The sequence below is a fragment of the Nipponia nippon genome, unplaced genomic scaffold (assembly GCF_047370975.1).
Source record: "Nipponia nippon isolate SJK-2023a ecotype South Korea unplaced genomic scaffold, ASM4737097v1 scaffold_3, whole genome shotgun sequence".
Lineage (NCBI taxonomy): Eukaryota > Metazoa > Chordata > Aves > Pelecaniformes > Threskiornithidae > Nipponia > Nipponia nippon.
In genome coordinates, this window is record NW_028262347.1 from 110,523,212 (window position 1) to 110,751,531 (window position 228,320).

A 228,320-nucleotide genomic window follows, 5' to 3' on the forward strand; every position below is an offset into this window, starting at 1 on the left:
GAGGAGCGAGCAGCCGGGCTGGATCTGTGCAAGGTGGTGACACATGTCTCGTCTTAGAAACAGAGCTGATAAGTTCCTCTTGTTTAGGGCATCTGCCCGGCAGCCAGTCCCCACTTCTCTCCCTGCTTAATCAAGATTCCTCTGGCCGCAAGCAGGGCTTGTTCCCATGCGGATGAGGCCATCCTGGGCATGGCTGCCCCCGCAGCTGGCAAATCTGTGCCAAAAAGGGCACACAGCTGCGGGGTAATTGGACTGAGAAAGGATGCAGAAACCAGCTTTTGGTAGAAACGGTGCTGCAGCCTTGGCTGAGCACACACACGGGGCGGTGCACGGGCAGTCGCCTCTCTGTGGTGGCACTCGCTCGGCTCTGCTGGCATTCATCTATAGGGGCTGCCACGGGCACCTGCAGCCAGGGGCTGGTGCACGGCTACATTTTCTCAGCTGTAACTCGCCACTGGCCAGCTCAGCAGGGTTGTGCAGAAATATCCCCTTGCCTTGCAACAACCTGCAGCTGGGGGCGAGGGAGGAAGACAGGGGCTGGGGAACCTCATCCGTTCTGTCTCCGCTGGGTAAATACGGGACAACAGCCTGGCAGGCTCAGCCGAAAGGCATTTTGCACACTGCTTCCAGAGGCCGCTGCGGGCCAGCTTCCGACGCTGCGCCGGGTTTTTCTCTGGAAGCAGAGCGGTTGCTGTGGGTGGGGACTGTAGCATGTTCAGGGGCAGCGAGGGCAAACGGCTCCCTGGCTGGCTACCGCGCCTGGAGAGGCTAATGGTGGAGCGTGCGCTTGGTCTGCGTGCTTCTAATAAACACCCAGTCTTTCGTTTTCCTTTAAAATACTTTTCATATTTTGCCATGGCTGCTTGTGTTGCTCCCTCCTGCGACAGCTCCTCACCGATGGCTGCTGTATAAATAGAGCAGCCCCTGTGTCCTGCACGCAGGCAGGCAGGTGGGAGATTTGAAAGCTTGTGTTAATAGTTTATCTCTGAGTCCGCCTAATGAATTCTCCTTGTAATTACTGCACCGAAATTGTTAGTGTATCCTGATGATTCAGAACTTTCTAACAACAACTCTGGACCAAATTATAAACTGTTTTTCTATCTTGGAGTGGAGGCTTGAGAGAGAATTCCTAATTGTTCTCATCCCCTCAGGGGCCAGAGCTGGATTATCCCACACAGGCTTCTCTGCAGACTTGTTTTTAGTCTATCGGTGGGCTCTCTGCCAGACCAAAAGGATGGGGAATTCAGTTTTCCAGATTTACACCCCCCCTGCCTCCACCCTTCCACTCCACTTACACCTCTAAGGAAGAGCATGGATTAGAAAGGATTTGCCCTCATGGGGCTTTGGTTTGGGTTTGTGAAGATCTGTCCTTAAAAGCTTTGCCTTGTTTTTTTTTTTATCCCCATGTAAACCTGACTCCCAGCTTTACACCAGGAATGGGCAGAAGTGAGGCGCTGTGTTTTTCGGAGAGCAGAGATCTCCCATTTCTTTTTAAACACCTGCCTTTAAATGGCATTTCCTCTTGGAGACAATGGCTTAACATGAAGGACAAGCAGGTGGGGATGGGCCAGGGCGGTGTTTCGGGAGCAGGGCACGGCTGGACCACTCCTGGACAGCTGGACCCCACTGTGCTTTGGCCACACATACAAAAGGCTGGATGGGCCCAAGGGTCATCCAAAATAAGTCCCTTTGCCAGTAGCGACAGGGCAGCCTGGGTCTCTTGATGTGGCTCCTGGCTTGTCCCTGCACCTCTGAGGTCCCACCACACTGGAGGCCATGGGCAGCCGTGCTGGGTCACCGTCACCAAGGAGAGCTGGGATGGTCTCCCCAGGACCCATCCTGGTGCTCTCCCCCAGGACCCATCTTCCACTGGGAATGACCTGTGCAGCGATGCCATGTCAGGCCAACAGTCCCAGGGCGCTGGGGCCATGGTGAAGGCGGCCAGGAGTTAGCACGAGGCTAAGGCAGCTCTTCCCTTTCTCGTCCCCCCCTTTGCCGGGGAGGCAAGAGGCCACGCTGCCGGCCGTGCCCCATCCCGCTGGAAGCGCTGACGCCTGTCTGGCTGCCGGGACACCCCGCCAGCCCCGTCCTAGGCACGTCCCCAGCACCCGGCAGCGGCGAGCGGGCACCGTGCCGCGTCACGGGGCCGCCCGGGCCCAGGCGCCCTTCTCCAAACATCCCTCCCGCTGCGCGCCCGCGGTACCCCGCGGCTCGCCCACGTCCGCCCCGCGCTCCCGCCCTTGCTGACGGCGGGGAAAGTAGGAGCCATGTCCTTGTGCTGACCTTCGCCTGACCTTCCAGTAACGCTCAAGAAACCCTCGGAAAGGCTCTCTCATTGTGCAGCCCCAGGGTTTCCAGGGAATTAGTCAGCAGGCTGGAATTGTGCTCTGTGTATGTGACCCCCCGCTCCCCCTCCCGCTCCTGCCTCTCCCATCTCTGGAGCCGGACCGGTCCAAGAGATATGTTGCCAGGGTGACAGCGAGGTGTGATGGATGGACAGAGAGTGGCTGTGGAGTGGCAGGGCCACTGGTCAGTAACCCAGGGCTGTGTTTATAAGAAGGAAGAGGCTGTTTCCTGGAGCTAACATAATGCAGCTCTAAAAAAGGCAGGGGAAATACATCATGCGAGGAGAGCGCAGCCCTGGGAGGGGAGGGCCGCTGGGGAGCCCAGCACCAAAACGAGCCTCCAGGTCAAGGTGCCTTTGACAGGGGCCTTTTTTATAGGCCATTTGCGTGAGAGTTCGCTGCTGTTTCTCTGCAGCCCTGACAGCGGCTCAAGGGCCAGCCGGGGTTTGGGGAGGGTCTAATCTAAACTCGCCGCTTTCCAGCCCTTTGCTGCAGGACCCGCTGATTTATTTGGAAAATAAATAATCATCGCTGACTATTGTTCTGTTGCTGCAGAGTGACAGTCCTCTGCCTCGGCGTGGGTCTGTGCCCTGTCCCACGGTGGACACTCGGAGGTGTGGGGAGCCGGGGAAGGACCCCGGTGCGGAGGGAATGAGGGGCTGAGTCGGCAGCCTCCAGCGGCCCCAGGAAGCCGCAATGCTCGTAGCCACGGTCCCTGCATGGGCTGGAGACCCGGGGCATCACTCATGGCACTCGCGGTGCCTGGGCTCGGAGCTGGGACAGAAGCAATCAGCTGGAAAGACGAGGGCACATCCCACCCTCCTTCCCGAATGCCAGCCGCGGGGTGGTTTTCCTCCCTTTAGCCGCACTGCAGGTGTTCAAGGTCCTCATGCCCGGTGCCGGCATCTCTCCCCCTGCGGGGCCGGGGGCTCTGCAGCCCCGCACGCCCGCTGCAGGGTCATCCCCACGCCTCGTGTCACCTCCGAGCCCTGCGGCTGCGCTCCCCCGAACGCCGGAGGGTCTGGCCGCAGGAGAAGCGGCAGCTCCCGGTGCTGCAGATGAAGTTTTCCGCTCCCCAGCCGGCAGCGCGGGAGCTGAGCCCCCCAGGTGGGCTGGGGCACCACCGCTCCCTCGCCCCTGCTGCTGCTCCCGCTGCTCTGCCCTGCCCTCCTCTCCTCCGGGCCTTAATCATCCCGGCTAACCGGAGAGCAGTGCCCCAGAAAATAGCCCCCGATTTTTCCCTCCCAAAAAAAAGTTCTAATTAAAGCATTTCAGAAAAGAACTTCACAAAAAAAGATGGGTTTTTTGGCTGTAAGTCCCACCATTTTCTATGTAGGCACAAATTGCTTCTATTACAGCTGAAAACTTACTGAAATTTTGAAAATCTTTTCTTCTTTCTTCTCCTATTCCTTTTATTCTTACAGTCCTTCGATAGCTGAGCAAGTGATATTGCATTTAAGGTTTTTTTGTTTTTTCTTTTACAAGAATGCCAAAGCTTTGAAAAGTGTCAGCGTAGGGAAGAAAAAATGAGAAAAGAGAGGAGAGAGGAAATCTAGCGTAAATGTCAGGCGTTCTTCACGCAGCTTCGGGGCAGGGGAGAAAAAGAAGACAAGGAAAACATGGTGCTTCCAAATTTCAAACAGCTTTCTGGTTTAGGAAACTGAAATTAAAAAATTGTTTCAAAATATCCCATTGAAAAGTTAAATGAAAATTGTTTCCATAGAATAGTTTTCAAGCTAATTAATCTGGGGTAAGAAAATTTTCAATAATTTTTATACTGAATAAGTTTTATAATTTATTTTTCACATTGTTAATAATAATAATTCTACCTCGATATAATAATAAAAATCCCCAATTTCCACCTTTCCAGCAAATATCTGGGTTCAGTCCTGTCCTCACTGGTGCAGGAGTAATTTTCTTCTTTCAAGTGGAGGCTCATTTTTGGCTTAGGTTTTTGCTTTTCCCTTTTTTCTTCAGAGGAGTGTTCTGTCTTCAGCGTTGTTCATACTTCCCCTGCTCTAATTCATGCAAATACTGCCACATGCACAAATTCCTCAATGAGTTCAATATTAATCAGCAAATAATTTTTTTTTTTTTTTGCAGCCCGGCCTGATTGCTGTCTAAAAGCCACTTTCTAAATAAGTATTTGATGCGTATTTGTATATTTAATGTTTGCATTGTTCTAAGTGACTTTTAACATTAGGTTCTTTCATCCGCTTTCGGTTCAAATTAGCACGTTCACACGCACTTACATTTGAATTTGCGTTCGGCTTGGATTTTATACAGCTGTATTGAATGACTTTAAAAAAAAAACCCAGTCCATATTTTGGAGTTATTTGGTTTTGTCTGACATATCCGTCACAGCTGCCGGTACAGGGGAAGGCGATCTGTACTTCTGGAAGCCCCTGTGGCAGCAGCCCCGGGCAGCGCTGCCTGGCCGGGGGAGCTGGACCACGCTGGTCCCCGAGCAGCCCCAGCCCCAGCCCCGCTGCACGGGCGTCGTGGGGCTGCTGAGCTGCAGCCCTCTGAGATCAGCCGTCAGCGTGGGCTGGTGTTTTTTTCAAAACACTGTTTATTACCGTTTCCATGACCAGTTCTCGTTAGATTTGCGTCAGCCCCCCATGGCACCCCTGGACATGCGCTGGCTGGGGGCAAAGCGGGGCTGGTCCCGGGGGACGGGGGGGCTCATCTTTCCAGCTCTGCAGATTAGGGCCTCCTGGCTCCTCTACGAGCCTCCCCAGGTGGCCATGATATTTCTAAAGGACTTGTCCATGTGCCGCAGTAAGCTCATTAGCTAATTCCCTTATTACACAGCATCAACTGAAGCATGTGTGTTTGGGCTTCCAGGCAGCCCCCTCTCGCCTTTCTCCCCAGCTCTCTTCGCCTCCTCATTACTCCCTTCTCTTTGTTTTAGCTAAGAAGGCGGGTTTTTAAAAGTACCCTTGGCCCAGCCATTTTGAGTGCACGCTCATCCCTCCCTCACCAGTCCCAGTCCTGGGGTACCCGCAGCGAAGAGGGTCTGCTGCGGGCTGGGGCTGCAGTGGGCAGGACCCTACTTGCCTGGCGGTGCAGCACGGCACTTTCACCTCTGCCAAAGTGGCTTTTCGGGCCCGTTCACATTTCCATGTCAATCTCGGAGCCCAGACGGGCAAACGCACTGAGGGCTTGATTCAGACAGAGCGAAGCGCGGGGAGATTCCTAGGAAGGAGGCTGCGACGTGAAGTCATGCGGTGGGATGCTGTTCTTTGCAGGGTCACCCCGGGTTTTGAGAGGGTCGATGGGCTCTTGCATCTTGTTTGGAGAGAGATGCCGAGCCCCTTGCCCCCAGCCCCAAACCCAGCGGACGCTAAGTCAGAGCCCGTGGGGCCAAGCCTTTCCCCCCCAAACATGGGGAGGCTTGGAGCCCTCTTCCCTCACCACCTGCCCCGGGAGAAGCCCGGTCACAACCCCTGCCCGGGGAAGAGGGATGGAGCCGGCATCCCACCCTCTTCCTTCTGGGGGGCCGCATGCCGAAAAATCCACCTCGCGCCGGCGCTTTCCGGCCCTCTGTGAGAATGTACAGTTTGTGGCTCCTTCATTGACTTTGAAGAATGTCCCTTTATTCACAGTGTTATTTCCTTTAATCACTGTGAGGTTGCAGGAAATCTTCTTGGAAAATTGTTTCAGATTGGCTGGAATCACCGTACTGTCACAGGGATGGAAAACTCACTTGAACTTGTTTTTATTTTACCCTAAAAAGCCACTGTCCCCAGAAGGTTCAGATGAATTTGGATAAACATATGAGTTCCGAGGATTTAGTTGTTGTTGAGCAGTTTCCCCCCCCCCCTTTTTTTTTTCCCAAATGAACCTCTCTGTCTTTCCAAGTTCCCGAGCTTTACTCAAGACCAGGGGTGCAGAACTGAAGGAAAAATGGGACATTGGCATAAACAGATTGAAGACAGGCAAATACATCATTAAGGGACACAACACGCAAGTAGAGATAACAAAGCGGTAAGTGACATCTTTGGCCATCAGCTACGAGCCAAACCAACTAAATTTTCTTCTACTTGAGCATATCTATGCTGGCCGACACAGGAAAAACAAGATGTGCTGAATTTTGACTTTCACTGGAGTTTAGTCCCATTTCCACATGAAATTCTCATGAGCAATAGAGAGAAACATGGTCTAGGTGAATGTGTGGCTGGCTATGTAAGGGCACAGCTGGCTGGAAAACTGTATTGAAAGGGCAGTGACCAGTGCTGAACCCTCAGGCAGGGTCTAGTCTGGGTCTAGGGCTAGTCAGTGCTTTCATCAGTGATTTTTACCTGCAGCACCAGGCTGGTAGGGCCTGCAAGAGTGCTTTTCTTGAGAAATTGGAGAAATCTGAAATAAACCTGTCAATAAGAACAAATATAAGGCTTTTCTAGGAGTTGGGAAAAGTCAACATCGCCAGCACAAGCTGGGGAATGAGCAAGGTTGCTCTGTGGGAAAGTAGCCGGAGGTGACAGTGAGTCCCGCAGGGAGCGCGAGCCAGCAGCAGCCTGAGTGAGAAGAGCAAAATTAGACCAGGACGTATAAACAAGGTGTTTGTAAGACACCTGATGTGATCCTGCTGCACTTAGAAAGTGTTAGCCTGAGCACTGAATGCTATTTGGGGCTCAGCGTTTCAAGTTGCGGTTCTTGGAGAAAGCCCAGGGAAGAACGAGAACGAGATCAGAAATTCAGAAAACATGACATACTGGAGAAGGCTGAAGGACCAGGATAGCTTAGTATCAAGACGAAAAGACTGCAGGGAAATAAGATAAAAGTCTTTAAATGCATAAAGCCCTGCTACAAAGCACGAGATAATGGGCTATTCCTTGTTTTCAGGGTGGGTAGAAGAAGAAGCCATAGGCTCACCCTGCAATGACTGCGTTAAAGGAGATTAAAACTCGTTTTTCTTGGGAGCCGTCTTCACCACTAGAGGCTTATTTTAGGAAGAGTTTAGACAAAAGCTCCACCAGGAAGGGTTTGCCTCATTTGAGGGCAGGCAGACAGGATAGGTGACCTTTCAAGGGCCTTCCAGGCTTATTTTTTATAATTTTGTGAATATGGATACTAAAAAAAGAGAAGATCATTTTGCCTCTAGCCAGTCTATTTGGGACTGGTCCTTGCCAGGTGTGTTTTGCTTCAGCTGTGAATGTTGTCCAGGTTTCCATTATCTCCATCAGCTTTTTTTGTTATTCACACCTAAGCATTTTTTTTCCATCCAATTTTTTGCCCATTTCTGTACATCCCTGTGGTCCTTCTTTTCCTGGAATAGTCATACGCCTTGTGTGGTCCCCCCCAAGCCGTGCACAGAGAGACCTTCTCTTCCCCCCGCAATGGACTGTATGCCTATACTTGGGATCCAAGAGCATCCTAGGGCAGACCCCATCTCGCTCATGAATTTGCCTGGTGACAGACTCCTGGTGTTGCAAGCTCATGTCTCACTCGTGGTTTCACTCCCATCACAAGGCCCCTGTGGGTCGTCCGTGGGCTGGGTGTTTTTCTAAAACAGGACTAGCGACTGCCGTCCTCCTCCATCTCTGGGTTTGCAGATGTCGACTATTCAGTGTTTACACTGAGGTCATGTGATGGGAATTTTTCTATGTGTATTAGTAACACGATGTATTTTTACTCACAATGTTTAAGATCGGAGTTAGGGATTAGATCACCTATGCTGATCTCCCCGACTGCCTTGTCTTGTTACTCTTTCTAGATCCAAATAACTTGGGGTTTCGCTAATGCACAAAAGCATCTGGTCTGGAGGAACGAGGGAGTTCATGGTTTGGTCTTACTTAATCAGTGATGGTTAATCCGGCGGCTAATCAGCATTGCTCAGAAAATATATGTTATATTTCTTATGCAGGTTTGTCTGGCTTTTAATTTCCAGCCATTGATTCTTGCTCTGCCTTTTTTGGCTGGAATAAAAACACTTTAGCACACGGTATTTTCTTACTATGAGAGTACTTGTGCATAGCAGTCAAATTTCTTAAGCTTTTTTAAGAAGAAAACAGGTTGAGCTTGATTTTGTCACTGTGGGGTGCGTTCTCCTGCCCTTCTGTCTTTTCTATGGCTGTTTTCTGCACCCTCTCTCATTTCACAGAATAATTTTGGCCTCAGGAGCTCTGGCAGTACAGCCCGCTTGTCGGGCTTCAATCCATCGAATTTTGGAAATGTCTGAAGATGCAAATCCCACCACTTTGCTGGGTCCCTGTGCCAGCGCTCAGTTTTTAACCCACCTTGTGTCCCCCTGCTTCCAGCCCACACCTCCCCAGTCTGGCTGCAAGGATGCTATGGGAGACAGTGAAAACGGGGAGATGGGGGGAATCATATCTGCATCTTTTTAAAATGAAGCACCAGGCTAGTCACAGTATCTCAGGCCTTGCTACCCATCCCCTACTGCATAAGACACTGCCTCATAACTGCTGTTCGCTGTCCTCCCTGCTCTGATGCCCAGGACTGCATTTGCCATGTGGTCCTAGCAGCGAGCTCACACCCAGCTGCTCACCCCCAGGACCCCAAACCAATGCCGCTCAGTGCCAGAGCCGTGCCTTAGCCCCTACTACCAAGAGGGACAGCCCACTTTCTTTGCCAACACATCCAGCTTGGCATTCAGCTCAGTCAAAACCCACGACCAGGTGACTCCATCCCCTCTATCACACGCCAGACTGCAGCCGAGGCTGGCAGCAGGGAGTTGGTGCTGACTCTCGGCTCGCCTGTGCCCGTGCTGGGTACCTGGCGTCCAGTGCCAACCTTTTTTGACACCATTTCAGCAACATCTACCTGTTGAGAATGACTTCTGGAGACCGGGTAGGGATGTAGGTAATGGGTGGGCAATCAGCATTAATTAGGGCAAATAATTAACTGGAATGTTGTTAAGCACCTTGCAGATACCCAGGGGTCTGACACCCACAGCCTCACTGCTCCCTGTTTCTCTGAAGCCATTGCTTTTGGTCCTTCAGGCAGTTTGAGTCCCTGCTTGAGTCTCACAGACAGACCTCTTTGTTTCCCATTTTCAAGCAAGATTTCCTCGGAAGATCCTATGAAGACAGCTATGGACTAATAATATCTTCACCATATATGGTGCATTTCATCCTCGGTTTGTGTGCGGCTGTGAGTGTGCGTTGCCATGCATGCTGCATGCAGCCAGCTGCTCGCCAGCGAGCGCGTTATCCAGCCCAGCACGGCTGCACGCTGCGGAGACCCAAGGCTCAGGTACAAAACCAGGTACATTTTGGCCAGGCCCCTGCTTTTCCTTCCACACAACGTCAACGCTGGACGGGTTTGGCCTGTGCAGTGCAGATGACTGCTAACGCTTACGTGTGCTTTTATAGTGTAGCATTTCAAAGGGCTGGTTGCAAGGAGGTGCATGCACATTTCCTGTACGTCTGGCCAAAAATCCGATACTTGAGAGCGCTGGGGAACCCTACAGTTTTGCAGAACATGCCATTTTGATGTTCACAAAAGACAAAGCGTTGCCAAAACCTGGGGAACAGTGTGGAAGGTGCCAGCATTATTTTCCTGCTCCTGGCTTTCCTCAGTTTTATTTCTCACTCTGCCCTTCCGTGACCGTCCAGCCGGCTTGTTCCTGCACTGTGCAGGTCCCAGCCCTGTAGGGACAGTGGTGGGATGTGCCCCAGCTGGGACGGGGGCTCAGGTTTAGCCTTGCTCTCCGCCGGCCACTTGGATGTGGCCAAGGCGTGAGTGACTGCACCGGTGGCAGTGTAATACGTGCCAGGCTGGGGGAGTGCAGGTGTCTACCTCCGGAGGGCACGGACGTCCCCAGGTGCCAGCCATGCCATCAGGGGCACCTTTTTGTGCCGGTCAGCCCGCTCAAACCTGCCCAAACGTGCTGGGGGCTTTCTAATGGCCAGGCAGGAGGACAGGCTCGGTGCTTCCAGGTCTCCTCTCATGACATCCGCCGAGTCCCCTTCCCGCACTAATCTTGTCCTTCTATCCAAAACAATTATGGAGGGCTTGTTGTTTTTGGCACAGTCCTTTATTTACAAATCCCATCCTGCTTATAGCTCATGGTTTCATTATCCTCTAGATGTTTACAGAGCTCCTTTTCTTAATATTTGTGCCATTATTTTACTAGGGACCCGGGTGAGACTTTGCAGACAGTAATTGTCTGGCTCATCCTCTCCCCCACCAGCTCTTTCTGCAGAAGTGCACATCTCCCTGCTGTCCCTGCCTGCCCAGGGCGCCTGGTGGGCAAGGGACGGGCAGGACTGTGGGCAGTAGCAGAGGGGTGTCCTGCTCAGAGGACGCAGGGAGGGATGTGCAGAGGGGGCAGCTGCCCAGCTGTGCCCCGCTGCCCACACCGCACAGCCCCTTGTTGCTCCACCTGGGTCCCTGATGTCCTCCCGTGGCCTTGAGCTCCTGATGGACATCTCCCGTCCCCTCTTCTCCCCATGCCCCTGTGCTCCCTGCTCCCAGGCTCAGGGCACGGGTGCACATCCCTGGCTGGGGGAGTAGCCCTTCGTCAGGCTTTCGGCTGGCTGGGGACCTCGTCCTGGGAAGGCAGACGGTGGCAAACCCAGCACTGGGATTTTGGGGTCATTAGCATGGTGCAGACGTGGGTCGGCGGCTTAGGCTGTGCACGGCTCTGATGCTGGTCCCTGCCCCTGGGCCGTCTGTCACAGGGGCTTGTTTAACCTTCTTTGCCACAATATCTCGCAGTCTTTAATCTGTTTATCCTCGTAACCTTGCTATGAGGTGAAGGGTAGTTATCCTCATTTCAGAGGTAGGGAACCGAAGTGATTCTTTTCAAATGTAGATCAGTGTTTAATGATGCAGAGATAAAGATTTTAAAAACATGCCTGAGACAACAGGCGTACCGGGGCTGTAACTGAGCTGGGTGTTTCTGCAAATCCCATTAAACGCCTCTGCCTTTTTCAGCTGGTGCTGTTTTGGGGCAGACCTGGTGCAGGGACCCACGGAGGTGCCAGGTGGGCTCCAGCATTGTGGCCCATGAGCTGGACACAGGCCGGGCATGGGGAGACAGAGCTGACCCCGCGCCTGCCGTTCAGTTTCCCTGGGTGCACTGGGGGTGTGCAGTGCCACAGCAGCCTCTGCTCAAAGCAGACACTGAAACCTGAATTGCACAAGTGCAAAAGATCCTCGGCTGCATTTAGGGATGAAACCTAGAGTCTGTTTGTGCTGCAAGTGTGTGTGTAGAAGTGCAATGTAGGGAGTACAAGGGGGTACTTGTGCAGCATCCCTCTGGCCGTGCAACGCAGGCAGCGCCAAGCACGCCACACTGCTAAATGAAGAGGGAGCAATAACAGCAGGCTGTCTTTGCTCTCACTGCCTGAGCAATTGATATGTACAGTAGATCTGGTTAAAAACCCTGAGCTGTGGTTTCTCCGCAGTGATCCCGGCAGAGGTGTCACCGGCTGCTGCGCAGGCCCTTCCCGGCGGCTGGCCAGCGGGGTTTGGTGCAGGTCTCCCTGCTGCTCCTGGGCAATTGTTGCTGTGCTTGTGGGAATGCAGCGGCTCGGGCTGCGTGGAGGTCAGTGCTTTTGTCTTGCTGTGGGGAGTTTATCTCTGCGGATCTTGCCTGCTTTCCTGGGTCAGGCTTCACCTCCGCTGTTATCAGCAAACACAGGAACAGCCCGGTCCAGAGCCAGGCTGCGTAGAAACCTCTCGACCCCCTTGCAGGGGGAGGCAGCACTCTCATATCCCTCCCACGCTAATGGGCACCTGCCAGGCCCGAGCCCGAGGGCCAGGGATGGGACGTGCATGGCCCTGTGGTCACCGTTCCCATGCACCCCGGTGGTGCTGGCTGCAGACAGCGAGCACGATGGTGTGCCAGGAGCTGCTCCACGCTTGCAGCATGGCCGTGCGTTTTGCAGCGGCGGCTGCAGGCAGTGGTGAAGGAGGAGGCAGTGGAGCTGGCGGGGCCCTCCCTGGTCTCACCTCCTGTTGGGTCCTCCATCCCAAACACAGAGGGGACAGATCGCCAGAGGCAGCACCGGCAGCACGAACTCCCCCTTCCCCGCCAGGCTGCCCCGTCCCAGCGCACCCTCCCCTTCCCAGCAGCTCCGGCCGGACCCCTCCAGCTGTCTCCACAAACCCAAACCATTAGCATTTCCTGCTCAAACATTTCCAATAAATAAATGGAGACATCATGCCACAAGCCCGCAAGTGACCCAGAGGCGGGTCCGAGGCCGGGATGGACACGACCACCCAGCGCCCGACCCCCTGGCTGGGCGCCAGCCCTGCCTTTGTTTGAATTCCCGGGTGAGTAAGCGCTCGGCTGACGCCAGCCAAAACGCCGTAAGAAATTATTTTTTATAATAAATAAATTGTTTTCAGTAAATCTGCTCCTACACCAAGGTCCAGAAGCTACCCACGGCACCAGGCTCCCTGCAAGGGAGCTGGAGTCCTCTTTCCTGGCCTCATCCCGGCCATGCTGGGGCACATGCCCTGCCCAAAGAGGTCCAGCTGGGACCGGCTGTGCTGCAGATGCCTCCATCCTGCCGGCCCCATGAGTGCAGCTGGGCTTCTGCAGCTGCCCGGCAGCCTGGGCACGCCATGGTGGAGCAGCTCCCTGCAACACATCAGGTGCCTGCATCCTGAGGCATGAGCCAGGCTTGCCAGTGAGGGGGCAGAGCTTGGGCAAGGGGTTCGCTGCCTCTGGGGCACCCCAGACCCTGGGGGTGGCAGCTATCGGACCGCCCAAAACCAGCTTCCTTGGCTGTGCAAAAGTCCATGCCTTGACATAGCAGTGCCTGTCCTGCTCCAGGGCTGGGGATGCTCAGGGAACGACAGTCCAGTCTTTTCTCTGTTGGTCCTCTGCACCCTTGGGAAACCATCTTTAATGCACCAGGGTACCGGGTGTCAGTGCCTGGGCAGGTCATGGTCCATGGGCTGGTCTCCTGACATCTGCCAATGGGTGCTGATGCAAAAGGAAAAATTAGGGGAAAACAGATCTCTGAAACAGGCTTTCCCAGGCCCAGTGGCTCGTCCCGTGGTGAGCACCACGACCAGCCCATCTCTTGCCTCTTTCAGTGCCAGCGCTCCGCCGGGGTGCCTGTGCTCCTCCTGGGTGCCTGGGGGATGAGCGGATGCAGAGGAAGTGAGCATGGCCATGGAGCAGGTCCTGAGTGGTCCGTGAGCTGGACTGTGACTCCAGAGACACCAGGACTAATGTGCAAAATGGGTTTAGAGAAATGGTGAACCTCTGGCTGTGCCCAGGCAGCAGTGACGGCAGGAGAGGTTTAATCCCGATTGGGTTGGTGGATACGCTCCTTCTCAGGGGTGCACAGGCTTTGTCCTTGCTGCTCTGGGTTGCTCTCTGGCTTTCAGCTGGAAGCGAAGAAGATGGATTTGGAGCTAACCAAGCTCTGTCACGGTGGCAATTAGGAAAAATACCAGAAATATAGTTTCCACTAATGTTTAATTTTTTTTTTTTAATTATGTTTTGGTGAAGCCAAAAATTCCTGTAGGAACATCATGTTTAAAGGCAAAATTTTGCTGTTGAAATTTTCTGAAGCATTTAAAGAGGTTGAAATGTTCTTTGAAAGAGAAGATGTAGATATTCTTCTCCAGAAGTCTTCATTCAGTGGGGTGTTATGCTCTGACATTATAAGACTTCAGAAACCGAAATACACGTTTTAAATAATTTGTTTTATGGAGAAACGATGAAGCCTTTTCTGATTTGAAATTATGTCATTTCTTTAGAGCTTCTGCCTTGCTCAAGGGAAATTCCTGTTGCTCCCACCTACAGCAGGTGGGAGATGAGGTGGGACGATGTGTCAGGGGACAGGCAGCCGCCGCGGGCACAGTGCTCATGTGAGCGGCTCCCGAGCACCCGCGTGTTCACCTGCAGCTCAGCAGAGCAGGAACTGGGTTTTTTTGGTGCCAGTGGATGAAGTCCCTGGCACTCCCTATCTGTGTGTGCGGCGTGGCTGGAGGGGCAGGAGGGCACGAGGTGGGAGCTGCAGGGCAGCGTGGCCGGGGGCTCAGCACAGGAGCACCGGTGGGGCTGTGCGTGAGCACTGCCCATCGCCGGCCACGCTGGCATCCGAGCCGCTGCCGGTGCCCCGCTGCAGGAAGGCAGCGGCGGGGGCCCCTTCCCAGCCCCTGACGGTGCCCCTCGGCAGGACCTGCAGCCCCGGCTGCTACCAGGGCTCGGTGCCATCAGCACTTCCAGGCGCTGACAGATGGACCCGGCGAGGGGCTGGCGGGGGCCGGAAACTCCTGATCCCTCTTTATCTGCCCCTCGCCCTGCTCTCTCATCTCCCCGTCACGCTCTCTGTCTCGCCTGGTATCTCACGCTCCTATTCCCGCGCCTCCCCAGTTGGTGGGGGGCTGCCCACCCTTCGCAGCACCCTGTGGCCAGATACTGGCCCTGGGGCACCCCATCCCAGCCACAGTGCAGGGTCCCAGAGCCCCCCATGACCTTTTGGGCTCGCTGCCTGCAGGGAGCACCAGCCCTGAGCAGGGGGAGCCACCTCATGTGCCCCTGTCCTGGGTCTGCACGCTGAGCATCAGCCGCAGCAGCAGGCAGGTGCCTGGGATGGGGCTCTGCAGCTGCGGTGCATTGCAGGTTGGGGTGGGAGGAAAGGATCAGGCCCAGCTCAGCAACATTATGTGCACCAAGGAGGTCAAGGAGGCTCGCTGCTCTCTTCCCCAAAAGTGCCGGCTGCTCATGGGCCAGGTTCCAGCTGGGTACCAATTCAAAAACCATCACAAGCTTTTCACTTGACTCTCCTGGCATTCCTGATCCCCATCACGCCATTGCAAACCCACTACCCCAGCTGGGCAGGGTGGCAGCAGGGGGGGTCAGGATCCGCAGTTAATGTAGCTGCCCCTAAACACACTGCCAGAGATCAGCTAATCTGATAATTACAGCAACAAAAGCCATTTAGACAAACCATGACCTGACCCCCAGAGCTTGGAATGAAAACATTTTACCCTCCTCTGTCTGGATCCTGCACTGAGAAAACATCTGTATTCGGAGGATGGCTGGGAAAACAGCACCCGTTGGGAGCAGGCACAGCTTTGCTCCCTGCCCGCATGCTGCCTGTGCCCAGCCTCAGCCCGAGATGGGCAGTGCCTCAGGGCAGGGCAGCCTAAACCCTTGCTGTGATGCTGGGATCGAGGGCACCCTGGCGCTGGGCAGGGCTCTTTGGTGAGGAAGAGGATGGGGCAGAGACCGGAGGGTGCAAGGATGGACCTTGCGAGGGGGACAAGGTGAGCAGAGGTAATCTGTTCCCTCCCAGAAAGGGTTTTTGCCAGGCCCACGCAGGGCTCGACGGCACAGGGAGGGCAGCACCCGGTCCCCAGTGGTTCCCGCATCCCTGCAGCAGCCTGAGCTCTGTGGGAGCCAGGCTGGCCACCGAGCCCCTCTGCCTCTGGCTCCCTGGAGGGGCTGAGCACGGGGGGCCGTGCCTGCACGCAGTGTGGCGGTGCACGCCCGGGGGGCTCCTTTGCTCCGGGTAAGGTGTGCGAGCCTTCCCGTTGAGTGGCAGGCCATTGCTGGCTGTCAGTTGGAGGCAGGAGATGAAGGGAAGGATGCCTCAGGGCTGGCTCCCATGTTTCTTCTGCTTTTACATACATTTTGGTGGCACCCTTTGTGTAGGCTGGGGAGATGAAAGCTCAGGGCCAGAGGGATCTTGCTAACGCACAGCCACCCGGCTCGGGGGCCCGGCAGCCTGCTGCTTCGTGCCTGTCTGTCTCGTTCCTGCATCTGTTCCCAGCAGAGCCCTGCTCTGCACTGCCAAGGGCATGGGACACCGGCCGGGCTGGGGGCAGCCAGGCACACAGGCAGGTAACTCCTGCTGTGGCAGTGACCCCGGCTTCACAGGCAAGGGCACTGGCACAGATGGTCTCCACTGGACCGGCACCACTGAGCTCACGCTGCCCAGGAGCCCCTGAGGAAGGAGAGCAAGACAGTGCTGATTTGGGGAAACTGCATTTTTTCTTGCAACTGGCACTGCTCAGCCTGCTCCGGCGGTCCCAAGCAGCGTCTTGGTGCAGCCAGCTTGGCAGGCAGTGCCCCTGTGCCTTCATGACTTCCCTGCTCTGCACTGGGAAAGGGCTTGGCTATGTCCCCAAATATCCCAGTGCTCTTTGGAGAGCAGTAGGATTAGAAATCAGTAAGTGCAGCGAGAGCCTGACAGTCTGGGGACTCCCCAGCACTTACTTCTGTCTGCTCCAGAAATAGGATGCTGTAAGCAGCCTTGGTCGGCTTTTCCCATGGCAGCATCCCACTCGTGCAGTGCTTTACTCCTTGTGAGCAGAAAACATGACTCACCCTGCGGTGGGCTACTCCATTTACTTCTGATGCCCTTGTTCTCATCAGCTGCTTCCCTGCTCAGCACTGCAGTGTTTCTCATTTAGCAGCATCCACAGACCTCAAGAAACCCAAGTGTTCTTCCTCTAGTTGAGGCTAGAGTTAAGCTTAGGGTTAGAGTTAACAGTAGGGTTAGATTTAAGGTTAGGGTTAGATTTAAGGTTAGGGTTCAGAGATGCCCTCGCAGCACCTTGACAAGGTCAGGCATTTGCAGGGGTTTCACAGCTATTGCAGAGAGCAGCCCTGAAGCTCTTTTCTGGGTTTCCATGCAGCCTTTTCTGAAGGTCCGACAGAAGTTTTGTCTGAGTTCAGCTAAAAACCCCACCAGGGCCAAGGCTTTGGTCTAGCACTACTGTCTTGCTCCTCTGCCTTTCCCATTACCCTGTTTTCTCCAAAGGCAGAAGCGTTGGCACGCTGCTGTGCCGCCGGGCAGCTCAGCTCTGCCTCTTCCCTGCTCTCATGCTAAGCAGAAAGTGCACTGGGCAGTTCTTCCAGGTGCTGCCCGGAGCTGGGGGAGGCGAGGGCTGTGCCCCTGGGCTCCCTCCCAGGCAGCCGGGCTGCGGAGCCACCTTCGGCATGGGAGGGGGGCGAGGTGCCAAACTGGTTTTCAGAGGGATCTTGGCTGGGACACAAAGGGAGTGTATGACACGGGTTGTCTGCAAAAGCGTTTGGGGACAGCAGGGCCTGTCCCGTCCCGTATCACCGTGTTTTATGTCACGAGGGGCGGGGGGGGTCGCGCTGCCGGGGCTGTTGTTCCCAACGTCCTTCCCGTTTCCCTCGAAGCCTTTCCCAGATGCTGCAGGATCGCGGGCGGATTCCCACAAACTTCAAAAGCCACTTGTAGACGGGCGGCGGGTTCCTAACGGAGCCGGCCAGGCACCGGGCGGCAGCGAGCCCCCTCCCCGAGGATGCGCGGCGGGGATACTCGGGCAGCCCGGGGCCGCCTCCCGCCTGTCCCGCCGGGCCGGGCCGGAGCCGCTCCCGCCTTGCGGTGCCGCTCCCCGCGGGGGCTGCGGGACAAGCGGCGGGGCCGCACCGGGCGGCCCTGGCGGCGGCGGCGGCGGCGGCGCGATGCGCGGGCCGGCTCTGCCCTCTGCCGACACCCCCCTGCACAGCCGCCGCTCCGCCACGGCAGCCGCCCCAACGCCCGGGGTCTCCGGCGGTTCCGCGCAGGGCTGGAGGGGCAGCGTGGGAAGCGCTGTGCCTGCGGGAAGGGCGCGGAGTGCGGCAGCAAGGCGCCCCGAGGAATTCCCTGCGGATAAGCGCAATGCCGTGCGCCCGGGGAGAAGGGTCCCGGGCTCACCAGTGAGCCAAACGCTCCCCGAGGGCCAGAGCAGGGCTCGCCTCGGCGGTGGTCGCCACCGGCCAGAGGCTCTTGCTGGGAGGGGAGACACCCCCAGGTGACCCCGGGGCTTCCCCGGTGGTCTCAGGGGGCCGCCCTGATCTGCAGGCGGCTGGGAATCGGGGAAGTGCCGTAAAAACCGCGGGGCAGATGCACTGGGGGATCCCCGCGACCCGCCCTGGGGTAGAAACACCCGCCGTCCTCGTCCCGCACCCGGGTCACTGCACCCCCGGGAGCGCCCTGTACCTTCCTGCACCCCCCAAGCCTTGCGCCCCGGCACCATCCTGCACCCCCGGGACCACCCTGCACCGGGGCACGGCCCTCCGGCACCTTCCTGCACCCCCCAAGCCTTGCACCCCGGCACCATCCTGCACCCCCGGGCACGGCCCTCCCGTGCACCCCAGCTTTGCACTCCAGGGCTGATCCGCACCCACACATACGCCGCACCCCCGGGGCCCCTGTGGGGACCGCGCCAGGCCCCCCGGGCACTGCACCCCCGAGCGCTGCCGCAGAACAACGCTGCCTCGGGCACGGCATCCCCAGCAGCACCCCGTACCGCGGGCACTGCGCCCCGGGACCATCCCGCACCCCCATCGCTGCAGCTCCGGGACACCCCCCCCCGCACCGGAGGCTGCACCCCCGCAGCCCCGCGCCCCTGTGAGGGCTCTGCACCCCTGCGCCGCGGCCCCGGGCCTGCCGGCACCCCCGGGCCTGCCGGCACCCCCGGGCCTGCCGGCACCCCCGGGCCTGCCGGCACCCCCGGGCCAGACGCCCGGCCCCCGGCCGCTGCACCCTGGGACGGCCCCGCCGCGCGCCGCCCGCCCAACCCGCGCGCGCAAACGGAGGGGGTGGGACCGAGGGGCCGGCGGCCGCCAATGGGCAGCGCCTGCGTCTCCGCGCCGCTCGCGTCGCCGGGCGCGGCCACCGCCCCTCCGGCCGGCCCCACCGCCGCGATTGGCTGCCCGCGCTCCGCCCGAGGGGCTGCGGGGCCGCCGCTGGTTGGCGGCGGGGGCGGGGCCGCCGGCTGCCCGCTGATTGGCGGCGGCGTGCGGCGGCCCCGCCCCGCCGGTGAAGGTGAGCGTCTCCTCCAGGCGCCGCGCGCCGCCCGTAACGGAGCGGAGCGGAGCGGAGGGGGCCGCGCCGCCATGGCCGCCTCCATCTTCACCGCCGTTCCCCGCGCCCCGCCTGTCGCCGTCTTCAAGCTCACGGCGGACTTCCGGGAGGACGGGGACGCGCGGAAGGTCAACCTGGGCGTGGGCGGTGAGTCCGCGGCCTCCCCCGGCCCGGCGGGGTCCCTCCCCGCGGGCTAGGCCGGCCGGCGCCCTTGCGGATGCCTCGGTACCTGCCGGAGCGGCTGGGCGGCAGCAGCGGGACCCGGGCTCGAAAGGTCACCGGGCCGCGGCGAGGCGGGGCGGGGCGGGGGGGGAGCAGGCAGGAGCAAGCAGGCAGCGGGTCACCGGCGAGCGTCAAGGTCGCGGGGGCGGCCCCGTGCTGGCCTGCCCGCCGTCCGCGGGTGCCGGTGCCCCGGGCAGGCCCCTCCGGCGGCCGGGAGGCCCAGCGTCCGTCCCCCCCCGCGTGTGGAAAGGACAGCTGTCCCTCTCCTCGCAGCCTACCGCACGGACGAGGGGCAGCCATGGGTCCTGCCGGTGGTGAAGAAGGTGGAGCAGATGATCGCCAACGACCACAGCCTGAACCACGAGTACCTGCCCATCCTGGGCCTGCCCGAGTTCCGGGCCAACGCCTCCCGCATCGCCCTGGGTGACGACAGCCCCGCCATCAAGGAGAACCGGGTAGGTGGTGGACAGGGAGCCAGACCGCTCCTTGCTGGGACAGCCGCTGGGATCCCCAGAGTGCCTCTAGCAGACCGAGCAGAAGAGCGCAAGTGTGCGGAGTAACAGCATTTTGGCAGGATTTGGGGATTTTTTTTTCTGACGTGGTCTTTGCTGGTTGTAGGTTACTTGATGAACCTGTGTATGCAAAGCTGTTTGTGCAAGTAGTCGTAGTTTTTGGGAAAGACCGAACATGGGTTGTGGTTGGAATTTGTTTTTTCCTTCGCCTTCTAACGGTTGCCCCATGGGAAACTGAAGTCAGATAATAGACCACCTTTCCTGAAATAAGCTACTGTCTGGGAATCTGCTCTGTGCCAAAAAGTAACAGGAATAACTGGAGCCTATTTATAACTGTAGAAGGCATCAGGGTGGGCCTGAGCACCGAAGGAGGTTGAAGACCACTGGAAGGGGATGGTGCCCTGGCTGGGGTGATCTCAGGGAGCATGTCTGGGATCCTGCCTCACTCTTGCAAGCACCTCTGTTCTCAATAGCGAGGTTGACCTGGGTGGACTCTGCTGGCAACTCTCTCTGTTGCAGATCGGAAGCGTTCAGTCCTTGGGTGGGACAGGCGCTCTGCGTATTGGTGCGGAGTTTCTGAGGCGGTGGTACAATGGAAACAACAACACGGCGACCCCGGTCTACATCTCCGCTCCCTCCTGGGGTGAGTGCTGTCGCCAGTGCTGCTGCCTCCTTGCAGGGAGCCCTGTGGGTCAGCAGGCGAGGGAGGCACGGCTGAGTGCCTTGCAGTGCAGGGGCCTGGGTGGCGAGAGAGGGACCTTCCCCTTGTGGGTAAAGGGAGTATAAGTGTCTCCATCGTGTATTTTGGTGGCGTTTAGGGACACACTGGGACTGGAGAAGGTGGCTTGATGGAGGTGGGGCCTGCTTTTCTGAAAAGCAATTTCTTTCCTCAGAGAACCACAACTCTGTGTTTGTGGATGCTGGCTTTAAAGACATTAGAACTTACCATTACTGGGATGCTGCCAAGAGGGGTCTGGATCTCCAGGGGCTGCTGGATGACATGGAGGTGAGTAAAACTGGCATGGGACGGGCTGAGCTTGGTGCTGTCCTGTCAGCAGCTGGCTGGGCTCTTGCATGCTATGCCTGGAAGTGGATCTCTGTGACAGAGACTCACAGTGCCCAGAGCAGCTCAGGGCCTCTCCCTCTGCTGGGAGTGCCCAGTTTCATCCATGTGTGTGACCAAGACCTGCTCTCTCCTCAGAAAGCCCCGGAGTTCTCCATTTTCATCCTCCATGCCTGTGCACACAACCCAACGGGCACAGACCCTACTCCCGACCAGTGGAAGCAGATTGCTGCTGTTATGAAGGTATGGGCTGCTGCTGGGGCTAAAGCAGCGCTGAGGGGACGGATAGCGCTTGAGCCAGCTGGAGATGGGCTGTAGGGAATGGCATGAGATGTGGCAGGAGCTGGAAGAGTCCCGCAGGGCAGGTGTTGAAGGGACAGGCTGATGGGATGCTGGTTGTCTGTGCTCAGAGGATAGAAGCATCCCAGTTCTGCTCATACCTCCAAGTTCTTGCTTTCAAACTCTGTGGCATGGGCTGCAGTGAGGTTTCTCATGCTGGAAAGATTCTCCATGGGCACCTGCTTTTCACTGGATAATAGGATATAAGGTAGTGCATCTCTTGTGTCTGTGTCCTCAAATGCAGTTTTCTCCTGCATTTGACTTTCTCTTGACTACTTTAGTCTTCCTTTACCCCAGTAGAAAGAAAATATCCCAGTCTGGTGTTGCTGGACCATGTTTCCTTTGTATTCAGCCAGAAGCTCAATGGTCATTTTTCCCTCCTACGGGGACAGCGGGGGGTAAAGTGAAGGTTGTGGGGAAGGGGTTTCCCTCTAACACTGTTCCTCCTTGCAGCGCCGGTTCCTGTTTCCGTTCTTCGACTCGGCGTACCAAGGTTTTGCTTCTGGCAGCCTGGACAAGGATGCCTGGGCTGTGCGATACTTTGTCTCCGAGGGCTTTGAGCTCTTCTGTGCACAGTCGTTTTCCAAGAACTTTGGGCTCTACAGTGAGTGTCTGGCAGTAAGCTGGCCCAGTAGCATCATACCCAGACAGATGGGGCTGGCATGCTGGGGGGTGGGGAAAGCTCTGCTTTGCTGTGATGTGCGGGACCAGTGGCTCACATCTCTTGGCTTGTCCACAGATGAACGTGTGGGGAACCTGACTGTGGTGGGGAAGGACACAGACAACGTGCAGCGTGTGCTTTCCCAGATGGAGAAGATCGTGCGCACCACTTGGTCCAACCCTCCGTCCCAGGGAGCACGCATTGTGGCAACTACGCTTTCTTCCCCACAGCTCTTTGCTGAGTGGTACGTGTCGCTAGGGCCAGTGGGAGAGGGAAGGGGGGGAAGCTGTCTCCCTGAGCGCCAGGCTTGGCCAGATGGCTCCAAACAAGACAGGTGCCTGTCCTCATGCTCTGTTTCCTGCCTGCTGCAGGAAGGACAATGTGAAGACGATGGCAGATCGAGTCTTGCTCATGCGGTCAGAGCTCCGGTCTCGCCTGGAGTCCCTTGGGACCCCGGGCACCTGGAACCACATCACAGAGCAGATCGGCATGTTTAGCTTCACAGGGTTGAACCGTAAGTACCAAGTGGCCTGGTGAAGGGAGGATTGGGTGAGGACAGTTTTGCTGGGGGTGAACTGGACTGAAGCAGTCCAGGCAGGAATCTCTCAGGGACCTCACTGGAGTCCTGGTATCAACTGCCTCTGTGGCTAGGCACGGATGAAGTATCAGGCAGCATTTTAGTGGCCAGTGCTGGAAGTTTTCTGCTTGTTGTGAAAGATTCAAGCAGCCCTGACTGGTTCTTTGGGCTTTTCTGAGCTGTGGGGTCACTGCTCTGACCTGATGTCCAATTGTTTCCCCAGCTAAGCAGGTGGAGTACATGATCAAGGAAAAACACATCTACCTGATGGCTAGCGGGCGTATCAACATGTGTGGCCTGACTACCAAGAACCTGGACTATGTGGCCAAGTCCATCCATGAAGCCGTCACAAAAATCCAGTGAAGCACATGAACAACCAAACTTACATGAAGTCACCAAAGCTGTAGTGTGTAGTCCGTGTCTTTCCCTGCTCATGGCTTGCCTTGTCCCACACCTCTTGGGGTTTAATAAAGACGGGAGCAGTAGCTCAATCAGGGATAATCATCTTTTGACCTTTTTGAAATACCCCTTGCAATATGGTAAGCCAGTGCCCCCAAGAGGGTGGGGGCAGCATGAGCTGCTTTGGCTCTTGTTTGACTGCCAGCAGCCTGGTCTTCAGGCACTTAGAGCTGCATCTTTAGCACATCCAAATCAACTCCATGTAACTGATCAGCTTGATCTAGGTGAAGTCTGGTGCCAGTGCAATGCGCTGTGGGATAATAGCCCAATCAGTCAGGATCTCATACGGCTTGTAAATGTCACTCGGTCGTATTTTGGGGAGGGGCAAAGCTGTTGCTGGCTTTCCCCCACGCGGTTCTGAGCCTTATGCGAGCAAACATTCGTAATTGTGATAATTGCTTCTTTGTGTTGCTGATGGAAAATTAAACCTCCATCTCTGAACACTACCCCTGCCTTATGTGATGTTGTGCCTTCAGGCTGTGCTAGCCTCTTTCCAGGCTGAGGTTAAAGCCTTAGCATTGTGGTTTGTCCACTGGGTCTTAGTTTGTTTCAAGGCGTTCCCTTTCTTCTTTGTGGTATGTTGCATCTCTGATGATCACGGTTGCTACTAATGGGGCACAGTCCTATTGGGAGAGCGTAATTGAGAGCTCCCTGTGACTCTGCATAAAGCTGACTGGTTCCTCCCATGTCCATCTTGTGTTTCTGTGCCCCTGTCCTGCGCTGTCCAGCCCATCCTGTCCATCTGTATGTGCTTGCTTTCTGGATGGTTGTGTGTTACCCATCCATCTGGCCATCCCTCCCTGGCCCAGAGCTCCTGGCCTGCTGCTAATGTGTCGAAAAGCGTGTCTTTCCTGTTCCTCCTTCTCAGCAGGCCCCTGGTGAACCACCACCTACTCCCCCGGCTTCAGCAGGGCCTGCCAGCAACAGCCTTTCTTTCTGGCACTGAAAAAAAGCTAGGACCATCTGTTTCTGTGCTGCAGCCACTGTTTGCACATCTATTTGTGAGCTGGTATTGCCACCTTGATAGAGCAGCCTCCTGCCAAGATCTTGGTGAAGAAGGCGAACAGCCCCTTTCCTTGGGTCAGTGATACTCACTGCTGCCCTGATGGATTTTGCTTGTGCTGCAGCCTAATGAAGGCGAAAATGGTGCCTTGTTCCCTTGCTGTGTTTGCAGAGAGACAGTGCATGGGATCTCTTGTTTGTCCTTTTCAGATAAGTGTTTGTGTCACATAAGAGAGTGAGACAGAGGCAGCCTTTTTTCTGTGCAGGCGGGGAGCTTTTTTTCCTCTTGGTGTCCATCCACAGCTGGGATGATGGGGTAGTGGTTAAAGCATGACTTCTAGGGGTGATCTCGGGAGAAGCCTTACCAGCCTTGTTTTTCCTAATGAGTGACCTAAATTTCTCCTTTTCTGTAGTGTAAGCTCATTACCCATTATCCCATTTACCATGGCAACAGAGAACAGATTATTCCTTTCCTCTTTGGAACAGCTTTTTATGTATCTGAAAACTTCCTCTCTCCCCTTCACATCCTTCACCAGTTAAGATTAAGCAACTCTGTTTCCTTCAGCCTTTGGGGCAGGTTGTTTTCCAGCCCTTGCTTTCCTCTGGCCTCCTTTCAATTGCTGCGTGTTTCCTTAGAAGGCCAGTGCCCCGACAGGGATGCAGTTATTCCAGCTGAACTTTTATCAGCATTGGGGGACTGTGAGATTTCTGTTGTTATCTGTCAGGCTGTATTCCAGCATGCATATCCCACTATTGTGTTTGCAATGGCATGATATTAACTCCTGTTCTTCTCCAGTCCTTGTCTCCGCTGCTATGGTGTAACTCGTGGCACTGCTGAGTGTTTTCCTGGCAGCAAGAGTGACAGAGAGCCCAGGTTCACAGGGAGAAATTGGGGAGCACTTGCTGACCTGGTCCTCTGCCTGCTCCCATCAGTGATGCTGAGTCCTGCTACTCCAGCCACCTCTGGCCATGGGTACGAGGGCAGCCTAGCATGGTAGGAGAAGTTAGCACGTCTTTCCCTACACCCATTGACACAGACAGGGCATCGCTCAGGGAGAAATCACTTTTAATGTTAATATCCCCGTTGCATTCAGCCTCTACAAAAACTACTGACTGGTCTGTACCAACCCGAAGGCTCGGCGCAAGCCTCCCTCGCACAGGCAGCTGTGCATGGAGAGGAGGATGGTTCAATGCAGCGTGGAGCGGCCCTCCCCAGGGAGGGGGTCTGCGCTCGGCGGTGAGCTGGGCTCCCTGCCCTGTGCCTAGCAGGGCTTTGGGAGTGCCGGGCTGTGTCGATGGTCAGCGTGCGCAAGGTGCTGCGAGTGTGCATGGCACTAGGCACGGCACAAACGTGTGCTGGGGCCCTGAGCTGTGTGTGGCACCCCCCGAATAGCATGTTCTCCTTATGGCAGAGACCACGTCTGTGCAGCACCCAGCACCGAGGGGCTCCGGGCCTCGCTGGGATGGGGATGGTAAATGATGCTAAGGGCAGTTCTGGGTTGGGCCGCCCCTCCCTGCTCTGCCTGCAGGGATGCCATGCCAGACACTTCTCCACCTTTCTGTTTTCCACCTCTTCCTTGGGACCAGATGCTACCAGGGAGCAGCTGGGCAAGGGCCCTCAGACTCCAGTTAGCTGGTCCAGGCCGCCTGGGTAGTTCAGCCCCATCGGGGGCACATCCTTTCTCGCCTGGGGATGGGGCTCTGCACAAGTCCTGCAGGGAGGGGCGGCACGAGCGGGCAGGCGGGTGGGCAGGCAGCGAGCGAGTGCAGACCTGCTGCTGTTGAACATGAGCCTCGCGGCAGGAGACCCCCATGCTGCAGACCTGGAAGACACAAGCGCGGTCTGCTGCGGGTGGCCAGCACTTGCCCTCCCTGACCTGCTGCTGCTCAAACCTGCAGCACCTTTCCTAGGCAGGCTCGGGGATATTGGTGCAGACATACATTTCTAGCTGTGAAAACACAAGTCAGGGGCTCACTCTGTCTCCGACATCCATTCCTGCCCCAAGGATGGCTGGAGTCTGCTGCTGCATCCCTTGACCCTGCTCCAGCCCCCAGTGACATGTGTGCCTGCATAGGCTCCAAACCACATCAGTTGGCTTTGCTGCTTGAAACTTGATTTTATGCTACTGAAATTGAGCACACTGAGAGACAGGTTCCTACCTCCAGTCTGCGTGGGCCTCCAGCACTGTGCTCCAGCCACGCTGCTGCTCAGGTGATTAACGGGGCAAGATTGGAGCTCTCCTCTGGTGTCTTCTCACCCTCCGGCGACGGCCGCTGCTTGCGCCCACCTGCAGCAGCAAGGGTGCCTAGGGCTGGGTGCTGGGGGCCAAGGGTGCTCAGGGCAGGGGGCGTGTGGGGTCAGGCCAGGACCAGGCAGCTGGCTCTGCCCGAGCTAGCCCCAGGTACAGTTTTCCCTGCTGCTGGAAACTGGGCTGCCCGCCTGCTCCATGCTGGCCCCATGCAGGGTGTCCCCAGGACGGGGCTGGGGAGCAGCTGATCCAGGCAGCAAGGGTGCCAGGGCAGAGCTCTCCCCTGGGTGCTCCCTCCCCGGGTCAGTCACTCACTGAGGGATCTCAGCAGCCTCCTGCCCAGCGTCTCCTCGGAGCTGCTTGGCGATGAGCTGGCCCCGGCCTCTCTACCCGGGGACTCTGCCTCCAGGACGGTGCTGCAGCACTCACTGTCTGCAAAAGTCCAGCCTGGCTGCAGTGCCCGGGAGCACCGCAGCCCTTGCTGCCCCCAGGGTCACGTGCGTCCCCCCGGCCAGACTCACTCTGCCGCTTGCTGTTCTCCTCGTTGTCAGCCAGCTCCTCCTGGATGAAGGGGATGCTCTCCATGCGCAGGAACACCGACTCGCTGGGACTGCGCAGCCCCTCGGAGCGACTGCCTGTGGGGACACAGGACAGGCATGGTGGCAGGGCGGGTGGGCGCCATGCCCTGGGGCAGGACACGGGGACGCCTGCCACAGCAGCAGGTCCCAGCGCCAGGGACCCCTGGGGGGCATGAGCACGTGGGGAACAGGGATTTACGTGCCTGCACACTTGTACCGGTGTGCATGTGCAGGCGCAGAACAGCATCCGCGGGTATGTGCATGCAAATGCCCATGTGCCCCGGGCCATGTGCAGCTGCATCTGAGCCGTGGCGTGCCCATTGTGCCAGCACAGCCCCCCAAGGGACAGGCAGCATTGGCCCGTGGCAGGGAAGGGGTGCTGCTGGGTGACTCACACATGACGCTGTTCCTCTCATTCAGGAGGGTGGTAGCATCTTCCTTGGGTGTCTGGGGGGTTCCCCGCGTGGTCGAGGCCTTGGTTGAATCCCTGTCGAAGGCCTCCATGTCGGGGGACTGGGGTGAGCTGTCCATGCGGCTGGCCACCAGCGCGTTGTGGTACTGCTGCCGGGTGACCTGGGCACACAGACACACGCACCCAGCTCAGTGGGCACTGAGCCCCACCAGCACCTCCTGGGGACTTGGTGGCACCAAACCCCCGGGCAGCAGGAACGCAAGACCCCCTCTGTGCCCACTGGGCACCCACCAGGCTCAAGAGGGTGCCTGGGCAGGGGTGGCTGGGGTGGGACAGTCCCTGCCAGCCCAGCCGGTACCTTGACAAACTGCACATCGCAGAGGATGTGTACGGAGTAGTCGGGTGTGTAGATGTTGTTGCTGCTGCTGTGGAGCTGCGTGGTGCTGCCCCCGTAGTCGTTGTGCTCCCGGTTGGGGGACTCGGAGCGGTTGAGCCCGCTGCACCGCGATGGTGACCTGTTCACTGCAGGAGGGGATGGCAGAGAGGCAAACACTCACTCGCACTCGTGGTGCTGCTTGTGTGGGTGGACCCGTCGCCTCCAGCGGCTGTGCCCCCCACACACGCCCCAGGGCTGGCAGGGGCCCTACGGGGACCTGTGACGGGGTCCTCCTTGGTGCACGCCGGCGGCGGAGGCTCTGCGCCATGCCAGCCCTGCGCAAACCAAAGGGACTGGGCACGCAGGCATCCGACCCATCCGACCTGGCGCCGGCAGCAGAGGTTAGGGCTGCTGCCTGCCACACCGACTGACTGACAGCTCTCCTGCTAACGCAGGTCTCCTGCACAGCATTTGGCACAAATTCTGCTGGTTGCAGCTGGCAGCCCATGGGGGTTTACTTAACCTGCCTCAAGGGCAGGCTCCTGTCCACCCCGACTCTGACAGAACAGGAGCAGAAGGCTGCCACGGCAGGCTGGCCCGTCACTCACGTTGACTGACGGCCTCTGACATGTGGCGTGATGGATTTTGCCTGGTCAGTGATTTATTAGGGAACAAAGGTGGTTTGTTCCTTGCCCGGGTGACATCAACATCTTGCTGACTTTGCTCTGCTGCTAAAAAGCCCTTCTATTACCTGGATTGCCAGTAAGCAAGGCAAGCAGGGCAGTGTGCATGCAGGGCTGCGGGCAACTGTTGTCAGAAGCAGCAAGCAGCAAGAAAACCCAAGCACTGAGTGCAGAAAATTACAGAAACTGCACACCAAAGAAAGCCCAAGCCCTTGCCCCATCCCATTCTTCCTGGGATTTTTATCTTACTGGGGAGGCTGCGGCAGAGACAGGGCTGCTGTCCCCCATGTGCCACCCATGCTCCAGCCGGTGAGGGGCTGCCCGGCATGGGGTGCTGTGGGTGCTTGTCTCCCGGCACTGCCCAGCATGCAGGGTGGAGGGGGCTTGGTGCACTGTGCACAGGGAGCTGGAAAGAGCCTGACATGTGTGGAGGTCCCTGCCCAAAGCCATGCCCCGTTACCTGGAGAGCCAGCCAGGGAGTCCCCTCTGCTGAAGGCAAAGGTACGGGACACTGAGACGGGCACTGCAGAGAGAAGGAGGGGGAAGGAAGGAGGGGACGGGGGAAGACGAGGGACAAAGGTGAGGGTGGGGGACAGACCAAGAGGAAGAATGACAAAAAGAATCATGTGCCAGCAGCCCTGGGCTGGGCTCCCACCACTGCCTCCAGCATCCCTTCCCACTCCTCTTACACCCTCCTGCTTCTGCTCCGGGGAGGCACTTGCCAGCCCCAGGGACAGGGACACTGGCAGGGACACAGACCTGAATGCTGTAAATCAACAGGCTGCTCTGTGACGAGGTAAGAGGAGGGTGAGGCTGGGGGGGAACAGCTCCTGCTAGGCCTGTCTGCACAGCCACACATCTCCCCAGAGCCACGGTGTGGGCAGAAAGCATCCTCCTCCCACCAGCTGAGTGTTGGCACCCTGCTCCAGCCCTTCGCCAGCCACTGCCAGGAGAGGGGACTTTGTGGTCAGCTTGTGCCACCTGGGAGATGGGCTGAAGCTAAACCAAGTCACTGTACTTAGCATGTGGGATGCTTCTGTGTGTGCAGGCAGGTGGCAGAGAGGGAATGTGCTCTGCAACAGCCCCTGCCTCCACACAGCCCCACAGCTGCAGGCAGGGGCTGGCAGGAGCCCCTCAGCATGATGCAAAGCAAAGGCATTCGTGATGGGCTGCCTGCAGCTCTCTGCAAGGCCCTGGGTCTCAACAGACTTGGGCAATGCCAAGAAGAGCCATCCACCGGGAGCTGCTTCGTGTGGGAACCGCAATAAGCCAGCACCCCGTGTCCGGGGCTGCCTGACCCAATGCCACAGAGAGGGCAAATCACAGCCATTCACTTCCCATGTTCTATGGCCATGGGTGACAGCAGCAGTGACAATTTCAAGGGCAGCAGTTTCCCCTCTCTGTGACTCGCTGCCTGCGGGGAGCTGCCCTGCGGCGCACCATGGCATCATCTCTGGGCCATGCCACAGGGGCGCAGGGTTCCGTGGGGGAGCACAGAGAGACCAACACGCAGCATGAGCAATGCACTTGTTAACACCTCCCGATGCCTCATCTTTGCTCTCACTGCTGGCAGCGCCCACCTCAAAAGCAGCGGCAGACGCAAGCCCACTGGCTGCCAGCCCTCTCCTCCAGCCACAGCCACGCTTCCCCAGCTGCCAGCGCTCCTGCCCAGGGCGTGCTGCCCTCCCTGCAGCCACTGTGCCCGCAGCATGGCTGCAACACTCTAGGAACTGTCCGCTGCCTACGTGATTAATGTTTTTAAATTGCTTCAAAGGTAAAACGCCCAGGAAATTTGCTCTGCAGCCCCCTCCTTCCAATGTCCCTGCTCCTCCCCCAGTAACCCCTGTTCCTCATCCTCCCCTAGATCGAAACCTGCTGCAAATAAGTCCAAGCAAAGGCACCAGCATGAAGTGCTGCCCAGAACAACCTCGTCCAGCCAGGAGCAAAGGACAGGTTGATAACCACTAGCACTCGCTCCCTGCTCTCACTGCTGACCCTCCTGCAGTAGGCTTGGCTGTGCTGGGTCTCTGCCGCCACACCCCTGTCCCGGCCACCAATGCCAAAGATTGCCTGGCAATAAAAAAGTTGCATAACAACGGTTAATTAATAACAAATTGTTAAATGCCTAAGGGTTAGCATCTGAATTCCCCACCGTGACATGCTACTCACATTCCTTTCTGCTGGGCTTTGCTTCAAGGAGGAAGGAGGACACCAGCCCGATAAGGGGAATACCCTGCGACCTCTGCCTCCCACCCTGCCTCCTTGCTGGCCAGGGCTGCGACACCGCACACGTCCCACGGCAGGCAGGGGTGGCTGGATGGCAGAAAACATCTCGTGACACAGCGTCACGTGCGAGCATGGGGAGCAAAGGAGCCCTGAGTGGGCACCTGCCACGGCCTGCGCCCTGCTGGCCCCATTGGCCGTGGGCAGCTGTCACTGCCTGAGCCCCAGTGGGGTCCTGGGGACGGGGGCATTGGGCCATGCAGCAACATCCCAGGGGAAATCGGCTGCTTCATTGATTTCCTCTGTCCAAATCGAGTGTGTTGTGGATGCACAGGGGAGCAGGAATGCACACTGAGGGGTTAATCCAGCAGGCCACGAGCCAGCCTTTCAAATAGAAGCAAAGATCCATCAAGAAATAGGTGAACCCTAAAGCTGCATGCAGACTGGGACCCACGGGAGTGCCAGTCACCTGTCCCAAGGGACTCCCCCTGTTTTCTCAATGACATCCCTCCCTACGCCTCCCTAAAGGTTGAACTTGCTGGGTTCTTGTTTTGATTAGGCACCCAGAGCATCCTCGGCTTACCATCAGCACTGCAGATCCAACTGCAGCATCTGCGTTTGGGACGAGGGATGTGCTGGACTGGGGGTGGGCAGCACCTCCACCAGCTCCCAAGCCACCAGGGACTAAACATTTGCATGGGTGGTCAGCAAAGAAGGGAGAGGCTCACAGCCTCCTCTAATCAGAGCTTGCTCTTAACTCCTGCAAGCAGGGGATCTCTCGTTAACCCATCAGCTCTGCAGGCAGGGAATTTACCAGGGCTGGGACATCTACTTTTAACTCAGCTCATTTCTCCCCCCACCACGTGCGAACGGCTCACAGGTAAATTGACCCATCTCCACAATTCCCAAGCAGTCCCCGTTCCCTGTGCTTGAGACCCATGTTCAGCTTGTGCTCCGAGCCTCAGGAATGCAAACAGGTCCACAGATGTTACGCTGAGACCTAGATGCACCGTGCAGGGTTTACTGCTCCCATCCGTGTGGGCACACTGCCACCCGTGGGTAGTGCCCCTTGCAGCACCAGCCGTGCTGGGATCCACCCACAGGGATCCAGTGCACGGCTGAAACCTCAAAGGGACCTCAAAGGGACCGCAAAGTCCGTCGGCAGGGACTTTGCTGCATCAGCCCCTCAGTACGTTGTTTCTCCACAGAGCTTTTTGAAAGGGGGTGACCTCGGCGCAAAACCCGAGCTGCTCTTTGTGGGGTGCAAACCCACCCCTCCTCCAGCTGGCCGGTACCGTGGAGGAGAGGTTTTAGAGCCCCAGCCTGTCCCAAAATACTTACGCAGGAAGGAGGATCCAGCCAGGCTGCCCACTTTCCGCACGTCGTTATCTGAAATGACAGTTGGAGGTGTATGAATCGCAGAGGAAGGGCTCCCACCTGCCCCACGCCCTGCAGCGGGGCCACCCCACACCACAGCCAGCCCATTCTCCTGGCCACCAGCTGGCTTAGCCCTCAGGGAGGCTGCCGAAGTGAAGGCAGGGCCAGAGGGAGCCCACAGAGCCCTTACCCGAGGAGACGACAGCCATGATGGCAGGGACGCCATAGTAGGTGAATGCCCCATTCTCAAACCGCAGTCCTTCCTTGCCAACCTCCACCTCCACTTTCCCCTGGAAGAAGGAAAACCTGCTCAGACAGGCACCCTGTGCTCCTGGCCACCAACCCACCCAGGGCTGCAGGGACCCCTGCCACCCTGTATGAGAAGACAGGCATCTCTGCTGGCAGAAGCAGCCCAGAGCAAGGCGGCGAGGAGAGACAGGCCGCCCCAGGCCACCTCCTGCCACCCTCTGCTCGCCTCTGCCCCTGGCACCTGCAGGATGAGGATGAAGTAGTCAACGGGGCGGTTCCGCTGGTAGAGGTAATGCTCTGCTGCCTTCTTGTTCTTGCGGTCGTACTTGAGCTCCTGGATGACGTTGGGGTGCTTCAGGAGCCGCAGCAGGATCTTCTCGGAGAGGTAGGGGGACTTGAAAGGCTCCACTTCTAGATGGGAGGCAACACACGCTCGCTCAGTGGGGCCAGGGCTGCCAGGATCCCCTCATCCTCTGAGCTGCACAGCCTCAGCCTCAGCACCCTGCTGCAGAGAGGGGAGCCAAACGCAGACCCATGATGGTGGAGCAGCAGCATGCCCAGGGTGGGGGTCCAGGCAGGTGGAAACTGCTCGCTGCGGGGGGAGCCTGACCCAGGAACAGCTCAGGGAAGCCCTGTAGGGCTGGTGCTGCTGCAGGGAGATGCAGGGCTTGCACAAGGGCAAGGGTACCTGTTGCCATGAACCGATGCGTAGCCAGGAGGAGCTGCGGGGAGATCTTCACCTTCATCTCGCTGTCTGAGAGCCTGAAGATGGAGAAGTCCTGGGGCTTGCGTCCCCGGTGGGGCACCCGCTCCTTCTTCCGATTGTCCGCTGCAGGGCAGAGAGCAGAGCAGTTGCCCTCCTGCAGCAGCCACAAAGCCACTGCAGCGGCAGGGCCCCATACCATATGCACACATATGGAGAGAGGCACGTCTTGCTGCACCCTGTGGCAGGGCTGCTGTGGAGCAGCAGCTGGAGCAGCGGGGCGCGCAAAACGCGCCATGCACGACAGCCTTGGGAGCAGCTCCTGAGGGAGGGAGCAGCGTGGTGAAACATGCTTCTTTCTCAGGAACAAGTCCTGGGTTGCCCTGGCTGGATGCATCACCCAGAGTTGGAAAGGAGCTTGGGAACCACCCATGGGCACTTCATGCCCAGTACACGTGTCCCTGGGTCAGGCCCTGCCCAGCCACTGGCTGCCGATGCTGGTGCTTCTCTATCTTGAGCATTCAAGACTCCCTGACACCTGACCAGCATCCCTCCATCATTCTTGTCTTTCCCACCATGATTGTGAATTGCTCTGGGGAAGGACCATGATTTCCTCTGGCCTGTTTCCTACCCACATGTCTGTCTGTCTGTGCGGGCTCCCACCCTGGGTCCTGCAACCGCAGTAGCTGCTCTGGGACACTAACTGTACAGATCCGTCTCATCCAGGATCTCGGACTTGATGATCTCCTCAATGACATCCTCCAGGGTGACAATGCCCATCACCTCGTAGAACGGGTCTCCTTCCCCTTCATTGTTCACCCGCTGCACGATGGCCAGGTGGGACTTTCCTGCGGAGGGAGAGCAGAGTGATAGTGAGACCCCCACCCCTGGAGAGAGGGGTCCCCAGCACGGCGGGCTGGGAGGTGGACAGGGCTCGGTAGGAGGCACAGATCACAGCCAAACCTCAGAAGCAGCCACTATCACCCAAACCCACCCCAGCCACGCTAACTGAAGGAGAAGAGCTGGACACACAGCCCAGCCTAACAGGACTGCTACTCTCCAGGCTGATTTCTAGGTGTCACAGGACTCTGCCTGGCTTTTTTGGGGCCACTTGCTTTCTTCACCCAGGCAATCTGCTGTGAGTCACCCCGTTTAGCTCTTTGACAGCCTCCTGTGCAGGACTGAAGTATGCATTATACCAGCTGCTTCTTGCTTACCCTCGGCTTCATTGGCACGAGACAACTCTAACAGAGCAATGAGACAGCGTCCTCCAACACAGAAATGTGAGTATGTCCTTGGGCTCTACTGGTTTCCTTCATCCTCCTGGTGTTTTCTCATTCTGTTGTTAATTATCTTTCCTATCAAATTGCCAGGAACAGCTCCCCCACATCTTTCTATCCATCACTGTCTGGACTGATCCTAAAGCTTTTCTTAAAATACAGGCAAAGCCTCCAGCTCCTTGGAACAGCAGCTGGTTTTAATGCAGAAACACGTATGTTTGTTTGCAGCTTTCAGCCCAGCTCCTGCAGAACTCTTGGGTGAACCATCTGGACGCAGAGGCTAAACATTTTTCAAGCCATCAGTTTGCACCTGAATGTCTTCTCCAAACCCTGCCCCTGACAGCACCTCCTCTCTGTTACCTTAAACAAGCAGACTGGGACCAGAACCTTCTTTCAGCTGCAACGTGGTGACTCCTGCTCAGAAGTCGCAGTGTTTCTCAATTACAATCTCAGCTCCCTCACTTGCCCCAGGAAGCTGGCAGCTCTGCTGACACATTCTCAGGCTTCTTGCTTTTGGCATACTTGAAACATTGCTATTTGCTTTCGCATGTCCAGCTCTCTGTAAGCTGTTTTGACTTGTTCAACTTCTCCCTTCCTTTATTGTCTGCTCTGATTTATGCTCCTGCTCAGCAGCTTGACCAGAACCCAACTTCCAAGCCACAAGCAATTTCTGAGTTTCTAGCTCAATTGTATTCTTGGACCTGCCAATGAACAGCATTGGTTTTCTTACTGGCCCTGTGGCTCCTACGCTGCTCAGCAGCACACACAGGTTCTGAACCTCTAGTTTTGCTTAAAACGTTAAAAATGTCCTTCATCAGCACCACAGCGAACAACTTTCCCTCCCTCTGTTTGCTCTGTTTCCCTGGTCTCCCTTTGCAATGCCTGCACAAACCCAAGGTGTAGTGTCAGGACTGCAGGGACCTCCGGAAAGCTGCAAACACCTTATTTTTCCCACAGGCTCAGAGCTGAGGTTCTTGAACAGCAATGGTCACCCAAAAGGGGGGCAGGTCCCTTCTGCTATGCAGTTGCCTCTGCATCTGCTCCTCCTGTAAAGCCTTCCCACCAAACTTGCCTTCTGCTCTGGGCAAGGGGATGTGAAGAGTATTTATGCATAAAGATGCAATACGGGTGGGCTCCTGCCTGCTGCACAGCTCCCTCCTCGCCCGCTGGTGCCTTCTGGCTCATCACAGAGGGACAGGGACAAGGACATCCAAGGCAGCCTGGCAGTCCCACCAAACACATCTTGCTGGGGACCATGCAACCTTCAAATAACCCTGCCCTGGATCTGAGACGAGCAAATTATATTTCTCAGCTGAAGATCAGCGCTATACATTTCTCACAGCAAAGCTTGGGCATTTTCCACAGTATAAATTCCCTCCTCCTCATACCAAGCTTTTATTGCAAGATTTCAGAGAGCTGCCTCCCACGCCTACAGAATTAGAAACAAGAACATAACATCACAGCAAGTAGCACTGAGATGTACTTTAAAAAAACAAATCAATAGCCTCGGGGCATTGAAAATTCAGCATGTTCTCTGGACTGGGCTATTTCACTCCTTTCATACACAGGTTTGTGCATCCTGTCTGTTCAGTGGGTAATAAAGCAACACGACTCAAGACTTAAAAAGAAAAAAGCAGTGGAGTTGGCCACAAGACAGCAGCAACAGCTACGTTTCATCTTAGCAAAGTCCAACTTTCGAAAATGTCTCCTTTGCCAAACCTCGCTCCCAAACATTGGGGCCATCTGGTCTCCTACAAGTCCTCGAGTGAGCGAGGAGAGGGGAGAAGTTATTTCTTTTGGCCGAAACCTTGTTGTTAATGGCATTTACATGCAACCCAAAACCACTGAGCCCTTACAAAAAGCTTAGGTGCTACTTAAAGGCAGTCAGAGAGTAATGAAGACAATTCTTTTTTTGGCCAAACACCTACATCGACGCTGTAATTTACTCTAGAGCTGCCTCAGAGAAATGTGATTCCAGCTCCATGTTCACGTAGCGGCAAATGAGATTATTTAGAAATAACCCAGCACTGTTAGCCTGGGAGGAGACCCACGTCTTCACTGTGCTGGGGGCAGAGCCAGGAGGGCTGTTAGAGTGCTCAAGAGTTCTTTATTTTCACAGAAAATAAACACTTGTAGCCATGCTATAAACCCCCAGCTTCAGGTTTCCAGGCTAACACCCACATTAGAGATGGAGCAGGTACCCAGCGATGGAAAACTGTTGCAATTCATGCAGTTGCTCCTGGCCCACGCTGAGCCAGCCGATCCTAGCCCCTGCCCGGCCAGCTGGTACCCATATCACAAAAACACCCCCAAACCTACTCCCACCCCTCGCAGAGCTCATGCAAATGACTGCTGCTCCCAGCTGGCCCCCACTGGGAAAGATCTGACTTGCCCTGATCTCCCACCTGAGGGACATGAGATCGTTTACAAAGTCCTGCCCCTCAGCCCGGCTGGGTCCTGCATCTCCTCCCATCACTTTCTTAACAGACCATATAAATTTGGCAGCAGGGGTGGTGGGGGCTTGCAGGTGCCCTGGCTGTAGTTTGCTCCTTTGTGGGCTGGGGCTGCTGCCAAGCTCAGCTGTATCCCCCGCCTGTCCCTGGGAGCTGCTACACTTGCAGAGGAAAAGCAGTGGCTTTTGGAGCAGGTATGAGGGCAGAAATTGGGCAATTTTATGAGGTGGAAGCAATGCCCAAGGGAGGGTGGCACAGGGACAGACCTGGGGATGCCAGAGCAGTTGCATTCTTGTCTGCAGCCATTACCCTACACGGCTGCCTCAGTGGGAGTATAATCGAGGGAGATAAGTCATCTAAACAAAACCCCCAACTTGATCTAAACCAGCTTGAAGATCTGTAAAACTGATTCCAAAAACCATGCTATTGTAACCATTGCTTGATAGCTCAAATGAAATGAATTATAAGGGTGAGCTGCTTCCCCACTAGCAAGCTGTCACATGTGAATTTTACAGGACTATCACTGATGCAGGAAAGCACAGCGAAACACTTGAGAATCAAAGCCTTGGTTTGGCAAATGCTAAAACAAATGGGCAATTAACTTTACTTGTGTGAATAGCTTCACTGGCCTCCACAGGACTGCTCTTGCACAGGAAGTCTATAGGTGATTAAGTGTCTGCTCAGCATGGGATACAACTGTACTAAATTCTTTATGAGCTACATGAAATCTGTTCTTTTCAAGCAACAGCTTCAGTGGAAAGTTAATGCCTGAAAATGCTAAATTACAGAGCTAATATAAACAGCTGAAAGCTTCCGGATGGAGCAAGCATCTGAACAGATACCTAAAGCTTTTATGCCCATTTTTAGGAGCCTTGTTTTTCATAGGTACCTAAACGACCTTGGGCTCATAGATCCACCTCGAAGCGTCCTCCCCAATGGGAGAACAGGGTCTGAACACATGGAAATGCCTTTACTTGTGGGAAAGAAAGTGCTGTTGGCTGCAAAAATAGCCCAGACTACTTCCTTATCATTTTTTATGTAGGTGCTCTGCCAGAGGAATGTTAAAGATGCTTTAGCCTTGTCTCTTGTTCCACAGTATGAGCATTCTGAGCATGAAATTTGTTTTCATGAATTTTATGCTAAGATCTAAAGCTGTTACTAGGAGATCAAAGGTACAGGCACAAGCCATGAACCATTTACAGCTACAAAATGGAAGGCAAAAAAAAAAAGTAATTGGTAAATAAGGTTGATTTGTGAAACAGCCATGATGTAACTGAAATCTGTTTTCTGTGTGCTTTTCATCAGAGCTCTTCTCTGGGCCAGGGGCTGCCAGCATCTCCGTGCCCCCTCATAGACCTGTATCTGAAGTAAGCAGGGACCCTGATTTGAGCTTCTTGAACTGGAAACATGTGTGAGCGTGCTCTTGTGTTACCATGACTCTGCACTGAGGGTGAAACCACACACCTGAGGAGCTGCACCTAGAGGCAATGCACATCTACACCTAAACAGGGGAGAAATAACCAGGAGGGCTGCAGAGCCATCCAGCTCTATGGGGAATCAAAGCTACACAAAAGGAAAACTAAATCCTAATCTAATCCAGACCTTCCTCAGGGATGAGAACTTCATCTGCTTACATCTGTCTCTAGCAGAATACAAAAGCCTTTCTCATGCTCTGCTTTGATGCTTTTTCTCATCCTAAGGGAAACTGGGGAAAAGATGGAATATTTGGAATTGCTGCTGTATTACCATTGACAAAACAGATCAGGAGGGTAAGGGGGAGATTAGAGGGGACACGGAGTCTCATCTTCCATCTGCTGTACAACAGGGTTCTGACCTCCTGGGTACGACCCCGCCTGTCCACAAATGGTGGGTCCCCTTGCATGTTACTTGGAGCCTAAGGAAGCCTACAAGGATGCTGAGGCTTTCTGAAGCTAAAAAACTTCCAAAGAACCAATGCAAAAATGTTTTCATTGGTGTCTGTAGCATAGGTCACTTTATTCTTTCCCACAGCTCAGTCTGAAGGTGCCTTTGACAGTGCCCAAGAGGGAGATGGCCAGCTGGGTGCCCTCTCCCCCAAGGACATAGCTCCCCTCTTGCTTTGCTGAACACCTCCCTGGAGCAGGGCTGCTCCTGGGCTTGCTGGGGCGGGGTGAAGCAGCCCAGCATTCACACAGTAAGATTTAGCACAGTTTTGGGGGGAAAGCAAAGTAATGTGTCAGGCAGAGTTGCAGCATGAGTCACTGAAACCATCCTTTGTGTATCAGCACCTCACCCACTCTCAGCCTGGCAATCGCCCTTCGAGGTGCATGTATGGATATGTATGTTCCTGGGTAACAACCGGCTCCTTAACCCATGCAACTGGCTAGGGAGGTCATTGCTTCAACTCATCAAGGTGCCCAAGAGAGAGGCTAATACACTTGCAGAAATCTCTTGAAGGCTTATTTAAATTTCAAGCCGTGCTTTGTGCTTGCAATGACTGCAGGCTCAGAAGAAGGCCAATAAGGAATGCAGCTGATATGGTACTGATCCCAGTTCCTGGCAAGTGTAAGCACCTTCACCAGCTACATTCAATTTGTAGAAGTCTAATAGAGGCTGTGGAGTATTTTGAAAAGCAAAGACGGAGCCTAGGGCAGAGCTGTCCTCCGCAGGACAGGCTGTTTTCCCTGCTAAGCCAGGAAGTTTGTTTTCAGAGAATTTACTTTTAGTAACTCTTAAAAGATGCCAAACCACAGAAGGCTAATTTGAGTTGCGCCTCTGCCTTGCTGAAGGAAAATGAACATAAGAGCAAATTTCTACTGTTCCTTTGATTGAGGAAAATTACTTGCTGAAAGATGCCACTGCTGTATATAGACTCCCCCAGGAAATTGGTCAACAAAATCCATAAATGACTTGAGGAATGGGACAGGACTATGACTTCCCAAAGGCACTACAGAACAAGGAGATGGACCTCACAGAAAGGCTCCCCGTGAGGAGTTATATCACAGGACTGAAGCTGTGACATGCATTGCTTTGGTTATCTTCTAGGGATGGAGGAGAAACAGACTGCATCACCCATAGCATTTCACACTGAATGAATGTATAAACCTTTCCTCCTATCTCCATATTCCCAAGGTGAAGTTTATCCTACTGGGTCCTCATCTGCCCCTCTGTGTTGCTTTAGCTAGCTAAATATGGTGCAGTTATTTCTCTGGTGTATTAGGTATTTCTTCCTGGGAGCCTAGAATAAAGCCAGGTACTCTGAGATGTACCAATACAAATTGCCAAGAAATTGTCTCCAAATTTTTTCACTCCTTCAGTAGTTTCAGCTTCTTTTAGGCTGCAGGTGGCAAAGTTACTGGACCAGTATGTATTTTCTTATTTCTAGAGAAGAGGGGACACATTTTGTGTAGTGTCCTCCACTTAGCACTTCTATGTAAATGCTGCACAACTATGCATGCCTTCTATAATGACCCTGTCTAGCTTGCTTGACAAGATGGCAAACTAGGTGTCCAGGCCTCATTATTTCTGAGTTTGTTCCACTGACTTTTGATGAGAAGATAAAATCAAAAGCATCTTCCAGAACAACTGTTTCCTTCCTTCAGCTGGACCTGTCTCACACTGTTGTAACGCTGTTTTTCAATGCAGTTTTAGCAGCCCCCCTCCTCTTTCAGGCTGTGGGTTGAAGTCCAAGCAATCTTCTTGCAGGCCAGCCCCCACCCCCCTCCCCGTCTGCAGCCTTCTCTGGGTTTTTCCCAGTTCCCATTAGTGTCGCCAGTGTAACCACCGTTCTCCAGGAATTAGTGCCAAAAGAGACATTGACCGATGCCAGCAGCAGCAGGCTTGTGAAGAGCAGATGTGATGGGTTCAACCAGGTCTGCCATGATGGGGCAGGGGCCAGGTTTTGTCAACCAGGAATCACAGCTGCTCCTGGGCCCTGTAACCACTCCGGGCCATTAGCTCCATAGGTGCTACTGAAGTGTATGCTACTATTTTCATACAGTTTAAATGGTTTGGCAAGCTGATGCTACAGAAATGCCCTTCCCCAGGTCCACAGAAGGGTAATCCCATCTACACAGGGTCCTGTGGGAGAAGAGGGGATTCGTGACTCGTGTCTGGATTAAATTTGAGGCAAAGATCAATGTGTCTTAATGGAACTGAGCTCAAACGAGGTTAGGTGTGAGCATACCTAGAAACCAATAAAGGAAAATTTCCCTTCAAACCCTGCTATAGAAGACCAGAGAGGAAAAAAGCTGATAATCTTCATAGCTAGGATAGCAGAAGGAGAGAAAAGAAATGCATCAGGTAAACAAGGGTAATACAGTGCGATATCAGTGAGTAGGAGGAGCGATGAAAAAGGGAAAGCGCTGCCGGAGGTGTGAGCAAGAGTCCCGAAATGCTGTATTTAATCATCCTCTGACATTTTCAGTAAGAAAGAACAAATGTTTGTGTACTATGGCAAGGAGCTCTGGCAGTGAAATTGTGTTATTATACACTATGCAGAAAAATGACATTATAGATGTGGCAGAACATTAATCATTAGTGAAACAGATCAGAACTGTACATTGCTATCCAGGAAAGAAAGCTATAAAATGTGATGAGTATTTTGTATAAACACTGTAATAAGCAAAAGAAATAAAGGATAAAAAAACCTGGTTGAATTAATCATGGGAGAAAGAAAAGAAAGCTAGCAAGGTCACTCTAGAGGTTTGTCAGGGACCTAAGGACCTGGAGGTGGTTATCAATGCCCATCCTTACTGGAGACTTGAATTTCCTAGAAAGAGCCTGGGCCTTATCAGTGGGAGCATTTGCTGTCCTGCTGGCACCTTGGATGTGTGAAGTGATGAATGCCTTCATTAAGCACTTACTGAACCAACAAGCAATCTGCCTACTCTCTAATTAGCGGAGGTGTCACAGAAGACCCAGCTATGGAAAGCAACCTTGATTGGATCAAACAAGATACTTCACCATAATTCAAATGGACACAGAAAAGGAGACAGTGATGAAGATTCTTCATTACAAATGGGAAATCTTTATTTTAGAAATTAAATAGAAGGCAGCTGGGAGCGAACGTCTGTCACAGTGTGGGAGCCGGCATAGGAACCTGTATTTGGAACTGGGAAAAGAGTTTAGGAGGGGTTCAGGGCTGGGCTGGGGGGTGGCTATCTACAAACACAGGGTGCTGGGGGTGACCAAATGCCTATAAATAGGGGAAAGATGAATCAGAAGAGAACAGCAACACCTGGGGAGAAGAACATTTGGGGAAGAGCTAGAATTGCTAAACACCATGCTGAGTTAGATACTAAGACCAAAAGCAAGGCTTTTCAGCCATGTAATTTAGAAATCACAAGGAGAAATGAGGTGGGAACAGAAGTAAGTTTTAGTGAGAGCTCTTATGTAGGGGCCATAGCAAAACGCCCCAAAAGGCCACGATGGCAAACAGATGTAAGGGAGGAAGAGCCTGAAGCGAAATGCCAAGAGTTTAATGGAGCAAAGCTGAAGAAGGATGGATAATCTTCATCCCAGGTGAGGGCTAGCATGTGAAAGATCAGGGCAGGTAGCGAGGCTTGTTAACGCACCTGTCAGCTCAGGGAGCGACACACACAAAGCATCTCTGTTTAAGCAGGGCAGAGAGGACAGCAAACTAAGGGCAGTCAGCTAAGCAACCACAAGTCCATTTCTATAGGTCTGCTGATCCATAGGGTACCAGGCTGTAGAATAAATTTGGAAGGGGAAGTAGTTGACTACACCAAAGTAAATCAGATAAAGTGCAGGGGAGGCTGACCAAGGGGGACTGTGCCAAAGTCATCTGACATCTTTGGTAACACCGAACTCTCTAGACAAGGGAGAGGTAGCAGAGACCTCAGGTAACTTTAGTAGTGTTGTAGTATCATGCGGGAAGCCACGGTTAAGAAGGAACTGCGAAGCACATAAGGAATTAGGAAGAGGAGAGACAACCGGTTATGTTAGAAGAGGGATGGGGGGCAGGGAACTACTGCAGTTCACCAAGGTTGAACCCAGAGAGCAATCTTAATGCTTTTGCTAACAGTCTCGGTATAAAACTCAGGAATTTGCCGATTTGCACCGTTGGGAGTCTCCAGTCGTGCTGAGGGGCAGAGAGGGTAGGTGTTGTGCACCACACAGAACTCCCCTCCCTGTGATCCCGGGAGGTGGCGGGGACACAGTTGTGCATCTCCGGAGAGGATGCTGACCCGCGTATATCTGATGATTGCTTTCCTGGTGCACAAGAAAAGTCCTATCCTCCCCTTCTGCCAGCTCTAAAAACGAGCACCGAGATGACTCACAGAGAGGCTTTCTCTGTATCTGGGATGGACCAGGTTGGCCTTTCTCACATGATCAGCTCTGCTTGCGGCAGAGCGGCCCCAGGCAGCCCGGGAGCCGAGCGCTGTCCTCCCGCATTACGTAATGCAGGATGTCACCGCTGCAGCCATTTCTTAAAGACTCACTCTCCACGGTATGACGTACCGAGTAACACGCAGCAAAACACAGTTCCCGGTGGGGGGAAAAAAACACATGCTGTGTGTATTCTCAAAGTATGGTTAATGAAATACAGCTCTCAGCATCTCTGGGGCTGCTGGCAGCTGCTGCATCATGAATACTGTCACAGCTGCAAAAAAAGTAGTGCTCTTTCTAAGTGTTTAGGCTTTTCTTCTTCCTTTAAATCACTTGCACAGAAATACTTCCTAGACCTGCTTCTCACTGCTAAGCTGAAAACGCGAGAGCTAAGTAACAAGATGCGATCTCCTGCCATAAACTCCTCTGTGCAGAACAGAGCTGTGAACGCTGCCTTGCTGGGCAGGTGTGCGAGGCGGGCACCGTGCCCGCGCTGCCAGGCCTCCGCAGAGACATCAGCCCTGCGGGACAGGCTCACCTGCTGAGCCAGCAACCTCTGTGGCCGAAGGCTCTTACAGTCTCCGTAACATCACAGGCACGACCACAGGCCCTCGATCCACCCGGGGGCTGTTCCACCAGGTGACACCAGGGTCACCGCCACACCAGCGCATGCAGGGCCCAACTCCCCCCAGCATCCCCGGTACCTGCCGGGTCCTGCCAGGAGGCCATGCAGGGGGGGCCGTAGGGGCTGCTGACCTGGGAATCATTGGGGGTGCGGAGGGGTGCAGGGGGAGCCCGGGGGGTGGCGGCCCGGCGGCCTCACCCTTCTTGAACTCTTCAAGCAGCGTGTCGAGGCGCGTGTCGTTGAAGACGCAGTGGAGCGGACGGCGGTAGAAGCGGGTGACAGTCTGCAGGGGGGTGCAGTCATCGGGGTCGACGAAGGCCAGATCCTTGACGAAGAGCAAGTCGACAATGTTGTCACGCCGGTCGCCCTCGTAGACAGGGATGCGGGTGTAGCCGGAGCGGAGGATCTCAGAGACGGTGGCAAAGTCCAGCACGGCATCGGCACGAAGCATGAAGCAGTCGGCCAGCGGCGTCAGCACGTCCTCCACCACCTTGGTGCGCAGCTCCAGCGCGCCCTGCACCATGGCCAACTCCTCCCGCACCAGGTCGCCGTGGGGGCCGGCGGCACGCAGCGTCTCCAGCAGCCGCTCCCTCGTGGAGAAGACGCTGAGCTCCTGCCGCAGTGCCCAGTCCAGCAGCCGGCTGAGCGGGTAGCAGAGCGGGAAGGCGGCCAGCATCAGCAGCCGGGTGAGGCACAGCGTGCGGGAGGCGATGGCCAGCCCGTGCCGCGAGCAGACGGAGTAGGGCAGCACCTCGCCGCCCAGGAACACGGCGGCGGCACAGAGCAGCACCGGCAGCCAGGGCGCTCCCCGCGGCCCGCCGGCCACCGGCCCGCCGGCCGCCGCCCCGCCGCCGGGCAGCGAGGCGCAGAGCCAGCCGGCCAGCGCGGCGTTGGCCCCCGCCTGCCCCAGCAGCAGCGTGCACAGCAGGTAGGTGCCGCCGCCGCCGCGCACCGCCTGCACCCGCCGCGCCTGCTCCCGCTCGGCGGCCGAGCCGCTGTTGCGCAGGACGCGGAGCTCCAGCGGGTCCAGCGAGAGCAGGGAGAGGCGCAGCCCGCTGAAGAGCGCCGACAGCCCCAGCAGCAGCAGGGCGCCCAGCGCCCGCAGCCAGCCCGCCTCGGGCAGCGGCAGCAGCCAGGCGCCCAGCGCCGGGGCGGCCGGCCGGACCCGCAGCAGGAAGCCGCCCGCCGCCCCGTGGTGCGCCCAGGCCCGCCCGTCCCAGGCGCAGAGGGAGAAGAGCCGCCCGCCCGGCGCCGCCGCCGCCTCGCCCTTCCGCGGCTCCCGCACCCGCACCTCGGCCAGCGCCGAGCCCGCCGCGCCGCCCGAGCGCAGCGGCCCCACCACCTCCACGTCCGAGGCCCAGGCGCTGCGCTCCCGGCACCGCTCCGCCGGGCCCCGCGCCGCCTTGCCCCCCGCCGCCGCCGCCTCCTCGATGAAGACCAGCCGCGGCTCCCGCTCCCCCGCCGGCCCGCGGCTCCCGTTGCCCTCGGGCGGCGGCTGGAAGTAGAGGCGCAGGAGGAAGCGGCTCCCCTCCGCCGCCTGCACCGCGCCGCCCTCCAGGGAGACCCGGCCCGGCGCCGTGTCCTCGGGCCGCAGCCCCAGCAGCCAGGCGGCCCCGGCCGGCGGCCGCGGCGACAGCGAGAAGAAGAGCAGCAGCACGGCCCCGCGGCTCCGGCCCCAGCCGCCGCCGCCGCCGCGCCCCGGGCCCGCCGCCGCCATGCCGCTGCGCCGGCACCGCAGCGCCCGCCCGCCCGCCGCACCGGGACTGCAGCGGGGAGCCGGCACGGCGCGGCGCGGCGCGGCGGCACACGTGGGTCGGGGGGCGGGCAGCCGCCGCCCCACGTGCGACCGGGAGCCGGCCCGCGGCGGCCCGGCGGGAGGGGCCGGCGGAGCGGGGCTGCCGGGGCGGGGGAAGGGGGACGGGTTCGCCTTCCACCCCCGCAGGGCCCAGGCGGGAGCACCCCCGGGGCAGCGGCACCGCACGCCGGGTGCCACGCTGGCGGGGCTGCGCGGGAGCGCGCCCCCGGGGTACGGGGCCGCCCCAGAGAGGGCTGCGGGCCCCGAGCGGCGAGCCCGGGTTTGCAGTCACCCTGTTATCTGCCGAGGCCCAGCTCTTCAGCTTTTCAGTTCAAATTTGTCTCCTTTCTTCCCGTGGGAGTGATTTTTTTTTTTTTCCTTAATGGGGGGCGGACAGTCGTTAGTTTGCAGTCTTGCAAGGAAACAAATGTACCACGCTGTAACTAACATTTATTCTTGTGTCTAGACCCGATGGAAAATGTGATACGCAAACGGGGTTTATCAGCTTCAGAAGTATGTGCTGAAGAAGGCACCTAGGGACTGTTGAAACTTTTGGGTTTTCCCTGGACCAGCATCTGGGACAGCCTTGAAACAGAGGCTGAGGAAGTCGGTTGCTTACAATTGTAACAGGCTCGCTAATGGCAAAGCAGGAGGCTAGTCAGAAAATGTCATGGAGGAAAAGGAAGTGCTCCAAAAATTCTGATTATTCACTCATCATTGCACCCATGAAAATGGGCCACTTTCTGTGTCAGTATGTCGGTGAGCAGATAGGCGTGGAAGGCTGCCAGGGAGACCCATGCTCCTTGCTATGTTAGGAGAGACTCTTCCCCCCTCTCTGGGAGAGGAAGCTAAATTTTTTCCAAATTTGATTAATTCCCTGAGATTTCACATGGGCCATGTGCTCCTTCACAAGCTCTCGCTGATTTTCCCCTTCTAACTCCCCTTAGCTCCAGTGGGGAAATACTGTCTGGTGCTCTACCTGATTTACGGAGGAGCCAGCTGGTAACCTCCTTTTCCAGACCTTACCCCAACTTGTACCACCCGAGGAGCAGATCTCACAAACTGTCCTAAACATTACCTGGAGTGACTCCGGACAAGCCCCGTCTGCTCCTGCCTTTCTGTCTGCAGGTGGTGGGGACAAGCACGTGGATGATGCTTCTTTATTAGGACCCCGTGGGAACTACTGCCTGAGATCATCCCAAATTTTTGAAACAGCAGGCTGTCATCAGCCCTGAATATCTCACAGATATCTTGATGCTGAGAATATTGTAAAGATGATCTGGTTTTGTGCATCCCTGCCGTAGCATTTTGGATCACTCTTTGGAGGCTAGCTACCTGTGGCAGTAGTTATCTTTATTAACTTGCAGGTGAGATTCCTGAAAGATTTTCTAGTGATGAGTTTCTCAGCATAGGAACTGAAGGCTGTGAATTACAGGCTTGCTTTTTTAGTTAAGAAAGTACTTGGAAAGTATTCTTGTCCATAGTACACTTGTCACCAGAAATCCTTGGACAGCAGTTTGGAAACCCCTGGTCTAGTACAATTAAAAAAACCCATGACACTGCAGGAGGAGGAACCACAAGGTGGCAATCTCTCTCCGCACTTCTACTGCCAAAATAAACCTCTGGCAAAAAAAATCCCGGACAGTAACTGTGTTAAGCTGCAGAGACGGTTGGTCGTGTCTTGTATCTTCCAGAGTCGTGGCAACATTTGTTTCAATGCTGGGTTTTCCCTTCTGAACGTTTTTCCCTTTAGGATGAAACTCTCTGGTTTGACGTGGTGGCACTGGAGGCTGCTCTTTGCTGGCTTTTCCATCCTTTGCCCCAAAATGGGCACCAGATGTTGCTTGTTAGATTGCTAACTACCAGTGCTGCTTGCGTGCGTGCTGGCAGAGCTACTGTGCGCTTGGAGAGAAAGTTTCCTCCTTCACTGGAGGCCCTATCTGGTTCAGAGTATTGGTAGCCTCACGTTATATTAATGTACAATATATGTCAGGATCCTGCTTCATCTGCTGAGATGCCTCAATGGGAGTAAAATAACCTGGATGTCAGGACTAGGCAGTGACTTGTAGATTGAGTGTGGCATATGGTCTCGAGGGGACTGCAAAGCCTTAGCGACAACAGTTTCACTCCCAAAAAGATGTGGCCAGAGGATGTCAAGACGCAGAAGAGAAATAATGCTCAGTTTGGGGTGGAGCTGCCCTGGTCCTGCAGTATCAAACACCATCTGTTGCGGTGAGCTCCATCTCGATCAGGACATAGTTGTCTTCTTGCCAGATGTTAGCTTACATGTGCTACACGTAAAAGTAAACTGGTGCGAAAGCTGTGGTCTGATGTGCTTTCAGTAGGATTTGCCCTGCCTAAGTGACGACGTGCTAGCCAGCCTCTGGCTGAGAGGATGCACTCCAGAAGTTGCAGGTGTGTGGCTGGAGCCTGTTCAATGAGTCAAGATAGGAAATATCTTCCAAAGCTCCAAATAAGACAAAACAAACTGAGCTTTAGCACATGCTCAACTGATTGAATCTTTGGCAAAGTATGACGTGAATTTGCAAGGCTCTCACTGAGGCCTGTCCTGGCTGTATCCTGCCTGGTGAGTCCTTCAGCAAGCACGGCACGGCTGTCCTCATTTTCTTCTTACACCTTATACCTTGTCTCCTTCTTTTACCTGTTCTCCCCTTACGACATTGCTCTCCAGTTCGGAATAATAACCTGCTTCCCACTCACCAGGACTGCTCAGGTTCTGCTTTACACTTTGTCTGCCACGCCTGAGCTCCCTCTTCGGCTTCTGCGTCACAGCCTGCAACATCCACGTCCCCTGCCAGTGGTGACATCTCTGATTGCAGCTGTCCTCTTCCAGCTCTGACTGTGCAGGTCCAGGCAGGACCCGGAAGAGGCAGAAAGCATGGACATGGGGAGTTTTGTACGGTCCCTTCACATCACCTTGACTTTAAGGTCTGAAGCCAGATTCCCAGAGGCTGCAGGTTGCAATTTGCTTCCTTCCTGGTTGGTGGGAGCCCAGGGGTTCTGCTGTCTGCTGGTCCTCTAGAAAAGGGCCAGGAGCCGCTGGGGACAGCTAGCAGGGATAGAAATGTTAGCAGTCCAAATCGTGATGGGAAACAGAAGGAGTAAAGAAAATCTGGAAATTTTTTTTTCCCCCCAGAAAGCGGGAAGAAATCTAGCAAGCACGAGGCTGGCTTCTCCTGGAACATGTGTGCAACGTGACTGTCACTAATGCTCTGTAGCCAGCTGAGAGAAGATACTTTCCCCAAGTAAGTGAAATAAGCACCGAGATGTGGGATATATGATAACTTCTCAGGCAGAAGGAATAAGACCCCAGGCAAGGGAGCTCCAAACAGTGCACTGTGTCTTTTTTTTTTTTCCATCTCTGAGTCTGTGGTGTTCAATTAACCCCTTTTCTCTCTCCTGGCCGTGGTTGCTGCAGGTTTGCAAAGCTTTACCCAGCCTTCTGGATGATGACGTGTTAAGCGCTCGGTTTGTGATAACCAATTTTCTCCTGAAATGATACCAAAAGTCTGCTGTTTTGATTTAAACTGTTTTCCAAGCATTTTGGTTAATAACAAAAGAGAGTCCAAGAGAATCTAACTTGAGGAAGCCATGAAATTTAATTCATTTCGGCAACTTAAATATATAATCAGTGACATATGGTAATACTAAATACAGGGGAAAGTGTCATCGTTTAAGTCAAATTTCTGCATTCAGTCAAAACCCAATAGTTGTAACATCAAACTGTAGTTTCCATTGTACAGGAAATAAAGCATCATTTTTTCAAAGAAAATAGACATGCAATTGCATGCCTATTACATTGCTTATATAGCTTTATTTTTAGCTTTCTCCATGTTGCTGTTACTAAAGGGCTAACAGAAGGGAAACTGTAGAGGGAGAAGAAACAAGGCAACACCCAGATAGTGGCAGAAAGGACAAAGGAGATGTCTGCGCTATGAATATATGCCCTTTCCCTGCAGTCGTTTCTGGGCAATAAGCTACTGTGCCTGAGCTAGGGACCCTGCGCCTTCCCCCTCCCTTCTGCAGCCCTGCCAGTGCTGAAGCAGTGCTGAGGTGAGGCTGTATTGCTGTAAGGGCCGTGCTTCTCTCATAGCTCTTTGTCATCATGCAACGCTTTTCTCCTGCCCCCTTGCTCCTAAAGACAGGGGAAGGAACTATTTGCTTGTTCATTGTCAGTAGGAGGAATGGGCTTTATATCAGATTTGTGTAAAGCTGCAGGCAGACCATGTCTTTGCATGGTTAGAGAATCCCAAAGAGATTCTTCAGATTCTGTACTTTCAACCTCACAAGCAATGCATACAGACCTTTGTTGCTCCACCACAGCCTTAAAGAGGAGCAGCTCAGGAACTTAACTGTTGTTATTAGAATTTATGCAGAAAGAGGATTGCTTTTTCTGGATTTATCTGAGAGCTTTCACTGGACAGTGGAAGCAGAATATTGTTTTAAGGTCTATCCAGCATCAGCCCGTCTCCTCCTCCCTCCATTAGTACAGCTCAGTGGTGTCCTGCTGGCCTTTCCCCCTCATTCTGTGGTGCTCACTTCTGATCCTCCTCATCTCCTGGGCTCATCCTGGGCATCCACTGCTTCTACATCGCTGGCATTTCACTTTGTTTCTCCTTCATCTACTTGCCTGGTTCTCAGGCACGACCCATAGTTCTCAGTGGTTCCTCCTCTTGCTCTCTAGCCATGAGTTTCATAGTTTGCTTCTGATTTCTCTATGCAAACCAACAGTTTCCAGCTTTGACACAGCTGATTTCTCCTGTCTCTGTCTATAGCAGGGCTGTGCTCAGTTGTTCTGATAGAGCTGGTGACAGAAGTGCCATAATCAAATAAATACAGAGGACAGAGGTTCACAATTTTACCATTACCTGAAAGATTCTGATTTTTTTCTGCCTCCCTCACCCTGGCAGCGTCTCTGACTTGAGAGCATTTTGGCTGCTGTTTCTTCCCCTGAGCTCCATCTCCTCGTTGGTCTCTGTGCACAGCCCCTTCCTCTTTTCATAATTGACTCGTTTGCTCCTCCAGCCTTGCACTTCATCCATCTTCCTATTTCCCCTCTCTGATCTACTCCTCACACCCGCTTCCTTCATTTTTCCTGCTGGAATGTGAAGCATCTCTCCAGAAAAATAGAAGGTCTCTGTGAACTTTTACCATCCCCCCCTGTATTCCCTCTTCCTTCACCTCTATCATCTCCTCCCAGATGGCGGGACAAATACTTGCTCATGTTCATTCTCAGGCTTGTAAAATTGGGGTATTCACTTCTCTTTCTTTTTCACATGATGATGCGAAACGAGGATAATTCTACACATTTCTCTGCTCCTCAGGGCTGGGCTCAGTTTGAGGAAGACGTTCCTGAGGCTGTTGCGGTCTTTGGAGTGCTGCAGAGCTCCGGGTCTCCTTGTTGCGTTTGTGCTCTGTATCTCTTTGACTATGACTAATTGCTGCCACGTTTGCTTCTACTCAAGATACAAAAGACAAAAGCTAAATCAGACCCAGCCATTGATGAGTACAGGGAAGTTCATGGATCTAAAGAGCGTTCTCTGTCAAAGGGCATTTTTGTACACAGAGGTATTCTCAGTCATTATGTGGGGTTTTTTCTGCTTGCTGAAGAGGCACTAGGCAAAGGGGATTTCTATCTGCTGGGACAGCATCCGGTTTGACCGGCCTCCAGAGCTGTTCTCACAGCTTTATGGAAATCGTGAATCTCAGTTTTTCAAGAACCAAAAAACACCTGTTGGGAGATGGACACTTTGGGAGCTCACTAGTTCTCCCCATAGACAAATCTGCAGGACTAGGGTACCCAGGTTTGTCAGAGTATTTTTGAGACCAGGCATCAAATTAGACAGATTAAGGAAAATAATAAATGCAGTTTATTCTAGCAGAGTACCTGGTACCTAAGTGCTCACAGAACTGGGAATTAAGTTACAAAAAGAAAAAAAGAAAAAATAAAAGATCGTGGATGAGCAGCTGCCTGAAACTCAACTTCATCCCCGCTGTTTCTCACATGTCTTCCCGTGGTTGCCAGCTAGGGAGAGCCCACACTCGCAGCCTTTATGGGACTAGTGCCTTCGTTTTGTCCCTGTCCCTTATTTTTATAGGTTTCTTAATTAGGCAGCTAGTGAGTACAGATTGTCTCCCAAAGGAAAGCCTGGCACCACTGTGCTCTATTTTCCTATTGCTAGATTTGGAGATACCAGTTTGTTTTCCTCTCATGCTGGCAAAAAATGCAAAGGCAGCATTGCCAACTGTGCTTTTCCTGAGCAGGCAGTTGGTTTTGATCGATGCCTTGCTTTTTGCATGTATGGAGGGAGGAAGCTCTCTCAGTAGGCTTGCTTTCCTCCCGCTGTCGCTGAGCTCCCTAGCCAGCCAGTCCTCCTAGCCCAGACAGATGTATTTCCTTGTTACAGAACTTCCCAGGTCACCTACATTAAAGAGCAATGCACGGATACTGTATTAAATCAAGCGGTTGTCGTCTGCCTGCTTGTTCAGGTTAGACGTGATAGATAAACGTGCTAGAAAATGGTTTCAGCAGCGGAGTTCAGGCTGTGTGACACCCACCTTGAGGCACTGGCGGTTTTAGGAGGTTGCATTCCAGACATTAAGGCTCTTGTGGTGAAAATGATGGACGCTGCAGTGCAGAAAGAGCAAAAACCTCAATAAAAAGAATCCGCCATGCAATTGTGTGCTCTGATGACCACAGCTTTACCACATTCAATGGTCTTGCTCTTCTTCTCAGAAATTGTCATGCCATGGGACAGGGCAGGAACTGAAGAGTCTGAAAAGAAAGTATATTTTGGTAAAGTATCTATGAATCGTGCTCTTGATTTTCATTTGCTGAATTTTTTCCTTGCTGGCTTCTTTTAGAGTATCCATAACTCAGGTTTACTTGACAGCACTATAGAAACAGACATGGTTGATATCTTGGGAATCAAAGACATGATGATTTTTTTAAAAAAAAAAGGCTGTCTAGCCTGTTTTATCCTTCCCAGCCTAATGGAGGTTTGTTTGGTAGAGCACATCCTCTGATGATAATAACTTTCATCGTTTATGAGCAGAAGTTTATTTTCTAGCGAACTAAAAATGTTCTTCCTAAAGAGGTTTTACCCATTTTCTTCTGGGCCGATTTATACAGCCTGAGATCTCAGATTAAATTTCTCTTGTGCTTTTTCTTCTCCTTTTTTCCTTTTTTTTTTTTTTTTTTTTTTTTTTGTATCAGCCCTGCTATCCAAAGAGGTTTCCTCTGCTGAAACCCTTCAATGACTGCTCAGACCATTTACAACAAGCGCTTTCACAGACTACTGCTCTACAAAAGCGAGGAAAAATCGAAGTAACTACTTATAATAACGAAGTTAAATGCAGGTTTAAGTGTTTGTGAACTGCGACTGACTGAAAGGGTGCCAGACATTTTGCAAATATACACAAAAAGACAGGCCCCTGCTCTAATCGGCTTATAAATTAAAAGGAAAGTACATTGGCAAGAGCAGAAGAGATGATATGACATGCTTTAAATAGTTTATAGGGAGCTGGAGGATTGTTGTTTATTTGGTGATGTTGGGAAAATATTTAATGTGCTTTGGTTAAACTCTTCAGAGAAATGCTTCTCCTCCCCCAGTTTTCTTTCCCAATGACTGTTTTGGAGATCAAACCCAGCCAGTTTAGGGTAGATGGAAAACGGAGAAACGTATTTCCAAATCGACAAAACCGCGAGTAAATCTTTATAGATACTTTTTATGTGAGTCAGGCTTTCCGAAGTCATTATCGTCGTGTAAGAAAGGACCAGCGCTTCACGGGCCCTGCGGACGGCGAGGCAGGGTAGCAGCTGCTGTGAACGGGGTCCCTCCTCGCTGGTGTGCGTTGCTGTCCAGGGGGTGCCCCCCGCCCCCCTTGCCCCTTCCCGGGCCGCCCCCGAGCTGCGCCCGGCGGCAGCGGCAGCTCCCGGGGCCCGGCGCTCTCCGCCCCGCCGCTGCTGCCCCGCCGCTCCCAGACAACCGAGGCTTTTGAGCGTTTAACGGGCTTCCAGAGCAAACCTACAACTCATTAAAAAAGAAAAACAAAACAAAACAAAAAAAACCAAACCTTTTTTTTTTTTTTTTTTAGATTCGACTTGCCATTCCTGCAGCCAGATGCAAACTGGGGTGCAATTGCTTTTCCGAGGCCACCGGCTTGGGGCAGGCTCCAGGTGTCGGTCTGGAAAGCTGAGACAGGTAAGCAAATATTTCCTTTAGCGCCGTCTTTCCCAGAATCTGGAAGCTGACCCTGGCAGCTGGGAGACTTTTTGCTCCTTTCCCTGCTGTTTTATGTTGTTGGTGATATCTCTGCAGATAAGTGACTTTGCTGCGTCCGGAGTTTGCAGTCAAAGCAGAGACTAATTGTGAAGAATGTTTCAGAATAAAGACATTTCTCCTCCAAAGTCGTTTGTTTGTAAGGAAAAAAATATATAAAGGAGGTTAAACGGGATAATTTGTTTTCTTTCTTGTCTTTTACTACATAACGCACTAGAGTTCCTTTTTAAAATAGAGCCATGCTTGGCAGGAGGCGTGATGCAAAATTTCGGCCTGCAACCACAACACTGATTTGAGTAGCAAATGCCCCTGAAGCCTTGCTGACATCTCCTGATAATTCAGAAAAAAAAAGAATTATAAAATAACGAGATGATTCAGAAACTCGCATCCCTCTTACCGGAGGTGATCCAAAATCTGAGCAGCTTCTGAAGCGGAGGCTTCAGGTCCCTGGGTCAGTTTTAAGCGCTATTGCAAGCTGTGGCTGAAGTGTTTGCAGCCGAACACAAATTTCCAGGCTTAAATTGCCTTCTTCCTGTCCCGGGATGCCAGGGCTTTGCACAGCTGAAATTGCACAGTCCTTTCCCCCGGATCCTCTTACTTCTTCTAGCGCTCAAAGCCCCGCCGCTCCGGGCACCCCTTTGCTGCTTTTTGTCAGCCTGTGCTGCTCTCGGCAGCCTCTCCCGGGGCGCGTTTTGAGCCCCGCTGCCCTCTCCGCCTTAGCGGGATGATTTCACGACAAATCCTGCTTTGTGCATTCCCTGCTCACCCCTAGCAGAGCCAGAGGTATGTTTCATCCTTCCCCGCCCCCGGTACTGTTCATTGCACCGTGAATCGGTGCCCCCGCAACCCCTGCCTGGGTACCCTGGGGCTAGCAGCGGGGCAGGGCTGGTTGTCCCCCGGGGCGATGGGCTCGAAGCGTTTCGTGGGGCAGAGAGACGCGGGGAGGGGAGATTTCCACAGGAGACGGCGCTGCCCGCGGGCTTCCCCAGGCCCGAGTGCCTCCGCTGAGCGCCGGGCTCCGCCGAGCGCACCGAGCTCCGGGACTTGCCGTCGTGGGAGACACCGGCTCCGCTCCCTCCGCCTCCCGGGCCCGGGCTGGGGCGGACGAGGAGCGCAGGTGGCTCCGCACCGGCACCGGGAGGAGCGGGAAGGAGGTTCCCGGCCGCGGGGAGCCCTGCCGGGGCAGCGGGCCGCCCGTGCGCTGGAAGCGACCCTGGCCCGGGCTGCCCGGGGCGGCCGCCGTGCAGCGATCGCCGCTCCGGCCGGGCTCCCCGAGGGCGGCGGGCGGGTCCCCGCCGGCCGGCCGGCTCTGCCGGTTTGTGCCGCTATCCCGGAGCCCCGCGGCTCCCCGCAGCCCCGGCACCTCCCGACCCCGGTGCGGGGGGTCTCCGCAGGTGGGTGCCGGCTCCCCCGCCGCGCCGGGCCCCTCACCAGCAGATGGTGCTGCGGGCGCCCCGTCCCCGGGGCTGCCGGGCCCCCGACGGACCGCACCGGGCCCGGCTCAGCCCGGCCGCTCTCAGCCCTGCGTCGTCGGGCCGGGCAGCGGCACCGGGGCCCTGCCCGCCGCCTGGCCTGGGCGAAGAGGGAACCGGGTCGGGCCACGGCGGCGGCGGAGGGCCCAGGTAGGGCGCGTTACGTGTCCCGGAGCCCGCCGGTTGCTGGTGTGCGGGAGCCCGGGGCTTGCCCGGGAACCGGCTGCTGGCGGGAGAGGATGCCCGGTTCGGATGGGCGCTCCCTGAGGCGGGCCATCGCTCCCGGGATGCTCGGCAGCCCCCACCGATCCCGGGCCGGGTGCCACAAGCCTGCGCCCAGCGCGGAGAACCGCGGCCGCTCGCACCCCTGCAGCGCGCCCAGCCCGGGCCGTCCCGTCCCGCCCCGCCGGCGGAGCGGGCAGGGGCCGCGGGCTGGCCCCGGCGCGGGGGACGTGGTCGGTCCCATCGAACCGCGCTGTCCTGTGCGGGCCTTTCCGCCTCGGGCGCTTCTGCCGCCGCCCCGCCGCGGGTCGGACACTGCTGGGCCCCGAGGCCGGCGGGAGAGGGCGGCCGGCGGCGCGGTTCCCCGTGCCCCGGTTCCCCCCGGTGCCCGGGTGGCCTTCGTGCGCCAGCCGGGCCCAGCCGATGGCTCCGGGCGAACCGAGCGTGCCGTGCCGGGGCTCCGGGCTGCCGGCGGCCCCCAGCCCCGCAGTGCCCGTCGGGTGCCGCGGAGCCATCAGCGCTCAGCCCCGGGGGCCTCGCCCCAGCACCGGCACGGCTCTCCCCGCGGGTAGGGCTTTTTTTGGGGGTGATTAACCCCCCTGTTCCCCCAGCCCGGGCTGCCCCCGCTGCCTTACCGCCTCAGCCGTCCCCGCAGCCGGCGACAAGCTCGGGCCGTGCCGGGCGGCCGCCGGTCTCCGGTCCTGAGCTCCCCGGTGTCTCGGTGTCCCGGCTCCGGCCCGGTTTTGCGGGGTGCGGGAGCTCCCGCGGCGGAGCCGGCGCAAAGCGAAAGCTCGGTGCTGGCGGGGCTGCGGCGGGCCGGCGGGCCCCGAGCCGAGGGGGTTAAACCAGGAGCCTCCCCTTACCTTCAAAAAGTTAAAAATGTCTGGAGCCTGCATCTCTTAAAGGGGCGGTGCTGGCTGCAAGGAGTCTTGGCACCGGCTGCGAGAAAGGCTGGTCAGGGGCGTGAGTTCCCCTCCACCAGCACCAAAACATTGCAAAAAAAGGCAGAGCGCCCCACACTTTAGATAAGGACAATTAGCCACCAGCGAGCCCCTGCAGACAGCGAGTTAATTAGGGGTTTCCTGCTCTCCGGCATGCCCTGTCCCAGCTCCTGCCCCCCCGGGCTCTTAGCCCTGATGGCACCTGGGCTGGCTCTCATGGCCACCTTCTCGCTGCCCTCCCAGGCCGGGGACAGGAGAGCGCTGCCGGTGGAGAAAGCTCCAGGTGTGAAGGGAAGAACTCTCATTCTCCTTGATGTCAACACCAAGAGCCCTGTCAGGATAATCAGTGAGAATTTCCTCTCCCTGCAGCTGGACCCCTCCATCATTCATGATGGCTGGCTCGATTTCTTAAGGTAAGGCAGGAGCCCCCCGGCGCCCTCCCCACGCCGCCCGCGGGGCGCCCCGGCGGCCCCGCCGCCCAGCCCCGCCGGGCTCCGCGCTGCTGGCGGCGCTTGTTGTGGCGGAGGGAGCGAGGCCATGGTTTCCATTAAGATGCACATGTTTGCAATGGAGAAACCATTTCGGAGACTTATCAGTTATGACTGCAAAAATGTCGTGCTCCTCTCGCTCCAACAACCGCTCCTCTGCAAAAAGCACAACACGGGGCCGAGGCAGCACAGGGAAAAAAAAAAAAAAACAAAAAAACAACAAACCAACAAAAACCCAGCAGCAGGAACGGGGCCGCCTGCCGAGCCGAGCCGAGCCTTCCCCAGGTCCCGACGGGCGGAGAGCGGGGTGTCGGCCAGGTCTTCAGAGCCCTCCGCTCCCCGGACTTCCAGCCCTGCGCGGGGGGCAGAGCCGGGCTGCAGCTGCGCTGGGCTCCACCGGCGGTGCGGAGCGGCCGCGGCCTGGAGGCGCTGGGACGGCCAGAAAGCCCTCTCCCTGCTGGGTAAGTCGGGGAGGGAGAGCGGGTCTCCGCCGCACGCCCGCTCCGAGGGTCCCCGCGGCTGCCGCCTCCGGGGAAGGAGCGGGGCGAGGAGGCGGGAAGGCGCGGGCGAAGCGGAGCGGGGCCGGCTCCCGCTTTCCTCCCCTCCCCGCTCCGCTCCGCTCCCCGCCCGGCGGCTCGGCCCGCGGCACGGTCCCGCACGGCGCGGCCGGGCTGCGCGGGGCGCTGAGCGCCTCTGCCTCCGCTGCACTTGTCCGGGGGGCGCCGGGGGCGGGTGGCGGGAGAGCCGGGTCCCGCCGGTCTCCGGGCCACCACCGGCGGGCGGGGCGGAGACCCGCTCCCGGGCCGCGGCCGTTCGGCCGCCGCCAAGCCCCGCAGCCGGGCGCCGCTGCGGTGGTACCCGCGCCGGCGGGGCAGCAGGGCCGGGGAGGGCAGCGGCCGGTCCCGGAGCCCCGCGGCGGCCGGTCCGTGCCGGTACCGGGGCAGGGAGGGCCCGGCCCGGCCCGCGGCGCCCTCAGCCCGCTCTCCTCTCCCCAGCTCCCGGCGGCTGGTGACCCTGGCGCGGGGCCTGGCCCCCGCCTTCCTGCGCTTCGCGGGCAAGAGGACGGACTTTCTGCAGTTCCACAACGTGAAGAACCCGGCCAAGAGCCGCGGCGGGCCCGGCCCCGACTACTACCTCAAGAACTACGAGGACGGTGAGCTCCGGGACCGGGGCGGGGAGCGGGCGCGGCAGCGGGGGGCTGCGGGCACCGGGCGGTTCCGCTCCGCCTGCCCCGCGCTCCCTGCGCCCAGGCGGGGCCGCGCCGCACCCGGGCGGTGCTGCCGCCGGGCACCGGGCAGGGGAGCCTCCCCCGCACCCCTTCCTTCCCGAGCGGGGGGAGCCGGGGAGCTCGGCGGAGCCCGCCCGCCCGTTGCCGGCGGATCCGGCGGATGCCGGCCCCGGGGAACAAAAGGCCGGCATCGGGGAGCGGGGCTTTTCGCGTCCCCCCGCCGCTCCGCCGCGACCTCCGGCTCCCTTCGCTCCCGACCGGGCAGCGCCGGCCGTGGAGGGGTCTTTGCCCCGGCCGCTGGCAGGGAGCGGGCACCGCAGCCCGGGGATGCCTCTGCAGGCAGCGCCCCGCGGCTCCCGGGGAGCCCAGCTTTTCCCCGAGGACCCCGGCGTCGTTCCGCGTTTCTCCGCCCGCCGCAGCCCCGGGGCTCCCCGCCGGGCTCGGTCGCCGCCTGCCGCCCCGCCGCCGCTCTGCTTGTCGGTGCCTGGCGGGGCTGCTCCCCCTCCGGGCCGCTCTGCCATCCCGGGGCTTTCCAAAAATCACCGCCTGGCCCACGGCTTTCCGCGGCTCTGCCCTCCTCCCCAGCCGTCCGCAGCTACACAAAAGGCTTCACCTTTTGCGGCCTTTAATTCACACAAAGAAGCTCCGTAGAAAAGTCAAGGCCAAGTCTCTGTCCTAAGGCATTTATTTTAAGAAGCGGAATACCATGTCCACATGCAAGAATTTATTGATTTTTCTCTCTTGCTTGTTTTTTTTTTTTTTTAAATTTTTCCCCTTATTCAGTGACTTACAAAAATTAGCTAAAGATATTTCCATGAGTAATTTTGAAGGCCAATTAATGCCAGACAGATCCCAGTGGGCAGGTCTGTGCAACAGAGGAAGTTTTGCAGAGATCTAGTCAGCAGCACAGTGCTGAATGGAAAAAGCAGATGCATTTGCCAGTTTTCTGATGGTTCTCACTCCCGCTGTTCCCCCATGTAACATCTGATCTCACCGAGATGAATGTCCCTCTATTCCCATGCGCAGGCAGGTGGGTAAGTTTGCGTGCTCCATCTTTTGCTTGGTCTCCCAGCCAGAGCAATCCTGATGTTATTCCTTGTTTTTCTTCTCCTCGTAACAAATCTCAGGTGAAGGGTTTGTTGTACACTCTGCCTACTGAGATGCACTTCAGGAGAAAATGCTGACCAAACCTGCCGCAGCCACCTTGAACAGAAGGAATTAAGTGTAGTGCATAAAATTGTAGATGAGACTCATACAAAACATTTGTAGGAATAAGTTTTCCTGCTTTCAATATTTCAACAACTTACAGGAGAGAACTCACACTTATTAAATGTCTTCACAACAGCTTTCATGTTAGAGAAGGACTGAAAGCTTTTGTTTTCTTCAGTTTTCCTCATGGCAATAAAGTTGAAATGTAGCAGCCCTTGAAAATGAAGCTTCTCATAGAAGTTGTAACCACAGGTCTTAACTTTTCATCACTTAAATATGGAACAGAACCATTGCGAAAATGGGTGAGGGAAGGAGGGGACACATGTGGTGCGTATCAGGCATCGGTGTAAATCAGAAAGGTGTGGTAAAAGGGATTTCCTGCCTGGAAGCAAAGCTTTTGTGTTTGTTCTTAAGATCTGTGTGCAAACTCCAGGGCTATAGAATTGCTAGTAGCTCGCATCTTTTTGTGCTGAGGCTGCACCGGGCGCTTCACTAGAGGGATCCAGTTCTCCAAAATGAAATCCTGATGCCACTGCAATTCTCTGCCCCACTGTACGGGATCCGAGCAGCCATCTTCTTCTTTCGGAGCACTGGTCTGGTTTTCGTTCCCTCATCTGTAGCTCGCCTGGGACCTGCTTGGGATCAGGGCATGCACAAATGTGCAAGTAGATGCCCTCTCTGCATAAACCTTACAGCCTGAACAGACAGCACAGAAAAAAGATGGCAATCAGCACCTGAGCATGAGGGAAGCCAGCGAGCGTCCCACCAGGTACCCTTCCCCATCCCCAAGTTATATGGGGTGGTTTGGGTTGTTTTCCATGTCTGTGGGCTTTTGTATGGCCGGCATCTATTTTCTGAAATTTCTTGTCTAAGCTTTAGTGGCATGGGAGAGGGGAAGAAGCTGGGGGGCTCAATTAGTTAAAAAAGTGGGAAAATTATTAAAAGGGAAATCTGAATTTCTAAGCCTTGCATATCACCTTAGTGATTTTTAGTGACATGACAAGCGATAGCTCGGTTGTTTTCTGCTTCGAGTGGCTGTCTTTTCACCCATTCACCCTGTGGGTGCACGCAGACTCCAGGCCTGTGACCCCAGTGCCTGGGCTGGCTCTGCAGTCCCTGCAGGTGTTCCCGTGCCTCATGCTCCCCTGTGGCCTGCGCAGGGACGGGGAGGGAAGGGCACGTCCTATGTTCCTCTCAGCCGCAGCAACTCAGCAGGGTGCAGGACTGAGAGGTGAAGGGCACATGTACAAGACTGCTCCGAGAACCGCAGTTACCAGCGAGTGACTCTGCGAGTGGTGTTCGTACCACAGGCAGCCGCACTCCTCTGCGTGCTCACAGGCCACCCCAGCATGGCCACGTGAGGCATTCAGACGGGCAGCAGCAGCAACAAGACTGCTTTGCAGCATCCTTCATGGATACTTTGCGCTGTGGCCATGCTTGCTGGAGTTGTAATGAATCTCTGTGCAGGGATCGTAGTGCTGTAAATTCCCCTCTGGTACCCTGTTGCCCTCCAAACCAGGCACTCCTCACTGCTGCCTTTGATGGTCTTTTGTATCTCTGTAGTGTTTCATGTTCCTGATGATCCGACCTCCTCAGAGATTCGTCCTACTCCTTCCTCTCTGTTTAAAATTACATTTATTTCCCTTTCAAACCGTTACAGCCATGCATACCTCCTCCTTCTGAAAATTGCCTTCACCTAGATCTGTTTTTGGGTTCACCAGCCCATCTTTTTCCTCTCCTTTCCTCCACGGAGAGCGTGGGTGCTCTCTAAGGGTCATAGTAGTTGCTTTTGACTTGTGTCTAAAATGTACTTCATTTTCCTGAAATAAGGTGTTTCCTTTAGGCTTCAGGGTCATTCTTTTCATGTACAAGTTCTTCCTGGAAGCACAGACCTGGAAGTATTGTGTAATACCAGGTGTGTACAGCGTCTTTTCTTTGTAACTCTGAATGGCCTCACCCCAGTCCAGACCAGTCATGTTTGGGCAGTAAAGGTAACAAAGTGGTGAGCGATCTGTGGTGGTAGCCTGTGATGGCCACGAAGAGAGCGCATGTGGCAACTTGTTTCAGCATTGCATATAAAGCTGGCCTGGAAATTTCATCACCTGGTGGCAGATTTGTCCGTACCTGACAGAGCAACTTGTAAAAGTGGTTGCCTATGATGAATGGTTTGGGTGAGCCGTAGGGCATGCAGTCCCTGTTGATGGCAGCGTATATGTACCCCCTGAACTTTTAGAAGGTCACCTAACTAATCTGTTATATTAACCCCCCATGTATAATGCACACCAGGTGACTGCCGTTCTGTGCAGCCCACGCTTTGCCTGATCAGTCCTGGAGTCCACCCTGTTTGGATATGGCATTGGCCAGCCTGAGGTGTGTTAGAAACAGAAAACCAGTTTAATGGATGTCAAGCTCTGTGGTGCCAGGAGGTGGGGCTGTGCCAGAGACTTTTTGACATTTGATGATCAAGAGGTGTAACATTTTTAGCCTGAGAGACTTTTCTCTCCCTTAAATGGTGTTTATCTGCATGCCCTGCTGAGTTCGTTTTTCTTCACCAGCTGCGCTGAGAGTTGTTCTTTGTTATCTGGAGATGTGTTTATCTCCTGCTGTAGGCACAGATCTGATCCCTGGGCAGGTACCGAGATGTAAGATCTCATGCTCAGTCTACATAGTAGACCTGCTTCTCCTTTTGCTATTGAATTGTCTACCAAGCAATCCGTTTGGACTGTCCTTTCAACTGCCTCACATGTTGCCAAGGACCAGCTGGCTCTGAGGAATGAGACAACAAGAAACATTGGTCTCCAGGAAAACAGGCTGGAGTCACTCCCTTTTGGAGTAAACGCGCAGGGCTACCTGTTTGCTCAGGCTATAGTTGCTGGTACAAAACCTCTTCTGAAGTTGGGCTTGCTAAAGCCTGACTCGCGTGCTGCCCTGAAGCTTGGTGTTGGAGTGTTAGGTGTGGCATGGAGACCTGGGGTCTTTTCTTTTGGTTTAGCAAGGAGTGCTGTGGGTGCCATCTCAGTGCCTGAACCTGGAGCCCATTTTGGAAGCTCCCTGCTGGTGCTACAGCATGAGTTTGGTGGGCTAACATGGAACCTCCTTGACTACCTCCCACCTTGAAGGCACACAGAGCTTTGGACAACCTGTGGTGGCATAAACATTGCTTAGAGTTTCCCCCTGTGCAGATATGCTGAAAGGAAAACTCAAGGGAAAAAGAGGTTACTCATAGCTGGAGTTCTTCAAGATGCGTCGGCCCAAGCGCACGGCCTCTCCGTCCTGTCCCTCAGGCTTTCTGTAGCCTGTTGGGATTGTGTGGCTGAGAAGAGACCAAAGGACGTTTACCACGCATAGCCAGCATGGCCCCATGTGGGCCACGGGAGGGAGAGGGGAAGGGGAGCGCATGTGCATGCTGTAGGTAGTGCGTCAGAAAAGTTTCTGAGCTGAAGTGCATATGGACAACACATTTCAAAAATACTCTGTTAATAGCTGGTAAGTGACTTCCTTCTATTTTATCTCCTTTTTTGGAGAGGATACTGGGCATCTGGAAAAATGGCCAATTACCACAAAAAACTGGAAATAGACATGGTTCTTATGCCTTCCATCCTAGTCAGGAGATTTTGCTGTATAGTCTGGGAAACTTCACACTATGCTGTGTAATCCTGGCATAGGTTTTCTGGGCATCCTTTCAGTTTGGGATCCATTCCTTCAGACACCTTCAGGTACCTGGCACTGTGTCTGAACCTTGAGATTTGTGCAGCAGTGGGAACATCATTTCACCCTTGCTCAGTCTGTATTGCACAGGCGGCTTCTAGGATGCTCTGCTTTTAGAGTGCATGCGAGGGTCTTGGGTATCGAGTGGAAAGGAAAATAATAAATGCTAAATGACCTGAGGATTCCTTTATATGCGTGTGTGGTTGCACAGGGGCTGGAGCTGACTTCAGCCGGGGCTGCTGCTCCCACTCTTTGGTCCCTTCTGGCATGTGCCGGCCCTCTCCTACACCTGGAGCCTGAGTTTACATAGTGAGTCAATTCAGGGAACTCAGCTGGCCAAAACCTGATGGTGGAGAGGTGATTGCACTTCAGCTCGTTCAGCCGTCTGAACCGATTAATGGCGTGTGACCACGGAGGCGTAGAGGACAGTACTGGGAAAGGAAAGCATGTAGTGAAAGGTGGGACCGCAGCAGGCACAGCTTTGGTCAGATTAAATCCTACAAAACTGTGTCCTGAAGGTGGTGAAGCTCATCGCTCGGTTCTCTGCCACCAAAAGGGTTGGTCCCCATACCTTCTTTTTGTTCTGCGCTATGTCTTTCTGCTGCTTCCCTTGTGTTGGCTCTGGCATGTTTCTGATCCTCTGCTAAGCCAGCAGAAAACTAATTCAGGGGAAAAAAAAAAAAAAAAAAAGAGGCAACTGTTTTTCTGTGAATTTAGTGAGCAGGATCATGAGGGTCATCATGGGGTATGAGGATACTGGAGCCAGAGCAAGGGAGGGTTATTGCCATGTGGCTGGGACTGCCCCTTTGGCTGTGCCAGCTTATAAAACTTTGCAGCAGGTGTTTCTGAATGAAGAACCATCCTGTTGTCCCAGTAAAAATGAAGAAACAACTTTTCCTTTATTCAAGGAATCACCTTCTGTTTCTGGTCACCCAGAGTCTCTTTTTGTCTGCCTAAGCGTCCCTCGACAGTTTAGGCACCTGTCCTTTCAGAGCCTGCAGAGGAAACATTTGTTTTTTCACCCTCCGAGTGTTTAAAACACAGGTCCTTTGGGAGGGCTGCGGCATTTCAGACGTTGCAGGCACTCAGTCCCAAAGACGGGTAGATCCTCTGGTGTCCTTCGGTCTTCTGGGATTTGCCAGACCTTGGGCTGCTCTGCGCCTTGGCGTCAATGCTGAGGCAGCCTCCTGCTCTCCCTGTGGCCGTGGTCCCTGGGAACTAGAAAGAGCTGCAGCCTGCTCTGCCTGGCAGGGATTTCTGTGTAAGGAGCTCCAGTGCTTAGTTGTTTCCTCAGAAATTAAAAAAACAGACTGTAGAAATCACCTTACACAAGGTGAGGGAGATACTGCCTATGCAGGAGATACTTCCAAAGATTGCCTGTTTATCTCCATTTTTTCTTTTTAAATTTCTAACTAACTGTTTAGCTAGAATCATGCATAAACATTTCTTTAATAACTGCAGGAAACAGCGCAATCAAACAATTAGATCCTGATTTGTTAGCTATTTGCTGGTATATGGGTGAGATGAAAGATTTCTATGGTTATATGTTTGATTGTTTATAATAAGCATCCTCAATTCTCTGAAAAACATTACATATTTTTGCTAGTTCCACTCTTCTGTCTGTGCTATATCTTCTTCTTATGAATTAAAGGTGATTCATGCAAAGTTACGTGCATGGGAGAAATGCGTGTGACTTTTCATATTCAACTATGGGTTTTAAATTAGCAGTTACCATTCAGGGAAAATGTTTTGAATTTGGATTATGGATTGGTCTCTGAATATGTTTAGGGAAGTAAAAAGTGAATCCAATGTTAGGAAATATTAAACAAGAATTGGAGAAACCCAGTGAGAGCATTCTTATGCTATCAGCAAACTAGGTGACGACAGTGTAAAGAATATATATGTGAGGAATAGAGTGACAGAAGTGATCAAAGTCAGAGCTCTCAGTCATAGAAATCAGTTTTTTTTCAGCTTGAAAAAAATGACTGAGCATATGATAAATGCTGTGAACTCAGTGGCATGCAGAGAAGACAATTTGGGAATGATTATTTCTTTGTTTTCATGACACAAGAAATAGGGAGCATCCAGCAGAACTATTACATATAAACCAATTTACATATATAGTGGGAAATAGCTTGTGGAACTCATTGTCAGGGAATTTTTCCCAGCTAGAAGAAAAGAATGATACTAATGTGTCAGAAATTTGCCTATTGAAGACAGACATGATGAGGATGCAGTTTCTGACTTCAGAAATCTTCGGGCTTTCTAAATAGAAGTTGTGTTCCCAATTTCACAGTCATTGGGCATTTTATAATAATTTCAGTAGATAAATCTGGTTTTTAAAGCATTTTAAAATGTGTTGATTTAAAAAGTAGGTATTTTACAAGTTTGGCAACCTGCAATTCATAAGTTTTTCCTGGTGACTCATTAAACATCCCTTTTAACTTCTGCACTAACACCATTTTCTAATATTCCAGTTTTTTAGTAAGAATATTCAGTTTTTGTTAACACAAAATAGTTTGTTTTTTTCCTTTTAAATTCACTTTCTAAGAAGTGAAGCAAACAGTCCCATCAGGAGGATGGGCAAACTCAGCTTGTTCTGCTGCCGCGGCAGTGGTGGCTATGGCTTTTGCTGGAGTGGCGATGGCTGTGGGCAGTGCTTGCTCTCAGGCAGACACAGAAAGATGAGTTACTTCTCCTCTGCACCCTTCCGTCACACATCCCTTTGACCATAACCATATCCCTCTGCCCTGTCCACATAAACCCGGGTCTGTGCCCTCCTCCTCCCATCTTCCAGCTGATCAGCCACGATAGCCCGTGCCTGCTCCCTCACTCCGGTGGCTCCTGGAAGGGAGCTGCCTATGTGTGGACGGTGGTGGGAGCTGTGAGACGGGCGCTTGCACATGGGCCACGCTGATGCCGGGTAAATTCCCATGTGCAGAAGCTCGCTCTGTGGGTGAGGGGAACCCTCCCCTGCAGGCAGCTGGGAGCTGTCTCTCTGTGCTGTGTGCCATCCCGGAGGTTTCACAGCGTGGGAGCTCTCTGGCCTGGTACTGGTATGGTGGGAAAGGGTTAGTGCAACCCCTTGGTGCAGGCGGCTCCCAGAAAGGGACTGCTAGAGCTCAGCCAGCCCTGGGATGGGCATCTTGCCCTGGGATGGGCATCTTGCCCTGGGATGGGAGTGCGGTGCTCGTGTCGCTCCTGAGGGGTGTTTCCTAACTAGCTTTCCAAAATTTCCGTTGTGTAAGCTCTGGAGATGTGCAAATCCCAAGGCGGGACAGAGAAACGTGCACGCACTCGGAAACACCACAGGGCCTTCGCAAAGCAGCATCCTCCATCCAGGGTTCGCGGCCTGGCGAGGGCAGAGCTCCGGCGGGAGCCCGACGTCCCAGCCGCCCCCGGCGGGCAGGAGGCAGCCGGGGGCGGGGGCCGAGGCTGGTGTCCCCCCCCCCCCCACCGCCGCCGGGCCTTCCCCTCGGCGCGGCGGTGCCTCCCGCCAGCCGCAGCTCACCTGACCGCCACACGGGTGTGCTCCCGCCATACCGCACGGCGGCTGCCGCCCCCGGCACCGCGGCTGCCGGCGCCGCGGGACCCGCTCCGCAGCCGGGGCGCCCCGCAGCGCCGCGCCGCCGGGGGTCCGCCGGGCCCCGCCGCCGCCGCGGGAGGCTGAGCTGGCCAGGGTACTGACCCGGCCCGCCCCGGCCCCGGCCCCGGCCCCTCTCGGGGCAGAGCTCGTCGTCTGCCGGCTTTGGAAACCATTTGGCGTCCTCTGGGGCTCCCACATCTGGAGTTCTTCTTTCGCACTTCTGGCAAGAGCTGCTTGGTTTCGTGTTTTGCCGGGTAGTTTGTTTCTATTTTTTTTTATTTTTTAATCGACGTGTCCTTCTCCTGGAGCTCCCGCTCGGGGGCTGCCAGTGCCCAGCACCTCCTGGGGTGCCCTCCTCCTTGTGCTCCTCACGTCTTTCCCTTTTCTGTCTCTTCCTTTAAGATTTTAGGGCTGTGGGCTCCTTGCTGGCTGTTTCCCCTGGATTGCTCTTGCTGAGATTTCCCCCGAGCCTCCAGCAGCTGTGGCCTGCCACCCTGTTTCCCTCGGTGCTGCTGGTTCAGAAAAGTGGTGTGGAGGTGCCCTTGCCTCCCCCCCCTGCACCGAGTACAGCCTGGTGGGGTGTGGACGACCAGGCACTGAGTTCTTTGGGGAGCTCCATATCCCAGATGTCTGCCCACTGTTTAAGCTGGAGCTATAGTGAATGTGGGGGCCACCTCCATTTTTAGGTCTTGGACAAGTTTCTTGGGTCCTTCATCAATCTGAGAAGCCAGGACCTTGCATGCCTTGCCTCTGCCTCCTGAATGACTGCAGTGGCAGCTCTCTGAGAACCCCATGAAGATGACTGCCAGAGAGTGCCCCTACTTTCTGTGCCCTGCACGCCTTCTCCCAGACCTCAACATCTAAGGAAACACCAGGGATTTGTCTGAATGTGACTTGACTTCCTTGTGCTAATCCCTGTCACAGCAGCTCATCGCCTAAGGACAGGACTACAAACACTGCTCCTGGCCCTTGTTCCTGGGTCTGGTCCCCTGGGCCTGCCCTTTGTCCCCAGACCCTTCTGACAGTGCACACAGGGCCATCTCTTGCCCAGCCGTGCGTTTGCTGTGACCTGTGGTCCCCAAAGATGGAGGTAGGGGTGTCGCACCGACCCGCTGCCACGTCCCCTTGCACTCTCCAAGGTGCTGTCCTGGCCCCTGACTGGGAGGGCAGGGACCCTGGTCACAGGCCAACGGTTCCTCCACATGGGCCCTGATTTGGGTTTTAGGAGCCCTCCATCTCTTTTAGGAAACAAACTTGTTTTGACCCAGCCTGGACTGTCTTATAGCAGTTTGAAGAGAATAGGAGACGGTTTATTGACCATCTAGTTTCAAACCTCTCTGTCTCTCAGTCTTCTCCTCCTTCAGGGCCTCCTCAATGTGTTTTACTCCATTTTGCCTTGGGGGTGGGGGGTGTACAACTGTTGCATTCAGTTCTGTACAAAGGGAAATCCATCACCCAGGAAGGTGAATGACAATTCATGAGCTCCAGGTGACACCAGTAGCTGTAGTAATAGCCTTTCTGGTGTGGGAGAGTGATAAGGTTGTGTTTCTCAGTCTTCAGTTCTCCAAATACCTGCAATAGGGGTTCAGGATTGTATCATTCATTATTTGGGCAGAGTTTGGGTAGGCCCAAATCTTACTCAGTGTCAGCCTAAGAGGTTGTGCACCAAAAGCACGTGGTTGGGGTGTGTGTGCTCATTATCTGCAGGGGAACATTGTTTCATCTCATCTCTCTGCCAAAGCCTCTGTGCTGGATGTGGAAATACTGACCCATATTTTCATGCTAGCTGGGTGCTGCCCTGTCTCCACTCCTGAGCATGCTAGCTGCAGGTGGCGGAGAGAACTCGCGTCCCTAACTACAGAACACAGGTGCTTTTATGACATTACTGTTCTGAGCAGTCTTTTTTAGGCAGGCTTTAGAGAAGCTGCATCAATCCCAAACTATGCAGTAAAGAGACAGACAGGGCACAGCCTGGGCAAGACAAATGTAGTGACTCTAGGATGAGGCTCAGAGACAGGAAGATAATGTGGCTTCCAGTCCTCTACCCCACCTTTGGAGGGGGCTCTCTGCCAGCCCAAGAGATAGCAGAGCTTTGAACCTAGGTTTGCTGAACCTGAGATTTGACACCTTGAAAGACAGAAGCATGAATACTGGAAACAACTTTGGTGTTCCTTGATGTGCATAACAAGAACGGAGCTGGAGAGTACATGTGGAGCAAGACGTCACTCACTTCTGACAACAAGCTCCTTCAGAAACTCCTAGCTAGATGGGAATTAAACCAAGCAAAGCCTACCTCGTGGTGCAGAGGGTGGCCTCATGCAATGTGGGGGAAGAACTCCAACTTCCATCCTTCCTTATCCATGCTGGCTGCCTAAGGCTTTGTAAGAATTAGGCACAGCATAGGGTGTCTGTGGATCTGAGCATGTTACAGCGTTTATTAAACTCAGAAAGGGACCTTGCAAGGACTAGTTTGCACTATTCCCCTCCCGTTTAGAGACTGGACACATCTTACTTGATTCTTATTCTGCCCTGCTACCCCCATCTTTGCATTTCCCCAGCAGGTGAGTAGTTTTAGGGGAGGGAATATCTTATTCTTATTCCACAATACGACTTATAAAATGCTCATGTGAAGAGAAAAGGATTGTTAAATGAGCTTCCCGCCTCCTGAATTGAATGTCAGGAGTTACAAGTGTACAGAGACCCGTCATAAGCCATGCTGACCTAACTCTAGCTGTGATAGCTGCAGTGAGGATAAACAAGGTGAGAACAAGACTCTTTGACAGGCAAGGGTAAATGGAAGCCAGGGGTCACCAGAATGGAGTTTAGTCTTTTCCCATTATTTAGTGTCAAACACACCAGTAACAGGGTCATATTATAAATGTTGGGAGACTTTTGCGCTTTCCTGCAAGGGAGGGGTCATCATTGTGAGAGATCAGCTGCTAGGCAGGTGAAGGATGGAAGGGGCGGTAGGTTGTGTTAGCATATTAAAGTCAATGACTTGAGCTTTCTGTGGGAGAAAAGGAGACTTGTGCAGAGGAGCTTCATCGGATAGGTGGATCCCAGGGGTTTGGACCCTTTTCTGGGTTGCTCGTGCTGAGTGATGGTTGTGTGGCTGTCGTGTTGGCTGGTTCTGATCGAAGCGTCTGGTGAAAATGAAAGCTGAGGTTTGGCCATCTCCCTTTTTTCTTTCCCTTTTGCTGTAGACATTGTTCGCAGCGACATTGCCCTGGATAAGCAGAAAGGCTGTAAGATCGCCCAGCATCCTGACATAATGTTGGAGCTACAGAGGGAAAAGGCAGCTCAGATGCACTTGGTTTTGTTAAAGGAGCAGTTTTCAAACACATACAGCAACCTCACATTAACAGGTAAGGCTGCAAGACCAGCTCTGGAGCCAGGAGCTGGGGCTAGTTCTTGCTAACTCACAGGTGTGTTAAAACCCTCGGGTGCTTCACCTCTGTATGAATCAGCATCTCTCTGGCTGCCTCTGTTTCCTACCAAGATTACGGGGTGCTGGGAGGGAAAGGACCTGCAAGAACTCATGGTGGACTCATAAGGCCTCTGCGGCTGGCACCTACGCAGACACTCCAGATTTGGTGCCCCTGGACAGAATGTTTTCTGCAGTCTGACCTAAGCAGAATACCACGGCACGTGAAGTGCTGGAGAAATCTCCCTGCTAACTGTTCACGTCGATGGGGCTGCAGCAATTACTAAATTTGGAGTCCTTTAAGCTGCAGCTGATTTTTTTTTCTTTCCAGAGCATGCACTTTGTGTGAACCCAGTAAATATTAAAGAGCAAATATAAAGGGATAATGGCCCAGACAGAGATGAGAGGATACTCTTTTTCTGGCAACTGTTTGTATTATCCAGGGAACAGAATCTCAAAGGATGGAGGAGACTGCCACATTTTGGATACACATTTAATGGTGCTTGTAAAGGACTGATGTCTTCAGGCAGTGAGCGGGCAGAAGGATGGGATCCCAGCAGCCAGCAGTGTCCTTTCATAGCTGTTCTCCTTATCGCTACAGCTGGATGAGCCACAGATGATGGGAAGGAGGAAGAGACTAATAAATCAAACAAGATCCCCTTCTCCTCTTGCCGGGTCCCTTTCCTGTGAAAGGCAGGGAGGCATCTGATTTTTATGGGAGGGAGGGCCCTGTGCTCTGGCTGGGGAGGAGATGGCAAGCCCTGTGGTGGCCCTCCGCTGCTGCTGGGCTGGGAGAGGCAAGCGGGTCCTGCGCAACCTCCCCCCCTCTGCTGCCGTTCCTAATTCAATGTCCAGCCCCTGCCTTTAAGCCAGCACAGATCTGAGTCCTCGCAGCAGCAGCAGTGAGCTCTGACTCTCCTGGGGACATCGGCTGTGCTGGACCTTTTGGGGATCCCACAGAGGTGGAATGGCGATACCAGGGCTGGCAGAGGGCTCAGCCCCGGGGGGCTGTGGGCATCGGGGCCATGAGCATGGCTGAATCGCATCATTCCTGAAAGCCCAGCATTTAAATGGGATCCTCAGAGCCGTTTCTCATTCTCTGTAACGTAATCCACTTGGCTGTTTATTCCCAGTACAACTGCTGGAATCAACATTGTCAGCTTTTCCCCTGACAACTTGCTTACTTTCCACTAAACAAACTTCCCTCGAGAAGAGAAGCTGCTCTCCCCTATCCTCCTTCCCTCGCTGCTTCAAAAGCTCTCCAGCATTGCTCACATTTTTTACAGAACCTGCAGAGCAGAGGTGCTACCTGGTTATCAGCTCAGCTCTTAGCCTTTCCAAGTGTGTTTACAGGATAGTTCAGAAGGTTTTAGCTCTAACTCTCCAGGGGGGAGAGAGCAATTTCACTGGAATATTACCTAAAGAACTATTTTAATGTCCTTTAACTCCCTTTGAATGTGAGCAGAGCAACTTCATAATTGTTATGAAGTTTAATCTTTTATTTCATAGGCATAGTCTGAGAACATGGACTCTAGACAGCTAAGCATAATATTTAACTGGAACTCTACTAACTTGTGTAAATATTTCCCTTCTCCGTGATGGATCTGGTGTTTGGGGTGGGCAGAGGGGGTTGTACATCTGTTGCAGAAGGGCATTCCTTACCTTCAAAATTCAATCAGCCAGAGTTTGCTTGAGGACTTCTTTTTGTTCCCTGCACAGTGGTTTTGTACAGTGCTGTAGGGAGTCCCCAGATCAGCAGCAAGGTATGTGGGGCGAGGTTGAGGAGCAAGGATCCAGACCTGGTTTGGGGAGAGATAGTGAAGGACTGAGTTTGCAGGGATGGAGTATCCAGGGGATCCCTGAGAACAGGGTTTCCTTCCTGGATGTCTGTATCCAGGAGTCACTTGGCCTCGTGCATTGCATGTGCTGTGGATGACCCTCAGTACTCAGTGTCCAACGTAGACTGTAGGAATATTCAACCCCACGCCTCTGAGAGGGGCTCCTACTACTGCTAGTTCCTGCAGCATTTCAATTATACCAAATAAATGTAAATGGAGTATCTTGCCCAAAGTCATGTGAGAATAAAGCTGCTTTACGATGGGATAGCTACTCTAGGAGAGTTTGGGAATAGGAATACCACCATGAGGCATCTTTATTCCCGTGCTACTACTGCTACCACTGTAGTGATTTCGATAAAAAGTCCCTTTCTCTTCCTCCTCTTCCCAGATGACATAGTTATATGAGCAACTTAAAAGACTATAGATCAGGCCTCCCACGCTGTCTGCAAGTGTGGGCAAGTGATATTGCCATCAAACTTCCATGCAGTATCCTCATGGCTTTAAGAATGAAAGCTCTTAGAGTGCAGCGAGTGTGATTCTGCAGTCCCTGTGGCATCAATGTAAATCAGGAGCTTTTTCAAATCTATTCACCAGTTGCACATGGTTCCCAGTGGGCTCCTTATCTCAGCAATCTGGCAGGGTTGTGGTTTTGCACTGGGATTTAAGCTGCTCCCAGCAGCAGGTACCTCCAAGGTAAGAGGGTGTCTTAAAATGAAATGTGTTTTTTTGTGCTAAGACACAACTGAGACTGAGTGAAACCAGGCAGTCTTTCTGGCTCTCGTTCCTCCAGGAACACATGTTAGACTCTGGCTTAGGCCACTTCGGTTTCTCTAGACAAGTATGAGCTTTCCTCAGCTCCTGTCTGCAGGCTTTCTCTTGCATCTTGCAGTTGCTTTCTGTACGTGATCTTTCTAGGCTTACTGAGCCTGCCTCTCTGAGATGAGTGATAGTCTTTGATCTGTGACAGTACTACTTAAATTCTGTATAACATTTTGAGGCTTATTAATCTTTGCTGCTTCCCCCTTGGTGCTCAGTGATAGGTATCTCGTTTCACAGATCAGCATCTCTGATGCTCTTGGGTGAACCCGTGGTAGAGCAGAGGGAGAGTGCACAGCATTGCATGCTCTCCTCTAGGAACTGGCTCTCAGCTCAGCTCAGCCTGCAGTGGGATAGGGGAGGAGGAGGAATCTTTCACTAGAAACACTTCTCTGCTCCTTCCCAGTCGAGTTTGGTGGAGCAAGTGGCGATTCTTTTATGGCTTGTATCAGCAGGAGTGGAAGTTGCAATCGTCACAGCAGGCTCACCTCCTTTGCAGCCCTCAGGAGAAATGCCCAGGTGACAGTAAGGTGATTTTGGAGCCCTGGAGCTGAGGGGTGAATGCACAACATTGGGCTGGCAGCAGATGGGGTGTGAGGAACTGCCCGGGGCAGTGGAGACAGGACATGTATGCAGGTTTTAGGGAGTGAGATTGTCAGAGTGGGGCAGCAGCAGGCAGAGCTTTGATAGATTAAGTCTGAAACCCTCCATCTGTGGTGCCAGTTTGGGCTGGGTTCATGTACTGCATTTCTACTTTAACAGACTGGATATCCACAGATTTCTGCACTGTTGTTAAGTAAAGCCCATTAAGCCTAATAGAAGAGAGAATTGCTCAGGTCAGTAGACATATGTGAAAAACTGTCCGCTCCTGTATTAACGTGAAGTGTTAAGTGTAACTGAGCTCTCCAAGATACAAGGACGAACTGGAAATTTGCTTTCAAGAGTTCCCATCCTGAGGAAACAAAATAGTGCCCTGCTGCTCATTCTGAAGAGTGGAAAAATGTCTCTTCTTTCTGCTCTACCTGCTGCTTGAAGCCACGATGCAGATTACTTTGCTGTGTCAAGAGACTGGTGTTGACAGCTCCCCAGCCTGTTCTACCACAGCACATCTGCACTGAAAAGCCAGTGAGGAAACTGCAGGGTGTGCGGTGGGAACCCCTCACCCCGTCACATCACGTCACATCATGCAACACAGCCTCTAAAAGCAGTGGCTAAGGAAGGAGACTCTCCCCACAGGGTACATAATGCTCCCAGTTGCTCCTCTGTGGTCCCACCCCACTGAAGGTATTAGCAGAGAGTCTCTTACAGCTGCACTTAGAGAGACCTGAGGGATTAAAATCAGGTGGGAGCTCCTAGGAACAGAGTTGAGAGCTGCCGAAGAGTGCATTTCACTGTCTGTGTCCAACATTGCAATCAGGTGTTTTACATTGGCATCCCATTACCCCTGTTAAGGTCATTAGATAACTTAAACTCTGCCATAACAGCAGTTGTGAGCTCTTTGTGAGGTTTTCCTTGCGGAAAGCCTCTTCTGGAGATGTTAGCAACCAGGCAGAGACCCTCTTCATTCAGGGTAAGTGGTATGGGTGTGTGAGGTGGTGGTGATGATGATGATGGTGGCGGAGGGCACACGCCAGCTTTTCCAAAGTAGGAGTGCACAATGGTGGCATGAGTGGGAGCAAAACAGATCATGCAGGAGCAGAAGTGTGCGTGTGGCTACTGCAGAGCAATCATGCATGGGGTGGCATGGAGCAAGGGTAAGGGCAGTGTGTCTGTGTGAAGAGCTTGCAAGAGAGAAGCTGCCCCCCAGAAATATGTCTTTCTCCTCTCCCCTGAAGACAGTGAGAGCCGCAGTTGTGCTTGTTCCTTGGCAGGGAATCACACGGCTCAGGTCAAGCACCTGTGATATTTGTGTTTCCTGCACTTGTGAACCTCCCTTGGTGGTTTTGTGATTCCTGCCGAATGGTGTGGGGTTTGTGAGATGGTGGTCCTGGAGCAGGACATATCTGCAGGGCCTGGGACCTGTCCTGTGGGGTGCTGGGTCTGGAGGGGGCTGTGGCTCAGAGGCTGCCTTTGTGAGGGGGTCTGTGCAGAGAGCAGGGCACGGGGCTGGCTGTGCTTTTGGTGCCTGTGCTGCTGTGCAGAAAGGCTGCTCTGCTTGTTTTTGCTGGAATTTTCCCCAGATATATGGTTTTATCTCCACTTATAGCTCTGTGGGGTTGGAGGGAGGGCCACTTTGTGAGATGGGACCTGGGAGGGTTGTTGCAGAGGTAAATGCAGCTTCCTTGCCTTTTTGGCACTGTGTTTGGGATCAGCAGCCTAAATGTCCTGTGGTCTGCACAGCAGCGATATGTGTCATAGCTGTTTTACTGGGTGCCACATCGGGGTGGTCTGCACTGTGCTTGCTCTCCAGCTTTCCTTCAAGGAGAGTGCTCTCTGGGGCCTTGCAACAGGCCTGTCAGTGGCTTTCAGATCAGGCTGTCTGCCCTTCTGTCCATCCCAGCCCATTACGCGTTATACATGTTATCCACAGCGTTGTACAAAATAGATCTGAAAAGGACCTCAAGAGGGCATCTTCTAGCCTTTTCCGTGACAAATCAGCTGTACCTGGACTCTGCTTGGGGAAAGGTGCATAAGGAGAGGCAATATCTTCTGTGTGACCAGCTGATACCGTTGGAAAAACAGACTGACTTTGGGGGGCTTGAACCCTTTGTTAGGGCTGAAGAAGAAAAAACAGCATTCAAAGCTAAATACACAGTGAAAATAATTTCCCTGAGTTTGTCTCCTTGATTAGCACAACTGGGGTACTGGTGGAGAAGTCATGTCAGCAAGGGGAAGACAATAATGTCATCAGCTCCTATGGGAAATAGACAGGGAGAGAGGATTGCTGTGAAACACTGGGGGATTTCCTGGGAGGAAGGGACCAGAAAAATTGTAATATGTCGTTAAAACAATATCTGTACCAAGCCCATAGCTGATGACCAGCAGAGTTGCCAAGTCCATTTTAAGGATGGTTTGCAGGTGTCTTCTGAGACCTCAGGACCAGAACTGAGGGGACGGTGCTGGGAAAAATAAACGTTGAAAATCAATCTCTTGTAACTGAGTATTTTTGTGCCATTATCAGTTGTTTATATGAGCTCATTCTGAAGCAAAGTGGCTGTCTTTTTTCACTATGCAGCTTTCTGAGGGCATTTGGTGCGTAGCTGAAATATCTCGTTCCTGGGCACGTCTGTGTAAAGCCAGCAGGTTGTTGGGGCTCAGCGGCTGGGCGCTGGTGTTGCCCAAGTTGTGGGGACATCACTGTTGACTGATTCAAATGATGTGGCTTTTTCCTTTTTCTTAAACCTCCTGTGATGGGAGAGATGTACCCTTCCTCAGCAATTGGCTCTAAGGCATAGTTATCTATATCATTGAGTTGGTGTCTTTAAAATCTCTTGCTTCGATTTAAGTCCGTTATAGCATGTCTCTCCCCCCATGGACATGGAGAGCAGCCTACAGCACTCCTTTCCTCTTTGCAGAAATCTTTTACATATTTGAGGCTTGTTATCATGTTTCCCCAAAGACTTTTGTTCTCTGTGCTGAACAACTGCCTTTCTTTTGCTCTTTCCTCATGGCCATGTTATTTTCAAGTTGAATGACACATGCGTGGTTGATTCTGCCTCTTGAGGTCCCTTTCAGCACTCTCTAAAATTTTTTGTGGTTCTGTGTTTCGTTGGGGTCCCTTGGGCTCTCTCCGCTTGGTCTGGGCTGTTTTTGAAGTGCGTTGTCTTGAAGTGAGCCCACTATTGTAGCCGAGGCTTTTCTTGACTAAGAAGAGCAGCAGGGTTATTTCATGTATCTCACGCGTGACGCTCCTGTCTGTATATCCCTGCAAAAATCATGGATGTTTTTGGTACAGTATTGCTTGTTCATGCCTGCACTTTTGTGTACCATTTCCCAACCAGCTGTGCATTCCCCCTATGGAATTTCATCTAGACTCTATTTTCCTAATTTGCTAATTAAAATGTTATACAAAACTGGAGGTAAAGCCTTGCGAAAGTAAAGGTATATAACATCTGTTGCCTCTATCTCACATATGAGACCCTTTTGCTCTGTCAAAGAGAAGGCAGGCTGGCTTCATGTGGCAAGGCTATTGCTTCCAGCCCTTCCTTGCAGATGGGTTGTTTGATTTTTTTCAAAATTTTTCCAGCAATTGAAGTTATGTTGACTGGTCTGCAATTTCCTTGAGTTTTCAACCTGTTGAATATATCCACTATATTTGCCCTTTTCTAGCCTTTTGAAACCTCATTTGTCTTCCAGAAATTCCCAGAAATAGTTGCTGATGGACCTCAGCCTATTTGACAACATCAAACTTCAGTAATCTTCATTCTGCTCATGCACTACTATGCCTTACGCTTCTACTCTGCTGCTTTTAATTGCATTAACTTTGTGGTCTTAGTAATCCTTTTTCATGAAGTCTGACCCAACAAAAGCATTAAATGTTTCAGCTTTGTCTCTGCAAGTCTGAGAGCTGTTGGCTGTTGTGAAATTGTGTCCCAATTTATACCTCTTTGCTTCCTGAGACAGCTGCGAACCAAACCCCTGGGATCCCCTGCCTCCTCTTACCCTAATTAGTAGTTTTACAACTCGTTGTGCACTGATGGTGTGCGTGTGTGTGTGTGTGAGAGGTCATGAAGGTGAATCTCTTTTTCAGGTGACACTCTCTAGTCTGTTAAGCAACACTTTGGCTTTCTCATTATCTGATTTGGTTATTGCTTTTGTCACTGTGGGGAACATGGCTTCCTATGACGTGTTCAGTATTTATTAAATTCAATTTATTGTCCAATTTAACTAGCCTCACAAGAGAAGATATTTTATAAATTGTGTATCTTAAAATTAGCAATAATATGTACATTATAATATGTAATGTCATTACCAGAACCAGCCAGTTCTGGGTGCTGTGTAGAGAATAAAGAAAACACATAAACCTAACAGAAAACAGATTTCGGCGTGAGGGGGGAGGGCTGACACGCACTAACAGCTTTGGAAGGGCTTGGGGCGTGTTCAGTGGCATAGACCAATCTATTAACCTTTTCTCCCTGCTCAGGAGGTGATGAACTCTTTGGTCTGTCTCTCCCCACCGATGTAGTTATCAAATGTCTCCTCGTTACCGCTGGCGATCCCTGCTGCGAGTGGTTTCTGTTGAACACTTGGCTCTTTTGCTCTGTCTCTCTCTCCTGGTGCTGTTGCTTTGTGCTCATCCACATCAGCCTGATGGAGTTTCCATTTCTCCTCTGTGTGCTGCAAGCCATGGAGGAGTCTGATTTACCCTTATTGTACCCCCACACTAAGATAATCTGCATTTGTTCCCTTATCTTGCTGCGTGTTTACAAAACACGATCTTTCCTGAACTCCCTTTTCATTCTGCATGAAACCTCACTTGCCAACCCTCTGAGTTTACTAAAGCCTCTGTCCTTACACTGCACTGCTTTTACCCTGCTGCTGTTTTCCCTTCTATTCCTAATGAGCACGAACACTCATTTCTGGCTCCCTCACCCATGGTGCTTTCCACCTTCGTGTTTTTTTTCCCAGTTTTTCTCTGCTGATGGGAATCAAACCTCAAGGAGCCTCCTTCCTAGTTTTGTTCCTGTTTCTTCTTTCACGATTTTTTTTTTCTCAGCGCATTCCAGGAACTTGATGCAAGGCTGTGTCTGATGTCTTCCTTTCCCAGCAAATGTGTGGGCAGTTAAGGTCCGTAATTACTAGTGGGTTCTGTGTTTCAGATGCTCCCAATAAGCCTGTGCTTCTGATCTCTCTGATTTTGTAGCCTAAAGCAGACCCCCAGTGTGCCAATGTCTGGGCTCCTTCCACTCTTACATTACACAGAGGTTTTTATACCTGTCCTTTGTACTACTGAATTTTACCCGCTGCTTTTATGCTAGGCCCCGGGATCATCCAGACCTTCTCGTGTGATGTTTCTCATCCTCTGCCACTGATAATTTTCCTCTTTGTCAGCATCATGCTTAACTTTGACTTTCAACCCCTGGAGCTTACTTTGCCTCTCACGATCAGGCTAAAACCCCCTCTCCCCCATGCTAATGTAACACCTATGAGCAGCAGTTGAATTTTGTGGATTTTCCTCTTTCATAAGCTGAATAGATTTGGCTCCTTAAGCTTCACTTCACCAAAGTCCCTTTGTAGCTCCTCCTTTGTCCTGTGGCCATGCAGGACAGACTTTTCCATCCTGGAGATATGAGCTCTGTATTGTTTTCCCTTATGTGTATTATCTTGCGCTTGGCTGAATTAAAGCACGCTTGGCTGGATGGTGGCCATTTAGCCATACAAATTGGATTGCAGGGTAAACAGGGGCTGTTTTGTTCGTTATTTACTAACCTACGTTTGTGCTATCTGCAGGCTGCCTCTAAGGATCTTATATTTATCTTTATCTAAATGATTGGTAAAAACACTGCATCCTGTGGGATGGGAAGCAGGCGATGGATATGTTTTTGTCTTATCAGCCTCTTCTATCCATTGAGTTACGCCAAATTATTTCTATTAATGCAAGTTCTTAAATCAAGCTGTAACATCAGTTAGGACTTGATTCTGTACAACATATGTTCGCTGGTAATTAGTTGAGACATGAATATAATGAATTATCGGTTGATTCCCATATTGGCTTTTAATTACTTTGTCTAGGTCTGCTGTCAGACTGACTGGCTGTTGTTCCCTAGGTCAGCTAGTCCTGCCTAACCACCGGCACGGGGTTAGGGCTCTTCTACCCTTCTAGAATTACTTGGCATTCCAAGATTTATTAAAAATTAGCATCAGCAGGTCAGAGATCTCCTTAGCGCACTTGGAGGTGCAAATTATCCAGGGTGGGTGATTTAACAGTGTTTATCTAAAGCAGATGTTATCTAATACATCTCTTGGTCATTAGTGAACTGTGAAGTACATCATTGTCTTATGATGAGCTCATCATCATATCTTTTTCCCGAATACAGAACACATATATTTATATTTTTGTAATTACATTGGTAATTTTACCGTGTGCACAAAATAATGGATCTATGTTCACATTTCCTTCTTTCCTCTATATTTAAATTCTCACTATTAACTTGGCAAGGCATGAATTTTTCCATTGTGTTTTTAAAGTACTTTATTAATTTTCTACACTTTGTAATTTGCAGTTGATTGCTATTTCTTTAGCTTTACAATAATGGCTTATATTGTGTTCTGTTATTGGTGTCCATACCACTGCATAAGGATGGGTTTCCAACCAAAATCCCCTTCCATCATGGTGGTGGAATATGCTGATTTTGGCCATCTAAACCACCTAAAAACAAACTAAAAAAAACCCTTTAAATATTCTTTTGTATTCTTTTAGTCCGTTATTTTCTTCCCAATAATTTAATTAGATAATTTTTCTCAGCCTGGAGAAGTTGAAGCACCTTGTGTATGTATTTCTGGCTGGGATTACAGTCCCACTAGCTTTTCTCAAACGCAGGCTTTGAGAAGGTGGCTGCCAACGCAGACAGAGCAGGGAACTCTGTGTCTAGTGAGTTCTCTGGGTTTTTAAAAAACTTCCGAACAAATTGTGACATAGCAACAAATTTTGCTGCAGTCGGAGGAGCATCACCAGCTTCAGTGCTCCAGCCACCATTCCTATGTATTTGCTCCCTGTGGAAAAATAACAGGAATTTTATTTACGTGCTGCTGGGAAGCTTGTAGCCGGGAATTGGTGATGTGTGTTTGTGGCACGCAGGATACATCTCTGACAGACCTGTGCTTTGTGGCTGGGCTAACTCATGGAGAAAACAGAGGAGAGGGGAGAGGCGCAGTTGGTAAGCCTGGCTTGGCGGGGAGTGACAGGGATAATCTCTGCGGCCGGAGCCTGGCTCCTGCCTGCACCGCGCTGCTCGGTGGGGGCACTGCCTGCTGGTGGGAACGCAGTTGGGTCCCAAGGCTTGTTCTCCGGTTGCTCGCTCTAACCCCTTTTCCATCTGTCCGTTCATTTATTATTTACCGCTTTCTCTTGCTCTTTTCTTCGTTAGCTGGTTCCTGATGCTCCTGGGTCAGGAAGGGGCTGTCTTATGGGGAACATGAGGGCAGCAGCAAACACCGCTATACTGGTGCTCTGCCAGCCCTCCCTGTTGTGGGACGGGAGCGTGTGGCACACACAGTTAATTAAATTCTTTAACATTTTTCCAAGTTGGGAAGAGGGTCAAAATCCTGGAAATAAGAGGTTCACAGTCCCACACGCAGTCTACGCTCTGCTTTTTCAGAGGCTTGTACTGGGGATGGATATGCTGGGGTGGGAAAGTAATGTGAGAGCCTGTGGAAATGCATGCTTTGTGTAGCTAGAAGTGGTGTGGGGAAGAGCGAGGTTACAAGGTGTTCAAAAGAAATTTTGGATCTCTTTTTACTTCATTAAGTTTTATATTGGGTTGCTGTGCCAAGAGACACAATCATTTACTTTCTTAAAGAAATTAAAAACTCCATGCATTTAAATACTTTTTTTTTCTTTCCCCTGTTGAAAAGGTGGTAAAAGCAAAGGTTTTGTAGGAGAAAATGAAACTGGTTCAAATATAATTCTATTAACTAATTAGGGGAACCCTGGAAATGGGGCTGAGACTTGCAAGCCTTTTTTCTTTTTTGCTGGGGCACTCCAAGAATCGGATCACCTGGGGAAAGCATGTTTAAGAAATACCAGATGGTCTCTGCGATGCTCCAGCTGTGGACAATCACTCCCAGCCAGGCAATCTGCCTTGCTGTCGAAGCCCTCTAAAACTGTGCTGCCCATTTGTCATGCTTCTCCAATTGCAGCGCTCTGGATAGCTTCTTTTTTCCTTGTCTGGCTCTTCCTTTCCAGTTTTTATCACCCACCCCCTCCATGAGCTAATGTAGTAACATCCCTTCATTGGCTATAAATCCATTGAAGAGCCATATATAAAATATTACTTTGTTAGGGAAGATTGGGAAACATCTGTTTTTTACCCATAAGAGTCAGTCTCTACTTGTCTCGTATGACGATGTGACTATTTATATATTTGTAAAGTAAAAAGAAGGAGAGAAAGATAGGAATCCTAGAAACAATTTGAGTGGAGCCTCTAAATGGAGGAAACTGATTCAGCTCTGGGATTTGTTTGGAGGCTAATGCTTGGGGAAGGGGGGAGGCACAGGCCAAGAAATTGCTTAGATATCTGACAAAGTAACAGTTGTACCAACTGCAGAAGGTCCTTCTGGAAACATTTTGATCTTGTATAACTGTTCCTGGGTGCTCCCTGGCACATACTCACCTGGGAAAGCTGTGGCTCTAAACCATTATGTATTATCTACTACATAGAACAGGAACCTGGGAACAGTGACAGTGCTTAGATCAGTAGGAGACTATAATCATAGGGGTGTACATGCATAGCAGCAAAAGTATGTACCTATGGAGGCTTTGCACTTAGGTGGGTATGCCAGGGCATGTTGTCTGAGCCTGCTGTCATGAGCGGCCTCTCGCCCAACCTGCTTGGCACTAGTGCCTTGCAGAGCTGCCTGCTTTTGCTCGCACATATGGCACTTAACCTATGTCTCCATCCCCTTGCGGGACAAAGGTGCTGGTTTCTGAGCATGTGCGTGGGGAGGGCTGGCTCTGGGTACCCCAAGGTAGCGATGGTGCGAGGGCAGGATGCTGGGGGTGTATTGTGCCTGCCATGGAATGTGATGTGAGAGCTTGGGGGGATATGGTGTGGGAAGGCTGTCCTAAAGAGCCAGCCAGGTTGGGGTGCTTTGTTCATGCTGCAGGCATGAGCCACAGAGTGAGGCGCTCTGTCAGCCATGCTGAGGTTGCAAGGAAAAGGCTGCGCAAGGAGGGTGCTTGGGGTGAGCTGGGCGGGCAGGGAGGATGTGCCTCCAGAAGGCTGCCTGTGGTGCTGGGTACCTCACCTGCGAGGCAGCTGCTTTGCTAGTCTCTGGGCCCCTCAGCAGGTGAATGTGGAAGAATGAAAAGGAGATTTCAGTGCTTGCATGCAGGTGGTGGCAGGGTTTGCCGGGTGACGCATGCCACAGCTGTTCTCTGTGCCCTGTGAGGCTGGTGCATAGGAAGAAAGTGCCAGAGCTGCTACTAATGGATGCCATTCCACGCAGCTGTCCTCCTTTCCTGGTCAGGTTCAGTGCCCTCAGCCTGCCCTGTTGCTGCACAAACATGAGGTCCTGCTTTCAGTTCTCCTCTCCTTAGGGTTATGGGTTGCTGTGTTGGTTTGGATCCAGCTCACCCATCTGAGGTGGGGAATGCCCCAGAGGGGACCTCTTCCCTCCCTCTGCCAGCCAGCCTTGCACATCCCATGTAGTGTCTGTGATGGATGGCTGCCTGCTCTTCTCAGCCTGACCAAAACCAAACTCCGTGTGCGTCTCCCCTGCTGAGCCCACTCAAGCCTTTCTGCAGGGCTGTGGTTGACAGCTGCGTCTTCCCCGTGGCCTCGTAATGTGCTCGCACTTCTCCCTCTCCCCTTCTCCCGCACACTAGCTGCTGTGCTGCCGTCCCCTCCTGCCACGCAGCAGCTCAGCCTGTTCTGATGGTTGTTTGCCCTCACTATAGCCTCGTGACCCTTCTGCTTAGCTTTTGCAGCCTTTCCTTTTTCCAAGCTCCCTCATATTCTCCCTCCTGTGGTCCTATGGCAGCCCCTCTTGCTAATCACACCTTGAGCCCTGTTTTCCTCCCTCTGCCTGGTCCGCTGCTTGGTCAGTGTCAAGCTATGCTCCAGCCCCCCCCCGGGCACCAGTAAAAGCTCCCAAAGCCCCACACAACACCAGCCTCCACCTGGTGCAGCTCCCCTGAATGCTAGTGACAAGTAAAAGGTTATTTTAAAATGGTATGATATTAAATAGACATTGCTGCTCTAACACCTGCTGTATCTTTGTCCTCTCTGTGCCAAAGCCTTCAGCTATCTCGCATGGCGTGTCAGGGGACTGGTGTAAAATCTGCTACTTGGCTTTGGCAAGGTCTTGTGGCAGTGAGCCCTGTGCAGCTCTGAGCTTGGAAGTGGTGTCTGATAGTTTCACAGGTGAACACACGTTGCTGAATGTAAATTTGGACTTAACAGGATTGAGGAGTATAGGCTAAATTTGTGAGGTGGAAGCAGATCATGAAAAAGGAGTTGGAGATGTTGCAAATAGCTGGGTGGGCATGAGCCACAGGAGCAGAGCAGCAGCTGGGAGGACAGGCACAACCAGAGCCCTTTAAGGGTCGATGGGAAGCTCTGATGTTGGAAATGGTATTGGTGAGGAAGTGCTGGGCACCATGTCCAGTTCTCTTGTCCATTTTAACAGAAAAAAGGTGCTGTATAGCTGAAAAAAATTCAGAAAAGAACAATAAATGTGACCAAATCCTGGAAATACGGAGCTATAGACAAGGTTTTAGTAAGATTCATCTACTTAGGGAAAATTAAAAAATAACTTGATCATAATGCACAAGTACAAGATTCATCTACTTAGGGAAAATTAAAAAAATAACTTGATTATAATGCACAAGTACCAACAAGGGGAAGAAAAAAGTTCAGAGCAAATAGCTCAAAACGTTAGCCAAGAAAGGCACAAAGAGAACCTATGATTTAAAGCCCAACGCAGGACAACCTTGGGCTAATAATGTGCAGATTTATAATGCTGAGAATAAATGTTGGGATGTTTCTACCTAAGGATGAGGTGGATTAACAGCCACTGTCAGCCTGAAAGCCAGACTGCTGCTGAAACTGTTTCAGACAGAAGTTACGGATTTTGTGTAGTGATTATTAGGTTACATCCTCTAACCCCTATCAAGCAGGAAGCAAAACTACGTTATATTAATGGTCCTTTCCATCCTTATAATCTGAATAAATGTGTAACGTGAACGTTGTGCCTCCTAGGGAAGAGGTGATCACAGCAATTAATTGCTCCCTGAAACCAAACTGGATTAGTTAGCCTTTGCTAGTAACTTGGCCAAATGGACCTTTCACTCTGCTAGGAGCAAAGCTGAGCTCAGACTACAGGCTCTGGTTCTGTCCTGGTTAAGAGAGGAGTTGAACTTAGCCCCTGTCTAGGCCAGAACTTGCCTGGCCTTGGTGTGATGTGTGTTGGTACTAGAAGAAAGATCAAGTTTAGGTCAGGGTTTTTTTGGCCAGAGGTGGCTGAATTTAGGCAAGCTTAGCTGCTTCTCCTTGCCATAACCACCCCCAGGGAGGAGCTGATGTGCTGACCAGGACAGCAGGGCAGTCTTCACCCCCTGCCATCAAATCCTTCCCTGAAATGAGATCCAGAGATCAACCAGCTGAAATGCAAGAGCTTCCCCAGGAGGGACCTATGTTTGATACAGTAGTCTTTATTTTCCTGCTTTATTTTAAAGCTTGTTCATTCTCCAGAAAAAAGATTTAGCAGACATTTCATTGAATAAATGTTGCAGAGCTACTTCTGAACTTTGGTGTCCAAAAGTTCATTTATGATCTTGCTGTATATAAATTCCCAGATCTAGGATTTTGACACAGAAATAGTCTTCATTTGATAGAATGTTACAAATTCAAGTTTCAGAAATTATCCTCTTGAGCCATCTCTGTGGTGTTTGGCACCATGACAAGTCATTAGTCAATCCTGAAATAGTCATCAAGCAGAGAAACAGCTTATTTTATGTACTGTTTCTTAGAGAGTTAAATATTTCCACATATTCAGGCTCTGATTGGAGTCCTGGATCCTTTCCAAATGTTCAACCTGTAAAGATATTTGAGAACCCCAGGACTTAGGCTCTTTCCAAAAAATGATAGATTTCAGTTGAATTTTCACAAATGGAAAACCACAACTCCCCATAGCTGCAAAGAAGCAGCTGTCATACCAGGTACGGAGTATGAGAAAACACTTTCTAAAAGCTTCGGGGACTTCCCATTATCTGGAAGTTTTTAGCGCTCTTAAAATTTGCGAAGAAAACAGCAGGTTTTTTTTCCGGCACAGCGTTGCCTCAGATAATCGGCTGCACCTGTTTGGAAGCAGTGCTTCACGTTGTTCCCTTGTACAGACCCTTGCATGTGTTTCTGTTAATTTTTCCTAGAAACCCAAGTGTCAACAAATCGGAGCCCCTGCATTGCAACTCTGTGCAAAATCCTAAATTAGTGTGTTTCTGAGCACTTTGTCATGGAAAGTCTGGGGTCTTGAGTGACTCAATTGACTTTGGAGTTTCAAAGCTGAAATCCTGGGATGCAGGGATACAGGCAAAAAGCTATTGAAGAAAGCAATAGCTCCAAATTAACAGCTCCAAATCCAAAGTTCTGCTTTTTGTTGTTATTGCTGCTGCTCTTTTTAAAAAAAAAAAAGAGGCGGTTTTCCAATTCAGAAATTGGGGTGGATTTTGGTAATGGGCTCCTTTCAGGAAGGGTTAATTTTTGGTGAAATTCAGTGCAGACATGCATGATGAGAATTTGGGAAATGAGGAGTTAAGTCATGATGATGTAAATCATTGTTCCGCATTTAAAATAATGGCGCTCGGATAATTCTGATGTTGGGGCTTCTGCTTTTATTGGCTGAGAGGTTGCCAAAACATGTGTGTGTTGTTCTGAATTGGTAAATGATTCCTATTTATAGGACAGGTGTCTTCTGATGTCCCGAGTTCAGTCTGTTCTGTAATCCCAGATCCTGTTTCTGATCTACATTTAATAATGTGTGACAGAAGAAGATAGGAACCTTGCAGACCAAATCAGGGTAGGAATGTTTTGAATTTAGCTCTGCCAGCTCTGTCTGCTTGTTATGCAGGGTAGCTTTTCATAAGGGACTCACCCTTCTAAAATTCATTTTTGGACTTATCTTTTCTTTCTGAAACATATTGTCTTTTGGCTCGTTTATGTGCAGCCCGAAGGCTGCTGAGTGTGCCAGCCTCCTTCCTTTGCACTGACTCGAGGAAAAATGCTTTCTTACATATATTCATTTTTACGCAGCTTTTCTAATGCAGGAGCTGCAGTGAGGCAGGGCTACGGGGAGGGATGTGGTGGCAGGAGCAGAGTCGAGGTGTACGTGATGGCAGCTGTGCAAATAAACCCTTGCGTTTCCACCAACATCTAAATTAAACCGTGCTTTACAGTTATTGGGCTGCGCAGTACCATCGAACAAAGGGTTGGATTAGTTGCAATTAGTTATGCGACTGTCAAATGACTCTCTACTGTTATCTTGCAAGCTGGTGGTGGAAATGAAGACAGACCCAGTTATCATGATGCTGATGCTTCTGCTCTGGTCATTATACTGCATTTTGAAAATAATTATTAAAAAAAAAAAAAAGCCCCCTCAAAGCTTGAAATGAATGTGGAGCCAGTGGAGGTGTTTGGTAAGGGGGAAGCAAAAATATGACCAAGCTCCTCTTCTAGAGAGGAGTGCAGGCTTTGGAGCTGGGGGTTCAAAAAAGGCACAGGCTGTTGGGAGGAGGGAGAGAAATGCAGGTTCACAGGCAGGAGAAGCTCTTGAGATGCCTAATTCAAGGGAAGAGGTGCAGCTGCAATGCCAGGAACCGGGGCGGAGGGAGGAAGGAGTGGAGCTCCCTGCTGTGTCTGCTGTCCCAGCACCCTCTGGGCTGGCCACCGCAGAGCCAGGCCCTGTCGTGGCGTGTCTGGCCGTGGCGTGGGATGGCAGAAGCACTGAGGAGTCCCAGGCAAGCACGCTGCCGTAGGGTGGGTCTGCACAGCGGTTTGCAAGGAGCAGCTTGCCGTCAGCCAAGCGCTGAGGATACCATCGTGCCAGAAAAGGAACTGGGTCTGGGGGGAGGTGGAGGGGGCCATGAGAACTGGATGGGAGGTTTGGCTCTCTTTCAAGCAGTTTCTGAAGCCGGATTAGTCCTCTTCGCCAGCTGGTGTGAGATGTTAGGTTTGTGTTATTTCTGGCAGCCCCACGGGGACTGGGAGTAACTCCATGCCTCTTGTTTCTCTTTGTGAGGACAGGATAGTCCAGAAGCAGTGCAAGCTTTGTATTCCTATCCCCAAGTGATGCAAGTGCTGGTTTGCCCTCAGGTAGAAGGTGTGAGGAGAAGGACCCAGGCTGCCATGCCTGTCTTTTGCCTCTGATGCCACCAGCTTCCTCCGCTGGCTGCATCTCTTGGGCTAGTCTGCTCCTTACGTGACCATCTGTCCAGGCTTCCTCAGACATGTCCTCTTGTCTGTCACTGTCCAGCCAGATTTGGGGGATTCAAGTGTCTACTGGCCTTGCATGCTGCTGTGCGTGCAGAGACTGACTGGACTGCCCTGTGTCTGGGAAGCCCAGATGTGTCCACAGATGCAGGAATCCTGATGGGCTGCCAAACGTCTGGAAATGTAGGATATGCCCACATGCATAGGAGCCTTGAGCTGCTGCTTGTCTGGAAATCGCTGATATTTTATGTGCAAGAGATTGGACACTGTTGAGGAGTTTTGGAGGCGCCAACTGTACATGTGTTATACAATTGTTTTTAGTGCACTTGAAGGAAGCACACGATCTCAAAGAGGAGTTGGTCTGTGTGTGTCCGAGCCTAGTACGTCTCTAAAGGTTTAGTATTAAGTTTGTTGCACATGCACAGACTGCTCCATACAAGCATGCATACTTTGGAAATCCCTGCCAGACTGTCCTAGTCCTTTACATCCCTTTCCTAGATGGGCGTATTTTCCATCTGGATCAGTAGGAAGGCCCTCTGTGTTGTGGTCTTGCTTTGAGGCAAGACCCTGTATTTGTCCTGTGCCTTTTTCTGCCTTAGCTTCACGCTTCCTTGCTGGGCTCCTCCATCCCCTTTCTGCACAAGTCCCTGCAGGGATCTGTACCTTCCCATTCCTCTTTGCAGCAGAAAAGAGCAGAGGATGTGGGATATGGCAACTCTAACATATGTCTGACATGCTGCTTGCTTGCATTTGGGACATGGAAGGACTAAACTCAAGGGTAAGCTGCTGTGTTTGCATGGTGACTTGTCCAGACCACGATCCCAGACTTTTGTGACAGGCTGGAGAAGGAAGGGAAGGAAGGATTAATAGCTTTCTCTCCTAGATCCAAGCAAAATGCAAGCAAATTCACCAGACTTTCTCTGTGGCACTTCTTCACTTCCCACTTACAGGGCCGTGATATTTGGTCCTTCCTCTAGAAGCAAGCGAACCTGCTTTCCTGTAGCTGCTGTCGCTGCATGCGATGGGTGGTGGATGCCTCCCGCCTTCCCGAGACCTGGCGGATGACGTGCCCCGAGCGTAGCCAGTGAAGAAGCCACCTTGTTCCCTGAGCCCCAGTTCTGGGGTGACCAAACTCCTGGGATATTCCCTTTTTCTTCTGGAAAACAGATTTGTTTTGGCATTCACCCATGTCCGCATGCTCCCCCTAGTGAATTCCAGGGTTAAAAAAAAATCATGTAGGCTTTCCAGAAGAGCTGCCTCGCTTGTCGTTTAATGATTCCACCTCCGAACTGGGACCCTGCTGCTTCACTGGCTGCCTTGACAATATCTCATTTGTCTTTTCTTCTATTATTTAGCTTTTCCTACATTTTTTGCACATTCTGTAGATTCTCCTGAATTCCAAGTGTCTTATATTTTCATGCCTCCTTTTATCTCTCTATTCATCTATCCCAGTATAGACAACAGAAATGCTAAGTCCACATAATCTGTAGAAAGCATGAACTGGGTTGTTAGACATTTTCCAAACATTACACTTCATGGAAATATTTTCCTGTAAGATGTAGAAACGAAACAGCTGTCTCCCGCTCTCTCCTGGGCTGTTCCTGTGCAGACTCTCCTGCTCTCTGAATTTACAGCACCATCCCTTGGGCAAGTGACCAATGGCCAGCTTCAAGCAGTTGTATTTATGATGTGCCAAGCAGTGGTGAAGACGATGGTGTTTATATGCTAGTCAGATCTATATGGTGGGATTAACATACTGCAAGAGACCTGGTGCTGATGTTTCCAGCATTGGGAACGTTTCACTGGCAGAATTGTCACTGGGAAACTTGGTGCAAGTCATGGCTGATGGCTCACCACAGACTGCTCGCTTTGTATGAACTTTTGGCAGACAGGCAGGGATGCTCCTCACTTGTGTCCTTCCTCCTGCTCACCCCTGTCCTGGCTTTGTGCTTGGCCAAATGATGAAAACTTTCCAGCTCCTGTCAGGAGCTGAGTACTGGGGTAAGGAATGAAATGACCATGTAACCCAACTCGCTGGAAGACAGTAGGCATCTGGCTTTCATCCTTCTCTCCCTGCCTTGTTGGGTGGCATCATCACTCAGCTGGCCTGCCGTGGCTGGCCCAGGCATGGGATAGCAGCCCGACACCCTGCTGGGGTACCTGCTGATGTGGGCATGCTTCAGACACCCCTTCCTAATGTAATTGCTTATTCTGCCTGTATGTCTATAACTTTAGCACATGGCTGAAGATGTATTGATTGCCGGAGGGTAATTATTTCTGGGTTCTCCTGAGAATTTATGGGAAGCTTAATGCATCAGTTGAGTTGTCTGAACTGGAAAGGTAAATCAGGAAACAAAACAAAATAAAAAAACCCACACAGTAAAAAAGTTTGGGCTGAAGCAAGAAATCCTTCCCCTTTCACATGGAGAAGTGAACACTAGGCTTTTTGGACAGAAGTGTGAACATCAGTGTTGGTGTGAGCTAGCAGAGAGCAGGCTCCTGAGCAGATGATTGAAAAGAAGAGAAATAGTGAAATTTGTATGTTACCATCTGCAAACTGAGAACTGGAAAAAGAGCAGGAGCGACCAGAAATTATTTGAAGATTCACTTGCCTTCAGTGTTTTACTGGAACTGAGTGAGCAGATATTTGCAGGCTGTGTTCCAAGCTGAGGTTATTTCTTCAGAGCATGTTCTGGCAAAGGATTTTTGGCTACGGCGTATCCTCAACCTGAATGACTGGGTGATACCATGGGGAAGAAATCAGCTAACAGCAAATCATAGATCTAAATTTCAGGCAGTTGTTGACTGTGCCTCCATTATGCTACCTTTTTATAACTCTCCATATTGTAATTGAGTGCTTTTGGCTTTGACCTTGATAGGATAAAGCAGAACTACTCTTACCCTTCAGTGCTGCCCCATGAGAAGTGTGGTGCCTATGTGCACTGGCAGGAAGGGTGCTCTGCTCCGTGGGAGGATTGAATCACTGCAGAGGTGCCTGGGCAGTCTCTCAGCATGTGCCACCCAAGTGCACCGTGGGGATCTCACAGTTTGGGAGCTACTCTGGCATGTGGGCTGATGAGTCACATATGCAACTGGGGATACCAGAGACTTCAAGTGGGAGCACATCTGGATACACACAGAGCACATCTGGAGTGTCAGAGTTGCTGTGTGTTTGCAGCGTCCTTGTATTGTGTGTGCCATCAACTGCTTTCTACCCTTTCTGTACTCTCTGGGGGAACCTTTATCATATTTACACAAAATAACATTTGGGAAACACCTTCCCTTCTTTGCTTCCATGGTGAGGCTTCAAATGTCCATCAACATGAGCAGCTGCGTTGTTGCACTGTAGGAAGAGCTGTGTCAGCACTTGGTGCGAGTGCTTCAGGGCTGAATAACTGGTGGTGTTGCCCGTGTGTTGTCCAATGCTCGGGTATCCAGTGGTGTCTCCGAGAAATGTTTGTCAGTGTGTTTTGCTGGGTAGCCTGGAGGGCGTTTTGTATCTTTGCCAAGTGCTGGTCCATTGTATCATTTTTCTAGGCATGATTCAGCACTTGGCACAGCAGCGCTTCAGGCTTTGCTCTTGTAAAGACTCCAGAGTTATTCCCTGGGATGTGACTGTACCCTGGAAGGGGATTTGAGAATTGCCCACTTTATCAATGTGCACGTGGACAATGTAAGGGAAAAAACCAGGTTGCGTACCAGCATGAAATACTCCAAAATGTGCTATGCATATACACTTTGAGCACTTTCCATCCCTCTTCTCTGCTTTGGAGTCTCTTGACTTCTCAGGGTGGGAAGAAATGAGGGATGCGGGATACTCCCTTTTCAACTATGCCTGGCTATAGAGGATGATGACTATGGCTTCTTGGACACCTGGTCACCTATCTGGAGCAATTTTGGGGATTTATGCCATCCTGTGTGCACAGATAGACAGTACTTCTTGAAGTGCGCTGGGTACATTAACATCCCTAGCCTGGGTGAGAGGGCAACTCTTGATCTTTCAGCACTTGCCGCTGGCAGTTGTGTTGTTGCCAAGGCCATGCTGCCCTGGTGGGGCGCTCTTCCAAGGCCACAGTGGGCAGAAGCAGGAGGAGGCTTGGCTGGGCACCTCGTGGTGTCTGGGGATGGGCAGCAGGCATCTGGCTAAGCCAGTCCTTAAGTCCTAGGTGCCTGTTACAGAAACAAGGTGGGTAGCGCTTTCATTTGCACGTTGTTCGATGCAAAGTGATCATGTCTGTAAACCAGCACAGTTCAATTTTGAGTAAGTAGAGGAATTGAAAATAACTCTCTAAGCTTACAAGTAGAGATAGGAAAACGAAGAAGAGGCAGCAGAGCTCTGGAAAGCCTCTGGAAGCAAATGTCCTACACATTCAGCACAGCTTGGATGCATGAGTACCAGGGCTGGTTTAATCAGCAGTCCTGGCTAGTAATATCTCCTTGCAGGGAAGTGACACGAGGTAAAGACAGATTTTTATATTGGGATGGGATGTGGGTCATAGATTTGACGCTTCTTGTGTTTCTTGCATTTGAAGAATATATTGCTGAATTTGAACAAAACCACTGTCAACTGCTATTTTAAAAGACTTTCAGAACTTCCCTGGTCTTACACTAACTTTGTAAATGAGGAGAAGAAAACTGAAGGAAAATTGCCCAAGTACATTACTAATTTAAAACAAATATTTTTGCAATTAATGTTTCAGAGCATTTAGGAATAATACTTTCAGTTGTTTGCTTCCTGTGTAACAAATGTCCTTCCTTCTGTATCTGTTTCATGATGGGAAAGCTTTTAAGTCACCTTATCTCTGATATCACAAGTATCACACGTGGCACTGCCTTAATGTCTTTTTTTTTTTCAATTTCCTGGATTGCCTGCAATGTCTCTGAAGCAAAGCGTATTCAACCACTGAAGAGCCTTATAAGAGAGCTAAATTAACCTTTTCTCCTAAGCTTTGCAAAACAGGTTAAACCAACACACAGTACTCATGGATGTTATAAGCTCAGACATGCACATAAAATGTGAAGCTACTGAATTAAGAAATAACTGCTGTTCACTCTTTCAGCAGCTTATTGTAATTATCTCTTTATTTTCTCTGTGACTTTTGCCAGGCAGAGATTATCAGATAATTAAAAATGAGTTTAATATTGAAATATCTGCATTACTATTTGTGCAAAGCCCAGAGTTTCAACAGCCAAATAATGTGAAGGGAGAGCTGAACTTGAGCATACATAACACCAAGCACATTAACTTGTTGGAAACGGACACAAGAGTTGTTCTTCAATACACACAGCCAGCCCCTGTTTCCACTGCTCTCGGTGAACATTTCCTTGTTCCCAAATGCTGTGTCTGGTATGACTAATGAATTTAAAGTCTTCTGAAAATGCTGGCTTCACCAGACGCTTCAATACATGAAAACACTTGTGTGTTAAATCTTGCTACTAATACTTTACCTCAGATTTTTCAAGTCCTGTGCTATGCTCGTTTAGGGACTGTCACAAATTAATCCTGCGCCACTGTCACGCTTTGCCCATGGCTGAGGTACTACCCTGTGTGACTCGGTGCTGCAGCTGCAATGCATCAAAGGAGTGTTGAGCAAAACATTCAAGGAGATATATATAAAAAAATATATAATTAAAATTTTAACAAAATAAAATCTAATATAATAAAAATGCATGCATTTTGCAGTAGGAGTGTATAGCCAATTTCTTAAAATCAAGTGTTAGTGCTGAGCAGATCAAGACCCCAGTCCAGGGTGAGGGTTGTGCAGTACAAAAGGAGGAGAAATAATTTGGAGAACGAAGGGACTTGTGTTAAACAACTCTGGCAGCCCTTTCATTTTCTAACACAGTGACTGTCTTCTGCTTCCACGTCCTGCAACTTATGGTGAGAGCTGCTGCTAAATTGGTGGGTGAAGAGCCTGAAATCAAGTTACAAGTGCATCTTACAATGCTGCGGTTAGTGGATAGAGTGACTGTCCTCTGAGGGAATAAGGGCCATCTCTCTCCAGGAGCAGAGATCTTGATGAGCGCTCTTGTCTGCTACTGTGCTGAGTCCAGTTCAGGGTATCTTTAGCAGACTTTGGCAAATCCTCTTTCTGTTAAAGATGAACACATGGGAAACGAACTGGGTGTTCTGGGCACTCATCATAACTGGAGTATTACTGACAAGGGATGGAGACCTGTGGCTCTGCCACCAAACGTGGTGACCTGCACTGGGAGTGGGCCAAGGGTAGGTGCAGTAAGACACCCTCCTCTTCCTCTTGTGCCTTCCACGGCTCCTTGGCATGTCTGAGGCTGTTTGGAGCTCAAGAGAGTTTAGATACTTTTCGCCTGTTTGGTCCTGTGTGGCTTTTCTCCTGCATTTCAGAAGAAAGTTGCAAAAGAGAGTGAGGAAGTCCATCTGCTCAGTGCCTCTAGCCCAAGCATGGTTGGGGAACTAGAATTGCTGCAGAAGTGACTTTACATGTTGTGATAATCAGCCCATGTATGTAGTCTTTAGGGGCCTTGTGTCCTGTGAAGAGTGAACTAGACCTCTCTGATTCTCCAGGTCAAACCCCCAACTCTCTGAATCTCAGCACCGTGGTCTGGAGCTGCAGATCTGCCCTCAGAAGTGGCCTGTGATGTACAGTATGATGAGAGGCAAAAGCTGCTTCCCATAAGTGGGGGATCGGAGAAAGGTGCTCTGTTTTGGCTGCAGCTCTCCCACTGCAGAAGAGTGGTGTTAGTTGGTCATGAGGCCAAAAACTGTCCTGGAGGATCCCAGGAGCCGATATCTGCACAGCTGTGCCAGGGTCTGCTTCATAGCTAGCTCCCTGGCCTTGGCCAAACCAGGCAGTGCATTGTCAGTACCTCTGGCTGAGCTGCCCTGGTCTTGGGAAGGGGCCTCCAGGGCTGGTGCAAGACAAATGAGTCCCTCCTTTTCCTCCTCTCTCCCCAGAACCGCATGTATCCATGTGATTTATGTGACTCTGGATTTTAGCTTGTGTTTACTCTGCAGAGAGCCTGATGGCTTCTCTGTTTGCCTTGGTGCTTGCCTTAGCACATTGTTCTTGCTGCTGACAGTTGTGCTGGCGGTGGTTTTATTTGGAGAGTAGCAGGGGGAGGGGGTGGGGGTGGTGAAGAAGACAGTGATGAGGAAGAGGTGTCATGCTGCGCAGAGCTGATGCTGCCGGCCAGGCTTCCTGACCCTGGGCAGGCAATTCCCACCTGCCCTGCTCAATGGGAAGCACAGAGACAGGGAAGTGTGTTAATGGGTCAGGAATCAAACAGGTTGGAGATGCTTAGAGCATTTCTGCAGGGGCTGGAGACCCTGACTTTAACCACCTACTGATGGGTAAAAATCTGCCTCGCCATCCCCAGGAGGCATCAGGCTGCTACCACCTGTGAGAAGAAACTGATAACTCAAGTTGAAGCAAAGCGAAAGCTGAGGGAGGTGAAAACAGCTCTTTGGATGATGTGGGATACAGTCACTGCTCTGCAAAAGCTTAATTGCCTGTAGGTAATGTGCATGATTCTGCAAATGGGAAAGAAGCACAGGGGTTTGTCAGAGGCTCGTCCCCATCAGTTTGGTTTTACTTTGTGGCTCTTTAAGGGAGGACAGAGCATGAAAAGGAGACAGATCTTACACAAGCCTGTGCAGCACCGAAGCTGGGAGGAATTCTCCAATTCCCAGTGGGTGGAAGGGATTTCTGCACGAAAGAGGGGCTCACATGGGCTCTGCTGCCGAAGACACATCTTGAAGTAATATGCGGCTTTTGATGACACCTCCTCAACACTTAGTAAATTTGACCTCTTCTTTCATGTGCCATTATACTGCTTCACATGGCTGCACAGGCAGCTAGCACACTGAATCCGAATTTTACATTTTCAGGCAAGGAACATGTGCTTTTTCAAATTGAATGGTGATGCTACCAATGGCTGGCTCTACTTCCCATCGCCTGGGAGGTGGGAGGTCAGTTGACAGGAAATCTCATTCCCTGTCATCCAGGAGAATTGCCATCCTTCACACAAAGGCAGGTTTGGTTTGGTTTAAAGCCTTTGTGCATGCTGAGCCGCGCAGGTGCTCAGCCCCTCCTAGAAGCACTTAGCCTTAAGTACTGCATACTCATTTTGGGTGTTATTAAATAGCTTTTATAAACACTGTCTGAATGTGCTCTGATTATACATGACCTTCCCCCTCTGCTTAGTGTTATCTCATTAATCTATCTATTAGGTGAATAATTCTATTTTGGGAAAAGAGCAAATATAGAAATTGCACAATGAAACACATTTAATATATTCAAACAACTTTTTCTTGATATAAAAATAATTTGCCATTCATTTTTCATGTAGTGTTCAGTTTTTGCAGGCCAACATTGGAAACAGGCTGGTAATTTGGTCCTCCTTAATTTTGGCACCTGTAGCTATTTTAGAACTACAGGCTGTTTTCTGTGGCTTTACTGCTCTGTAATTCAATACCCTTTTAGGACCTTAATGCTGCCATTAGTAGCAAATTGGCCTCTATTCTGAATAAAACTCTTTATTACATTTGTTTGTTTAATTTTTATTAGGGAAGGGTTGCCCAACAAGCACAGGGGAATGAATTTTCTAGGAGGTACAGGGGCAGTGCCTGAAATCCCTTTCCCGTAATTGCTGGTGTGAGCAGGAAAGCCCAAGTTACTGTAGGGATCTGCAGGGCGCAGATGGTTAGCTCTGCGCTTTAGGTAGCCAGGCTCGTGGTGGTGGTAGCATCTTCTCATGAGCCCCTCTCCACATCTCTGAGTAATGACCTTTGTTACCTCATCTGTGCGCAACTAAGGGCTCAAAGTCCTGTACATACTTTTCTCTGCTGACGTGTTTTTTCATTTTTCCTTTGCAAGTTTTTTTTTCCCTGAAAAGATAGTTATTGAAATTTGAATTCCTCTTTTTTTTTTTTGACCCTTTTCTTCGCTAGGTTAGCTTGTCTGGCTTTGCCTTTCTCTGCTTGTGTTCACGTTAGCAGGGGGAAGATCAGGGCTGTGAAGGGCAGTGGGGATCCTGTGTCTGTGCCTGTGCCCTTTCCTTGGTCTCAGTGACTCTCATACTCACCAGAGTGGCAGTTTGCCCCCAGGACTCTGTTTTTGTGGATAAGAGGAGAGGGATCCCTTTAAGCAACAGCCACCCCAGCTCCTCTGTTGCTGGGGAAGAAGACTGATGCAGCTGGGGTTGAGGGGGTGCTGGAGGAGGGAGCTTGCTGTGTTTTGGAAGAAGCTGCCTGGTCCTCCTTCATCCTTCTTTGTCTGGTGTTGGCCCCTCATCTCCTGGGCCAGCTCTACACTAGAGCCAGGAGAAGATGCTCAGACATTTAGTCTCCATCTCATGGAAAGGCATTAGCGCGGGAGGTCGGTAGGAACGGCTCACAACACCAATGCCCAAGGGTGCCGGCCAACATGGCTGTGTCCTGCTGCTGTAGGCCAGCAGAATTGTGGCAGCGGTCACCCTAAGCCCCTCTGCCTAGGGACAACGGGATGAGCTGGGAGCAAGCAAATCCAGGGAATTTTTCTTCCCTCTCTGTGCACCTTTTGCTCATAGTTTTACAGGTCCCTAACACACACAAAATTCAAGTCTTGTTCAAGCAGACATCTGACTACGAGAATGAGCATGCAACGCCCGCCCATGCCAGAGTGCTGCCGAGTGCCTCTAGCACAGCAAAGAGCTCAACTTGCTAATTTCCAGCATCCCTGGCTGCTTAGAGGGGAGGAAAAAAAAAAAGACCTAAACCCTGTGTGCAGTGAAATGCCTGTTATGTAATTACTGCTCCAGCCTTCTGCTCCCAGCAGTTGCTCTCTTTGCTGAAGAGACCGAGGTCTCCGTTGCTCCTTTAAGGTCCTGAGTTAAGGTTCTGCTGCAGACGTTTGCAAGTAGTCCTGTACATTTGCGTAATTTCATTTCTGTTTCCCTAATGAAGGGTAATCCTAGACAACGTATCCAAAACCTTCTCTGTAAAGCTGCAGAGATCAGTCATACAAAAGTCAGAAAATACCCAGGCCCATGCGACCTTAATTCAGTTCCCTTGCATATATGCATTACAAGAGTATGCGATCATGTAATTAAAAACTATTGGCTTGGCAGGACCTTGGCGTACTCCTTGCACAGAATAAGATAGAGGACTGCAAGAAGAGAGAGAATGTTTACTTGCAGTTAAGGCACTGGTGAGGGATGTGGGAGAACTGGATCCTAACCCTGGCGCTGTCACAGGATTTCTGTGTGATGCTGGGCAGAGCCGGTCCCCCTGCAGCCACAGAGGGTGTTGAACTCTATTATCAGCAGCTTGCTTACTCTAGCTTTTTGAATATTTAACTTTCCAGCCCCCCCAAAAAAAAAACTGTTAGCACTGGTTATTTGTATAAGATATGAATCTGAATCAACATATGCACAGACAATTGTAGGGAAAGGATGACAACCTCTTATCGGAGGCTTTATCCCAGATTATTTCCTTCTGTAGCCACTTTAGAGCCCATGAATGAGGCTGGCTGTTTTCATGTTAGAGCTCTCAAGCTTTAAGGGCTCTCTGTGTCCAATTAAACAGTAGCATATCTCTTGAATATTAACACATTAAAAGCAATATACTTCCAGCAAAGAAATCTGATCCTAATTGGCCCTGGAATATTTTATTTTCCAAACTGAGCTGTGAGCCGTTAAGCTTCCTTTTTTAGGACTAAGCAAACATTACATTCTTAGGGGAAAGTCAGCCCAAGGAATGGGGAAAAATAGACTCTTAGACCGTACCTGTCAATCTCCCATTTTCCAGTGTTTTGCCCAGAAACAAGCACAGGAACTAATTGACTTCTATCCCCTTCTGTCTTTTTTTTTTTCCCCTTAACATAGTGACTCAAATTAAAACAAAGATAAAATTCCAGGGGAAGCTGGCATTAATCAGGGTTTGGATTAAATTAAATTAAGTGCTTTTTATTGAACTCAGCAGTATTAGTTATTAAAACCAGAAGGCCTTTCTCAACTAGTGTAAAAAAGCAAACAATGACTCATACTGTGGCATAGATTTTATTGGGAAATTAAAATGCTCATTTTCTCTTATTCTTTCCTTTTTTCTTTTTCCTTTTCCCCCCCCCCCCCTAACTGCAGACAAACACTTGTAAACAACCGCTGGTGAGCCTGTGTTCGCAGACCCCTTAGCCTGCTGTTGTTGCTGGCACTGGGGCTGGCTCTGCCTGTGGTGGTACCCGATGGTGGCAGAGTGAAATTGCTTATGCAGAAATGGTGCTTCCACAGGTCTCCTGTGCCCTTGATATCAAAGTGTGACTCGTAATTGATATAAGGACCAGTCCTGAATGGTGCTGAGCTGGCACTGGGTAGAGCTCAAGACTCTGGGCATCATTTAATGGCAAGCAAGACTTAACGAGGGGTTTTCAAAGGCAGAACAGGGATGCCTGTCCTAGCTTTCCAGCATCTTCCTCATCCACAATCAGCCATGCTCTCACCCTCTTTTCTTGCATGAGGCTTATTCTCCTGGAGCCTGTCTAGTTCATCCCTGCTGGGCCCACGATCAGAGATATGAATACTCTGTGTATGCCATGCAATGCCAAGTCCTGTTATTAACCTTTGAGAGAGGGATGAATCTCAGCTTTCCACATCCATGGCATGGTGATTTCCCTGGGACCACCTGCCCTGCTCCCAGGAAGGACAGAGGTGTGGCTGAGCTGATGCTGTGGCACAGCAGTGGACCAGGCGAAGCTGTGCTGGTGTGTGGTTCTGGGGAATGGGGACTATTCTGGAGCCTGGCTGGCCCTGCCAAGGATGCAGAACACGAACATCTGTGAATGTGGGGCTTGTGTGTAGGAAAATGGCTTAGGAAAAGATTTTTAGAGAGCATGTAGATAATCCAGTCCCTGCACCAAAACAGCCATCTTCAACAGCCCATAGAGGATGGGTTGTGTCCTGGCAGAAGGGAGTACAAGCAGCATAATCCTTCTCCTCTAAGACAGGAGACCTGGGTAATTATAAACTGGACCTTTTGACTTTGATAACGAGGAAGATACTAGAGCAAATTATGAACCAATTTAAAAACTCTTCTAGGATAATAAGATGACAGGAAACGTTGGTCTAACCTAGACCAGTCAAGAACAAATTTGTTTTCTTTTTTGACATGCATTGATCTGGGAAGGTAATAGTAGCTGTGATATATTTTGACTGTGAGGTAGTATTTGTCTCAAAAGCAAACCAAGGATGCTTGGTTTGGATGAAATCATTACAAAATAGGTGAAAAAAATATATTCAAAGAACAACTACAGCTAGTTCTCTGTCAAACTGGGAAGAGAAATCACGTGGGAAGCCTTAAGGGACAAGTCCGGTATTATTCAATAGTTTCATTAACTTGTTTCATTCCTTCTGTTCAGATTCAATTTAGAGGGGTTTTGAACAAGCACATTTCTGTTGTTGATTCCCCACGGTATGTAAGTGTTTGTTAATGAAGACAGCTGAGAAGGGAGATCAGTGGGTGAGGGCGTGCAGCCCTCCCCACCATCAGGGAGAGGACAATGTGAGATGCTGCAGGTACTGACCTGGACCAGTCTGGGTTTAACCCCTCCTTCCTCCACCAGCACAGGTATAACCTATGGAAAGGGCTTGGAGGTGAAGAAAATAGCGTAAACCGAGAGCTCTTGACCAGTCAGCTCAAATTGCTTTACAGATAGTATAAAAGCTTTGAATTCAAGGCAGCTGGACTGAAGCACTGGAAAATCTGGCTGTAGCTTGGTTGAAAAAAAGATATCTTTCCCTTAGGTGTTGGGCAGGTTTACATTACCAACGCAGTGGTACGATGTAAGATGTTACGACATGGCTGGTGCAGAAGCACGCCGGGGAGAGCAGGGGGCAGCTAGGGCTTTTGTGGGCAATGCCTGATTTTTCGTTGTCATTTTGGGCTATTCATGGCCAGTTCAAATAGGAATTGCTTTTAGCTAAGCAAGGACTAGACAGAGGAGGCTTGCTATGTCTTGCTGTAGAGGAGCACGCCTGGCAAAAAGCCATCTTTGTGTATCTGCCTGCTCCGAGGTGGTGCATACTTGTGTGTCCCAAACATGTACATGAAGGAGGAAAATGTTTAAGAATCCGCATAGTGTAGGAACGTGGGGCACCTTGCGTCTGGATTTCGTTTGAGGGAATTAAGAGCTGATCCTTAGCTGGAATATGAATCAGATCTGATTGTGTCTGTGTTGACTAAAAGAGGTTGTGTGGTGTGCATGAGCCGGAGCTCAATCTAATGTGGAAAAGTTTGATCCAGAGCTCTGGTTAATTTAATACTTGACTATTCTACCTATTTTAGTTCTGACTCAAAGTTCAGCGTTCTTTCTCATCAGCGGTTGTTTGTATTAGCAAAGGACATGTGTGCAACCAGAGGAGAAGGACCTTCATGCATTCAAACTTCTGCGAGTCCAGCAGAAACTCATTACTGGGCTCTAATATTTTGTCTCCGTTGCTAGAGGGACTGGAGGAGCTTTCCCTTCACCCTGCTACTACGATGGGGGGGGAATTAATATCCTGCGACATCCCATCAAATCCCCAAATGCATTCATAGCACTGGGTTAGTAATCCATAGTTTTACAAGGTTTTAAACTCCTAATATACTTCAGATATTTGACGTGCTTCAGTAAGTCTATTGTGCTATATTAAATATATGTTAAGGAAAACTGCCATGATTAGTTTTAGTACCTTTTGATATCTAAATAAACACTGACTGAATAAGAATATCTATATCAAAGCAAAAATTTTCAGCATAGTTCAAAGAAATACAATTTAACTCCCTTAATATCATCTCCTTTAATGGGAAACCTCTCTCATTACAATCATTCTTGGCTTTTAGGTCAGTAGGCACTAATATAAAAATCTTGTCTGTCTTGCATAGTAACATTGAACAAAAATTCTTATTCAGAAATTCCTACTTAAAACTTGCAACTTCTGGTTGAACCAGAACAGATTTTAATAAAATTTTCTATTCTTGCCTTAAAAAAGATAACTCGTGATGGAGAATCCTGCACAATGTAGATAAATTGTTCCAATGATTAACTGCCTTCACTGTATGTACGTATAAAAAGGAGTCTTATTTCTAGTACATACATTTGTCTTGCTTCATTCTGTCTCTAAAAATTGCTCTGGCTTTGATAAATTAAAGTGTAACTTATAATTAAAAAAAAAAAATCTTTTTAACATATTCTGGTGCTCAAGAGGTGATTGACACGCTATCCGTCACTAAAATAAACTGAATAGCTTGAAGTTCTTTGCTATCTTGCTGTGGAGTCATTATGCCAGCATTTCTAGGAGCAAAGCCATCTTCCATTCATCTGCAAATTTCCCCTTGTTATAGCCAAATTGAAAGCCCTCATTTCCTGCCCCAAGGAGGTCTAAGTGAATAACACAAAGTGAGACTTAATTTTTTTTTTAAACTAAATATATGAATATATAATCTGTAGGCTATTTTTTTTGGTGGAACCATGAAATTTTCTAGGAGGTGGGAATTAGGCTCATGAGTAGAAAACTTCGATCTCCAGGTGTTGGGCTTCCACAGAGCCCACAGAGGTGCTGCATTCCTACGGGCATTGGGGGCCCACGGTGGCTGTGCACGAGGCTCCATGTGCCCTGGGAGGCTGCGTTCATTTTTGTAAGTTTAAGAAATGGATTGGGGCTTGCCTCTGATTAGCAGCCTGATCCCTCGGGAAGGTTCAGTGGGGAAAACCTGAGGCTGGAAAATGCGCAGGGTCAAGCAGGTAGTGAGAGGAAGGGGCTTGTGCAGTGCTCAGAGCAGTCTAGATTTAAAAAGAAATATGTCCAGTTATAAAATTACACCTTTCCATAGCCTTACACATATTTCCACCTCCACCCCCACATTTTCCACCACTTCCATGTTTGTGATTTTTTTTCCCATAAAAATAATATTAACCTCAATAATACAGCCCTGTTACACACAGCGTTGCAGCAGGCTCTCCTGGGAGGCGCCCTGTGAAGCCAAGGAAGTGTTGCTTAGGATAAGTACCCTAGTCCTAATTTCATCATCCGTGATACTGTGACTAGTCTTCATAGCCATATGAAGGGTGATGACAGAATATGCTTGGTACCAAATCACACTGATTTATGCTGGAAGCAGCCAGGAACTTGAACCAATACATTTCCCAGTTACTGGTGGTTCACCTTTTATGATGACCGAGTATTTCCAGTACGGTTGTAGGCACAGTCCTCGACCGCTCTAGCACGCACAGCAGAATTATTCTGAACCCCCAAAAGACTGGCCTGGTTCACAGTACCGTCCTCCTCCTCTCTGCTGTCATCCTTTAACTATAACTCCTTATTAATGGAACCTTTTCCCAAAGAACAGTCTTAAAGTGATAATCAGGGTGATGGCAAGTTTCATTTGGGTGTTCACCTTCAGCCTTCCCTCCTTCTGGGGACTGCTCCTCCCTTCCTTGGAAGGATCTCCTGTGTGTCTCGCCTTTAATGGAGAGCCTGGAGGGGAATGTTGTGGAATTGCCAGTGCATCGCCTACAGCTCGGTGCTCGGTGCGGATTTCTTCCTGCTTATTCACCTCAGAGCCCAGGGAATCCATCCAGCCTTGTGGCATCCACAGTGCCCTTCTGGTAACAAGCTCCTCTGCTTAATTACATAGGATGGGGGAGAAGCTGGCACTGGCTGTGTGAGTTATTTCTGCCGTGTGATTTCCTGGCACTGGTGTTCCCTTGGTGGTCAGGAGCAGTGACCAAAGCTCCCCTGTCCTGCCCGGCTCCACAGGCCCCTGTCGTTGCACCTCTGCTGCTGGTGCTGTGGCTGGAGACATTCCTCTGGCTCGTCCCGCGTAGAGCAAGGCTCTGCTGTGGGAACCTTCTTAAGCTCCTTCGTACACATGCCAAGAATTAATTTAGCTTTTCTGCTGTAGCCTTATCTTTTTGCCTCAGCCATCTACTGGCTATACAAACTCGCTGGCAGGCTTCTTCCTTTTGATGTGTTTGAAAAAAGCTTTTATTAGTTTTTAAGGTTTTAGTAAGTTGTTTCTTAAAATCTTTTTGACTTGCTTTAATATGCTCTTACATTTAATTTGCCAGAGTTTGTTTTTTCTGTGGGATTTTTTTTTTTAGACAGTCTGCGTGGAGCATTGCTCAGAGAACAGGCTGCTCCTTACCCTGCAAGGTGGTTCTTGGGGGTTTGTTTTCCACACAAACATCCCAACCTGCCCTTCCTTCCCTGTGATCAGGGGGCTGGTGCTATAAAAAAAACCCAAACAAACAAACAAAAAAACTAAACAAAAACACCCCAACAAAAACCAAAAACAAAAAACCCCACAACCAGAAAAAAAACCAACAAAACATCATCACCGCCACTGGGTGCAGCAATGCATCCTGACTGTAGTAACGTACCCTGCCACAGCCTTAGCCTGCTTTCTCCATGCTGAACGCCAACCAGGAGGGTGATTTAATGTGGCACCAGGATGCGGAGGTCACTCCACAAACCAACCCTCAGTCATTATTTCTGTTGAGCTGGATAGATCAGCTGTGGGTTCCTCTGATGCTGTCAGAAGCACATTAACCTTCTGGGAAACTCTTCAGAAAAAAACCATGCAATGGGCAGCAGTTACACTGATACCTGCAAACAGAAGGTGCTTGGCTGCTGCAGATATGTTACCCCGCAGCGTCCCGCTGACCCCCATTGTAGCGCAGGAGCAGACGGGCTCCTGGCTGAGAGCCAGCGGTGCTGCCGTCACCACCCGTATCCATCACCATCACGGGGCAGCAGCTTCCTGGGGCGAAGTGGCAGAAGATCAGTGGGATCTCTTGCTTGAAAGCATGGTGCAGCCAGCCTTCAGCAGGATCTTTCCTGCTCCTGGCATCTGATCTCCTCCTTGTGCTGATTTATCTCTTCTCAGCCCAGGACTGTCTATCTGCAGAGTTTAATCCACTGCTATATCAGCTTAGGGAAGCCCCCATCGCCAGAGTGGTGATGCCTAATTTAGTTCATATCCATCCCCTCCTGTGTTCCCAGCTGTAATCTCAGCATCTGAGTATCCTGTCCCCAACAGAAGCCCACCTCTGAGCTAGCTGTGCCCATGTACCCATCGCTCCAAGCACCAGCCCTTGTTTAATTTACTGGTGTGTAGTTACTAATATGTAAGTATGTATTGCTAATTGCTAATATATAAGTACATCTCCTTTTTCCTTTCAAAGATAATTATTTTGCCATTTCCTCAGCCCTCTCTGAATGAACCACTGCTGGTTTCTGGATTCAAGCATGACATTTGATTACCTTTTCATAGGCGTACCTTACTTAACTGTAAGTGTTATTAATGGCCATAAAATTACCCAGCCCTGAAACAAAGTAAAAATGCAATAAAAGCCTTAGCTTCAGTGAACTCCCGAGAGTGCAAATCCCAGAGAGGGGCTGTGTATCACATAGCAATATGTTCCCTTGGGGCAATCATGTCGCAAACCCCAGAACTGGTTACAGCCATTGCTTTAAAAAGCTCATGTGTGGAGTTACCTCATGCATTTGGGCTGTTTGCATTGCTTTTGTAACAGGAAAGTACATGTGCTTTTCTCCTTGTTGGATTTGCTAGTACCCTGAGCAGTAAATAGAAACAACCTGGTAGTTCTTCCAGATAGATTTTGCTGTTAGCGATGCTCCTGTAGTCCCTCTGTCCTTGTTCAAGAGCACTGCAAGGCTGAGCTCCTGCTAAGTGAATTATCCAACTTCAAAGCCAGCTGCTCTGCAGCAGCAGAGCTGGTGGATGGTGTTTTTATTAGTGTTCGCATCACATTTAAGCTGCTTTAAAATGGTAGATTTAAGTTCCAGAAACATGAGGTTTAAGGGGTTTATGCTTTGCAGAAACAGCGACTGGGACCTTGTGGGGCAGATCCATGCTGGTGGCTTTCTTTAGGCTCAGAGCAGCACCATCTGCTTTGGCGCACCACAGCATCAATGCTGCCTCCTGCCCAGCTGTGAGGCTTGGGGGGTGCCTGGGGATGAGGACCCCTCCATGGCACACGTTCCTCAAAGTGGCTTCCTGAGGGAAGAGTGCCTCCAACACTACAATTCAGTGCCAGCAGCGTCAGTGCTGATGGCTGTGTGCTGATCCGATTGCCAGCTCTTGACACAGGAACACAGTTCTCTGGTAGCCCCCTCCTCGGGCACTGAAAGAGCCTGATTCCCACTGATGGGGTCTATGAACAGAGAGTTAAATACAGCCCATGTTAAGGCTGGGACTTGAGTTCCCATGGGTTTCTGTCCTTGGGAGGGATTTATCTCACTGGATGAACAGGGTGATAGAAGAGATGATGAGGAGAGTGATACTAGGTGTTAAGGTGTGTCCTCATTTTGGCCTGTTGTAAGTAAAGACAAATGGTCTGCGTGCACCCTGGGGATTTGGCTGCCACAGTGCATCTCTCATCACAGCAGATGTGCAGGCTTTGGCTTGCTCAGGATTTGAGTGCCTCGGTGTGAAACTAGCTAGAGATGGACAGGAAATTTTATATGCTCAGAGAGAAGCTGGGCATCATATGCAAAGGAGCATTCCTGCCAGTGGCAATTTAGGTGTGACGGTATTGGGGATAATAAAGATTGGAAGAGGAGACTTGGGGCTGGTGGTTCCAGTAACAGCTAATGGGTGCTGCTGGGGTTCCTCTGGGTTATGATGCACACGTGTCAGGGGGGTATCATATTCTCGGGAGAAAAAGCAAGGCTTTACTTTAAGTAATTTGATGGGTGACAGGCAAGTGCAAGTCTTTGGAGAGAATTTAAAGGGCAAAAAGATGACAGTTAGTGGAGATGTTCATACACCAGAAAGCCTGGGAGAAAATGAAGAGATATGGGAGGCTATATGCAAATACAAAGCTCACGCTTAGGGAAAAGCAGTGCTTGCCCAGCTGGAGAAAGTGCACATATGGATACCTAGGAGTTAGCTGTGAGCATCACCCACAAGAATTCCATCCCTTTCAGGATGCTGGTGCCTCCTGGTGTCTGAAGGAAGTTTTTGTTAAAGCAACGTAGAGGCAGATACCCTATATGCTTTGGCTGTGCGAGGGTCTCATTGTAATCTTATTGCTTCCTTTAATTAAAAGTCATGCTAGAAATTAAAATTGCTGTTCTGTCCCTGCTGACACTCATGATTTTAAAATCACATCTTTGTGTCCCAGGTGTGTCTCTGTGCTGCTGAGCAAGAGCTGTGTCGGGGACCCCAGGGGCTGCTCCATCCCTGGCCCTTACACCCACTCTGTATAAAAGATGCACATAAAACCAGCCCTGTATCTCTTTTTTTATTGCATGGTGCGTGACCTCTTCTTTGAAATGAGGAAGGCACACAACTCTGTTACTCTGTGACTAACTGATTTCACATTTGTTTTGGGGCAGCTTTTTTAGGAGATCCAAGAGAGGCTGTAAAAGCTTTTGCGTTGGCTGTGAGCTCCTGGTGACCCCTGAATCTTAGACACTCTCTCCGCTATCGTGTTATTTATTAAGCAACTCAGGCTAAACTTTTCCAGAAAAGATGTTTCTTGTAACCTGCCAATTCATGTTACTTGCTTAATGACCAAGTCCTTGCAATTAAGTGGCGGATTGGCCCGAGTTAAGTTGGAAAGTGCTGTGAACTAAAAGATACATAGAAATGATAATAACACAATAGAACTCTGGGGTGTAGCCTGGGCGGGGAGGGGACCCCCAATTTCTGTGCAGCATGGACAGAGCAGAGTGCTTGCAGCCCAGCTGATGTGACTTCTCCTGGGGATGCAGGGCAGGTGTGGTTAGTGCTGGAGAGCCTTGGGGTCAGGTTTATCACTAGGCAGGGCTTAAGTGACAGGTTATTTCATTAACCTGCCTGACCCCATGGATTTACAATGGTAGGGGAAAGGTATGAAATAATAAAATGCATTGTCATTTAAAGATCAGGTTTGCCCTGGAGGTCACAGTATCTGGGGGGTCTGAGCCTGGCTCGTTAGTCACTGCCGCTCTCCCAGGACTGAAGTGCAGTATCTTGGCTTCTCCTGTTCTTCAAACTGCTGCTTGCAGGAGAAATAGGTGATCTGGTCCTTTTCTGACTTTCCCCCCTTTGCCCAGCCTTGGTTCCCTTGGGTGGGCGCTGGAATATCATAATGTGTGCCATATCACCATATTGTGCATGACCATGTGGAGATCTGTCCATTTTTGTTTCCTCTTAGCTCCAGTTCCCTCATTAACATTTCTGCTACACACCATCATGAGATGGGGATAATTGGGTGAGTTATAAATCACTGTCTGTTGTGGGAATTGCAAAGCGTGTAGTTTAATGCCCAAGAATCCCATCTCATACTTGATGTCTTTGTTCACACATTGACATGATAGTCCATGAGAGTCCATTTGTTCCAGCTGCCCCATGTCTGAGGCTCCCAAACATCATTGCTTACACCCTGTCCCAGGAAACATTTAACCCTTCACTGAGTGGGCAGTAGTATAAAAGTGGATCTGGTGCATGTATTTTTCATTTAAGAAAAAAATAGTCTCATGCTTTTTGCATGAGTAAAACTCAAATTACTGAATTCAGTGAAGGTGGCTCTGGGAGGTACCTGGCTTTGGCTATGTGGGAGCATAACCTAGATAATGTGGTGACCTTTCCTGGCCTTCATATGGACTGAGGGTTTTTTTTTTTTAAGGATAGTTTTCTGTGCATTGATGTGTAAATCATGTGCGTGAACAGGAATGGTGCTTTGAATGTTGCTGTAACCGGTGATCTCGGCACTCTCCCAGGACAGAGCTTGGTGCAATCTCCAAGCTCTCCTGACTTGTCTATGTGGCTGAAAGTTGTTGTCCCCCTTCACCTCTCTCTCCCTGGGCTCCCCATGCGCCAACTGAGGCAGACATCTACCAAACACGTGCAATTTGCTATTTTGCCTGGTTGTGTGCAGGTGGGAGGAGTGGAGGGTGCTCCACAGGGTGCCGAGAGGTATTGGCTCACCATGTGGAGGGAGTACCTCGCTGCAGGAGCCTTCGCAAATTTCGTCAGTTTAGTGTATCAAAAAGAAGACCAAAAAGTTACTTGATTTGTGTGTTCTCAGGAAAAAAATATATGGTATGCTGCAGAGTCTCTTAATCTAATGGCTAAAGGCAGAACAAGAATCAGGGGCTGGGAGCCAAAACCAAAGAATTCCAATTAGAAATGGGACATAAATATTTAGCCGGCTGCATAAACTACCTAAGGAAGAAAAAAAAAAAAAAAAAAGAAAAAAGTGGCTTCTCTTCTTCATCTTGTAATGCTTTATATTCAGTCTGGATGCCTTTATAGAAAATACACTTCAGCCAAATTTGAGTTATTTGGCTCAGCACATGGATAAGTGGGTGAAATACTATAGCTTGTGATGTACAAGAAGTCAGACAAGGTGATCTGATGGTTCCTCCGGCTTTAGAGCCTCTAAGAAGTTTTAGCATGGCCGGAAGGATGGGGCCAGTTAAGGTGTGAGGCTGCAACTCCATCTGTGCTCTCCTGGGACTAGCAGAGGGTCTGTGTGTGACCCTCCCTCTTGTTCCTCCGATTTCGGGAGAGGATGCTCTGAAGAGAAGCTAAAGGTTATGAGTTTGGAAGTCTTATATAAAACTGAATTCCCGTGTTCTTTTTTTTTTTTACCAGCATTTAAGCCATGCATGATCCAACCCACATATGAGTTTGAAATGTTCCATCATGTTTTCATTATTTGTTTAAAAATGGGAATTGTCAAGATCTCTTTTGCTTTAATTACCTGACGCTGCAGGGCTTCAGAGCGGCTTTTTACACTCTCCAGAACGTGCCCTTGGGATGGGACAAGTCTGAGTTCTGCAGCAGATGCTTTCAGAAGAAAGTTGTTGGCATGAGTGGCTGAAAATAGAAGCTTGTTTACAAGGCTGGTTTTGCATTATCAGCTGTAGTGCTCCAATAATTAAGGCTGTGAACTTAATTAGCTCAACACTCCATAATTCTCTTCTGTCTCTCTAGGGGCTTGTCTGCATACAGCTCTGTACTGCTTCAGCTTGTGCCGGGAACATCTTTATCCCGGGGAGGCTGTGTTCACACGAGTACCACCTTAACGGCCATGAATCCCGTGCTCCGTTTTCGAGTACACAACCCCCTCCGTAGGGCTTTCTGGAGAGCCCATCCCTGGATTATTTGGCTGCTTTTATTAAAACCATACAGGCAGAAGTACTGATCTTGACTGAAGCATCAGGAGAACTGAATGATGCCATTGTTACTACTGATTGAAAGGGTGCTTTTACACTGGCTTCAAGCTTGTGTCTGTTCTTAAGTGGAAAATGTTTCTTAATGCTGAATAATGTAGTAACATTTCTGGCCAGCACGGTCTTTTTGACAATGAAACATTGCCACATGCTTGAGAACAGACTGGGGCTGCTGCTTTCACCTCTCCCATCTGGGTTAGGAAGCTTCTGAGCAGTACTGGGCCCTGGGCAGAGTTCAGCATCGTCTCCAGCCCTGACCCGAAACAGCCGATTTCCCAGTGACCCCCCCGCAGCATGCCCAAGCACGTCCCGTGGCCAAGACCGCCCCGTCCCTGGGCATCACCTCCCATGTATTTCCTGATCCTCAGAGCCAACCCACGCACAACTGGGAGATGTTTTGCTTCTCAAGTGCGTGAGCTTCAGCTGTGCCGACTATCCTGTGTGTGCGTCCTTCCTGTTTGGACAGATACTTGATACATACACCTCAAATGGAAAGGGCTGGACATGATTAAAACACACAGTCCAGCCACAGGCATCCTTTTTTCACTCAATGCCCCCCCGCCCCAAGCAAACCTGACGGGCTGTAAGGATATTTAAGGTTTATTATGCAAAGCGTTCAGTAATTCTTTAACTATTTTAGATGTAGAGGGACAAATGCAAGGTGCTGTGTGCTGGCACGCTGTGCCTGCCTGTATCATGGCTGAGATTTGCTATGTTCACACTGAGGTACTTTCTATTTCTGCAGGAATATCTTGGCATAAAAAAGTCAAACCTTCCTGACTTATTTGGAGTTAAATTAAAGCTGGTATGTAAACCGATTAGCTTTATCAAAATACTTACATTTTTTAAATTCTCTGAACTCCCAGGATAACTGACGTTCTAAGTTATTAACATGTAACATTAACATTTCCCCTTAATTACAGGGCTGTGATGAAAGCCTCTCTCCCAGTGGGTGCGTAGCTCTGGAACCAGCGATGGTTCCTGGCACATGAATAACAGCTCTGAATCAAGGCAGGACGTTTCCCTTGGACATACCAGCTCTGCTGAGGGCGATGGCATTCCCGCGGTGTGTCCGACCTCACCATTGCTCACGTACAAATGCAAAACCATGTTTGTTTTACCCTTCTAAAAACAGTGCTTGCGTAGCTCAAATGCCTTGAAAGTCAAGGTAAAAGCAAATATTGCTGTGCTGGTTTTCATGAGCCCCGTTGTTAAACGGTTACGTATGACGTGGTTGGCAGAACATCAGCAGCTAAGGCAAGCGCACTTGTACTTGCTTCTTTCTCATCCTTGCTCTTACCACGTGGGCTTTCTGCTGCGTGCTGCCTTTCAGCACAAAGCTGGGCTAAGCGTTGTCCCCATCCATACAGTGGGGAATGGGACTAGGGCTTTGTCCTCCACATTGCCTGTCGTTCTGCTTCCCGAATGCTCCAGTGAGTTAATTGCTAGCAGAGGGGGAGGTAGGGAAGAGCCATATGCAAAAGAGGAAAGGGATCTTTTCAGCTGGGACCGAGACAAAGACACAAGCTGTCAAGAGCGGCAATGCAGAGACGCAACTTTCTGGCCTTGCAATGGGGAACGTTTCTGATGGGACCGTGAAACTGCAGGGCCGGCTCACCAAGCAGAGCCAGGAGGGCAGGTCCAGTGCTGTTATGCTAGATAGCATAAAGGCAAAACTTGCCGAACTTATAATGGATAATTTATGATGTAACCCTTGCAGAAACGGAGCCCCTCCATTTTGCGAAACAGAATGTCCTCTAGAAAATATTTGCACTTAGCTAGTACACGCAGATTCAAGGAAATTCTTTCAGGAGGGTTTGAGTCTAATAAAACGGGAATGTGTGACCTGGCCTGCACCATTATTTGCCCGGTTTTATCCTTTTGTTATTATTTCCAAATGTGGAATTCTCATTCTTCTACAATTCTGCAGGTGAAGCTAGGCCAAGAAAAAACAATAGCCTCCTGCAATTATCGGGAGCACCTATTAGGGCTGTAACGAGGCTAGCAACGCAGGCCAGCATCTAGAACGGCACGTGTACCTGGAGGGTTGTGGAAATGTCCTCGCCAGCACCCGGGAGCCCAGTCCCTGCGCGGGTGAAGAGGTGCTGGCTGGAGCAGTGGGACCCCGGTGGGGCTGGGAGACGTTCGCTCTCAGCCCTTCTCTATGAGCAGATGGGTTGCCTTGGCCAAAAGAGTGCAGCATTTGGCTCCAATGTTCTGGGATACAACAGTTTACAGATGGTATGGTCCACTCCTGTACCAGGACGTAAATGCTCTGGGATGGACTCTGTGCCATCTCTACGTGCTCGTGTTGGAGTGTTGGTCCTTACGTGACACAGAATACAGAGCTGTTGTAAGCACAGCGCGGGCAAGCTCCAGGTCTTTTCTGCTCTAATATTTAATGTTTTACCTACCAAAAGAGCTCCTTCTAAAAAACGTCAATGTTCCTACTTCTGCCTGCCAGGTATTACAACTGGGAGAGCTGGATCCTTCAAGTGTGTTCTTGTTTCTAGTTATAAAACCAAATTTGGACAGCAACGTAGAATATTTGCAAAGGGTTTTACATTGGCTTTGTGGCACAGACGTGGTGGGTCCCGGTGCCTGGTGCTGACCGGTGGTTGGTGGGGCTGTGGGCTGCAGCAGAGCCGCCGCTAGCACAGTGTGGGGACGCTGTGGCTGTGGGACGAGGAGCAATCAGGATGAATGCAATGACTATTTCCCAGAATGTAAACAGCCTCGCAGCTTAATGGCTCTATTTACGTTGACGGAGATCAGGAAACACACTTTGTTATTTTAGTCTGAATAAGCTCATGCAGATGGTAAGCAGAAGCAACGTGTTTGGAGTTTCTGGTGTTCTCTGACAAGCCAGGTTGCACATGAGTGTGTTAACCTTGCCTTTGAAAAGCGCTTGATTTTTATCAGCTTGTTTACCAAACACATCACAACAAGGCATAAAACCACAGAAGGCTCACACGCTGATATAAGAAATGTGCGTGTTCTTGGTAGCGGAAGAGGAATAGGAGCTTTCTGCTCTTTGTTAAATGCGGTAATAAGCCATTTTTTTTTCTACAAACCACGGAGTGAGCTGTTGAGCGGGGAGCCGGGGCGAGAGGAAGATGTTCCATGGACAAATTGCTCTCTTCTCCCACCACCTCCAGCCTCTGCAGATGCATGGGGTGGGATTCGTCAAGTTGCTCAAAAAAAGCCATTTGCATCGTATTGTTTACCGGCGCCAGCGAGTCCCCCATTCCCTCCCGGACAGAGGCTTCCCATGCCGGGGGGCCGGCTCCCCACGAGCCGGTGTTGCGGCTGCAGGAGCCGAACGAGTTAAGCTGTGCTCACTGTTCCAAGTGGGAGCGAAGAGCCATTGCAAAATGTTCTTCCCCCCGTTGGCTCTGCGTGTTGTTTTAAAATTAAATTGGTTCTGGTTAGCAAATAAGAACAGGACAGCAAAATTAAATTTTCCGAGGAATGTTGTGAATCCTGTGTGAAAAATAAACCCCAAAATGTTTTTCCCCTCCTGCGCTCTTTGGCTTGCCTTCGTCCCCTCTTTGCCTGCCATCCCTCCCTCTCTGCTTCCTCTGCAGACATGTCGGTGGGTGGCAAGGCTGGTGTCCTTATGCCGAGGTGCCATGGTGAGCAGCAGTGGGAGGTAATAGGAGCTGGGACGTCATGGCTTGGCTGATACATTTATTTCTTTTTCCCTTCTACTTATTGTCCCACATCTTCTTTTCTTTTCTTTCTCCTTTGTCCTCGCTGTCCTTCCAGCCCACATTCTGCCTGAGGGACATTGTTGCTCCCTCTTCGGCAGGTGAATGCTGTGCAGGTCCAGAGAGTACCTCAGATGTGTAGAGGAAACAGTATTAATTTCAGAGGCAGAATTTGACCTATAAAGTAGAATTCAGCCCGACGCAGATGACTACTGCCGGCCATCTGCAATGCTTCAGTCTCGCTGGAGTCCAGCACAGACTCTGCATTGGAGGAGCTACACCCACATAGGGCTCTGTGATGGACAATACAGATTTCTCCCCGTCTGCTTCTATCTTCCTTATTTATTTATTTATGTGCAGATGGAAAATCTTTGACACAAATTGGCGCTCCTTAGATTCTGTTCCTCTGGAAAGCTCCTGCAGTTCTTAAAAGCTTCTCCTCCATTTGGTCAGCCCTGCAGGCATTCGCTGTGCACTTCATAAGTCATTTCTCTAGTCATTGCCTCAGTATTTGTGTCGAGTCGTCTTGGATCTTTATTTATAATTTGGCGCAAGTTTGTTCTGAGGGCTCAGCAGACTCGCTGTTTTGTGCGAACTAGGACATCTTGCTCTCAGACCTTTAGATGGGACAGCAGGTTACTCTGAGTTGAGTTTCGTCATACTCGCGGTGCACGTGAAGTGCTGGGGCTATTGTTATTTACTGGCTTTTTTGCTGTTGCTTTTATTTGGGAAGTAGGATTCCTGATGCCTTGTAATGCTTGGTGCCCTATGCCACCAGTTTCTGGAGGCTGGGAGTGTACCCTGGGAGGTGTCACAGCATGGTTGCCCCTCTTGCGCTCTTCTCCGGACATCTCTTCTTGGCCACTGCTGGAGATGGGAGGCTCAAACGGTCCTCTGGCATGATGTGGAGCAACCACATGGGCTCACCTGACTGAGGAAGATGGACAGGATCAGGCAACAGGTCTAAGAGAAGAATAAATGTCTCTGGGGAAGCAGCATGAGCCTGCTGAATCCTTGAGTCCTGGCGGCACATGAGGATGGGCACCTCGTCCCTGAGCAGCATTTTCTGGAGCAGAGTTGCGTGTTGGACCTCGTGTCTGGAACAGGGCTGTGGCTGTCGTGGGCAGCCAGGGAGCACTCCTCCCTTGCCATCAGACCATTAGAATAAATAAAACAGCTCTACTTACACTGGATGAAATCAAGTCTTCTGGATTGTGGCCTAAACACGGTCAACAGCTCCTCTGGGCCCTCGAGCTGCCAATAGTTTGCACCTCCTAGCGAGTCTGTCCTTGGGAAGGAGCCATTAGAGGCTGAGGAAATTTTGCAGATCTCCATCCTTCAAGAAGTGGGAAATCATCACTGATAGGACTTGCAGCACCTCTTGTGTCAAGGAATGGGACACGCAGGAAACACGCTGATTAGAAACCAGCTCTCAGTGCAGTGCCCCAGCTGATACCCTCCTGGAGCATGGTTATCAATAGCATTGCCAAAACTCCTCCAGGGCACTGCGGAGGCTGGGTTTCCCTTCTGCTCAGGTCTTGTGGTGATTAGATTGCACTTGGGTGTAGAGCAAGCTAATGAGGTTTTCCAGGCCCCTCTGATAGTTATGGGCTTGTGTTGCGCTTGTTGTGCAAGGACTTGCGTGCGCTGGGGTGCCGGTAAAGTTCACCAGAAAGAAATCGTGATTAACTAGGGTCTGAAGCATCAGCTTGATAAACCTCTCCCTGCTGCTGCCACCTCTTCTAACACAAGTGCTGCGTATGTGACTTCTTGATTGAATGGCCAAAAGTGCTCTAGAAAGATGTAGTTGTCTGTTTCTACACACATGCACACAAAATATTTCACCTTCCTCCCTAAATCGCTGTAGATATCTACTTCTTCATCGCCATCGGTCTTTGCGATCAAAGCTGTTGCGTTGCACAGCAGTGCACCACCACCAGGTCTCGTTGGCACGTGCTCTTGGGGGTGGGGGCTGCTGGGAAGAGGCTGGGGCTGCCAGAGCTTGGTACTGATACAGCACAAGAGCACGTAGAAACCCAGGCCAGTGGTTGCAAACATGGTTTGAGTGTTTATAATTTTATCCTATCATTTCTCTTTAAACGGGAATTCCTGATGCTAAAATTTCAGACTGAGGGCTTGAGGAGATGACCTGAAATCTGAGTGAGAATCTGTTGAGTCATTTCTGAGTGCTGTGAGCATAAATATATTTCCCGATTCTAAAAGTCTAACGTTTATCAGCTGTACAATAATACACAACCAGCCTCATTTTGTGGGATCAGGCTTCCAACATCCACAGCCCTCAGCAATAAATGGAGCAAGGTCATTGCTAAGCTGGAAAGTAAATGCTTTTGAAGCATTTCCTCCGAGGGCAAGACCTAGTCTTTTCTTCCAACTGCTAACACCTTCCTTCCCGCTCAGAGCAAGCCCATAACCTTTCTCAGATACGGAAACTTTCCTGTTCTCTGCTGTCAAAAGCTTTCAGCCCTCCTTTTTTGTCTCCCTTTAATCTTCCCCAGAGTGCAATGGTGTGTTCATCTGCCTTTTGCTGGGCTCACCTTTTCTTGCACTTCCCTCTTCTAACGCTGCACACATGGTTCCCATTTACCAAAGGTGGGAGCCAGTGGGCATATCCCTTATGCAGTCTGAGGGGATGGGATTCTCAGGTGGAATTATTTAATTAGAGGCTGCCATGCAGTTTGGGGGGAATTTATTTTAATAAGTTGATTTTAATATTTTCCATGCATTTATGTTTCAGTGGAGATTATGCCATATCCAGAAAGATAACCATTTACTTAACGAGTGAGATACATTCAGTTAAACCCTGAGAAATTGTGCTGCTTTAGATCAACCTTTATTCCCAAGAATTGTCTCGGAAGGCTGTCTCCTCTGGCTGGGGGCAGAATCCCTTTCAGAGGCTTAACGGTGGTTATTTGTTTAGCTGAGTAAGTTTAAAAATCTGACAAGTACATTGCAAAAATCTCAGATCCCTCTCCCAGAAGGCAAGCCAATGACACCATTAGCTTAATCCAGCACCTCATATACTCGATTTTACTACAACTCTTTAGCTCCAGAATATGATGTATTTTCAGATGAAGGATTTGTGTTCCTGTAGGAAGAGGGGAGAAGGAGGGAGGGCAGTGCTGTAGGTCACTCAGCAGTTGGGTACACAAATGTATTAAAAAACATGCGGAGGGTCTCTCTGGAAAAGAGCTAACATCTGACATCCAAATCCATTCATTGATTGGAGTAACTTGCAGCAGAGCCTTTTGCTGCCTGTTTAGCCGAGTCCCGCATACCACGAGTGAGCTGTGCTCTCATCTGCCTCTTCTGTCTACGTGGCTCCCTGCATTTTTGACAGCCACCTCTAGGCATGATACAATTAATGGATGATATTTGGAGCTACTGTCCTGGCAGGCTGTATGAGCACCCCTCCATCTCCACAGTGACCAAGGATGTGCTAACTAATGCGGAGGAGTTGTGCTGGCAGCAGCGGCTGCAGAGTAACTGTTGTGAAATTCAGCGTCCATCCCATCCAAGTCCATATATCTGCAGTGTTGATCTCCAGGGCTGGGCTGGCTTTGGGTTGTTCTCCAGGAAGATAAAGAGGTATAGAGCTCCTATGGAGTTCACCTGAGCCGCTTTAGGTGCTTGCTTCACAAGGAGTCATGCCTGTTTTTCCCTGCTCACCTTAAAAGGCTAAAGAACAGTAGTTCAGACGATGATATCTCCATTGCAGTAAAGCTGGAGGGGATGCATTCCCCCAAAATGCTGGCAAGCAGTGAGAGGAAGCTGAAGTTATCAGGGAGTGCATCTGTGTCCAGGGGAGTAAAGCAATAAGTACACTCCCAGAATATCAGGAATAAAACCATTTCAGCTAAGTGCAGCATTATTGCAATAGGCATGCCGATAACAGCAAAATTCTGGGTGAAAATGCAGAAAAAGTATTTACTGAATACATATGAATCTTCTGTGTTTGACAAAATGATCTGACACAGATTTCATAGTGATAACTGAGCCCTTTTGTGGTTTAGGTTTCCTAAGTGGTCTTTATTCTGTTCCTTCCCTCTTCAGGTCTGCTTCTGTTTCACACTTAATGTAATTAACAGCCATGTCCCGGTTATTATTTTCTATGAAAACTAAAGCTAAGAGCTCTCTCTTTGTCAATACATTGTTTACTCTTTTGCACTGAGTTACGGATTGATGTTTTCCTCTTTCTTCCTCTTGTTTGTATGTATTTGCAGGGTATTTTCCTGCTGTTCTTTCTGCTGCTCTCTCCCCCGGACCCACAACACAGCTGTTGCCTCTCCATGTCTCACTGGTTGGGAAATGCTGTCTTAAACTCTCTTCCCCAGAGATCCTCTTGACCTGTGCCCTGAATTTGTTCAAATTTGCTTTTTTTGTAATACATTATCTTTAATCCGTTGTTCTTGTTCCTTCACTGCCTTAAATCGCTGAACTTTATGGTTTTGTAACCACTTGCACTCAAATTTACTTCCAGTGTTGGACTATTAATCAACTTTCTATATCAATAATATCCAAGTAATAAACATCCCCTCCCCTACTACTTTCCCTTCTCCAGAGCAACTTTTCCCCATGCATTCCAGCAGTTTGGTGTGTCTGGGACCTGCCCTGCTCTGTCTTTAGCAGATACCAGGGTAATTAAAATTACCTGGTCCTACCAACTCCAATTATTTGGCTGTTTCAGCCAGATGCTCAGAAAGGCCTCTTCTGTGTCCTCTTTCTGATTAATGGAGCTCTGTGGGACATCTCCTGTGCTCCTTATCTCTTTTTCTGTGCCTAGGGACATGCACGGGGTCTGTTTCTCACCTCTTCTTGAACCCCAAAGTATTCTTCATACAAAAAAACCCCTTCCTATTTCATTCTTCTGTTTCCTAAACAAGTTACATCTTCTCATATCAGAATTCCCCTCCAATAGTATCTTTCCATGAAGCATGTGTGAGCCTAAATGCTGTAGTTGTATATGAGGGCTTTAAAGTCATCTTGTTTATTCCCTGTTCTGCTGGCATTTATGTGCAAACAGAAGGCTGCCCTCTTATTCTCACTCAGAGTTTTTCTCTGCGCCTACTGCAATTTCCCTTTCCCTTAGCCATATCCCAAGCCTTCAGTTGGTTTTAGGGCACCCACTAGCTTTTGTGAGTGGCTCTCTTCAGGCCTCGTTTCCAGTCCTTTCACTAGGTTGGAGACGTACCAGCCATCTTCACCCAGATGCTACTTTTTCCAGCATCCTCTCTCTGCAGAAAACCGTCTCTCCTAGGCAGCAGCGGGCACTCAAGCACAGCTCTGCGACTGGCGCGGAGGAGCAGGAGTCTGAGCAGACCTATTCTCCCTCAGCACATCAATATTTTTTCATGGGATCCTAAATGTCACCCACAGCAGCGGGTTGTTGACAGAGCCTGGTAGGACTTGTAGGACAGCAGAGCTATCGAATTGGTTGGAAGCTTGGAGAGCTTTCATTACTGTGAAGAGATACTGAAGACCTCCAACAAATGCTGCTTAATAAAAGTATATTTAGAGGAGGCTTGATCTTAATCTTGAGCTATCCAGAAGAAACAAAAACCTAGCAGGCAGGGGTGTAGCAAGGTCCCGTCACTAGAAGGCCAAAACAGGTAAGTTTGGACTAGAAACCAGGTGCCTATTTTGACCACGGACATTAAATAATGGCAACATTTTACATGGGGATAGGCTGATTTCCATACTTGCAGCAAATTTTAAGCCAGCGGTGGATACCTTTACAAAATATCTGATCTGTCCTGCTGAGGAACGGGGTTTGACTCCTGCACTTCTTGTGCGCGTCCTGGGCTGCGCCGCGTGGGACATCAGGCTAATGGTGCTGGCCTCTTCCAGCCATTTGTCTATGCCTCCAAAATCAGGTTCAGACTCCACCCTGTGTGCTTTGGTACAAAATTCCCCCAAAGATTAGCTGGGGAGAGCTCCTGCCAAACCGGGTCCCTCCAGCTGAGCCGTATCTGCGAGCCCAGAGGAGCAGGAAGAGCCAGGGCCAGTTCCTTCAAATATTTTACAGATTAAGACCAGGGTCTGGGATCTGTGGGAAGTCGGAGGAGTTCACAGACCCCAGCGGGTTGTGGTCCTTGCTGCAGCGCTAGCGGTCTGCGCCAGTAATTGCCGTCTTCCTCATCTGCCTAGCTTGGTCATTTGCTATCGTGTTCAAATGCAATGACAGTCGGCAATGTGGACAAGCCCTCTGACATTATTTGAGTGCAGCTGGAGGCATCTACTTTAGCCTTGAAAATGCCTCTTTCTTGGCAGTGCTTTGTGTTTATTATAATGCTGTCTGTAATGTGCAAAAGTACATTTCTTTTTTAACTTCCTTCTTTATGTACTAAAGAGTGTGGTTTTAATTAAGGATTTCAGATTGAAACATTTCCGGTTTTATGCGTTGTTTTTTGGTTGGGGTTCTTTTTTTGTGGTTTTTTCTTGGTTTGTTGTTTTTTTTTTTTTTTTTTTTTTTTAGGACAGTTTTCAGTTAAAATGTTTTAGAGTTTTGAAAAATACCAGATGCCCAGCTCACAAAGTGTGCGAGGAGCCCTGGTCACTCCCTCTTCCTCCCAGGGAAATCAGCTGCTCTGCTGAGCGGGAACAGCCAGGAACGGCTGATGGTGAGAATGGGGTCAGCAGGCAGGAGAGGACGGGCCGGGACTGGGATCGGTGGTTTTCAGTGGCGCACCACGGCTGCAGCTCCTAGCACGATAGGAAACATTGACTCAGACCCATAAAATGAAGCACCTGATGTTTGTGGATTCTGGGTTTACCCCCCAAATAGCTAGGGATGGGGATGGGCAGATTCTTGCTTAATGGCAGAGCATCTCTGTTGCGGCTCCTGCCGGCGAGGGGCATCAGGCGGCTCCTGCCATCCTTGGCTGCTGGCTGCAGCCCCCACCCACAGGGAAGCGAGGCCAACCCAAACAACTTGTAAAATAAAACAGTTGTTTTGCTGCACATCAACTTCCATTAAAAGGAAAAATAAAAACAAGCCAGATTTTAGCTCTCCTGGTAGTAAAAGAGCGTAAAAATGTCCTATAAAGGCACCCAAAATTTTTGAAAACAGCAGGCAATGAAAATTATGTTAAAACTAGGTTTCTTGAGCCAGTCCTATGATTTTTGGGAGCTTGACTCATGATTTTTGAATGTTGGGGTTTGGCAACGCTGAAGTCCTCAGTTTGAATTTGTTCCCGATGTGGTATTTCAGCTTCCTAGCATGACTGATCAGTGTCACTCTCCTCCGGAGCAGCAAGAGACCCGGGGGGCGGGAGGTAGAGAGGTCCAGTGCAAGGTGCTGTGCCTTCTGCGGCTCCAGGGATGCTGTCGGGTGGATCTGGCTCGCATCCCTGTGCGAGGCTCTTCTCAGTCAAGCCGTGTGTCTGCCACGTGACAGCAGTTCAGGCAGCAAAAATCAAATATTGGAGCTGCCGGACAGACTGAAGGGAATGGGTGAACTGGATGCACGGCTTACCTGGGTTAAGCATTTTACTGGGATTAAACGAACACGTTAAAAACACACTTCATACCTGTACATGTTTCATTCTGGTTTAGCCACACAGCACATGCACAGGGTGTTGCTCAGCCCATGCTGCCCAGCTCACTTTTTGTGGGAAAGTGCTGAAAACATCCATCCTCTTGCTGCAGTGTTACCACTTCAGGTGCTGTCAAGAAAAAGTATTTATAAAGAAAACCTCTGCCTTGCAACTGTGGCACTTTGGAAGAATGATGTGGGCATCCACATGAGCAGCAAGCGATGCGCAGGGGAGTGGGTCCCCGTGACGGCTGCTGTCGTCTGCCCCATAGGCACTGACCCGCGGCCGGCAGGAGGAGGTGAGCGTGGGGACAAGCATGATACCTGCCCTTGTGTCTTCTCTCTCTGTGTCATGTTAGCGTATGGCTGTACAGCAAGCTACGGCGTTATGTTGTACAAACCTGTGTCAGTTTGGGCTGTACGGGGTTTCCCATGCCTGGGAGGTGAGATTCAGTCACAGGAGAAGATCTCGCTCCATGTGGCTTCCTTGACCAGGGAGCAGCAGCAAGCAGGGACCAAATCACCTCTCCTCCATGGCAGCACAGAAATGGCTCACACTTGTGCCTTGGGCCAGAGTTAAACCATACGAATCACCTTTCCCTCACATGTGGGTAATGCTCTGCACTGCCCAGGTACCCCTGCCTCAAAGCCCCCCCATCCCACCATGGTCCACAGCCCCATCCTCCCTGCGGGGCGGCTGGCGAGGGCATTCGGTCCTCTCATCAGCCATCCCCATCCATCTCCAGCTGCCTGCCTATTTGGGAGCTCGCAGATCGCTGAGTGCTTGAAGAGCTGACCACTTCTTGCTTATTTGGGAATGCTTTTAAATTGTTCCAGAAACTGCTGTTTGTTGATAAATTGGGGCGATCGCAGAGAAGTGTTTTAGCTAAACTGTGTAAAAGAAGGAATGAGCTGCAGTGCGGCACTGCCAGCTGTCATTGGATTTAGAAACACACATCATAGATTTTGTTGCTTTTCAGACAGCTGCGCTTATAGCTGCTCTTATAGCCATATAAAACAGTCATTCTGTCAGCAAACGGTCTGGCAGCGGAGCTGGGTTGTATCTGCAGCCGTGTTCCCAAGCCCGGCGGGTTCGCTCCCTCCACGTGCATAGGTAAATCCTGGAGGAAGGCGGCTTCGTAGCTGGAGCTGTAACCTGTCCCCAATGTCAGAGATTTGCACAGGGTAAAGAGGAAAATGCTGGGCTGTGCCCACCATCCGTGCAGGGGATAGTGCTGACAGGGCTTGTCTTTAGCACCCCTGGTTGTTAGGAATGGGTGGTTGCTGCCCTGAGAGGGTGTTTTTGGGGGGTTTTACCCCCAAGTCTGCAGTTGCTGCTCAAGAATCTGGCTGATTTACAAACCACAGCTTGTTTTAGCACTACTCACAGAGATCAGGTCCTGTCCTCTGTCGCCCATCCTATTTGGGCTTTGGAGCTAAAGCTGAGAGCCTCAAGGACCACAATTAGATTTTAAAGGATTTCCTCAAGGGAAAGGAGATAGTGCCAATTTATCAAATTTGAAACTTTGCACAGGAACAATATCGCTTTCGTTAAAACCATGTCCAGGAAGGGTTTCCTATGTAACAGACCAATTTTAAATGCCTGCTCAAAGTAGTATTTGAATATTTTACACACATTTTATTTGCATTCTTTTATACAAAGTGGAACGACTTCAAGCAAACTAGCCTAGCTGTGTCAGGAGGCTATTCTGTGAGTGAGCTATGAGAGCGGGAGTGAGTTCTTGCTGCACGCTACTTTCTCACCAATCCCTTGTGCAGGCGGTGTCAGTAAGAAGGAGCTGCAGTGCAGGCTATCGCCGTCTCTCGGTGGGATGAGCTGCCTCCCCCACGCCCAGCGGTGCAGGCACTGCGGAGCAGCGAGGATGCTGATGAGCTGTACCCATGTTTTCTCTGGAGCAGTTTCTGTGGCTCAAGCCCAGTGATCTGGGTTGGCCAACAAGACGCGCAAGAGCAGGTGGTGCTCACAGTCTTATTTTCTCTTGCTCTGTTCTTTTGCTCTGCTCAAACCTGTAGCCTTCTCCATTTCCCTCTGAAACTTTAGAAGATACTGGATTCATCCCGATCCAAAGGGGAAAATGTCTTAAGTTATGCAGCAGAAGAAAGCAGCTTTCTTAGCTGTAATGTGATCTTGGTTCCTTCCCAGGCACCAGGCTGGAACAGAGGGTTTGGAAATTGCCCCTCTGGCCATTATCTGAGCTTTACAGCATTTGGAGATTGAACCCAGATCCCACATCTCTTCTGAAGCTCTATGTCAATTTACACTTGTTCCTAGAAACCATTACTGTCCTGTGAGCTCTTTACCACACGAGGATTGAAAACAGAGCTATTCTGTTCATTTGAGCTTTTTTTTTTTTTGCATTAAGGCAGAGCTCAGGGCTCATTCCTTTTTCTCACCATCTGAGGATTAAGCCCAATCCTCGCTGTTATCTGACCTCGATACCATTTACACACTGAACCCAATGCCTATGGCTTTTATCTGAGCCCTTACAGCATTTGGAAGTGGGCCATGCCCCTTGTCTGGTATCAAAAGCATTATATTAATTTGGGATTCATTCCACAAAATGAGGCTGTCAGCCAGACTCCTTAGCAATTGGATATTGAACCCAGACCTCGTGGTTGTCTTCCAAGTTATATGCCAGCTGGGAACTCAGCCCACAATCCATGGCTGCCGGCCAAGCTCCTTATTGGCGAGAGATTGACACCAAGCCCCCAGACTGCTATTTCTGTATGGTGGTGTTAAGGACTAAACCTAGCTCACGTGGTCAGCATAATCACCTCTGCATTGGCAGTGAAATGAAAAATCTAGTTAAAGACTTGAATGAATATTGAGGGTTGATGTTCAGCTGCTTAAAGACCAGGGATGATGACAACAATTCCCTTGGAACAAGGCCCCCTCGATACTCCGGGGGGAATAGCCCCAGATCTCCCATCTGTCATCCAGCTGGATATAAAATCCAGGTTCTCATTAACACACAGTGCGCAGCATTTCTTTACTGGCTGGCAGCATTAAAACCAGTTCCTCCAACAGGTATTCTTCAGATGGGATTAAACTAGATCCCTTTTCTATAGCACCATTAGTCTCTGCCAAAGCACTTCTTGTCACTCAGAGCAGACCTCCAACGCTGCACCTTGCCTTGGGAAGCGCTTCCCGTGTGCAGCACGCTCCCAGCCTTTGCTCCCCCATAGAGCAACAGGGAAGCCTGGGAGGTAAATGAGAGCAAGGGATGGCTCTGCACACCTCCATCCTCTTTGGGGGAAATTGGGAGCCTGACCAGGAGCATTTCAGGTGAAACGTGTGTCTGAGGCAAGCAAACTTTTCCCTCCTGCCAGTAATTTTGCCTGGGAATTCTTCAGCATCTTTACACGGTGTGGTTTTACTGCATAGCAAAATTCTTCAGAAGACTGAATTAAAACCAAACAGCTTCCCAGCTGGGATGGTCATCATTAGAAGGCAATTTCCAGCAACTGTGTGGGTTTCTTGGTAGCCTCGAAATCTTTAAAATTCTCTTTAAGCAGCAACTTTGAAGGAATGGCTTAGCATGCAGCTAGAATAGGAAAATCTTCCCATGATCCAGTGGATCAAGCTGGATTGTTATAGTGCATATGGACGGTGTGGGATGTCACTTTTTCTCTGAACTTGCAGTGATGGTGAAGGCTACTCTTTGGTGCTCTAACTGTGCAAATTGTGGGTGGGGGGGTTCTGGTTTCCTTGTCTGAAACCCTGCCGTGACTGGGGATGGAATCCATGGGAAGATTTCAAGCCCGTTTTGCAGACCTGTCCCATGGGTCTGGAGTTACTCTGATTGCTTGTTGCATATCTTCTGATTCATGTTTATTTGCTAAGAAAACATTAAGTCCTTGCTACACACATGTGGTTTTATGAGGATTTTCAGCCCAAGAGAGCCAGTGCAAATGGGATTCAGCTGACTATGGTGGCAATTTGTTTGTAAATAAATTTTCCATGTACCCACTTGTTCTTCTATAAGTGGGAGTGCCTTTCTTTTTCCATTCATTGCTCTCGACAGCCATCTTACTCATCTCTTGTCTGAACACTCTGTACCACCCTTTCTGCCCCCTCCCTGTAAAGTTCTCTTTGGGCTTCTCTTTGCCAGGTCTTTCCTAACCCATTCCCTCCACTGTCTCCTGCAGGGTGCTTGAGGGGCAGGGGATGCTGCTGGCTTCGGTGCTGGCACCAGGAGCTGTTTGCAGGGACACTCCAGGCATTGCTTAGACTTTATGAGGAATGCAGAGTCAAGCAATACCTGTGATTAGTTGAAATCATTATTTCTAGAACTGCATTTCTTTGCTTTATCAACAGAAGGGTTCATCGGTTGTGCATTTGCTTGGTCTCCCAGCTAACCTGCGGATTTGGGGAGTGCGGTGTGTACTGCCCGCCCCACGCTCAGCTCTTGCCCTGTCCTCCTCGGCACTGGCACACGGTGTACGCGTAAGAGATGGACGTGGTGAATGGTGGGGATAGAGGGAGAACAGGCTCTTCTTTCCTGTCCTCCTGGTTGACTTCCCAGAGTTACGAAAGCCCCTGGCATGCTGTGCCATGCCCCGCCACCCCTCAGCCCACTGGCTGATCTCAGCCTCTGTCTCAGCATGCACATGAATTTCCACTCTTCGCGCTAAACCCTGCCAAAGCAAAATTCCTGAAGCAGAATAAAAAATATGGAAGACTTTCAAACCCAGAGAGTATTGAACTGTCCCTCTTACCAAATGGCAGTCAATACTGTGTTCTTTGTAAAGTCTCTAGTATAATGTTTAATTCAGTAACTGCAACTGGAAAGTCTTTCCAACTATTTTAAACTGCCAGAGACGTTTTAATGTGCCTCAGATTTTGTGTTGGCATGCCACAGAGTTAAGTGGCATCCATCTTTCAGGGAACTTTAAAATTTAGCCTCGTATAAAAAGGAGAAAAATGGGAAAGAAGCCCAAAGGACGTACTTGTCCCATGAACACCACCACCGTTTGTGGCCTCACAGACACCTTTTCCTGCATTTTGAAATTGTTTGTCTCCCTCTGTGCAGGACGAGAGATACATGCAAACAGCCAAAATCTTTAATTCCTGTGCAGAGCTTCAGCTGAGGGCAGGATTGCGAGCAGATCTCCACTGGCGGCCACCCAGCCATGCATTGTCGGGCAGCATTCACTCTCCAGATGCGTCCAAGCCTCTGCAACCAAGGATGTAAAAGGCTGAGAAAGCCCAAATATCTCCTGATTTATTTTTTGTGCCAGGACCATGGCGCCTCTGTCTCTGCATACTGGCTGCTGTTAGTCCCAAACCCACTGAGGTGCCCATCCCCACTGAAGCCTGCCGGCACAGCACTGCCACTGGGCATGAGGGAACGGAGCACGGAGCTTTGCTGCCTTGGTTAGCCTCGCTCCAACTACGTGAGCATTAGTAAGTGGCAGAAGCTGACTCTCAACATCCTCGTACTTTTTTTTTTTTTTTTAATCCTCTTTTTTTGCTTTATTCTTTCTCCCTGAGCTCAGTGGCTCATGAGCGCTGAGCGTGTGCACCTCTGCACTGGACAGAGGGGGAGAAGGGGCATGGAAAATGTCTTATAAAACCAGTTCTGCTCTATCAAGATTCATTCTAGTACAAAAATGGCTTTTTCTATTGAAATGCTTTGTCAAAGCCTTGCCTAATGATCTGTTAGCTGGAGAAAGGTTAAATTCCTGGAAGATTTTCTGTGTTTGATGAAGAAAAAGCAGTGCAATTATCCAGAATTCAAAGTGAGTTTTAGCCAGCTGTTAATAATAGTGCGATTCTTCATGTTCTCATTACTCAGAAGTAACGTGGCCATCCCTAGTCATGGCAGTAAAGTATTTATAGCATTCTCTTTTGGCCCTGTTTGTACTTACGGAGGGCTGGACATCACTCGAGGTCTTCTAAATATGCTTCTTTCTGTGCTTTAGCCACCCATGACAGTACTCTTCTCATCTAACCGCAGCTGTCTGCAACAGAGATGTCCAGTTTAAGGCAGTCACCTCAGGAGGGGTCAGATGTGTCCTTTAACCACTAACAGTTGGGCATCTTGTGCAAACTGGTCATCAAGGTTCTGCTGGAGTCACTGGAGAGACTGGTGCTTCCAGATTCACCATCCTTAGAGAGCTGCCAAGGATAAAGGAGATAAATGGGCTTGATACCCAAGATACTCTTGACACCAAGAGTGCCCATACTAACAACCTGTTTTGATACAGAGATAGGTTTATTAGTAGCTTTCTGCTCTTTGCAGCCTCGTTGCAGTCTGCAGGTTGGTTTGTGTGCTGGGAGACGACTGGAAACATTCAGGAGCAACCACCAGACATCTGCGTGTTTCTCCTACTTCTCTCCCCGATTGCTGATGTTTCCAGCTTGGAAAGGCATGGCAGAACATGAAATACACGTGGCATCTCTGTGTGCAGGCGCACGGAAACAAAATAAGTGTCATGGGGAAAATATAATTTCACAGTGGCAGGCCCTGCACTGGGGTAAACAGACGGCTTGTTTCCTCCGGTGGATGCATGGAAAATCAATTCCCAGTCCTCTGCAGAGGCTCCTAAACATGAACCAAATCCCCTCCTGTAGTACTTAAGAACTACAATGGTTTTGCACCAGCAAAAAGGTTTCATTTCTAGCAGGGGAACTGCAGGTAACACCTTTTTGCTATCTTCATGTTGTCATTTAGGTGTCTATCTTATCCTCTTTATAGGAGTCTCATTTCAAGTGCAGCTTTTTGCCTGCAGGTCTGAAGTAAATGAGTATTAAGTAACTGTATCTGTCTCTAATTTGCCAGACATCCAGAAAAACAGCTAGTGTGCCTGAACCAGTGGGATGAATACATTAGATTAATTCAGCTACTTTTCACTCAAACAACCAGTAGCATTTAGAAAAAGATTGTGAAAGGGATTAGGAATTTCTTTTCCACATTTTTCCTTTCTTCTCCTTTCCATGACTTTGCTGTGTTCCATTAAACGTTAGCTATTCAGTTAGTGTATTTCCTTGACCCTCCTTAAAACATTGCTTTTAAAATAAGTTTATTCTTCTCAGAGCTGAGTCTGTATTCGCTGAGGCTTTCAGTGACCAGGAAAGGTGACAGAATAAACGCAGACATACAGGCTGTGAGCAGCTTATCCCAACCGGAGCAAGCAGCTCCTGGCTGTCACCGTCTCGCACCTTGGCCCAGCAGTGTGGGCACAGGGAGTCTCGGAGCATCGCCCCTGGGCTTAGAGCAATTCCCTGAGCATGTGGTCGCCTCCTCTCCATCCCCTTCAGCTCCCTTGGCCGTGGTGGTACATGCTAGCACGTGGGTGCCATAGCAAGTCTGATGTATGTATCCTCCACTCCTTTCTACCTTTCTTTTTTGGAAATTGTAAAGAGACCCAGAGCAGGCTGCCTGGACTCCAGTTTAACAGCAAATTACTGGTAGCTGCTCTCGGTGTGCATATTTCTCACTGCAGTTCAGTCTAGATCAGGGTTACCTCACTTTCTGGAGAGAACATCGTGTGCAGTCATGCCAAAATCCTTAAAAACCATCAAGGTATAAGACCTAAATAGCTGCTTTGCTGCCTGCAAACCCTACTCTCCTGTCAGTATATTGCTTCAGTGTGATTTGTTCTTGACACATTCCTGTGGCTGTTGATCATCTCCTTATATTTTGTAAGTGCTGACAAGCAGCTTGATTATTTGTCCAAGTATTTTTCTGGGACCTGAAGCCGGTCTGCCTACTCTGTAATTCCCCAGCGCCTCCTTCCCCTCTTCTGAAAGCGGAGCCCTCAGTCTGCCCTCCCCAGCCCGCTGGAACGTCCCCATCGGCTCCTCACACTTAAGCGGTTGCATCTCCAAGGCTGCTTCAGGAAGCTCACCGAGGGTCCTGGGATGCAGTTCAACAGGCAGGGATGATTGAAAACACCATCGTTACCTAATTGTCCTCTAACCAAATCTCCTCTTGCTGTCTCATGAGGAGTTATCCTGTTAACACTGCCATTAGCTTCATCAGACATTTGATTGCTTTTGAGTTTTTAGGGAAGATTGAAGCAAAAAAATGCATTAAGCGGTTTGGCTTTCCCAGCAGCAGCACCCTGTGCTAATGTCTCTCCTCACTGAACAGTGGGTCAGCTCTTTGGTCTCTGCTTCTGCTGCTGGCCAGTGCCCCGCTGCTCATCAAGGCCACAGCACGGCAGGGGAGATGCCAGCTGGGGAGCTTTGGGGCCAGCAGGTAGGACACGAATCCTGCAAAGACCCCAGCACCCCCCACCCCAGCAGCAGAGCCTGGCCCTGCTGTCACCAGGCGGGGAGCCCTCCTCTGTCCCCAGGCTCAGGAGGTGGCACGAAGCTCCTCTCTGTGTGCAGAGCAGAGGTTAGCTGGGTGTGTGGTGCCTGCCTTGGAGGCTCTGCTTGATTATAGCTGGGCTTTGGTTACTCCACAGGGGCTGTGGGAGCAGAGAGCAGGTTGTGGTGGCGTGCAGGAGAAGTGGCCGTGAGCTGGCAGCCCTCGGTGGTGATTTCCTCCTCTGCTCCCCAAGCACTGGAAGGATCTGTTCTGAAAGAGATGCAAGGCAGGATAAGCACAGAAAAGGCTGAACTCCCCTTGCCAAGAGCAGATGAAAAGAGATGTTATAAAGTCACTTGTCTCTGGTAATATGGCCCCTAGCTCTGACACAGTGGTGGAGGGCATCCAAGTTTCATGCTGGAAGGAGATGAGCCCACACCTGGAATCCTATCCCTGTTTCAAAGGTCAGGTGCATTTCTGCGGTTACAGATGTCACAGGGATGGCATTTGACCCTGGCTCATCCTACACAGAAGTCAAGATCTGATGGACAGCAGGATCATTTGAACCTCTCTGGAACTAGCTTTCATTTGAATTACAAGCTGTTTTTTGTTTCTTCCCAGCCAGGTCTCTAGACAAACTCTATAACTTTGCTGACTGCTCTGGCCTTCATCTGATCTTTGCACTGAATGCTTTGCGCCGAAATCCCAACAACTCCTGGAACAGCTCCAATGCCCTCAGCCTGCTGAAGTACAGTGCCAGCAAGAAGTACAACATCTCCTGGGAGCTGGGCAATGGTGAGTGTGGGAACAGGAGAGCCACGGGAACAGAGCTTACTGTAGCAGAAAGGTATTCTCCTTTGGAAGAGGATATTTGCAAGTCCCAGGATGTTTTGCTACTGTAGGTTCAGAGGGATTTAAAGGCCCTTGCTATAAGGCAGCATCATCTCTAAGACAGACCTGGCATGTGTTTGCACCTTAGCTGGATGTTTCTATCAGTTGGTATTAAACAACACGTGAAACGCTTTGCCCTGGCTGCTAGGTACAGCTGGTCCTGGGGTGGGCAAACCAGCAGCTGTATGGACTTGTATGGTGGCTGCAGTGCCAGGGGAAGTGGGGGACCCTACAGGGACAGGAGCATGACACCAAGGTGCGGGTCCTTCACCCAGCACACAGCAAAAGGGACATAGGAGGAGATGCTGGCACAGGAGAGTGAGCGATGGCCCTCATCCATGTCTCAGAGGCTCCTTCTGCTGCTCCGCAGAGCAGGCAGGCAGCTCTGCAGAGCTCAAGCTGTGCGACAGCGCGTGAGCTGTGTGTCTCTCTCCGGAAGCGCGGATGAAGGAGCAGAGCTGGCAAGCCTTGCTTGTCTATTTTTATTTTCCCAGAGCCCAATAACTATCGGACCCTGATCGGCCGCTCAGTGAACGGCAGCCAGCTGGGGAAGGACTACATCCAGCTGAGAAGCCTGCTGCAGCTTATCCGCACTTATTCCAGAGCAAACCTCTATGGGCCAAACATTGGGAGGCCCAGAAAGAATGTCATCGCTCTCCTGGAAGGGTAAGTGATGTTGCTTTGATCAAAAAGAGTTCAGAAACCCCTACTGAGACTGATGCTCTTTGCAGCAGGTAGACTTGCTCTTTGGCTTCCCGATGTCCAACAGCTGCCAGGACAGCGAGGCTCTGTGCAGCTCAGCCACTGCAGTACCAGGGGCTTACGGACATGGTCATCTGTGCTGCTAAACTTCTGCAGAGGTCCCTGGTGGGATTTTGGGCTGGGCTGATTAACGGTCTCCCAAGTATTCCCAGCATTTCCCAATTACAGGCAGACGGAGGTGCCCACCTTGTTGGAATATGAAGATAACGCCATGGTACGGATGCAGGCTGCTGCATGCCTGTGGGCTGCTGCAGGGCCAGGAGGTGGGTCCTGGCACCACTTATCAGCGTAGATGTTGTCTCAGAGTCCTCCTGGACAAATTGCTTTGTACTTTCCCTTTGGTGGCTTCTTCTCCTGGTGCTTTCTCCATCTGTGCAGAGGAAGAACCTGTAGCAACTTTCTTCACTGGCAAAGTCCTCTGCTCCCTCCTAGGAGAATTGGCATGTCTCTAGTTTGTGGAGGCCAGAGGTGGAGAAGGAATGGTGACAGTGAGGGATGCAGACACCTGGAGGTGACATTGGACAGCTACAGGAACCAGGGAGGTGTGGGAGCCTGCTGGCAGCAGGAATTGGGACTGTGCGTCTTGAAGACCTTGCAGCAGAGGGGAAATTCCCTGCAGGACTGTAAACAGAAACTCCAGTGCAGAGGGCTGGGCAGGGGGAGGTGTGGAAGGGACTCTGCTGGGAGCAAAGCTGGGTCTAGCATTCATTAACATCTGCATGAATGATCTGGCAGAAACAATAAACAGCACACTGATGCAGTCCCTGGCGAGGCGGGGAGGGAGCCAGGGCCAGATTCTCAGCTTTGCTGCAGCAGCACAAAGAGACCATAAAGCTGGTGGAACCAGCTGCGACGCCAGCATCCCTCCCGCTGACGAAAGTGGGGGAGCAGCCCCTGCGCCCACACCACGGCTGCCGCCGATGCCGCGTGAGCGCATCGCTCACTGGAGCCCAGCGTTCGGTATGGCGCGGGGGGAGTTACAAAATGTTGTAGTAGCCTTGATCAGCAGGAAATCTATTAGCGCCGGGAGGAGCGGGCTGAGTAAGAAAAACAACAGGGATGAGAGCCAAGAAGCTCTTAGAGAAAGGGAAGTCCTACTGCTCCGTTTGCCCTTCGTGCACCGCAGTCGGGTCCCAGGGAAGAGGGGTTGGAAGAGCTGAGTCGCACGGCCAGGGTGGTCCAGCAGCTCTGCATTGCTGGAGCCACGCTTTGACTGACGGCAACCCTGGGGGCGAGGCTGTAGCATACCATCTGCTGGAGAGGGTGAAAGAAACACCATCTCAAATGAAAGGAAAGGAAGGTAAGAGCTCGGGTTTGAGCAGCCCTGGTGACGGGGTGGGGGGGCCTCTCCAGACCCCCACATTCGTCTGAAAGAGCTGTAATGAGCATGCCTGCTCTCTAAGCTATATGCAGTTTCTCTTCTGCCATCCCTACCTGCCAGGGTGACATTGGTCCACAGGCACTCAAAGTGGTTTCTCTCTCCCATGGAGAAACCTTGTGTCCTGCACTCTAAACCCTGGTGTCTGCAGCTCATGGTGAGCAGCACGTGCCTGCATGGCCTTACAGCCCACTGGGTCCTGTGAGACAAGAGCTGCTTGTCTTTCCACATAAAGACCCCATTATTACCAGGCAGGGCGTAAAGAGGAGGAACAAGTCTGATTACACAAAGACAAAGGGCTAAACGCTCATTTGCAGTATTTGGAAATGGAGTTACAAAAGGACAAACAAATAAACCCCAATGCCTAAGCTGCTTGACAGTGTGAGCTTTATTCCCAGCAGCTCCCTGAGGTCTCTTCAGTACTCTTGGATAGTGCTACCAAGAGCTCTGCCTTCTGCAGGAGCATCACAGAACTGGTCAACGGGACGTGGCTCAGCATGTGCCTGGGGCTGTCACAGCCAGGACATGCCTCTGGGGACTCTGAATGAGCACAACACAGCAAGCAGGAGAGAGGAGAAGGAATTTAGGAAGGTGCTCTCAATGGCAAGCCTGCCGTCTGCCTTGCTAGACCACCATGAGTGGTCTACGTAGTACTCGCAGTAGGGTGAAGGCTCCAGAGCAAATAAAGTGTGTGCAGTTAATAGTCCTAATGATGTGAAATCTTCAAAGTTTTGCTCTTATTTTAAAAAACGTGATGAACAGCAGAAGTCAACCAGATAGGAAGTCAAGTGGAAGATTATGACTCAAGTGTTAAGTAAGGCTGGAGGGGAGAGAAGAGACACCCCAGAGCAGAAGTCAGGATGGGTGGATTAGTCTGCCAGGCAAGCAGTGCCCTATTACATGAAGTAAGGAAGGGGATTTGGGGGCGGGGGGGGGCAGGCAAACAGTGGAAATGAGCTGAAGTGGGAAAGGAGAACTCAGAGAGGCCCAGGGAGTGTGATCTCCGGCAGTAGAAGCTGGAGTTAGATGTTCTGCAGGGAAAGCCTCTAGAATTACCTGAGGTGCTGAATAGTCTCGTTAGACTCAGAATAGTCTTGTTGTGAAGTATTACCTAAAATTACATTTTCCTGTTGCATGCTCTGTGTTCCAAACACTGTAGTCTATTGTTTAACTGTTATCTTAAGCAACCAAGCTAAACTTATTCTTTATGTTTAAACCTTGTCCTGCAATAATGGTAGTGTCGACATGAACTGGGCATTGCACTCTGCTGTGCACTGGGCTCTGTCTGTCTCAATGGTAGGAGATGGACACCTCCAGGGCCATTCTGACCCAATCCTAGGGCCTGTCCTCCAGGACAGGGTGGGACTGAAGCCGTCCTGGGGTGCCACCTTTCTCTGGGGCCTGCTAGACAGGCTAGATGATGAGCGCAGATCAGGCACCCGAAGGTTTGCAGCATGTAGGGCTGTGTGCATGCTGTCCCACTGCAAAGGCTGTCCTTAGGCAGGTGACACTGAGCTGTGCTGGGTGAAACCTATGCACTTTCTGATGATGGAGGTACAATATGGTGAGGGGAGGAGAGCCCTGCCTGAAATGCAGCAGCACGGGCTTTGCACGCCCTTCACTGCTGAGTTATTGCTCCTGAGCTCTTGCACTACACTGCACCGTGCAATGGCTCAGAGCAGCCACAGAGCGTATCAGTGTCACTCTGGGCTGGCAAGTCCTGGAGACTGGACGAGGACCACTACTGCTGATGTAAGGATGGGCTCTGCAGTGGTGGAGCATTACTCCGATGGCTGGGGCCTGCTGTGCGGGAGGCTAGAAATGGTGTCTTGTGAATGCACAGGTGCAAGAGGGAATTTCTCCAGACACAACCAACAGTTGAGTTTGATGAGGTGTTAATTAGACCTTTCATGCAGCCTGAGCTGTTGGAGAGCAGACCACGTAAGCTACCTACTGCGTCTGCGGGTACAGGAATCCCAGAACTGCTCAGAATTTGCTTGGGGAAAAAATTGTGAGATTCTAAGGAATTAACATAGATTTTAACAGCAGATCAGGAATCAGACACAAAGGTTAAGGCATGACTGAATCACACATTCAGTGCTGGAAGAGAAGAAACACAAGGGAAAGCTATTAGGAAGAAGGGATGCTAACATGTGTTAAAGCTCAGAACATTCGGTACAAAACTTAGGCCAGCACGTCTGGGCAGATTTGGCTAGGGGCTCTCATGACCTGTTGTTCCTCAGCTGGTGTAGCCTAGTTTTTGCCACTGGACACTCACAAGCATCGAGGTGTTACCTCCACCATGGCAGGAGCTGCAGTGCCAGGAGGATAAGGGCTGGATAAGTGTCCGTGCTAGGCTGGCTGTTGTTGATGCTCTGTGGCCACTTTGGGTCCTGAGTGTGCTGAAGTCACTAGAGAAGTGAAAATCTTTCTTGTATGGAGCTACAGCCTTTCCCTGCCTCCTCATCCCCACCTCTCAGAGCCACCAGACCTGCTGCCGCCTTGGCTTTCTGTCTGCCCTCTTTCCAGCCTCCTTGGCCCCTTCTTGCTGCTGCTGTCACCATTGCACATCCACCCTCTGGTCACAGAGCCACAGCACCTCCAGCCCGGTGGCAGCAGCAGGCGAGGAAGCTCTCACATGTCAGTGGGACCTGCTACCTCCTACTCCTGGTTTGTAGTACCTGCAGAGAGTTAGCCACCCGTCTGGGGCACTTTTACTCCTTTTGGTGATGATGTCATTCTACAGCGCTCTGAAAGGAGCCCATAAAGGTGAGAAAGCATGTTTGTCAGTGGTGGTGGAGCCCTTCCTCCGTGCTAGCTGTGGACATGGCAGGGTCGGGAAGGGGCATGGTTAAAGCCTGTCCCAGTCCTCAGCCCTGCTCCGTGCATCCACAAATCAACCCCAAGCCCGAGTTCCCGTGTTGTTGCTGATGTGGTAGACAGAGGTGCTAGCTTATAGCTCATGAAATGACACAGGCTGTACACTTTGGGTCCAACACAACCAGAGGCCAAAGCAAAATCAAGGTGCTAAAAATGGAAGAGTCTTTGGTAGTATTTTTATGATGACTGCCCATGCCTTGTATCCATGCCATTGCGAGGGCGAAGAGGGCTGTGGCTGTCTGAGCAGGTCAGCACCCATCAGTTGGTCCAGGCATTGCTTTTTATCCACGACTTGTTCTGGAGTAGCAGCCAAAGACAGTGTCTGGACGGAGCTTGTTTGCTTAAATTCAAGTAGGGAAGAGAAACAAGGAGAGCCTGGAGTAGGCACTGTCTGGCAGAGAGAAGGACTCTGGGTGGGTTTCAGGAAGAAATGTAGGTATTTGTCCTGTCCTCTTGCTGACAAGGACTTCTGCCATGTTTGACACAGGTAATTTGCAAGCACTGCATCTTTTAGAAGCTCTGTTTTGGCTGTTTGACTTTCCTCAAAAAGTGCATCCTTGCTGTATTGGTCTATGGCTCTTCAGCGATGCCACAGAGGCGAGCATGTCTCAATCAGCAGAGCCAGAAGCTTCACCCTTATGCAAGCTACCACAAGGCTGGTGGCACAGACTGTACCGGGACACTGAATAGGTCCAGAGCAAGAATTTTGTGCAAAAAATCAAGCCACAAGGCAAGCAACGTTAAAGTAATGATACAAAGGGAGGAGGAGGTCACTGCAGCATGAACTCAAGCTCTGGTAGCATTGAACTTATGAGTGAATCCATTCATAAATACATTGAAATGAGGTGTGAAGGATGTGATGAGGCATTTTGTAGTTGGTTATATAGCAGGGTCAAGCATCTGAGATATAAGCAAAGGATTTAGCTATTGCTCTTTCAGGAGGAAAGGGTTAAGATACTTGTTGCTGAAACTTGATCTGGATGGCTGGAATGCCAAAATCACAATCACCTGTATAGGAAGAACAAAATGGGTAAGAAAAGACAGATGAGATTATGCCACTGTATAAGTACACAATGTACCTTCATCCTGATTGCTATCTACAGTCTTAGTCATTTCATCTCAGAAATGATGTAATAGAACCAGGAGGGTTACAGGGAGAGGAGACGAGGACATGCAGAGGTATGTGATGTCTTCACGTGAGAAGAGATTAAATAGGCTATGCCTCTTCACCTCGGAAGACAGACAGCTCAGAGGGAATGTTATCGAGGCCCATGAGCCTGTGAATGGGGTGTTTTTTCCACAGTGCCGAAAGCAGTTTGGAAGGAAGCTTTAGAAAGAAGAAGGAAGCTTTTTCACATGGTATGTGATGGCATTGTAGAAGTCATTGTCACAGGGTATTGTGGAGGCCAGAGTGTGTGTTCAGAAAGGGACTGGACAAATCAATGGTGGGAAAAAGCGTCAGTGGTAATGCAACGTCATGGTCCAAATGCAACCTCAGAGTCCCTGGAGTGCAGATTACCACGGCTGGGTGAGGCAGTTTGGGACATGAAGCCCTCTTTGCTAGAAGACTTGTGCAGCCCTACTGTAGATCAGGTTGGTTGAAGAAAGGTGGTGCTGAGCAGAGAGAGAATACAATATAGTAGCAGATTTATACATGGTCCCCACCAGGCTCTGCTCCACACAGTGAAATCCCTGTCTGAAATCTGTGCCTGCAGGTCAAAGTCTTTGCAGGAGGTGGCATGAGTTGGGTCTAGTACCTGTCTCTGCTGCTGCAGGTATTTGATTGTGCTACTGGAACCTGAAGAAGTTAGTAAGTGAAGCCTGTGCCTTAGTCCCCCTCACCAACCAATTCAGACACAAGATAAAGCTATTTCTGCCCATCACTGTTGGCTCAGAGGGCAGAGATCTATCACCCAGCTCTAGGGATCCACCATGGCACCACAGGCAGGCCAGCGGTGCTCCTACATTTGGGACTTGGGGGGGGGGGGGTCAGTTTGCTTTTGTACTACTCCAGGGAGTAACAGGTGAAATAACCCGTGTTTGTGAAGTCTAGCACCCAGGAGTCAAACGATGATGTTAAACCACCTGGGAGCCTGTGTGATGGTAACTTGTCTCCTTGTGCAGCTGCATTCTTTGTTACAGGATCACTTCATTATTTAAAGGGTGACAATCTGCAATTACCTGCATGGGAAAGAGATTTCCAAATGCAGATGGCTCTTTAATGTGTCAGGAATAAGCCTAGGAAGTTCCAGTGGCTGGAAGCTGAAGCCAGACACATTCAGATGAGAAATAACATACTTGGAGGCTAATTAACCATGGGAACAATTTACTTAAGGTTGCAGTAGGTGCTGAACAACTGGCAAGCATTGAATCAGGACAGGAGATCTGTTTCAGAGGTGTGCCCACACTCCAGTGAAAGTTGCGGTCCTGGGAGCTGTGGCTATGGGAGATGCTCTGGGAAAGGCTGGATTTGAGAGGTGGTTTCACAATATAGAGTTGTGGTGCATGTACCATCTCGTGGTGTTGCAGCTCTCCTGCCTCCCTCTCCCACAGCTCGCTCCTGACCTCTGAGGTGCTGTCCCATGTTATGCCAGTATTACCATTTCTGGGGCAGAGCTGTGAACTGTTTGGGTGACTAATCAATGTTAAATTACATTGTTCTCAGTGCTTAATTAAAAGCAAGCTTGAGCCTCAGTTCTAGCTCAACAGAGGCCCCACCAGTAGTAATGCTGGCATGGGGTGCTGGCACACAGGCAGCTGCAAGGATAAGGAGATGGATATATCCAAGCTCAGTGACTTTGTCTAATCCTCAGTATCACAGACTGCCCGAGGCTCCTGTTCCTCCACGGGCCTCTGACATGTTCTGTTTTCCCTCCTAGAGATGCTGCCCCAGCAGATTTTGAGGACTTTTATATTTGCCCAGGTTTCTGATATGTGGAAGTCCAGCCAGGGTGGATGTGCCCTGGGGCTGCCACCCATCCGAATTATGGGGCATTGCTACAGTAGTTGCCCACATTGCCTGCACGGCATGGGCTCAACTTGTCCCACTGCTCTGGGGCGGGGATTTACCGCACATGTGCTGCGTGGTCGATTGGTGCTCGCAGAGAAAGGCCAATGTGTAGGAAAACGGCAGATTTACTGTGCCGGCCCAGCCCATCTGTGCAGCACATGTGCAGGGATCTGAGCCCTCCCGGAAGCGTCTGGTTTGCTCTGCCTGCGCCGCACTGCACACACGGACATCGCGCAGTCCAGGAAATCCCAGATAAAAATGTGCCAGCGCTGGTCATTTGGACCATATGGATCTTCACGGGCCTCAAAATCTGTGGTCTGAGCAGCACAGGTGCTACAGGAATAAAGGGATTAGTAACATCTGTATTCCTAAGCCGAGGATATTCGGATACCTGTGCATCACTGCATCTCCACCTGCGCTGGGCTTTCATCTCTTGCTTGTGCAGTACCATTTGTTGGCTGTTGAGCTGCTCTAGGTTCCCTTTGGAGGGTAGAGACTGTTGCCCAAGTCATCTGGGATGCTCCAGGCACAACTCCACCATTAAGGCAGGACTTGAAGTTTTACCAGGAACTTTTGAACTTCATCCTGCAAAAAACTCAATAAAAGGAAAAAGAAAGGAAAAAAAGGAAAGAAAAACAAGCATAGAAAGCAAAATTTGAGCTAGATATGCATCTTTTATGGTAAAATTTGAAAATTACCAGAACTAACCAATTTATTTCACTCTTACGGAGACAGAAGAGGAACACTAAGCAAGTCAGGGCCTTTTACTTTTGGTCTTTACTGCGCTGCCTGAGTGATGCCTGTGTCCTAGAACAAAGTTTTCTCAGGAGCTTTTTAACAACAGGTCAATTAGCTTCCTAGAGACCTGGGAGATGGGACAGACGGATGTCCTGCTTCTGCTGCTCCAGGGATGCCGGAGGTTATACTGAGCATTTGCTTTGCTTTTCAGTCCCTGCTCAAAGTCTGCTGTAGCGGCTGTTTGCAGCAGGGCTGTAGGCACTGTGGAAGTGGCAAGGAAAACCAGAGAGCTTCTTCCTCGAAGCTCAGTCTGCTCAGGGTTTTGGACTGCGAGTGGAGAGTGCCAAGCTGAGCCTGAAGAGGTGATTTAGTAAAGTCCAGGATGGCTTATTTTGCAGCCAGAACATAAAGCATTTGAGGTTAGAAAGCAAGCTGGGCTAATCTTCAAACCCAATTGCAATGTATCAATCTTCAAACCCAATATCGACTGTGTTCATAATTTTAGTTTAGATTTCATTAGTTCACTCTTGTACACTTCATGTGTTATATTTTAGGCAGCAGTCCCTGTGCTGAGCATTTAAAACCTGGGAATCGGGTTTTTTGATCCTTTTGGCATATTTCCGCGCACTTAGTTTTGTAGAACAATATTTGCAAAATCCCCTTTTCACCAGATGACCCACGTGAGTTGCGGGGAGCTCGCACCTCTCCCTCTGGCTGCACCACGGCTGGTCCAGCTACTCTCCTCGCCCTGCTCAGCTGGGGAGGAACCATCCCCAAACCAGTGCCCTGGTACTGGCCCCCCCCAGGCCTGACCCTCAGGAGAGATGTAAAAGCATTTCTGAAAGGCAAGCCTGGGAACTGAAGCTTACAGCACTGCTAGGCAGCAGAATCAGTGCTACAGGGTTTTACAGCATGTTATTGTTTTTCCATTTCTAATTGTATCTCTTTCCTCTCTGTCTGCAGGGATTTATTACTGCTGCCTTTGCCAGTGTCTTCTTATGCTTCACAGGGTCCAGCTGCCCTTTTGTCCCGGTCTATAATTGACCATCGTCATTAATTTAAAGTCAGAATGATTGTTTCTGAGCTATATTTAGCCTGAAGTTTGCTGCTCTCATTTCAGACCTGATTAGAGGCTCATGTGCCGGAAAGCTTGCTGTTCTTCCCTGCCATGACAACTGGTCTGATAAAAGGTCTCATCTCTCCTCACAAACCTTCCCTTTCCTTCCCCACCCTCGGTCATGGGGCTGTCCTGGGGGAGTTGGGGTCGCAGGACCCAGCGCCACTCATCCCTGTGTCCCAGTGGAGTCAGGACAGCTGTGTGATTCCTGTTGTGTTCCCAGGATCCCCGTGCATCAAAGAGCAGCCCAAGACAATACAGCATCGGTTTCTTTCTCATCACGTTCACTTGCTCAGGCCGATGTCTCCTGTCACGTGCATGCATTATCACTTCCAAAATGCATCAGCTATGCAGCGCACATTACGCTACTGAACAGAAAAGTGTGCCTGTCCACTTGGGGTGTGCCTGTGTGTGTTTTCATCTCTCTGCTCCTAAGTGTAAGAATAGAGTAACTGCTTGGGCTTTCTCCTGGGAGCTGCAGTTTTCCAAGGTGCAGTTCGGATTGCTGGACCAGGGAGGCAGGGAGGGACTGTCTTGGATGGCAGCAAGCCTGTGCTGGAGGCTGCTGCTGTGGTGGTCCCATGCAGTCCCCAAGCTTAGGAATTGCTTTGGTTTTGGCATCAGCAGCATAAACAGATACACCTGTGTCGCCTCAAGTCTGACTCAAATAGGAGCTGTCTGGAGGGGGTGTGTTGTCTTTAAGATAGTTGGGTCATAAGCCATCAGGAGGCTTGGAAGTGCTGTGGTTAGTAATAGGAATGGGACAGACTGAAAGTGCACCCACGTCAGAATCCCATCAGTTTCCTAACAGCCAATGCCCAAGAAAGAGCATCAAAAAAAGGGAAGCACGGAGCAGTGTTTGCCCAGCCTTCCTCACACCCTCCAATGCTCAGGCGCTTCCTGAGCTGGAGGTGGCATCTTTGCATCTGATGACTTTGCTGGTTTTTTCTTCCATTTTCTTCCATTTTCCCAGCCCTTGCTTGAGTCCAGGGAAGGAGTTCCGCAGCTTAAATACACGTTGGGTGAAGAAGTGTCTCCTTTTAAGATTGGCATTTAAAACTTTTTCTTTAATTGCTATTGAGGGTTGTTGCAGTCATAGAATACATACCCCAAGATCTTGTTCCTGAAACGCTATTGTGCTCCAAAAGCTCTCCCTACCTGCCACAAGATGATGCTCGGAGCTCTGCTGCCAGTTGGGTTTCACTCTGTTACTCTCAGCTGTGCTTGCTACAAGCATTTGTATTAAGTATAATTTATTCTTTCCATTTCAGGATGCAAAGGTTTCATCAAAGAGGGTCTGTGAGTGTGGTGACCGCCTTTGGTATCCTGTGATGTAGGATGGGCATCGGTTGTTTTAGGACTTGCCCTGTGACAACATTGGGCTTATGTGGTTTCTTCCTCTGTTTCCCGTAGGTTCATGAAAGTGGCTGGCAGCACGGTGGATGCCGTTACCTGGCAACAGTAGGTATTCACCATTTCTTCTACTTTCCAACACTAATTGCAGTGATCAGACGATGCTGGGAGCAGAGCTGATGCGCTGTCTGGGTGTGAGAAGGGGCAGACGCATGACAGCCACCTCCTCTGTCCTCCTGCTGCATTTAAATAGGTGAAAGAGGCTCTGTCCCTCCCTCTGGAGCCTCTCTTACAAATACAGGAGGGAATGTATTAACCTTTACCACAGCAGCCGAGACAGAGGCTATAAATACCACTGCCTGCATGCCTGGTCTGTCTGATTGCTGGAAACAAAGCCTGCACTGGACCGCTGAGTCCCCAGGGGCAGCTGGGAGGACAGGCAGCTCCAGTGGTGGCCGGGCTGGGGATGACAGGGAAGAAAAAGCCATGTGTGACAGATGTATGGGACTATCTGAAAGCCCTTTTGCTTTCACCCTGATCGCTGTCTCCCCACAACCACTGGCCTGAAGCTAAGCTGGTTTGGCCCAGAGGAGGGAGAGGCAGCTTAGTCCAATGGTAAATGCGTAATGCCCCATTCCCCGCTCCATTTTGTAAGGGTCATGGATGTCTGTAGACGCGCCGCTGTCCCGCACTGCAGATCGGGCCCCAGAAGCAGATGTTGATTGAAAGGATGTGAACATCCAAGATCCAGGCCCGAGTGGGGCTGCCAGAGAGATGCTGATACCTGATTTCCCCTGGTTCCTACACATGAACATGCACTACAGTTCAGAAGAGGCAAAGCAAGCTCTGAGCTGTAGCACTGAGTGTGACAAGCACCAAGTGGAGGGAAAAGTTTTCTTATGTGGGGGAAAATCCATAAACACCTTTTTCCTTCTCTTATTTCCAACTGCCCCAGTTTGCACACTGTGGCCAGAGGTAGGTTTCCCAGCAGGCCCTGACCCCCTGCAGTGGGAGTGCAAATGCCAGTGCAAAGGCAAAGCAGTGTGCAAGCACAGCAGCGACCGCCAGAATTGATAGAAAAAGGGTTTGTGGAGCAGGCAGGACTCTCTCCTGCCACAGAAAGGGCACATTTCAGAGACAGGCATTCACTGGAGCAAAAACGACGGTGAGACCCACCCTGTTCCCAGAAAAAGAGGATTTGCTCTGACGCCGAGTTGAACTTCCCATGCAGGGCACTGACCTTGAGCATGGGAGCCAGAGTCTCAGGTCGAAGGCGGGCTTGTGTGTGATGCCCACAGAGCTTGTTCCCCAAACTGGTCCTCCACAGTGACCCTTCGTGGAGTGCTCAGGTTGCTTTGCTGAAGTGTAGTAGCATGGTTTTTAAAGCCCACCTCTTGTAAAGCCTACCTGAAGACCTGCTCTTAAAAAGAGCTTGGTGGGTTTTGAGATATGAGATTTTCTTGAAGTGTGCCCAGGGTCTCTGTGTTGGTGTGTTAACCTTGGAGCCTCCTGCAGAAGCAACTGTTGGCATCTCAGAGTGGTTTATAGCACCAGCATCCAGCAAGTCCTGTTCCTCAGGAACTTTAGCTTGCCTTGCTGTGCCGCATTGTTGCTTGCTTGGGTATTTGGCTCCTGGGGCTTCTCTGCCAGGCAGCAGCAGCTTGGTGCAATGGGGGCAGTAGAACATTTGGAGAGGGATTTGTGTTACTTACAGGCTCATGCTGTGCAATGATGATCTATGCCTCAGCTGGGAGTTTGCTTTTCATGATTACACGATGTGCTGATCACATTTACTTAGTCCAGGAATTCGCTTTCTGCAACAGGGCTTGATCACTGGGCCAAGCCCTTGGAGGAGTTGAAGGAACAAACTTCCAGGCTTCAGATGTGGAGTTTCATCCTGGTGTGCAGGGAATCTGCCCACATGGCTGCTTGGAAACCTCTTCTTATAGGATCAGTGCAAAGTGCTCGGCAGCTCTGGTGCTGAGCGGCCGCGCTGAAGCAGCAGCCTGTGAGCGGGAGGGCTGGTGCAGCTCCCTGCGAGGGCTGGCAGAGCTGAGGTGCTGCTTGCTGACCTATTTCCACTGCAGTGTAGGAGCTGCTTTTCCCCCAGCCCGGGTCTGCAGCTCTGGAGATTGCACCCGTATGCTTTTGCAAGGACTGGCAATGGCCACAGCTCCGAGCTGGGCTTCTGTACTGTTTATGAATAAATGTCAAAACAGTGTCTCATCCCTCCGCTCCAAACAGCAAAACAAAACAAAACAAGTTCCTTTGTATCCAAGAAGAAAATTATTAGCAGGAAACTAAACTGCTGTTTAACTTCAAGAATGAACGTTTCTGTTCCAAACCCTAACGTTCTCCTGGGATATCGGTTATAAATTTGTCAAATCTGTTATTCCTTTGAAAAGGCTGTGCTCGATCCAGAAAGGGAATTGAGAAGGGAATACGTTGCAGGGATCCCTATTCTCTGTGTGAAAACAGAATATATCTGAAATATAACTGACAGAAAAGTGACACTGGGTGGAAATAAGCAACCTCGCCAGCCTTTCTGAGTATGGTTTCACTTACATATGTAACTCAGCATGTGTGCATCCCTCTTCAGAAGTAATGTGTTGCTGGAGAGGGATGTGTGAATGGCTTCGAAACGCTCAGGGAATTTCCACTAAAGGAGGGTGTGGCAGGTGGGACTGACAGTGGCTCCGAGACTTTTGGCATTTCCCTGATAATTTAGTTTGTTATGAGTAAATGCTCGGTTTATTGTGGACCCCCTCAGTCTCTGGATGCGGGTTGCCACTGCTCAGAAACCTCCCCACAGCCATCTCTTTGCTCGGTGCTGGTGTCCTTGCACATGGTGAAGATTCGTTGCCTGCTTAAATGCGCAGCCGTGCCCGGTCCCGTCCTCGGGCATGCTCTCTCAGGCTGTACGGCTGGTTTTCCATCCAAAGTGTTGTGCAAAACTCCAAGTTTTGCATATTTAATGGGCAAATCCTTATGCAATGTTGCTTCTGAAGCACAAATCCCTATTAATTACAGGGAAAGGAAATGTTTGCATCTTCAAAGCCAGTGGACATCTATCCTTTTGGTTCCTTGGAGGATGACACGTTATCTTCCAAGATGGAAAGTCACCCGCCCTATGTGGCAAACCAGAGATGCCAGGCACACAGGCATGTGGGGGATGCTGCTTAAAATGTTTTTGCTGAGCTTGGTTTTGGGTGACATCTCTTCTGGCTTAGACATGTCAAGTGTGCAGGCAGAGTTTCTCATGAGGGGCCAGATTTCCCAAAGGTGCCAGGGCAGAGTTGCCCAGCATGCACGCACACACACCACTGTAGATCTCAAGTGAATATATTTGGGCTTGCATGAGCCTGCTGTGAGTGCTCAGAGTGTGGTGTCGTCCGAGGTTGTCCCTGGAGGAAGGGGTTGCATGAAGGAATCACTGGCCCGTCACCTCCTGTAAATACGCCTGGCCAGGACGTGGCTTTGCCTACTGGCTTGCCATCCTCTGCACTGTTTGATGGAGGGCACGGTCCCTGGCAGCATTGTGGCCCTGGCCATCCGCACGGTCCCAGGTGACGCCAGGGCATGGCCGGGGAGATGGCATGGGCCAGAGACAGCTCCCACAGGCAGGATGGCCTGAGGAGCCTCGTCTGGGGACAGAAAAAGGCGTGGGTGTGAGTTGTGCCTTTAGGGCCAGAGAGCAGCCGCCGGTCATTCTTCTTTATTAGTTGACTGGACATGGGCAGCGCCTTTTGCCTGTGCCCGCGGGTCTTTACCTGGGGGGAGCAGGTCGCATCCCGCCTCTCCTCTCCGAGCAGTGGGGCTGCCTGTGTCCCGTGCTGCAGACGGGGGCTCTGCCCTCTCCTCGGGAAGACGCTGAGGGATGGGGGCTGCCTCTGTCAACAGAGGTGTCTCGGTTTCACAGCTGCGGTGGCAGCGGGGTGTCACGCTGACGGCGGGGATCTGTCCCGCTTGGCGTCCCCGGCAGGCGGGTGCCCTAATTCCTAGCAGACTCTCCCCGTAGCAGCAGGCAACAAAGTAGATCCGGAAATTCCTGAGCTTTGGGAAGTGGGCTTTAATGTAATTAACTGCAACAGAAGAAGAGGTCAGATAATAGGGGCAAAGGTTTCTCTTTAAAATGAAAGGGGAGGTAAATGAAACCAGCTGCCCAGGAGCCAGTGCACTGCCTTCATTAAAAAATGGGACGATGCTCATAGTCCCACACAGCAGATTGTGGATCTTTCCAGAAAACCATTTTAAAGGCAGCACAAGTCCTGGAGGTGACAGGATAGAGACGTGTAGCCCCAGGTTCGCTCAGGTGCCTGGCACTGCCTTTCTCTGGGAGGGCTCTGTGTGCCCTGGCCTTGCAGCCTGCCCAAGAACAAGGGCACTTCTGGCTGGCAGCTGTGCTCAGCCCTGCCTCAGTAGATCCTCTGGCAGCCGCTTATTTGGTGCACTGTTCCCAGCTCTTGTCTTTGTGTCTCGAGTCTCATGCTGCACTTCCAGCCAGGGATGGGGGCCGGGAATTGGGGTGGTGCATTCCCTTGTGCTGGCACAAATCCCTGCGCAGCCCTTGGCGGGGTTCTCCCCCTGTGCCGTGCTCTGGTTTGGCCGCCTCTGGAGTTATACAGTCATACCTCCCCCTGCAAAGTGCACTGATCCCATCCTGGGTTTCTAGGGCATATTCAAATGGGGATTTTAGAAATGGGGTAATGTAAACGAAAGGGGGAGAACTGGCCTCAGCTTTGTATAGTATAATAGGGCACCCAAAGTGGCTGTACGTGGCCTTTCCTCTGAGACGTACATCTCATCTAGGATTTAGTTGTTAGATCCCTCTTTTCCTTGGCTGGCTCTTGTCAAGTTCCTGCAGATTGTCCATCTACAGAGATAGTGCCATCAAACTGGGGGACACAGCAAGTCAGCTCTGCATGCAATTGCCCGTATCTGTTCTCTCCTGTATTACAAGAGACAACATAGTCTGTGCCCATGGTGGGCATGCTGAAATCTCCTAGGCTTCAGGGCCAACTCTGGTGCCGCATCATACTCGGAGCCCACTGGAAGGTCTGCCAGCCTGTGTTGGAGCTGCATAGCTTGTCCGTGAGCTACGTGTCCTCTGCCTCTGCAGAGCCGTGGCTGCCAGAGACCCCTGCCCGTGCTGGGGAGGGTCTGTCCATTCATCTCCTTTGGCGCTTAGACCTTGCCGGTGTGGGGAGAGGGGGATGTGGATGCTGCAGCCCCCGGGACTGGCTCGGCCCGGCTGCCTGTGCACCGCGTTGCTGCCTGGGGAGGTACTTGTCAGCACTGGAGCTCTCTGCAGCTGCTGCTGGCTTTTTTGGAGGTTGGAAAGTTGTGACTGTTCAGTTTTGTTTTTTTTTTTAAAGTCAAGTGCACTGAGTCATTGTAAATATCAGCAAAGCTGCAGTCTTTGCTCCTGGGAATAATCCACGCCTAACGAGCACTTCTCCTGCTTTAAAGGCTTGTCAGTTATCTGCATTTTGCAGATTTCTATACTGCCTTTACTGACAGTTAAAGTTCGCAAAAGGAAATGCCCGAATCTCACTGATGAAGCCTACAGCTGGAAAGGGCTCACCCGCTCCTGAGTAGCCTGGTACCAGTGAAGACCTCAGTGCCTCTCTCTTCCTCGCAAGCCTTGTGCAACTGGTGCCATTTTCCCTCTTTCCCAGTTTGGGAAGGTTGAAAGTACCTGTTGGTGTCCAAGAACTTCCCAGGCAGATCTGCAGGAGATCGTTGCCCATCTTACAGAAGCTTGTAATCATCTTCATGCTCTGCTTAAATACCCAAAGCCAAGGTGCTCCCCTCCTTGCTCCCCCAGGAGACGTGCTACAAACAAGATTTCCTGATACTGAAGCAGGTTTTATATTGCCTTTCATCCCTCTGCCAGTCCCCATTTCTCTGGGCTGTTAATGAAGGTGACTGTGACACTGTCCCGGGGCATTTCTCTTCCCTGCAGGGTCTCGGCTGTGCTCAGCACAGCAGCACCCTCCCAGGCTGCCTCCTCCGCGTGGTCCCTGGGAGGGCAGAGCCTCCTCTGGGGCTGCTCCTGGAGAGATGTTCCTCTCCCTTGGCAGAGCACACCTTGTGCTTGGACAAGACTATGAGGAGATGCAAGCCTGCCTTTGCTTTCCGAGGGTTTTTTTTTCTGGGACCATATCGGCTTGTGCAGACAAGCTGAACCCTGCCAAAAGCCTGCTGCATTGGACGGGCCATATGCAGACTGAGGTCTCTCTAACTCCATCTTTTCACATTTAATACAACCCTATTTTTACGGCCTTTCAGCCAGTTTTCAGCCCAGGTGATGGGGTTTTTAGTCCACAGCAGTCTGAAAAAATAGTTTCTGTTCAGTTCTTAAGTGCTGTGCTAAAATCCAAACATCTGCCGTCCCCAGAGTCCATTGCTTTGTAATTTTGTCTTAAAAAGTAATCTCTGTAAACCCCACCACTGCCTGCTGCTTACAGATCTGCTCTCCTCCCAGCAGCCAGTGGTTTGATAGCGTATAAGTGATTGGAATGATTTCGAACACTTCCCAAGTCCCCCCCGGAGATAATCTCTGCCCTTAGCACCTTCCAGTCAACACAGACATAGAGAAATGCCTCTTTCCTCCTTCCCTGGGCTACACAACATTGGAGTGAAACTGGGCACGATCCCGTGCTTCACTGGGGACACAGCAGGGACTGTGCGTCTGGGGGAGGATTGGCAGAAGACACTTCTCATTTAATGCATTTCTGTTCTGGGCCAGCAAGTCTTGGTGTTGCTCCCCTTTCACCGCAGCCATGCACAGCTCCAAGCACATTTACCCTGTTACCTGGGTAGTGACCTGGAGCAGTGAGATGCAAAAATCCTCTCTGAGCACTCGTGCATGTTGCACGTGTGCCAGGTGCTCTGGCTGAGGCTGAGTTAGCCAGCAGCATCCTTTGGGGATGCTCCTGCATTCCAGCACCCAAGTGAGGCAGCCACTACGGCCGCTACAGCTGCTCGCTGGTATGGGTGAGATGCATTTTATGGAGAAAGCAGCCCTGGAAAGCTGAATCCACCTTTCTTCAGACCCCAGGTCTGTTATGCATGCCAGCACCCATGGCTGCACTGAAGTCTGTGGAGAGGGAGAAGTGTCTGTGTAACTCTGGTGGATGTGGCTCCAGCAAGGGATGGGAGGCAGCAGCTGGGCCCTGCCAGCCCCAGCCAGAGGTGCTGTAATTCCCGTGCACCTCCATCACCCCAGAATGGCTCTGACATGCTCCAGAGCTCGCTGTGTCGAGCAGCTGATGCGCGCTGCAGATTTGGGAGGAGAAGATTCAGAAAGTTTCTCTTGCAAAACCTACTTATCAGCCAAACGGCCGTCACAGGGGTATGCCAGTGCATGCTGCAGCAGGCATCCTGGTGTCCCTGCACGTCTAGGAGGAGCCTCTGGGAGATGTTCTCCTTGCGTGGGGGCAGAGGTGCCAGCCCCAGAGACTTCCTCAGGAGGAGCGGGTTGGGATTACCTCCAGCCACAGGGTATTTGCACTCCAGGATAGACTGCTTCACCTTATGTCCTGGAACCAGCAGACAGTATTGAGGCATTTCAGAGTCTTCCTCCCACACTTAGAGAAAGATGATTCACATCGTGATTGGCAGCACTATAGCTGTGTTTTATATAAGCAAGCACATGGAGAGCAGGAATCAGCCCTCTGTATGGGAAGCGCTCCCTGGCATTCCCAGGGCAGAAGGGATTTCTGTGAGAGCAGGACTTCCCCTGTGGGTAACGGACACGGCATTTCTCAAGTGAGGGATTCGGCTGTGGACTTGGCTGGGAGAGCGAGCAAGGAAGGTGCAGGTGGTGCAGGGGTGCTGGGAGGAGGGCTCACTCTGGTGCTGTAGGACCTCAGCCCGTGCACCCCATGATCACTAATCCTTGCTCAGAAACACTGTCAGGGCTTAGCCTGGAGGGTTGTCATTGCAGCAGGATGCCCAGGAGCAATTCTGGTTCTCAGACCAGAAGAGTCTCTGTACAGTCCCCGCTGCAGACCAGCCATTGAATGGGGAGGGTCCCACAACCCGGGCAGAGCGATGCAGTTATTCCCATGGCTGGGAGCAAGGGCAGCTTCCCCCATCCCCTCCTGGGTGTTTACTGCAGCAATTTCCAGTGTGGCTCAGTGGGTGTTTGCTGCTTGGGACCCTTCTCCCTGGTGTCTGCATAGTGTTCTGTGGCTAAGGGGCTCTTCGTTTCAGCCATTAGATGTGCATCTTCTGTTTTGCTGTCCCATAAGAGTAATCTTCCCAGTAGCAATGATACTGGGCCCAGGGCTGACTGGCTTATCTGCCTTTTGGAAACAGGGTGTCCCTAAGACAGGGGATGGGTACAGATGGGATGAGCTGGGTGAGCAGAAGATCTCCCAAGATCTCCCTGGCGGTAGAGCCCAGGCGCTGCTACCACAGGCATCGTGTTGGAGGGTCTCTTTCCATGGTGTCTCCATGAGATCAGTGCAGAGGGTGCTGCAAAGCCTTTGCAGGTGGCGTTTTGCTCCCTGCCTTTTGCATTCTGCTCCCAGCGTTTCACCAGCAATAGTTAAGCAAGTGCAAAACTCCCCATGGTTTCTGCAGTGCAGGATGCTCAGTGTTCAGGGTGCATCCACCTCATGCCCTGTTTTGGAGACTGAAAGCACCTGCCAGACACTGGCACAGCTGGAGGGCTGGGGCGGGGCAGGGCAGGGTGCAAGCTGAGACTCCCCCGGAGCAGAGGAGTTTTCTTGGCATGGGGCAGCAGCAGGACAGGAGGATGTGGTTTGGGGCAGAGCTACTCCCAGCTGGCTGATCCTTGTCTTCTTATTTTCCTTCCAGTTACTACATTGATGGCCGAGTGGCCAAAGTGACGGACTTCCTGAAAACGCGCCTGTTAGACACGCTCTCTGACCAGATCAGGAAAATCCAGAAAGTGCGTGAGTGCAAAGGGTCTGCGAGGGGCGAGGGGGCACCGTGCTTGTGGTGCCCGGCATTGGCACAGCTCGTGGCCAGGGCTCTGGCCTCAGCACCAACACGCTCCCAGGGGAGCTGGCGTGGGGCAGGGATGGAGGGCGGCTGCTGGGGGTGGCTGTGCTCCCAGCCCTCCCAGGGGATGGGAGGAAAGTCCAGGATGTGCAGCGGGTCGGGAGGGAAGCAGCTGCGGGCTGCAGCATGGCGTGGGCTGTGCAGGTGTGCCGGGACACGGGCTGGATGCACGGAACAGGGGCAGACACTGCCGTGCAGAGCCTTTCTAAAGCAGCTGACTCTCTCCAGTCTCCCATCCAGCCATTCCTGAAACTTGCTTCTGAGGACAAGGAGAGGAGAGAGCAGCCAGGTGGTACCAAACTTTCCTGAGCACAGCCGGTGCCGTGCCTGCTCAGGAGGGGGCTCCTACTGCAATATTTTGCTCCACTCGCTCACAGTGCCTAAAAATGTTGCTTGCAAAGTTGTGACAGTTGCATTTCCAGGGTGATTTTCACTAGTGGAGAATCATGATCATTATGAACAACTGTTTTATTTTCCCTGATGATCATGTTTTGACTGTGTTATAAAACCCAGCTGTTGCTGGCGTGCTGCGTCAGAGCCCATGGCTCTGCCTGGCTAGCGCAGCCTGCAGTGAGCTCTCCTCTCCCCGCTGGTCGGGGGGACCAGGCTCGCGTCTCTAGTGACTGGGAAGGGGATGGGGCTTCGCAGGTCCCACCGCGTTGGCTGATATGGGGGCCAGGACTGTGACCGGCCCACTCAGCTGTCAGTCTGATAACAAATAAGGAACACCTAGTAAGCAGGGAGGGCTTTAGGGACTAGAGGAGATGACCGTCTGTCTGTCTTGTCTAGGTTTTCATACCATACTGGTCACCGCAATGTCTTACTGTTGTAATTCCTGCAGGGAGAAACCGTAGGATGAGTAAACAACTCAAAGAGGCCCCAGGAAAGGGGACGCAAGGGTCGGCACAGCAAAACCGGAGGAGAGGAGCTGCTTGCCGAGTCCTCCAGCGCAAGCTGGGAATCATCCACGCATGCGGATGATCCTCCCGCTGTGGGGTGGCATGGTGGGGTGACTGGTAGGATCAGCACAGGGGCAAGCGAGAGGCACCGGCTGGCCTTGTTCCCGCTGGGGGGACACAGCCTCACCAAAAGTGGTGGCACGTGTCCCACCTCTGCTGTGGGTCGGGAACCTGCTGGGAAGGGAGCAGGAGCCCCCGGGTTGGGCTGGGCAGAGGGCTCCGGTGAGCGAGGCACTGACAGTGGGATGGCCGTCGACAGTGTCCACCATTCCAGTCACGGGCAGCTGGGTGGTGACAGCCCGGCAGGACAGGACACAAACCCTAGGGGCTCCCTGGACCCCATCCATCCTCAGTGTAGGCTGGGGAAATCCTCACACCCACGGGGCAGGATTTGGTCTGCGCGGGGCAGGGCCAGGGAAGGGCTCTCCTGGGAATGCCAGTGTGGCTGAGCAATAGCGCAGCGCTGGGTGCTAATAGCCTCCAGCTTGGCTTTGAGTCTGTGCATCCTGCCGGGGCTGATTAGAGCAGCTGGGCTTGTCCACTTCCCTGTTTTATTGCTTCCTCTCCGACGGGGGAAGGTGGCGGGCTTAGATAATTACAGGCAGGATGCCAACACCTCTGGGGCTTCAGTCAGGGATGTCGACTCTCACAGGCTGTGAGTGGGAGGCAGCCCAGAGCTGGCGTATTTAACATCTTTGAGGGATCCCAGTCCATCCAGCACATTCCAGTGCTCCTCACTAATGGGGCAGGATCCATCAGGCTGCGCGGAGCACTCCTCAGGCCGCCGGGTTTGCAGACATCTGGTCACGGGAGCTCGTCACCCAGCCTGGAGAAGCGGGATTGCGGGAGAGAGGACGGGGCGTTGCGTGGTGCTGGAGGTTGCTCATGCTGGGAGAGGGCAGCTCCAGCTATCTGAGCCCTCCCATCCCACCTGGCACCTCAGGGGTGTCCGCACTATGGATGGAGCCTTGTAAGGGGTGGGCCAGCAGGTTTGGACCTGCACATCCTGCCTGTGCCAGGGACCCCTTGAATGGTGAAGCATCCCCTGCCTAGCCATGGGGCTGGCTCTGCCACCACCTGGGGACAACCACTGCTTTCTTCTTGGGCACTCACCATCCCTCCATGTGGCTCCAGTACATGTCCCAGGGCTCCCACACTGCAGAGCCATCGGGGCTTGGGTGCTCCCTGCAGCTGGCAGCCACCTTGTGTGGGGACGTGGATTGCTGAGGTGACATGGCAGGACAGCCTGCAGGACAGAGCACGTGGGGAGACCACAGGGGAAAAGCAGGGCCTGGGTTTGGGAGCGTGAGAGTAAGTTTAGGAGGGTGTGTTTGGAGCAGCTCCAGAAGATGGGTAGCGGACATGTGGCGGCAGCAGGACCAGTGAGGACCAGTCTCCCACCACTCAGGCATGGTGAAGACACCTAGTGACCGTGCCAGGGCCGGGCACGCACTGACTGCCCAGCAGTGGCGTTACTGAAGGTCTCTGTAAGCCTTCCAGAGCATAGCACAGGAGCTGTCTGCCTTGCCTTCAAATCACAGGTTCACGAGAGTCATTTTGGTTGCTTTTGTGTCTTGCGCAGGTAGTGAACACGTACACGCCGGGGAAGAAGATCTGGCTGGAAGGTGTTGGCGCAACCTCGGCCGGAGGCATGAACAACCTCTCCGATTCCTATGCGGCCGGGTTCCTGTGAGTTACACCGGCTCGCCGGTGCCAGGGCACTGCCACCCCCACGGGCTCTGCGGGCTCGGGTGCTGCAAAGCCGCTGCAGCTGGGAGAGGGCCAGCTCTGTGCCCAGAGACCCCACTTGTACTCCCCCTCAGTGCTCCCCCAGCAGCCTGGGCACCGTTATTTTCTCTGTAGCATCCCTATTACCCCTCCTCAGCTCTGCTTTTCTGTAAGTAACCCAGACTATGGTGTACTCAGAGAAGGAGAGTAAGGAGGGGACTGCTCGGGATCCCACACAGGTACCCATGGTGTGCCCACAGGGCATGAGTGTGGAAAGGGAGGTGAGATCCAGGCATGTCAACTCCAGGACCCAGGGCCGGCATCCCAACAGGCTTGCCTCGCTCAGCAGCTCGGGATTGCCCAGGCCTCCTCCCTCTCTGCGTTTTTGGTTCAGGCTGCAGCCACGTGTCCTTGCGTGCATTCACTCCCAGGGCACCTGCCCAGGGAAGCGCTCAGCAGGACTCTGCTCTGGAAACCATTTTCTCTCCTTCTTCAAAGCCACAACCGTTCCTGGCTCCTGGGGCTTGTCTACGGCACAGCTCCATGGCATGGGTATCCTGCTGCAAAGCCCCAGTTCAGATCTTCAGAGCTGGCTGTGATCACAAATGATGGAGGAAGATTATCCAGGCTCTGGGGATGTGCCCAGGGTATTGGGGCTGTGGCAGGCTGCAAGGGTTGAAGACTTTGCCCAGGGGGTGTGAGGAGACAGGCTGGTGCAATGGTCTGGTCCCCCCTGCTGAAACAGTGGGTGCAGGGTGCCGGCAGGCTGGGGGGACACCCCAGGCTTTGGGCGCAGGGCTGTGACGCTGGGGTGCACGCAGGGGCTCAGGCATGGTGTCAGGACACGCAAGCCAAGCACAGCTGGGGCAGAGGTGGCTGTGGCGGGGGGAGAGGCATGCAGGCTTGCTGGGGCGGGGATGGTGCGAGCCAGTTAATACCCAGCTCGCAAAACCATCTGAAGGCTTTGGCTCAGGCTCTGAGAGCAGGCACCAGGTCGGGTGCACAAGAGCGATGCTGTACGCCGGAGCACGGCTGTGCCACGGGGGCCGAGGGCTCCCCCCACAGTGGCCTGACTCTGCTCCCTCTGTCCCCAGGTGGCTGAACACGCTGGGCTTGCTGGCCAGCCAGGGCATCGACGTGGTGGTGCGGCACTCCTTCCTCGACCACGGCCACAACCACCTGGTGGACCAGAACTTCAACCCCTTGCCGGTAGGTCTGCCCAGGGGCATCGCACTGGCGCTGGCTTCTCCACGCTCATTTGTGGGGAGGTTTCTTCTGCCCTGTCTGAACTCTGCTTGAAAATGAATTTTTCCAGATCTGTTTCTTGCAGTATTAATAGGAGATGTTAGTTCATGTCAAACGCAACATGTTGGAGGCAGATGGGAGAGCGTTACCTCTATGGCTGAAACTTCATCTAGTGCCCAGGGTCGGCAGCACGGGAGGGAGGCTGGTGCCACCGAGGGGTGCCAGCACGGACTGCGGCGTCGGAGCGGGGGATGTGGCAGGACCACACATGGCACAGGGTGGGCAGCCGGATCGGTAGTGGTGAGCTGGCCCGGGGAAAGCCAGGCTGGAGCCTCAGCACCTGACCTTGAATCTCTAGAAACCGAGGTGAAGGGCATTTGAAGGGCATTCCTGGCTTCACAGGGAGCAGCGGTTCTCACCAGTGCCCCACAGCATCCCTCGCTCTTAAAAAACGCCTGGGCGAGGGGAGACTCCCAGCACACATGGTGCTGATGAAGAAACCGTATGAAAAACCCTGTTAAAAGTAGCAGGTTTCCTTTTCATCTTTTCAGGGGGGGCTAGTAAATACCCTGCCTTGTAAGTGGAGAGCCATGCAGAGCGGCTGGGTGCTCTGCATCTCCCCTGGAAGGGATTTATGGGTCCATGACCCGGCAGACCCTGCCAGCGGGCCAGGGATCTGCGTCGGAGAGGTGCACAATCCTGCCGCTGCAAACCTGACTTTGACACTGCGCTGGGATCTCGGGGGCAGCTGCAGGGGGACAGAGGCTGAGGGAGCCGCGTCTCGGTCGGCTCTACCTACTCAGCCGGCATCCCCGCGACAGCATCCCCGTGGGTCAGGGGAGGACGTGGGAGGTGTCTGCAACACGAAGTCTGTGCTAAGCCCCGCAGCGTGGCTCGGTGGGTGGCTCTGGAGAGCAAACCAGTGAGCAGCAGAGCACTGTCCCCTGCCTGAGCTGCTCCGGGTATTTCCTGGAGCACCCTGGGCTGCTCCTGCACACACCCCTCTGGCAAGCATACCTGCCAGCTCTGGGGCCGGGGCCGGGGGGAGCCTGGGGGGCTTTGAATTTTGTTTGAGATGAATCTGAGCTTGGGGCAAGCGCTTGATGGATTTCTTCTGAAGAGCCAATTCCCCTGGCCAAGCCACATCCCCCGCCCCGTCCCAGGGCCTCGGGCCCCCCCCAGGTTGCTCCTGGCTGGACCGGTGCAGGCCAGCTCTCCCGGCATAGCAGCGACAGTGAATGGCCCACAGCCAGCTCTCCCGGCACAGCACGGGCAGCAGCCCCAAAGCGGCTGGAGCAGGCGTGCAGTTAGGATCGGGATTAAAGCCAGGGAAGGAGTTCGAGGAATAAACCCCAGGCCGTTAAACACAATGGAGGTCTTTAAAATGGATGTTGCTGTTGTTTTAAAGATAATTCTCCCAATAAGTTAGATGCCATATCCCTCATGGCTGTTTCCTTGCTCTCCCACATGTTTCAGTGTTCATCTATTTCCCATATCCCACCGCTGTGTTCCTGCACAAACTCCAGTGGGTGTTTCCCAACCCCGTTCCCTCCACTCCTGTGCTTTAAAAGAGCCACAGGCAGGTGCAAACCAACAGAGGGTTTAAAAGCTGCAAACACCAAAAAGCCCAGCAAGACCGGACTGTGACCTGCTCCATGGGGCAGCTCTTTTCCCGTGGGAGCTATCAGGGAGATGAAAGCCGCTGGCTGTACCTGCGCAGGACCATGGCGCTGTGAAATACAATCTGCTCATTAGCTGCCATGACAAAGAGGTTTCCGCACATGGGCTGGGCGTGAGGCAGCTGCCTGCTGAGAGAAGGGCCGCACCACTGCAGCATCAATCGCGGCTCCGGCTGGCAGCTCCTCAGGGAGCTGGGAGCCAGGGCTGGGCTCCCCATAGCAGCTTTTGCACCTCCTCCTCCCCTGCCACTGCTGTTCTCTACTTGTCAGATGAGAGGACCAGGAGCTGCATGGTCCAGGGAGTTTCCTGCGTGGTCCAGGGATGGTGCAGCAATGCGAATACAGCCCTCCATCCTTGTGCTAAAGAGCTTCCCGTATAAAACCAAGTGATTTGTAGTCCGTCGCCATACAAGCACTGCACTGCTGCCATGGGAGCCCTCCTCCCTGTCCTTCAGCTGGGCCCCTTGGATGCTGCTGGTCTTGCTCATGTTAGTACTGTCTCTGTTAGGGCATGTTACAGCAAATGGCATAAGGGAGCTCGTAAAATGTGGTGTGGTGCCGCATTTGGGGATTGGGGAATGCAGATAACGGGGGTTGCTTGGTGGGCACTGCTGTTGGAGTCTTGTCTTCTAAATCACCACATTTCTTTCTGCCTCTCCCCCAGGACCGCAGTGCTGGGGGGATTTGTTACGTATGGGGGAAGGAGCAGGCAAATCACTGCACCGCTGTATGTATAGCAGGATGCTAGCTGCTGTCATGGGCCGTGCTGTGAGCTAGCGAGGGGTACCAGTGCATCGGTGGGCAGAGAGCATGGCTGCTTTCTGTGTGCTGGTGCTGGGCAGCAAACCCAGGCAGCCTGGTGGGGCTTGCTCTGTGTTTTCTGAGGGTTAGCCTTGGCTTGAAAACAAACTTGTAAACTCTGTCCGTTTCAGTGGGAAATGCAAGAGCACCTGGGCATAGCTGCTTGCAGGCAGGGATGCAGTGAAACCTTGAAAGTGGAGGTTTAAGCTGGTCCATCCCTGGCTTTGTGCCATGGTGGCTTGCCGGTGCAATGCAGCCTGGCTCCTCAAAAATGGTCTGAGGCGGCAGTGGCATGGCCAAGGGGCACTGCAGGTTTGTGCAGAAATTAGGGAGATGCTCATGTCTCTGCTGGGCTTTCTGCACACAGTTGTCTCACAAGCTAAACAGCATCTTGTAGCTTCTGGAACACCTTGCAAGGGGCATTTATGCCTCCATCCAGGTCCTCTACCTGTGAGAGAGCAGCTCTGGGTGCCTGTCCTGGCTGTCAGAATTGCCCATCCACCCTCTCCTCAGAGATGGTGCCATCAACATCCCATGCAAGGACGGGTGCTGCGGAGGGGGAGGCGAGGCCATCTCTCTGAGCCTCCTTCCAGGTGCAGATCCAAGGAAACAAGTTTCTCTTGCTGGACTAATGGGGATCAAAACAGGAGAAACAGGGTGATACGAGGTTCCCTGGCCTGGGCACGGGGGCAATCAGGCTGGGGAATAGAAATGCTCCTGCTGACCTTAATGCAACTGATCTCAAGTGTTTTAATGCCTTGTTATTTTTGAGATAACTTTTCCATGTATCATTGGAGTGCTTTTTCTTCCTGAGTGATTGGGGCAGCCAGCTGTATAATAATCAGGACTTGTGCTTGAGAAGCCCTTCAAATAAAGCCTCTCGCAGGTATGTCAGTCTGCCTGCCTGCATCTCAACCCATCTGCACACATGTGTGGGAGTGAGGAGCAGAGGAAAGGAGGGCGGGAGCAGCACTGGTGATATTCACCCTTCACAGGGCAGTGCCTTTGAAATGCTGCTCTGGCATTTAGTAACTGCAGGCTCATTTCAGGCATGCAGTGTACATACTCCATCTCTCTTTTCTTAATATCACTCTGAAACAGTCCAGAGGGATGCAGTACATTTATTGCATTGGAGAGCCCCCCAGGCAGGTGTGAGCTTTCTCTTCAGGTTGTTAGAGCATGTTAAAGACCTTTCTGCATGCTCTTCCACATGGCATCACCTCTTTTTTATCCATTCTTGGTAGTGATTTCTGTTCCCTTAATGCACAGTGCTGTAAGGTTATACCTATGCATGGAAAAAAATGAGCATATTTCTAGGCAGGGCCAGAGCAACACAAACCCCATGGAAAAGCCAAAGCTGAAATCCAGACTTCCATCTCCTGATAACTGTGGCTCCCTTTGGACCTTCTCCTAAAGACTGCAGACGGTGAGATACTTGGTTCTCCCGTGTTAAGTAGATGCTAAAACTTCCCTTCTGCATAAAAGTTTCACACGCAGCATGAGAAAGGCCCAGAGGGATCAGAGAGGGAAGCGACGGCAGGGGCTGCCTGCTCAGCTGTGGTAGTAGAAGACAGTATGATATTGCCTGTGAATTGATGGCGCCCTTGAGAAAGCATCGCAGCAGTGTGGAGATCTGGGCCTGAAGGTGCCGTGGTCGGGCGCTTGGATGCTGCGGGTGATTTTCACCTCCTTTGCTTAGCCCAAAGGCACTGAGGAATGTGATGGAAAAGTTACTGTTTGTCCTGGAGGAGGGAGGACCCTGGGCTCGTACCGGGTCTGTCCTTAGTCATCTGTCCCCTTCCTACCCGGGCTTTCATAAAAGCCCTGGTATGAATGAGTTCAGTGCCAGGCTGCGGCCATCCCCAGCATCCTTTGGGGTCCCTAGGGCAGAGCGGTGGTGTGAGCCGTGCCCTTGGGCTGCACCTGGCGATTCGGTACCCACAGTGCCTGCCCCACACGTCCTGAGCACCTCCCCAGCGGGGCACGGGTTGGGTCCCCCGATCTCTGGGTGCGCAGAGGCACGGGGCCCACCAGTGAGGTGCCACGCCGGGCGCCAGGGTGGGAGCGGGTCCCCCAGCCGTGCTCCCGCCTGCCGCACGTACGCGCTCCCCAGTGCACTCATTAGCTGAGCTGGCTTGGCCAGAGACGCTGCTAATTGCAGCTGGAGGTCCCAGCCGTCTGCCTGGACGGTGCCTCTCCCACCCCTGCGCTGCGTGGGAGGGGGCCCTCCCCAGGCCAGGGCTGCGGGGTCCGGGTCCTCGCCCACCTGCGCCCATCCGCTCGCCCAGGGGCTGCCCGGCTGCTGGGCTGGGCAGTGTCCAGAGGCGAAGAGGAAACCCAGCATCCATAGGGGGGAAGCGTATGGAGAGCCTTTTTCCGCAAGCACTCGCACTCCCACCACCGAGCCCAGCCAGCTGGCTGCAGGGCCGGGGGAATTCAGCCCTGCTGCTGCGCCGGCCCATCTGCACGCCCAGCACTGAGTCACTGCACTGCACACATGCAGTCGGCCGAGCTGCCAGGGGTAGGACTGCGGCTGCTGTTCCCCCCAGCGGGGACCCTCAGCTTTGGGGTCGCCGTCGGGGAGAGGGCGGCCAGGTCGGGCTGCAGCGTGCCATGCGCTGCGCAGGCAGAGGCAGAGGCATGGTCCCAAGCCTGGGAGCGACAAAGGGTGGGGAGAGGGAGTGGGTCCAATGGAGCTCACACACACATGGAAACTGTTCCTGACAACCATAAATCTGCCACGCAGGCGTCTGGCACCCCCATCTGCCCCGCACGCTGGAGCACTGGCTCTGGTGGGAGCGATGCCTGCAGACGGGGAAGGGGTGGGAGAGGCGAGGACGGAGCATTCGCTCTGGACGCGGGAAGGAGGGATGAAATCCTGGTCAGTTCAGGTGTGCATGGGCGAAAGGCCCTCCCAGGAGATGTCAAGCCGGAGAACGGCCTGCTGAAGGGCAGAGTGGAAATGGTGCCCTGCAGAAATCTCCCAGCCAGCCTCAGCACAAGCACCTGAAGCAGGTCTGAGCAGGGCATCCCCTCCGCTACCTTGTCCTTTCAACCATGATCATACCAGGTCTCGAGGACTCTGGCATCCTCTGCTCTCTGCACCCTCGCTGCATTCAGCCTTCCAGCAGCTCTAAGTCTGCTCTGAGGCTCATTTTATCTGCAAACAAAGAGACAGATTTAAAGTGCCTAAAGTCTGCTTGCTGTCACAGCGAGTTAAGGGGCCTTTCCCTCTTAGTGCACCGTAAAAAACATCTCTGAAGTGGGTATGCCTGGAGTCTCAAACACATCAAAGCTGTGCTGCGGCTAGCAGCTCTGGCACCCACCAGCCGGAGCTGCAGGACACGTGCAGACCTGGAGCCAGGCTGCTCCTCCTGCACCAGAGACTGGGGCAGAGACACGCTCCCGCTGGGGCCAGCAGCAGCGGCTGGTACTTGGAAGGATGGACACAGCCACTGTCCACGTCTCCCGGAGGCACCGTACTAGTGACAGACCTGCCCACCTTGGTGACAGAGCCATCCTGGGGCTGTGGAGGAGGTGGGACAGCAAGACCCTTCCTAGGGTGGGTTGGTGCTTGCTGGCAGAGCAGAGGGAAGTAACATTATGGTCAAAAGCAGCAGAAGAACAGAAAACAGCAAAGAAGTTGCATTTGGTTTCCAAGCCCTCTGATCCAGCAGCTCCGCTCCCTTCCTGCGGCCTCCATCGCCTGGACCCTGTTAGGGAGAGGTGATGACAAAAGAGAGGTTTGGCTGTTCCTCCTTCTGCTTGGCTCCCCAGGAAGGTGGAGGCCACTGGCTGGGGGCCAGCTTGTGAAGGGCAGCGGTAGGCAGGGGCCACTTCCCACACACCACTTTCCCAGTGCCTGGGCAGGCTGTCCCCTCGGTGCCACCAGTGCCCAGCAGCAATTCCTGTGGCTGATGCTCCCACAGCAGGAACTTTGCCTTAATGTCAGTGTTTGGCCTTTCTCCAGGATGGAGAAAAAGAGCAGAAGAGGCAGAGACAAGGGAGAGGGGCTGAGCAAAGGGTGCAGCGGCTCAAAGGCTGGGAAGACGTGATGCTCATCAGAGGCTTGGCAGGGTGTGCTGCTGGCACAGCTCGGGGAGATCCTGGGCTGTGGGGCTGATGCTCAGCCCAAACACAGAGCTTGCGGTGCTGCTGGCACCAGTGGATGCGAATGCTGCTCTCCGAGCCCATGGGTGCACAAACGTTAGCAGGTTATTTGGAATTGGGAGCGACTCTCCTGGCTGTCCCCACGTGCTGCGCTTTGGGACTCATTGCAGAGCCATTGCAAAATGTGACCTGGTTTCCTCTCCCTAACCAAGAGCCAGCCTGCCATAAGCCCCCGTAAGCACACAGGGTGCTCAACACAGCCACAGCAGCAACTGTTCTGCTCTACAGAGCTGCTCCTGCGCCGGCTAATGTCCCATTGCCCTCCCTCACCCTGCCTGCCTCCTCTCCTCTCCCTCCTTAGCCAAAAGGCACTGGGGTACGGGGCTGGCAGCCCCTCATGTCATGCTTCAGCCGTAGACTGCTTGCCGGCAGAGAAAGCTGCTGGGAAGATGTGAAGGCGGAAGGCGATGCAGGAAAGAGCGGTGTGAGGTGAGGCGTTGGCAGCCGTTAGAGCAGGAAGGAAGAGGATCAGCACAGTGAAAGCCACGGACGCCCGGGGAGAGACGTCAGCAGCATCAGGGGGCTGGTGGGTGGGCACCTGCAGGGACCAAGACTAAGCAAGAAAGGAACTGGGCAGCGTTGGCCCGTCCTTTCAAGGTGCAGGTGCCTGGATCAAAGCAAGGGTCTGCCCTCCCCTGCCAGTGCCGCTGGCTCCTGGCAGCCTGGTCCACCTGAAGCCCCCTCATTTTGGGGTAGGAGGAGTGTTGTTCCCCATTCATAGACCCTCTCTGGTGTGTCCCCCGTGGTGCTCAGGGCACACCCACAAATTCCCCCAGTACGGTAGCAGATGTTGTAGGAGACTGCTGACCAAGTCCTCAGCTCTTCAGGACCCCCATGCAAAGAGGGTGCACATGCAAAATGGCAAACAGCTCATGTCCCTAAGGATGGGTGCATGCAAGCTCATGAGGACAGCATCAGCGCCTGCTCCCGGAGCTCATCATTTTGACTTCAGCAAATTTTCCCTTTGGGAAGAGGCTCTGCCCTGCTCTGCTTGTCACAGGACCTTGCATGGAATTTGGGTGAGAAAGCCTCAAACTCCCACAGTCCAAGAAGCACATAAAAATCAGGGATAATGTTAAAAGCGGCATCAGTCCAGCCTTGCTGAAGGAACGACCAACCGTGGCTTGAACAGGATGTACAGACCTCCGCAGGGAGAAAGCTTTGGATGCTGAGGATCTCTTTAATCTAGTGGAAAAAGAAAGAACAAGAACCACTGATTGGAAGCTGAAGCCAGGCAAACTCAAGCTGAAAATAAGAAGTGGGATTGTTAACAGCGCGGATGTTTAACCGCTGGAACAGACTCCCCGGGAAGTGGCGGCTTCTCCATCCCTCCAAGCCCTCACAACCACAATCACTACTTTTCTGGAAGACATTTTTGCCAAAAACAAGCCATCAGGCTCAACAGAGGGATAAAAAAGTGAAGCTCTCTGTCCCGTGGTGTACGGGAAGGCAGACCAGCCAGCCCTTATCTCCATACCGGTTGCTTGGACTGTGGAAAAACACAGATTAAGGTGCAGGAATGGAGCAATCTATAACAGGCTGTTGAAACTCGAGCGTGCCTGAGGGACGGAGGAAGAGCTTGGGCAGCTTCAGAAGAGGGAAGAAGCAAGAGGAAGAGGAGGAGGGCGGGCAGCAGCCAGCTGATGCTGCTGGTGACACAGGGACACAGAGCCATACCCTAGCAGCCCCAGCCAGAGGAGGCTCTGCACCCCGGGGCCGGCACCCTGCTCATTTGAAGTTTGTCTGCCTTTGCTGGTTACAGCCCCCAGGAGACTGAAGGGCTACGGCTCTGTTACTCCTTTTCTGGTTATGGCAACGTCTTCTCACATGTGGTAAACGTGGATTTGAACAAACTCAGGCGGGCTGTAAAGCTGTTTTGCTGCCTCCAGGAGAGAGCATGGGGATATGCTCCTGCACCCTTCCTAATGGCTTTGGAGACGGGAAAGTCTGTCTGAAAGTCTGCCTAATCAGTCTTGTTTCCAAAAGCTGAAGTCTCTGAAAGCTCCTGCAATGAATTAAAATGTGCAAAGAGATCAAGTGGGACCCTCTGGGCTTTCCCCATCTAGTGGAAAGCTCGTGGGTCTTCGCTGGCCCCATGGTGCTCAGATGTGGCTGGCCTGAGCTCTGCACATCAGCTCACTTGAGACAAGCGCCCTTCCTGCCCATAAATCAGGGGTCCTGGCCAGGAGACCTCCTGAGGTGCAGGACGGCTCTGCCTTCAGGTGCTCCTCGCTTGCAGCACCGAGGGCTGCAGTGGCAGCACTGCTTAATGGGTTTGCAAAGTAATTAAAGCAAGAAAGCTCCCTCAATTCCCAGGGGACTAATAGCGGACCAGATTCCTGTCTGTTATTCCTCCTCTACTGCTACAGCTGTATTGCTGGCTCAGCCCTCACAACAGGAGCCCTCCGTGACTCCAAAAGCCAAATCCTTTCTGCAGTTGCACTGGTCAGAGCCGTGCATCTCCCTGGGAGTCGCCGGGGCTGCCTCCGACGGGATGCCCAGCACCATGCTGCAAGGCGGGCACTCATCTTTGCAAGGGTCATATGGGTGCTGTCAGCCTGGGGTCATGCTTGCACAGGGTTTGCCATATGGGAAGGGGTGCCAGCCGCTGCCAGGGGTCTGGGGAGAGGTCACTGATCAGTGGCAAAAACGGAACAACCACCCCGGTTGCAGCCAAGCTGGGTTTCAAGAGCAACTGCTTCTCAAGCTGGTCACCATTTGAACAGGAGCCAGTAGCTGCAGGTGCCGAGCAGCCCTAGTGTGATTTTAACTGGGGGTTCACTCATGCCTGTGGTAGGAGGAGCCCCAGAGCACCAGGCCAGCTGAGGGACGTGCCTGCACCCGGCGGTTTGATCCCGTCATGCAAGGTGTGTGTGTAATTCATCATACAAATGCTCGGTGTCACCAGCTCCTGGTAATTTATTGCAAGTAACATGATTTGGCCCCCACCACAAGTGGGCTTACGATGACGCGAAAAGCTGCAGCTGTCTTCAGTGCTTCTCTGTAGTAAGCTGAAGACCTCAAGTGCCTCGAGACCGGTGCTGACGACTCCTTTTCCAGCCCTGGGTCGTTTTTCTGGCCCTCCTTTGAACTCTCTTTGGTATTTCCACATCCTTCTCAAAAATGGAGACTTTGGAGCTAGCCTTGCCAGCAAGGCAAGGTAAAATCACTGCTCTCCCCTTGCCTCCTGCAGATACTGGAGGGACAGGTCAGCCCCCACGCTGCCCTGGGGGCATTGCCTGCACCGAAATACTTTACGCTCAGCCATGGTCATCTCATGCTTTGCAGAACAGCTCACCCTGCATCACTGCTGACTGCCTTACCCGTCTTGTGGCATCTGCACGGTTTTTCTCAGAAAAGCTGTGTACCCTTAGCTGGATCAGAAGCTCACAAAATGTGGCCAATGCTTCCCAGAGAGACAAGCATCTTTCCTTGTGCCCAGCCCGGGAGATGCTGCACCCTCGCTGCTACTGAATGGCACAGCTCTGCCTGTGAGCCGCCACGGTGGCAGCCTGGGGCTCAGCTTCCCCAGCTCTGCAGGGGAGCAGGGTTTGTCAGGGCACCCTTGGGAAGAGTGTACGCCGAGACAAGAGATTTGGCAGCACCTGGGGCAGGTTGCAGAGCTGGGCAGCTCCCACATTGCAAGCCTTGCTGCTGCTATGCCTCAAGAGTGGAGGGACACTGGTGTCAAAGCAGCAAACCCCCGGGGACCACCCTGCCCGGAGGGGTGAGTGCTCAGCCAGAGGCTGGAGCTGCTGGTGCCACCTCCCCATCACGACAAGGCCATCACAAGACCCCTGCAAAACAGCTCTTGAGACCCATATGGAAATTTCGAGGGCAGCCATGAAGTCTCTGACCTCTATCACTCCCACAACTTGTGGGCAAAAGCAGCATCTCATCGGTGGAAATACGGAGAGGTGGCAAGAAACACCAAAGGGGCTGCTAGAAAGACCTAAGAGCCTGAGCTGACAGGTAGCTTGGAGCACTGAACTCATTTATTTTTAACTCACAACTGTGGGGCTAAACACTGCAATCTGTGCTCACCTTTGGCCTCACCATAAACTCAAGTAATTACTCATCTAATGACGCCTGCTAATCAGCGTGGCTTGCCAGGGAGCCGGCAGTGTGCTGGGCACTGCATCTCCTGCCTGCTGTGAGCCCAAGCTGGGTGGGCTGGCACAGCTTCCCGCAGCAGGGGAAGGCTGGCACATCCCCTGCAGCACGGTGCAGGCAGGGATGTCCCCAAGGTGTGGGGCAGCACCGCCAGCCAGCGGGGATGGGAACGGTGGCACGCACCACAGGGACAGCACACGTCTGCCATATTGAGCAACTGCAGCTCATCCTCCCTGGGAGCTTCAGCCTCGTGGGCTGAGCCTCCTCGGGGTGCACGAGCATCTCCCTTCACCCTCGTGTCTCCTCCAGGGCCTGGGGTTTGCAGGGGAAGCAGTTACCAGGCTGGTGTGGCACAAAGCCCTGTGGTTTTGGCTGGGAGCAGCGAGAAGAGAGCAGGAGGTGGCTTTTCCTCCAGCACTGTGGCGAAAGCTTACCCAGAAAGTGGAAGTGGGTTTGGATCTCCCTTTGCCAGGCCAGCCCAGCACTACTGGAACTGGTCAGCTTCTGCTGAGCTGGGCTGCAGAGAGGCTGGGGACCGGCAGTCCTTTCTGGCTGGTGGATATTTGCCTCATGCCAGTTGCTGCTGCAGCATTGCTCTGTGTTTCATCTGCTGGCCTCTTCATCCAAAATGCATGTTAATCGGGGGCTGTGTGAGGGCTTCTCACCCACAGGATGGATACCTGTACCTGTGTGAGGGGTCTGCGCTTCCACCTGCCCATCCTGCCCTCTAGCCTGGGGCCCTGAGGACCCCATTCCTCCCTTCCATGCCCCTCTGGGGTGGCAGACCCATTCCTGGCACTGTCCTGACCACGCAGGGCTTTCCTCATGCCTCCCCAGGCAGTATGCTTGACCAGTGCTCCTTTCCACATCAGCAGCAAGTCCTCTTCACTGTGAGGGTCAGATGCTGCCAGGCAGAGCAGTCCCTAGTGCCAGCGTGACCATTGCTGCCGGGTGTCTGACACTGTGAACAGGCTGGGGGGAATCATTCCAATTGCCCTGGGGCATACGGTCCCCCTGGGGCAGCCAGTCTGGGTTGCACAGAGGGTGTTTATCCAGAGTGCTCATTTGTGCAAGGGTGCCCTAGCACACAGGCAGTGCCCAGTGCACCCACAGGCAGCACCCAGAGAAGCAGCGCGAGAGGCTCCATCTCCCTGGCATCACCCAGAGTGCCTGGAGCAGTGGTGGGGCCAGAGCCCCATCCTGCAGAACGGCAGGCAAGCGCCTGAGACTGCCCTTTCCCTTCCCACAACCCTGCTTCATTTACTGCACACCTCCCAGCTTCTGCAGCGGATGAGGGGGGGCCCTGCCGGCCGCAGCCTCCATCACCGCACAGCCTCGCCTCCCTCCCCGGGGCTTGGGGCCCATCCTGTGTGCCGAGCGAGGCCATACCCTGCGGGAAAAAGTAGTATGTGGTGACGTAATTAAAGGCTGCATCATTAACGCATGTGTGCAGGGGCTGAATGTTTCCTACTTCTTGAGTGCTTGGCTTCCCCATGCTATGTTCATGGGTGCTTAACTCCACAAGAGGCTTTAAAATGGGAGAAATACCTCCGGGGAGCGGTGCACCCTCAGCAGGCAGCAAAGCCAGCGTGCCACAAATGGAGACGGAGAGCACGGGAGAGCTCTGGTGCGGTCCAGCCCCATGTATGGAGCAGGGTGGAGGGCGACCTGCCTGCTCCAGGGACATCGCTGTCCCGCATGCCTCAGCTGGAACTGGTGCACAGGTCCATGGCATGGCTACGTGCAGGTCCATGGGAACGTGCAAGCGCGTCCGTGCTGCTCCCCATGCTCAGCAGGCCAGCCAAAAGCCGAGCTCCTTTAGAGGGTATTGGTGTTTCTCAGCACGGGCAGAGCAACATATTTTTCCCTCAGTCTCTTTCCTGGAAACAGTGCTGCCATTTTGGCTTGGACTGCACAAAAAAAGCTCACCCCGAGGCAGACATCTGGCATGCAACATTTTCACCCAACAGCCAAAATTTTGCTAGGCTGTAAGCAGGGAAGCCAGCCTCTCCTGCCCGCTCCCGCTGTGAGGTGGGGGACCACTGTGCTGCTGACTGTCCCCTCTGCCCCCCAGGACTACTGGCTGTCCCTGCTCTACAAGCGCCTCATCGGTCCCAAAGTCCTGGCGATCCACGTGGCCGGTCTCCAGAGGAAACCCCGGCCTGGCAGAGTCATTCGTGACAAGCTCCGCATTTACGCCCACTGCACCAGCTACCACAAGTAAGCTGAGCAAGGGAGGCTGGGGGCTGCAGGGGGGGATAAGTGGGACCCCCAGGAGATGGGGACCACCGAGGACATGCTGGGGCAGGAGCCCAGGGTTTGGCTCCAGCAAGGCAGGTCGGCTTCCCAGGGGACACACCTGGGTGCTGCTCTGGCTGCTGTGGCGGTGGAGGGAGCACACGGGAATGGCGATGCCTCCGATGAAAGTCACGGCAAGCCCGTGCCTGGGAACGGGGCTGGCCTGGGCCGGTGCGGTGGCCAGCGGCAGCCCCGGCAGCAGAGATCAAGGGAGTGGATTTCACATGGGGGGCCCCTGGTCGCTCGGGTTACCCGCAGGGCTGCGCTGCCGGGGAGCCCGTCCTGGTTATTGTTTCGCTGATAAGGTCTTTGAAAGCACCCCAGTGAGCCGGGGCGGGGGCAGCCTCCTCCGCAGACACAAGTTCCTATTGTGGAGGAGGAGAGGTTGTTTCTTTACACAGTCCAGATGCTTTCAACATGCCTCCAGCTCGGTAGGAAACCTTGTCCAGTAACTGACAGGTGCAAAGTGCTTTATAGCCTTTGTCTGGGGCTGCCTGATTAGGCAGGGACAGAGGATCAGTGTCTGGACCTGTCAGTTAGGTACCTGGGGCGGCAGGGGCAGACGCCACTCATGCACAGAGCTCCCCTCCGTTCTCAGCCTCCTCCTTGCGAGGCCCTGGGGGGGCTGCCCCGGGACCGCCACCCCCGCTCTGGACACCGGCACGGCACCCCATCGAGCCATGCCACCCCTGGCTGAGGAGGGGAGGGGGAGACTGGGAAGATGTCATTGCAGAGCAGGGCTGTGTGATAGGAAGGTGGCATCTCCCTGTGGAGGGGCAGCTGGGACGGTGATGTCCCCTCCGGATGGCTGCACGCAGCTGTATCTTGCAGAGTCCCCCAAACCCCTTCTTGGAGGTGATGCTGTCGGGGCATGTGCCAAGGCGCCCCTCAGCTCCCGCTCTCCCCTTTGCAGCCACAACTACGTCCGGGGGTCCATCACGCTTTACATCATCAACCTGCATCGCTCCCGGAAGAAAATCAAGCTGGCGGGGACACTGCGGGATAAGATCGTCCACCAGTACCTGCTGCAGCCCTATGGCAAGGACGGGCTCCACTCCAAGTAAGTGCGGTGCTGGCGGCTGGGGCTGCCACTGCCACCATGTCCTCGATGCCACCGCCCTGACCCTCTCCTGGTCCCGCAGGTCGGTCCAGCTCAACGGGCAGCCGCTGGCCATGGTGGACGACGGGACCCTCCCTGAGCTAAAGCCTCGTCCACTGCGGGCCGGCCGCACCCTGGTCATCCCCCCGCTGACCATGAGCTTCTACGTGGTGAAGAACGTGAACGCGCTGGCCTGCCGGTACCGATAGCCCGCAGCCCAGAATGGACCCACCGGCCCTGCTCCTGCCCCCTGCGCACTCCCCAGGACACGCTGCCTCCTCGGCAGCCCGCACAGCCTCGCAGCAGGGCCACGTCGGGCAGGCACCGCGCCATGCCCTCGTCCTCGCACCATGGACGCCCTCCGGCTTGGCACCCTCTCCTGCCCTGCGACTGCCAAGCTCCGCTTGGCCCTGGCCACCATCCCACCGGAGCGGTGCAACGGCAAATTTGCAGGGCCTACAAGCTGCGAGGAGCACCCGGGGGGTCCGGTGCCCACCGTCTGCTGGGGAGGGCTGGGATGCTGAGCCCTGGTAGAGCCCGGGGCGGGCACCCTCCCCGGCCCCCCCAGTCCCGCTGCCCCTCAGGGTGACCCCTCCAGCAGCCGGGTCCCCCTTTCCTCCGCACCCTCCCGGGCGGCGGGGCCGCGGGCAGCGCTGCCGGTGCAGCAAGCGCATGGAAGCAGCTCCCTCTGCTGCCGCCAGCCCGGCCGGGACCGGCGCGGGGATGCTGCGGGCAGGGCAGGGCCGGGCGGGGCGGGCCGGGAGACGGGGCGCCGGGGTCCGCCCCGGGCGGGCGGGGCTCAGGATCCGCGGCTGGAAACGGTGATAATTAAATTATACGGCCCGGAGCGGAGCGGAGCGGAGCGGCGGGGCCGGCGGGCAGCGGCCGGGCCGCGAGTGTGTCCTGCCCGGGAGAGGGGCGGTGTCGCGGGCAGGAGCAGCCGGGACGCGCCGAGGCGCTACCGGAGCTGTAATAAAGTCGGGCTGTCAACCGCGCCGGCGTCTTCTGTCCGCCGCCGGGGCCGGGGCAGGCGGGGCGGGAGCGGGCAGCGGGCAGCGGGCAGCGGGCAGCGGGCAGCGGGCAGCCCCGGTGCAGGCAGGGAGCGGGCAGCTTGCGGCGGTGCAGGGCCGCGCCGGGCCACCGGGGGCGCTGCGCGCGTGGGCGCGGCGGTCACGCGCGGCGGAGCAGGAAGCGGCGCGGGGCGGGCGGAGCCGCGCGGTCCCGGTCCACCCCCGCCGCCGCCGCTGCCGTGGGTCGGGGTGGGGTCGGGCCATGCGGTGCGTCCTGATCGCCAGCACCGCGGCCGAGCTGCTCTTCTACTGGGCCGATGCCGCCTTCCTCCGCCGGCTGCGACCACCCCACGCCGGGCAGGTGGGGCGGGGCGGGACGGGGCGGCGCGGGTGCGGGGAGGGGGGATGCGTGGTGCGCGGTCGTGCGTGGGCGCTGACCCGGCGCCCTGTGCCCCAGGGCCCGGCGCTGGAGGACAGCCTCAACACTCTCTTCGCCCCCCTCATCATCTCCTGCACGGCGCTGCTGGAGAAACTCGGCGACACCTACACCTGCTTCGCGACCGAGCGCGGGCGGCACCTCCACGTCCTGCACATGGTAGGACCGGCACCGGGGACCGGGGAGCCCCGGCCGGCCCCCACCTGACCCCGCTGCCGGTTGCAGTTCGGGGACTGCCTGTACATCGCGGTGAACGGCGACGGGACGGAGAGCGAGGACGACCTGCGCCGGACGCTCTTCGTGCTGCGGCGCTTGGTGGAGGCTCACTGCGGCCTCGTCACGCTCGACTCCCACCTCGTCCGCAAGGAGTGAGTGGGCACGGCCGGCTGGCACGGGCTGGCACGCAGGGGTGCCGGGGCAGCTGCTAAGCGGTGCCTTCATGCAGCCCCAGGGGGTGGGAGCAGGTGTCTCCAAGTTGGGACCCCCCCCCTTGCAGCGGGATCCCCTGCCTGCCGGGCTGCAGCTGGGTTTGGGGGTGCCTGACCCCCCGGGGAGGTGACAGCCGGCTCTCGGCTCACGCTCTGCCGCCGTTGCAGGTTGCGGCCGGCCGATTCGGAGCAGCGGGAGCGTGTCTGGAGCCTTCTGCGGGGCCTGCTGGAGACCTACAGCCGTCTGCGGGAGGAGGACCAGAGCTTTGCAGTGGAGGTACCGTGCCCTGGGGCGTCCCTCACCTTTGGGGCGTCCCAAGGGTCTGAGACTGCGTGGAGTCCCGGGATGTGGGGAAGGGCTCTGGGCCAGGGACTTCGGGGCAGCTCCCTGGAGCAGTGGAGGCTCAGACCTGCCCCCGAGGCTGCGTGGCTGGGTCTGGGGGGCTCAGCAGCCTTCCCCCCGCCCGCCCCCCAGGCTGTGGAGCGGCTGATCCACCCGCAGCTGTGCGAGCAGTGCATTGAGTTCTTGGAGCGGCAGGTGGTGCAGTACATCAACGCCAGCCCCGAGCGCGGCGGGGACGAGGTGGGCCACGCTTTCCTCCTGGTGCACACCAAGCTGCTGGCCTTCTACTCCAGGTACACCCAGCCCCAGCCCCACCACCCTCCCCAGGGCAGCCGCTCACCCTCCCAGCTGACCCTTCCCTTCTCTGGCCCGCAGCCGCAACACCAGCTCCATCCGCCCCGCTGACCTGCTCATTCTCATCCTCCTGGTGCAGGACCTGTACCCCAGCCAGAGCGTCGAGGAGGAGCTTGGCCCCCAGGTGCTCCAGAGCAGGGTGTGGGGGGCAGTGGGTCGGGGTGCCCCCTTGGGGTGATGCCTTGGCAGCCAGGGCTTAATTTTTTTCCCTTTTTTCAGAAGCCTGCAGCAGGGGACGTGCTCCCACAGGGACCCAAAAGAAGCGAGAGCATCCCTGTGAGTGGCCCTGGCTCCCATGGAGCTGCAGAGAAGGACTCAGATGACCAGGTGAGTCCCTGCAATTGGGAGCTGCAGGGTGGGACGCTGGCTGGGCTGCCTGCATCGCTCTCATCTCTGACCCAGCCGTTCTCACTGGCAGGACACAGATGATCTCTCTGCACCTGAGGTCTACTACACGCCCGAGCCCTCGCCAGGCAGGCACAGCACGGGTGAGTGCCCGGCTGGGCAACAGCCCTGCCCTGCGCCCCCCAGCCCCATGGAGGCTCTGGGGCTACGTGGGGGACTGGTGGGAAGGGCGACCTGCCGTGCTCCCTGCAGGCAGCGAGAGCTGGTCGGAGGGTGCTGAGATGCTGGGCACCAGGGAGGCAGACACTGCAGATGTCCAGGTGAGCAAGGGGTCTTGTGGTCCCTCTCGGCTCCGCACCTCTTCAGCCTGTCCTGGTGTTCTTTGCAGTCTCTGCTTCTCATCACTCGTCCCTTGCTGTGCTGTGGCTGTGGGTGCCCCAGCCCCTAGGGCTGGGAATGCACCCCATGTTGTGCATAACCCTGTGAGGGCTCTGACCACCCTCCCTGGGGCATTGCTTATGGTCTCCCTGTCCAGAGCTGTCGGCACAGAGGGGCCGGGGCTGTCTCAGAGCAGTCTGGTGTCTCCCTCTGCTGCCTCTGGGCTTTCTGGGCCGCTTCCCTGCCAGATGCTGCAAAGCCTTACACGCGCTCTGCGAGCAAGTGCTGGCCTTGGTGCAAGGTGTTTGCAACCTGTGTCTTTGCAAGTGGCTTCCCCTCTATCTGCTGCTCTTTTGGGGTCCCTGGGCACTTCCCTCGCTGCTGATCTTTTGCTGCACGGTCCCTCCAGCTCCCTCGGTTCAGTCATGCCCGGTTGCAGCTTTCAGAGCATTGCTGTGTCCATTCAGAGCGTCCTGGGTCAGTGTGGGCTGTCTCATCCCCACAGGGGGCTGAGCATCTCCCCTTTCTCCCCAGATGGCAGAGGACTTGCTCCAGTCCTTGGGGCCTCTGGTCCCTGAAGCTTCAAACCCCAGAAGGATCTTCCTGGACGCCAGCCTGCGGGAAGGTTACTGCCCCTTGCTGCCGCACACCATGCACTGCCTCCCTCTCTGGCCGGGCATCTCCCTCGTCCTCCTGACCAAGGTGAGCTGCCTCTAAGGTGAGGGAGGCAGCGGTGGGCTGGGTCCTGGCTGACCCACCTCTCCCCACCCTGGCAGGGCCCCACGACCCAGGTGGCCGTCACCTTGTACCAGCTGCTGGATGGTTTCTTGGTGCTGGAGAGGAAGCTGGAAGAGGGACCTGAGGCGGGAGCCCCACGTTCCTACCCATTCCTGGCCGAGCTGCGGCAGCGCATGGATAAGTTTGTGAAGAAGCTGAGCGGGCAGGACATCCAGGTGGGAGTGGGGACACAAGGACCCTGTCCTGCTGTCCCTGCAGCCTGAAGCTGAGCCCTGTCTCTCTCTAGTTGCAGAACACCTGGGTGGACCTCAAGAACAAGATATTTTCCCGGAGCGAGCCTGGGAGCTCCCTGGAGTGAGTACGGGGTGGCCAGGGAAAGTCGCTGGGGCAGGCAGGGACCTTTCCCAGCCCACGGGGTGGTGTGGCTGTCCCTGCAGCGCTGGGGACCCAGGGGCCAAACTGCACCATCCGTGTCTCCCGGCTCAGGCTGCTGCAGGCAGTGGCCAACGTGAAGCGGCAGCTCTGCTCCGTGTACCGCCAGCTCTTCCTGGCCTCCGCTGGTCACAGCCTGTCCCAGGGGCTGCGGGACCGTGCCCAGAAGCTGATGAGGTGAGTCCATTGGGGCGGCCAGCATCCCCCAGGGGAGGCAGTGGATTGCCCCACACCCGGCTGTGCCAGGGCTTTGGGGGTCCTGGCCTCTTACCATGCCTCTTCTTGGCAGGGAGAAGCTGCTGGACTGGCGGGACTTTCTGCTGGTGAAGAGCAGGCGCAATATCACCATGGTGTCATACCCGTCCCTGCGGCTGCGAGCCCAGCCTGGCAAGGAAGGGTCCCCAGGGGATAGCAGAGGTGGGAGTGGGACCCTGTCCCCCCCAGCACCAGCTCAAGGGGAGGAGTGTGGTGGGCAAAGGCGGTTTCCCGAGGGCTCAGGGGCTGTCCTGGAAGGGCACCAAAGTTGTTGGACACCCTTAACCCACCTTACGTACCTGGAGGACTTTCCTGGCCTGGTGCACTTCATCTATGTGGACCGCACGGCCGGGCAGATGATGGCACCATCGCTCAGCATGACAGAGAAGTCCAGCTCGGAGCTGGGCAAGGGCCCCCTGGCCACCTTCATCAAGAGGAAGGTACTGCTCATGGGGCTGGGGGTGGGATGGAGACCACAGGAGGGGGCAATGGTTGGAGGGTTTTCTGCTCAGGCTTCAGGCGCCCCTTGTTCCCCAGGTCTGGTCCCTGATTGCGTTGGCCCGGCGATACCTGCAGAAGGGCTACACGACACTCATGCTGCAGGATGGCGACTACTGCTGCTCCTACTTCCTCTGGTTTGAGAACGAGCTGGTACGTGGGGCAAAGAAGGGGCTGAGCCCCTTTCCCCCCGGCACCTTCTAGGGCTGTAGGCACCACCTGGCTCCGGCTCCTTGGCGGTCCCCTCCGTGCTCCTGCCCTCTGCTGTCATCTCTCCCCAGGGCTACAAGCTGGAAGTGATGGAGGTGCCGGTTCTCTCCGATGATTCTGCTCCCATCGGGATGCTGGCAGGAGACTACTACAGGTGAGCAGGCCCCAGCCCTGCGGTTTGGCACCAGGGCCCAGGGCTGTGCTGGCATGGGGGTCCCCATGAGTGATGCTGTCCTCACCGGGATGTTGCTGTAGGGTGGTACCAGTGCCGTGGTATCACTGGGGTTGCAACAGCCCATCTCCCCAGCCTGGTGCCGTGGTCCTGCTGGTGGATGGGCGCTGTCCTTGCCAGCGACTTGCTAGGGGGAAGGTGGTTAGAAAGGGGGTGCCAGGCTGCACTGCACCAGCTGAGCCCCCCGTCTTCTCCTTCCCAGGAAGCTGCTGCGTTACTACAGCAAGAACCACCAGGCAGAGGTGGTGAAGTGCTACGAGCTGCTGACCGTGCACCTGGGCATCATCCCCTCCGAGCTTGTGGTCCAGCAGGCCTGCGACTTGGCCCGGTGCCTCTGGGAGCCCTCCCGCATCCCCCTGCTCTGAGTTGCCTCCAGCCACCTTGGGGCTGGGATTAAAGCGGGTGCGTGGGTGTTCCTGGCACCTGGGCTGCTTTCTCGGTGTCTGTGTGCTGTCAGCCATGCCTGCAGGCAGCTATGGGCAGCCTTCCCATCCTCCAACCCGGCCGGGGCTCCCGCTGCCCGCCTCCCCACTCCCCGCAAGCTTCCCTGGCACCCAGCAGCTTCCAGGGACAGGCCGAGAGTGGGGCTGAGAGGTTGTTGGCAAATCACCTTCTTGCTGAAAAGTGTGTTTCCAAAGCAGGATTTATAGCATTGGCTTGGCATCACTGCGAGGCTTTGGCTGGAGAACAAAACTCTGTAGCCAAATCTGCATGGAGGAATGGCCCAGGGTGCGTCCCCATTCCCCCTTGCCCCCAAATGCAGGGTGCAGGACCCTCGGGGGCTTGGTACGCTCTGGGGAGGTGCAGCCTGTCCTGCACCCCCTTCCCTGCACCCGGGCTCCCAGACACCCGTCAGCTGTGGGGCTGAACTCTCCTGTGAACAGGGGGTAAAGCCAAGGCAGCTCATGTGTTTCCCAGCCATGCTTTGGCTCGGTGCACATGCAAACCCCTGGGCATGGCTGGGGATGGGGCCAGCCCCGAGGGGCTCCAACAGCCGCAGTGGCTCTGTGCTGCTTGCTGGGGCTGGGGACAGCGGTTCAGGGAGCACTGGACCGCGGCGGGGCCTTTGCCCTATCCTGCTGGGCAGGAATTTGCCCCGCTAAGCAACAGCACTGGGTTCTGGGCCAAGCTCCTCCCCAAGCTGCCCCTTCTCCCGCTGTTCTCAGGGCTGTGCTTGGGGCTTGCCTGCTCGTGGGGGGCAAGCTCCCCCGTCTTGCAGTGCTTGTTGGCCCATCACCCCAGCCATGTGCCCCTGGGTCCTCCCTGAAGCAGAACAGGGGCTGGGGGGGCTCTCAGGCCCCCGCCTGCCTGTCCAGCTCCTTCCTGGGGTACAGGCTGGGGAGCACCTGGCATCCTGCTGAACACCAGGTAGGGTCCGACCCTGTTGCCTTCTCGGCACTGGGGCTGGTCTCCGGCCCCCCTGCAGGTCCCTGGCAAAGCTTTACCAGGGTCAGCGCCTTGCTGCAGGCAGCACTGGGGGAGCAGCGCTTAGCGTGTGCCCGTGTCCTGCCCAGCCTCCCGGCAAGCCCTGGGACACAGCGTCCAGCCCTGTGCCAAGGTGTCCCCTGTCCCCTCCCCGTGCCCGGAAGCCATGGGAAAAGCTCCTCTGTAAAAGCAAAGTCCAGGCCGCTGGGCACAGGGCAGCTGTGGCCAGGCACTGTGGGGCAATGGCAGCTGGGCTCCGGGCAAGGCTGGGCACGGGCTGCTCTTCCTGCTGGCTGTGGGGCTGGCATCTGTTCCCGGGGCTGCCGGGAGCACGGCTGTCCCATGCCAGGGCTGCAGACCAGCTGCAGCAGGAGTACGACGCAGTGGTGATCGGGGCAGGTAACGTGGGGTGAGGGAGCCGGTGCTGGGCTGCAGGGAGCCGGAGGGGACATCCACCTGCCCTCCGCCCAGGGCAGGCGGGGGGGTGGCCAGGTGGGGACCACGGTGGTGCTGGGCATGTTGCAGCCCCCTGGCATGCTCCTTTTGCTAGGGAGTGTGCAGGGGTCTTGCACAGCTGGGCACGCATTGCAGCACCGCAACACGCTGCTTGTGCTGAAGCATCTGCTTTGACCACTTCTGTCGCCCTCCCCTGCACCATTAGGTCCAGGGCGATGGGCACGGGGGAGGATGCTCCCTGTCACCTGTATCCCCATGTCCAGAACCCCGTTATTTGGGTGGTTGTGGCAGCCCTGCATCCCAGGCATGGCAGGGTGCCCTGTGCTGTGGGACTGCCCTGCCACCAGGCTCAGCTCACCTCCCTCTCTCCTTGCAGGGCACAACGGGCTGGTGGCAGTGAGTACCGAGAGCGGGGTGCTGCCCCCTCCATCGCTGGGGGACACTGGGGGACCAGGGTGCTGTGGGCAAGGGAGAGTGTTGGTGGCAGGGCCCCTGGGGCTGGGGGCTCCCACAGGGCTGTTGGGAGCGGAGCCCTCCCTGGTGAGGGGGGGGGACCATGTGCAAGAGGGTGCTCAGGGTGACAAGGACATATCCCACCTGGAGGGATGGGCAGCATGACACCACACTCCCCCCAGGCTGCCTACCTGCAGCGGGCAGGGGTGCGCACGGCCGTGCTGGAGAAACGCCACGTGCTGGGCGGCGCAGCCGTCACAGAGGAGATTGTGCCAGGTACCCCTGTGCACCCTGTGTCCCCCTGCCCCTGGCCAGCCCTTGGTGCAGGCACCCCCCCAATGCCCCACATCTTCCAGGCTTCAAGTTCTCTCGGGCATCGTACCTGCTCAGCCTGCTGCGGCCGCAGATCTACACTGAGCTGGAGCTGCAGGTACCAGCACCCATCCCTTGCTGGGCTGCCAGCACGTCCCAGCATGCTGGCAGGGTGAGCCTGCTGCCAGGCTGTCCCCGCACGGTGGGTCCTGCCATCCCTGTCTTGCAGCGGCACGGTCTGAGGGTGCTCCCGCGGGACCCCTACTCCTTCACCCCACTGCTGGAGGATAAGAGCCCCCCTCGCTCCCTCCTGCTAGGGCACAACATGGCCCAGACCCAGCAGCAGATTGCTCAGTTCTCCCAGAAGGATGCGCAGGTACTGCGGGAGCACGTGCCTGGCACAGCAAAGCCCCCGAGGAGCTGCCCTGCCCAGCAGAGTAGCAGGGATGCTCCTAGGTGGGATATCCATTGCATCCACCATGGCACAGTCCCTTTTGCCCCCCCTCTGTCCCCTTTCAGGCTTACCCTGAGTATGAGGCATTCATGGGGGGCTTGGTGTCGGCCCTTGACCCGCTGCTGGATGCCCCTCCAGTGGATACAGCTGTCCTGGGGCAGGGATCTCTGATCCAGCGGCTCAGGGCCCTGCAAACCCTGCGGCCACTGCTGCGGGCAGGTACAGTTGGGATGCTGGGGGACCCCGATGGCAACGAGTGTTTGCCTGCACCTGGAGCAGGTGGTGCTCCTTCCCAGGGCACAGGCTCCTCAGGAGCTACAGCTGGGCTGGCAGGCCAGCAGGCTTGCCCACTGCCTGTCCCCAAACCCAACCGGGCTCAGGCAGCTGGCCCTGGCATGGCTGTGCAGGTCTCACGCTACGTCTGCACCCCCAGGGCTGGCGCTGGGGAGGCAGCTGCCCCGCTATTACGAAGTGCTCACAGCCCCCATCTCCAAAGTGAGTGCCGGCAGCAGCGGTGCAGAGCCACCAGCCGCCTCCCTGCCTGCCTGCGAGGGTGCTGTGGCAGGCCCCCACCCCAAGCCTGGCACTCTCCTTTTCTCCTGGGCCAGATCCTGGATCAGTGGTTTGAGTCGGAACCCCTGAAGGCAACTCTGGCTACTGACGCAGTGATCGGAGCCATGGCCAGCCCCCACACCCCTGGCAGTGGGTGAGGGTCCCTTCCCCCCGGGGCTTATGGCTGCACTGTCCCCCCTGTGCCATCCTCTGTGCTGGCAGCTCCTTGGCTCTGCTGTGCCCTGGCACCCCATGCCCTACTGCCTCTCCCTCCCGCTGCCCACTCAGCCTTGCTGGAGTGGCTACAGGGTTGGGGCTGGGCAAGGGGCTGCCCATGGCTCTCCTGAGTGGTCCCCACTGCCCCTTTGCTGTTTGGACACCTCTGTTCCCCAGGTCAGGTCAAGTCCTGGTCGGTGGGTGCTCTCTGTAACTGATTTGGCATCCTATGAGCTGGCACAGTCCCATCTATGGGGGCCATGGCACCAACCTCACCATGCCCATGCAGGGGACAGACCTGTCCCCTTGGCCAGCAGCTAACCTGGGGTCCTGCCGCCACAGGTATGTGCTGTTGCATCATGTGATGGGTGAGCTAGAAGGACGGCGGGGGGCCTGGGGCTACGTGGCTGGTGGGATGGGGGCCCTGTCCCAAGCCATTGCCTGCACAGCGGCTGCCCATGGAGCCCACATCTTTACTGAGAAGGTACGGGGTGTCCGGGCACAGGGAGCTGCCTGGCCGGCCTGCAGGCAGTGGGGATGCTCTTGGCGAGGTCCTGTCCCCTCTGCCCGCCCAGGCGGTGTGCCGTGTCCTCCTGGGCAGGGATGGGCGGGCGCAGGGCGTTGTGCTGCAGGACGGGACTGAGGTGAGGAGCAAACTGGTTCTGTCCAATGCCTCCCCCCAAATCACCTTCCTGGAGCTCACCCCCCAGGTATGGGGCGCATGGGGCTGGCAGGGGCTTGGCGTGGTGGTGTCCCCTGGCTGGGCTGCCCCCCTCACTGCTGGGCTCTGCCCTGTCTCTCCCAACCCAGGAGCAGCTGCCAAATGATTTTGTCCAGCGGATCCGGCAGGTCGACACGCGCTCCCCTGTCACCAAGATCAACGGTAGGTACTGGCAGGGCCACCTCTGCCACCATCCCCGCTGGCGCCAGGCTCAGTAAGAGGCTGCACCCCACTTCTGTGCCCAGTGGCCGTGAATCAGCTGCCGAGCTTCCTGGCTGCCCCCAACACCCGTGACGGCCGGCCCCTGCCCCACCACCAGTGCTCCATCCATCTCAACTGCGAGGGCACCCACCTCCTGCACCAGGCCTTCACTGAGGCCACCCATGGGCACCCCTCCAGCAGGTAGGAGCGTGCACCGGCACACCTCGGTGCCCCGGGGAAGGGGCAGGACAGCCACGGCAGGTCGTGCTGGGGGAAGAGCTTTGAGGTGGCTGGGTCCCCCTCTGCCTGCCCAGCTAGTGTCCTGCTCCCCCAGGCCCATGATTGAGCTCTGCATCCCCTCGGCGCTGGACCCGGGGCTGGCCCCACGGGGCTGCCACGTCGTGTCCCTCTTCACCCAGTACACCCCCTCCGTGCTGGCGGGCGGGCAGCCCTGGGATGAGCAGGCCAGAAATGCATATGCAGACACGGGTATGTAATGCATACGTGGACCTGGGTAACACCAGGAGTGCTGGTCCCTGCCCACGGGCAGAGCCACCCTGGAGCTGCTCAGGGGCCAGCCACCGTGTCGCCCCAAGCTGCCTGCCACTCCCTTCATCCCTCTCTAGTGTTTGACTGCATCGAAGCCTATGCCCCGGGGTTCAAGGCATCCGTCATCGGCAGGGACATCCTGACACCACCAGACCTGGAAAGGATCTTCGGGCTGCCCGGTGGGGTGGGTACCATGTGGGCTCTGCTCTGAGCATCACTCCGGTGCCAGTGCTGGTGGGCACACAGCCCTGGGCTAGGCACAGCCAGCTCACACGGAGCTCTGCTTGCAGAACATCTTCCATGGAGGGATGTCTCTGGACCAGCTGTACTTCGCCCGGCCAGCACCATCCTACTCAGGCTATCGGTCCCCAATTCCCAGCTTGTACCTGTGTGGAAGCGGAGCCCACCCTGGTGAGTAGGGCTGGGAGCCGGGACCCTCCAGGGGGGCTGCAGGAGGAGGGCAGAGGCATGTGGAAGAGATGCAAGGGCAGCATGGGAGTGTCCACTCCCCTCTCTGCCCTCGCACGGGCACAGAGGTGGGGCAGCTCACTGGGCCCCATCTCGTGGGGCTGGAGCTGCCCGCTGCTCCCCATTTCTGCTGGCTTGCAGGAGGAGGAGTGATGGGAGCAGCGGGACGCAATGCCGCCCGGGTGGCCCTCAAGGACTTCAGGCGCCTGTGATGGCAGTGGTGACACCGACTTCGCCTATGCAGGGCTGTGGCTGCAGCAAGCCATGTTGACCCCACAAAGAGCCCTGCCCATCCCCAGCTTGCTTCCCAGGCACTGCAGGGCAGCAGCATCCCCTGAGCACTCCCAGCTGCTACCGTCACCTTGAACACATTGCTGCTCCCAGCCCCTCCCCCGACCCAGCCTTGTCTGGGTGGCTCCTGGGCACCGGGTGGCCATGGTGAGCCCTGCCCAGCCCCTGCCTGTGCCCATAGAAATAAACCCTGGCCCGGGCTCTGTCTTGAGCACTCTTGCTGTGGTTTTTCAGCTCCTTGTGCATGCAGGTCATGGGGGCATGGGGGGCTGCACTGTGCTATCTGCACTGTGGCTGGTGATACAGCCCTGGGGGAGCTGCCAGAGGGGACAGGCATGTCCCAGAGCAGTGAATAGGGAAAACCAGCCCCTTGCCCTCTCCTTTGCTTACTGATGCAGGCTTGGGTGCACACAGGGCTATTCGGCTGGAGCCACCCAGCCCTGGGCTGGCCTGGACCACCCCAAGGTGCCTAGAACAAGCAGGGAACCAAGGTACTGCTTGAGACCTGCTTTGCTACCTGGAGCCCCGAAACTGTCCTCTGTCCCCCCGGCCCTCAGTGGCTGTGTGTACAGCAGCCACACACCCAGCAGCTCAGAGACTGCAGGAGCCAGGGCCGGCAGCTGCCCCAGCGTGCCCCGCACACCCCCAATTCCTGCTGGGAGCTGCCTGCACGTGTTCTGGCCCCATCCCTCCATCTGCAGGGCAGGTTCTCCGTGCAGCCCGGTGACTCTCGCTGGCCACCCCTCAGCCGGTGGCAGGCCTGGGGTGTGCCCCTCTCCCCGGCTGCTGCCAGGAGCAGCTCGCTGCAGATTACAGAGCTCACATCCTCTCCCTGCCCTCTTCCTCCCTCGGACAATGCTCTCGATTCAGCCTCCTGCCTTGCCTCCCGCCGGGCCCTAAATATGGTGCTTCCAGGCTGAGCTGTTGCACCTGAGCTGGCTGAATCAATATTGACCGGCCAGGAATAGTCCCGCAGCCCTCTGAGAATAGCCCCGCATGTCCGCCCCGCTGCCCACAGCTTCCCGCGCACGGGGCTGCCCTGCTGCCGGCAGTGTATTTTTAGCTGCTGCAGTTGCTGGCTGCATGGGACTGCAGGTGCTGGCACCCAGTGAGCCCCGAGGGCTGGGCTGGAGGGGGATGACAGCGAGGGGGACAACCCCAGCCTGCCAGGGTCACACTGAGCAGCAGGACACGGTGCCTCCGCTGCTGTGGGTTGAGGCTGGTGGGTCCCAGGTGTGGGAGAGCCCACCAGACCCCTCGCTGCCCTCTTCTTGCTGCCCCCAGGAGCAGAGAAGGAGCTGGGAGCGGGACCTAGCACCCACCTGCTCTGCACCCCTGCTGGCATCTGCCTTGGGGGAGGCGTGGGGGGGGCAATTCCTGGCCTCACACTTGAGTAATTGAGCTCCAAAATGTTGAGACACGAATGAGTCATTGGCTCTGCTGCTGGCCTCAGCCCTGCCCTTCCCCAGGGCTTTCCATGGCCCCCATGTTGGGGCTGGCCAGGGCCCCCCACTCCAGAAGAGGCTCCGTCATGTACCCCAAGCCCCGCTGGGGCATAGGGCTGGGAGGAGGGTGCCTGGCGAGGGGGTCCTGGAGCTGGGCACCCCTGCACACCCCGGGGGTGCTGGAGGCTCCCGTGGGACGTGGCGATGAGCTCACAGGCTATTCCCGGCCGTGTTGATCCTGGCTCCTCCCGGCAGGAACCAGCTGCTTCGACTCCAAACAAACAGCCCGGTGGCCACTGGCACATTCCTGGCCGGCCCCTGGCCACGGTGAGGGCACAGGGCTTCCTGTTTATCCCCGTCCACGGCTGGCGGGCAGGCAGCAGGGTGCCCCGGGGACTGACGGCACCCCAAGCCGGAGGTTGCCCCCGGGGCAGGCCAGGGGGGGCATCCCCCGTCTCCACGTCCCACGGAGGGGGGCTGTGCCTGGGGACCCCCACAGCCAGCCTGGCTCAGGGATGGCCCAGGTGATGCCCCAAGCCCCAGGAGGACCCTGCTCTGGGCGCCCGGTGCCACCCCACAGCCTCCCCTGGTCTCTGTGCCCCCCAAGTCCTGTCCCAGGCACCCCATGCCTGCTTGCCCGCTTGAGCTGCTGCGTGGGGTGGGAAGGGGCGAGGGGTGTCCTTTTGGGGTGTCCATCGTGTGGCAGTTTGTCACCCCCAGAAAACTCATGCTCTGCCTGGCTGAGGGCCAGCCCCACGGTGTGGTGGTGCTGGGGGGGGAACATTGACTGGGGACACTGCATTCATTCCGGGGGGGTGTCCAGGCTCGCAGCAGGTAGGGGCTATCCTAGAGGTGCTCAGACCCCACCAAACTGGGGTGGGGGGCAGTGGTTGGGGCAGGGGCATGTTTGCCCCAGGGTGGCAGAGGAGGGCTGGGGGCGGCCAGGATGCAGGGCTGGGCTCCAGGCACGGTGCGGGGGGGCCAGGGCTGGGCTGGGCAGCGTGGGCCCCCACCCGGGGCGGCCCACCCAATCACACCATAAAAGCAGCGGCAGGCGGTGCTCAGCGGCAGGAGAGCTGCTGGAGGCCGGCGTGAGCTGGCACCGCGTCCCCTCACCGCTGCCTGCCCCACGCTGCTGCCTGTCCTGCACCGTCACCCCCTGCCAGGGTGAGTGCCGGGGATGGCCTCGGGAGGGGGGGTCTGGGTACATGGAGGAGGGGGTAGCAACCCCACTAGTGCTCTGAGTGGGGATGCAGGGGGAGAGGTGGGGCGATGGGGGACAGGGCTGTGTACAGGATCGGGAGGGGACTCTGGTGTCCGGCACAGTGTTCAGGTGGGGGATAAGGGGAGGCTCTGCGGGGCCCCGACCCATGGCCCGAAGCATGGGGCAGGCAGGAATCAATAGGGGCAGGGTAGTTTCATGGGGGTTCCTGTGGCTGTTGGCAGGCAGGGCTGAGCGTGGGGCAGTGGGTGCCTGGGGGGGGGGGGGTGTCTCTGCCAGGGCTGGGTGCCCCCAGCGAGGGGCCGGTGGGTGTGGGGCTGAGCCCCGGTGTGGGGGACACTGCGAGCTGTGCATGGCAGGGACCAGCCCCTGCATCCCCCACAGCGTAGGGACGGGGATGTCACTGCTGTGCGACGGGCCGTGACATCCCTCCACCATCGCCCAGCTCCTGGGGACAGGGGAGCTGCAGCAGCACCCCCCACCCCACTGTGGTCCCCAAGGGCTCAGTGTTGGGCTGTTCCCAGGCACCCCACCCCTGGAGCCGCAATGGTGATGCTGGCTGGTGTGAGCCCCATCCTGCTCCTGCTGGTGCTGCTGCTGTGCCGGGTGGCCCCCAGCGGGCAGGAGCCAGCCCCAGCACAGCTGCGGCTGGTGGGGCCGCGGGGGCCGGCTGGCGAGGGCCGGCTGGAGGTGCTGTACCAAGGGCGCTGGGGCACGGTCTGCGACGATGGCTTCGACTTCCACGCGGCCACTGTTGCCTGCCGGCAGCTGGGCTACACTGCAGCTGTCACCTGGACCCATAGTGCCACCTACGGCCAAGGGGAAGGTAGGGGGCAGGTGGGGAATGGGGAGCGGGGGGTCCTGGCGAGGGCAGTGTGCTTAGTGCTGGCTGGGGCAGCCTGCCCGGGGGGCTGTGGGTGCGGGCAGCCTGCGGGGGGCACTGGATGGGGCCCATGGTGCTGGGAAGGGAGATGGGGACTGCCCCCGACAGTGACCCCCAGCCCTGCGTGTCCTCGTCCCCAGGCCCCATCTGGCTGGACAACGTGCGGTGTGGGGGCAGCGAGGGCTCCCTGGCAGAGTGCATCCACAACGGCTGGGGTACCAGCGACTGCCACCACGGTGAGGACGCTGGCGTGGTGTGCTCAGGACAGCGCCTGCCCAGCACCCCCCCAGAGGCCACCACCTCTGCTCACCTGGGAGAGGTGAGTGCCCAGCAGGATGGATGGGGGGGGCCTTCCCCTTGTCCCTATCCTGCACACCCTTCCCTCCGTGCTGGAGCCCCCATGCCCACCCCTGTGCCCACCGCGGCAGGTGCCGGGGCTGAGCCTGGAGGAGGTGAGGCTGAAGCCCATCCTGGCGCGGGCCAAGCTGAGCATGCCGGTGATGGAGGGTGCCGTAGAGGTGAAGCACAATGGGCGCTGGAGGCAGGTGTGCGATGCCGGCTGGACCAGGAACAACAGCCGCGTGGTCTGCGGGATGCTGGGCTTCCCCCGGGAGAAACACGTCAACACCAGCTTCTACCGGTAGGGATGTGGGAGAGCCACGTTGCAGCCGTGGGGCACGTGGGGCAGGGTGCCTGGCTGGACACACCGTGAGGGCAAGAGACTGGGGGGTGTTGGGGAAGGGATGCACACGTGGATGGGTGTGCAGGGTGCTGGTATGGCCTGGCCATGCCTGGGTTGTCTTCTTGGGGCCTTAGGGCAGAGCTGGGCTCGGCAGCAGCCAGGGGGCTGAGGGGAGAGTCACCAGCTGTGGCCAGCAAAGCGTAGGTGGAAGGAGAGGAGAGGCAAGCGGCCCTTGGCCCCTCCGCCCCCGCCTTGGACTGGGGCTATAAATACAGCCTGTAATGAGCCCCTGCCGGTGCCAGGAGTCGTGCAGTCCCGCCGGGGCATGCAGCGCAGCCAGGCTTGGCATGGTAATTGCCAGTGGGGAGAGGACCTGTCTTCCCCCTGCCGTGCCATGGGAGGAACTCCCCAGCTCCAGCTCCTGTCATGGGGTGGCGGGGAGAGCAGGGGTGATGGGCTGGGGGTCCCGAGCCCTTCAGGGTTGGCACGGCCCCCCCTGGACCTCCTGTCTCTGTGTACCTGCAGGAAGCTCTGGAACATGAAGCTGAAGGACCCCAACTCCAGGTAGGGCTCAGCCCTAGGCAGGGCAGGCAGGGGTACCCTGGGTAGGCACCCAGCATGGGCGTTGGATGGGGGAGAGTCTCCAGTGCCTGAGCTGATGCTGGCCCCTGCTCCTCTCCCTTGGCAGCCTGAAGACCCTCAGCCAGAAGAACAGCTTCTGGGTCCACAGGGTGCGGTGCCAGGGCACGGAGCCCCACCTGGCCCGCTGCCCCACACAGGTGGCCCCGCCAGCCCCCCGCCAGCACGCCTGCCCCCGCGGCATGCACGCCATCATCAGCTGTCTCCCCGGCCCTGCCTTCCAGAAGGGCACGGGCAAGGGCAGGAACAAGACCTCCCAGGGAAAGGTGAGCCCCGGCACGGCCCCGCACCCCGTCCTGCCAATGGAGGGTCCCAGAGCCAGGCAGCACCTGGCCACCCCGTTTGCACCCGTGCCCGTGGTGCAGAGAGGTAGCTGTGCCCTCGGGCCACTGACCGGCTTCTCCCTGTGCCCAGGTCCTCCCAGTGCGGCTGCGAGCAGGCACCCACGCTGGCGAGGGCCGGGTGGAGGTGCTGCGCCACGGGCAGTGGGGCACCGTGTGTGACAAGCAGTGGGACCTGGCTGCGGCCAGTGTGGTGTGCAGGCAGCTGGGCTACGGGACGGCGAAGCAGGCCCTGGTGGGAGCGCAGATGGGCCAAGGTGAGGCACATGGTGTGGCAGGGACTTGGGGCATCACTGGGTTTGGAGGGGCACAATGGGGAAAGCCCCTGTTTTAGCGGGTGCTGCTGGAGCCTCCTGGAATGTCCAGGCAGCTCCAGCCTGCCCTACAAAAGGGCTCCCCTGGCTGTGTCTGCCATGGGCAGCCCCATGCCCGTAGGGAACCCCCAGACCAGGAGAAGGAGGGTGGGGGACCTCTCTGCTCCAGGACAAGCATGGAGCGGGGAGTGCTGACCCTCCCTCTGCTTCAGGCCTGGGACCCATCCACATGAGCAAGGTGCAGTGCACCGGCCACGAGCGCTCCCTGGGCGAGTGCCGCTTCCAGGATGCCGAGCAGAGCGGGTGCCGGCACGAGGCCGATGCCGCTGTCCGCTGCCACGTGCCCCACATGGACTTCCAGAGCCAGGTGAGCCCCTGCCTCCTCCCCAGAGCCTGTGGAGCCCCAGCCCCATTGCACAGCCCCTGCCCCTCAACCTCTGTGCCCAGTGTGGATGCTCAGAGCAGCCCTGGCATGGCCCAGGGGATGGGGGGACACAGAGCAGCATGCCGATGGGGGGGCTGCAGGATGAGTTGGTGGCACAAGTGGTCTTGTGGGGAGGAAGGGATGGAGAGGAAGGTGGGGGAGATGTCAGCTGGATGCATGGGGCTGCCTGCCCCATTGCAGCTCCATGCTCCGGCTCAGCCCCTCTTTGCCTGCAGGTGCGGCTAGCTGGGGGCCGCAGCCCCGAGGAGGGTGTGGTGGAGGTGCTGGTGCCAGTGCAGGGGCGGCTGCAGTGGGGCGCGGTGTGTGGTGCACAGTGGGGGCTGAATGAGGCCATGGTCGTCTGCCGGCAGCTGGGGCTGGGCTTTGCCAGCCATGCCCTCCAGGTGAGTGGGTTCCCAGCCCAGGGCCTGGGCTGCAAAGGGTCCAGTGGGACGTGTGGCGTGGGCATGGGTATGGCTAGGGGCTCTGGGATGGGACAGCCTGTGGCTGCAAGCCCTGGTGGCAGCACTGGGGCAGGGGAGCTGGCAGGGGAGGTGGGGTGGGTGCTGGCAGGGGGTGCGAGGGCTGGTCTGAGCGCTGTGCTCCTCCTCTGCCCAGGAGACATGGTACTGGGCAGGCAGCCCCGATGCTGCCCAGGTGGTGATGAGCGGGGTGCGCTGCACCGGCACCGAGCTGGCCCTCCAGCAGTGCCAGCGCCACGGCCCTGTCCACTGCCCCAGCGGCGGGGGACGCTTCTCGGCGGGGGTCACCTGCACTGCCCGTGAGTACCACGAGCCCACGGGGTACTTCTGGGAGGGGGCACCCCCCCTTCCCCTGGCACAGAGAGTGGGGGGCTGTGCGGGGTGTGGATCGCCTGCTCTATCCCCACTGATCCCCTCCGTGCCAGATGCCCCGGACCTGGTGATGAATGCCCAGCTGGTGCAGGAGACAGCCTACCTGGAGGACCGGCCACTGGAGCTGCTGTACTGCGCCCACGAGGAGCGCTGCCTCTCCCGCTCCGCTGACCACATGCACTGGCCCTATGGCCACCGCCGCCTCCTCCGCTTCTCCTCGCAGATCCACAACCTGGGCAGAGCCGACTTCCGACCCAAGATGGGGCGCCACGCCTGGACCTGGCACCAGTGTCACCGGTGAGTGGCCCGTGGGCAGGGGCTGGCAGTGGTCTGCCCCCTTCCCAGGCCAGGCAGGGCACAGTGGCACCCGTCCCGCAGAGGCTGGCACGCCCCGGGTAATTAGCAGAGTCCACGCTGGCACTGTCATTATGGCTTTATTTGGCTTCAAGGCTGTAATTTGCTCAGAGCCTCTGGGTGCTGCCCACTCCCGGCTGGGCCGGCCACGTGCTCCCCAGCCAGGCACCAGCCCCACACTCAGCCCTTGTCCCCACAGGCACTTCCACAGCATCGAGGTCTTTACCCACTACGACCTGCTGACGCTCAATGGCTCCAAGGTGGCCGAAGGGCACAAGGCCAGCTTTTGCCTGGAGGACACCAACTGCCCTGAGGGTAGGTGTGAGCCGCAGAGCTGCCAGCGACCCTCCCTGTCCTGCTGCCCGAGGGGGGCTCTGCCCATGCCCTCCCTCACCTCCCCTCCCTCCCGCAGGGCTGCAGCGACGCTTCGCCTGCGCCAACTTTGGGGAGCAGGGGGTGAGTGTGGGGTGCTGGGACACCTACCGCCATGACATCGACTGCCAGTGGATCGACATCACCGACGTACCGCCGGGCAGCTACACCTTCCAGGTACGGGGATGGAGGAGCAGGGTGTGGCCCAAGCCACCGGAGCTCAGGGCTGGGGGCCACCCTCCACGGGTACCACCAGCACCCCTCACCCTGCACATCGGGGTGCTGCTCTGCATGCCACAGCCCTGCCTGGCCAAGGCACGGCAGCAGTGCCCCCAGCCCTGCTCCTCTCCCTCCCCAGGTGGTTGTGAACCCCAAGCATGAGGTGGCTGAGTCAGACTTCTCCAACAACGTGATGCAGTGCCAGTGCAAGTACGACGGGCAGCGCGTCTGGATGCACGGCTGCCACACAAGTACGGAGAGATGGGAGCATGGCGGGCAGGGCAGGGGGACGTGGTGGGGCTGGGCGTCCTGCAGGTCCCGTGTCCCCCTCACCCGTGCCATCACTCTCCCCAGGCGATGCCTACGGTGCCGATGTGGTAAGCGATCTGGAGCGACGGGAGCGGCTGGCCAACAACCTTGTATGACCCCCTGGCATTGGCACGCTCCTGGCAGCAGCGCGGGGCAGCCTGGCTCCCGCACCCCAGCCCCTGCACCCTGGCAGCACCACTCTGAGCTCAGGGACTCGAAGACTTTTATATTTATTGATGCTGCCGCAGAGGATGGAGACAAGCACCGGGGCTGGCGGGGAGCACCCGGGGATGCCCAGCACCATGCTCCTGGCTGGACCTGCAGGAGGGGCCCGGGTACCGCGGCAGCCCTCACCTCTGTGGCTCCGGTGCCCCCCAGGACGACTACCTCAGCCTGCCCGCCCAGCCCTCCGGTCCCAGCAGAGTCAGGACAGGCCTTGGTCACTGGCACCCATGCACCAGTCCTGTCCTCATAAAGGTGCTGTGCGATGGGAGAGGGGGTACCCCCTTATCAATCCCACCATCCCCTGCTCCTTCCCCTGCGCTCTTCACCACCAGGACCATGAATCTGGTCCCCAGCCGGGAATGATCTCAGTCTAGGCAATGTCCCCCCGGCCAGGCAATGTCCCCTCTCCGCCACCCAGCGCCACCAGCCTCCCTGGCTGCCTGCGTGTGGCCGGTGCCAAGCAGCTCTGGCTCGCTGCCAGTGGTCCCTGCCGGCCAGGGCACCCTGGCCCTGAACTGGCTGACCCTGTGCACACAAAGGGACCTGGCTAGCTCTGTGGCAGCATGGGCCGGCAGCCAGCCCACCGGCTGCCGCAGCTGCAGCCGCCGTGCCAGGCTTTCCCAGGGTGCCCTGGCAGCTTCCCAGCCCCAGGAGCAGGGATGGGGCCGCTCAGCCCCTCGAAGCCCTTGCTCCTGGGCACAGGGTGGGGACACAGCGGACACCATGCCCTTGCTCTCTGTGTTTCTTTCTTCCCGTGGTTTCTAGCAAATTTTTTTTAAAGGAAATAAATGGGAATATTTGCCACAGACCCACACTCTGTACTGTCCAGCCACCAGCAAGCCAGCTACCAGGCAGTGCCACCCCCTTCCTTGCACACCCCTGCCCGTCCCCACCTTGCTGGCAGACACCAGCCTGGGGTGGGGGGCTGCCAGCACCCACCTCGGCCCTGCACAGCCAGGACAGGTTGTGTTGTACCCACACATGATGGTCCCCACACGTGGAGGAGCTGCTGGGGACAGCGGTGACGTGCTAGGGTGGCCTGAGGCCAGGGGCCGTGATGAGGTGTGTGCCAGCAGAGGCTCACTCCGCCGTGGTTGGGGTTCAAGGGATGCCGGATGGTGGGGAAGATGCTTTCCACATGAGAACAGCTTCGTGCCCTGAAACTTCCATTGGCCAAGCCAGGAGCCAGGAACAGCAGCCGAGACAGCTTCCAGCTGGCAGCACCGCTGGCGCGGGGGCAGGCAGCCACCACCGCCGGGTCATGACCAGCTCCGCCACCACCGAGCCGGGGCACAGCCAGGGGACACGGGGCAGCCACATGAGCCCTTCAGCGCAGGCTGGGGCGAGGCAGCCATGACCAAAAACACACGAATCGCCGGCACGGATGGCAGAAAAGCACCGTCCCTGTCCCCACCTGCTGCGAAGGGCACGGGAGCCCCACAAACCATGGCCCCGAGAATTTGGGGGGCTACAGAGCAGGAGCGCTAGGGCACACAGGGCTGTTTTTCAGGTGCTGAGAGATGACGTGAAGCAGAGGAGCCAAAGGCAGGTCCCAGCCGCCGGCCCGCGCCCCGGGGCAGGGCAGGAAGCCCCCAGCCCACGAGGGCCGGCAGCGCGGCCACATCACAGCCCTGCACAGGGCCGGGAAGGCAGCCCTGCCCGTGGACCGACAAGGGCCCCGCTGTTCGGGGCTGCAGCTGCTCCGCAGAAGTAAACAGGGTCCCTGCCAGCACATTCCTGCCCGTGGCCCTGCCCGACCCCTCCTGCCTGCGGCCCCCACCCACCCATCGGGGACACCCACCACCTGGGAGGGGTGGACATCCCCATGGTCGTGGGGACCATGCGTGGCAGCCCCCAGCATGTACACCCTCCCCTGGCACGCAGGGGCACCAAGAGCCAGGCAAATAAAATAAATGGTATTTATTAGCAAAATAAAGGACAGAAACTCTCGCTCGCAGGGCCCTGCCAGGTGGCCAGGGCCGCCCCACAGCCCCACGTGCTCACTGCCGAGCTCCCCACATCCCGGCAGCTGCTCCCGCTGCAGCAGGCAGCACGGCGGTTCCTGCCCTGGGCAGGGCGGGCAGTTGTTGCCTGATGGCAACAGCGTCCGCATGGCACCAACCAGCCTGCGGGCACCCTGCTCAGCCCCTTTGGTAGAGCAGCCCAGTGCTTTGGGATGCGGTGCAGGATCCGTCCCCGCTCTGAGATGCGGGGTGCCCTGGCTGCCCACAGAGAGGGGCCTGGGCACCCCAGGGGGTTCCCAGCAGGGGTAAGGTACAGCCTCCCGCCTCACTCCCGGCCCTCCCAGGCATCCTCCCGCTGCTTGTTCTCCAGGCGCTTCCTCTCTGCAGAAACAAGAGGAGGTCAACCCCAGGTCCACATCACCCCACAGCCACCCACTTCCCCGTGGAGGTGGCCAGAGCCCACCCTGGCGCAGCCCCCTCCCACTGAGCACCCTGTGAGAAGGTGCATCCACAGGGAGGGTCCTCCCCCTACCACAGCACCCCCGGCATCCAAATCTCACCCCGGGCTTCTTGCAGCTTCTTCCGCTCAGCATCTCGCTGCGCTGACGTCAGGTTGCTGCGTACCCCGAGGGCACCGATCACCAGCCGCCTGGCCAGGGCAGCCGATGTTTCGGGGCGCTCCTTGGCCGGCTGCAGGTAGTCTGGGTGAGCAGAGACGGGGGACATTAGTAGGGACATCCCAGGAGGGACAGGGCAGCCGGCATGGCTCCACAGCACTTAAGCGTCCCTGTCCCTCCCCATTTACTGGGATGAAGATGCTGCAGCACAAGCACCATGGCACAAGCCGGCACGGGGCAGCATCACTCACCAGCATATGCCCTGGCTTTGGCTTTAGAGGCGCGGGTGCCCTGGGAGAGTGGGCGAGTCTTCACCATCAGGTGCTTGGTGCTGAGGGCATCGCGTGCTGCGGGGAGAGAGCAGCGGCATCTGTGTGCGGGGCCAGCCCCATGCCCACAATCTGGCCATGGGAGAGGCAGGGATGCCTCCCCTCTGCCCATCCCTAGCCAAACTGGGACCAGTACCTGTTATGGGGCTGGAGAAGATGCCCAGGGCGTGCGTATCGTCCACCCACTTAATATCAAAGCCTTTTTTCCTGCCAGAGAGAGTGAAGCTCAGCAAGGCATCAGCACCAGGTGGGCAGGGGTCCGGAGCGGAGCCCAGGCAGGGGACCCCAGCGCAGGGGACGGGGCATTGCTGGCAGACTCACTGATAGCTGCAGAAGACACGCAGCAGGTCCTCGGTGCGGAAATCCGAGGGGAAATCATAGATCTCGATGACGTGGGGCAGCTCGTCGTCGCTGAGGTCAGGTGCGGCAGGCTCGGCCCCATAGTAGTCGAAGCGGGGTGACTGACGGCTCTCCCGGTGCTTCTCGCCCCCCGAGAGCTGCAGGGGTGGGAGAGGCACAGCACTGAGCTACCCATGTCCGCCCGCCCCGTGCCAGCTCCCAATCCATGGCAAGTGCTCCCCGGAAAGCAGTCCGGCCCCCGCTCCCCACCCCAGCACTGCAGATGGATTCATGGCATTGAGATATTAGGAGTTATCGACCAGGGCTCTCATGCCATGCACTTGCTTTTCCCATTACCAGCATCCTTTCACTTGCCGCGCTCTGCGGTCCCGCCGGGGACACGGTGGGAATGGCACTGGTGAGGCAGCACATGCACCCCCAAGCACACCCCTCCTTCCACAGTGACGTGCTGACCAAAAATACATTTTGGGAACAACAAGGAGCAGGACAGCAAGGCCAGGAGGAAAGACTAATGTCTGCCCACCGCACAGGAGCACCAGGCTCGGCATGCCCCAGCTGTAGCACACACGCCAGAGCAGCCCGTCAGCGCCCTGGATGCTGAGATGGAAAAGCCAGAGCTCCCCCGAGGAGCAAGTTCTGGTGGTTAATCACTAAAAATTTATGTCTTATTTCTCATTTGAATTTGTCTGGCTTCGCTTTCCAGCCAGCGGTTCTTGTTCTGCCTCTCCGCTGGATTAAAGAGCCCTTGGTCCCTGCTACCCTCCCCGTGATGGCACTTACTCACGCTAATCAAGTCCCTTCTCAATCTTCTTGATAAGCTAAACGGGTTGTGCACGTTTAGTATCTCACAGCGCGGCACTTTCTCCAGCCCTAAAAGATGACGGCTGTAGCGCTTTTCTACCTCTCCCATTTTTCAACCTTCCTTTTAAAACACAGGCAGCAGTCACCCACTGCCATGACATGGGGGGCACAGCCACCCCCTGCTCCCCTCCGCATCGGTGCCAGCGGCCACCACTTGCTGCACCTTTTCTTTGCAAACCACGCCATGCCGGCAGCCGAGGGATTCACGGCCTCGCTCCAGCTGTGACACCAGGCCAGGCTCAGCCCGAAGGCGGCAGCAGCTCCCCCGTCCCCCCAGGAGCACAGGGCCAGCGCGGTGCCGGGGAGCGGGTACATAACTCAGCCAGGTTCCCAGCCCGATCCCCCAAGTGATCGTAGCAGAGCACACCACGGCTGGAAGGTTAGAGTCCATAAATCCCAGCCAGCTCAGTCAATAAAAAGTGCTCATTCCGACAATTTTATGGGGAAGATGGATTCATGGCAGGTGAGGGGGTGCTGCCAGGACGGCTGGATGCCGGCGGAGGGGAGAGCTGAGTTATGGAGCTCACGGGACAGGCCAGCACTGCCAGCAGAGCCACCTGTCCCGCCACCATCGCCCATTAACTGAGCGCACCCTGTGTGGGGCTGCACACTCATCCAGCACCCCCTGCCCGCTCGGGGGAGGTGAAGTAGCTGTCCCCAGGCAGGATGAAGCCCTGCGGTGCCGCTTGAGGGAGCAGAGCACTCGGGTAGTGCCAGGCGCCGGGAAGATGATTAGAGAGCAGGAGCGCTGAGTGCTGGAGCGGTCCTTGACCTTCACAAATCACTGAGTGTGGTGGGGCAGCAAGGACGGGAGCCGTCTGGAAGCCGGGCTCAGTTGCACAGCAGGCTCGGCTCAACAGGTCCCCCCATGCTGCCAGCCTGGGCACGCAGGGTGCCCACAGCTCCGCAGCCCCCCAGCCATGGGGTGGTACAGGGAGCGGGGTCCAGGGTACAGCCCCCAGCCCTGGCAGGTACCCGGTTCTGGGAAGGGTCTGCTGATGGACGGACAGATGGACAGCAGACAGGAGGCTGTGGGAAATGAAGCCTGTCCACCATGCCTCGCTGCTCTCTAAAGATGCATCCTCGCCGGAGCATGTTAGAGGGGTCTGTGGCCACTCGCTTATACTCCCACTTGCTCGCCAAGAGAGCACCTCCAGAGCGGGAGAGGAGGCGTGCGCCAGCACGCACGCACCGCAGCCCCCGGCACGCACACACCGCCGCTCCCACCCAGCCACGCCGGCTGATGGAGAGTCCACCGAGCCTGCAAGGAAATGGTTGCAGTGCTTAATTACCCTCTGCGTTCAAACTGATTTCTACTCTGAATTTGTCTGGTTTCAGCTTCCAGCCAATGGATCTCGCTATGGTGTTTTTTCCTGCTAGATTAAAGAGCCATCCGCTATCAGAAATCTCTCCTCCACACAGAACGTCATAAATCTTGCTCTCTGCTGGCTATCCGCAGCGCATAAGGATTCGGTTACGAGGAAGAACGCTACTCATTTTCTTGTCCTTTTTGTTAATTAACAACAGCTCCATCTCTCCGAGAGCCTGCACCCTCCCTGAGCAGCCACATCTGCCTGCCGAGAGCTCGGAGGGCTCGGGAAGCACCAGGCTTGGCATGGGAATCTGCAGGGGGGTGAAGATGGCAACTTTTAATTGATAAATCCCTTTTTCAGGTTCTTATTCACCCATTTTGGGAAGCTCCCTGGAAAGCTCAACTTTGCTCAGAGCTTGTGCACAGGGAAACTAACACAGATGCTCCAGAGCTGTTCATGTTAGCCCCAGCACGGCACAACCTTGCCCGCAGCATCCTATGGCTGCACCACAACACAGGCCCTCCCTGACCGGGCTCCCCAGTGGGGCCAGGTAGCCACTCCGCTGTGCCTGAGGACAAAGCCGTGCCCCCCCTGCCAGCCCACGGAAAGCCAGTGCCAGCGCCATGTGCGCCAGCTGCTGTCGGAGCAGCAGCGCCGTCCCTCTCACACCGGCGCTCCCCACAACCTCCCGGCTGGAGGGTGGGGGACCGCAGCTGGGGGGAGCACAGTCAGGCGGGGATGGGCTCTTCCACATCTCCCTCCGAGCAGCCCCAGAGACAAGCCCTGCGTGCCCCACAACCTGTCCCAGCCCCACGCCAGGCTTGGTGATGGCACACCAGCCCGAGCACAGCCCCATAGATGAGGTGGGTACCAGTGCTCCTCAGTAACGATGCTCTTGAGTTAATCTCCTCCCTTCCCAGAAGCTGTTATCAGGCACCATCCACCACTTCACACCCTGCTTCCAGCCCGGGGTGGACGGACGCTGGCTGTAACAATATTAGCGCTGTTTGTTACTTTGGGCACATTAATGTCATTTGGAAAATTACCGGTTTGACGCTACTGATTTAAAATGCAATAAGGGATATCCAGCCTCGCTGCAGAAGCAGAGCTTTCCCCATGAACGGCAGGGAAACGGCGTGGGTCCCGGCGCTAAGCAGCTAATTGTAGTAAATTCAGCCACACACATGCAGGAGGGGATTGGTAATGAGCCACAGCTGATTAAGAAGCCGTAGTTTCGAGGAAACATCCCGTTGCTATTTCAATGGGACCCCATACGTCTCAGCGCATTTCTTTATCACCAGCCCTGGTTTCACAGGGGTGCAGTTGTGGTTTACAGCACTCAAGCAGGTTTTACTGGGTGCACTTTATGTACTACAGAGGGAAGATCTCCCCAGCCTTCACCGGCACCATGGGATGGGAACCAGTCGGGGGGAAGGTGGAGGTCCCAGCCATTTTGGCACTGCAGGCAGCTCATGCCCTTGGGGATGGCTGGCGGTGACAGCACCCCCGGGTGCAGCCCACACCCCCCATGCACCCACCCTGGAGGACACGGGAACAGCTGACCCCCACGGACCCCCATCCCCTCATCCCAGCAGACAGCAGCCACCATCCCTGCAAATCCCCGCGGGTGCCGGCTCGCACGACGTACCTCCTCCAGCAGACGCGGGTCCAGGCAGTCCCCATCGTCGTTGAACAGCGCGTCCCAGCTCTCCTCAGTGCCTGGGCTGGCTTGGCTCAGGGTCCCAGCACTGGCCTGCTCTGCCTTTGGGGAGCTGCTGCAGAGACCTCCCTCTTCCTCCTTGGCCTCCTGGCTGCACTGGTGCTGCTGCGGTGGGCCCACATCCTCGCCTGCCCCCGCCGGCTCCTCACCCCAGGCCATGGGTGAGAGCCCCTCTACACCACGGCACAGCAGCTCCAGGGGTGGCGGGGGCTTGCGGCTCTCCGGGGATGCCCTCTCCCATGCACTGCTTGCCAGCTCCTTGACAGCATTCACCAGTCCACTCTCAGCCCCAGCGCTGCTGTCTGTGCCGGCAGAGGTGCTGCCCACTCCCTCTGCAGCGGGCACTGGGACACCCTCCCCACCGGGATGCCCAGCCTCGGCAGCATTCTCCTCCTTGCTGGGTGGGAGCTGGGATGGGCTGCCCACATCCTGCCTCGGGGTATTCTCCCCGGGGAGCACCGGCGTGTCGCCCACACCACCCCTCGAGCACCCAGTTTCACAGCCAGTTCCTGGTACATCCGAAGTGGTCTCCCCAGCAAGCTCAGCCATGCCTCCCTGCCTCTCCTCTTCCTCCTCCTCTGCCGGCACCCCTGCAGCACAGCCCTCGCTCTGCCCTGCCAGGAGAATCCCACCAGGCTCCCTTTCCTCTCCCTGGGTTTTTGGACCTGCAGCCTCCCACGTCAGGCCAGGCACGCTGCCCTGGTCGCCTGTCCCTGCCGGCAGCAGGACACCCTCTCCTGGGCACTGGGAGAGGACCCCAGCTAGATCCGGGGCGCTGTCTCCCAAATGCTCCAACACACCACTTGGCCCTGTCTGACACACCAGCTTTGGGCTAGCCGGGGGCGTTGGGCTAGCAGGGCCGCCTCCAGGCTTGGGGGTAGCCTCCATGGCCCCAGGCTGGGCACTCGGTGGGCATGGAGGGTCAGGCTCGGTCCTCATCATGCAGTGGCCGCAGCTGAGCTCCCCAAGTCTTTCATCATGGCATGCTTTGTCCTGCCTGTCCCAGGACCGGGCAACAGCTGGATCCAGGCACGGCTCCCGCACACTGGGTGATGCTCCCAGGCTCTCTGGTGCGATGGGGCAGCTGCCTCCCGGCCTCCGGCAGCGCCCAGCAGAGGCTGTCCGCAGCTCCTTCAGGCTCTCATCCACCTTGCTTTCCCTCCTCGCCGCTCTGCCCGCCTGTGTCCTGGCACGGGGGCTTCGCCCCTGCCCCTCACCGCTGCCTGGGCAAGTGTCCTGCACCAGGCGGTGGTTCTCAGGCTCCCGGCGGTGCCTGGCCGGCGTGTCACCCTCCGCTTGCGCTGCTCTCTCCCGCCGCGCTTTGGGCACGTAGAGGGCCATGTCGGGTTTCCTGCGGCGTGGCCGGCCGCCCTCCGCCTCCTGCTGCATGGTGCCACCGCTGCCTGCCGAGGAGAGACAGCGTCACTGCCCTGCCCGCGTCCCAGTGGCCCCACAGCCGGGCACATGGTGGGCAGCCCCTGCCCGGGTCGGTGAGTCAGGGTCCCGGCCTGGCCCCCACCCTCGCTCCCATGACAGCCAGCACACAGCAATGGCTAGTGGAGCCCCAACACTCACCCCACGGTAGTAGCTCTGCAGATGGGGTTTGGCGCCCAGAGCACCCCGCATACCCAGCCTTTGGTGAGATGTACCGGGCTACGGGGGAAGCAGGGAAACCCTGCCAGCATCACTGAGGCGCCTGCCCTGCTCCGGCAGCTGCTGCCTGGGACCCCCCCAGCCCCAGGGGCCAGCAGCCGCAGCCGAAGCAGGACACAGAGCCCTTGCACCATTCCTGCATCAAAAACCTTAGAGAAGGCCGCGGCAACCACGGAGCACCAGAAACCAAACCCCAGCCCAGGGACACCCTGACACGGGACCATGGCTGCCACCCCGGCACGCCGCAGCCCCGCTCACCTGCTGCCCCGTCCCGGCAGAGATTTATTTTTCATCATCTTTGGCAGAAGCAGGCACACCACGAGCTGCCAGGCCCCCCTGCCCCTATAAATATGCATCAGGCAGGGTTTATGGAGACGGATGGTGTGGGGGGCTGCGCTGCGGTTAAGGAGAAGGCAGAGCGGGGCTGGGCCGGAGCCCCGTGATTAATCATTGCCCACTCCGTTTAGGGGGATTCATCATGGGCCACTGTCAGGTAAATCACTGGAAAAACACCTCTTCAGTAATTAATGTGAAGTGACGGATGGACAGCCCCCGGGCCCATTAATCTGGACCATCAGCGCCGACCAAGATTATGAATGTCAGGATGCATAAACTGCCGGCGGATCAATAGGGCCAGGAACCCATCCAAGGCTCTCATTTCCGAGGCACCTCCGGTACATTAGCCTCCCCTCCACGCAGCCCCTGACCAAGGCGCGAACGCTCCCCGCGGCCCCTCACCGACAGCCGGCAGCGGTGCCGGGAAGGCGAGGGGAGGCCAACCGCCGGCTGGAAAGTGGCTGGGGCTGCCCGTGCCGCACGGCATCATCCCCTTCTCCTGACGGACGGATGGATGGACGGCTGCCTCGGCATGATGGATGGGTCTCTCATGGCTCTCTGGAAACCGCCGGCAAGCCCGGGCAGGGCAGCGCTCCCCAGCATCACTGCGGCGCCCATGCCTGCGCCTCATGCCCACCTCCATGGCACGAGGTGCAGGCACGGGTGCCACGGTGATGCTGGGCACCATCCCGGGGCTGCCCCAACCATTTTTCTGTCTCCAGAGCTCTTGTCATTTTTTTTCCCCCCTCTTTGATACACTAATTTTGCTGGCAGAACGATCCCCTTTATCTTTATCGACCGCGAGAAAGGAACGTATCCTACAAACCCTCCGAGGTCTGGATTAGTCATTTTTCAACACCAAGGCGTTATACCTTTTCTCACCAAGCGGCAGCACGGGCACCAGAGGGGAGGGGGGCACTGGGAGGCCCCCCCAGCACCACCACTTCCAGCCACGCAGAGCTTCCAACTGCACCAAAGTGCATCCTGCTAAAGGACTTTTCCCAGCCAAGCCCAGAGTCTCAGCCCGTGGGACATCACCAAACACCTGGGGGAGATCACTGATCCCCCCAGGCTCTGCTTCCCAAGGATTTCCAGCATGGGGAGCAGCCAGGAACAGCATCGCTCCACACACATCCCGAGTCACCTCCAAGAAGAGCCTTCACACGCAGGATTTATGGGCTCCTCGAAAGCTTGCCGTTCACCTTGCCTCACCCTCCAAAGCAGATGGTGCAGCATTATCCAGACGGCTGCTGCTGGGAGCATCCTCTCCCCGCACAGCCCTGCCTCTGCCTGCTGCCCGCTGCCAGGGAAGAGCCGCTTCCCGCAGCCCAGGCAGAAGCACGGCAAGGCGGTGGCTGGCCCAGGCTGGCAGGGATGCTGCAGCACTTTTTTCTTCCCCACAGGGCAGCACAGCTCCTGCCCCCAGCCTATTACACACTTCATCGATGCCACAGCCACGCGTCGGCACCGACCGATTTCACGCTCCGGGAGGCAGAGCAACGGCCCTGGCTTCGAGTCTCATTCACACTAGGCTGGGCAGGGCAACCCCGCTGCTTCCAGACTCCAGGACCAAGCTTGTCCCGCAAAGCCAGGCAGCAACGTGCCTGTGCTGCCCTAGGTGCCACCCTGCTTTTCGGAGCCGGCTAGCAAAACAGCACAGCGTTGCGGCATCAAGCAGGGAAAGGCAGCCCCGGACTGGGCACACCACGGTACCATGGTAAAAGTGGCGCTGGGAGTGCTGCCCAGCTGCCTGGCACGTAATGCCCGCTGGCCCAGTGCAACACAGCCTGGCGTGGCTAGGGCAATGCTGGAGCATCAGCCAGGAGGTGGCTGGAGCTCCCCGTGGGCACAGGCTCCCCTCACACCATCCCCAGGAACATGCTGCTCATGGGGAGCTTGTGCTCATGGCTCGAATTTGTGAGGTCTCAGAGCAGCCGCTTGGGCGACGTACCAGCCTGCGTTCCTCCTCTAGCGACCGCCTGCAACACAGATGGGAAGCGTTTTCTCCCCGATCTCTCTCCCCCTCCTTTTTGGGGAAAGACCCCGCAAACAACAGCAAGACAGGGCCGATCACATCGCAGACCCTACTTCACACTGCACAGCACATCACCAAATTCCTCCATCACCTGCATCCCCACCCAGCAGGTGAGGACACCTATGGTGCAGCTCCGACCGCAAAGCTGTCTCCTGCTGCGGGCAGAGACTCTGGCCATGGCCCCATGCAGGGAGCCCGGGGATGGGTGCGGATGCCGGGCTGTGAGGCTCACACAGAGTGTGCCAGTTCCCAGAAAAGTTTTGGTGCCACCCAGCGCCCTCCCAGCAGGCTGCCGCATTTCCTAGCAGGGAGCTGTATTTTTAGCCTCCGAGGTTTCTAATTCCACTCAATCCATACTCCCGTCGATAGAGCAGATAACCTTAAAGCCTTGACGGTGAACGGGGACGGCAGTGCCGGGGGACCAGGAGCCTTGGGGGACCACGTGCAGCCTTGGCATGCAGCTCGTGCACCCGCAATGTCACTCTTTACAGCCTGCCGCAGCTTGGGCTCTTTGGAGGGGGAAAAAAATAAATATAATAACAAGACTAATAAAAAGGCAGGTACAAGGAGATTCTAAACAGCCCCACTGGGGAACCCGCCGCTCACAGGGCTCATCCCATGCCAGGCACGTGCGGCGGCACGCTCGCCGACTGCACAACTCCGGCACCCAGCAGCCCGGGTAACGATTGTCAGAGGTTTTGGCTCCTGCTCTCAGCAGAGCTCCAGCCCAGCCTGCCCAGCTCACACAGCAGGCGACAAGGCCAGGGAAGGACCCGGATACCTGGCAGGGAGAGGCAGAGCGAAGGCAAGAACACAGAGCCACCAGCACAAGGCAAAGCAAAGTGCTTCAAGGAGTGGAGAGCCGCATCCCATCCGACGCCTGCCTGGAGCCCCACAGGCTTTAAGATGTCCCTGTCCCCTGCTGCTGGGAAAAAGATGCTCTTCAGCAGCTGGAGAAAACGCTGGCTATGTGAGGAGGCAGCGAAGGCATCAAAGGCACTGAGAAAAGAGAGAGATTTCAATCGTGCCTTTCACTTGTGATGCTCTTAGGAGATACCTGGAACAAGAGAAGGGGAACGTTTCAGAGAGGAGGGGGATTTGTAAGTCGATAGTGTCCCCTCGCAGCTGCAGGGAGAAAAAGGGACAAGAAACCAGCAGGAGTTAACAGCTGGAGGGCTAAGGGGAATACAAAGGACTTTACAAATATACCCAGGCAGAATCAGCACAAAAGTGAAAAGGTCTATTAATAAACAAGAAGAGAAAGAAAATTAATGATGGCTCAAAAATAAAGTTGACTCAAGAGGGCAAAATTACTGTTTTTAACCAGAAAAATGCAAATGAGGTGGAGGCCTCGCAAAAACAGCTGCAGGGAAAGCAAAACCAGCATCTCCACATAGACACGGTCACCTGGCTGGCATGGCCAGCACCGAGACAAACCGATTAACCCGCCGACACACACACGGTGCCAGGAAGAAACCGGGGCCCTGCTGATGGGCAGAGCAAACCAGGCGCTGATTTTCTGTGCGAGAAAGGACAATAAAAAGAGCCGGGCACAGGATAAACCCTGTGCCCATCCCTAGCGCAGCACATAATGTCCGGAGGAAGGAGCCTGCACACCCACCGCGGCGGGCTCCTGGATGAAGGTCGTTGGCTTGCCCAGCAGTAGTTATTTTGGAATAATTGCTGGGCAAAGCTTATGTATAAGGCAAGCGAGATGCAATTTAGCTGAACTTAAGGGTATCGTTTTATACCATCTCCCAACCTTTCACTTAAGTAGTGAATTGTAATTATATTTGTAGATGATACCAAGCAGAGAGGTGTTGCAAACACTGGCCAGAGCAGAGAAATGATTCAAAGGATCCGAGAAATGTACGCAGGAAACAAACGAGACCCAGCCTGGGAAAATGAAGGTAAAATAACCCGAAGCAGCTACTTGGTGGGCAGGAGCAGCCTGGAAAGCAAGGCCCAGAACCCTGGGCGTGCTCAAACCGGAGGGCAGGTGGCCAGGGTGACCACTCCAAAACATGCAAGGGGCAAAGCCGGACACTGGCATCATGCCACGGGCCACCCCAGGGCTGCGACAGCCGCACAGCGGGCAGCACACAGAGCCCTGCAGGCAGCGTGAAGGATGGAGGGGACTCCGAGGGCAGGCAGGCAGCCATGAAAAACAGCACCCAGCGCCTGGGAGCACGGGGCACATGTTTTACGAGCCATGGGAGCCCAGTGCACCGAGTGCCCGGGGATGCCGTATAACTCCCCTGCCCTTGAGGGCTGTCACTGCCAGCATCACCCCATGATCCAATAAGTTGGGGAGAGTTATGGGGTCTGCAACCTGCTATGTCATCCGGGTGCTCCAGGGGCTGTGTGCCAGCGGGGTAGGGGGTTGGGGCTGGGACATGGGGTGGGGGACATGGGGTGGGGGTCAGGGCTGGGACACGGGGTGGGAGTCAGGGCTGGGACAGGGGGTGGGGGACATGGGGTGGGACAGTGGGTTGGGGGACGCGGGGTGGGAGTCAGGGCTGGGACAGGGGGTGGGGGACATGGGGTGGGACAGTGGGTTGGGGGACGCGGGGTGGGGGACAGGGCTGGGACAGTGGGGTGGGGAACACGGGGTGGGGGTCAGGGCTGGGACAGTGGGGTGGGGGACAGGGCTGGGACAGTGGGTTGGGGGACGCCGGGTGGGGGACAGGGCTGGGACAGTGGGGTGGGGAACATGGGGTGGGACAGTGGGTTGGGGGACGCGGGGTGGGGGACAGGGCTGGGACAGTGGGGTGGGGAACACGGGGTGGGGGTCAGGGCTGGGACAGTGGGGTGGGGGACAGGGCTGGGACAGTGGGTTGGGGGACGCCGGGTGGGGGACAGGGCTGGGACAGTGGGGTGTGGAACATGGGGTGGGACAGTGGGTTGGGGGACGCGGGGTGGGGGACAGGGCTGGGACAGTGGGTTGGGGGACACCGGGATGGGGGTCAGGGCTGGGACAGGGGATGGGGGAGAGCGGGGCGGGGGGCACAGTGCAGCCCGGGGACCGGGCAGGGGACACGGCGCGCAGCCCAGGGACCGGGCAGGGCGCGCACCCCGGGCTGCTGTGCCCCTGCCCCGAGCGCCCCGCGGGCCGGGCCGGGCCGGGCCGTGCCGCCCTCCAGGCCCCCGCCGTTACCAGTGGCCGCGCCGGGTCCCCCGCCGCTCCGCGCCGCCGCCGCCGCTTCCGCCGCGCGGGGCCGGGCCCGCCCCATCCCGCCCCGCCGCGGGGAGCGCCGGGACCTGTAGTGCGGCACCGGCCCCGGCACGGGCAGTGCCGCGCCGGCAGCCCCGCAGCCCCGGCCCCCCGTGGGAATTCGGGCCGCCGCCCTCCGCCCTGATCCTGGGCGCATCCCCGGAGCTGGGACCGGACCGGGGCTGCCCCGGTCCCACCGCGGCCCTTCCTGCCCCGGGCAGCACCCAGCAGCCGGGAAAAGGGAGCCGAGGGCTGGGTGCTCCGTGGCGGGACGGGGGGTGATGAACACAGGGCAGCAGGAGGGAGAGCGACCCCCGCTCCCGCCCGCGGGTGACTCCACGGGAGGCTGCCGTGGGTTTCCCGTTACCGTTTCACGCCACACACCCGGAGGGAGCAGCGGTGCTGGCTGCGGCTGCGCTGGCCGGGCCGGCAGACCCCCGCCTCCCGCCTGCCCGGGGGCACCGGGGGAATTGCCGGGGGCTCGGGCACCCCCGGGCCGCATCCCGCGCTCCCGCTGCGGGGCTGCCGGCCGCCCAGACACCCAGGCGGGGGAAGGTGTCTGCAGCAGGGAGGTTTGCTCCGCTTCCTTCCTGGGGTTCGGCGAGCAGCAGCCTGCCTGCGCCCAGCAGATAATGAAGGCGGCCCCGGCGCCCGCACGCACCCGCAGGCAGCGTGGGCAGCGAGGGGAAGGTGTCCGGCACCGGCGCAACCGCCGGCTCCTAATGAAGCGCCGGTGGTGCAGAGCACTCCCGAGCCGGGGCCTGCGCCTGCCAGGGAAGATGGGGCGTCCGGGGGAACGGGGCTGGATTCTCCCACAGGCAGGGCGAGGGCTGGCAGGGGAGGGGGGGAGGCCCAGGGGTTGCAGGCAGGCGCGGGGCTTGCTGTCGCCGAGGGCAGAGCGGGATGCGATCCGGCTCGCTGGGGCGCAGGGCTGTGAAGGCTTTGGGTTGTCTGGCTGATGGACAGGGGGTCTCTGCGCCCCCCACCCCAGGACCGGCTTCCTAATGAGCCAAAGCTCTCCAACGCAATTCCCAGGCAGCTGCTTCCCAGGCAGCCTCACGGTGCGGGTGCCCCATAGCACGCACACCGCCTGCGTGTGGTGGGACACGAGGCTGGTGCCCCGGCAGCCAGCGCGGCTTCTGCAGCTCCCCGGAGGCTGTGCAGCTGCTGAGGGACCAGGGAGCAGTCACCTGCCACCCTGGCAGGGTCTCGCTGAGGCATTGCATGGGGTGTCAGCGCGTGGGGCTGTGCCAAGCATCGTATCCCTCCTCAGGCATAGGGCTGGGGCTGCTGATGCCTGAGGTCTGGGATGCCCTGAAGTACTCAACCTTCCTGACTGCCCAGTGTGGGTCCCAGCACAGCCACGGGGGCTCAGCACAGAGGGCGCATTAGCCCCAGAGAGCTGGCTCTCCTGTCCTGAGTGGTGGACCCAAGTGACAATGTGTTTTACCTTTGATTTCCCTTTATTTGGGTGCAGGTGTGAACAAGGCAGGACCCTGGGAAGGAAGCTGCGCTCCATCGACACTGTCCTGTGGGATCACTCCTGGGACCGGGAAGGGAGGGCTGGGCAGGGCAACCCTTGGGCAAGACAGACACAGCTGGGTAGGGTCATCCTGCAGCAGCCACGTGGCCCCGTGCAGGACAAGGAAGGCTCATAGCAGACAGGGCCACGCGGCACCCCCCGGGGAACAGCCCCTGCCCCAGCCCGCCGTGGCACACAGGGGACCGTGGTCCCTCTTGCAGGTAATCGATGGCAGCAGATCCCGATCACTTTTGTTATTATTATTTTCTTATGCATGTGCGCACAGGAGATTTATCGCCAGCTACGGAGGCAAAATCAATTATTCATGTTATAAATTAGAAAATGATTTATGTTTGTGGGAGGCCAAGCAGCGTGGAGCCCCTAGCCGCGTGGGAGCTGGGTTTGTCTGGGAATGGCACCAGACACCCCCTGCCAGCACTTCCCCGGCCTCTCCGTCCCTGCCGCACCCTGGATGTCCCACCCGGGGTGTCCCCATCCTGTCACAGCCCCAGGTGACCCAGGGACGGTGGCTGGCAGGGAGCACCCAGCCTCTCCCACTCTGTCAAGCTGGGTGCTCACAGACAGAGCCCAAGGAAGGCTGGGGACCGCGGTGGCCTGGTCGCCCTGGCCAGTGCGGCAGGATGATGCTCCACGGCAGTTTCCATGGCAGCAGCAGCACAGTCCGAGTGCTGCAAGGTGCGGGCTGCAGAAGGACCCCCTCGCTTTCCCCCGCTGGAGACGTCCTCACGTGTCCCCTGCAGCCCCAGCAGCTCTGTCTGTGCTCCTGCCTCTCACAAGGGACACTGTGGTACCCTCCAGACTGCCACCCACAGGGACAGGGACCCATTGCAGCGCTGACACCCCCATGCTCCCCAGGAAAGAGGGGATGGGTGAGAGCAAGGGGGCAGTGTAAAGGCACCCTGCTTGTACCAGCCCCTGAGGCCAGCTACCCCAGAGTGGGGCTGGAGGGCTTTGCTTGGCTGTGGCCCACCTTCTCCTGGGCTAGGGGGTCTCAGGGGTCCTGGGAGTCTTCCCAAACACAGAGATCCCATTCCCCAAGGGCTGACTGATGTTCTGCACAGAGCGGGGTGGCACTGGGCTCCCACCGCTCCCAGTCCTGGGGCAGGGGGTTGGCTGTTGCTGCCAGGTCTGCCCCCAGCCCAGCCATGCCCCAGTGCTCGTGGGAGCCGCAGCATCCCATGGCTCTGCATCAGGGGGCCCAGCACCCCAGTTCTGGCTGCCTCAGCATCCTAAAACCCACTGCCCATGTCACGCAGCCAGCGGGAGCAAGTGCCAGGAGCCAGCCGGCCGCTCTCTGCTGATAGCCGGGGCTCCTCTTGCTTCCAAAGAGTCTTGATCTAAAGCTGCCGTGTCTGTGCCTCCCAGGGAACGGCAGAGCGGGCCGGGAGTGCTGCCTGGCTCGCCTTGTCTGTTCATCTGCAGCTGCGTCAGCCAGGGCCGCGGGGAGGCACAGGCTGAAAGGAGCAGCGCGGGAGAGAAAGGAGCTGTCAGCGGCGCCAGATCTGGGTCTGATTGCAGGCGAGCCACGCATCCAGCTCCCGCTCGCGCAGCATCCTGCGCTGGGCTGAGCCCTGGCCCTTGGGATGGGAAGGAGAGGCAGCACGGGGCGACCTTGGCTCTGCTCTGACTCCCTGAGCACCCTTTTCTTCCTCAGCCCTGCCTCCAAGCCCTGGAGCCTCCTCCCAGCCGCCAGAGAGCCTGTCACCCCCTCCCAGGGCTCTCAGGGAGCTGAGAACTTGCTGGCTCAACACACACATAGGGGCGTCAGAGGGGGCACGGTCCAGGGACAGGGAACCACCTTGTCCTGGGTTACCGAGGCTGCTGCAGCCACGTCAGCCCCCAGACAGCCCTGGGGACCCTCTGGGACCGCACACAGGGTGCAGAGGAGTCCCTGCTTGCTCTGCTATGGCTCTAAAGGAACCAGAAAACCAGGGGAGCTGAGAGACCTGCCAGCGTGGCCCGGGACCCCCCTGAGCTCTGAGCACTGGGCTTAGCACTGAAACGCTGGGAGATAAATGAGTCACGTTCTGGGGCTGAGCATCACCTCAGGCGCCTCACTGTACCCCAGTCCTGGGGAGCCCAGCGCCGGCCCGTGCTCGTGTGAGCATCCCTCTGATTTATTGCTGCAGAGCAAATGCTTACAGAGTGCTTTTGGCAGAGAAAAGCCCTGGGGACCTGCAATGGGCAAGCAGGGGCAAGGAGGGAATTGCCTGTAAGCTGTAGCGTGCCCAGGGGTACCCAGCGCACCCGCAGCCCTGGGTCTCTTCCCCACACCCAGCCAGGGGACATGCTCAGCCCGCGGGGAGGGGACTGCGGAGAGCTCGGGGCTGGGGTGGATCAGATCTGCTTTGCATTATTGCACCAAACACCTGGGGACTCAGCGGCTCGTGACAGCGCTGTATAATGCGAGGAAGCCCACGGTGCGGGCAGGCACTGGTGCCGCTGGCGGTTCACGGGCCCTGAGGTGATGGGGCCGTGCCCCTAGGAGCATGGGCTGGCTGTAGAGGGGGGAGCCAGGATCTCCCGCTCCCTGTTTTCCTGCACATCTACAATGAATAGGCACAGAAGGCAGCGCTTGTGCTGCAGGAATCAATACCACTCCAGAAGCGGCCTGGGTGCTCCTCCCTGCGCTCTCCCGGGAGCCTGTCCCCAAACACCTCTCCCTGAGCTTTCACTGTTGTCTCCTTCCCACTATTGTCTTGCTTTCCAGCACTCTCAGCAGGACCATGCAGCAGCATGGGGTGGCCGGTGACAGCCCTGGGGCTGGGGAGCTTGCTAACCCGGGTAGCCTGGCTCCTTCGGGAGATGGGGGGAACAAGCAGGAGAGACCTCTTGGGGGGGGATCCAGGTTTTATCCTGACTCGAGGTAGCCCCCATTGGCACCGTGTCGCAGCCCACTCCATCGTGGTCCATCCTGCCACAGTCCCTAGGAGGTACCAGGGTGCCGTGGCCGGCTCTGGCAGGCAGAGATGCTGCCAGGAGGTGGTTTCTGCCCGGCAGCCAGCACTCGGGGATGCTGCAACTGGAAGCAGCTCTCGATCTCACCCAGCGCTGGCCGTGGCAGTGCCGCCGTGTCTGGTGACAGCCACTGCCCCGCGGGAAGGAACCCGGCTGCTTTCGATAGACCATGATTTGAATTGATTCATCAGTGGGATCCACTTGGAGCTGATAAATCTTTCAGGAGCCCTGGCAGAGGAGGCTGAGCTGGGCAGGCTGGGCATCCCCTTGCCTCTTTCAAAAGCAGCCGGCTGCCCTGAGCACACACCAGCCCCACGGGTCCTGCCAGCCCCAGCCAGCTGCCAGCAGCACCCCAGGTTTCCCTGCAGCCTGTTTGATCTTCCCCAGCCAGGGATGCTGCCTGGGTGGGCTAGAGCACAGCCTTCTGCCTCCACCCTGCTGAGACCCCCGTCCCAGTGCTCCTTTCACGAGGGACCCCATCATCCCTGGCTGAGAAGAGCTGGTGGTCCCTGGCTCCATCGCAGCACCGGCCAGGTCTCTCCTCTGGCCTCCTGTCCCCTCTCCTGGCATGGGGCAGGGCAGGGCAGTCCCCAGGCTGAGCGCTGGCGCTGGTGCAGCTCCATGCCCGCCATGAGCCTGGGATCCCAGGGGGGCAAGTCCAGCTCATCCCATGAGGCCATGTCCTGCAGTGGGATGGGGGACTGCCCTCGCTCCCCCACCCTGCGCAGGTAGCAAGGGAAAGCAGGGACAGGGACTGCGAGGCGGGCGGATCCGGTTACAGGCAGCACGGGGCAGAGAGATAGGCAAAGAACAGCAATGCAGCAAAAAGGGCTTTTAGTGATAATTAATAATTAACATTTCTAATGATGTCCCGGCGACAGGAAGAGTCCAAGCGGGGACCCGGGGGCACTGCGCATGGTGACAGGAGCGGCTGGGGACCGTGTGGGGGCCTGGGAGGCTGTGCAGAGCCAGGGGCTGGGGTGGGAGAGAGCCACGGGGCTGGGGGTCCGAGGGCAGGGGCTGGGCACCCCTGGGGTCCCCACGGCTGGGCAGTGCCCAGGGCCCAGCCTTCGCACCCTGCTGCTGCTGAGGGTGCGGTAAACCTGTGACGAAGAGGACTGGAAGACAAGATTAAACACACTTTGGGGTTCACCTGGCCTCTGTGATAAGATAATGTCTCACCAGGGGTTCCTGTGCCCAGCAAGCACCTGAGAGGGACCTCGCTGGCAGGAGGAGGGGACCGGGGAAGGGTGCTGGGAGGCAGCAGCTCACGGCAAGCCGCTGGGATGGGTGGCAGTCACCAGGTCACTGCCAGCCCTGGCACAAAGACCCCCCCCCAGCTGGGAGATGTCTGGGCACAGGGAGCAGTGGGCTGGCCTGGGGCACAGGACCAGAGTGGGCAGGGGTCCACGGGCAAGGCAGGAGGTCAGGCACTGGGGGACAGTGACAGGGAGGGGACGGCAGGGAGGAGAGGGACGGAGCAAGCAGCCAGCTGAGCATGGGAGTCCATCGCTGCGAGCCACTGCACGATGGGCATGCATTCGTGGGAGAGGCAAGAGCCTAGGAGAAACCAGGAGAGGCATTTCTGGCAGGGCTGGGGACTTGCTTGCGTCCCTGTATGGCCCCCGGGGGACCTGCCTGTGCTGGAGCCAGCCTGGGAGAGGAGCAGAGGCATCACGGGGCTGCCAGGGGAGGCAGAGCCCAGGAGACCCGTGATGGGAGGACGGTGGCTCGTGCCCAGCACAGCGCAGGCTGCGGGGGAGCAGAGCGTTCGCTATAAATACATCAGCGGGGTAAACGCCAGGGAGAAGAGCTATTTCAGCTAAAAGACAACATTAGCACAGGAATGACTGGGGATAAATTATCCATGAATACATTTAGGGTGGAAAGTAGACCCTCAGAGCAGGGAGGTCCCAGCACAGCCTCTCCAGAGAAGGAAGCAGTGCCAGGCAGGAGCCGGAGTCGGCTTGGGGCTGAGGGACCCCGCAGCGTGCTGCAGTGACAGCATGTGCCCTCTTCTAGTGTCAAAGAGCAGCAAGGGTGGCTGGAGCAGCTGGTGAGTGCAGCGAGCAGCAGTGTGCAGGGGACTGTGTACGGTGGGGTGCGTGCACATCACTGCATGCACGTGTGAGTGCAGATGTGTGTGCGTGCACGGGCTGCGCACACATTTGGGCAGCGCATTGAGTGCTCACACACCGTGCGTGTGCACAGAGAGTGTGCGCAGACGGGGCGGCTGCACACAGGCTGTTGCATGTGTGCGTGTGGGTGCATGTGAGTGTGCTGACTCTGTGTGTGTGTGCTGTGCACCCACCGGGCTGTGTGCAGGTGTCTCGGCCTTCATGATGCTTTAGAAAGAGGAACGACAGCCCCAGTGAAGAATGTTGGACGTTAGTGGCTTGAGTCAGCACTGCACTGCTCACCTGCACCCAGTTTGTGTTGCAGCATCTGGAATTTGCTGGAGGGGACAGACTGGGTACTCCATGAATCCAGCTGATCCTGAGCAGATTCCTGTCCTGCTGAGGGTCCCCCAGCTCCCAGAACAGTACTGTCCCTGCGAGGGCCATGGGGTTCACCTGGCACTGCCACCCCACAGGCTCACCCTGGCTGGCCGAAGCACTTGGCACTGTCAGCAAACAGCCCTGTGCCACCCCTCCGCCCATTGCAATGCAAGCAAGGCGCAGACGGGTCCCCAGCATCTCGCTGCCTTCTCCCCAGAGAGATCCTGGGGTGGCAGATGAGCCACCAGGCACAGGGACGCAGGGTGCCAGGGCTGTCAGCTGAAAGAGGCACAGGGTGCCAGGGCTGTCGGCTGCAAGGGGATCCCCACTCCCAGGGGGCTGGGTCAGCATGGATGGGGCAAGCAGCGCAGGAACAAAGGCCAGGGAAAGCCGGGACACCTCTGCCCAGAGGATGGGAAAGGGGGGCCCCAGCTGTGCAAGGAGGTGGCTGGTGCTCATGCTGGCCCCAGCTCAGCAGAAGAGCCTCCCCCTGCCTGCCTGCAGCCCTTGGTGGAGTGCAGCGGTTCCCTTCCCGCCCCCCCGCGTGTCTGCCTGTGCTGGCTCTAATTTCCTGTGCATTGTCCCCAGGCTGCCACCGTCCCCCGCGCATCCCCCCGTGCACTGCACAGCCAGGCCCCCCCGTGCACCGCACAGCCAGGCCCCCCACGCCCCGGCACCCGTGCCCTGCCTCACCGCCCCGCGAACCTCCCCGCATACATCCCAGCTCGTTTTGCTGATGCTCTGTGCTCCCCTCTGCAGCTCCTTGCAGAGACCCTGTGTCCCACCCCAGGGTGCTCGCCCCACCGTGCCCCCTCTGTGGGTGCGAGCAGAGGGGTGGGATGGAGATGGCTGGGCCAGGCTGGGCCAGCACAGGGCACAAGGACAGATGCTGTGGATTACAGCCACGGCAGTTGTTATCCTAAGGTGCCTGCTGGCTGCTCTTGTCCCCCAGAGAAACGTCCCAGCCTGGCAGGGTGGCAGCATCCATGAGAAGGGCACCGAGGGGCTCCGACAGCGGAGCGCCTTGCAGCCCCACACATGGAAAATCACCCTGCTGGGTGCCAGTAGCATGGGCTGGGGGCTGCAGCATGCCAGGCCCTCTCGGCACACGTGCCCTGCATGCACACAGCGCGTGTGTACCCACAGGGCGTCATGGTGTGAGCACATCCCTGCTGACGCGGTGTGTGCACCTGAGGAGCTGCGTGTGTGCACTGCGCAGTGTGCCTAGCTGTGCATGTCATGCGTGTGCACCTACGTGCACACATGCATGTACAGGTGCAGTGTGCTGGCATGCTGGCAGGCCTGCCCGCATCTGCCAGTGGGTGTGCATGAACTCAGGGCCGGGGCCGGGTCCCGGTGTGCTGGCAAGCCGGGTCTGCGGCCCCGGGGAGCAGGTGTGCCCAGCACGATTCGCAGTCTTGGCATGCTCGAGCTGGCTTCCTGCCGGCATTTGTGTTCTGTACCTGCCAGTCGCAGGGAGGGCGTTGGGAGCTGGCTTGCAGAGTTTGTGCTGATAATTACCCAGGTGGTTACTAAATCTGGGATGAGCTAACGACTCGGCAGAGGAGGTGCTTGCCCTGAGCACACACGCACATGCAAGGCTGCAGCCAGGTGCCAGGGCTGTGGGCCACCGGCGGGCACAGCACACCCGCAGCTCGGGGGTGCACGAGGACACGTGAGCGCAGCATTGCACATGTGTGACGGTCACGCTGGCCTTGCAGCCCCGGTGGGCATCCCGGCCTCTCCGTGGTGAACACAGGGAGCAGTGGCTGTTCCTGCCCCACGGCAGTGCCCCACAGCGGGTTCCCTGTGCCCAGACACTGTCATGCTGGCCGTGGGGACCTCGCTGCAGGCAGCTGTGCAGCAAGCCCAGTGCTTAGCCAGGCACCCTGTGAGAGGGGGTCATCAGAACTGAAATCAAAGGGTACTTGATGGCCACGTGGAAACACCTTCGTGGGAGACAATCACTGGGACTGGAGAGCTCTTGAATGCAGCAGGGAGAGAAGAACCTGGAGCAACAGGCAGAAGCTGTAGCCAGACACGTTGGAATGAGAAATAAGGGTTTTAGCAGGGCAGGTGATTAGCCACTCGAAGCAGCCCAAATGGTGCGGGCTCCTGCAGCTCCTGCTGTCTCTCCTGGTGTCTCCTGCTGTCTCTCCTGGTGGACGCAGCCGCAGGCTCTATGCTAGGGCACCTGTGAACATGCTCCACTGGGGTGACCTGGTAGCCTTGTGCCCTGCCAGTGCTGTCCCAGTCCCTGCCACAGCCACTTTCTGCATCCAGAGACATGCAGAGAGCTCTGTGCCCAGCAGCGGCCACGCAGGAGGAAGACACGTCAGGGAAGGCAGGCTTGTGGGCCTGGGCATCCACTGACTACAAGATTTTGGGAAAGTCTTGCATGGCCTGAGATGGGGCCTTTCTTGCAGTGCCAACTGGCTGCCAGGGCACAGCCGCTCCTGGGGTCCCTAAAGAGGGACGGTGGCAGCAGAGAGGTGGGTGACCCGCAGGGTGATGGCCCAGGGAGGGTGCCGAGCCCTCGGGGTGCAGCTGGGTGTTGCACTACGGGGGCCACCCAGCTCTGCTCCCTTTCCCCCTCCCGTGCCCGCAGCTGCACGGCTCTGTGGGGCAAACCCCCCCTGCACCCAGGCCGGGGCAGATCCCCGGCTCTGCTCACCCCGTCGCCCCAGCTGCCCTTGCAGGAGGTGGAGAGCCGTGCCCCGAGTGCCACCCGGGGTGGCCGCCGGGGGTGCAGCCCCTCTCCTGCGAGCCGGGAGCCCCCTCCACGCCCAGCCCAGCTCCCCCACCGCCACTCCGGGCTGCCCGGCAAGCGGCGCCCCGCTCATCCCGGAGCCCCACCACCACTTCCAGCCCCGGCGGGCTCAGTGCCCGGGGGGAGGGGGGGGCGATGCTCCCCGGCGGATCCCCCCCGCAGCATCCCCGCCGCCGTGGGGGCCGTAAATCAGCGCGGCGCAGCCCCACCTCCGCGCTCTCCATTGGCAGCGGCGCCTCATCCCGCTCATTGGCGCTGCCGCCGCCGCCCGGCCCTACATAAGGCGCCGCTCGGCCGGGCCGGCCCCGTCGGAAGCCGGGAAGCGGCGGAGCCGGAGCCGGAGGCGGGCGGTGCGGGGAGGCGGGCGGTGCGGTGCGGGATGCGCTCCCGCCGCCGCGGGGGCGCCGGGCAGCCCCCCTGGCCCGTGAGTAAAGGGGTGGTTTGCTGCCCCGTGAAGTTTCCCGGGGACTCCGGAGCGGGAAGGGGGTGGTTTTCAACTCCGGCGCGGTCACCGGACCGGAGAGAAGTTGGTGGCGGGCGGAGCGGGACCGGGCACGCAGCCTGCTCCCGCAGCGTGGAGGGGATGCGGGGTGGCAAGGCGGGAGGAAGGGGACGGGGATGGAGGGATGCTGGGCTGGGGGGGACCGGGCTCGGGAGGATGGAGCGGTGATGGGGGTGTGGGCTGGGACTGAGAGAGAGGCATCAGGGTGGCAAGAAGCAAGGGACAGAGGGAGGGAACGGGCAGCTCCTCTTTCTAGGGACATTTGTGCTTGGTCGTGGCTGAGCCCCTGGAGGGGCTGCGGGTAGAGGGGTCCGTCCGTGCATGTGCATGCGTGGGGCAGGGCCGGTTGTGCGCTGGTGAGTCTGGGAGCAGGCGGCTGCAACCAAGCCCCCCAAGGACCTGGCGTCCCTTTGGGCTGAGCTCAGAGGCTAAGGTGACTGCTCATCTTCACACTGCATTAGCTGCTGCTGGCTGAGCCCCAGCGTGCCAGGTCCAGCGCTGAGGAGTCCTGCATGGGAGGGGAGAGGGATGGGACAGCCAGCAGCTGGGGGCTTTGTGCCTGTCGGAAGCATCCTTGATGGGATGCATGCACAGGCCAGGGGCTGTGAGAGTGGTGTGGGAGGGAGCAGTGCTCAGCCCACAGCAGCAGTGAGCGGCCGGGGCAGCGGGACCGGGGCTCACGGGCTTTGACCGGAGCAGAGGCACTGCAGGGGTAGGGCTGTTTGGGGCTGAAGTGCCATGGAGGGGGCACTGCTGGCATCCCTGGGCAGCACAGCTGCTGTGGGAGAGGGCCTGCCGGGTCTGCGGGATGTCTCCTGCCTGTCTTCTGCCCTGGTGGGTACAGCTGTGGCAGCCTGGGAATAGCAGGAACGGGAATATGATGTTACTGGGGCACATGCAGCATGATGTCATGGGCTGCTGTGATGTCACCATGTTGTCATGGCTCTGGGGTGCCTTTGGGGTGTGATGAGGCCCTTGCTGCACAATGTTGTGCAGTGCCGTGGCGGTGCTGGAGGTGGCTGCGGCCCGGGATGGGATGTTGCTGCAGTGGTGGAGCATGACATCACTGGGGTGCGTGGTATGGTGGGCCGCAATGTCGCAGTGGCATGCGGGATGGGGTGGCCGCACCCTCCCCATGGTATGGGCTGACGGCTGGGGATGCGCATGTGGGTACATGAGGGGCCCTGGGGATAGCATCTCCCCGTTGGCAATGAGGGGTCTGGGGCACAACCCCCTGCCTGTCCCATGGCTCCCTTCCCAGTCCCATCCCACCCTCCTCACAGGGCATTGCCAGCCGCAGCCATGCATGGGGACAGATGATTCCTACGTGCTGCATCCCTGCCATGGGGCCAGCACCCTGTCCCTGCGCTGCCTGGCTGCACCCTGTGTGGGTGCCCGTGGCACCCCCTGCCTTGATCCCATCCTCCCGATGCCTCTACCCCTGCCTGGCACCTTGGCTTCGTGTCACCAGGCTTAGCCATGCTGAGCAGGCATCTGGGGTGACTGCAGCTCCTGAGGTGACCTTGCCACCAGATGCCACAACACAAACCAGGACATGGCTCTGCGGGGACAAGACAGGCTGAGCTCTGCTCTGTGTACAGGCAGCACCCCATAGCCTCAAACCTCAGGTGGAGCTTCATGCCGGGGCCTCGGTGCTATCAGCAGCACGCTGGGAACCACGAGGCCTTTCCCATCTGCCATGCAGAGCCTGGGCATCCCTCCCTCCCCCTTTCCAAAATGGCCTGGCTCTGGCCCATGTGTCCCTTCCCCATGGCACCAAGCACCGGATCTGCTGGCAAAAGCCTTTTGTCTCCAATCAGGAACATTGTTTCCTCCTGGAAAGGCTCCATCCAGCCTGGAGGGATTTCGGCTGCAGCTGGATGGGGCAGGGAGGTACCTGGGGACTGGGCCAAGCTGCAGGGAGCAGGAGCTGGAGGAAAGGCAGAGCAGGGAGAGCCCTGCCAGTGGCCTGGGGACAGTCACCCATCACCTGGCTCGGGGTGAGGGGGCACCGCTCTGCATCGGCAGAGGGGTCACGTGGCAGCCCTGCACCCATATGTCCACATATGGGTGGCTCTTCTCCACGCTTGCTTCAGTGAGCCCAGCGTGGGGCTGTGACAAAGGCTCCCTCTCCCTTGCCACATAGCACTGCAGAGTGACACCCAGCGACTGTCCCATCCCTGTGCAACGCAATGAAACTCCATCCCCATCACATGTGCCTTGCATGGGGCACCTGTACCAGGGAAAGACCCAGGCTTCTGCCCCTGGAGAGCTGAGCTGCTCTGGACAGGACAGCAAGGTGGTGGGCACAGTGCCTGAAGTCTGGCTGGATGGTGCAGAGCACGGTGCCAGAGGGGGCTTGGCTGTGCCCGAGTCTGTGGGAGGATGCGGGTCAGGCCAGGGAGGGGATGGGAGCAGCACAGAGTAGAGCTGGGGACACACGCATGCATCTCCCCTTGCAGCTGGGCCTGGGGAACAGATGGGATTGGAGAGGGAAGGGGAGCAGGGCCTGTGCAGTGGGATGCAGGGCTCTGGGTGTGCTGAGCAGTGGGGCTCAAGGTCTCCTCTGCAGCTTTCTGCCCAGCCGGGTGAGCAAGAAAGCTATTTGCTTGTGGCAGGGGAATCCTGGTCCCCCGAAGACCCTTGGGACCATTCCCATCCCCAGGGGAGGCAGCAGCAGGCTGTTCCCACAGCCCAGTGGACCTGCCAGGATCCAAGCTATTGGACACCTTCCCCTCTCCAAGTGGGGCACATGTGGCACCACGCAGCTGCCGCAGCTTCCTTTGCTCACTGGCAGGGTCCACAGCATGGGTGACCAGCCGGCAGTGGGGCCATTCTCCGCTATCCCCATGCCAGTGCTGGGGGCTGTTCCTGGCTCCCTGGGAAGAGGGGGCAGCCCTGCCTGGGGGATGGCACAGCCACATGGAGCAGTATCCCCTGCCTTGGTGGCTGGGTGCCCCAGCCATCCCTCCAGGCTGTGAGAGTGGGACAGGCTGCTCTTGCTCCCAGCTGGAGTGCGGGCGTGTGGGTTTGTACACGCAGCTCACTGCTGGGCTTTTCCCCTCTGGATGGGACTGCCTGGCCTGTGGCAAGGGCTGGCCGTCCTGAGTGCCACCTTGCTCATCACCCGTGCTACAGCCAGGTCAGAGCCAACTCCAAAATCTCCGCAGCCTTGCCAGCAGTGCTGGCAGACACCGTCCTCCGCAGTCCAAGTTAATTGAGCCTCTCCTCCCAGTCTCCTGTTTGTCCCAGCATCTCCTTCCTATGACCACATCCCTGTGCAAACACCTTCCCTGGCCAGCCTGGGAGGAGCTCACCCCACAGAGCCCCTAGGAGAAACAGTGCCAGCAGGGTGGGGAAACTGAGGCACACAGGAGTCACCTGGCAAAGTATCCCCATGGCCTTCCCCAGCTCCAGAGGACCAGCCGGAGAAGGGACAAGTTCCCCAGCCAGGCAACTGCCTGCTTCCTCTGGCACTGCCAAGGGAGCAGTGATTGGCATCATGACTTGCCAGGACCTTGGGTGCCAGCAGCCCCTTGGGGCAGGGTGAGCTGAGGCTGAGCTCAGCTTCATCAGCACCCCGCAGCCCTCCTGCCACCTCCTGGGTCCCTCCCATGGGAGGGGCTCCCACAGCCCTGCTCCTGCTCAGCCCTGGCTCCCAACTCACTGGGGTACGGTCCCGTCCCAAGGAAGCCTCAAGGGTGAGCTGCAGTCAGGAGGGTCCGTGGATGGGGATGCCAGAGCTGTGGCAGTGCCCAAGGGTCTCTGGGCTGGTGGGGTGGCACAGGCTGGGGTGGGTGCCAAGGGGTGGAAAGAGTGTGCAAGGGTGGTGCGGATGCTTGGGCACCGTGGAGCGGGGCTTTGGGGTCCCTGCTGGCTAGCAAAGCTGTGTGCTCTTGGAGCTGATGGGCTGCAGGTCTCTCCCAGGTGCCCAGGATGCTGGCGCTGTGCCTGCTGTCCCTGGCCTGGCTTAGTGAGGGCTCCCAGCGCAGCGAGCCCATGTTTGCAGCCGTCACCCACCGCCTCCTCCCGCCCGACTATGACAGCAACCCCACGCAGCTCAACTATGGTGTGGCCGTCACCGACCTGGATGCCGACGGTGACTTTGAGATCGTGGTGGCAGGGTGAGTGGTGCACCCAGCGCCTTGGTGACAGTGGGACCTGGTGGCCCTGCAGGGCCAGGAGCTCCTTGCTCCTCTGTGGGCATGTGGTTGGCTGAGGGGTTGTGCACAAGGGTGGTGGGGTGGGGTCTGCGTGCACCCTCTCGTGTGTGTTTGTGCACCCACATAGGCGGTTGATGCCAGCTGGGCACCTGCGTGGGACCACATGCGTGCCCCCATCCCAGCCCCGGGGCCAGGTCTCCCTTGTGCAGGGTGGTGGCCCCTGCCCAGTGGCCAGGGTCCTCCCTGCAGTGCAGAGCCAGCGTGTCCCCAGGCCGGCTCGGCTCCACTGACAGGACTCAGTGCTCTCCAGAGATTCGGTTAATTGGCTGGAGTTTTTTTATAGCCCTTTATTGGAGTGATGGCTCGGAAGGGCTGGCAGGAGCCAGGGAGGCAGGGAGCCGTGTGCTGTGCTGCCAGCGCCTGAGCGGGGCTGAACACGGAGCAGCTGCTGCCAGTGGGTCTGGCCCTGGCCGGGGACAGCAGGGACCACAGTGCAGGCTCTGCGTATGTGTGCCGGCACGGCTGCGAGCAGCCGGCGCAGCGTGTCTGTGTACACAGCACCGGGTCTGGCCCTGCCGCCGCTCTGAGCATCGCCCTGGGGCAGCAAACCACGGGCAGCACCAGGGACCCCAGAGGGGTCCAGGCCACCACTCCCAGCTGGGCTGTGCCCAGCAGCCAGACGGGGTTTTGTAAGCAGCACAGTGCCCGTTGTATAACTTGTTTACTGGTGTACTGGGAGCCAGTGGGGTGCACCGTGCTGAGAGGATTTGCTTTGCGTGACGTACCCTGGGAAAGGGCTGCAAGCAGGGACCTGCGCTCCATCCTGCCCTGCTGTCTGTCTGGACCCCACCCCTGCCCTGGCATTGCCCTGGGGTACTGGGGTACCCAGGCCAGGCAGACATGCGATGCCCAACATGGGTTGGAAGAGGTCCAGGCTGAGCCTTCCCCATTGGCAAGCCAGGAGCCAGCCCCACATTTGGGTGCTGAGAGCAGTCCAGGGTCCCTGGCCTCCATGGACCACGCAGGTCTCTGCTGTGCCCATCATGGGGAAAACCTGGTGTCACACCCGGTGTGCCCCCAGGGATGGGACAGGGGCTTTCATCCTGTCCCCAGGCTGCAGAGAGCCATCGCCTCTGCTCACACCTGCAGGTACAACGGCCCCAACCTCGTGCTCAAGTACGACAGGGCACAGGGGCGGCTGGTAAACCTGGCGGAGGATGAGCGGGGCTCCCCATACTACGCGCTGCGGGACCGGCAGGGCAACGCCATCGGTGTGACGGCCTGCGACATCGACGGGGACGGCCGCGAGGAGATCTACTTCCTCAACACCAACAACGCCTTCTCCGGTGAGCCCTGCCGGTGACCGTGCCCAAAGCCCCGGGCGCACGGGGAGCTCCCAGCACAGCCGCCTGCGACCTTCGGCGCATGAGGGATGTGTGCGGGCTGGAGTTAATTTCTCAGTTGAGTGGCTCCATTGATTGATGGCAGCGCAGGCGGGACGCTGAGCCCAGCCAGCCGCCAAGTCAGCACTTCCAGCTGCCCACTGCCCTCCTGGTGGCACCCTGAGCAGGACAGCAGCTTCCCTACCACCCCCGGGGCTGCCCCGACACAGGGACCCTGCGCTGCAAATCCCAGCTGTGCCCTGCAGCAGCTGTGTCCCTCCGTGCCGTGGCTCTCCTGTGCCTGCTGGACCAAGCCAGGTCTGATCCTGCACTGCCGGTGCTGTCCCAGCTCCCAGGATGTCTGTCGTGGGGAGGAGACCCATGTGCCCCAGGCCGGCACTGGGCATCCCAGAGCTCCCTGGGTTGGTGCTGCAGCCCATCTCTGCCCCACGTCCCTGTCCCACAGCCCTGACCTCCAGGCAGCAGATCTGTCTTCCTGACGCTCCTAATTATCCAGGCTGGTGGTGGCCGCCGGCACACCTGTCCCTAAATCAGGCGCTACCATCGGTGCTGTCACGGGCAACGCGGCTTGCTGCCTGTGCCTGGCACCAAATCGATTTTTTACCTTCCCAGGGATGATCTACGGAGCTGTGCCCCATTGGGACACATTTTACCTTAATGAGTTGATTCTTCTGTGTGTCTCCCAGCAGCTCTTAAGGGTCACGGGGGCTCTTGCAGTGGCAGCCTGGCCCCGTGGGGCTGCAGGGGACAGAGCCGGGGTTTGGGATGCCCCTTCCCCAGCTTCCCTTTGCTGCAGGGCACCCTCCTCGGGAGGAGGCGGGATGCTGCAGCCCCCTGACCCGTGTCCCCCCGCCCCAGGCATGGCCACCTACACGGACAAACTCTTCAAGCTCCGCAACGGGCGCTGGGAGGACCTCCTGAGCGACAAGGTGAACCGGGACGTGGCCAGCCGCTTCGCCGGGCGCTCCGTCGCCTGCGTGGACCGGACGGTGAGCAGGCAGGGCACAGCGGGCAGGGGGCATCTCCGCTCCCTTCCCACCCCCTGTGCCCCTCCAGCCCTCCCCTGCAGGGTCCCAGGGGACCTCTCCCCTCACCTGGGCACCAGCCCCATCCCACCCCACACGGGGGCCAGGTGTGCCCCCCAGCAGCCCGTGGCTGGCAGGGCTGGCAGCCCCCCCGGCCGTGGGGACTGCGGGCGCCTGTCCACACGGTTGCCGCCAGCTGATAAACGTGCCTGTCGAGGTGATTTATGTTCCTGTCACCTGCTCTTTCTTCTTCCTCCTCCCCCAGCGGTTTGTTTCCAAACGATTATCGCTAAATCAGGGTCCAGCTGCTGCACGGGACAAGGGGGGCGGTGGGGATGGGGGGGGACCTGGCACAACGGGGATGCTGGGGGGGCAGGGTGCCCCGTGCCAGCACCCTGAGCCTGGGGACTGCAGAGGTCCTGGAGACAATGGGGCACACCCCCACTCCTGGGGTGCTTTTCACCATGGGCTTTGCAGAGCCCTTGCTCAGCGCATGGTAGCGGTGCCTGGTCCCATGGAGCCATGAGAGCATCCAGCCCCACAGCAGGGATCCTGTGGAGTCGGGTTTTGGGTGGGTGGGTGCTGAGGAGGTGCCGCTGGCTGCAGGGCTCCGGCAGGTACTCCATCTATATCGCCAACTATGCCAGCGGCAACGTGGGCCCCCATGCCCTGATCGAGATGGACGTGGCTGCCAGCGACCCTGCCCACGGCGTTGTGGTGCTGGTGGACGTGGCCGCCCAGGCTGGTGTCAGCAAGTACACAGGTACCTGGCTGCTCCCCCACGGAGGGGACGCGGCTCTGCTGGGCACGGTCAGCATGGGACCCCCATTGCGGGCAGGGCAGTGCCCATTGCAGGCAGGGCAGCACCCATTGCAGACAGGGCAGTGCAGGCAGGGGCCCGTGCCATGCGTTAGGCTGCCTGACTGCCCCATCTAGTGGTAACCCCACGGCCCGTGGAAGGGACCCGGGCCACGAGATGCTCACCCAGGACCTCCGTGCCCCCCATCACCCTGCCCGGCAGCCAGGCTGATCCCTCCGGAGCCCACAGCATCTGCAGGGCTGGCAGCATGGCACAGGGACGTGGGACACGAGCAGGGTAGCGGGGAGCATGCCAGCCTGCGCCCCACACTCCCCAGCACCGTGGGGATTGCTGCCATGCCCTGTCTCCCCAGCGGTAAATTGTCACTAATTAGTAGTGTTGTCACCATGGCAATGGAAGCGATTAGGGTTGGGAGTGACACAAGTGGCTGCCAGGCCCAATTAGCTACTGATGAGAGGGACTGAAGGCAGGAGGTGGGTGAGGAGGGGACACCAGGGGTCCTGGGAGCACTGGGTGGGCAGCACTGACGGGGCATGGGGGACACGAGCTCCCCTGGGGCAGGACGGCAGCTGTCCCCTCACCCCCAGGCTGCTCTCCCCAGGGGGCCGTGGGGTGGCCGTGGGCCCCATCCTGAGCAACAGTGCCTCTGACATATTCTGCGGTAACGAGAACAGCCCCAATTTCCTCTTCCACAACCGGGGAGACGGGACGTACCGGGATGTGGCGGCTGCCGTGGGTGAGTAGGGGGAGCCGGGGGGACCACCCAGGCATCGGGGACCTCAGGGCAGGGCTGGCTCTGCCTGCCCCTGCCTGCACAGGCTGGTTGAGTGCAGGGTGGAGGGACAGCCCTGGGGACCCAGAGCCCCGCTGACCACCGGGGGTGGCTGAGGTGCACCAGGGCATCCGTCACCACAGGGATGCAGCCCTGTGTGGGAAGAACCCATCTGGGGACCTCAGGGCACATCTCAGGAGGCATCCTGGGGAGACGGTGGCAGGGAGGGGGTCCCGTCTCCCCCCGTCCCCTTGCGGCTCCCCAGGGCTGGATGACCCCTACCAGCACGGACGTGGTGTGGCACTGGCTGACTTCAACCGTGACGGCCGGGTGGACATCGTCTACGGCAACTGGAACGGGCCACACCGCCTCTACCTGCAGAGCGGGGCCCCTGGGCGCGTCCGATTCCGGGTGAGGGCTGGGGCTGGGAGCCCCCCACTGCCGGCTTTGCCACTGAGCCTCCTTGGCCAGGGGGGCTGGCTTCACCCTGATTTGGCTTTGAGCCCCTATTACCCAGTGAGGAGGGGACCCGAACCACCAAAGCAGGACCCGGTGTCCCGCTCCCTGTGCCTGTTGTCACCCCATGCCCATCCGTCGCGCAGGACATCGCCACCCCCAAGTTCTCCATGCCGTCCCCCGTCCGCACCGTCATCGCAGCAGACTTCGACAATGACCAGGAGCTGGAGGTTTTCTTCAACAACATCGCTTACCGCGGCTCCTCTGCCAACCGCCTGTTCCGGTAGGAGCCCAGCAGGTACCGGGGGGCCGGGGCAGCCCGCACCCCACTCGGAGGGGACAAGCAGCCCTTGCGGCGCAGCCAGGCTCTCGGGGCTCCTCTCCAGCAGTGCCATTGCTCGGGCTCAGCTAATAAAAGGCACCGTGACTGAGCCCTTCCCGGCATCATTACCAGCTGCTGTGATTGTGCCTGCAGCAGCCCCCGGGGTCTCCGGCACCGCTGATTAGCAGCCACGTGGAAGCTTGTTCGTGGCTCCTGTTAATTGTGGGGGTCAATTCCTCATTACTGCTGTGTGGCACCTCCTCACCTGGTGTGTGGGATGGTGGGAGCTGCTTGTCCACCCGCTGCCGTGGGTGGGTGGAGGGCAGTGGCGTGGTAGGGAGCCCCTTGGGGGCGGTCTCCGGTCCCAAAGGGATGCAGCAGTGTTTGGAGATGGCGTTCCTGCTCCGCAGTTCAGACCCACAAGAGCCAGGCTCTCATGATGCGCCTGTCATCCCTGCATGGAGCCGGGACATGAGGTGCTAATAGGCAGGGGCCAGTCCCATTCCCCCATCCACCCTGCATAGCCACCGGGGCTGTCACCTCTCTATCATGCTGCTGCGGGAGGGGACAGGCACTTCCCGGGAAGGTGCTGGGGACTGCAGGGGCTGGCACTAACGCCCTGTCTGTGCTCGCAGGCTCATCCGCAGGGAGCACTCAGACCCCATCGTGGAAGAGCTGAATCCAGGGGATGCGCTGGAGCCGGAGGGACGGGGCACAGGTGGGTCAGCCTGGCCCTGGCAGTGGGGGCCCATGCTGGGGGTGTGCCACAGCACCGCCTGGCACCCTCTATGCCTGGGGATGCTGCATTCCTGGCTGAGTCACCTGCCTGCTCCCCACCAGCATCCTGGAGCCCCCATCGCCCGGGAGTGGCCTCATGCTTTCTCCCTCCACCCATACCCAGCTAATGGTGCCACCTCCAGTTTTTCCCCAAGGGTTCGCTCTTGGGGGCTCCTTCCTGGCTGCCCACTGTTCAAAGCCAACCTCTGTGTTTGGGAGGGGGCCAGGCAGCCTCCTCTGTCCCACAGCCTCCCAGGCACTGCCTGTCCCCTCCACTGCCTGGGGAGCTGACCCCCCTGATTGCAGGGTGCCACCCAAACAGGGACCATTACTCCTGCACTGGGGTCACCCCATCTTCCCTATTGCCCCTGCATTGCTGGGAGTGCTGCTGCTAGCTGTGGGAGCCCACACCGGCAGCAGGGTGTAGTGCTGGGAGATGTAGGGCCAGGCCCCAAGCATGACATGAGCCTGTCCTTGCAGGGGGTGCAGTGACAGATTTTGATGGCGATGGGATGCTGGACCTCATCCTGTCCCACGGCGAGTCCATGGCACAGCCGATCTCCATCTTCAAGGGCACTCAGGTGAGTCAAGCACAGGGTCCTCGCGTTGTCCCCGTCCCTTCTGCCTCTCCTTGCTCAGTTTCCCTGCTTCCTCCTCCCTTGCAGGGCACCAGCAACAACTGGCTGCGCGTCATCCCCCGCACCCGCTTCGGGGCCTTTGCGCGGGGGGCCAAAGTGGTGCTGTTCACGCGGCGCAGCGGGGCCCACCTGCGCATCATTGACGGCGGATCGGGGTACCTCTGCGAGATGGAGCCCGTGGCGCACTTTGGACTGGGTGAGCCGGGGGGCAAGGGGCTGCCTCCACCCCCAGCCTTCCCCGGCACCCCCCTGGGCAGGGGCCACCTCTGCTGCCCCGGCACCCTGCAGCATGGTAATCAGCCATGCCCATCACCCTGGGCATGGTGGGCTCCAGGGAAGGCTGCAGGCAGGGTGCCCAGCCACTGCAGCCCTGCTGCAAGGGGCAGCTGCCCCCTTCCCCAGCCCCTGCCTGCTGCTTTGTGCAGGCACCAGGGCTTTCCCTGCCCGTTAACCGTCCCCTGGCTCAGCGCGGCCAGCAGCCAAGCCTGCAGGGGTGTCCCTGCCTGCTGGGAGGGCATCCCGTCATCCCCACGTGCACCCCTCGTGCTGCAGCCCTGTGCATGGGCTGTCAGCACGGGCACCTGGGGCCCGGCTCGGGGAGCAAGGGGAGGCTTTGCCCCGCCATCCCTACCACCCCCCTGGCCTCCTTTCAGCCCCTGCCTGCCCTGGAGACCCCCCCCTCTGACAGGCTGCCCGCCTGCAGGGCACGATGAAGCCAGCAGCCTGGAGGTGACCTGGCCAGATGGCCGCGTCGTGGCACGAGCCGTGGCCAGCAGTGAGACCAACTCCGTCCTGGAGGTCCCCTACCCCTTGGATGCGGAGGAGCTGCTCATGCCTGCCCCGCTGGAGGTGAGGGCCAGGTGTGGGCGCAGGGCGGTAGGCAGGAATGAGGGGCTGAGCTCTGCTGGCTCGGTGGCTGCCCAGGGCTGATTTCCTCCCCATCCCGCGGTCTCTGCTTCTCCCCAAATGCAGTGCGGGCAGGGATTCTCCCAGCACGAGAACGGACGCTGTGTAGGTGAGTGGCTGCTGGGGGCACAGGCATGCCTGCACCCAGGACGCTGCAGCACGTCCCCGTGGGCAGCACCCTGCTACAGGAAGGTGGCAGCCAGGGAGGTGGCTGGGCATGCAGGCAGGGCCGCTGCGTGGCTCGGTGCGGGGTATGGCTGCCTGCCCGGCACGTGGCCTGGGAATGAGGGCAGCAGCATGGCTCCAGAGGGTGACTGGTGTCACACAGATGGGAGAGAGCGCTGTGCCGGGAGCAGGAGGTATGGCTGGCATGTGGCAGGCATTGCACTAGAGCCACAGCAATGGCGGGGCAGCAGGGATGCAACAGGGTGGCAGTGCTGTGAGCCTCCTGGGCAGAGGCATAGCTTGTGTGTGGCTACATCTTGGGGAGGGGGGGGGGTGTCATCCAGCATGTTCAGGGGGAACCAGAGCGGCCATGGCCGGCAGCCCCAAGCTGCCAGCCCAGCCGTCTCACACCGAGGCCCCTCTGCTTGCAGACACAGATGAGTGCACCAAGTTCCCCTTCATCTGCCCCCGGGACAAGCCCACCTGTATCAACACCTACGGCGGGTACCGCTGCCGCAGCAACAAGCGCTGCAGCCGAGGCTTCGAGCCCAACGAGGACGGCACAGCTTGCGTGGGTGAGTGATGGCTGGGATGCCCTGACCCCGTGCCACCGCAGCCTGGCCAAGCCAGTAGGCAGCAGCCCCAAAGCACCACCCTGGGATGCTGTTGCACCCCTGCCGAAGGCCTGGCTGCATCCTGTAACCTGCCGGGTGGCTGCCCAGCCACCTGCACCCCGGCTCCATCTCTGTTCATCCTGCGCCTCCCGCTGAGCCACCACTGACTCCCCTTCTCTCTTTCTCTCTTTTTCTCTCTTGCTCCTTCTCTGTGCAGCTCAAGTGGCCTTTTTTGGGGGATACCCCTCTGCTGGGAGCTGGCCTGGGCCCCCCCAGCCTGCCCTCTTCCCTGTAGTCCTCGGACTCTGCCTTTGCCTCTATGCACTTTAACCCCTGCCCGTAACATGCCAGAGCAGCCTTGGCGGAAGGACTGGCCAGCCTCTGCCTGTCTCTCTTTTTCTCTCTCTCTTTCTCTCCATGTCGAACCGCCCTGGAAGTGCCGGCTGTGCCCTACTGGGGCGGCCTGTGGTGAGATGGGCACGGAGCCCGGCTGCCCCTTGCACCATGTCTGGGAAAGCAGCCCCGGGGCAGCGCCCCTTCACCTCCCTATCCCAGCGCTGCTCCTGCCACGCTGGCACCTCCCGGGTGGTCGCTTGCTCCGTCGCCTCGATACTGTACCATGTGCCTGCTGGTTTGGCCTGCGACGTCTGTGCTTCGCCTGCCCCCTCCTCGGTGATGGGGACCCCCCTTCCCAGCCCCTGCAGAGGAAGGTCCCCCCGGCCCTGCAGGGGAAGGACCCTCCTGGTCTGTTTTTTAATGTATTGACCCCACTGTTTGGAGTCGGACCCTGCTCAGTCTTCCGGAGAACCCCCCCCAATAAACTATATCCTGTCTATTAGCCCAGCCTGCTGAGCTGTGCGGGGCAGGGCTGTACACATGCTTCTGCCCACCCTGCCCTGGGGCTGCACGGGGAGGGGGCTCGGAGGTGGGGAGCACCCCCAGCATCCCCCAGCTCTCCCTGTCCCTGGGCCAGGAGCTAGCTGGAGGGTGCCCAGTGGCCCGGGCAGCTCTGCCCTGGGAGCACGGCCAGATGTGCAGCACTGGAGGGGATGGGGTGCAGCAGGCAGCCCTGCCCACGCAGCAACACCAGGCCCGTGCTGCCTTCCCACTGCGTGCCGTAACCCTGTGCCGCTCTCTTCCCCACCACCAGACATCGACGAGTGCGCCCAGGGCTTGCACAACTGCAGCCAGCTCTGCACCAACACCCCTGGGGCACATGCCTGCCACTGCCGCCCGGGCTTCCAACCCCTTGATCCCGCTGCCAGCCAGTGCCTGGGTGAGTACCTGCAGGCAGCAGGGCTGGCAGCCCACGGTGCTCACCTGCCTGCTGCTGCCAGGCACAGCCGTGTGGCCCTGGGAGCAGGAATGCTGTTTCCTGGGGTGCCCTGGTCCTGGCCAACCCAAAACATGGGGGGCAGGATGGACAGACTGTGGCTGTGCAGGAGTCGATGGAGGGAGGAGGCATCTGCCACCTGACAGCCTTGGGGACAAGCGGTGGCAGGACCACGGCTGTGTGGCTGCAGGCATTGGAGATGCCTTTGTGTCCCAGCCTCACCCAGCCCCAGAGCTGCCCCCCCAATGCCCCCTCCATCCCCTGCCCTGCCTGTGCCAGACAAGCCCCATACCCTTGGCACAGCTCTGACCCTCTCCCTTTCTTTTCCAGACGTAGATGAGTGCCAGGCACAGCCTGGCCCCTGCGACCATATCTGCCACAACAGCCACGGCTCCTTCCACTGCCATTGCCGCCATGGCTTCTCCCTGGGCGCAGGTGGGCGCTGCCAGCGCAACTAGCCTGCCCTGGCACGGCCAGGTGCCCCCTGCTCGCCCCCAGCCCCGTGCCAGTTGCACCCGGTGCCAGCTGAATAAACCCTTTCCTGCACTGGTTTCCCCGTGGGTCCCTGTCACCGGGGCCACATGACTGCTACCCATGGACTGCCCCATCCCTCCCCCTTATTCCCACCATACTCACCCTCCTTGTGGGGCTCCATGCACCCCGGTGTGCTGGGGGATGCCCAGCCCAGCCCGCTCTGTGCCCCCCACCATCACCCCACTCCCCTCTCTGACACAGGAGGACACGGGCAGGCAGCGGGGGATGAAGAGTGGGGTTTATTGAGGAAGGTCTCCATGCAGGGGGGCCCTCGTGGGAACGGCGGGGCCAGGGCCACCCCGCACACATGCCATGACCGAGCCAAAGGGAGTCCTGTGGAGCAGAGTCCTCCTTCCAGGACCCCGGGAGAGCAATGCTGGCTTCATTCAGCCCTGCACCCAGGCAGGGACTCATCTCCTCGGGGCACTGGATGTCACAGGGACCCTCCTATTCCCCCCCATCTGACCCTGGCCTATGAAGTCCCACACCTTGCAGCTGGGCCCAGGTGCTCCTCGGGGTCCCCACTGCAGGTCAGGCTGAAAATTGGGGTGCTGGTGGCAGACGCATGCAGGACACGTAGGCAGGGGAGGGCTCAGCAGCAGGAAAGGAAGGGTCCTGGTGGAGCTGCTCCAGCGGGCACCCTCCCTGCGTTGGGGCAGGTCACGGGGCAGAGCGGGCAGAGGGCTGCCGGCAGCCAGGTGCGGGCAGGCTCTGCCAGGACTGGGCAGGGAGCCTGGCTCGCTCATGCCACAGCTCAGCCTTGGCTACGCTGGGCCATGCACAAGCCCAGGGCATGTGGCACAAGGGCAGGAGCCTGCCCAGCACTGCATCTCCCTGCCCTGGGCACAGGGCTTGGGGCTGGGGAGCTTTCTGGGTCTGGCTGGGGATGGCACTGGGTTGGGCAGGGAGCAGAAGCAAGTGCCCAGTGTTGTGGGCAGAGCTGGAGGATGCTGCTGGCAAGGATGCTGCTGCCAGATGGGTCAGGGCGTCTGGGCAGGGCTGGGAAGCAGCAGCGGGCAGCATGTGGGGCAGGGCTGGGGCAAACACATGGCACCATCATGCAGATGAAGCGGCACCAGGGCTCTGCCAGGCACCCTGGGCA

General features: G+C 55.3%; 8 protein-coding genes and 2 long non-coding RNA genes across 19 annotated transcripts; 7 read left to right on the forward strand and 3 right to left on the reverse strand.

Annotated features, from left to right (window-relative positions):
* Positions 1-19,040: 19,040 nt before the first annotated feature.
* GOT1 (glutamic-oxaloacetic transaminase 1) lies at positions 19,041-23,387 on the forward strand. Its single transcript, XM_087765191.1, has 9 exons — positions 19,041-19,255; positions 19,604-19,785; positions 20,362-20,485; positions 20,736-20,848; positions 21,044-21,148; positions 21,698-21,848; positions 21,984-22,149; positions 22,277-22,419; positions 22,706-23,387. The coding sequence occupies exons 1-9, from the start codon at positions 19,141-19,143 to the stop codon at positions 22,843-22,845; spliced, it is 1,239 nt and encodes a 412-aa protein (XP_087621317.1). The 5' UTR covers positions 19,041-19,140; the 3' UTR covers positions 22,846-23,387.
* Positions 23,388-24,992: 1,605 nt separating this feature from the next.
* Positions 24,993-45,198, reverse strand: CNNM1 (cyclin and CBS domain divalent metal cation transport mediator 1). The gene is made up of 13 exons (XM_087767158.1): positions 43,680-45,198; positions 33,498-33,641; positions 32,779-32,919; positions 32,332-32,501; positions 32,032-32,131; positions 31,806-31,853; positions 28,702-28,764; positions 27,541-27,704; positions 27,166-27,343; positions 26,714-26,827; positions 26,508-26,624; positions 26,104-26,231; positions 24,993-25,766 (listed from the first exon to the last, which is right to left on the reverse strand). The coding sequence occupies exons 1-12, from the start codon at positions 45,196-45,198 to the stop codon at positions 26,152-26,154; spliced, it is 2,838 nt and encodes a 945-aa protein (XP_087623284.1). The 3' UTR covers positions 24,993-25,766; positions 26,104-26,151.
* Positions 36,584-38,706, forward strand: LOC148054838 (uncharacterized). The gene is made up of 2 exons (XR_015706774.1): positions 36,584-36,720; positions 37,832-38,706. It is a non-coding gene; the product is annotated as an uncharacterized LOC148054838 (long non-coding RNA).
* A 3,714-nt stretch (positions 45,199-48,912) lies between the features above and the next one.
* LOC148054839 (uncharacterized) lies at positions 48,913-56,200 on the reverse strand. The gene is made up of 3 exons (XR_015706677.1): positions 55,909-56,200; positions 51,856-52,072; positions 48,913-50,753 (listed from the first exon to the last, which is right to left on the reverse strand). It is a non-coding gene; the product is annotated as an uncharacterized LOC148054839 (long non-coding RNA).
* A 135-nt stretch (positions 56,201-56,335) lies between these two features.
* Positions 56,336-169,434, forward strand: HPSE2 (heparanase 2 (inactive)). 3 transcript variants are annotated; one of them, XM_087765661.1, is made up of 12 exons: positions 56,336-56,627; positions 57,698-57,855; positions 69,637-69,798; positions 129,942-130,115; positions 130,706-130,877; positions 141,510-141,557; positions 150,279-150,372; positions 153,027-153,133; positions 154,267-154,381; positions 167,255-167,400; positions 168,392-168,538; positions 168,621-169,434. In XM_087765661.1, the coding sequence occupies exons 1-12, from the start codon at positions 56,368-56,370 to the stop codon at positions 168,784-168,786; spliced, it is 1,749 nt and encodes a 582-aa protein (XP_087621787.1). In that variant the 5' UTR covers positions 56,336-56,367; the 3' UTR covers positions 168,787-169,434. The 3 variants fall into 3 exon arrangements, with proteins under 3 accessions (XP_087621787.1, XP_087621788.1, XP_087621789.1); XM_087765662.1 differs by lacking the exon at positions 141,510-141,557; XM_087765663.1 differs by lacking the exon at positions 69,637-69,798.
* A 327-nt stretch (positions 169,435-169,761) lies between these two features.
* On the forward strand, positions 169,762-174,672 carry HPS1 (HPS1 biogenesis of lysosomal organelles complex 3 subunit 1). 3 transcript variants are annotated; one of them, XM_087765566.1, is made up of 18 exons: positions 169,762-169,948; positions 170,045-170,182; positions 170,249-170,391; positions 170,620-170,728; positions 170,927-171,087; positions 171,170-171,272; positions 171,368-171,475; positions 171,567-171,636; positions 171,746-171,813; positions 172,406-172,573; positions 172,648-172,824; positions 172,896-172,963; positions 173,096-173,218; positions 173,331-173,395; positions 173,591-173,736; positions 173,834-173,947; positions 174,076-174,158; positions 174,439-174,672. In XM_087765566.1, the coding sequence occupies exons 1-18, from the start codon at positions 169,850-169,852 to the stop codon at positions 174,599-174,601; spliced, it is 2,106 nt and encodes a 701-aa protein (XP_087621692.1). In that variant the 5' UTR covers positions 169,762-169,849; the 3' UTR covers positions 174,602-174,672. The 3 variants fall into 3 exon arrangements, with proteins under 3 accessions (XP_087621692.1, XP_087621693.1, XP_087621691.1); XM_087765567.1 differs by having other exon boundaries at positions 171,371-171,475; XM_087765565.1 differs by having other exon boundaries at positions 169,762-170,182; positions 171,371-171,475.
* A 1,178-nt stretch (positions 174,673-175,850) lies between these two features.
* Positions 175,851-180,548, forward strand: PYROXD2 (pyridine nucleotide-disulphide oxidoreductase domain 2). 2 transcript variants are annotated; one of them, XM_009466246.2, is made up of 16 exons: positions 175,851-176,060; positions 176,494-176,513; positions 176,753-176,846; positions 176,927-177,000; positions 177,112-177,258; positions 177,402-177,555; positions 177,770-177,831; positions 177,945-178,042; positions 178,447-178,588; positions 178,680-178,814; positions 178,915-178,987; positions 179,071-179,227; positions 179,361-179,515; positions 179,653-179,759; positions 179,866-179,986; positions 180,185-180,548. In XM_009466246.2, the coding sequence occupies exons 1-16, from the start codon at positions 175,904-175,906 to the stop codon at positions 180,253-180,255; spliced, it is 1,767 nt and encodes a 588-aa protein (XP_009464521.1). In that variant the 5' UTR covers positions 175,851-175,903; the 3' UTR covers positions 180,256-180,548. The 2 variants fall into 2 exon arrangements, with proteins under 2 accessions (XP_009464521.1, XP_087621873.1); XM_087765747.1 differs by lacking the exon at positions 178,680-178,814.
* A 2,999-nt stretch (positions 180,549-183,547) lies between these two features.
* On the forward strand, positions 183,548-189,035 carry LOXL4 (lysyl oxidase like 4). Its single transcript, XM_009465207.2, has 14 exons — positions 183,548-183,827; positions 184,025-184,203; positions 184,313-184,524; positions 185,092-185,130; positions 185,255-185,471; positions 185,620-185,803; positions 186,073-186,227; positions 186,521-186,688; positions 186,903-187,065; positions 187,192-187,435; positions 187,692-187,807; positions 187,905-188,041; positions 188,223-188,334; positions 188,438-189,035. Exons 1-14 carry the CDS (start codon positions 183,548-183,550, stop codon positions 188,506-188,508), a joined length of 2,277 nt encoding a protein of 758 aa, XP_009463482.2. The 3' UTR covers positions 188,509-189,035.
* A 1,487-nt stretch (positions 189,036-190,522) lies between these two features.
* Positions 190,523-203,027, reverse strand: R3HCC1L (R3H domain and coiled-coil containing 1 like). 4 transcript variants are annotated; one of them, XM_087767743.1, is made up of 9 exons: positions 200,587-202,120; positions 200,185-200,314; positions 197,357-199,749; positions 195,710-197,184; positions 191,849-192,024; positions 191,664-191,734; positions 191,450-191,545; positions 191,142-191,282; positions 190,523-190,962 (listed from the first exon to the last, which is right to left on the reverse strand). In XM_087767743.1, the coding sequence occupies exons 4-9, from the start codon at positions 197,168-197,170 to the stop codon at positions 190,907-190,909; spliced, it is 2,001 nt and encodes a 666-aa protein (XP_087623869.1). In that variant the 5' UTR covers positions 197,171-197,184; positions 197,357-199,749; positions 200,185-200,314; positions 200,587-202,120; the 3' UTR covers positions 190,523-190,906. The 4 variants fall into 4 exon arrangements, with proteins under 4 accessions (XP_087623869.1, XP_087623870.1, XP_087623868.1 ...); XM_087767744.1 differs by lacking the exon at positions 197,357-199,749; XM_087767742.1 differs by lacking the exons at positions 197,357-199,749; positions 200,185-200,314; positions 200,587-202,120 and adding an exon at positions 202,963-203,027.
* Positions 203,028-213,109: 10,082 nt separating this feature from the next.
* CRTAC1 (cartilage acidic protein 1) lies at positions 213,110-227,213 on the forward strand. 2 transcript variants are annotated; one of them, XM_087765391.1, is made up of 16 exons: positions 213,110-213,212; positions 217,218-217,414; positions 218,603-218,799; positions 219,715-219,845; positions 220,488-220,644; positions 221,303-221,437; positions 221,739-221,884; positions 222,076-222,212; positions 222,887-222,969; positions 223,509-223,609; positions 223,694-223,862; positions 224,370-224,515; positions 224,639-224,681; positions 225,169-225,312; positions 226,502-226,627; positions 227,015-227,213. In XM_087765391.1, exons 1-16 carry the CDS (start codon positions 213,168-213,170, stop codon positions 227,140-227,142), a joined length of 2,085 nt encoding a protein of 694 aa, XP_087621517.1. In that variant the 5' UTR covers positions 213,110-213,167; the 3' UTR covers positions 227,143-227,213. The 2 variants fall into 2 exon arrangements, with proteins under 2 accessions (XP_087621517.1, XP_009464499.1); XM_009466224.2 differs by lacking the exons at positions 226,502-226,627; positions 227,015-227,213 and adding an exon at positions 225,569-226,168.
* Positions 227,214-228,320: the final 1,107 nt, after the last annotated feature.

Coding starts and splice junctions, on each gene's coding strand:
- LOXL4 (XM_009465207.2), top strand. CDS start 183,548: ATGGTGATGCTGGCTGGTGTGAGCCCCATCCTGCTCCTGCTGGTGCTG. Junction 183,828..184,024: donor CACCTACGGCCAAGGGGAAG/GTAGGGGGCAGG, acceptor CCTCGTCCCCAG/GCCCCATCTGGCTGGACAAC. Junction 188,042..188,222: donor CGGGCAGCTACACCTTCCAG/GTACGGGGATGG, acceptor CTCCCTCCCCAG/GTGGTTGTGAACCCCAAGCA.
- CNNM1 (XM_087767158.1), bottom strand. CDS start 45,198: ATGGCGGCGGCGGGCCCGGGGCGCGGCGGCGGCGGCGGCTGGGGCCGG. Junction 33,642..43,679: donor GCTTGAAGAGTTCAAGAAGG/GTGAGGCCGCCG, acceptor CTCCCTCCGCAG/GAAAGTCCCACCTGGCCATC. Junction 26,232..26,507: donor GAGGCTGCTGAGATCCCTCA/GTGAGTGACTGA, acceptor TTGCTGCTGCAG/GTGGGCGCAAGCAGCGGCCG.
- HPSE2 (XM_087765661.1), top strand. CDS start 56,368: ATGCCCTGTCCCAGCTCCTGCCCCCCCGGGCTCTTAGCCCTGATGGCA. Junction 69,799..129,941: donor CAGCAACCTCACATTAACAG/GTAAGGCTGCAA, acceptor GTTTCTTCCCAG/CCAGGTCTCTAGACAAACTC. Junction 150,373..153,026: donor AGATCAGGAAAATCCAGAAA/GTGCGTGAGTGC, acceptor TGTCTTGCGCAG/GTAGTGAACACGTACACGCC.
- R3HCC1L (XM_087767742.1), bottom strand. CDS start 197,170: ATGCAGCAGGAGGCGGAGGGCGGCCGGCCACGCCGCAGGAAACCCGAC. Junction 192,025..195,709: donor ACCCGCGTCTGCTGGAGGAG/GTACGTCGTGCG, acceptor CCACCCCTGCAG/CTCTCGGGGGGCGAGAAGCA. Junction 191,546..191,663: donor CTTCTCCAGCCCCATAACAG/GTACTGGTCCCA, acceptor CTCTCCCCGCAG/CACGCGATGCCCTCAGCACC.
- PYROXD2 (XM_009466246.2), top strand. CDS start 175,904: ATGGCAGCTGGGCTCCGGGCAAGGCTGGGCACGGGCTGCTCTTCCTGC. Junction 176,061..176,493: donor CGCAGTGGTGATCGGGGCAG/GTAACGTGGGGT, acceptor CTCTCCTTGCAG/GGCACAACGGGCTGGTGGCA. Junction 179,516..179,652: donor AAATGCATATGCAGACACGG/GTATGTAATGCA, acceptor ATCCCTCTCTAG/TGTTTGACTGCATCGAAGCC.
- HPS1 (XM_087765565.1), top strand. CDS start 169,850: ATGCGGTGCGTCCTGATCGCCAGCACCGCGGCCGAGCTGCTCTTCTAC. Junction 170,392..170,619: donor TCCCACCTCGTCCGCAAGGA/GTGAGTGGGCAC, acceptor CCGCCGTTGCAG/GTTGCGGCCGGCCGATTCGG. Junction 174,159..174,438: donor CTGGCAGGAGACTACTACAG/GTGAGCAGGCCC, acceptor TCTCCTTCCCAG/GAAGCTGCTGCGTTACTACA.
- GOT1 (XM_087765191.1), top strand. CDS start 19,141: ATGGCCGCCTCCATCTTCACCGCCGTTCCCCGCGCCCCGCCTGTCGCC. Junction 19,256..19,603: donor GGTCAACCTGGGCGTGGGCG/GTGAGTCCGCGG, acceptor CTCTCCTCGCAG/CCTACCGCACGGACGAGGGG. Junction 20,486..20,735: donor CATCTCCGCTCCCTCCTGGG/GTGAGTGCTGTC, acceptor TTCTTTCCTCAG/AGAACCACAACTCTGTGTTT.
- CRTAC1 (XM_087765391.1), top strand. CDS start 213,168: ATGCGCTCCCGCCGCCGCGGGGGCGCCGGGCAGCCCCCCTGGCCC. Junction 218,800..219,714: donor CACCAACAACGCCTTCTCCG/GTGAGCCCTGCC, acceptor CCCCCGCCCCAG/GCATGGCCACCTACACGGAC. Junction 226,628..227,014: donor CGCTGCCAGCCAGTGCCTGG/GTGAGTACCTGC, acceptor TTTCTTTTCCAG/ACGTAGATGAGTGCCAGGCA.